General features: G+C 46.1%; 2 protein-coding genes across 7 annotated transcripts; one reads left to right on the forward strand and one right to left on the reverse strand.

The window, feature by feature from the left end:
* Window positions 1-13,557: 13,557 nt before the first annotated feature.
* Window positions 13,558-45,729, forward strand: TNIP2 (TNFAIP3 interacting protein 2). The gene is given in 7 exon segments (XM_060106879.1): window positions 13,558-13,717; window positions 13,720-14,129; window positions 37,599-37,883; window positions 39,809-39,898; window positions 40,714-40,980; window positions 41,086-41,205; window positions 42,505-45,729. Coding segments are annotated over 7 exon segments (1,596 nt in total). The 3' UTR covers window positions 42,769-45,729.
* Window positions 45,730-52,822: 7,093 nt separating this feature from the next.
* On the reverse strand, window positions 52,823-229,397 carry FAM193A (family with sequence similarity 193 member A). Of its 6 annotated transcripts, none has more exons than XM_060106859.1 (21): window positions 229,324-229,397; window positions 156,148-156,393; window positions 130,775-130,917; window positions 130,270-130,437; window positions 126,980-127,214; window positions 120,734-120,858; window positions 115,848-115,995; window positions 105,055-105,132; window positions 103,343-103,455; window positions 102,966-103,208; window positions 100,462-100,615; window positions 100,167-100,346; window positions 93,907-94,158; window positions 83,179-83,377; window positions 81,940-82,212; window positions 80,126-80,399; window positions 79,355-79,538; window positions 78,083-78,313; window positions 74,505-75,357; window positions 63,870-63,951; window positions 52,823-53,571 (listed from the first exon to the last, which is right to left on the reverse strand). In XM_060106859.1, the coding sequence occupies exons 2-21, from the start codon at window positions 156,373-156,375 to the stop codon at window positions 53,478-53,480; spliced, it is 4,257 nt and encodes a 1,418-aa protein (XP_059962842.1). In that variant the 5' UTR covers window positions 156,376-156,393; window positions 229,324-229,397; the 3' UTR covers window positions 52,823-53,477. The 6 variants fall into 6 exon arrangements, with proteins under 6 accessions (XP_059962842.1, XP_059962830.1, XP_059962824.1 ...); XM_060106847.1 differs by having other exon boundaries at window positions 130,775-130,920; XM_060106841.1 differs by having other exon boundaries at window positions 130,775-130,920; window positions 156,115-156,393.
* Between the last annotated feature and the right edge of the window lie 541 nt (window positions 229,398-229,938).

Raw genomic sequence — 229,938 nt, forward strand, 5'->3', positions numbered from 1 at the left:
ACTTGCGGGAGGGCCCCTTTCCGCCCCTGGGGCTGAGGGTGCCGCCCCAGGCATCCTGGGGCCCGGAGCGTGGTCTCAGGAAGGAGGTGGCCCAGAGGAGCATGGCCCCGGGTCTCCTCCGCTGCACCTGGCCCCTTCCTTGGTGTCAGATGCCCCTGAGCTCTACCCAGGAGCCGGGCTGTCCTGAGGCACCTGTGCCCACAGGAACCGAATAGGAATCCCTCAGAATTTGCATTCTTTTTTTTTTTTTTTTTTTTTTTTGCTGTATGCGGGCCTCTCACTGCTGTGGCCTCTCCCGTTGCGGAGCACAGGCTCCGGACACACAGGCTCCGCGGCCATGGCTCGCGGGCCCAGCCGCTCCGCGGTATGTGGGATCTTCCGGGATCGGGGCACGAACCCGTGTCCCCTGCATCGGCAGGCGGACTCTCAACCACTGCGCCACCAGGGAAGCCCCAGAATTTGCATTCTGATCACTCAGTCAAGAAACGACTGTGGGCACCTGGTCAGGGGTTGTTCCTCCAGGTGGGCCCCTGGGCAGTGTGGCCAGAGGTCAGGTGGCCAGAGGGCCCTCCCAGGGCCTGTATCCACCCTGAGGGTCCTGTGCTCTCAGGGCTCCGGCTCTCCCTGCTGACTCTCCACTGCCCACTGCCCATACCCACTGACGGGGAGAGGGGGTGAGGTCAGAGAGGTCACGTGCACAGAGGGGCCAAGGGGACAGAAGCAAGAGGCCGCCTCGGGCTCAGCGATGGTGCTTCACCCGGCTCAGCTTCAGGGGCCTAGACTCTTAAGCAACTGGCATTTCCTCTCTCTTGCCGGCCTCTCAGGGGCAAATGAGACGGTCACTGCAAGCTGCTCAGACACAGCACTGGGGCGACCTCCGTGTCCTTCCCCTGCTGTCCTGGTTCCATCGGCAGGACAAGGAGAAGAAGCTTCCCTCTGGAGCCGGGGGCGGGAGAGTGGGAGTGAGACGACAGACCCTTGTGTGCACACGGCTTGCGGAGGGCTTTGGGGAAGACCCAGGCCCAGAGCCTAATGCCCACCCTGTCTGGTCCCTCCCATGCCCCTCCCGCTTGCTCCCCGCCAGCCAGCCCTTGATCAGGCCCAGGACTGGCCGCTGAGGCCTTGCCCTGGCCATCCCCTTGCCTAGAAGTTTCCTTCCCCAGATCCTGCACGGCTCCCTCCTCCCTTTTTGTGTCCAGTGACAGGTCACCTGCCTGTCCTGACCTCTCTGGACAAAAGCCAGGAATAGTGGTTGGGGTAGAGTTGGGAGTCCTGGCGGGGGTCAGAGAAGGAGTGGGGAGGGACATGAAAGGGTGGGTGCGGTGGGGACCCCGTCTGCCCCTAGTGCAGTCTCCCTGCTGAGCGGGACCTGGGGAGCCCTGGGGTGCTGTGGGGATGGTGAGCAGGTGGACGGGGGCGGGGACGCTGGGCCTGGGAGGGCCTCTCTTCTGGGAGCTGACCCAGCACGGTCAGTTCTGTGAGGCCCACCCCCTGGGCGCACCACCCCCCCTTCTGCGCCCCCAATCCCAGCATGACGCACGTGCCCACACCATGGTCTGCTGCCACTTTCCGATGCGCGAAGGTCCCACGCATCAGAGTCAAACAATACAAAACGATAAACAAAGCCAGTAGCGCTGAGGCCGAGGCCACTCCCTCTTTCAGGGTCACACCCTGTGACGTGGGCACAGGGCACCTGGGATCCAGGGGCGCGTGGGGAGCTGTGGGCGGAGGAAGGATGGCCTCCTCTGGGACGCTGGGTGACGGGGGGGCTCTTGAGCTGTCATCCTCAGCAGGGGTCTTGACAGAGTGGGGAGGGGTGCCACGCCCAGGTGGTGGGGCTCACGAGTGGGCCCGAGGCAGGCAGAGTAGACCGTGCCGGTTGGGCTTCTGGTGTCTGCCCGCTTCCGTGGTTTGTGGCCGCATCACTCCATGACTCTGTCTTCTCATGGCCTTCTCCTCTGTGTGTCTGGGCTTCTCCTCTCCATTCCCTTATAAGGACACATGTCATTGGATTTGGGGCCCATCCAGATAATCCAGGATGGTCTCATTTTGGGATCCTCAAATTAAATCCCATCTGCAAGACTCTTTCCACATAAGGTCCCATTCACAGATTCTGGGGGTTAGGACGTGGACATGCCTTTTGGGAGGGCCACTCCCACCCATTGCAGAGAGGATCCACGTTGCTGCTCAGAGGATGCATCGTGTCATAGAATGCCTGCTGCTGGCTGGGAAATCTGGACGAAGGGGGATCCACGACCTCATGGGAGAAACATTTCAAGCTGCAAGAGGGCAGGGGGACAAGGGCAGAGGTGGCAAGAAACATACTCGGTCACCAACCAAACACAGAGGGCCCAGGCCAGCCTGGCGTAGGCTGGGTGCAGCTGCCTGGCTCACCCCTAGGTTTTCAGCCATATCACCCAGCTGCCAACCCGGGGAGCTCACCCGGCCTTGATACCGGTGGGGAGCGCTGGTGTTACTGGCCCTGGCTACTCAACCTCCAGCCCCTCCAGAGGTCAAGATGATACATCATGGCCCACAGCCCCTGCCATAGATCACACTGCTAGCACAGACTATCTGATGTGACCCAAGGCCTCCAGGTGAGCAAAGATACGCTTACCAGGCAGGATATTCCCGGGGCTTAGGGGCTGTCTCCCAGGAGCTGGTCCAGGGCCAGTCCTGAGAGGACTTGCCCCACAGATGGTTCTGCTCGGTGGATAGGGTGTCTTGATGGGAACCCTGTTTCCTGCTCCCCACTAGGCTCTGGTACCCCAGAAGCTGGAAGGCGGTGTTACACACTAAGAAGTCCTTCTATAAAATTACATCCGGGGGCTTCCCTGGTGGTCCAGAGGTTAAGAATCTGCCTTCCAATGCAGGGGACTCGGGTTCAATCCCTGGTGGGGGAACTAAGCCCGTGCACTGCAACTACTGAGACTGCGCCCTCTGGAGCCCACGTGCCACAGCTAGAGAGAAGCCCGGGCACCGCAACTAAGAACCAATGCAGCCAAAAGTTTAAAAAAAAAAAAAAAAAAAAAAATTACATCAAAATCACCCAGTCTTTGTGTGGATTTTGAACTTGCTAAAAACAAGTGGACTTCACCTATTTGTGATTTGGGCTAATGGAAATCATTTAACAGTCTGCTAAATATAATGAATATGGGGAAGCTGATGGTGAAAGTCTTTTTTTTAATCTTGTAAGGCTGTCAAAGAGGGAACCCAAGAAGAAAATGCAGCAAAGAAGAGAGATTAATTGGATTTCTTTTTATTTGATTTATTGTTTTTATTATTATTTAAGTATGGCTGATTTACATAGCCACTGTTTTATTTATTTATTTTTTTGGCTGCATCATGCAGCATGCGGGATCCTAGTTCCCCAACCAGGGATCAACCCCATGCCCCTGAATTACGAGCACGGAGTCTCAACCACTGGACCACCAAGGAAGTCCCCGAGATGAATTGCATTTCTAAGGAGGTAGTGTGAAAATTAATAAAGAGAAACCTCACTAAACTGGAGTCAGAAGGCCAGAAGGGGGAGCTCTCAAATGCAAACCACTGGACATACATACAGATGGCAAGGGAAGAGACGAATCCTGAGTCTCCTGCATGAAGGGACACTACTTTATCACCAGCAGGAGGAAGAAAGATTTTCTCCTCGCCCTGCAACACAGCCAGGGAGAGGCTATCACATCCCAGCCAATGAAAAGCAACTATGCTTTGATCTCCCAGTTTCCTCCAATGGACTCTTTGTTTAGAACAGCCCCTCCCAGCTTCCCCTTTTCCTCTATAAAAGAGTTTCCTCGGGGCGTCCCTGGTGGCGCAGTGGTTGAGAGTCCACCTGCTGATGCAGGGGACACGGGTTCGTGCCCCGGTCCGGGAATATCCCACATGCCACGGAGCGGCTGGGCCCGTGAGCCATGGCCACTGAGCCTGTGCGTCCAGAGCCTGTGCTCCCCAACTGGAGAGGCCACAACAGCGAGAGGCCCGCGTACCACAAAAAAAAAAAAAAAAAAAAAAGTTTCCTCTTCTTTGCTTTATTGCACCTGCACGTAGTTTGCCAGGTTGCATGTCCTGAGTTGCAATTCTTTGTTGCTCCCAAATAAACTGGTTTTGCTGGAAAAATAACTGGCGGTTTCATGTTTTGGGTTAACATTACATGGAGGTCCCAGGGCAACTCAGAGGCTGATGAGCAAACAGGTGCGGTACCCACAGAGCCCAAGGAGCTCACTGCTTTCTCGCCGACCCCGGAGTTGGAGGGTAAGTTTCTCTTTTGGATTTGAGTCCGTTCTTTCTGTGTTTTGAAGCTCTCCAGGTCTTGTTCGGGATCTGTTTAAAGGCTTTGTCCTTTCTGTTAAGGCTTTGCTTTGTCCATAACTACTCGTTTGGCACTTCGGCCTGACTTTTTTTTTTTAATAAATGTATGTATTATGTATGTATGTATGTATGTATGTATTTTTAGCTGCATTGGGTCTTCGTTGCTGCGCGTGGGCTTTCTCTAGTTGCGGTGAGAGGGGGCTACTCTTCGTTGTGGTGCACGGGCTTCTCATTGTGGTGGCTTCTCTTGTTGCGGAGCACGGGCTCTAGGTATGCGGTGTTCAGTAGTTATGGCACTTAGGCTCAGTAGTTGTGGTGCACGGGCTTAGTTGTTCCTTGGCATGTGGGATCTTCCTGGACCAGGGATGAACCTGTGTCCCCTGCATTGGCAGGCAGATTCTTAAACACTGTACCACCAGGGAAGTCCCTGGCCTGACTCTTGAAATCAGGCTGTTTCTACTGGAACTGTGATGGCCTTCAATCGACTCCTTTTGGAACTGGGTGGTTCCTATTGGAACTGTGCTGGTATTCGGCCTGCAGGCTAAGAACTATTATTATTATTTTATGCTCTAGAGAAAAACCTCTGAAAAATGGGATTCCAGTTATCTAAATGTTTTGAGAGCACCCCCCATTCAGGGACCCCAGCCAATTTTGGGTTTTTTTGGCTGCACTGCACAGCTTGTGGGATCTTAGTTCCCTGACCAGGGTCAAACCCATGCCCCGTGCAGTGGAAGTGTGGAATCCTAACCACTGGACTGCCAATTCCCCCAGCCAATTTTATCTTCAGAAAATACGGTCCCTCTTATGTGCATTTCTAACTAAATTGACTGATTTAACCAAAAGTAATTTAAAATACCTGTGACCGAACCAAACTTGGGTTCACTTGCCCACGCAGTAAAGCCAATCTACTCACACCGGGTCATGGTGAAGGAAACTGCAGCGTTTATTGCAGGGCCAAGCAAGGAGACTAGGGCAACTGGCGCTTAAAAAGACCCGAACTCCCCAAAAGTTTTCAGGGAAAGGTTTTTGAAGACAGAGTGAGGGAGGCAGGTTGGAGGAGTTTGCGATCAGCTGGTGGACGTTCTTCTGATTGGTTGGCGGTGAGGTAACTAGGAGTCAACATCGTCAACTTTCCTGTTTCAACTGCTCTGGGGTCTACGTGATTATGAGAAACATACAGTTAACTTCTTCCACCTGGTGGGGGGTTCTGTATCTGCAAAACAGCTCAAAGGACATGGCTCAGAATATTATCTATAGCCCTTGAGGAGGGACTAAATGTCCTGGACTTTGTTGAATGGCTAAACTATTATTATTTTGTCTTGCTTGACTGTTTTGCTTTCTCTACATTTTCTCACTTCTGTGATTAAATGTATTCTTTGGAATGGGGGGAAGGCCTACGAGGCTAAAGTTTTTCTACAAACAAGAGGCAGGTGGGGCTTCCCTGGTGGCGCAGTGGTTGAGAGTCCGCCTGCCGATGCAGGGGACACGGGTTCGTGCCCCTATCCCGGAAGATCCCACATGCCGCGGAGCGGCTGGGCCCGCGAGCCATGGCCGCGGAGCCTGTGTGTCCGGAGCCTGTGCTCCGCAACGGGAGAGGCCACAGCAGTGAGAGGCCCGCGTACAGCAAAAAAAAAAAAAAAAAAAAAAAAAAAAAGAGGCAGGTGGAGGACATGGTGGCGGGGTGTGTCCCAGGAAGGCCCCACAGGATCCTACTCGGTTACACATCAACGGCTGTTATGAGGAACTTTTGAACTCCCCAAACTTAACTTTCTTAAAACTGTGTTAGGGGCTTCCCTGGTGGCGCAGTGGTTGAGAGTCCGCCTGCCGATGCAGGGGACGCGGGTTCGTGTCCCGGTCCAGGAGGATCCCACATGCTGCGGAGCGGCTGGGCCTGTGAGCCATGGCTGCTGAGCCTGTGTGTCCGGAGCCTGTGCTCCACAACGGGAGAGGCCACAACAGTGAGAGGCCCGCGTATCGCAAAAAAACCCAAAAAACTGTGTTAGATAGCCATGGCTCGGAAAGAGTCAAAACTGAATTGGATGCCTATTTTGATTGGTATTTTGCCAAAACTTTTGTCTTTAAAGGGACATAAAGTCTCCAAAAAGAATTGTAGTTTGCTCAAACTCAGCATATTTAGGGCACTTGATCTTGGAACAAGGATGACATTTGGATCTGGACAGGCCTCATGGCATCCTGAACTTCCCCAAACCTAAAACTAAGTGCCGATTACAAGGTTTTCTCGGGCTAGCTGGTTACTACTGAAATTGGATTCAAAGTTTCTCTCTGATGGCTTTGCCCCTGTATGCCTTATTAAAACCCAGCAAACCTGACCCTAATTAAGGGATCAAGATGACACAGCTTTTGAAGCCTTAAAGAAAAGCTTAATGAGACCACCTGCCCTTGGGCATCCTAATTACCAGCTTTGCTTTTTCCTTTTTGCATGTGAGAGGGAAGGCAATGCCCGTGGAATATTCACCCCAAAACATGGGGAAGGTCACCCACCCGTCGGGTATTACAGCTGGACCCTGTGGTGCAGGGATACCCCTTTGCCTCAGAGCCATTCCTGCCACTGCCTTTCTGATTAAGGCAGAAAGACAGTGACAGGAATTAAGGAATTAAGGCCTTAATCAGAAAGGCCACCGAATAGTTAATCATGGGATCCCCTTTAGCCATCTTCACACCCCATGCAGTAGAAACCCTCGTGAATTCTCATCACATTTAACACTTTCCGGTCAGTTGCCCCACCTCCTATGAAATCCTGCTGCTAACACCTCCTCACATGACTCTTTCACATTGTAACAACCTCAACGCTGCTATTCTTTTCCCCTCCTTCTCCGATAAAACACCTCAGGACTCTCTAACACTGACAGGTCACCTTCTGACTCCCCGTAGTAATTTATAGGGGACTCCTCTAACCAGTGCGGATTCTTCATGATTTACTGATGGCTCCTATTGAAGATGACAATGGTAAACACCAAGCTGGGTGTGCTGTTACACCTCCCCTTGAAATTGTCAAGCCAGCACTTTTTTTTTTTTTTTTTTTTTTTTTTTTTTTTTTTTTGCGGTACGCGGGCCTCTCACTGTTGTGGCCTCTCCCGTTGCGGAGCACAGGCTCCGGACGCGCAGGCTCAGCGGCCATGGCTCACGGGCCCAGCTGCTCCGCGGCATGTGGGATCTTCCCGGACCGGGGCACGAACCCGCGTCCCCTGCATCGGCAGGCAGACCCCCAACCACTGCGCCACCAGGGAAACCCCAAGGCCAGCACTTTTACCTTTGGCTACTTCAACCCAACAGGCTGAAATATGTGCTCTCATTTGGGCTTGTACTTTAGCCAAGGGCAAAACCGCCAACATTTATACCATTAGTCAGTATGCCTTTGGGGTAGACCATGAGCTTGGGATGCTATCGAAACAATGAGGTTTCCTTACCTCTAATGGGGAAAAGATTAAAAATGGCTCTTATATCCAAAATCTATTAGATGCCATACTCTTGCCAGCAACCTTGGCTGTTATTAAGATCCCTGGCATATAAGCTTGACATAGAGGATAAAAACCTACGTCACTGATAATCCTACCAAAATACTACTCTCAGAGCCCAGGCTCAGTAGTTGTGGTGCACAGGCTTAGTTACTCTGCGACATGTGGGATCTTCCTGAACCAGGGCTTGAACTTCTGTCTCCTGGATTGGCAGGCTGATTCTTAACCACTGTACCACCAGGGAAGTCCAAAACCCTGATTCTTGATCAGCCATACTTTCAGAGAAAGATCTTGATCAAAGGGGGGAAGTGGTGAAAATTAATAAAATGAAACTTACTAAAATGGAGTCAGGAAGACAGAAGGGGAAGCTCTCACACACGTAACACTTAACGTCAATACACCCAGACCTAGGAGATATTGTGGGTTTGGTTCCAGACCACTACAATAAAGCATATAGAACAATAAAGTGAGTAACATGAATTTTTTGGTTTCCCAGTGCATATAAAATTCTGTTTACACTAATTATAGTCTATTAAGTGTGCAATAGCATTCTATCTAAAAAAATAATGTTGGAAAAGTGGTGCTGATAGACTTGTTCAATACAGGGTTGCCACAAACCTTCAATTTGTAAAAAATGCAACATTTGCAAAGTGAAGTAAAGCAAAGCATAACAAAACAGGCTATGAATGTACAGAACCCAACAGAAAGAGGCTTAGCTTGTGTCTCTGGCAGGAAGTGACATTGTTTTTCTACTGCAGGCAGGAGGAAGAAAGATTTTCTCCTCACCTGGCAACACCTCAGCTACTGAGACGCTGTCACAATTCAGCCAATGAAAAGTCACTTTACTTTGAACTCCCAGTTTACTCCAATGGACTGCTTGTTTAGAACAGCCCCTCCCAACTTCCCCTTCTCCTCTATAAAAGAGTGTCCTTTCCTTTGTTTTACTAGACATGCATGTGGTTTGCCATAGTTGCATATCCTGAATTGCAATTCTTTGCTGCTCATGAGTAAACCCATTTTACTGATACAAATAACTGACTTTTATTGTTTTAGGTTAACAGTAATTAATCCATTACTTCTGATGTACAAAAGAAAGTTTATTTGTGGGTAATTTTTAAGTAAAATATATTTTGTTGTTTAAAAATAGGGAGGGCCAGTTTTTTCTTTGGAGTGAACAGGGTTTGAACACAACAAACCTGCAGAGTTGACGCTTTATTGCACAAATCCAAATACTGCAGAGTTGTAGGATGTGGAAATCCAATGTTCCCTGTATCAGCTCCCACCCAGCTTCACTCTGGGTCCCTTTGTGGAGCAGGCTTCTCATATCTTTGTCTCAGGTTATCTGAGTAAAACAGTGGATTTGGTTCTGGACGTAGGAGAATCTGGGTAGCAGGTGAGGAGTGGGAGAAGGTCAGAGAAAGTGGCTGGACTGGGGGGCCAACTCACAGAGAGGGTAAGAATGGTGGGCAGTGGCCAAGCTGCCCCTAGAACTGAGGACTCTTTCCTCAACCTGGTGCTCTTTCTAATGCTCCAGTGCACCAGAAGCAAGGACATCACACACAAAAAACAAATGGTAAAAAAAGTACCCAGTGGAACAGCTCATCATTTGTGCCGTATTGGCTGGGAAGGCGTGGAGACACTTGGGAGACTGAGGTTTGCTTGTTATTTCATTTGCCATGGCAGGTATGTCAGTTCCATACAGCAGCTGGAATGGGCTCCGCCCAGGCTCTCCAGGACCACCCTCTGTCCCCTAGTCCTTCTCTGTGTTCCACCTCTTCCAAGGGCAGAGGGGACATACCTTCATATGTCAGATACCTTACTAAAAAATTCTTTGTGCTACTCAGCAGCATCCTCTCTGTTAGGGACTGAATTGTGTCCCCCACCCCCGCCCCAAATTCATATGTTGAAGCCCTAACCCCCACTGTGACTGTATTTGGATATATGGCCTTTACAGAGGTAATTAAGGTTAAATGAGGTCATAAGGGTGGGTCCTAATCCCATAGGACTGGTGTCCTTGTAAGAAGAGAGACACTGGGGATGTGCACAGAGAAGAGGCCATGTGAGGACACAGCAAGAAGGCAGCTGTCTGCAAGCCAAGGAGAGAGGCCTCAGGAGAGACCAAACCTGCTGGCACCTTGAACTTCCAACTTCCAGACTGTGAGAAAATGAATGCCTGTTGTTTAAGTCTCCTTGTCTGTGGCATGTTGTTATGGCAGCCTGAATTGACTAATCCATTCACTTTCCTACAACTGGGAACTTTGCATTGTGAATACCTTGGGATCCATAGAAGGGAAGAGCTGGGTAGGGGAACATGACAGCAGGTACATGCATGTGTGAGGGTGGTTGCTGGCATAGGTGTGCCAGGGGTCAACCTCACTGGCTACTATTCAGTGGATGGGCTTGGCTCCTGGGGAGGCCCCTGGCCCCTCCACCGCCTGCTTCTTGGCACAGCTGCTTCCAGAGGCTGATCACAACAAGGGCTGAAGTCCCAATGTCCAGACAAAGGGGAGAAGGAGGCCAGGAAAAGGCCGCAGGCCCCGATAGGACCCCAAGTAAGATGCCAGGGGAGGGAGACCTTTGGACGAATTTAGATTTAGTAGTTTTCCATCAGGGGAGGAACCAGAGTTGAAGAAGCAACCCATCCCCTGTCTCTTCCTGTACTTTTCACCCCTCTCCCTCCTTCCTGGTCACCTCTGCAGGAAACCCTGTGGTTCTCACTGTTCTTAGAATAAGACCCAACCTCTATGTAGGGCCTGACCCCTCCAAATCTGGCCCCTACACCCTCCCTGCCCACCCTAGGCCGCAGTCTAGGGCGTCGGCCCCGGCACTCCCCGCCAGGCCGACTCACGTGTCCTCCCTCTGCTCAGGACCCACTGACTCAATTCTGTGCGGGCTCCTTCTCATCCTCCTTGTTGCAGCTGAGAGTCCCCTCCTCTCTGTTTCTGTCCCATCCTCCTGTTTCTCTTCCTAAGCCTCTTATTTGCTTACTTTAAAAAATTTATTTATTTATTTATTTTTGGCTGCATTGGGTCTTTGTAGCTGTGCATAGGCTTTCTCTAGTTGCGGCGAGCGGGGGCTCCTCTTCGTTGCGGTGCGCAGCCTTCTCATTGCGGTGGCTTCTCTTGTTGCGGAGCACGAGATCTAGGCGCACGGGCTTCAGTAGTTGTGGCACTCAGGCTCAGTAGTTGTGGTGCACGGGCTTAGTTGCTCCGCGGCATGTGGGATCTTCCCGGGCCAGGGCTCGAGCCTGTGTCCCCTACATTGGCAGGCGGATTCTTTTTTGTTTTTTGTTTTTTTTTGCGGTACGCGGGCCTCTCACTGCTGTGGCCTCTCCCGTTGCGGAGCACAGGCTCCAGACACGCAGGCTCAGCGGCCATGGCTCACGGGCCCAGCCGCTCCGCGACATGCAGGATCCTCCCAGACCGGGGCATGAACCCGTGTCCCCTGCATCGGCAGGCGGACCCTCAACCACTGCACCACCAGGGAAGCCCGACAGGCGGATTCTTAACCACTGAGCCACCAGGGAAGTCCCTTTGCTTACTTAAAAAAATATTGATTGATTGATTTGGCTGCATTGGGTCTTAGTTGCGGCATGTGGGATCTTCGTTGTGGCATGTGGGCTCTTTGTTGCGGAGTGCAGACTTCTCTCTAGTTGTGGTGCACAGGCTCCAGAGCACGGGGGCTCAGTAGCTGCAGCACGCAGGCTTAGTTGCCCCGAGGCATGTGGGATCTTAGTTCCCTGACCAGGGATTGAACCTGCGTCCCCTGCATTAGAAGGCGGATTCTTAACTACTGGACCACCAGGGAAGTCCCTTTTATTTGTTTTCTTAAAGAATTTTTACCCCCTTTCTTTCCTATACAGAGTTTCCTTATCTTGTAATTTTTTTGTTTTTTGAAGGGAGGTCTGTCTCTGCCACTAGAATGTTTGCCCATGAATCCCGTGCTTGATTCAGTCCCTGGATATTAGTTGAAGGCACAAGCATGTTGGGTACTTCCTACCTTAACTTATTGAATCCTCACAATGCCCTATAAGGCAGATGTTGCTTGAATTCTGCCATCCCTCATCCATAATTCTGAAATCCAAAAAGCTCAGAAACCCAAAATGTTTTTCTTAAACTGGGTGCGACATCTGACTTGAACAGCTGTAAGGCTTTTCATGGTCTTTATCTCACTTGGTTTGAATGGTCATCCTGTCTTTGCAACAATGTTAATGTATCTGGTTTTGGGGGGCTGTCCAATGCCCCAGTGGGAGCACTGAGCAATACACTATTTGCTGGTTGTCTACTGCTGTGTAAAAAACGACTCCAAATGTTAGCAGCTTAAAACAATAAACATTTATTATGTCAGACAGCTTCTGTGGGCCAGGAATGTGGAAGTAGCTTAGCTGGGTGCTTCTGGCCCAGGGTTTCCCATGAGGTCGCGGTTAAGATGTGTGCTGGGGGTGGAGGATGTGGTCCCAAGGTAGCTCAATTACTATGGCAGGGAAGTTGATGCTGGCTACCGGCATGAAGTCTCATGTCCTCATCACATGGACCTCTTCACAGGGCTACTTGAGTGTCTTCATGATACGATGGGTGGCTTCCCCCCAGAGGGAATGATCTAAGAGAGGGTGAGGCAATGTCTTTTGTGACCCAGCTGCAGAAATCACTCCATCATTTCTGCAATATCCTCTTGCTTACACAGGTCAGCCCTATTCAGTGTGTCAGAAGGTGAAATCACAAGAGCATGAACCCCAGGAGTGGGATCCTTTCTGGATGTTGGCTACCCACCCCAATTATATGTACCTATCTCAAATCCAAAGATTCTGAATTTTGAAGTACATGTGATCCCCAGAATGTTAGATGAGAGACTGGGATGCCCATTTTACAGGTGAGAACCAGGTTTAAGGGCAGTTGAATGACATGTGGGAGGTTACACTTACATCAATAGCAATGATGACTCACCTATCTCTAACAGCTCTGGGGCCAGTGCTACTTGGTTTTCTCCATCACTGCTCCAGCCAACAAGAGTGTGTCATTCCTAACCTTAGTCACGTGGACTGTGGGCTCGCAGGGGCAGGCACTCTGCACTCCATCCTCTAATCCCCACAGCACACCTATGGGGTAAGCAGGGCAACTGCCTTTGACCTTCCCTCTGCAGCGGAGGAAGTGTGAGCTGTCTTCGCTTATACTTGTCTGATTCTACCAGCCTGCGGGTGTCTCCCCGGGCTCAGCCCAAGCTTGGTATGGGTTACAAAAAGGGGAAAAAACGCCATGCTGCTCTCAGGGGATCTGGCGAGGAGGGCAGCTCTGGGCAGGGGCCGGCAGAGGAGTCTGTGGGAGGGAACCTTTGAAAGATCACAGGTGTGCTTGGGCATCATTGCCGAGGACACTCAGACTTTGAAAAAGAAAATAGCCGTGGAGCCACGGAAAACCCCTCGGAGTTGGTCTGGGGAGCTAGGGGGAAGGAAAGGGATGGAGTAAAAAGGACGGGAAAGGGCCAGCTCCCTCCTGCCTTCTGCCCTAAGAATAGTTCTTGCGACCTTAGAGAGGGGATGCGGGGGTCTGAGCATGCTCAGCACCTCGCTGGGCTCAGCTCGTGGAAGGTCGCCGTTTTCCTGGTGCTCGGTGTGGCCAGCCGGCCTGCAGCCCGGGGATTCGGACCCACGCTCGGGGCTAACACTTGGGGTCATCTTTGGCCCCTTCTTTCCCTTCCATCAGTAACTACATCGCAGGCCGTTTGACCCCTCTCCTCGCCCGGGCCCGAGTCTCCGAAAGCTCCCCGACTCGAGGCGATGGGGCGGGTGGGACATGCCAGTCACCCGCGGGCTGAGAGGCCGCAGGCCCCGGGCGGGATAGGACTGGGGCGGGGCCACGTGCCCGGCGGCCGGCAGGGCCTGGCTTCTCGGCGGGGGGCGGGACCAAGCTCTCCGGGGGGGCGGGGCCTGGCCTTCCGGCGGGGGGGCGGACCCGGGATCTCCGCGGGGGGCGGGGCGCGCCGGGAAAAGTTCCGGGAAGGTGGGCCTCCCGCCCAGGCACGGCGCGGAAGTTGCCGGTGGCCTGTGCCCTGCTGGCCAGGCCCGCAGCCATGTCGTCTGGGAACGCGGGGTCCGGCGGGCGGGAGGGCGCCCCGCGCGCTGCTGCTGCGCTCTGCGGCCTGTACCACGAGGCGGGGCAGCGGCTGAGGCGCCTGCAGGACCAGCTGGCCGCCCGGGACGTCCTCATAGCGCGCCTCCGCGCCCGTCTGGCCGCGCTCGAGGGGGACACAGCGCCGTCGCTCGTGGACGCGCTGCTGGAGCAGGTGGCGCGCTTCCGGGAGCAGCTGCGGCAGCGGGACGGCGGCGCCGCGGAGGCCGCGCTGCGCCAGGTGCGGGGCGTAAAGGGCACAGGCGGCGGAGGGGCCGCAAGGGGGCCGCGTGAGCCACGCTTCCTCGGCGTGCGGGGCCGCGTGCCCGCCGTGTCCCCGGAGTGTGTGCGCCCGTCGGGCGTGAGGGCTGTGTGGTCCGGTTGGGTCTGAGCGGTTTGTGTCTGGGGGGTTCTGGGCGGGTGCGCGCCGCGTTAGGCGTAAGGGCTGTGTGTCGTGTCGGGTCTGAGGGTGTGTGTCTGGGTTGTGTTCCGAGGGGTCTGCCCCCGCGTTGGGTCTGAGGGCTGTGTCTGCCTGTTTGAATTCTGAGGGGGTTGTGCGCTTGTGTTGGGTCTGACGAGTGTGTGCCTGTTGGGTTCTGAGGGGTCTGGCCCTTGTTGCGTTTGAAGGGTGTGCATTGCTGGCTCGGGTTCGCAGAGGTGTGTGTGCCAGTGCTCAGTCTGAAGGTTGTGTGTGGGCCTGTTGGTTCTGAGGGGTGTTTGTCCTTTCCGCTTATAAGGGAGGGGTGTCGAGTTGAATCTGAGGGGTGTGTGCGCGTGTTCGTGTGTGTGCGGTGTTACCATGTTGGGGCTGAGGGGTGTGCGTCCATATTGGTTATGAAGGGTGTGTTTGCTCCAACGCTGGGTCTGAGGGGTGGGTGCGGCCACGTTGGGTTCTTAGTTTTGCATGTGTCTGTGTTATTTCCGAGGTGTGTATTTGTGTGTTGGCTTCTGAGGGGCATGTGTGCCTGTGTAGGATCTGCTGGTTGTGTGTCCATGAAGGTTCAAGGAGCGTGTGTGCCCGTGTTGGGTTCTAGGGTATGCTTGCACCTATCTTGGGTTCTAAGGGGTCTGTACACTTGTGTTAGTTAAGGGTTGTGTGTCATGTTGGTTCTGAGGGGTGTGTGTTTGGGTTATGTAGAGGGGTCTGCTCCCTTGTTGGCTTCTGAGGGTTGTGTCTGTCCGTGTTGGTTCTGAGGGGCATGTGTTTGTGTTGGTTCTGAAGGATGTGTGTTTGTGTTGAGTTCTGAGTGTTGTGTGGGCTCACGTTGGGTTCTGAGGGATGGGTGTGCCTGTGTGGGTGTGAGGCTTGTTTTGTCGTTGTTGGTTCTCAGGGGTATACCTGTCTGTTTTGGTTCTGAAGGCTGTGTATTTCTGTGTTGGTTCTGAGGAGTGTGTGTTTCTGAGTTGGGTTCTGGAAGGTGTGTCCGCCCTTTTCTGTTCTAGGGGGCTGTGCACCTAGATCTAAGGGTGGTCGTGCCCGCGTTGGTTCTGGGCTGTGTGTCATATCGGTTTCTGAGCGATCTGCTCCCATGTTAGGTCTGAGAGCTGTGTCTTCCCGTGTTCAGTTTTGAGAGGTGTTTGTGCTTGTATGGATTCTAAAGGGTGTGGGTCTGTATTGGGTCTGAGTGGTGTGTGTCTGGGTTGATTCCGGATATGTTTATCCCTATTGGGTCTGAGTTGTGTGTGTGCCCCTGTGTAGAGTCTGGGGCTGTGTCTGCTCCCATGGTGGGTTCTGAAGGGTGTGTTTCCCCAGTTGTGTTGAGGGGTGTGTGTATGTTTTGATTCTGAGGGTTATGTGCTCATTTTGGTTCTGAGGGCTGTGTGCCTGTGTTGTGTTTGAGGGTTATGTGTGTCCATGTTAACTCTAAGGGGTATGTGTTTGTGTTGGTTCTGAGGCATGTTTGTGTGTGTTGGAGTCTGAGGGGTGTGTGTGTTTGACTAGGGTCTGTGGGTTGTGTGTCTGTGTTGGTTCTGATGGGTGTATGTTCATGGTGGGTCTGAGGGATATGTGTGCTTGTTGGCATTGAGGATTGTGTTTCCTAGTTGGGTTCTGAGTAGTGTGTGTCCACTTTTGGTATAAAGGGTATTTATTTGTTCGTATTGGTTCTGAGGCGTGTGTGCGCCTGTGTTGGATCTGAGGGGTGTGTGTCTCTGTTGGGTTGATGAGTGTGTGCCTATGTCGTGTCTGAGTGTGTGTTGCACATATTGGATCTCAAGTTTTTGCATCCGTGTTCGGTTGAGGAAAGTGTGCCATGTTGGTTCTGAGGAGTGGAGTCCTTGTTGGTTCTCAGTGGTGTGTCTGTGTTGGGTGTTGAGGGGTGTGTGTCTGTGTTCGTTCTGAAGGGCGTCTGCATGTGTTGGGTTCTGAGCAGTGTGTTCCTGTATGAGTCTGAGGGGTGTGTGACCCGCTGGTTTCTGAAGGGTGTATGCCTCCATGTTGGGTTCTGAGTGGTGTGTGTGTGTGTGTGTGTGCATGCCTGTTTTGAGTTCTGAGGGTATGTATGCCTGTTTGGACTCTGAGAGGTGTGTATGTGTGTTGGGTTCTGAAGGTTGTCTGTCTCTGATAGTTTTGAGGGTTGTGTGTGTGCTGGTGTTAAAACTGATGGTTGTGTACCAGGTGAGTTCAGAGGGGTCTGCTCCCATGTTGGGTAGGAGGGGAATGTGTGCCTGTCTTGGGTCTGAGGGTTGTGTGTCTGTGTTGGGTTGTGGCGTGTGTACCTGTGTGGTATATGAGGTGTGTGAGCACTTGAATTGGGTTCTGAAGGGTGTGTTCACCTGTGTTGGGTCTTCAGTTTGTGCCCATTTTGGGTTCTGAAGAATGTGTGTGCATGATCAGTTCTGAGGGGTCTGTTGCTGTGCTGGGTTTTGAAGAGTGTGAGTGCCTACATTGGGCTCTCAGGGGTGTGTGTGTGTCCATGCTGGGTCTGAAAGGTGTGTGTACCTTTCTGAGGGGTGTGCGCCTGTGTTGGGTCTTAGGGATGAGTGTGTATGTTATTTGTATTTGGAGCGTGTGTGCACCTGGAAGGTTCTGTGTATGTGTGTGTTCATGTTGAGTTCTGCATTGTGTGCGCAGACGTTGGGCCTGGGTGTGTGTGTAGGACATGCGTATAGGCTCCTGGTGTGTGTGTCTGAGTTGGGTTCTTGGGTGTGTTTGTGTTGTGTTGGGTTCAGGGCCACATGAGCCATAGTTATGTTCTGGATCTCTTTTAACCCCAGCTGTGAATGTGTCTTTCAGTAGTAACACTCCTGCTCTGCTGGGAGTGATGACAGAGTGGGAGCCTGCCAGAGTGTCTGATAATAGACTTAAATCCTTACTTTTTTTTTTTTTTTTTTTTTTTTTTTTTTTTTTTACCAAGCCCTACAGGTGGCAGCCTCAGCAGGTCTGCCCGCCCACCCGCTAGCTCTCGGAGCTCCCTCCCCAGATCCAGAAGGAACCCCAGGGGTGCGGGCGTCCCAGCTGGAGCAAAGAGCCACGTGGCAGGGTCAGGGGAACCGCAGAGGGGCTCTGGCCTGGGCTGAGACCTGTGACTCCCCGCTCCACAGGACCCCAAAGGCCGCAGGGAGGGCCCGAACCAGAGCCCCGGACACCCGTCCCCATCCCTCGCTTGCCTGGCGGGAGCCCTGGTACTCCCAGCTTCCCAGGTCGCCTGGCTTCTCCTGCATCCTGGGCGCGACCCCCAGCCCCTGCGCTGCCCTGATACCCGCAGCTGCCCCTACGCGGTGCCCAGTACCTCCAGCCCCTCCAACTGTCCCACCCCCCGATCCCCAGTTCCCGCCTTCCCTGTCCCGGGCTGCTGCCTGTTGTCCCGGTAACCCCCGCCAACCCCATTAACCTCGGAACCCCCAGCCCCCGGCCCCGCCTCCTTCCGTCTCTGGCACCGGCCCTGCCCTCCCCCCCGCGCCCCACCCCGATACCAATGGCCTCCTAGGAACCCCCGTCTCCCCGGACGCCTTTGGCTCCTCTCACAGCCCCCGGTGTCCTCGGCCCCAAGATCCCCGCAGACCTCGGGCCCTGCTACCTCGTCACCCCAGGTCCCCCACCCCGGCTCCTCACAGACCTCGGCCCTCGATTCCCCGACTCCAGGTCCCCAGGCCTACAACCCCAGGCCGCCCGCAGACTCCCAACCTCTGGGTCCCCCACCTCTGGGTCCCCGTTCCCGAGAGCCCCGCAGACCCCGGCCCTCTGATACCACGGCCACAGGGTCCCCGCCCCCAGACCCCCGCCCGGCTCGCGGGCGGAGGCGGCTGCGGACGGCGCTCACCGGCGCGGGGTTCCGCCTGCGTCCCAGGCCGCCGCCGCCCTGGCCCCAGCTCTCCGCGGGCCCCCGACGACCCTGGCAGGCGCGGCCTCCCCGCCCGGCGTCGCCTAAATCCTTACTTTTTGACCTTCATATCCTTGTCAGCGATATTATGTCTATCTGTGTGAAATATTAAACACCCAGCTCAGGAGCGAGAGTAACAGTATTTTTCTACAACAGTTTGGAAGTGCCCCAAACATTTTGGTGAACTCTGGTCTATTATCCCATTCGGTGCATAGCTATTATCTGGGTTTTCCCAGGAAAGAAATTAGGCCTGCAAAAGACAATTTTCACTTCCAGGCTTGACCCTGCAGCCGGATTTTAGAGTGAAAAAGAGACACGCCTTTTTTTCTTTTAATAAAAGTAATTTTGAATATCGGAAAAATATCTGAAAAAAATTCAAATAAAAGTAATTTTGAATATCTGAAAAATAGAGGAAAGAATAAAGAATAGAATAACCACCACAATCCCACCACAGAGAGATGACTACATGGCATAATCTCTTGGCATGCCTCTTCCCTGTCTTTCCTTTAACCATAGGGTATGTATATACTTGGCGTGTTTGAGTTCAAGCTGTCTATACAGTTTTACTTAATATCATGTCAATATTTTCTTATCTGCATCATTTTAAATGCCTTTAGAAGCCAGATGTCTTCCTCGCTCCAGCTCTCTCCCTTTTCCTGGGCAAGGTGGATTATTACTCATCAGGGCAGAAGGAAGTCACCTGGTCTGCACCACTGATCTTAGTGTCATGGACACCAGGAGCCATAGATGAGTGTAGATTGGGGTCCAGAGCACATGCTACCCAGAACGGGACTCTGCTTGCAGTCTGGTGGCCATTGGTGCTCAGTTGACATGTGTCCCCAGCATCCTGTGGCCCCAGAGCCTCTAACCAAAACCCAGGCAGAGTCAGGTCTGTAATCCTAGTACTACTGGTCCTTTCAGTGTAGGTTTTTTTTGGTCTGCGTTGGGTTTTCGTTGCTGCGCGCGGGCTTTTTCTGGTTGTGGCGAGCGGGGGCTACTCTTCGTTGCGGTGCGCGGGCTTCTCATTGCAGTGGCCTCTCTTGTTGCGGAGCATGGGGTCTAGGAGTGTGGGCCTCAGTAGTTGCAGCGTGCAGGTTTAGTAGTTGCGGCATGCGGGCCGTAGAGCGTGCAGGCTTCAGTAGTTGTAGCTCATGGGCTCCAGAGTGCTGGCTCAGTAGTTGTGGCGCACGGGCTTAGTTGCTCCACGGCATTTGGGATCTTCCCGGTCTAGGGCTTGAACCAGTGTCCCCTGCATTGGCAGGCAGATTCCTAACCACTGCACCACCAGGGAAGTCCCTCAATGTAAGTTTTGTTTTAGGATTTTAAATTATTTCAGGAGCAATTTAATGATCTGATATCTTATGCAATTAAATATTTGTTGCTTACCCCTACATCTTTCTGGGGTTGGTCAGAGAACCTGGGGAAGAATGGAGAGGTTTATCACCTCCCAGAGGCCCTGGATTCACTGAAGTAGCTGTGCAGAGTGAAAACAATGAGAGGAATTGGTCAACAGGTTGGTCTCATCAGTGGCCATGTCAGCCAGCTGGTTAGGAGCAGGGACCCTGGATTGGTGAGGACTGAGGGCTCCCAAAGAGGATGCTGAGGCTCACAGGTGTGGATGGACTGCCAGGTGACCAGTGCATCTGTGGCCAAGGTGTAGCCAGTGTGTGATGGGACCAGATCAGTCTTGAGAATTCTGGTCTTTTTTGCCACCACAGTGGGACTCAAGACCTTGCCTTATTTGTAACATGAGACTCTGCAAAGCTCTTCCAGTTAAGATTTTCTGGAATAATAGCACTGATTCGTTGTACAGGCTGTAACTGCTCAACCCCATCTCATCACTGCCTTGGGGACTAGCCTCATGGACCCTGCTTGGTCCTGATATAGCAACTTGTGGCTTTTCTTTCCCTATTCTGCCATGCTCTCTGTAAGTGGAACAGCATACACTCTTTACAGTAGGTTATATTAGGTTTTGTGTGTGTGTGTGTGTGTGTGTATTGTGTGTTTATTGTGTGTTTGTTTTTACCATCTATCGTCATACCTCTTTTGATCTTGTGCAACTGAAACTCTATATCATTAAACATAATTCCCCACCTCCCTACTTTGTCCCCTACCGACCCCTCCCCCCCCACTGGCAAGCACCATTTTACTTTCTGTCTCTATGATTTTGACTACTGTAGATACCTCCTATAAGTAGAATAATGAAGTATTTGTCTTTTTGTGACTGGTTTATTTCACTTAGCATGATATCCTCAGGGTTCATCCATATTGTAACATATGTCAGCATTTCCTTCCGTTTTGAGGCTGAAGAATACTCCATTATAGGTATATACCACATTATAGGTATATTATGTCCATTATAGGTATATACCACATTTTGCTTATCTACTCATCTGTTGATGGACATTTGGGTTGCTTCCATGTTTTAGCTCTTATGAATATCACTGCTGCTATGAACATAGGTGTGCAAATATCTCTTCGAGATCCTGCTTTCAACTCTTTTGGGTATATACCCAGAAGTGGAATTGCTGGATTATATAATAATTCTATTTTTAATTTTTTGAGGGGCTTCCATTCTGTTTTTCCACAATGGCTGCACCACTTTACATTCCCACCGACAGTGCACAAGGGTTCAAATTTCTCCACATCCTCACCAATATTGTTATTTTCTGTGTTTTTGATAGTAGGCATCCTAATAGGTGCGTGCTAATTTAGTACAAAATGATTGTAGTTTTGATTTGCAATTCCCTATAATGATTAGTGATGTTGAGCATCAATTCATGTGCTTACTGGCCATTTGTATATCTTCTTTGAAGAAATGTCAAGTCCTTTGTCCATTTTTGAATTGGGTTATTTTGTTGTTGAATTTTATGAGTACTCTACATTCTGGATACTAATTCTTTTTTTTTTTTTTTTTTTGCTGTACACGGGCCTCTAGCTGTTGTGGCCTCTCCCGTTGCGGAGCACAGGCTCTGGACGTGCAGGCTCAGCGGGCCCAGCCGCTCCGTGGCATGTGGGATATTCCCGGACTGGGGCACGAACCTGTGTCCCCTGCATCGGCAGGCGGACTCTCAACCACTGCGCCACCAGGGAAGCCCGGGATACTAATTCTTATCAGATATATGATTTGTAAATATTTTATCTCATTCTGTAGGTTGCCTTTTTACTTTTACTTGTCTTTTGATGTGCAAAATTTTCATTTTTATTTTCATTAAAAAAATTCCAATTTGTCTACTTTTTCTTTTGTTACCTGTGCCTTGGGTGCCATATCCAAGAAATCACTGCCAAATCCTGTGTTATGAAGCTTTTGCCCTATGTTTCTTCTAGAAGTTTTATAGTTTTAGGTCTTATGTTTAAGTCTTGGATTCATTTTGAGGTAATTTTCATGTATGGTTTAGATAAGGGTCCAACTTCATTCTTTTGCATGTAGATATCCAGTTTTCCCAGCACCGTTTTTTAAAAAGACTGTCCTTTCCTCACTGAATCATCTTAGTACCCTTGTCAAAACCATTTGACTATCTATGCAAGGGTTTATTTCTGGGCTCTCTATTCTGTCTCTTTGGTCTGTATGTTTGTCTTTATGTCAGTGCCACAGTGTTTTGATTATTGTGGCTTTGTAGAAGTTTTGAAATTAGGAAATGTGAGTCCTTCAGCTTTGTTCTTTTTTTTTGTTTTTTTTTTCTTCTAAGATTGTTTTGGCTATTTGGGGTCCCTTGAGATTCCATATGAATTTTAGGATGGGTTCTTCTATTTCTGCAAAAAAAAAAATTGAGCTTTTGTTTTGTTTTTGTTTTTTGGGGCTTTTTTTTGGCTGCACTGCACAGCCTGTGGGATCTTAGTTCCCCAACCGGGGATTGAACCTGGGCCACGGCAGTGAAAACACCAAGTCCTAACCACTGGACCACCAGAGAATTCCCTGGGATTTTGATAGGGATTGCATTGACTTTGTAGGTCACTTTGAATAATATTGACATCCTAACAATATTAAGTTTTCCAATTGTGAACATGGGATATGTTTCTATTTATTTATGTTTTCTTTAATTTCTTTTAGTAGTATTTCATAGTTTTCATTGTATGAGTCTTTCACCTCCTTGATTAAATTTATTCTTTTTGATGCTATTGTAAGTAGAATTGTTTTTATAATTTCTTTTGCAGATTCTTCATTGTTAGTGTATAGAAATACAGCTGTTTTTCATGTGTTGATTTGTATTCTGCTCAATTGCAGAATTCATTTATTCTCTCCAACAGGTTTGTGTGTGTGTGTGTGTGTGTGTGTGTAATCTTAAGAGTTTTCTACATGTAAGAGCATATCATCTGAAAACAGATACCATTTTACTTCCTTTCTTATTTGGATGTGTTTTATTTCTTTTTCTTGCCTAATTGCTCTGGCTAGAACTTCCAGGGCTATGTTGAATAGAAGTGATGAAAGCCAATATCCTTTTCTTGTTCTTTTTTTTTTCCCAGCCGCGCCATGCAGGGTCTTAGTTCCCTGACCAGGGATTGAACCCATGCCCCCTCCAGTGGAAGTCCTCCTTGTCTTGTTCTTGATCTTAGAGGAAAAGCTTTCAGTCTTTTACCACAGGGTATGATATTTGCTATGGGTTTTTCATATGGCTTTTGTTATGTGGAGGTAGTTTACTTCTGTTCCTAGTTTGTTGTGTGTTTTTATTATGAAAAAGTGTTGAATTTTGTCAAATGCCTTTCTGCATCAATTGATATGATCATGTGTTTTTCCCCCTTCATTCTATTAATGTAGTGTATTACACTGAACAGTCCCTCCCTTCCTTTTTTTTTTTTTTTTTTTGATGAAATATGTTTGTGAACTTAACCACAGCAGAGTAGTATATTACCTAAATCTATGTGGAACAAATCTGGTGAAAATTTTTCTGATTAGAAAAGTTTAATAATATCATTTTCATTTCATTCCAAGGGATTGATGCTGAGTCATAGAAAACAAACATCAAACACATAATTGTGCTTCATGTCCCTCAAAAGGCCTCATTCTCATATCATTATTGTTTACTAGATATTTATCAACAATTTTCTAATTGTCTTCAGATATTAGAAGTGAGACTTAATGATAAAGTTAGGAATGTTAAGAACATGATCAATTCAAGGCCTATCATACATAATGAAACTGATGCTCAAGAACTGCCTAGTCACCTTGCTAAAGTTGGTCTCTGAACCTTCTACACGGCTGCCCAGAAGATAAATATGCTGCACCTCTTATTCTTTTAAAAAGCCAAGAATAACCTTAGTCATGTATTTAGTATTACCTTTTCACTATCTGTAAGAAGAAACCATGATGAAGCTTGCTAAAATTTTCTTGTGAGTAGTTCACAGGGATTTGTAGAACTACTTTGGGTAACAAAACTGGCTCTTTATTAGGCACCAATGAAAAGCAAATATTACATTGAATGTTGAAAAACTGTGCACTTAAATCTGGTTCTGCCACTTTCTTAGCTATTTTAATTTGGGCAAGTCATTTAGTATTCTAGTTTTGTCATCAGTAAAACTGAAGTAATAATACCTAGCTCATAGGGCTATTTATTCATTCATTCAGCCAATAGTTATTTGTTGAATGCCTATTGTATGCCAGATGTTTTGGTAGGCCCTGGAAATGCAGAAAGGATTGAGAAAGGCAGATTCCTATCTTTATGAAGCTTATATCTTAGTTGAGAAAATAGACATTGGAGAAATAATCAATTGCCTTTGTGGAAAATGCGACATAGAACAGATGTATGGGATATTGTGAGTTTTCTATTGTGAGGAACACATGATTTGACATGTATATATGTATATATATAATAATCTCATACACATAATTGGGACCCAGAAGATGCGAATGTCATCTACCATAGCCACTCAGGTGTTTATTTACTGAGCTTGCATTTATTGGGCGTGTTCTATATGTAAGGGGAATATGTATAAGCAGGCATCATGGGTTATATTTTTCCATTTCTCCCAATATGTATAGTACATTCATTTCACACTGATGTGTACATTATCAGAGATGCACCAATAGCAGTGTTAATCTATAGCAGTGTTAATTCAGTGTAATTAGAGTGAGGAGTGCGTAGAGAATAACACAGGAAGTGGCTATAAAATTAGATTGGGGGCAAATTTTGATGGCCTTTACTACCTTATAAAGTTGTTAATTGCACATTCTATTAACCACTAGGCTAGGGGAATGCAAAGATGATCAATATCCAATTCTTGCCCTCAAGTTGTGGAATCATACATGGACATACATGATCACTGCTTGAAGCAAGTTGTAAAAGTGATGGAGGGATGTGTAGTGGGGAAATACTGAACATAGTATAAGTATGGAACTAAGCCAACTTAAGTCTCCAAATCAGAACACTGGTATCATAGTGTCAACTGCTATTTTTTTTCCTTTAGATATAATTGACATATAACATTATATTAGTTTTAAGTGTACAGCACAATGATTCAATATTTGTATATATTGTGAAATGACTACCACAATAAGTCTAGTTAACATCCATTGATCATGTTTTGTATGTTTAACCACCCTTGCAGTCTGTGAAAAAAATCCCGCTTGTTCATGGTGTATAATCTTTTTAATATGCAGTTGAATTTGCCCGTTAGTATTTCATTGAGAATTTTTGCATCAACATTCATAAGGGATATTGGTCTGCAGTTTTGTTGTAGTGTCTTTGCACTTGATCTTAGCCAAAAGGCCGAGAAGCGATTGTTGTAGTGTCTTTGTCTGGCTTTGGTATCAGGGTAATGCTGGCCTCATAGAATGAGTTAGGAAGTGTTCCTTCCTCTTCAGTTTTGTTGGAACAGCTTAGGAAGAATTGGTATTAATTCTTCTTTAAATGTTTGATAGAATTCACCGGTGAAGCCATCAGTTCCAGGACTTGTTGTTGGGAGATTTTTAATTAGTGATTCAATTTCCTTACTAGTTAGAGGTCTTTTCAGTTTTTATATTTCCCTGTGATTTGGTCTTGGTAGGTGTTATGTTTCTATGAATTTGTTTCATCCAGGTTATCCAATTTGCTGGTGTACAGTTGTTCATAGGACTCATTTTATAAGCATTTTTATTTTTGTAGAATTGTCAGTAATGTCTCTACTTGCATTTCTTTTTCTTTTTCTTTTTTTTTTTGGCCATGCCACGTGGCTTGTGGGATCTTAGTTCCCTGACCAGGGATTGAACCTGGGCCCTGGGCAGTGAAAGCGTGGAGTTCTAACCTCTGGACTGCCAGGGAATTCCTTCTACTTGCATTTCTGATTTTAGTAATTTGAACTTTCTTTCTTTTCGTAGTCTGTCTAGCTAAAGGTTTATCCATTTTGCTGATCTTTTTGAAGAACCAACTTTTGGTTTCATCAATTTCTCTAATAGTTTTTCTGTTCTCTATTTCATTTGTCTCTGCTCAAATCTTTATTCTTCCTCCCTTTTGCTAGCTTTGAGTTTAGTTTTTTCTTCTTTTTCTAGTTTCTTAAGTTGTAAAGTTAGGTTGATGATTGGAGATTTTTCTTGTTTTTAAATGTAAGTTTTATATCGTTAGATTTCCCCCTTAACACTGCTTTCACTGGATCCTGCAAGTTTTGGTATGCTGTGTTTTCACTTTAAGTATTTGCCTTTAAATATTTTCTAATTTCCTTGTGATTTCTTCTTTGATCCATTGGTTTAAGAGTATGTTTTCTAATTTCTACAGTTTTGTGAATGTTCCTTTTACTTCTGTTGTTGATTTCTGACTTCATCCTGTTGTGGTTGGGGAGGAGATACTTTGTGTGATGTCAGTCTTTTAAAATCTGTTGAGACTTAATATGTAACCTAACACATGAGACCATGTCCTGGAAAATGTCCCATGTGCATTTGAGAAGAATGTGTATGTTGTTGGGTAGAGTGTTCTGTAGATGTCTGTTAGATCTAGTTGATTTATTGTGTTAAGTTCTCAATTTCCTTACGTATATTCTGTTTGGTTGTTCTATCATTGAGAGTAGGGTTTTGAGGTCTCCAGCTATTATTGTAGGATTGTCTATTTCTCCCTTCAGTTCTGTCAGTTTTTGCTTCATATATTTTGCCTGTCTGTTATTAGGTACATCAGTGTATATAATTGTTATATTTTCTTGCTGTATTAAAACTTTTATTAATGTATAACATCCTTTTTTGTCTCTTGTAGCCTTTTTTGAAAAAAAGCCTATTTTGTCTGATATTAGTATAGCTACTCCTGTTCGCTTTAGTTACTAATTGCATGGAATGTAAATATTTTTCCATCCTTCTACTTTCTTTTTTTTTTTTAATTTTTAAAATTTTATTTTTGGCTGCATTGGGTCTTCATTGCTGCACGTGGGCTTTTCTCTAGTTGTGGTGAGCAGGGGCTACTCTTCGTTGCAGTGTGTGGCCTTCTCATTGCGGTGGCTTCTCTTGTTGTGGAGCACGGGCTCTAGGTGCATGGGCTTCAGTAGTTGTAGCTTGCAGGCTTCAGAGCTCAGGCTCAGTAGTCGTGGTGCATGGGCTTAGTTGCTCCGCAGCATGTGGGATCTTCCTGGATCAGGGATCAAACCCACGTCCCCTGCATTGGCAGGAGGATTCTTGACCACTGCGCCACCAGGGAAGTCCCCATCCTTTTACTTTCAATCTATATATGTCTTTGGATCTAAAGTGAGTCTCTTGTATATAGCATGTAGTTGGATCATATGCTTATATCCATACTGCCAATCTCTTTTAATTGGAGATTTTAATCCATTTACATTTAAAGTAATTACTGATATGGATGAAATACTTGTTATTTAGCTATTTGTTTTCTGTATACCTTATAACTTTTTTTGTTTCTCATTTTCTGCATTACTATCTCTTATGTTTGATTTTTTAAAATTGTGAAATATTTAAATTCCTTTCTCATTTTTTTGTGGGTATATTCTGTAACTATTTTCTTTGTGTTTACCATGCGAATTACGTTTAACATCCGAAAGTTGTAACACTCTAATTTGAATTTATACCAGCTTAACTTCAATAACATACAAAACCCCTGCTCCCTTATAGCTAAACCCCACCCCTTTTGGTTGTTGATGTCACAGAATTAAATCATACATTGTGTGCCCTCAAACATAAATTAATCTTTTAAATGCCTTAGTCTCCTAAATTATGTAGGAAATAACGTGTGAAGTTACAAATCAAACTTACAGTAATACTAACTTGTAGACTAATAATTTAAAAAAATATATTTATATTAGCCTCTTAAATCATGTGGAAAACAAAAATAAAGAGTTATAAACTGTTGTTACAATAATACTAGCTTTTATAATTTCCCATGTCTTTACCTTTATTGACATTTTTATTTCTTCATATAGCTTTGAGTTAGTGTCATTTCATTTCACTCTACAGGACTCCCTTGAACATTTCTTGTAGGGCAGGTCTAGTGGTAACAAACTCCCTCAGCTTTGGTTTATGTGGGAATGTCTTAATTTCTCCCTTGTTTTTGAAAGACAGTTTTGCTGGATATAGGATTCTTTCTTTCTTTCTTTCTCTCTTTCTTTCTTTCTTTCCTTCCTTCCTTCCTTCCTTCCTTTCCTTTCTTTTCTTTCTTTCCTTATTTTTGGCTGTGTTGGGTCTTCGTTTCTGTGCGAGGGCTTTCTCTAGTTGTGGCAAGCAGGGGCCACTCTTAATCACGGTGCGCAGGCCTCTCACTGTTGCGGCCTCTCTTGTTGCGGAGCACAGGCTCCAGACGTGCAGGCTCAGTAGTTGTGGCTCACGGGCCCAGTTGCTCTGCGGCATGTGGGATCTTCCCAGACCAGGGCTCGAACCCGTATCCCCTGCATTGGCAGGCAGATTCTCAAGCACTGTGCCACCAGGGAAGCCCTTCCAATTCTTAACCACTGGACCACTAGGGAGGTCCCCAGCTGTTTTTTTTCTTTTAGCACTTGAATATATAGGCCCACTGCCTCTGGCTTCCAAAGTGTCTGATGAGAAATCTGCTAATAATCGTATTAAGGATCTCTTCTATGTGACATGTTGCTTCTCTCTTGCTTCTTTCAAGATTCCTCTTTTTATCTTTTGCTTTCTAAAGTTTGATTATAATGTGTCTTGGTCTTTTTGACTTCATCGTACTTGGAGTTTATTGAGCTTCTTGGATGTTTAGATTCATGTCTTTCATCACATTTGGGAAGTTTTCAACCATTATTTCTTACTTACTTACTTATTTATTTCTGTGTTGTGTCTTCATTGCAGTGCATGGGCTTCTCATTGCTGTGGCTTCTCTTGTTGTGGTGCACAGGCTCTAGGCACATGGACTCAGTAGTTGTGGCTCACAGGCTCTAGAGCGCAGGCTCAGTAGTTGTGGCGCATGGGCTTAGTTGCTCTGCGGCATGTGGGATCTTCCCGGACCAGGGCTCGAACCTGTGTCCCCTGCATTGGCAGACGGATTCTTAACCACTGCACCACCAGGGAAGCCCTAGCCATTATTTCTTCAAGTATTCTTTCTACCCCTTTCTCTCTCGCTTCTCCTTCTGGGACTTCCACAATACGTATGTTAGTCTGCTTAATGGTGTCCCACAGGACCCTTAGGCTCTGTTTACTTTCCTTGAATCTTGATAATTTTCATTGTCCTGTTTTCAAGTTTGCTGATTCTTCTCCTGATCAAATCTGCCTTTGAGTACCTCCAGTGAATTTTAAAATTTCAGTTAATGTACTTTTTAGCTCCACAATTTTTTTGGTTTCTTTTTAGGTTTTCTGTTTCTTTATTCGTATTTCCATTTTATTCCTACATTGCTTTCTTGACTTTCTCCATATCTTCTTTTAGTATATTGAGCATCTTTAACATGGTTGTTTTAGAGTCCTCGTCTAGAAGATCCACCATCAGGTTTTTTTCAGGGACAGCTTCTGTTGATTTATTTTTTCCTTTGAATGGGCCATATTTTCCTGTGTCTTTGAGTGCCTTTTTTGTTGTTGCTGTTTAAAACTGGACATTTGGGGGCTTACCTGGTGGTGCAGTGGTTGAGAATCTGCCTGCTAATGCAGGGGACATCGGTTCGAGCCCTGGTCTGGGAGGATCCCACATATCGTGGAGCAACTAGGCCCATGAGGCACAACTACTGAGCCTGCGCGTCTGGAGCCTGTGCTCTGCAACAAGAGAGGCCGCAATAGTGAGAGGCTGGCACACCGCGATGAAGAGTGGCCCCCGCTTGCCACAACTAGAGAAAGCCCTCGTACAGAAACGAAGACCCAACACAGCAAAAATAAATAAATAAATTAATAAACTCCTACCCCCAACATCTAAAATAAATAAATAAATAAAACTGGACGTTTGGATCTAATAATGTGGTATCTTGGAAATCAGATTACTCTCCTTGCCTAGGATTTGCTGTTTTTGTTTTTCTTTGGTTGTTGTATATTGTCTCTGTACCAAGGATCAGCCTGAGGCATAAATTAAGGTTTTCTCAGCCTGTAACTGGGAATGTGTGGTCACTTTCAAGTTTTCCCCTTTTATGTAGTTGCTTTTGAATATCATAATCTTTAACGTGTGGCTCCCTAAAGCAGAAAAAGAAAAATTAAAAGGGGAAGGAAAGGGCACTGGCCCTTTAAATCCCGTAGCACTTTAGCTGGAGGGGGAGGGTCCTGTAGCAATGGGGGAGGTGCAACAATGGCCGCCTGCCTGTTTGGCTGCATCTCTGTGATCAGAAGCAGGACACAGTGGTCAGAGCACAGATACCCAGTATTTGGAGGACAGGGTCTTTTTTGCCCACCTTGGCTCCTGCAAGCTGTGTGCAGGCTGTTCCAGAACAGGTGTATGGCCTCCAGTGGCATGGCTAGGGGTGGGATGGGTAGCTACTATTGTAGGAAGAGCTGAAATTGAATGAAATTAACCTCAATTTACTGTCCAAGTGCTTATATGGAAGTTGCAAGTCTTTAGGACCTGTGATCCAAAATAGTCACACTAGACAGATTTCTGCCATTGCACTGTTTTTTAGGTGAGGAGAAGATTCCCGGTGCTCCCTCCTCTGCCATATTCCCAGAACCTTCCAGGCTGTGCTCATTTTTGTCCGTACCTGTTTGCCTGCTCCCCCCTGCACTCTTCCAGTGGGAAGGAGGTGTGCTGCGTCCTCATCAGTGCCTCCCCTGGTACATCTTCAGTGCATGGCACTTGTGGTGAAGGCCCAGTGAACTGACTTTTCTTAAATTCCCTGCTTGCTCCTGTTATCTCACTCCCCCTTCAGCTGCTGGTTTCAAGGTAACCATGGGCTGGGCTGCATTCTGCACATGGCCAGCCACTGAGGGCTGCCCAGGAAGGAGAGAGAAGAGGACTGTGCTGGGCTGGATAGTGTCTCCCCCAAATTCCTTTCCACCTGGAACCTGTGATTATGAGCTTATTTGGAAGTAGGGCCTTTGCAGGGGTGATAAATTGAAGTGAAGCCATATTGGCCTGGGTGGACCCTAATCCAGTGACTGGTGTCCGTATAAGACAGCCATATGAAGATGGGGGCAGAGACTGGAGTGAGGCATCTACAAGCCGAGGGTTACCAGCAACCCGCAGAAGCTGGAAGAGATGAGGAAGCATTCTTCCCTAGAGTCCCGGAAGGCACGTGGCCTGCTGACACCTGGATTTTGGACCTCTAGCCTGTGAGAGGATACATTTCTGTTGTTTTAAGTTACCTAGTTTGTGGACTTTGTTATGGCAGCCCGAGCAGACTAATAAAGGGATGAAGTCCAAGAGGCTATGCCTCCTTTTTTTTTTTTTTTTTTTTTTTTTTTCAGTACGCGGGCCTCTCTCTGCTGTGGCCTCTCCCGTTGCGGAGCACAGGCTCCGGACGTGTGGGCTCAGCGGCCATGGCTCACGGGCCCAGCCACTCCACGGCATGTGGGATCTTCCCGGACCGGGGCACGAACCCATGTCCGCTCCATTGGCAGGCGGACTCTCAACCACTGCACCACCAGGGAAGCCCTACGCCTCTTATTTTTAAGGTTGATCCACAAGACTGTTAATAGAATTCCTCACACTTTTGTATCCTGAGAATGAAGCCATGGGAGTTTAGGTCCCAGTGACAGGGTCTCCGAGGGGTCATTGGCCATTTGCTGACTTCTGTGCATCACGTCTGTGTGTGTAATGCCGGGATTCTAGGACAGGCCTTGCTTTTTTTTTTTTTTTTTTTCCGGTATGCGGGCCTCTCACTGTTGTGGCCTCTCCCGTTGCAGAGCACAGGCTCCGGACGCGCAGGCTCAGCGGCCATGGCTCACGGGCCCACTCCGCGGCATGTGGGATCCTCCCAGACCGGGGCATGAACCCGTATCCCCTGCATCGGCAGGCGGACTCTCAACCACTGCGCCACCAGGGAAGCCCAGGCCTTGCTTTTTGACAACAGTGGTCTATGTTCTGTATCCTAAGAACTGTTACTGATTGGACAAGGGCACTTAGCCAGATGAGCCATTACGTGTCTCTCCAACTTCAGAGCAAGCAACGAGTGCCCAAAACTGGGGGCTCCAGGGGTCCTGGGGCCTCTTACACTGCGGTGGGGAGGGCAGGTCAGGCAGCCCTTTTCGAGGGTGGGTTGCCCTACAGTGCAGTGCACCGCCTCCCTGTAGTCTTACCTTTGTTTCTCTACCTCTGGCAGCTTCCCAGCGGTGAGGGAAAAAGCCAGCCCCAAGTATGGTATATGTTGTCACCCAGCAAGTCTCCACGAGAGCCAGATCATTTCTAAAGTAGTGTTTGAAAGGAGGTTTTTAAGACAGACAATAAGGGCCTGTGAGTCCTTCCGATTCAACTAATCTCACCACCAGAGTCAGCTGCGTGTTTGTGGTTTTCAGTCTCTGTGTTGTAAACAGGTTGAGAACAGGGCCCAGGTCCTGGCCATTGTACCCTCCAGTCTTCTTCTCAGACATTTACTGGGGATCCTCATGGGGCTGGGCTGGACCCAGGGCTGGGGTGTGGCGACGAGAGAGTGTGTCCTTGGGAAGCTCCAATGAGCCCCCGAAGCCCGGGGACCTTCTGCCCCATTGTTTCTCTTCCTGTGTCCGTTTGACCAGCAAGGAAAGATGCTCGGAAATCAGGTGTTGTTTGAAGTCCCCCAGCCTCAGAGGGTGCGCGGGAGCTGTGGTAGGTGGAGGTGTCGAGGCTGGGGTGCCACTGCCTCCTTACCTGGGCACTCCAGCAGCCACCTGGATCCCGTGAGCCTCAGTTTGCCCATCTGTGGGATGGGAGACATGATAGCAGCTGTCTCGTAGGATGTATGGAGACTGCATGGTTGGTGCATTTGCTGCTGCTGCTGTCAGTGCAGTTATCTTAGGGACTTAGAAGTCTGTGAAATGTATGATTCCATGGGAGACCAGCCTTCACTGGTATTACAGACTTTCTATCTGTGTTTGTATTGGACGTATTTGTATATATATTGATACCTCTTCTGTATGCATAACATGTATTTACTCTGAATACACTTCAGTATCAGATAAAGACAAGGATAGAGACGTTTCTCTGTTGCGCTGTTGAAATCACAGCTTTTTTTTTTTTTGTGGTACACGGCCTTCTCACTGTTGTGGCCTCTCCCGTTGCGGAGCACAGGCTCCGGACGCGCAGGATCAGCGGCCATGGCTCACGGGCCCAGCCGCTCTGCGGCATGTGCGATCTTCCCAGACCGGGGCTCGAACCCGTGTGCCCTGCATCAGCAGGCAGACTCCCAACCAGTGCGCCACCAGGGAAGCCCTGAAATCACAGCTTTTGATTTGAATAGCTCTAAAATGTAATGAAAGTCCACTCTCAGGGCAGGTCTCTCTTTACCATCCGTGTCTGCTCCAGGTACACTTCTGAGCCACTGTGGAGGGTGACTAGGCCCAGCTCGGGGGAGTGTGGCAGGTCTGTCCCACCAGTAGTGACAAGGCCACCCCAGAGCTGTGATGCAGGCAGGGGAAGACGAGTCCAGGCGATGGGTGGGCCGTGGCGGGCCTGGCATCTGTGACACTGTGGAGGGAGGTAAGGACGTGGGACAGGGGCCTTGACCAGCTGGCACTGCCTTCAAAAGCGGCCAGTTTTTAAAGAGAACAAATAAATCCAAGGCCAGGAAACAATCAGCAGGGAGAGCCTGAGCTTTCGTTGGGGTTTGGCGTTCTTTTTCCTGTTTATAGTATTTTATGCTAAAAAGGCTATAGTTGGTTCTCAGCTGTGTAAATGCCCCATCGCACTGTCTGGACGTGGCTTCACCCAGACCAAGTGACTTGGCACCAGCTGGCAGCCCCAGCTATGTGGACAGGCTCAGAAGGCCATGCGTGGTGGCCCCCAGCACCCCCTTCCCAGTCCTGCGGGTGCAGCCTGGTGCTGAAGGGCCGTCTGCTGGGAGGAGGTATGGATGCCGACCGGCCAGCTTGCAGAGAGAGGCCTCTTCTCCTCCTTTGGTTCAGGGGTGAGGTCGTCGGGGCCAAAAGGTGGAAAAATGAAAGTAATGACCTTCCAAGAGTGGATCTCCCCTGGCTTGACTGGCACCCCTGAGCCTGTGACATCTGTGAGTCGAGGGCAGGGAGGTGTGATGCGTGATGCCAACGCCACACGCCTTGGGGCGGAAGTCCCAGTTGACGGGCTCATTCCCAGTGATGTGTCACACCCGTCGTCACCAGTCCTGCTACTTCTTCCGCACTTGGTGGTGGACGTTTCCCACTTGCCGGGGCCTGACCTCCTCATCTCCCCCGCCGCCCTCACGGTCTGCCTCGCCATCTGCCAGGCCTCTGCTCTTTCCTGTTTTGAGTCCCTGTTGTGAAGTGCAGCCTCTTCCTCTAGGCCTTTGCTAAGAGAGCCGAACCGGTCATTCTAACTGCAGTTTTTCTTCTTTCCTCTCTTTCTGTTCATTTCTAGAGCGAAGTCCAAGGAAAATGGGAAGGAGAGGACTCTTAAACATTCCCTGAGGGAATTCCCTGGGGGGTGTCCAGTGGTTAGGACCCGGCGCTTTCACTGCCAAGGGCCTGGGTTCGATCCCTGGTCGGGGAACTAAGATCCTGCAAGCCACGCAGTGTGGCCAAAAAAAAATTTTTTTTTCCTGAGAGAGGGCGAGGTTTCCAGAATGTTTTCTGGGTCACCTGGTTGGAGTGATTCGGTCACATGCTGGGCTTATCCATGGATTGGTTATCACAGCTTGCACGGGGTGTCTGGGTGCAGGAGCGCGGGGAGCAGCCCTTGCCTCGTGGATATGCGCGGGCCCAGGGAGCCAGGCTGGGACCCGGAGACTGGCTGTGTTCCTGAGGTCCACCACTTATTGTTTTATTAATTTATTTTGTTGAGGTATAGTTGATTTACAGTGTTGCATTAATTTCTACTATACAGCAAAGTGATTCAGTGACACACACACACACGTACATACATACATTCTTTTTTGTATTCTCTTTCATTACGGTTTGTCACAGGATATTGAATATAGTTCCCTGTGCTATCCAGTAGGACCTGGTCGTTTACCCATTCTCTATATAATAATGTGCACCTGCTAACCCCAAACTCCCAATCCATCCCTCCGCCTTGGCCACCACAAGTCTGCTCTCTATGTCTGTGGGTCTGTTTCTGTTTCGTAGGTAAGTTCATTTGTGCCACATTTTAGATTCCACATATAAAGTGATACGATATGGTATTTGTCTTTCTCTTTCTGACTTTATTTACTATGATAATCGCTAGGTCCATCCCACCAATTACTTCTTAACCCCAGTATTAAACACAATCCCAGCCATGTGACTTCTGGGCATTTATCCCGTGGCTGTATTTGCATAAGGGCACAAGGAAGCAGCCACATGTCTCCCAGCTGGAGGTGTGTGTTCAGTAAATCTGGAATCTGTCGTGAAGCTCCAGGCTGTGGCTGAAAAGAACAAGGCAGGTTCTGTGCTGCTGTGGAATAAGGTATATTGTGCTAAGGAGGAAAAAAGCAAGGTGTCGGACAGTGTTGTAGCATCTGTTTGTATAAAAATACATGTGTTACAGATGCTTATAAACACTCTGGAAAGGTCCGTGCCCAAATAGTGAGTGGTTGCCTCTAGAGAGTGAAGCTGGGGGCAGAGGGGCTGTGGGAGAAAGGAATTTAAGTTTTCATTTGATTTCCTTCTGTATGTTTGAAGTTTTTATAACCACGCACATGTTTTTGTTTTAAAGCAGTTAAGAGAGTAGTAATTCAGGGTTCCGTTAGTAATATTGGCCCTGTATTCCATTCCACTGTGGTAAGAAGGTTCTCGGTTCTTGGTGTCCATCCCTCCTCGTGAGCACGCAGGAGGTGAGCTTGAGCACTTCCCCGAGTGGAGCCCAGATCCTTCTCCTGCCACTTCCTCACGTGGAGCTCAGGCTCAACCCTGGCTTCAGAAGCTGTTTTTTCATTTGTAGGATGGACTGGTTCATCCTGCTTTACCTCCCTTATGTACTGTTTATGCTGGTGATTACTTTGAAAATGGGAAAGCACAAAACTAAGGTTGGGTTTAAAGTAAATTGTAATTTTAAGGACTTTTTAAAAAAATTAATTGGGGTTGGGTATATTAGTTTCGTAGAACTGCTGTAACAAAGTACCATAAACTGGGTGGTTTACAACAACAGATGCTTCATCTTTCGGTGTTCTAGAGGCCAGAAGCCCAAAATCAGGGTGTCGTTGGCAGAGATGTGCTCCCTCCGAGGCTCTGGGGGAGGGCCCTTCTTTTTCTCTTTAAGCTTCCAGTGGCTGTCGGCATCCCTGGTGTTCTTTGGCTTGCGGACACATCACTCTAGTCTCTGCCTCTGTCGACATGTGTGGCCTTCTTCTGTATCTGTGTCCATGTTACCTTCTTCTTATGAGGACGCTAGTCATTGGATTAGGGTCCATTCTAATCCAGTATGACTTCATCTTAGCTCAGTGCATCTTCACAGACCCTATTTCTAAGTAAAGTCACATTCCCAAGTATCGGGGGTTAGGGCGTGGGCATATCTTTTGGGGGGCTACCCACTGCAGTGGAGTTTCTACCCTTCCCATCAAGAAGTATTTGGAATTGCCGCACTTAGTAATTTGATGATGTAAAATCTAACATCATGAATTTGCTCGATGTCGGAGACCGTCCTGGATCTGCAGGCAAGGCCTAGCACAGCTAGGCCTCCCAGCACAGCTGGTGGAAAATGCAGTATGAGAAAGCAAAGCTTCTCACACCAAGGACCTGGGAAAATAATGCAGTTAAAGTTAATTGGAATTGTTTGTATGATGTTCATGTCTAAAGTTCTGGGGGCTTCCCCAAAACAAGGTAATAGATGCTTTTCCCAAGGGAAAAAGATAGATGTGTCACATTTACCAATATTGGCCTGAATGGAGGGCAGGAGCATATAAAGCAGAGAGTACCTATAATAGCATGGACATAGGAATAAATGTAGGGCAAGCCATATTTTGTAAATACTTTCTTAACCATCCAGACATGCCCCCTATTACAGTTAAGTGCCCACCAATTCATCAGAGAAAATTAAAGACCTTTAGGAATGAGGAAGAAATAGCAAAATGGAAAAAGAAGTTAGGAGATAATTACTATGTTAAGACAGGTTAAATATCTAACCAATGTCTAGACTGTGGTGACCATTAATATGACATTAGAATGTTAAGACCTGTGTAATCTTTATATACGCTAATAAAAGAACCGAACATCTTGGACCCTGAACTTTATAATAATGAAAAGGACATGATGTTAACATCTTGAAACGGAAACCAAAAGACCATATTCAATAGAACTGGACGTAACAGCTGTGAGTAAAACGTGCCAATACCAGAAACTGAGAAACCAAGAAAAGTTCAAAGGACTCATATTCATATAACCACAAACAAGAGAGTTTTGCGACATGTAATGACCTAATGTTACCCCTATTATGCCTAAGGTAAAATGAAAGTGTATAAAAGAACCCTGTGCCATATAATAAATTGGCAGAATCTGCATGCACCTAGGAGTGTCGTGTACTCTGTCCGCGCCGACTCCGTCTTCCCCTCAGGCAACGCCTGTCCCGCTGGAGCAGGACTCCGGCAGCTCATGAAAATAGAATTTTAGATGAAGTTTCAGATAGAACTTTATTGGCTGAAAACTCCAAAGTTAATTATTCGTTCAGAAGCCAACCTCCAAATGAGCGCGTTTATTACCTAGTGATAGGTGTCTGTGCCGGACTTTCTTCTGCTCTATGAATGTTTGTTCTTTTTTTTTTTTTTTCCTTTTTGCGTTATGTGGGCCTCTCACTGTTGTGGCCTCTCCCGCTGCGGAGCACAGGCTCCGGATGCGCAGGCCCAGCGGCCATGGCTCACGGGCCCAGCCGCTCCGTGGCATATGGGATCCTCCCAGACCGGGGCACGAACCCGTATCCCCTGCATCGGCAGGCGGACTCTCAACCACTGCGCCACCAGGGAGGCCCTGAATGTTTGTTCTTGATATTGCTTCTTTTAGTCAAATCAACTGTGCTTTTAAATCTTCCCCTTAGGAAATCGAGAGACTTTCTGAGCAACTAGAAGAAAAAGAGAGGGAGACGCAGCAGCTGTTGAGCCAGCCGGAGCGGGAGCAGAAGGAAGTGGCCCTGCTGAGGAGAAGCGCGGCCCAGAAGGGGCGGGCCCCGGCCGCCAGCGACATTCTGTGCCGCTCCTTGGCCGACGAGACCCATCAGCTGCGGAGGACTCTGGCCGCCACCGCCCACATGTGCCAGCATCTGGTCAAGTGTCTGGATGAATGCCAGTGCGCACAGGGGGACGCGGGGGAGAGGAGCCCTGAGGTAGGCCGTGGTGTCAGCACGCCAGGATACAGACCAAGGTGCAGCAGGAGGTCTCCTCTCGCGCCTCAGGATCCCTCAGCCATCACGGAGGTCGGGGCACCCAGGGCGCCCCCTGCTCTCCACAGTGAGGGTTGCAGCAAAGCCCGTCCATCCGGGGATTTCTTCTAGCATGGTGGAAGGTGCAGAATGTGACAGGGAAGCAGGTGGCCTGCATCACCAGCTGCCACCCCCAGACCTGCAGCTGACCCTGGTCCCCGTGGGGAGATGGCACTGTGGTCTCATCAGTCTTCGCTGAGGACGAAGCAGGCAGAGCAGGGGCGGGAGGGGTGTCCTGAGCAGGTGCTGGCACACGTGCAGGCGGGCGAGGGGCAGCGCCTCCAAAGGCCGCCCAGGGCCAGGCCCCAAACACAGTGAGGAATCGGGCCGGGCGGGCCGGGGCTGGGGAGGGCTCCACGTGTCTGAGCAGGGCTGGCCTCACAGGGGCCCTCCTGCAGGGCGGGTACCCACGTCAGGGACACGGAGCCCTTCTGTGTACCTGGTGCTGTGACCCCTGGCCAGGCCCTAGGTAGGGTGGGGCCAGCAGGGAGGGAGCCGGGCAGGGGACAGGGGGCAGGGGCAGGGGCAGGGGGCAGGGGCCGGGGCGGGGGTCCTACAGGACTGAGTGGAGCTGGGCTGTGGCTGTGTGTGCGGTCTGGTCGGGGAGGGGACAGCGTGGGTTTCAGCGTCAGAATTCCCTACCTGGGAGATCAGGGGGCTCCTGGCTGGGGGTGTTGGGAGCACGGGGCAAGGCTGCCTTCCCTGCCTGTCTGATTCCACCCCCTCCCGGCATGCAGTGCACACGCTGCCCCACCCAGCCCAGGTTACTCTCGTGGGGTCTTTTCCAGGCAGTTCTCTGATCCTCTGAGGCTGCAACCAGGCTGACTCAGAAATGCGGGGGAGGCGGGGACAGGCCCTCCAGCCCCTTAGCAGCAGCTCCACTGGGAAGCCCGCTGGGGAGAACCTCGGTCTGAGAACCGGTCTGAGAACTGTCCGTCTCCACGGGTGGATTCCACGAAAAGGGAACCTCAGAAAGCACACAGGCATATTTCAGATACCACAGTGCTCTCTGGGGGCAGGCTGTGTTCTCGTCTGAGTTTGAGTCACTGTGTCATTTCCCTCTGGGGATTTGAACACAGCTGCCTGGGCAGGGGTGGGGCTGGGGCTCTTAACAGGCTCTACATCGGCGTCACTTCTCAGCCCTGGACTTGGGTGAGTCACCGGGGTTTCCCGGTGCCCGCTGGGTTAGGACATGTAGTTCCTTTGTCATTCGAGGGGAATTCTCAAAAATAAGGGCACCAGCATACAGCCCACTGTACTGTTAAATGCACTGAATTTCTAGGATTCAGATGGACTTTTCAGCTAGTTCTGCCCACCGCTGTTAGGGCTGGTTTGGCAGGTGGGTTTCCAGGCATGACTCCCGAGACCCCGAGTGAGGCACAGGTGGACTGCCGTGTACAGAATCACTGAGGTTAACCCTGCTTGCGTGACGTGACGTGACAGTGTGGTGGGCTCAGAGGGAGGGAGCCGGGTCCCTGGCCGGGCCTGCTTGTGGTGTCCCTTTGGCCCTGGGCTGGAAGGTTCTCTGATGGATGGTGAGATTAAGCTTCCTGCCCTCCCGACTCCCGTGATGATGGAAAGTCTCAGGCATGAGAAGATTGTGCGAGGCTTGGCCCCAGCGTGCGGTGGGCTTGGGCGGGGTGAGGACCACCCCTCCCCCACCCTTGGGAAGGGGCACGTCCTTTCCTGTCTCCGTCCCACCTGCCACAGTGCGGGCTGCAGTGACCATCTGCAACCTCAGTCTCCAGGTGTGGCTTCCTCCCCTCTTGCTGCACACGGCAGTCACGTTCGGTGACACGGTGTCTGCTGTCCGTCCCTTTCTTACGCAGCCAGCGTGTGCAGATGGGGACGGCTCTGTCCACGCGGTTGTTGAGAAGTTACGGGAGGAGAATCGACTGCTGAAGCAGAAGGTGACTCACGTGAGTGTCTGTTAGATGTCACTCGGGAAGAACTTTCCCCTCATGGCCCGCAGATGAGGGTCCTCTCCTCGGCTGTGCCCAGGGGTTGCCCCTGCCCTCAGGCCACTTCGGCTGATACACGCAGTCCCTATAGGCCCGACATATTTGCCTAAAAGGACGTGTAGAAGACGCTTGTCATTCTCCGGCCCCCAAGTTAACTCACATGTGGATAAATGAGGTACAAGAATTACTATCAAGTACAGCTTTTACGGTGGGAAATTGTAGCAAGTCTGCTGCTGTCTCCGGCAGTTGTTTGTGGCCATCGTTGCCATGTCCTAGTGTCCCCTCTGCACAGAGCAAACTGAGACTTTTTTTTTTGGCCTTCATTCCTTTTATTTATTTATTTTTTAAAAATTAATTAATTAATGTATTTATTTTTGGCTGGGTTGGGTCTTCATTGCAGTGCGCGGGCTTCTCATTGCTGTGGCTTCTCTTGTTGCGGAGCACGGGCTCTAGCCGCGCGGGCTTCAGTAGTTGTGGCTCACAGGCTCAGTAGTTGTGGCTCATGGTCTAGAGCGCAGGCTCAGTAGTTGTGGCGCACGGGCTTAATTGCTCCGTGGCATGTGGGATCTTCCCGGACCAGTGCTTGAACCCATGTCCCCTGCGTTGGCAGGCGGATCCTTAACCACTGTGCCACCAGGGAGGTCCCCTGAGGCAACTTTCATTTAAGGGGAAACTCACTCTGCTCCTTGTTGCTAGTGAATAGCTTCACAGTTCAGGTTGGCTTGAGAGCAGCTTCTCAGCCGCCGCCACCGTGAGCGTTCCGGCCTCCTCAGGTGGAAGACCTCAATGCCAAGTGGCAGCGCTACGACGCCAGCAGGGACGAGTATGTGAGGGGGCTCCACGCACAGCTGAGGGGGCTGCAGGCCCCCCTCGAGCCTGAGAGGCCCTCCCCGCCCGAGCTGATGAGGAAGGAGATCTCCCGGCTCAACACACAGTTGGAGGAGAAAATCAACGACTGTGCAGAAGCGAGGCGGGAGCTGGCGGCCGTGAGGAGGGCCCGGGACGCCGCGCTGGAGCGGGTGCAGATGCTGGAGCAGCAGGTGCCCCCCGCCCCGGGGCCGGGTGCTGGGGGGCGCTGGGGGGCTTTCTCCGTCTGAGCAGAAGTGGCGCTGCCGTCTGACGGCTGAGTGTCTGTCTCCTCACAGATCCTCGCGTACAAGGACGACTTCACGTCGGAGAGGGTCGACCGGGAGCGGGCTCAGAGTCGGATCCAGGAGTTGGAGGAACGGGTGGCCTTGCTGCAGCGCCAGGTACCCTGCAAACAGGTAGAATGGAGGCCCATCTCCTCCGGTCCAGGCTGGGCGTTTTCTTCATGTTTCTTTCATCGGTTTCAAGCCCTTCTGCGTCTGCCGAGACCCTGATTCTGTGCTCCGGGCAGAGCCACCGTGCCCGGTGCCTGGGGCCCGGTGGCAGAAAACCTCCCTGTCGTACCGTGTCTGTAGGGGACGTTGGCGTGGTGGCGTGTGACTTCAGGGGTGGCTCTCGGGCCTGTCCTGCACCCAGAGGGCACGTCCTGGGCCTTAGGCTCCCTACTGGGAGCTTCGCACACACGTGTCCCCTCGTCGCTGTGCAGCAGGGACCCTGGTTGCCCTGTCACACACACTCAGCCGCTGAGGCTCCAGGCGTCTGCTGGCGCCCCCCAGCTCACAGCCCCCGTGCACGGAGATGGGCCGTGCAGGCGGGCAGGCCCCACAGCTCACTCTGGGCTCCGTGTTGCCTCGCCACAGGGGCTGCTTCTTGGGAGGCCGGGCCTGGGTGGGAACTGACGGTTTCTCACTGCAGGACCCGGGGCGCCCACACGCCTCTTCCCTGCTCCTTCATGGGTCTGCCCAGAGTACCCGATACACATCCTCCTGGGGGGCTAGCGCCCTGGTGGGGCGGGGATGCCAAGCTGACCCTGGAACTGCCCTTCGTGGTTGGCCTCAGGGCGGCGGGAGCCACCCTTAGTGCCCCGTCCTGCGTGGCTGTGGGCCCCACTGGTTGACAGAAGGGTGGCCCGGCCTGCCGAGGCTCGGGGCCTGTGCACTGAGTGGCCTCTGAGCCCCTTTCAGCTGCAGCCTGTGGCCGCTGAGCTTTGGGAGCACTTGCTCCTGCTCGGCCCCTGGGCGATACCCCGGGGCGGGTGGTGGTGAAGCTGTGGGCCAGGAGCCAGGGTCCCGCCGCCTGGGCTGAGGCTCCCACATGAGGTGTGATGAGCACTGGGGGTCACGGCGCTTCGGGGCTGACGTCGGGGGTGAGCGTGTCGGCCGTGCCACAGGCACCCCTGCTGCCTCCAGAGACCCCCAGCCCCCCCAGGAGGGATGCAGTCTGCACGGCGGCGTGTGGGAGGAGTCTGCTGGGACCGCGGTGGGGGTCGGGGGAGGGGAGCGCCCCCCCTGCCCCCACCCCCAGCTCGGGCCTGTTCCTCTGTGAACACAGGCAGGAGGTTGCTCACGGAGCACGTCCTCATTTGGGCCCCAGCACCAGGCAGAGTGAAGGTGCAAGTCCCACTGCGCAACAGGTGTATGTCTAGTTGCTGGAGCCTGAGGCCAGCCTCATAAGCTGACCCTTTGCCTTTTTTCCAGGATCCTCGAGAGCCAGGCTCTTGCCGGATTCACACTGGGGGCAAAACTCCCGGGTACTTAGAGACTGACACTTCGGAGCTTGTGGCACCCGGTGGCTGGAGGCCTGGGACGGGATCCCAGCGGCCAGAACTCCCCGCAGAGGGCGGGAGCCCCGGAGCAGCCCAGAGAGGCCAGGGGGACCTTCAGTGTCCTCACTGCCTGCAGTGCTTCGGCGACGAGCAGGGGGAGGAGCTCTTGCGGCATGTGGCTGAGTGCTGTCAGTGAGCCCTGCTGGGCCGCCGGCCCGGGGCGCGGGTGGGGGCTCCCAGCACGCAGCATCGAGATGCGGGGCCCCCAGAACAGGCTGGGGGTGCTTCTGAGCCTTCCCCTTGGTCCCGCTTGGGTCAGGGGCACTTCCAGTAGGGCTGGAGGGAGAGGTGGGGTTGGGAGCATTCGTGCCCAGGAGGGCTCAGCCTCGCCTCTGGTGTGGAGTCTGATGTCCGAAGCTGTCAGGCCGAGGCCGTGCGAGATATGGTGTGGGGTTCTCCCGGACCCGCAGGACAGCCCTGCCCCAGCCGCACCTGGGGACGCTGCAGCTCACTGGGACGAGGTGGCTGCCCATGGGAAGTGTGCCCACGCCCACCAGGAGGCGTGCACAGCTGAGCACTGTGCCTGTGCTGAAATAAGGCTGCACTGCAAGAGTGGTTGCTGCATATCCGGAACTTAAACGTGTTTATGTCACATTACTTATTTTTGTAATAAATGCACTTGCTACAGCGACTCCTGAGAGTGTGCGCTGGGGGCTGGGGTGCAGGGACCCGGCAGCATTTCCATCTGGGCCCGAGTTACACCAGCCGGGGAGGAGAAACACACTTTCTTACTGTTTGTTTGTTTGTTAGGGCATCCCGAGGGGGGGTCAGCGGGAGTCCAGCCTGCCCAGCACTCTGCCATCGGCCTGTTTCAGCTCCAGCCAGGATGTGAAGGGCTGGGGGTGAGGTGGGAGGAACCAGGCGCCTGGTGAAGGCAAGTGAGAGGCTTGCAGGGCAAGGACTGCGTGCATAGTCCTGGCGGGGTCAGGGCTGTGTGACTCAAGTTAACCCTCAGAACAGTCGCAGGAGGTAAGTACTTCTATTAGTCACCCTCAACACAGGTGTGGAAGACGAGGCACAGAGGGGTAAGGTCACTTGCCCAAGGTCACAGTAGCAGGGGACAAAGCTAGGATGTAAACCCAGGCCATCTGGCTCCTGAGCCCACATTCTACTTCCCAACACGTGGAGGAGCTGCCGGCATGGTGAAGGGCCAGCATTGGGCACATGTGCTGTCCTTCCTGCCTGGAACACTCGTTCACCCTCTCCACTGGCTAAGTCAGTCCTCCTCCAGTTGTAGTTCAGGCATCAACTCCTCTGTAGGATCCCGCACCCCACTTTACAGGGGCCTGACTGGAAGGGATCAGTCTGTGCGGCGTGGGTGCTAGAACGTCACAGGAAGCCTCCGTCTCACTGTCCTGAGGAGTTGGAGGAGTTTGGAAATAGATGGGGACCTCCCGGAGAGAAGGGAGCTGCAGAAGGGGGAGCCCTCAAATCCTTGGCTGACCCCTGAACTGTGCGAGCTTAGCGTTAAGACCCCAAGAATCCTGGGGCAGGAACAGCGGCTGGAAGGCAGGATGTGCTGAGCAGAGCTCCCAGTGGCTGTCCACCGTAGGGTGGCAGTTCCGAAATTGAGTCCCTTGGGGTTAGAGGGGCTGGAAAACCTTGGTTTTTCCTTTGAAACCCTCGAAGGGCCACATTTTAGGAGTAAAGTTGACATCTTGGGGCCAAAACAAAACAGCGCTGCTCTTCCAGGCAGCCAACCAGTAATTCACTGGCCTGTTGGAACAAAATCCGGCTTTTCTTCAGAGCCAGGACCTTGTACTATATTAACTACAGTCCAATATACAGTAAAAAATCCTAGACATATGGAAAAGCATAATGAAGATATATTCACACAAATACGAGCTAACAAAAATTTATATCCAGCAGATTGTATGACAAGAAAAAAGTATACTATGGAAATTACTCAGGCTAGAGGGAAATGATTCTGGATAAAAACAAGCATAGAAAGGAATGAAGAGTATGGGAATGGGGACTTCCCTTTTGGCATAGTGGTTAAGACTCCGTGCTTCCAATGTAGGGGGCCCGGGTTTGATCCCTGGTCAGGGAACTAGATCCCACATGCATGCTGAAACTAAGAGTTCGCATGCCACAACTAAGGAGCCCACGTGCCACAACTAAGGAGCTGGCAAGCTGCAACTAAGGAGCCCGCAACTAAGACCTGGCGCAACCAAAAAAAAAAGCGTGGGAATGGGTAGATATGAACGAATATTGACTGTTTAAAACAATAATGTCGGGAATTCCCTGGTGGCGCAGTGGTTAAGAATCCTGCCAATGCAGGGGACATGGGTTCAAGCCCTGGTCCAGGAAGATCCCACATGCTGCGGAACAACTAAGCCCGTGCACCACAACTACTGAGCCTGCACTCTAGAGCCCGTGAGCCACAATTACTGAGCCTGCATCCCACAACTACTGAAGCCCACGCGCCTAGAGCCCATGCTCCACAACGAGAGAAGACACTGCAATGAGAAGCCTGTGCACCGCAACCAAGAGTGGCCCCCGCTCGCCTCAACTAGAGAAAGCCCGCGCCCATCAACAAAGACCTAACACAGCAAAACAAAAAACAAAAAAACCCAATAATGTCTTGAGGGTTTTAAAACATGCAAACGTGACCACAAGAACTTTCTAGGTGAGGGACGGGAGTGTTTAATGAACTTATATAAGTGTAGGGTTTTTGCGTTGACTTGTGGTGGACTAATGAACCAAGGAAACATAATCTCTAGGGTAACCACTAAAGTAGTAATGAAAATATCTAATTAGAAAGTTAGGGCTTCCCTGGTGGCACAGTGGTTGAGAGTCCGCCTGCCAATGCAGGGGACACGGGTTCGTGCCCCGGTCCGGGAAGATCCCACATGCCGCGGAGCGGCTGGGCCCGTGAGCCATGGCCTCTGAGCCTGCGTGTCCGGAGCCTGTGCAGTGAGAGGCCCGCGTACTGCAAAAAAAAAAAAAAAAAAGTTAATAGAACAGAAAAATAATGTTTTTATTAATCCAAAGCAAGACAAGTTAGGAGAACCAAAGGGATAAAGGAGAGATGAGACAAAGAAAGCAGCTGGAAGATGGTAGACTTAACCAACTGTATCAGTAATTACATTAAAAATAAATGGATGGTGGGATAGGGAGGGTGGGAGATGCAAGAGGGAAGAGATATGGGAACATATGTATATGTATAACTGATTCACTTTGTTATAAAGCAGAAACTAACACCATTGTAGAACAATTATACTCCAATAAAGATGTTAATAAAAATAAAAATAAACGGACCAAACACTCTGATTGAAAGACAGTGATTGTCATACTGGATGAAAATGAAAGTCTCACCTGTGTGCTCATTAGAAAAGATACACTTATGCCAACATTAACCAAGAAAATGAGAGTGATTATCAGACACAGTGGACTTTTAAGACAAAAAATATTACCAGAAATATAGAGCAACAGTGCATAATGATAAAAGGGTGAATTTATCAGGAATATACAATATACCTAAATTTGTGTAGAGCTAATAATATAAAGCAAAAGAACTAGACAAATGCATAATCACTGTTGGAGATTTGGGCATACCTTTCTCAGTAACTGATAGAAGCAGGGAAAAAAGTAAGGATACAGAAGATTTAACCTATCTACTTGGCCTAATTTCATATGTAGAACCTAAATTACACTGAACAAAAGTTAACTATAATTCTTTTCAGGTGTACATGGAATGCTTCCCAAAGAGACAAATCTGTGGACCATAAATCAAGTCACAACATATTCCAAAAAACCTAATCATTGAATTCATGATCACTGACCATAGTGAAATTAAACCACAACTCAATAACAGAAAGATAACTACTAAATTCCCAACACAGTTCTAAATGATCCATGGGAAAAATAAACACAATGAAGATTAGAAAGTATTTTGAACTGAGTTGAAAATGAAAATACAACTTGCTAAAAATTATGGAATGCAGCTAAAGCAGTGATCAGGGGGAATGTATTAGCTCCAAAGGCATATATTAGAAATGAAGAGAGGTTAAACTTCAGTGATCCAAGTGCTCATCACAAGAAGCTAGGAAAAGAACCACAAATTAGGGACTTCCTTGGTGGTCCAATGGTTAAGAATTCACCTTCTAATGCAGGGGATGCAGGTTCGATCCCTGGTCAGGGAGCTAAGATGCCAGCCACATGCTGTGGGGCAACTAAGCCCCTGTGCCACAACTACTGAGCCCACATGCTCTGGAGCCTGCGTGCCACAACAAAGACCCGACGTAGCCAAATAATAAAATTTAAAAAATAAAAACTGCAAATTAAACCCAAAGAACATGGAAGGAAATAATAAAAGCAGAATCAATGAAATGGAAAGCAGACAAAAATAAACATTGCCAAGAGTTAATTCTTTTAAGTAGTGATAAAACTGATAAACCCACAGCATGACTGACAAAGAATAGAAGAGAAAACAAATTGCTAATTATCAGGAATGAAAGGTGGGCATCACTGTAGATCTCTAAGATATTGAAAAGAGTATATACTATGAACAATTTATAAAGCGGATAAATTTGACAACTTAGATGAAATGGATAAAATCCTTGAAACACACCACTTACTAAAATTGACATAATAGAAAACCCAAATAGCTCTATGTCCATTAAATTGAATCTGTAATTAAAAATCTTTTCACAAAGAAAATTACAGTCTCAGATGACTTCACTGGTGAATTCTTCCAAACATCTAAGAAAGATATACCAATCTTACACTCAGGAAACAGAAAGTGGGAATGTCTCCCCATCTCATTTTATGACACCAAAACCCGAGAAGGACAAGGCAAGAAAGAAAATGACAGACCACTCTCTCTCATGAACATAGAGGCAAAAATCCTAAACAAAATAGTAACAAATTGAATCCAGCAATATAAAATGGATAATACATTATAACCAAGTGGAATTTTTATTACAGGAATACAGGATTGGTTGACATAAAACAAAAACAAACAAAACCCACAAAACTAATTCACCAGAGGAGAAACCATAGGATCATCTCAACAGAAGGAGAAAAAGCATGTGACACGATTTAATCCTCACTCATGATAACACTGAGCAAACCAGGAATAGAAGGGATTTCCTCAGTCTGATCAAGGTGTGTGTCCAAAAGACCTACGGCCAACTTTCTACTGATGATAAAATATTGAGTGCTGCCCTGCTGAATCCCATCAGGGCAAGGTGTTCACTTTCTTAAATTTTTATTTATTTACTTTTTGGCTGCGTCGAGTCTTTGTTGCTGCATGCGGGCTTTGTCCAGTTGCGGCGAGCGGGGGCTACTCTTCGCTGCGGAGCTCAGGCTCTAGGCGTGTGGGCTTCAGTAGTTGTGGCTCGCGGGCTCTAGAGCGCAGGCTCGGTAGCTGTGGCGCACGGGCTTAGTTGCTCCGTGGCATGTGGGGTCTTCCTGGACCAGGGCTCGACCCTGTGTTCCCTGCATTGGCAGGCGGATTCTTAACCACTGTGCTGCCAGGGACGCCCCAAGGTGTTCACTCCTTTTGCTGCAATTACACATTGTACCGGAGATACCCAGTGCAATCAGGCAATAAAAGGGAAAAAAGGACAGAAAAACTGGAAGAGAAAAAAATCAAACTATCGCTATTCACAGATGACAGACTGTGGATATAGAAAATCCCTAGGGGATGTTAAGAAAAAAGTTTAGAATTAGTAAGTGGAAGTTGACCATCTCAAGATACAAAGACTGTATGAAACACCTACTGTATTCCTGTATATCTGCAACAATTGGAAAAGCAAATTTATAAACCTGTTGTGGGTTGAACTGTGTCTCCCCCAAAAGATATGTTTACCAAAAAGATGTTGAAGTCCTAATCCCTAGAATGTGTGAATGTGACCTCATCTGGAAATAGGGTTTTTGCAGGTATAATCTCAGGTGATGTCCTGCTGGATTAGAGTGGGCCCCAAATCCAATGACTGGTGTTCTTATAAGAAAAGGACAAGAGACAGACAGACACAGGTGAGAATATACCGTATGAAGAAAGAGGCAGAGATTGCAGTGATGCATGTATAAACCAAGGACTGCCAGTGACCACCAGAAGCCAGGAGTGAGGCACGGAAGAAATTTTTCCTCACAACGTCTAGAAGGAACCAATTCTGCTGGCACCTGGATCTTGGATTTATAGCCTCCAGAACTGAGAGAATAAATTCCTAAGCCACCTAGTTTGTGGCACTTTTTTATGGGAGCCCCAGGAAACTAATGCATAACTCTACTTAGGTAATGTCAAAAACATAAAATGCTTAGAAAAAAATTATCAGAAGTGTGCAAAACCTTTACAATAAAAGCTGCAAAATATTACTGAGAGAAATTCAAGAGCACACAAATAAATGAAAAGATACCATGTTCATAGACTGGGAACTCAGTAGTCTTTAAGATGTCAGTTCTTCCCAAGTTTATCTATAGACTCAGTACAATCTCAGTCACAATCCCAGTAGGCCTCTATGACAAACTGATTTTAAAATGAGTACGCCCCCGCCCCCCATTTCTTGGACTCCAGTTACATGTGTGTTAGAATGCCTGATATGGTCCCACAGGTTTTTTATTTTTGGGCTGCGCCGCACAGCATGCGAGATGTTAGTTCCCCGACCAGGGATCGAACCCATGCCCGTGCAGTGGAAACTTGAGTCCTAACCACTGGACTGCCAGGGAATTCCCTCCCACAGGTCATTTTTTTTTCCCAGTCTCTTTTCTCTCAGTACTTCATTTCTGGTAGTTTCTATTTATATGCCTTCAAGGCCACAGGTATTTTCTTCCAGAGTTTCTAATCTGCTGTTGTAGCATTTTTCATTTTAGATATTGTATCTTTTGTCCTTTGGATTTGGATCTTTTTTACATCTTCCAGTTCTCCATCTTGTTCATGTTTTCCTTTATATCCTTCAGCATTGTCATAAGATTTGTAATGGTCATTTTAAAGTCCTTGCCTGCAAATTCACCGTCTTTGGTTCTGTTTCTATTGCTTGTTTGATATTTCTTCCGATTTATGGTTTATATTTTCCTTCTTCTTGGGATGGCCTGCTAATTTTTTGCCTGGATTCCAACATTCTGAATTTTACTTTGTTTAGTGTGGGATGGTTTTGTATTTCTTTTAAAAGAATGTTGGACTTTGTTCTAGCAGGCAGTTACTTAGGATCAGTTTGATTCTTCTAAGACTTGCATTTAGCTTTAGATTCCATACTAGGGTAACAGAAGCCCACTGCCGAGCTGAGACCCTTCTGAGGGCTCCACGCCAATACCCGTGTATCACCAGGTCTCTCCAGCCTGGTTGGTGGAAACTTTCCCCCTGGATTTATGGAACTTTATGCCACACGTGCACAGATGAGTAGATTTGAGGGGATTCTCTGCAGACCCATGGAGTGCTCTAAGTGCAGCCACCCCCATGCTGGTCTCTGCTCCCTCTGCTCAGAAACCCTGCTGGGCTCCTCCCCGTGCTGGGGCCTGCAGGCTGCCTCCAGGCCGGAAGCTGGGGCCCTCGGAGGCTCACCTTGTTCCCTGCTCTTCACTCAGGAAACGCTGCCACGTGCCGCCTCTGTTCCAACATCCAAGAACACCGTTAAAAAAACTTCCTTGGTTTCACAATTGTTAACAGCAGGAGGACAGTTTCTGTAGCCACTCTTCCTCCACAGATGCTGCTGCTGAGTTTAATAGTCCAGGCACATGGTTCTCACTCTCCAGATGACACCGCATTCTCCACCAAAGACAAGCCGGGGCTCCCAGGACCCAGCTGGCTCCACACACTCAGCTTCGTGACTTGTCTTGACAGTTAAGTTCTTCACAGTCCAGAGCTGTCTGAAATCTCCTTCCGTGCTTCGTGTCTCCCACCCCTCAGTGCTGTTTACTCTTAACATTTAGTAGTGGATCCAAAACGGACAGTGATCGCCTGTGATTGTCAAGATGAAGCAGCAGAAAGTCACTTCCATTCTGTCATTCTCTGTGATGATTTGGAGGTTTTATTTGTGTTTAAAACAGTAAAACAGTATGAACTGTGGGTTAAGTTTTTCTTCTTTTAAAAAAATATAGTAATGAAATTGAGAAGTATCCTTTCTGGTACCATAACATTTTGATTTTTTAATGGCACGAGTATGTAGGCAAACTTCAATAAAAGAACATTTTGCTGTTTTTTTAGCTATTGTTATTTCATCGTAAGATTACTTGTCAACGTGATCTGAAGAGGCTTCCCCAGAGGCTGACCCCAGGTCGGGGAGTGACCTCATCGGGAATCTGAGGGACTCGCCTGGGGCTTTGGTGTCCCCATCTGTCAATGTACGGACTGGGGTGAGGACCTGGCTCACACCTAGACCACAGTAACAAGTCACCAGAACCCTTGACCAGGGCCTGAGCATCCCGGGGCCTGAATCCATCCTCTTTTGTGTTCCTGAGATGCCCCCTTGAGGAGTGATCCAAAGGAACATTAGGGTTGGGTCTTGCGGGTTGGGTGCCATTTCCAGGGAACTCGGGAAGCGCGTTCCCGGCAAGGAGAGAGGCCGGGAGATCTGAGGGGCCAAGCGTGCAGACTCGGAACCAGGTGTAGACGGCAGGCCCACGTGCTGGGCGGAGCCGGGTGTGGAGGCAGCAGGGGCCCCTCAGGAGCCGCGTGTGGTGGTGTGTGTGGTGCTCAGTGCTGGGGCACACAGGGCTCCCCTCACCACGGCTCACCTCACAGCGGGGAACCTGTAGCTCTCAACAGCCAACGTGGCCCACAGGGCAGACGAGGAAGCGGAGGCCTACAGGTGGCTCGGCCCCTGGACGGCCTCAGGACTGTTCCCCGGGAGAACAGGGATGGGCACAGGTGGGTCTCAGGGCCCGAGCAGGCAGCTCCCCCTAGGGGGTCCAGCCTGGACTCGTCCCAGGGTTTGCTCCCTGGCCCTGCCTGTGCTCTCACCAAGTGCCCGGCCTCAGCCAGGGGGGGATGAGCCCAGCCCTGGGCTTGGGGTCCCGGGGGGAACGGGGGGGGGTCTCTGCCCCTCCCGAGGACACCCTCTGGCGCGGTCACGGCCCGGCCTCAGTTTCTTCCTTTGCTGGATCACCCCATCACCCAGAAAAACGAGCCGGCCTCTTGACCCCAAAGCCCCTCTGCCTTGCTGCCCCTCCCCTGCTCTCCTGTAAACTAGCTTCCACTGGGCGCCGGCCAAGGTCACCTCAGCATCAGAGCCACGTGGCCAGTCTCTCCCTGCCCTACGGCCTCCAGGCTGCCCTCATCCCCACCTACTCTTGATGCCTGGTTCCGGGGCTCGAACCCTGGTCCCGTCTACACAGGTTCATGAACACTTCACCGGGTGCCTGATGGGCACTGCAGACGGGACCCCTCCAGGGACCGCAGCCCATCCTTCCCAGAGCTCAGACCACAGCCTTGGGGTCCTCCTTGTCCCCTCTCATCCTCCTACCTGCATCCCGTCCGGAAGCCCTGTGGGTCCAACCGTCAGAATAATTCCACAGGCCAGTCCCACTCACCCTCTCTCAGGCTAAGAGCCAGGCCGGGCACGGTCTCCACACAGAAGTGGGGCCCTCGCCGTGCCCCCTTCACTCTGGGACCAGCCATATCCTTATATGTGCACAGAAGCAGCTTCACCAAGAGGCCGGGAGCAGCAGGAGCTATGGAGTGTTCTAGGGGGTGAGTGGAAGCTAGGCTGCAACCAGGCGGCAGCTCCACGCCAGCTTTCTGCACGCTGATGACAGAGCTCAGAAGAAAGGGACCACGCTGGGATTCCTTTTGTTCACTCTAAATACTATTAGCACATTGTTGCCAGCTTATACCCAATTAAATATTTGTAGTTCTTCACTGCTGTATTAGAGATCACCCTCCCCACCCCGAGACTGGGTGGGGGCACCTGCCTACAAGGCCATATGGAAGCCCAGCCCACTCCCCACTTCCCCCTGCTGGGCCCCCCAGCCCCTTCTCCACACCCCTGCTGTCCTCTTGGCACTTACCACTGTGGCCCACCGACAGCGCTGAGTCCCTGGCTGGGCTCTGTCCTGGGCACGCGAAGGCCCGGGTGACCTGCTGGATGGAGGATGGTGAGGGCACCAGGAATCGAGAGCTGCCGCTGCCGGCGACCCTAGAGGTGCTCCAGGGCCAGGGCCCGGGGTCCCCTCGGGGGCATAGCCATCAGCTTGCCCGCCCCCTCCCCGCCGCAGCCCATCACAAAGCAACCAGACGAGGCCTCCTGCTGTACTAATGTATTCCATCTTTCAAAAAGAAAGACATGATTTTAATATTACTTAACAATATGTTAAAAAAGTAGCCAGGCAGGCCTCCGTGTTAATACAGCCGAACACTCTAACAGACTTGATGGTGTGAGTACTGGGTGGGTGTTTTGTTTTTGAACTTTCTCATTCTGCAAGGGATCTTACACAAGCTGGCTACAAGTCAGGGGGATCAGACACGGACAGCGCGACGTGTACACTCTTAAACAGTAGATTGTGGAGGAGAACGGAGAGCCCTGCCCTGCCCGGCCACCTCGGGTGGGACGCAGGGCACAGAGAGCTGAGCGCAGCGACACCCCGGCAGGACAGGTGGCGGGACAGGGCGAGACACAGAGGCAACGGGCCACGTGGGGATGCGAACCCATCCGGCCGCGGCCCAGGCCTCCGAGGCCGCGGCGGTGGAGAAGGTGGCAGAGCTACTGTTCCGATCCGACGGCAGAGCTACGGTCAAGGCGGCTCACTCACAGACTACACGCACACGAGCTAACAATGCGGGTCGAGCAGCAAGTTCTCGGTCGGGAGGGGGCTCGGGTGCGGCGGCCCACCCGCACAGCCCGGGGCAGGCATGGCAGCTCCGGGCCCGGCCCACCGCCCGCGCATCCCTCTCCAGGCGGTCCTCGTTCAGTGGGCAGCAAAGGTGGCTTTTTTCAAGCTGAAATTGGACCAGTTGATGGACAGTCTCTGTCGGGTCTGCCTAGCGGAATCCAAACAGAACCTGCGAAGAAAAGAAGCCCAGCGGTCACGGGAGGAAGAGGCCCACACCCGGGATGCAGCCGGCGAAGCCCAGCACCCAACAGGGCTCAGTGTGCGGGACACCGCTGGCGTCCACCATCTCCCACGCCTTGGTGCAGGAGGAACAGGGTCCCACCTTCAGGACACTGGCCAGCACCCTGGACATCTCTGGGGCTTTGTGTGCTTTTCTCTCGTTCTTCAGGAAGCTGCCCGTCCCAGCCAAGCTCTGCCCACGGCCACCAGCCTGCCCTCATTTATCCACGAGGTCACAGTGAGTGTGATGTGAAACAAGAACTTGTATGAGACACAGTTACAACACTGCCCGCACCCCCCTCGCCCCCGCCCCCGCCCTCGGGCAGGTCGAGCGCACAGGAATGCCCACAGGCCTCCGAGGCCAGTGCAGCCTCACCGTCTGGCTCTGGAGCACCCTGCGTGCTGCCCCCTGCTTCCCAGGCAATGATGGCCGAGTTCCATACTAAATGAAGCAAAGAACATTTTCTTTCAAAAGCCCTTACTTTTGCCTAATTTCTGAAATTCTCACCCTTCCAGCACTAACATGGGTAGCAGGAATTTGGATTAAACTAGAAAATGGTATTGTTGTCACTCGTCCAGCAGGTGAAATGAAGTGTTTTTGCTTCAGCTGTGGTTAAATCGCTGAACCAGTCGTTGGTGCTGTGTACCTGGAGGACTGTGTCCAGGTAGATGAAGCCCCCGGCCACCCCGCCCCTCGGCGAAGGGCTGCACCGTCTCCCAGGATCCAAACTCTCTTTCCCTGGACACAGCTGGTCAAACCCAAGTCCTAGTGGTGTTACCTTTTAAACCTTCTGGAAGCTTCCACCTCCTCCTCCACTATCTCTGCATCAGCACGTGTGTGTCCCCACCCTTCATGCTGCAGCCAGAACGCTCGGAAGCACCAACCACGTCCCTGCTCTAAGCCGCTCAGAGAAGAGCTGCAGCCCGAACCAAAGCAAGGTCTCCACGGGGCCCAGGCGACCTGGTCTGCGTCCTCCCCACACCCTGGCTCCACTCTAGACACCACCTCCCATCAGGCCTCCGTACTGCCAACTGTGGACTGGGTCACGCATACTTACATACACGTGTACAGAACACGCGAGTACAGGTAACTATAAGGCAAAAGCCTGGGTACCCACCCCCCCAGGTCAAGAAACCCAACACTGCCAACCCTGGGGTGCCATGCTGTGCCCTCCCAAGCAGGGAGCCACCATCCCAGCCTTTGCAACCAGCAATCCTCATGGTTCTTTGTAGTTTCACGACTCGATGGTGGCTCGTGTTGATTTCTTTCTTTCTTTTTTTAACATTTAATTAATTAATCAATTAATTAAGGCTGTGTCAGGTCTTCGTTGCGGCACGCAGGATCTTCGTTGAGGCACGCGGGATCTTTTGTTGTGGCGCACGGGTTCCAGGGCACGTGGGTTCTGTAGCTGCACCACACAGGTTCTCTAGTTGAGGCGTGCGAGCTCAGTAGTTGTGGCACGTAGGCTTAGCTGCCCCGTGGCATGTGGGATCTCAGTTCCCCGACCAGGGATTGAACCCGCGTCCCCTGCGTTGGAAGGCAGATTCTTTACCACTGGACCACAGGGAAGTCCCTCATGTTGATTTCTAAACACACAGGAACAGAACTGTGCTGTATGCTTTCATGTTGCTCCTTTCATTCAACAGTACGTTCATGCGATTCCTCCGCAAGGCCACAGGTGCGTGGGACTGTTTGCTGGAGTATGTGGGACGCACAACTTGGCCATTGCAACTTTACAAGAGCCGCCAAGCTCTTCTCCAAGGTGGTCTGACCTGACCTGCTGCTCCTCGCCCGTGGAGGGGGTCGGGCCCAGCTGCTCCCCAGTGCCAGTCGGGCTGAGGCCCCCCACAGTTAACTGGTCACAGGTTTTCTGTGACATCGACTGTTTCATTTGCCCGCTTGTCAACAGGTCTGTCTTTCCTTAATGGTCTGTAACGTTTACACATCTTGATACTAATCCTTTGTGATGCACTGCAAATATTGTTTTCTCACTTTCTTTAAAGCAAATTGTTGATTCTAATGTAGCTTAATTTATCCATCTTTTATTTTATGGTTGGCATTTCTGAGAAATCTTTCCCTATGCTCGAAATTTAAAAGGTTTGCATATGACACTTAAAATCTTAACCCATCTGAAGTTGACTTTGAGTGTGGTGTGATGCAGGGGTAACACACTTGCACAGCTCCATTTACGAACACGCCTTCATTCCCACAGTGATCAGCCAACCCATCTTTTGTCATACACCAAAGCTCAGTGTTCGTACAGGCCTGTTTCTGGGCACCAATGTCACCATATTTTAATAACCAAGACTTTCCAAGTCTTTACAATGGGTAGGAAAAGGAGCCTTCCTTATTATTCCTATTCTTCTAGGAGGATATTAGCAATCCTTTACAATTTTTTTCTTTTTTGCGTCAATGTAACACATATATAGCAGGGTGAATAAAACAAATGTCTAACATAAAGAATCATTATAAAGCAAATACCGTGGATCACCAGAGTCAAGCTGGGGGACCCCCCTGCCTGGTGCTTCCTCTCCTCAGAAGTAATCACCATTCTGGCTTTTTACGTTGCTCACTTCCGTGTCTTTCTTTAAAGTCTTAACGCCTCCGTACGCATCCCTGAACAACATACTTCACTTCTAAGAACATACTTTATTTAGGTGTCATTTATGTACAGCAAATTGCAGTTAGTGTAGAGCCCACAGTGCTGACAAACTTACACGTATGGGAAACCATAACCTCAACCAGGACACAGAACATTCCCACAAAACCCCAAGTCTCCTTTCTGCTCTGGCCCCAGGCAAACAGCGACCTCTTGATCTGTGACCACAGATGAACCTGTGTATTCTGGGATTTCGTGTCAGTGGAACCTCCGCACGCATTCTGTGTCCGGCTTCTTGCACTAAGCACGCCACCTCTGAGGACTGTCCGATGTGCTGCAGCAGCAGCTTTTTACTGCTGAGTAGCATCCACTGGATGGACAGAGCGTCGTTTTGTTTATCTGCTCATCTGTGTGGACCTCTGGGTTGATCCCAGTTTGGGGCTGCAAATAAGACTTCTAGGGACATTCAGGAACAAGTCGTTGTGCAGGCATCCACTCTGCTTTCTCTTGGGCTTTTGGGCAGTCCCCAGCAGTACAGCTGCCGGACTGAACAGTAGGCATATCAAACAATGTACTTTAGTTTTGCCTAATTTTTAGTTTATATAAATTGGATATCACGTATATTCTTGAGCATTCTGTCTCTTGTTTAACATTCAGTTTGTAAGATGCATCTGTGTTGCGGATTGCTCTGGTTTGTTCCTTTTTGTTGCTATAACACTTCTCCTTTGACTGTATCACAATGTGTCCATCCCAACAAGTTTTAGAAACACTGTGTTAAGTTCCACAAAACCCTTCTTGGGTTTTAAATCCACAGATAAACTTGCAGAAGCTGGAGAGCTTGAACGTACTAAATTTTTTTTTTCTTTTTGCTGTGTAGTTCCATTTATATGCAGTTCAAAAATATGCAAAACTAATGTATGGTGAAAGATCATCTTTACTTTGGGGGTGCTGGTAATGACTGGGGACATATGAAGCAGGCTTCTGGGTGCTGATAATGCACACCTTGGCCGGGTGGTGGTTACCTGGATGTGCTCACGTTGTTAAAATTCACTGAGCTCAAAGGCACTAATTCTTCTACGAATGAACACGAAGAACCTGTGTGACCCGGGTCCTTCAATGCTCTTCTGTGAAGTCTCATCGCCTTCTGTGCACGAGTCTTGTGCAACTCCTACTAGATTTATTCATGGATACTGCACAGATCTTGCTGCTGTGATAAACGCTGTCTTCACCTAAACTACATTTTTGAATTACTGATGGTGTAGAGAAAAATAACTTCTGTAAACTTATCCTACAGCCAGGCTCTTGCTAAACTGTCCTATGTTTTCTTCCGTAATTTCCTACATAGACAATTAGATCATCTGTAAAATGAAATTTTACTTCCTCCTTTCCATGCCTTATGCCTTTAATTTCTTGTCTGTCTTACAGTGCTCGCCAGGAACCACGGCTTAGGGTTGACCAGAAGAGGAAACAAGAGGGCGGCAGGGCAGCTCTGTTTTGAACGTGCTTCATCTTTCCCATTTTGGAAAATGTTTCATGCAGCTTTCTTTTCTCTTCTTTCTCTTCCTCTTTTGGTAAATTCCTTTTCTAAGGTTAAAGATATTTTCTTCTATTGCTTACTATTAAAAAAAATTAGTTATAAATGGGTGCTAAGATTTTAGCAAAGGTTTTTTCCTGAACTCACTGAAATGATCACATGGCTCTTCTTTACTATGTTAATGTGCCAGATAACATTGCGGATTTCCTAACATCAGAAACTCCTTGCATTCAATCCTGGGGTAAGCTGGTTTGGTAACATGCTGCTCTTTGAAAATACTGTACACTGTTGGATTTAGCATGTGAATATTTTCGTGATTATTTTTGCAACTAATATTCATGAGAGAAACAAATGTGTAATGTCCCATTTTTTTCTGGTATTGTTTTTGGCAGATTTTGGTATCAACATTTTACTTCTCTCATAAAACAAAGTGGGGCGCACGCTCCTGTGCTGTCTCATTTCAATTCTCTGGTAGAATCTACAAGACCGAATAATCTTTCTTTGAAAGTCCTGGACAATTCTCTGTGAAACTGTCAGAATATAGTTTTCTTACTGGGAAGACTTAGAACTGCTGCTTTAATCTAATTGTTACTGGACCATTCATGCTATTTTTCTATTGGCTTAATTTTGTGTCTTATTTAAGTTTTAAAGTTAATCGTTGTAAAGTTGCTCCCAGTGTCTGGAGTTATGTCCTCCTTTTCACTTACGTACTCACAAAATCAAAGAAACCCTTTATATTACAGAGAATTTCAAACACACCCAAAAGCAGAGAGTGGTAAAATGAACAGAGCCACCATCCAACTTTGATAATTATCAACATTCTGTTTCTTCTTCCATCTAACTGTGGTATTTTGGGTGTCTTTTTTCTACTTTTCTTGACTAGTCTCTCAAAGGTTTATTTATTTAATGTTTTCAAAGAATCAAATTTTGGCTTTGATGATCTTATCTTTGTTTCCTATTTCATTATTGCTCTTATGTATTATCTCCTTTGTTTCACTTTGAGTTTATTCTATTGCTGTTTTCCTAATTTCTCAAATTAAATCCTAAACTCATTCATTTTCAGGGTTTTTTTTTTTTTTTTTTTTTTTTTTTGCGGTACGCGGGCCTCTCCCGTTGTGGAGCACAGGCTCTGAACGCGCAGACTCAGCAGCCATGGCTCACGGGCCCAGCCACTCCGCGGCATGTGGGATCTTCCCAGACCGGGGCATGAACCCGTGTCCCCTGCATCGGCAGGCGGACTCTCAACCACTGCACCACCAGGGAAGCCTTAATTTTCAGGTTTTTAATACTTAACTCCATCATTTAAGGCTTCAGTGGAAGTGCTCCCAAGGGTAAACCTTTTCTTTTTTTAAAAAATTTTCTTGAAGTATAGTTGATTTATAATGTGGTGTTAATTTCTGCTGTACAGCAAAGTGACTCAGTTTTATATACATATGTATATGTGTGTGTGTGTGTATATATATATATATATATATATGTATGTATATATACTCTTTTCCATTGTGGTTTATCATAGGGTATTGAATATAGTTCCCTGTGCTCTACAGTAGGACCTCAGTTGTTTATCCATTCTCTATATAATAGCTTACATCTGCTAACCCCAAACTCCCACTCCCCCCTCCCCCAACCCCCTCCCCCTTGGCAACTACAAGACTGTTCTCTATGTCTGTGAGTCTGTTTCTGTTTCGTAGATAAGTTCATTTGTGTCATATTTTAGATTCCATATATAAGTGATATCACATGGTATTTGTCTTTCTCTGTCTGACTTACTTGACTTAGTATGATAATCTCCAGTTGCATCCATGTTGCTGCAAATGGCATTATTTCGTTCTGTTTTATGTCTGAGTAATATTCCATCGTGTATATGTACCACATCTTCTTTATCCATTCATCTGTCGATGGACATTTAGCTTGTTTCCATGTCTTGGCTATTGTAAACAGTGCCATTACGAACATAAGGGTGCATGTATCTTTTTGAATTATAGTTTTTTCTGGATATATGCCCAGCAGTGGGATTGCTGGGTCATATGGTAGCTCTATTTTTAGTTTTTTGAGGAACCTCCATACTGCTCTCCATATTGCTGTACCAATTTACATTCCTACCAACAGTGTAGGAGGGTTCCCTTTTCTTCACACCCATGAGCAAAACCTTTTCTGCATTCCACAGGTTTTCACGTGCAATATTTTCCTTATCTTTTAGTTCTATATATTTTTAAATGTCCACTGTGGTTCCTTACTTGACCCATGAGCTATTTACACTTACATAATTCCAGATTTCCAAATATTTAGGGACTTAAAATGTACCTATTGTAAATATGCAACTTCAACATGTTGTGGTCAGAGAACACAAATTATACATCCTTCTTTGACATGTTTGAGCCTTGCTTTCTGTGGCCCAGCACATATCCCGTTTCTGTGGATGGCCCTGTGTGTGTAAGAACTCAGCTCTCTGTTTCTTGGATGCAGGGTTTCACCTACATCCGTTAGACTAAGCTTGCCAGTCAAGCTGTGTTGATCTTCCACATCTTCACAGTGGGGCTTGGGCTGCTCAAGCCAATCAGGACGCAGAGAAATGGTCTGAGATTTCCCACCAGGATGGTGGATTTGTTTGATTCTCTGTGAAGCCCAAATTGCTTTTTGTATCTTGAGGCTATTTCATTAAGTACTTGTGTTTAAAATTCCTACTTCTTCCTGACAAATTGAACATTTTATCATTATGTAGCAAACTTCATCTATCCCTTGTGTTAAAATATACTTCGTCTGAGAATAACAACTGTAACAGTTTCCTTCTTCCTTTCTCTTTATTTCCACCTTTCTTTTCATTATAGTTTAGGTATTTTCTTATAAACAGTATATATACATGTGTGTGTGTGTGTGTGTGTGTGTGTGTGTGTGTGTGTGTGTGTATATATATAAAATTTAACACAACCTGACAAACTACTTTTTTTTTTTTTTTTTTTTGCTGTACGCGGGCCTCTCACTGTTGTGGCCTCTCCCGTTGCAGAGCACAGGCTCCGGACGCGCAGGCTCAGCGGCCATGGCTCACGGGCCCAGCCGCTCCGTGGCATGTGGGATCTTCCCGGACCGGGGCACGAACCCATGTCCCCTGCATCGGCAGGCAGACTCTCAACCACTGCGCCAACAGGGAAGCCCTGACAAACTACTTTTAATTTTGTCTGCTTACTGCCTATCATGGTTACTGACACAACTGGACTTGTGTCTATCATCTTTTTAAAATTTGTTTATTGTACTTTCTCTACATTTATTTATTTTTCTTTTTGTTTTGATTTTTTTCCTTCTACTGATTAGCAATTTATACACCCTATTTCTATTCTTTTAATGCTTGCTCTTGAAATTGTGTCCTGCCCATTTAGCTTAAAGTCTGAATGTTAACTACCTGAACAACAGAAGGACTTCAGGATATTCAGCTCTGATTATTTCACACTTAACTGACATACTACTGCTGTTCAGTACTGGGGTTCTTTCAAACATAATGTCAGTTAGACATTTACCTAGACTTATCAGGCTGTTTTTCATTCCTTCCTGTGTATGTTACAGTGATCTTCTGAGATCACTTTCCTTTTTCTTCTCTTTCTTTTTTTTTGGTGGGGGGCCACGCTGTGCAGCTTGCAAGATCTTAATCCCCTGACCAGGGATTGAACCCATGTCTCCTCCAGTGGAAGCATGGAATCCTAACCACTGGACCACCAGGGAATTCCCGATTTCCTTTTTCTTAAAGTATAATTTTAGATGTTTCCTTTTAAAACAGGTCTCTTTGTAGCAAGCTCCTACAGTTTTTCTTTATTATGGGAAAGAATAGTTTTGTGGGATACATAATTATAGACTGACAAATCTTCTTTCAACACTGTAAATATCACTCCATGGTCTCTGGTTTCATATGCTATGTCTAGATATGGATTTTTGTTTGTTTATCCTACTGGTATATGTTGTGCTTTTGAATTTGTAGATTCAAATTTCCCATTAGTTCTGCAAAATCCTCAGGCATCTTATCTCTTTAAATCCTGTTTTTCTGTGGTCTCCATTCTCTCTCAGAGGGGCTTCCGTTAGGTGTATGTCAGACTTAGCCACTCCTCCGTGTCTCTTAAGCCCTCTTTCACATTTTCTATTTTCCTTATATCTTGGTGCATTCTGGGTACATTTTCCAGATATATCTTCCAGTTCATTAATTCCCTCTTCAGCAGTGTCTCATCTGTTTATCAGGTATCTATCTACTGACGTCTTGACTTTAATAATTCTATTTTTCATTTCTGGATTTTTATTGTTGTTCCTAGGTCTTGGGTGTTTGATAATCTTTGTTTATAAGGTCATGCATGATTTTAAGGTGTGTGAATCCTGCAGGTCTACCTTGGGAAAATATTCCTCCAAAGCTTTGCCTACATCCAAGAAATGCCCCTATTCTATCCCCTGCTCCCCAGAATCCAGCTTCAGGGCAAACTGTGTTAATAATTCAAGTAATTTAGGGACCTCCCTGGTGGTCCAGGGGTTAAGAATCCTCCTTCTAATGCAGGGGATGCGGGTTTGATCCCTGGCTGGGGAGCTAGATCCCACATGCCGCGGGGCAACTAAGCCCACGCGCTCTAGAGCCTATGCACCACAACTAGAGAGACCACGTGCGACAACTACTGAGACTGTGCGCCAAAACTAGAGAGCCTGCGCACTGCAACGATAGATCCTGCATGCCACAACAAAGATCCTGCGTGCCGCAACTAAGACCCGACACGGCCAAATAAATAAATAAATAAGTCAATAAGTAAATAAATAAATATTTTTAAAAAAATTAGGGACTTCCTTGGCGGTCCAGTGGTTAAGAATCCACTTTCCAATGCAGGAGACGCGGGTTCAATCCCTGGCTGGGGAACTAAGATCCTACATGCCGCAGGGCAACTAAGCCCACATGCCACAACTACTGAGCCCGCACATACCACAACTGGAGAGAAGCCTGCGCTCCACAATGAAGAGCCCACTCACCACAACAAAGATCCCGCAGGCCGCAACTAAGACCCAATGCAGCCAAATCAATCAATCAATCAATTTAAAAAAATAATTCAAGTAATTTAGCTACAGATTCTTTTGGACTTTGTACAAACACATTCATATAATCTGAGAATGACAATTCCACTTCTTCATTCGAATCCTTATCCCTTTGTTTCTTTTTATTTCTTTAAAAATAGAAGTTGTGATAAGGGGCATCATTGTTATTATTTTTTTAATCTCAAGGAATGGCTTGTAATGTTTCACCATGATGTATATAACATTTACTGATTTTATGGATGCCCTTCACCATGTTTAGGAGAGGCCCTTCTCATCCTAGTTAAGGGTTTCTACTACAAATGCTTAACTTTAGCAAATGCTGTACCATCTGCTAAGATTTAAAAATACACACACACATTATAAATATATATAATTTTAAGAAACATTTAGAATTTTACAATACTTCATTTATGAATTTATGACTTTTTGTACTGCAAACTGCTTTTGTGAGCGTGTATGTACATGTGTGCGTGCTTTCTGAAACAAAGAGATTAAAGTACTTTCCAAGAGAGAACAAGGCACTTTAAAGAAAAATTTTCTTGCCATGACTCACATTGTAGATATTATTGAACATATTATGACAAATATTATTAAACATGTACTAATAAAGTCTGCATATCAGGAAACCTGAGTAAATTATCCAAAATGTTACTTTTCTCCTTAAAAGCATGCCATATCACTGTGTTCCAATGCCAGCACATATAAAGATCAGCTGGGAGGCTTGTGAGAACACGGATGTGGGGTCCCAAGTTCCTAGGTGATGTGATGCTGCTGGTCCAGGACCACTCTGAGATACGCTGCCATAAACCAGTCTTTACACACATGGGGAGGGAGAAGTGAATGAAGTGTGAGAGTGTGGGCGAGAAGGCTAGTGCGTGTATGCTCGGGGTGTGGGTGGGATGTGCACGGCCGGCCTTCACGTGCTAGAATGTTACAAAGGAGCCGGGCTGCTTGGCTAGCTGACACAACTTCTGTCCAAGACAAGCGGCCGTGCTATGTGGGAGGGTCATGCATGGTAACCACGAAACCATCCTTTTTTCGGACCACACTCCTAACAATTACCTTTTGAAATATTCCACTTCCCTCTCTGTCTCGTCCATGTCCACACTGTCTAGGTCGATATCTTTAGGCAGAAAGACATCATCTGTAAGATGAAAGAAAAGAGGCAAGTCAGCTAAACAGCAGGCCATCTTAGCGGGACAGAGCAAAGCATTTGGTTTTACTTAATTTCAACAAGTTCACAAACTAAAAATCCCTTCTAAAATGAAATCTTGCATGGGACTTCCCAGGCGGTCCAGTGGTTAAGACTCTGTGCTTCCAATGTAGGGGACATAGGTTCCATCCCTGCTTGGGGAACTAAGATCCCACATGCCGTGGGGTGCGGCCAAAAAAAAAAGAAAAAAAGAAAAAAAGAAAGTGAGGCGCTTCCCTGGTGGCGCAGTGGTTGAGAGTCCGCCTGCAGATGCGGGGGACACGGGTTCGTGCCCCGGTCTGGGAGGATCCCACATGCCGCGGAGCGGCTGGGCCCGTGAGCCATGGCTGCTGAGCTTGCGCATCCGGAGCCTGTGCTCCGCAGCAGGAGCGACCACAGCAGTGAGAGGCCCGCCTACCGCAAAAAAAAAAAAAGAAAGTGAGAACTTGTCTAATAAAACTTTTTAAAAAATTAAAAAACAAAAATGAGATTTTGCAAATGGCCACAGGTGGGCAGACCTCTCTCATGCACTTGGGAACATCCAGGTCACCTGGAATTAGTGAACTCCTGTGCTGAGTGAAGGAACCACTGCTTCAGGCCCGGCAGAAGAGACATACCTGCTGCAGCCACCGGGAGAGCCCTTGAGAAGACAGAAGCTGTCTGCCCCAAGGCCCTGCTGGAGGGAGGGCGGGGGGGGTGGGGGTAGCAGGGGCACGGCTGCCAACAGACGCCGTGGACGTGTCTGTACCCAGGACCCAGATGTCAGCCTCTGGAGGAAGACGGCTCTTCTAGGCATTCAGTTTATCCAAGCAACATCCAGAGACTTCATCAAAAAGCTTTTCCGGTTGTCCCTACCAAACGCAAGGCTATATTTCATCTTGCAGTTGAGCAACCCTCTTTGAAAATAGGCTACAGCAGGGAGACGACTGATGAGGGAGCCTTGGCACCTCTGAGGGTTTTAATTCCCTCTTCTGCTCTGCCCACCCTGTTTGGTACCTGCCAGGTGCTCAGAGGCTCCATCCGTGCACACCTGGGTGCTGGGGGGCACTGGCGGTGTACGCACAGCACCCGGCTCCACCCACGGACGAGTGCAGACCACCGACAGTGCTCTGTTAAAGCCAGTCTCCATTCTCTGTCCCCACCTTAGCATGGGACAATATTTCAGGATCTTCAGTAAAGGACCCCCTTTCCTCCCATCACTGGGCATTTGCACAGCAGCGTAATGAAGGCGTGGTTTACCTGCACACCAGCAGCTAACACTGCTGAAGACTCCCAGCGCCACGCGGAGTGCCTTCACATCCGCCAGCTCACGGCAACGCCGTGGCCACCGAGGAGCCCCCGCACGCCCCCTGCACGACCACGGCCCCTCCCGCACAGACAGCTCGCGGCCTGGGTCTTCCTCAACTCCGCCCCCTGCCGCTGTATCCCTGTGGTTTCAGCCACACCTGGGTACCAACACCACCAAACCAACCCCGCCCCAGACCTCCTTCATGAGCGGCTCGTCCATAAAGCCACCTCCTCTGTACATCCACCCTTCAGGCAGCTGACCCCCAACGCGGGCAAAGCTGTTGCGATCTGCTGCGGCCGCTCCCTTTCCGACAGTGATCTAGAAATGATCCTCCCCCCACCCCCTTCCTCACAGTCATGTCCCACCTGTCGCCCCCGTCACCATGTTGGGCACGTTCCTCATCAACAGTTGCAGACGCCTGTCTCCATCCCACTGCTGCTGCTTCTGGGGTACCCCCCCAGCCCCCGCCCAGGCTCCCTAGTCCAGGCTGCCAGCATGCATGAGTCACCCTCACAACACGCTCCTTTCCAGCCACTGAGACCGTTCGTCAGGCCTCCGCTGCACACCTACCACAGGCATCTCCTGGAGGCCCACTGGCTGACACTGGTCAAGGAAACAGTGATGCACGAGGAAAGGTGAGGTGGGCCAGGAGTGTTTACAGAGGTAAAGAAGGTAAAGTCTTAGAAAGGTCGAACTCAAGTTATTCCATAAAAAAGTTCTAGAAGAGGAGTTGGTTCAACCACAGAAGCAAACACAGAGCAGACACGTCTGCTGGGAGTGCTCTCATTATAAAGTGATTTCTAATACTCTTCTAATTAGAACTGATAACCAGTATTAAAAATCTTGGCACAAGAAAAAAAATAGGATGGAACTATAACCAGATTCAGTATCAGACAGACATTTTTCACAACAAAATGTTATTAACCTGTTATTAACCAGGGTGGAAAGAAAGAGCGACCTAAAGAATTTCATACCCGCCAGGCTGTCCGTTCACTGTTCAGACCACAGGAAACAGTTTGCTTCGCCAGAGCTTGGAGGACTCTGTGCCCCTGACCCCTACTTGAGGACATGTGTCTGGGAACACTGCTACACGAGGACCAACACGGGCACCTAATGTATTCACGTGCAAACCTACAAATACTGTGCACTCTGACAAAGCAGAAACAAATGCAGCTGAAAAATGGGAAGAGAAAGGACAGCAAAAGAGGGCAGAGTAGAGAAAACAGGGTCAGCGCACGGCTGTCCCCCAGGCAGTAAGTGGTGCCACAGGCCCCCATTTGGAGCAGGGATGGGGCACTAGACGTATAAGTGCAGGGGCAGCACCAGTACAAAGTCATAAACATTCCTAAACACCAAGGATATATAGAAAAAAAGGCAAACACCTTACACAGAGAGAGAATCAGTGAATATAAAATATAAAATAGAAGACTTCCCTGGTGGCACAGTGGCTAAGATTCCACGCTCCCAATGCAGGGGGCCCGGGTTTGATCCCTGGTCGGGGAACTAGATCCTGCATACATGCCGCAACTAAGAGTGCTCATACCACAACTAAGGAGCCCACAGGCCACAACTAAGACCCAGCATGGCCAAAACACACACACACACACACACACACACACACACACACACACACACAATAATTGATCTAATAATTACAAAATAATGCCAGGGCTGTCCTATCAATACATGGAAACAGGCTCACCTCACCTGTAGATAAGACTGTCAATGTGGCTCACACAGCAGGACGGAGGCATCTCGGCTGTATGCAAGGAAATGACCTAAAACCAAGTGGCTCAGATAGGCCAGAAATGAAGGGATGAGGACAAAGGTGCCCTACCAGGCAAACAGAAACAGAGAGAAGGGGTAGCAATCACCATCTTAGACAAAGGAGAATTCGAGCCCAAAGTGTGAAACACAACAAAAAGGACATTTTTAAACAATAAAAACCACAATTCAATATAAGAAATTAGTTAGGAATATGTACCAAGTGACAAAGAAACCACCTTTATAAAGCAAAACTACAGGAAATGCAAGAAAACACAGAAACTCAATAATAAATAACAGAATATATGTCAAGAGGACAAAAAACAAGTAAGGATACAGAAGACCTAAACCTAAGCCTAACTCAAAGATATATCATGGATATAAATATATATTTAGTTTAATACCATGATAACAAAGAAAATATACTTGTATCTCAAGTGAACACAGAGCAGTCACAAAAACTAGTCACAAAGAAAATACCAGTAAGTTTCATGAAGCAGAAATATTACAAACAACACTCTCGGATCACAGTGTACAAAACCTAGAAATTATTAACATAAACAAGGCTCTCCCACCTGGAAACCTAAAAGCCACTTATTAAACTATTGGGTGAAAGGGGAAAAGAAAACCACATGGAAATTACTGAATTTCTAAAAAAGAAACCAAACGGAAACATTATCATACACTGTGGGATATACTTAAAGAAATGATCAGAGAAAATTCAAGGTGCTAAATACTTTGATCAGTAAAAATGAAGGAATGAAAAGAAATGAACTCAATTCCCAAATCAAAAAGTTAGAAAGAACAATGAAGTAAAACAAAAGGAAGCACAGGAAAAAAAGATAAAAGTAGAAATTAATGAGGCAGAGAAAAAAACAACTGTGTATACCTAACTGATAAATCAAGAGCCTGGCTTTTGAAAATATTATATAGATAAACTATTAACTTTAACTGAGTCAAATATAATAGGGAGAAAGCACAAACATACAAAATAAGAAATGACAAGAGGAAAATAACCACTGAAAGAAATCTTTTTTTTTTTTTTTTTTTTTTTTTTTCTGTACGCGGGCCTCTCACTGCTGTGGCCTCTCCCGTTGCGGAGCACAGGCTCCGGACACACAGGCTCCGCGGCCATGGCTCACGGGTCCAGCCGCTCCGCGGCACGTGGGATCCTCCGGGATCGGGGCACGAACCCGTGTCCCCTGCATCGGCAGGCGGACTCTCAACCACTGCGCCACCAGGGAAGCCCCAAGAAATCTTTAAAAAAGTATGTACTCGGGCTTCCCTGGTGGTGCAGTGGTTAAGAACCTGCCTGCCAATGCAGGGGACACGGGTTTGAGCCCTGGTCTGGGAAGATCCCACATGCCATGGAGCAACTAAGCCCGTGAGCCACAACTACTGAGCCTGCGCGTCTGGAGCCTGGGCTCTGCAACGCGAGAGGCCGCGACAGTGAGAGGCCCGCACACCGCGATGAAGAGTGGCCCCCGCTCACTGCAAGTGGAGAAAGCCTTCGCACGTAAACGAAGACCCCAAAACAGCCCAAAATAAATAAATTTTTAAAAAAAGTCTGTACTTTGCAGTCATCTATGTAAGTAAGCAGAAAACTGGCTGAAAAGAGAATTTTCTACGGAAATACAGTTTAGCAAATTAACCTCAGTGAAGAAAGAAATACTTAAATAGACCAATTACCATAGAGGACAGAGAGAATACTATCAGGAAACTACCCCACAAAAAAGCACCGGGCCCGGGGCCTGTACAGGAGATTCCTATCAAATCATTAAAGCCTAAGTAGTCCCAATGGAAGGTGAATTGCTCTAGAATACTGAAAATGAAAAACAAACAAAAAAAGCTTCCTAATTCTTTATGAAGTATAACAGGTCTAAGAAGAAAAATTATGTTTAATCTCCGTAGATACTAGAAAACCTCTGACAAAATTCAACACTCATTCCTGATAAAATACTCAAGAAAAATAGGAATCGTTGGATATTTTCTTAACATGATAAAATATATAAACCTTACCCTAAAGCCAGAATCTTAATGTAGAAACACCAGACGTTTCCATTAAGTTCAAGAATGATGCAATTAAACAAGAGGAAACAAGAAGCATAAGAATTGGAAAAGGAGAAGTAAAGCTTTCTCTATTTGCAAATAGATGACAGAGTACCTGGAAAACCCCAGAGAATCAACAATAAGACTCAAACAATGAAATAATCTGCTAAGGTAGGAGATATAAAGTTAACATACAGAAAGCAATAGCTGTCATATACACAAATGACCAGTTAGAGGAGCACTATCCAATAGAAATACAACATGAGCCACATACATAATTTAAGGTTTTGTAGTAGCCACATTGAAAAAATTAAAAAGAAACAAGTGAAATTAACTTTAGTAATATATACTTTATTTAATTAAATATGTCCAAAAGATTATCATTTCAATATGTAATCAATGTAAAAAATTATACTGGGACTTCCCTGGTGGTGCAATGGTTAAGAATCCACCTGCCACGGAAGACCTAAACAGACATTTCTCCAAAGGAGACATACAGATTGCCAACAAACACATGAAGAGATGGTCAATGTCACTAATCATTAGAGAAATGCAAATCAAAACCACAATGAGGTACCACCTCACACCGGTCAGAATGGCCATCATCAAAAAATCTACAAACAGTAAACGCTGGAGAGGGTGTGGAGAAAAGGGAACCCTCCCACACTGTTGGTGGGAATGTAAACTGATACAGCCACTACAGAGAACAGTATGGAGGTTCCTTAAAAAAACTAAAAACAGAACTACCATACAACCCAGCAGCCCAGTCCCACTACTGGGCATATACCCTGAGAAAACCATAATTCAAAAAGAGTCATGTACCACAATGTTCATTGCAGCACTATTTACAATAACCAGGACATGGAAGCAAACTAAATGCCCATCGACAGACGAATGGATAAAGAAGATGTGGCACATATATACAATGGAATATTAGCCATAAAAAGGAACGAAACTGAACTATTTGTAATGAGGTGGATGGACCTAGAGTCTGTCATACAGAGTGAAGTAAGTCAGAAAGAGAAAAACAAATACCGTATGCTAACGCACATATATGGAATCTAAAAAAAATGGTACTGATGAACCTAGCGGGCAGGGCAACAATAAAGACGCAGACGTAGAGAACAGACTTGAGGACACGGTGGGGGCGGGGGGAAAGCTGGGATGAAGTGAGAGAGTAGCACTGACATATATAAACTACCAAATGTAAAACAGATAGCTAGTGGGAAGCTGCTGCATAGCACAGGGAGATCAGCTTGATGCTTGGTGACGACCTAGAAGGGTGGGATAGGGAGGGTGGCTCAAGAGGGAGGGGATATATGGATACGTATAGCTGATTCACTTTGTTGTACAGCAGAAACTAACACAGCATTGCAAAGCAATTATACTCCAATAAATATATTTAAAAAAAAAAAGGAATCCAATGCAGGGGACACGGGTTCGATCCCTGGTCCAAGAAGATCCCACATGCTGCGGAGCAGCTAAGCCTGTGTGTCCCAACTACTGAGCCTGTGCGCTGTAACTATTGAAGCCCGCACGCCTAGAGCCCGTGCTCCGCAACAAGAGAAGCCATCGCAATGAGAAGCCCGCGCACTGCAATGAAGAGTAGCCCCCGCTCGCCTGAACTAGAGAAAGCCCGCGCAGCAACGAAGACCCAGTGCAGCCAACCACCCCGCCCCAAAAAAAATATATATATATACTGAGTTATTTTAAATTCTTTTTCTTCATACTAGGTTTTCAAAATCTGGTTATGTTTTTACACTCACCCCCTCAATTTGGACCTTCCACACTTCGGTGCTCAGGGGTGACATGTGACTGGCTACTGCACCGGACGGACAGAGTTAGAAGGTATGATTGTAGAAAACACCCCGTTAAAATTAAAAGCAAGGAAGATTAAATACTTAGGAATAAGCTCAAAAAGAAATGTGAAAAATCTATAAGAGAAAATTTAAAACATTCCTAAAAGACATAAAGTAGACTTGAACAAATGGAAAAACTCCCCTTGCTCTTGGGAAGGACGAACAACATCACAGACACCAATTCTCCCTAAATTATCTTATAAATTTAATGTAATACCAATAAAGATATCAACAAGGTTGTTTTTTTCTTTTTTTTTTTTAAGGGAGCTAGGCACACTGATATCAAAGTTCTTATGGGAATACAAACATGAAAGAATAGCCAGGAAAACACTGAAAAAGGCTATGAGGAGGGAAGAGCCCTGTAAGTCATTAAAATGTACAGAACTTCTAAAGTGGCTAACTCAATGCAATAATGGCGTGTGAATGAACACAGAGGAAAAGAAGAGAAATTCCAGAACAGACCTGAGGACACACAGTGTAGCACACGGTGGCATCCTGAGTCACTGGGGCAAGATGAGCTTTTTAATAACTGGTGTTGGGACAACTGGTTAACTATTTGTAAAAGATAAAGCTGGATTCATGCATCATACGATACAAAAGAATAAACTCCAAATAAATGTATCAGGGAGCTAAGTGAAAAAAGTGAAACCACGCTAATACTAGAAAAAAACTTGGGCACATTCCTCCTTAACCTTCGTGTTAGTATAAACAATTCTGACAATTATTTAAAATCCAGAGGCAATACAAAATCAGTGAACTGACTATGTAAAGTAAAAAAGAAAACTTGTGCATGGCTAAAAAGCATTGTAAACATAGTCAAAGACAACTTAACGACCTCAGGGAATATCTGTAGCATGTAATGCAGTTAAAAGGCTAATATCCCCAATTCATAAAGAACTCTTAAAAAATGGAAGGAAAAGACCAAAAACCCAATTAAAAAATGAGAAAAAGATATGAATAGAAAATTCACAAAAGAGATATAGAAACAGCCCTTAAAAATATGACCTCACTGTAATTAGAGAAAAATGCATATGAAAACTACAGGAATAAGTGTGCCTAACAGATGGGTTCAAGTTACAAAGCCTGACAACACACTCTCTTGGTGAGGCTGTGGCCAAACAGGGGCTCCACAGGGTGGGAGTGCAATGCAGAGTTCAGAGGACCAGGCCACATCAACAAGCCCTGTCTGCACTGACCTCTGACCCAGCACTCCCACAGAAACACCCACACAGAGCACCTGCAGTCCGCCCCGCTGTGTGTCATTACAAACCCCGAGAGCGGGGCAGTGTCCAGCGGAGCCCACTCAGCACCTGAAACCACAAGGAAGGGCTGCAGAGGGCCTTCGGAATACAGGATGTGGGGAAAAAGCCACGGGGAAAGGCATCTCTAATATGTCAACCTTTTGTGTAAAAAACATAAAAGCAAGTAAGAAACTAAGTAGGAATGGAATAGGGAAAAAGAAATCAGGATTAAGGACGGGAAACAAAACAAAATAGATACAATCAGAAACAAAGGAAGCCGGCTGCACTTCCTAGGAGTCCCCGTGGCTGTACTAAATGTGCCGCACTAGGTCCTCTGCGGGGAAGAGACCTACCAACCCTCAGGCTAGAGAAGGAACCCTGAACAGACACCGAGGGCAGGTGCGCCGGCTGGTCTCCCACCGCGGTGGGAGCAGGCAATTCTGAAGCCACCCATGTGTCCCCCCAGGACCGCAAGGAAGGAGACACGCTGTGGACCGCAGGAAGGGGGCTGCAGGGAACGCAGTGGCACCGGAGCCGGACTGCAGCTGTCAGGGTGAACGGGTGGTTTTTACTGCAGAGATTAGATACCGAAAGACACAGATGTGGTGCTGGTGGGGGGGCACGAGTGCACATGTGCCCGCGTACACACACTCACTCCCCCTCCTAGGCCCTGCCAACCACACACCAGCAGCACCCAGGTCTGGGTCTCAGAGCCAGGACATCTAACTGTGCATAGAAGGGCTCAAAGCACAACGGGGTGCAGGGGCCACGCAGAGGGGGCTCCCACCGACTGAATCTGGGGGCATCGAAATAAACAGTGTTAGTAAAGGACTATAACCTATAGCATAAAGAAAGAATCCACTAACCCGCCCTTATATAAGTAATGAAGTAAATGAAAAAAATACATGGGGAAGGAGAGCTCTTCCTATAGAACGCTGAGTAAGAAATGGAGAAGGAATAACATCAGAAAAGTCACCATCATGTAGGCAAACAGCACAGTAATAATCCCCCTGGGCAATAACTGTCGTCGACGGATGCTAAAAGTAGTGGATGAATGTCCGATATGGCATAAGGGACTTGTCTCCCCATGAGACACTCCGGGTTAGCACAGGTCAGGTGTCAGCCTGGCAGAGGAGAGACGGGCCAACCGCACGCACCACGGCCCAGGAGGAGAGTTACCGCCACCGGGCAGTGTGCCTCCTGACTGCAGGGCACCCACCAACACAGACCTGTCACCCCCAAGGCGCTGCCGCCAAAGCTGCGTAATCTGAACCTGGCTGTGAAGGAATGGCACCAAATTGAAATTACTCTAGATAGTCGTTTACTCTAAAAAATGGATGGGTCACACTCTCTAGAGATGTCAGGTTGTGAGAAAGTGAGGAACTGACCCATTAAAGGAAATTAAAGAGATATGATGCGTGACCCTGGGTTGGATCCTGTGTCAGGAGAAAACAACTTTGTTTCCTAGGACATTAAAGGGATGAACAGAAGAAACATGAATAAGCCTACAGCTAGATAAGAGTCTTGTGTCAGTGTTAATTTCTTGATTTTAACAACTACACTGCGTTCCCTGCAGCCCCCTCCCCACGGTCCACAGTGTGTCTCCTTCCTTGCGGTCCTGGGGGGACACACGGGTGGCTTCAGAATTGCCTGCTGCCACCGCGGTGGGAGACCAGCCGGCGCACCTGCCCTCGGTGTCTGTTCAGGGTTCCTTCTCTAGCCTGAGGGTTGGTAGGTCTCTTCCCCCACAGAGGACCTAGTGCAGCACATTTAGTACAGCCGCTGCGACTCCTGGGAAATGCAGCCGGCTTCCTTTGTTTCCGATTGTACCCATTTTGTTTTGCTTAGTTGTTAAAATCAACAACTATATCGTGCCCCCCCATCTGTATCTTGCTGTATCTAATCTCTTGTTTTGAGGAAATACACACAGCAGTATTTCAGGGTAAAAGGACACCATGTCTGAAAGCACTCTCATTTGGTTCAGAAAAGTAACCAAGAGGGAGAGACAGGACAAAGCAAGTGTGGTGACATGCTGAGCTGGACGGGAGTATGTGGGAATCCTTCGTACTCTTTCCTGCAGTTTGGGGGAAGTCTAAAATTATTTCAAGGTAACCAAATATAACAACAATTCCTACGTGTCCCTCATGGCTGGTGAAGAGGCCACACAAAGCACGAAGCCACGACACAGATGGCAGCATCCACCTCCAGGAGGGATGGACCCTGAGAGGCACCCGACCCCGCGCCCTCCTCGTCCCAAGATGCCCCAGCTAGACACACGCCCCTTCCTGCTCTGTATTTATTTACCGATTGAACTGCTGCCTCTGTCTCCCTTCTTCTTCTTGCTTTTCTTGCTCTTGCCCTTGGGCTGCGGAGAGTCTGCTGGCACCGGCTTGCCGCTCTGCGGGTGCTCGCTGGGCGCGGCGGGCTCTGCGGGGCCCGGGCTGGGCTTCTCCTCCCGGACGTGGTTCAGCTGCTTTCTGTTGTTGTTGTTGCTGTTGACTTTCCTCTCCTCCCTTCTGTGCTCCGCCAGGGGCGTGAGGTCAAGCGCTCTGGCCTTTGCCTCAGCCTGGGGCCGGGACCGGGGCTGGGCCTCGGAGGCTCTGGGGGGCTCCAAGAGCTTCCTCGCCGGCTCGCTGCCCGCATTACTGGTGTGCTTCAGCTTCTGTCTGCTGCTTCCCTCCTTGTGCTGATGCATCATGTCCAGGAGGAAGGACAGCGGCTGCTGCTGCTTCCCGTTGACCCTCTTGGGCAGAAGGAGCTTGGAGTCTCTGGCGGCCACGGGGTCGGGGGTGTCCGCGTCGGCCCCCGGCCCCGGCCCCGGCCCCGTCTCTCTGTGGTCCGTGTATCTGCAGGGGGAGCGAGAGGAGGTTTCTGGGTCTTCGGTCGGCTCCAGCGAGCCGTTGTGGACGCGGTCAGAGCCGGGCGCAGATTCTGTGGTCGCCTGCAGACTCCTGGCAAGCATGTCCAACTTGGGACAGGCCCTCCCTGGCCTCTCCTTCTTCTTCTTTTTCGCGGCTCGCAGTGTCTGGAGGCCCTGGAGCCGCCGAAGCTCCTCCTGAAGCCGTTCCTCCTCCGCCTCCCGCCGCCGCTCCTCCTCTCGGAGGTGCAGGTGCTCCCGGGCCCGGGCCTCCGCTTCAAGGCGTGCCTTCTCCTCCAGCTGCCGACGTGAAAGGAAAAGGCAACTTAGGACAACAGTAAGTGCTCTAAAAAGTGAGACACGCACACAAAAGTGAGATAAAAACTGAATCGTGCGATAAGAATAGAAACCCTGAAAGGGGCTGTGATAGGTCAAAAGCTTAAAACACACCTCCATCAGAGCAGGGGGCGGTAGTCAACAAAACATCCCTTATAGCCTCTGACGCAGCCCCGAGCACAGAGGACAAGGTCAGAGAAGCTGCCGTGCTCCTGCCCTGCGTGGGCTCTCCCGTCTGTGCGTGGCAGGCGGGGGATAAACTGGACAATAACAAGACTGATCGCAAGGCAGCAGTTACACAGCCACAGAGGTGCCACCAGAACCTATCCAGGTGGGGAATGCTGCTGATGCGTTCATATGGGTCAAAGCAACATTCAAGAAAATGTGTACTGAAAAGCTCGAAATTTCTTTTCCCCACCCTAGCAGGTAAAATTCCCAATATATTTTCACTAGTGTGATAGAGCAAATGACTTCCTAAAATATTCAACATGATGTGGCAAACAGACAATGGTTATTTCTGCTGTCCAACTGGCAGGAAATTAATTTTCAACTCAAGCGAAGATTGTATTTTTTTAGTGACGCACATTCCAGGAGCATAAATGGAAAAGATTCCTTCCGATTAGAAAACAAACTAGGGACTTCCCTGGTGGTCCAGTGGTTTAGACTCCGCGCTCCCAATGCAGGGGGCCGGAGTTGGATCCCTGGTCAGGGAACTAGATCCTGCGTGCCGCAACTAAGACCCAGGGCAGCTAGCTAGCTAGCTAAATACATACATACATACATACATACATAAATTAATAAATAAATAAATAAAAATAAATAAATAAATAAAGAAAAGAAAAGAAAACAAACAAAAACCCAGAAAACAAACAAAAACCCAGTAAGAGTAAGAACAGCTCCTCCATCACTGGGCTCCAGTAAGGCTTATGCTCGTAAGAATCTTTGAAAAAAACATTTTGCATGGGAAAATGTAAAGGTCCTTCCGAATTTAAATATTTTTCATGATGTTTCAGAAGGCAATATTTTTAAGAGACAACTTGCTTGTTTTTCTAAATAACTTAAACATAAAATTAGGTTAAAAATTCAATGACAGGTTTCAAAAAAATGTAACTTGACAATTCAAGTAAAGATTATTTAAAATTCTTGCTCCATCTGTTAAAGGAAAGCTTTGCTGGAGGCAGCACCTGACAGACAAACTCCCGCAGTGTCTCCCGCAGTGGCCCCTGCAGGCACTCCAGGTCCTCCAGTCTGCAGGCCTGACCTGCCACAGGACAGAATCTACAGTGAATCCAACCCCGGTGTGTGCTGCCTTCATTTCAACAACCGGCCGGCCAACAAGAGACAAGGCAGCTTTGTGGGTCCCTCTGCAAACAAGGTGCTCGGCAGAGAGCACGAAGGGTGTGAGCGGGTGCCGAGGACGACCTGGGATACACCTGCAGCATGGTCTGGATCCAGGCCGCCTGCAAGGACAGAGGATAGGAGTCCAGGTGGGGGCAGCCCTGAAAGCACCTGAACCAGTCCAGAGGCTTCCAATGCAGCCCAGTGGCGAGTCCCCAGGGCCTCGGACCACCTGGGACCCCGGGCGCTGAAACACCCCTGTGTGGAGGACACACCTTCTCCCCACACCAGGTCTGGAGCAGAGGCAGGCCGCTCCCTCCAAGCCCCCTAATTAGACCTGTGGCCAATCCAGACCTATCTCGGGACTGGGGGTGGATACAACAGCGGCAGTGAATCCACTCAGTTCAATCACAGCTACCTTAAGAGTCACGGCAACTAAGTTGGAAGCAACACCACACAAGTGGCCCGACCCTGGGTCCACCGCGGGCACGTCTCCTCCTTCACAGGGGCCTCACGCCCTTCCAAAGCAACCCATCCTACGGTCAGAACCCTGTGGCTCTGACGAGTCCCCTCTGGGCACAGCCCACACCTGCCTGCTGAGGCAGGCTCGTGGAGCCTGACACCTTTAGGGGGCTGAAACCGGGAAGAACCTCCAAAAGAACTGGCGGGGGCGGGGAGGAAACCCTAGAGGAGATGCTGTTCCCATCACTTTCAACATCGCAGGAAGTAACGGATACAATTTCTCGCCTAGCGGCACAGTCTGCGCATCACACTCACGCATTGAGACCGCGCTCAGGTCCGGCTGCAGCTCACCACTGGGCCAGCCTCGCCAGTCTCGGCAGCTACTTGCTTTTATGGCAGCCCCCGCCCTAATGGTGAGGTGGCCGCCTTACTCTCGACCTCACTGCCATGTGCAGGCCCTCCTTGGAGTGGTACCGCCTGATCTTCCTCTGCCAGTGGGGCCGCTCGGGGCCCTGTACCAGCCTCGGGTCAAAGGCGCTTCTTCAGCCCTAGTCTCCGGAAGCCCACAGCGCCCTGCCCTCGACAGCCAGGGCTGCTTCCTCTGCTTTCCTGGGAAAGAAGTTCCTTTGACAGACAAGAGGCGGAGGGGCTGCTGCCGCCCTGACGCTGGCCAGCACAAAAACCGGAGGCCTGTTTTAGAGCCATTAACAAACCCCTGGCACAGGAGGGGGCTCCATGGCCTGAAAATACAACATGGGTCTTGAAGCAGCGTCCAGTTCAGGCTGGCAGGGGCGGTCAGGGGCTCTTGAAGCAACACTAGGAGCCTGTTGCCCAGCCCCAACCTCAGAGGCCCCCCTGGGAGGCCGCCTGGTGCAGACCTTCTGTTTACCTTTCTCTGCTTATGCCGTGCACGCTTGGCGGCCCGGGTGCTGCTCACTGGCTTGGTCTCCGAGCTGTTTATAAACTGGAGCAAGTCTTCCACCCTTCGATGGTCAACCACACTCTCCCTTTCTGAGAGCTGATCCGTTTTCTTAGGTTGCTCTTCTTTCCTCTTGGTCAGCCGTAAACGAAGCTTTTCCCTCATTTCTGCATAATTTCTACTTGTTGGCGCAGCGGGAGGCTAAGACAAACGAAAACATGACGAAATGCAAGTTTTAATGATTTTGAATATACCAAATTTCAGACCATAGCATTAAAAGTGAAATTTTTATTGCTCAAGTAACACATGTTCATCAGGAAAAGTAACTAAATAAAAGAAACAAATGGCGAGAAAAAGAAAAACCTTTCATCACCGATTACCCGAAGGTAGTATTTTGGCACTGACCTGTCAAGCTTTACATAGTCACAAAAAAATCTGGCAGAGGATGTACAACTATGTACACAAATGGTTATTTTTAAACTAAAAAAGAAACTATTATACATGCTGTAATTGATCTACTTTTTATGTAATATGGTGTGATTATCTTCTCACGTCAATAGATGTGTCTATAGTATTTTTCCATCCCCTCCCAGGTTTCCTTTTCAGAGCCGAAAAGACTTCTCACTGACTACTGAAAACACCTGCGTGAGTTGAGGAAATGCGGAGAGACTAAAGCAGAAAAAGAACAGCTCCCGGCCCCTGCTCTTCCCACCACCCACCCCAGACACCATGGCTGACACCTGCTTGTACGGATGAAATGACTGTCCTGGGACACCACACAGTATGGATGTGTCTCAATGGACTGTGCAGTCGAGCAAGAGGAATCTGCCTGTACAGGCTGTCCATTGTGTGGACTCAACAATTCCCACGCCTGGGTAGTCAGTAGGTCCTATCTAATCAGACGCAAAAATGCAGAGATGAAATACTCAAAACTAACTTTGGGCAAATACGTGTTATTATTTCTTTACGACAACTACAACCTAGAAGTGGAACCACCGTTTTAGACCGTATCTTGATTTTAATTATGCTCGCAAATGCTTTACACACAGTGTAACCATACCCTGAATTCAACCAGGTACATTATTCTTGCAAAGGAGTTTGCACATTTTACAATTCTAATTTAAACACGCAATTTACAAACATCCATGGCGAAACACTAATTTTACGCACTTAAGTGCGCTCTCCGGCACCTGCCCCTCCCCTGAGGAGGCCCTCCAGCAGAGGAGAGGCCCAGGCACTTACCCCGCCGTGCCCGAAGAACTCACAGTAGCAGCAGTCACAGTACTTGCCCTCCTTCTGGTTGGTGGAGGTGGAGGTGCTGGAGCTGTGCTCGGAGCAGCTGTCCTCGTCCGCAGTCTCGTCCCCGTCGTCCTGCTGCGGGTCATAGACGCCGTTCTCGCAGCGATGCCCTTCACAGTCGGGGTCGCTGCAAAACCGCGCAGGGCCCGTCAGCAAGCAGCCTGCCCCTCAAGGGGTGTGAGCATGGCAGGCGGTGGCCAAGGCGGTTCTTTCCTACCAGGCTGCCCTTGCCAACGAGGCGCGGGGCCTGCACGACCCAGGGGCTGAGCAGGCAGGACAGACGCAGGCCGGAGGGCACACCCAGAGGGGCTTCTCAGGTGCACACACACAGCCTCTCCACTGTCCCTCCCACCACCATTTCATCCTGGGGGATGTCAGGGCGGGGGAGTGGCGGCAAGTTCAAAGGTAACAAACACTGACTTTTTAAAGAAAGCTGTTGAGCGTCCACTGCATTGTTCTTTGCTCAGTGTGTAACAAACGCGACTTCAAAACACCCACGGGCCCCCTGCCGCTGCCGGCAGCCTGTGCACAGACCCACAGTGGCCCTGTGCTCTGCGGAACTGGCCGAGACTGGAGCCCGCCCCTCCCCACTGCCATCCTGGCTGGTGAGCTGCGAGGCCCCAGGCGCCGGAGTGTCTCGGGCGGTCCTGCAGGGTTAGGTCGCACGGCACCCATGCTGAAGCGCGCCGGCCTCCCCCGCCGGCCCGGGCTCACCTGCAGACACTGGGAGGCGCGCTGACGGAGCCGTCTGTGGTGGGGGCCACGGGAGCAGGACAGAAGCTCTTGCGTGAATCCGCAAACCCGGGAGAGGTGGCGGCCGTTTTGGGGAAGGACGGGGCTGCCAGACTCGCAAGGTGAGGCGCAGAGGCTGGAGAGAGGGCGGCGGGAGGGAGGGCGGGAAGCGGCACCAGACCTGTGGGGCTGTTTCTCGGGGCCGCCGGCACCCCATGCCTGTGATCCTCCTTGTTGATGCCGTGAAAGACGTCACCTGCGTTCAGAGATGCCAGAGTCACTGCCGCTGGCCAAGGTCAGGCAGACGTTCAGCCTTCTCTAGGTTAAACTTTTTTTTTTTAAACCAACTTTTGGTCTGAAAATGTTCAAATCTATAGAAAACTTGAAGGAACAGTACAAAGAATACCCATACACCCTTCACCTAGATTCAAGACTATTTACTATTTTGTTATATTTACTTCCTGTCTCTCTCTCTCTCTCTCTCTCTCTCTCACACACACACACACACACACACACACACACTTTACTGGTGGCTTAACATGTGGAAGCAAGCTGCACTCACTCCTAAACATTCCAGCCTGGACTCCTGAGAACATGCACGCTTTGCCGTAAACCTCGACACCAGCGCCAACTACAGACAATTAACCTCAAGGTGACATTCTCATCTCATGTACAACCCCATCCAGACTTATGGCCTCTCCCACAGTCCTTTGCAGGTTTTCCCACAACCCAGCATCTTTTAAACTTTCTTTCTTTCCTTCCACAATAGTGACATTTTTTGAGTTGAGGCCAGCTGTCCACAATTCTGGATTTACAGTCTCACGTCCGATTTAGCTGAAAATATTCTACGCACGAATCCTGCAAAAGTTATGCTGGATCTTCCCATCTGATTGCACAGGAAGCACCTAACGTGTTTGCTCCTGTCGGTGAGGCTACATCTGATCAGGTGTGCAGGGGGGCAGTCGGCACCTTATCTTCCCTTTGCAACCTGCCAGTCACCTGTGGGTGCTGCTCCCAGACACCGGAAATACTGCATTCCCCAAACTGAGATCCAACGTCCTGACGCCCATGAGGACGCTTACCCGGGCCCCTGTCACCGGCTGGCTGCAGAGCGGCCTTCTATCTGTACCGGTCTTGCATACGTAGTCGGCAGAAAGCTTCCACCCAGACAGCTTCCCACCTGACTCCCTCTTTTGAGCGTCCCGAAGGATTCTCGACTTTAGCTGCATGCTACAATCCGTTTCCTTATTCTTTCCGATGCTCAAACAGTCCTAACTTTGGCTAGTGAGGCCTCTCTGATCCGGCTCCCGTGTCTCTTTGACATTTGCCACTGGTCTCTGACTGCCCCCTTGCTTTCAAGCCCCCTCTTCGCTGTGCTCAGGTCAGACTGTGACAGCAACACCACCTCCACACCAGGGATCTGCACGGCAGCAGGGGATGCATCTCGGGCTGGTCAGCAGCCCCATCAGCTGACTCTCCATGAGGCTTCTACTTTCAGATGCCTAAAAATTCCTCCACGTGTTCAGGAAGCAACGACCTCTTCCTACCACAGAACAAGAAGCACAGAGAGGAAAGGCAGGACACAGTGTGGCAAAGCCCTAGAGAGTGTCAGTGTGACAGTAAAATTCTCATCAGAGTCCTAGAGGACATGCTCTTCATGCATGAGCATTCTTAGGTGTTAATTACACTGACATCTCTGGCCAGGCCGAGTGAAAGGGAATTACCGAGATGCTGAGGAAGAAGGAGCGAATACGCAGTGCCAACCCTGAGGGTCCCTGCGAGCTGGTGGGCCTTACCGAGGGAGGGCGGTCTCTTGGACGACACTCTGAATTGGCTGTTGCTTGACTGCACCGTGGTGGCCGTGCAGGACACGGAGGAAGTGGCTGACGACGTGGCCATCACAACTTTGTTTGCTTCCATAAAAGCATCTTGGAAATTGTACAAACATTTCTTTTTTGCAGCGTTTTTTTTCTCTTTACTATCAGGAACTGCAGGCGTTTCATTGCTAGATGGAGGTGGAAGAGCTTCAGGTCTTGTTTCTGAGAGTGTTGGCCCTAATATGTCATTCCCTTCAGAGAAGAATGGGAAAATTAAGGCTTCTAAAAGAAAGAGCATTTAGCTAAAACCTAAAGGACACCTGCTGACTAAACTGTTAACACTGGGGCTGCTACTAAGTTAGGATTCCAATGGGATGACACTAGTCAACTAGTTTTCATCTCAGAAGAAAAATTTATTGAGCACCTACTATGTGCCAATTCCTGTGCTAGGTGCTTTCCAAAAGTTATTTAATGTCTTAAAACTACTTTCTGAGCTTAGTACTATCATTCCTATCCTGAAGATGAAGAAACTGAGGCTCAGAGAGGCTAAGCAACTTGCCCAAGGTCACACAGTTAGAAACCCTTTCTACACACAGACCAGATGTCAAGTCTAGCTTGCTGTTCTGAGCACATGCAGGGGTGGGGGTGTGGGACCACCAGGGGCTCTGACCACGTGAAGACAGAGATGAGGTAGAGGTACCAACCCCTCTTAAGGCATGCCCTGCCCTGCCACTGAAGAAACAGCTGCACCTCAGCAGTTGAGGCCGCAAGGAGGAAGGTGCTTGTTAGAGGGGACAGGTCCCATATAGGGTCAGTGCAGAAAGAGAGAAAAGGAACGTAAGTCATAGCATTCAAGCCACACCACCCTGCTGCACTGGGTCGAGGTCTGCTGGTAACCAATGCTCGAGAACCAAAGGCCCAACACTGCACCCTGGAGCCAAGACGCTCAGCAGCCCCGGGGCGGGAAAGACCCAGTGTCCGAGGCCCGTCTGGCTCCTGTGCCGGCAACGGGCCACCAAGCCCAGAGCCTTGCTCTGCTCCTGGCGGCAGGCATGGGTGGCTGGAGCAGCCTGAAGGGGCCAAGGGGCCTCCTGCCAGAGGTGGAGGTGAGGGGAAGCAGCAGCCCGGGCCCCTACTGGGGAACTGCAGCAACAGAGAGGGCAATCCACTCAGCACAGATCATTTTAAACTTTAAGAAAGTTTTAATGAGTTCCTTACCAGAAATTGTATCTGGCAAGAAAGTGCCAGGATTCCAGTTCTTATCATTCATCACTTCTGATCCCCAAAGACTTATAAATTTAGAACTATTCCACTCTGGAGTATTCCCAAAACAGCTCGGATAAATATGGTCTTGAAGAGATGCATTGAATACCTGATGTTTATTTGTGTGATTCTGAACAGGTGCTGGCGGTAAAGCCTACAAAAAAAAATGTTCTAATCATATATCAAAATTAATATTCTATTTACCTAAGTAGTTAAACTACAAACAGACAAGTCATTACTGAAACCTTGTGGGATACGCCTGCCGTGAACAGGTGTCCTGGGGAGCACATCTCGCGGAGGCTTACTTATTTATGAGGCTGTACGTGACGGGGCAAATTTGAACCAGATGTAGATTTTAAAAGCAACTGATGCTCAAGGAATGTATCAGACAAACTTTAGACAACTCAGTGACTTCTAACATTCCTCCCTAGTCACATATTTTATTTTTTTAAATAAATTTATTTATTTATTTGTTTTTATTTTTGGCTGTCTTGGGTCTTCCTTGCTGCGTGCGGGCTTTCTCTAGTTGCGGCAAGCAGGGGCTACTCTTCGTTGCGGTGCGCGGGCTTCTCATTGCGGCGGCTTCTCTTGTTGTGGAGCACGGGCTCTAGGCGCGCAGGCTTCAGTAGTTGTGGCTCGCGGGCTCTAGAGCGGGCTCAGTAGTTGTGGCGCATGGGCTTAGTTGCTCCACAGCATGTGGGATCTTCCCAGGCCAGGAATGGAACCCGTGTCCCCTGCATTGGCAGGCAGATTCTTAACCACTGTGCCACCAGGGAAGCCCCCAGTCTCATTTTAAACGAGGTCCATTTGCATGAGACCTGTTCCTGTGGCTTATTCTCATCTGACATTTTAAAAATCACCGCACACCGCAAGGAAGAGTAGCCCCTGCTCGCTGCAAAGTCAACTTTGGAATCACTCATAAAAATGGTCAGCTCTTACACTGTTCCCTCACACTTGGACAAAGTGCAGTGTAAGTGTGAAGAAAAGATGGATTCTACATTGAGCTCTAAACCCACCCTCCCCGGGGCGGGGAGGGGAAGACCCTTGTCTTAAGGTGCCAAGGGAGGGCGCTGGGTCCACACATTTATGGGGTGACTGGCCGTCAGCTGCTCCCTGCACACGTCCTGGGCCCTCCCTCCCCTTGGCCCCCGTCTCACAGCCCCCTGCCCCCGCCCCCCATACCCCCAACAGTCTTCCCCACCGCAGACAGAGTGGGCTCATGGAATGCGAGTAGGAGGGCGTCACTCCCACACTTCGGCTGTGCCACTGGTCTCCCACTGCTCTGACGTAAAACCCAAAGTCCTGAACGTGGCCGGCCTCCCCCGTCCTTCCTGCTCACAAAGCCCCTGGACACACGGGTCTTTCCTTGGTCCTCAAACTCCAAGCTACTTCTTGACCCACAACTTGGCTCACACTGTGTCCACTTTCTAGGAGGTCCTAATCTCAGCTCAGACCTTGCTAACTTACATTTATCCTACTGGCCAGAGCCTAGATGTCACGTCCTCGGAGAAGCCAGCACTGCCTTTGCTCTCACCACCCAGCACCCAGACCACAGTGGGCCTTCCCATCAAACACACTAAAGTCCATTAATTTTCCCTCTCAGCACTTACCACAGTCATAATTCAAGACTTATCTTTAACCTATTGGTTTAATGTCTGCCTTGCCTCAAATTACATAAGCTGCAAGGGGACGGGGCCGCCTGGATCCTGGCCCAGCATCTCACGGATGCAGCACACGGCCTTCCCTCTGCAGGTGTGTGCCCAGGCCCACCCAGAGGAGCTACAGGTCTGCGCTGGGAACGTCCCTGAGGACACAGGAATGAGCAGTGAGTGCTGTGAGCTCACGTGGGAGGGTTTGGGGATGATTCCCAGAGGTGGTGATGGTCTGGCAGAACCCTGAGGGCCTGGCTGGGCAGAGGGTCGAAGGGAAGGGTCAGAGCACGGGGATGGCCAATGTCCAGGGACAAGTCTGCCACAATCTGACGGGCTGCAGGGGCCACAGCAGAGACAACTCCGTGTGACTTCCGTCCTGAAGGGGCTGGGGAGCCACAGAGGTTTCTACGCAGCAGGGTGAGACGGTCTGGTCAGCTGATTAGAAACATGGATCTGTGGCAACCTGGTGAAGGAGCCAGAGGGGCAAGGATGATGCGGAGAGCAGTTAGTAAGGGGCCGGGGAGGGCTGGAGCGCTGGCGGGGCAGGTGGGGAGGGTTCGACAGCTCTAGGCCGGCAACGTCTGAGCTGAGACTGAGCTCAGGTCAGAGCTGCTGTCTCTGGCCCCACCCCTGGGAGGCGTGGCCAATGACGGAGCTGGACGTTCCGGGCTGCCCAGTCTGAGGGGTTCAGGGCCAGCTCGCCCTTTACTAGCTGTGTGACCTCAGGCAAATTACTCAATCTTTTTGTGCTTTAGTTTTCTCATCTGTAATTTGGAAATACCTACCTCCAGGGGACGCGGTAAGAATTAAACCAGACAGTGCATGTCAAGGGTTTAGCGTATGGCCGGGCCCAAAGGAGGCATTTCCCGAGTGCTAAGGTGGGTCTCCCTAGACATGAGCCAGCCCCCAACCCCACCCCCGCCCCCGCTTCCCTCCCTCATCTTGGGCCGCTGAGCAGCTTAGCGCACCCGCTGACCCTGAACGGGTTCAGAGAGACGAAGGTGGAGGGTGAGGCTGGAGCGGATTCAGGATTTGAAAGTGGGAAGAAACAGGGCTAGACTGGACGCCCAGGACCAAAGCAGAAGCCTGGACCAGCTGTTCTGGTGGAGTAGCCCCAGGGGCAAGGGCAAGGACAAGAAACCTGTATTTCAGCAGATGTCAGTTTCCACAAAGAAGTGACAAACTAAGAGCTGCTTTGCTGAGAAGGGACGGATGAAAACTAACGATCAAATGGAAGAAGGTTTCTTAGTCTTGAAGACCTTCTGCTAAGGGCAGACATACCTGACAGGTGGGAAGCAGCTGCTTGCTCACCACGTCAGCTCTGAGAAGCAGCTCGGAACAGCAGAAGCACGTTGAGGGCTCGGAAGCTACTCAAGAACTTCGGAGACCCTCTGGGCACGGCCAAGCATTGCTGGCTCCTTCCTCCTGGAGAAAGCCTGGCTGACCGCCGGTAGCCACCGCCTGCGTCTTTCCAGAGAGCTTTTGCTCACCCTTCAGGACTCTTGATACCTGAGCATCACCTCTCTGCAAACCCACCCCACAGGCTCAGGGAGTTCTCCTTCTTCAGTGTTACTTTCCTACTCCGCATCTACGATTCCCATTAAGGTACGTCATAGTATTTTGAGTTTTCAAATTTGACTATGTTTTTGTCTTCTCTTTAGACTGCGAGGTCTCTGAAAACAAGGACTGGAACTAACCGGTTTTTATCTTTCTAGCATGTAGCACAGGGCCTGGCACATACTGGATGTTCAATAAATGTTGGGCAGAATTTAACTTGGCAGAATAAGGGGATGTAGCCATGGAACTGTTATGTTGGAGACATAAGTTAGCGATTCTATACATCTGATTCACATACTTCTTCAGAAGCCCATCTACTCAAATCAGGAGGCCCAGCCAAAGAGAACAAAGGGAGCAGGGGTCCGTAACAAGCAAGCTGTATTTGTACAAATGCTTCTGCACAAGACGCCTACTAACTTCCATAGCTATGCGTTTCCTTCAGGGAAAAAATAGGCACCTGTCACCCAGACCATTCTGGGGCCACGCCTCCATAAAAACACTGATGATTTAAGCACAAAATAAGCCTCTCAACATGTGGATAACGCTATTAAATTGGAACGCTGCTTTCAATCTTTATACAAATCCACATGGCTTCAATTAACAGAAGCTCTCAATTGTTCTCCTCTTTGAGACAAAACTGACTCACGGGAAAGCAAAATTTTGCTTTCAGTGGAAGCTCCGACACACACACTAACTGATGCCCTCACCACGCACGCCTCTGCGTTTATGTAGGAACCTAAGACCCAGCCCGTCTCACACCCAGATGTCATCCCAGATGCCATGAGCACGGAGCCGAGAGAGCACAAGGCTGAGCCACTGAGCACGGGTGGGAGAGGCCGCTGACGCCCAGCATGAAAACAAAAGGGTCCACTAATATCCCGGCGAACAAAAGAGTGACGACCCCTCTACTCTGCACTTCTTCTCAGAGGCTCTTCAATACTCCTGCCAGAGGAGAAGAGGCAAGAGCCCCACCTCTGTTTCGCTGTTTCTTAGGCTCAGAAGAACTGAACTCTGCCTCTGAAATAAAACGCAGATCACAGGTCACAACATGACCCCCAGATGGCAATCTATTTATGTCCCTATTTTCCACACAGCATTTTTCTCCCTCGAATTCCAACTGAACTTACACTTGTACCACGTTTAACTTTATGAGACACTTCTCCAGTGGTTGTACACAAGTAACCCGGCGAGGGGGTGACAGGTTCACAGGCCCACAGCCCCGTGGGAGTCACGCCACCAGGCTCCGCTCAATGCACTGAACTCACTGACCGTTTCCAAATAACCCTTATGCTCCCGTGGAGACTTCAAGACATGTGTCCACCTTCAGCTCCAGGCCCTCCCTAATGGGGCAATTGCTTCAAAACACATTCTCCAGATGGAGAAGACATAGGACTTAAAGCTGGAAGCCTCGAGCACTGCTCCCGGCCCACGCGCAGCAGGGGAGCCTGCTCTGTTGGGGAGCAAGAGGTGTGGCCCATGCACTCGTCTCCAAGGCCGCAAGTTCTCCCTCCCCGGGCGGGCGTGTTCCAGTGAGGGGGGCCACTTCACTCGACGTCTCAGATAAAGGGCACCCGGGCCTGGTCCAGTGAGGGGGGCCACTTCACTCGACGTCCCAGATAAACGGCACCAAACACTTTTGTAACAAAGGGCTGAGCTATGGAGAAAGCAAGGGAAATGGTCCACAAAGAACCAACAAGAACATGGCAAGAAAAACAGGACCCAGTGGAGGTGCGGGAAGGGATGGCTGCCCTGGGGACATGTGCGACATCGTCACCATGAGGAGGGGATGGGTCTGTGGTCCCACGGGAGGAAGGAGAGCTGGAGACAAGGGGAGCTGGAGGGTCCCAGGGGGTCAGCTCCCTGCTGGCACATTTGCACCAGCAAATGTGAACCCTCTTGAGGAAGCATCCCCCATTCAGCACCTGCTGAACAAAACATGATCTCATGATAAAAACAGATTTAGATCCTCAAGGTTTCATTCAAACACAGAATAACTATGTGTAAAATGCTTAAAGAGAGGAAAGATGAAAGAAAAAGTGATCAAGGAACAAGAGAATATAAAAAGTTTCTAACATATTTGAAAAATAAATAAATTAAAGCTTAGAAATAAGAAGTACAGGTGGGATTAAAAACTCAAACTTAAGAGGTAGGTTAGACCCGATTATAGAGAACCACTTAACTGGAAGACTGATCCAAGAAAAGTTCTCAGAACAGACCAAGAGACAAGGAGACGCATTTCAGGTATGGAGAGACCATCAGGTATGACGTGCAGGATGAGAAGGTCTAACCAGAGGTCCAGGGAGAGACAGCAGAGCAGTTAAGAGGGAATACAAACAAGATAAAATGGCTGAGAAGCATCAGACAGGGAATTTAAAATTACTCATACGCTGAGGGCTCTGATGGGAAAGGTATACAACATGCATGAACAAATGGGTACTATGGGCAGAGAGATTCTAAGAAAGAATCAAAAAGAAATGCTAGAAATAAAAAACACTGTAAGAGAAACTAAGAATCGGTAGACTGGACACAGCCAAGAAAAGAATCAATGAGCTTCAAGATAGGTCAGGAGAAACTTTTCAAACTGAAATGCAAAGAGAAACAAGAATTTAAACAAACAAACAAAACCCCCCAAAAACCACCACCAACAATGACCAAAAAAATAGAACAAAATGTCCAAGAGCTGTGCAATTTCAGAAGACATTTCAATATGGTGCCTGGAGTCTGGAAGGAGAGGTGGAACAGGCAGGAGGGACATCTGAGGGAGTAACAGCCAAGAACATCCCACACTCACAACAGACACCAAACCACAGACCCAGGAAGCGCGGAGGACACCAAACAGAATAGATACCTGCAAAATCCACACCCGGGCATATCATATTCAAACTGCAGAAAACCAAAGACAACGAGAAAATCTTGAAAGCGGCCTAAGGGGGTGGGGTTGGGCAGGGGGAGAAACCCCTGCACATACAGAATGAGGAACGCAATCACAGAGGACATCTCATTTAAAACCATGCAAGCAAGAAGAGTGGAGTTAACTGTGTTTTAAGTGTTCAAGGGAAAAAAAACCCCACCAACCTAAAATTCTGTATCCAGAGAAATTATCCTTCAAAACTGAAGGAGAGGGCTTCCCTGGTGGCACAGTGGTTGAAAGTCCACCTGCCGATGCAGGGGACATGGGTTTGTGCCCCGGTCCGGGAAGATCCCACATGCCGCGGAGCGGCTGGGTCCGTGACCCATGGCTGCTGAGCCTGCGTGCCCGGAGCCTGTGCTCCTCAATGGGAGAGGCTGCAGTGGTGAGAGGCCCGCGTACCGCAAAAAAAAAAAAGAAAAAAAAAGTGAAGGAGAAATAATGACTTCCTCAGACAAACAAAAACTGAGGGAACTCATCTCCAGCAGACCTGCCCTGCGAGAAATGTTAAAAGATTCTCTTCAGGCAGAAGGAAAATAATATAGGTCAGAAATTTGGATCTACATAAAGAAAGGGAGAGCAATGGAGAAGGAATAAATTCAAGTAAAATAAAATGTCTTATTTTTCTTATTATTAATTGATCTAAGAAATAACTTTGCTTGAAGTAATAATAACAGTGTACTAGGTGATTAATATATGGATAAATGAAAATAATGACAGCAATGTCACAAGGGATGGGAGGGAGGAATTGGGAATAATCTGTTAAAAAGTACCTATGTTACATATAAAGCACAATAGTGGTATCTGAACAGGGACTTAGATTAGTTAAAATATATGTTCTAATACAACTGTTAAAATTGAAAAAAAGGCATAATTAATATACTAAGAGAAGACATAAAATGGAATCAGAAAATGCTCAATTAAAAGTGGAGAAGGCAGGGCTTCCCTGGTGGTGCAGTGGTTGAGAGTCCGCCTGCTAATGCAGGGGACGTGGGTTCGTGCCCCGGTCCAGGAAGATGCCACATGCCGCGGAGCGGCTGGGCCCGTGAGCCATGGCCGCTGAATCTGTGCATCTGGAGCCTGTGTTCTGCAATGGGAGAGGCCACAACAGTGAGAGGCCCACATACCACAAAAAGAAAAAAAAAAAAAAAAAAAAAGTGGAGAAGGCAGAAAAAGAAGCCTCTGATAACAAACAGAAAACAGTTACAAACATGGTTGTTATTAATCCAAACACATAAAAGAATCACTTCAAAAGTGAACGGTCTAAATACACCAATGAAAATACAGAGATTATCAGAGTATATTAAACAACAAGAACCTTCCCTCCTCCCAAAAAACCCAAGATCCAAGGATACCTGTCTACAAGAAACCTACTGTAAGTGGTGGGTGGGGAGAGATACACCATGGAACACTAATCGAAAGCTGGTGGAGCTATACTAACTGCAGACGGAGCTGACTGCAGAGCAAGGAAAGTTATCAGGGATACAGAGGGCCATTACTTAATAATAAAGGGTCAACTCTCCAAGAACATATAACAATCCTAAACATGTAAGCACTTAACAAAAGAGCATCAAACTACATGAGGCAAAGCCTGACAGAGCTGCCAGGAGAAACAGGTGGATCCACTATTATAGCTGCAGACCTCAACCTTCCCCCATCAGAAACGGGGAGATCCATCAGGGAGGGATCAGTAAGGACACCCCTGAACTCAACAGCACCATCAATCAACTGCTACTTCATCCAAAAACAGCAGATTACGCATTCCTCTGAAGGAACATGGAGCATTCACCAAAAGAGACCACATTCTGGGCCACAAAGCACACTTTAACAAATTCGGAAGAACAGAAATACAGTGTATGCTCTCAGACCAGAATGTAATTAAAGTAGAAATCAGTAACAGAAAGATAGCTAGAGAATTCCCAAATATTTGGAAATTAAATCCCCTATCACTTACAGTTTTAATTTTTTCTCTAGTATTTCATCACTATATTTACCTCCTGCAACTACTTTTAACTTTCAAATAACACATCTGAACACACAAATGAAATGTATCATTGGTATGAAGACATCTGAAAACAGAAATAGTCTTCAAGTTTTTCTAATTTCAAGAAAATAAAATTTTAACAGCACTCATTCCAAGCATTTTAGGTCCTAAATATATCTGCCCCTGATGGCAAAAGTATGAATTAAAAGAATTACAACTACAGTGACATAAAGTCTTCAAGGCGACAGCTGTCATTTAACCAGAGCAGAAATTTCTAAAGGCCCTGACAACACAGAAACACCAGCAGGTCAGAAGAGCCTCAATGGGGATGGCTGCCCGCCACACTCAGCACCACCTCCCTCCTCCCAGCTGTGCGTGGACCATCACGCTGAACGGTGCTGGCCTCTCTGAGAAACCTGCTCTGACGGAGCTGAGGATGAGTCTGTGTCCTTCTAATACAGCGCATTTCTTCTCTACCGTCTCCTACGGGGCTGGGAACAAACGATGTATTTAGGTACAGACGCAGCCACAGTACTCAAGTAAGTCAAACTAACTCCAATAACACAAACCAACTTTGCAAAACCTGGTTAAGTGACAACGTAAGATTGCTTAGAAAAGCAAACATTTTTATACCAGGTACAAATGAAGTTTTCTGTCAAATGCATCTCATTTTTCCAAATAAAAATGGCATCCAACTAGTGTATTTTAAATGTATTTGAATAATCTTGACCTTAATACTAAAGTGGCTAAAATACAGCTTAACAGCTTGTCCTCCATATTTGCCTTTCCAGCCACGAATCTTTCACATCTATCTACTGGATTACAGTTTAATGGGTATCAAATAAATAGATTTCAATACAGATGATGCTCCCCCCGAAATGTTCTCCTTCCCCTTTACCCTTCTATAGACTACTTATAACGTCCTGAGAAAAGGCCAAAATTCAGGGGGAAAAAATCAGTTTTAACTAGAGGTCCCAATAGCCTTTGGGAATAATCAATTTCACTACTTTACTTGAAGATTTTTAGGAACTAATTCTTGAACAGCTTCCACCAGCAAGAAAGTATGAGAGACCATTCTATACTCTTTTCTCTGGGTAGTTCCCTAGGGACTAGAAACTGGAGCTCTATGCAGGCAAGAACAGGGGGCCAACAGCTTCCCGAACTCATACGTTCACCCAGAGGGCAAGGGCTGTGGATCAGGGAGACCATGAGAATAGCCTGGCCTTGAATACATACATAGCTGAATAATGCTACTTAAAATCACCCGATTAACAAAGCTATCATTAAGTGTTCAAACTGAGCAATTCAATCTAATAAAATTTAAGCATAAATGTGAGTGGTCACCAAGCACTTATCATAAGAGAACATGACAAGCTGATTACACTCTGTTATAAAACAGTGCTTATGGGCTTCCCTGGTGGCGCAGTGGTTGAGAGTCCGTCTGCTGATGCAGGGGACATGGGTTCGTGCCCCGGTCCGGGAAGATCCCACATGCCGCGGAGCGGCTGGGCCCGTGAGCCATGGCCGCTGAGCCTGCGCGTCCGGAGCCTGTGCTCCGCAGCGGGAGAGGCCACAGCAGTGAGAGGCCCCCGTACGGCAAAAAAAAAAAAAAAAAAAAAAAAACAGTGCTTATAATCTCTCGCCTGTGCCCCTCCCCAGCTATGGCGACGTGTGGCCTTCCTGAGAAAGCCCCTTGCAGGCCACGTCCTCCCTTTCTCTCCCAGTGGAGAATCACTGCTTTAAGTAACGTTATCAGTAGAGTTTGGGGAAAATTCTACTTTTGACTGACTAGAACCAATAACACGAGGCAGAATAAGTGACCAAAAAATAAAAATTCATGATAAGAGTCAATAAAGGTAAGTTCAAAATAGCTAGAGAGGCACAAAGAACAAAACTAACCTGAAAATCTCACTGCAAAGTCTAAGGTACTAAACCAACCTGAGGTTCTCGGAGAAGAAATGCACGCAAAACACACTTTCCCAGCCCCTCACTACTCTCCTGGCCAGGCCTCCCGGTCTGCCCCCAGCCCCTCCCACTCACCTGCCGGCACGGGCTTGCACTGCATGGCACCCAGGGTCCCTCCTTCAAGCTTGTTCCTTTCTACATAAAAGTCCTCGGTCTCATGCTTAGAGGACAGTCATTTTAGACCCTGTAGAGCCCAGCCAGCGTTAGAGGACTCATGTCACATTCGAATTATTTTACCCACCACACTGAGAAAAAGAGTCAGGCCTCGAAAAGCTGCGGGTAGAGAACTGACCTGCTCTCTGAGTGGGGAGAAGCCCCGTGTGGAAGGTCCCTGAGCACAACCCGTCACTCCGGCACCATCTGAAAAAACTCTTCACGTACTAGTTAATTCTGGAGGAATAAACCATGACTTTCATGATTGTTTTTACAAGTGTAAAGGTTCAAAATTCTAAGAGTTTAAGGTATTACGGTAAAAGGAAACATTTACAGACCCTCCAATCAAGCGTGGATGCTGTCCTACACAAGCTGCCAATTTCTGGATTTCCGTTTGTTTCAACATGTACCCCTCAAGGTCTGAGTGACGGGTGAGCTTTCCAGCCCTTTCTGCCCTGACTTACCTTACTGTGTGTGAAGGGGGGCGCTGTGTACAAGGTGGGGTGGATGAGAGGGCGAGGCAGGTGTGGGACGGCGTGCAAGGGCACATGTCCATGGATGTGGGGGTAAAGATGCAGAGCGGGGTGTGTGGGCTTCTCGGGGCTCAGGAACTGGTGGCCGGGAGGAAGGGCTCCAGCGGTCACTGCCGACGGTGTCAATCCAGACGCCTCTTGTTTACAGACATGACATTCACAAGTGTTTGGGGCTTGCTCTGCCTAAAGGGAAAGAAAAAAGAAGTATTTAGTAAATGAGTATTTAGTATTTAGGGAAACAAAGAATTGTACGGACTGAATTAGAGTCAGTCACACAGCAGATACAAAGGCAGCAGGGCCCGTCCTGACACCCCAGGTTGACGGGTCCCTCCTTGTGAGGTAAATGAGGGCCCCCAGGACTGGGACTGAAGAGACCTGAAAAGAGAAGGGGGTGCGCACCTCACCCCAGCTGGGTGTCTGCTGAGGCAGCAGCCACACCCACCTGCATTCCGTGCCTGTCTGAGCAGGGGCAAGGGGACTGGCACGATGGCAGAGTGGAGAGAGGGAGCTGGGACCAAGGACAACAAGGCCACCAGTGCCAGGCTCCGCCGGGCTCACACTGCTTAACGGATGGTTACACAGAGATTCTTCAAAATGCACCAGAGATGGGACTTTGGCTAAGTTGGAATGAAGCAGTCGGTGACTCTGCTCCCTCAAAACAAGTGTAAAACTGAACATAATTGTCAAAGGCAATCGTTCTGAGGCTCTGGAAATCAACCAAAGGAAAAAAACAAATGGAGAAGCGTTTATTCATGCAAATCTGCTAGAACTTTTAGGTAAGAGCAGAAGGAGTCTAGCCTTCTCGCCCAGGGCTCTTCCTATTCCCAACTCCCCACACTCCTTAAAAAACTAAACTTTAAAACAAACAAACAAACAAAAAAATGTAACTCAAGAATCAATAGCAGAATTAAAATGGTACACTAAAATTTTCTTTGATATGAAAATGGTACACTAAAATTTTCTCTGATATGAAAAAAGGAAGTAAAGGAGGGACAGAGGTACAAAAAACATGAGACATATAGAAAGAAGCAGCAAAATGGTAAATGTAAATATTATCAATAATTACATTAAATGTAAATGACTCATTTCAAACAAACGGCAAGGACTGATAGACAGGATAAAAATATGAGACCAAACTAAAAGACTGGAAGGCAAATTTTAGACTCAAAGACACAAAGAAGCTGAAATTAAGAGCTGAAAAAATATATAACATAACAATACTCTGAAGACAGGTGGAGTATTAATATTAGACAAAATAGTCTAAGATAAGAAGTATTAGCAGGGAAACCGTTCATAATGACAAAAGGGCCAATATATTAGGGAGATAGAACAATAATTACATGGATACACATTCAACAACACTGCCCCAAAATGCATGAATCAAAAACTGGCAGATTTGAAAAAGGAACAGACAACCCAAAAGGTATACTTGAAGACTTCAATATGTCTCTCTCAAAAATTTTCAGAACTAGATAGAAAATCAGTAAGGATATAGAAGACTTGACTAACGCTATCAATCAACTTGACCCAACTTTCATTTACAGGCAGCTCCACCTAACAGGGGCAGAATACAAATTATTTTCAAGTGCACCTCTAGCACAGACCACATGTTAGGCCATAAAACAAGTCTCAATAAATTTGGAAGCTCTAAAATCAGTTATCTAAGCTTTAGATTCAACAAGCTAGAAACAGAACAAATCAAACCCAAAGAATATAGAAAGAAATAATGGAGATCAGAACAGAAATCAATGAAAGAGAAAAGAGACAAACAGAGAAAAGTAACAAACCCCAAAATTGGTTATTTACAAAAATGGACAAACCTATAGCCAGACTGACTGAGGGGGTTAAAAAGGAGTAAACAAAATTACCCAAATCAGGAATTAACATCACTACAGACTCTACAGAATTAAAAGAGAGTATAATAAACAACCATATGATATCAAATTAGACAACTTAGGGCCTCCCTGGTGGCGCAAGTGGTTGGGAGTCCGCCTGCCGATGCAGGGGATACGGGTTCGTGCCCCGGTCTGGGAGGATCCCATATGCCGCGGAGCGGCTGGGCCCGTGAGCCATGGCCGCTGAGCCTGCGCGTCCGGAGCCTGTGCGTCCGGAGCCTGTGCTCCGCAACAGGGGAGGCCACAACAGTGGGAGGCCCGCATACCGCAAAAAAAAAAAAAAAAAAAAAAAAATTAGACAACTTAGATGAAATGGATAAATTCCTAAAAAGACACAAGTTATTAAACTCAACCCAAGAAGAAACAGAAAATCTGAATAGACCTGTAGAAAGTAAACAAAATTTGAATTAGTAATTACAAAATTTTCCACAAAAAGAGACCAGGCTCATGGGATTTCACTTGTGAATTCTATCAAATATTTAAGAAATCTCAATCTTAGACAAATTCCTTCAGAAAACATAGGCAGAACAAACAATTCCCAACTCATTCTATGAGGGAGGTATCACCCTGATACCAAAGCCAGACAAGACATCATAAGGATGGACAACTATAGACCAGTATCTTTTATTAGCACAGATGCAAAAACCCTAACAACATAACCAATCAAGCAACATATGAAAAAGGGACTCTATGCCATGAGCAAGTGGAATTTATCCCAGGAACTCAAGGTTGGTTTGATATATGAAAATCCCTTGATGAGATACACCACGGTAACAGAATAAAGGATGAAAACCACACGGACATCTCAACAGATGCAGAGAAGGCATCTGAAAAACCCAAAGCATGTTCATGATAAAACTCCCAAGAAACTAGGAGTAGAACAGAATTTCCTCAACTTGACAAAGGACATCTATGAAAAACCTACAGCTAGCATCATACTTTACTGGTCAAAGACTGAATGCTTTACCCCTAAGACTCGAATAAGCAAAGACATCTGCTTGCACCACTTCTATTCAACACTGTACTGGAGGTTCTAGCTAGCTCAATAAGGCAAGAGTAGGGAATTAAATGAATCCAGATTGGAAAGGAAGAAGTAAAACTGTTTATTCACAGACAACATGATCTTGCATGTATAAAGTCCAAAGTAATCTACCAAAAAAAAAAAAAAAAACCCAAAAACAAACCCACAAAACTTCAACCCTTCTAAAACAAGTTTATTAGCAAAGCTGCAGAATTCAAGATCAGTATATAAGAATCTATTGTATTTCTATATATTACCAACAATCAACTGAAAATCAAAATTAGAAAACACTTTTACTATAGAATCAAAAGACATCTAATACTTAAGAATAAATTTAAGAAACATGTTCGAGAACCACAGACTAGAAATTTTTAAAAACTGCTGAGAGAAATTAAAGATGACCTAAATAAATGGAAACAGCATGGTCACTGACTGACAGATTCAATTTTGTTAAGACTGTATTTTCCCAAAATTGATCCTTATCATCCCACAAATAAAAGATTAGGCCCAGAGAATTTTGCTGATGAATTCTATCAAATATTCAAGAATTCAATGCAACCTCTATCAAAATCCAAGCAGGACTTTTTGTAGAAGGTAACAAATTGTTCCTAAAATGTATACGGGGAATTCCCTGGTGGTTCAGTGATTAGGACTCGGTGCTTTCACTGTGGTGGCCCAGGTTCAATTCCTGGTTGAGGAACTAAGATACCACAAGCCATGCAGTATGGCAAAAAAAAAAAATAATAATAATAATAATAATAATAATAAATAAAATAAAAAATAAAATGTATACGGAAATGCAAAGGACTTTGAAAAGCCTAAACAATTTTGAAAAAGGCCCGCCAAGCTGCAGGGCAGATCCTACCCAATTTCCAAACTTACAATAAAGCAATAGTCAAGTAGAGTATGGGTTTAAGGACGCAGAGATCAAATGAACAGGATACTGAGTACAGACATTAACCCATACATTTATAGTCAATTGATTGCGACAAATAGCCAATGCAATTCAACAGGGGAAAGGATGGCCCTTTCAACAAATGGTACTGGGACAACTGGATACCCAAATATGCAAAAACATGAATTTGGACCCTAACCTCAGACCATAAGCAAAACTGAGTCAAATGGACCACAGACCTAAGTAAGAGCTAAAATTATAAATATTATAGAGGAAAAGAGAGTTTTGTATTAGGTAAAATTTTCTTGGGTATGACTTCAAAAGCATGATTCATAAAAGAAAAAATTTATAAACTGGAATGCATCAAAATTAATAACTTTTGTTTTTCAAAAACACCATAAAAAACTAAGACATACCACAGACCAAAAGAAAATATTTGTAGATCACATACTTGATAAATGACCTGTACCAATATATAAAGAACTTTTTTTTTTTTAATATTTATTTATTTGGAGGTGCTGGGTCTTAGTTGTGGCATGCAGGATCTTCGTTTTGGTATGCGGGATCTTTAGTTGTAGCATGTGGACACTTAGTTGAGGCATGCAGGATCTAGATCCCCAACCAGGGATCGAACCCGGGCCCCCTGCATTGGGAGTGTGGAGTCTTAGCCAATGGACCACCAGGGAAGTCCCCACAAAGAATTATTAAACTCAAAAACAAGACAGAGGGGCTTCCCTGGTGGCACAGTGGTTGGGGGTCCGCCTGCCGATGCAGGGGACACGGGTTCGTGCCCCGGTCCGGGAAGATCCCACATGCCGTGGAGCAGCTGGGCCCGTGAGCCATGGCCGCTGAGCCTGCACATCCAGAGCCTGTGCTCCGCAACGGGAGAGGCCACAACAGTGAGAGGCCCGCGTACCACACACACACACACAAAAACAAGACAGAGAAGGAAATGCAACCCAAACGGCCCTTAAATATATGACAGAATGCTCAACTTTGCCCATAAAAAATGGAATGAAAGCTGAAACCTCACGGGGTTACCACTTCTCATCTATCAGACTGGCAAGAGTTCAAAACTCTTCCAAGGGTAGGGGAGGGCATCACGCTCTGACCCGGTAAAGCCACTCCTGGTTACCGCTCCTAGGGACAGAACTGCCTACGTATAAAATGTCAGATATGTAAGGTTACTCACTGAATAGTTTATGATGGGAAAACAAACGGAAGCAAACACAAGTGTCCATCAGCAGGGACTAAAGAGAAAAATAAAACAAAACTATGACACGTCCACACGATGGAATACAAAGAGACCAGCAGCGGAGCAAGAGGAAGTGTGCTCTGTACAGGTGAAGCCTGTCAGGACACACTGCTAGGCAGGGAAGAGAACAGAGTGTGCATTAGTATAAGCCTTTTTCATGAAAAGGCGAAGAATATTTGTATTTGCATAAATAAACACTGGAAGGACCTAGTTTTTTTTTTTTTTTTTTTCTTTTTGCGGTATGCGGGCCTCTCACTGTTGTGGCCTCTCCCGTTGCGGAGCACAGGCTCCGGATGCGCAGGCCCAGCGGCCATGGCTCACGGGCCCAGCCGCTCCGCGGCATATGGGATCCTCCCAGACCGGGGCACGAACCCGTATCCCCTGCATCGGCAGGCGGACTCTTAACCACTGCGCCACCAGGGAGGCCCAGGACCTAGTTTTAAATAGGTAAAACTGGTTACGTATTGGGACTAGGGGCTGGGGGTGAGCAGGCGCTGCAGCCGGTAGATGAGGAAGGAGGTGGGAGCGAGACTTCTCAGGGTAATAATACCTTCTAGTGTCCTTTCCTGCAGATTTACACCACCTATTAAAATGGTTTTAATCAGCCTGGACCTTCATTTGTTCTTCCTTTTATTTAAAAACTGCTTGAGCATCTATTATAAAACTCTAAGTCTCTAAGAAAAAATAATAGTCTGGTAAGGTACCCGCACCTTTGGTTAACAGAAAAACAGATACCTATCAGGAAAGAAAAGCTTCCTTACAAAACCAACCTTTTCTGAAATTTTAACATTCCACTCTTTCATTTTATTAAAAAAAAAAAAAAAAGCCCTTCCCTTGCTTCCCAGACAAAAAACCTCCACAACACTTAAATATCTGGAGCTACTCTGCGGTGCCACACAAAAAAAATAACGTTGATTACAGATTCAGGAAAGAGGAACAAGATTAAAGTGAGGGTACGAGTCACATTTGCTTATTTTGCAAGTATGCCTCGACTCTCTCCAGGTCTAATCTTCAGAAGTTTTTCGAAATAAAATAATTCTGTATTCAATAACGCTCATGTTTAGAGAAACTAGAGGCAGAAAAGAGACCTCTGGCAAAACAAAGTTCGAAAAAATAAAATCATACCTGCTGAGTTGAGTAAGACGGGGGTGGACTGTCCACTTTACTTTCCTCCTTCCCAGGGCTCCCGTTTCCTAGAGCTGTGTCTTCCTTTGGGGCTCCCGGGGGCTCCCCACTACTTTCGCCATCTGCCTCCTCGTCATCAGCCTCTGAAGAACTACTGCTGGTACTGCTTACCTGAGGGGACTTTAAAAACAACCCTTTGTAATTTACACTTTTTGAAACAGAAGAATGGAGGAAACTGACACACCAGACACCGTCTGATGTCACTTACTGTCACTATGAAGACGCATGCCCATACCTCATCCTTCAGGGCCATGTTTTCCCCGCCGCCGTTCAGTTCACTGTGGATTCCATTCATGCTGGCCACCACCTCGGCATCATCATAGTTACTCAGTGGATAAATATCAGCAAATTTAGCTGACAATGGTGCAACATCTTCATCATCACTACAACTGAGAAAGCAGAGACGTCAGCACGAGGCCGCTCACGGCGAGCACAGCGAGTGCACCACCCGCCAAGCAGACGCTGCTCTCGCTCACAGGAGTGTTACACTGAGTGCCACGCGTGCTCCTCAGCATCTCCTAGTAACCTGAACGCAAGAGGAAATGCCTGGAAGATTATCATTTGTGCTATTTGGAAGAACGGAAAACAAGACTCCAGAAGGAGAAACATTAAGGAAACCACAAAATTTCATCAGATTAATTGATGTTACAAATCTATTCAAGTTGAAGTGCCCTGGTGTACAACTGTTCTCTCTGCCATTTCCAAGCAGACACAATTTTTGATTCTAATTAAAGGGGTATGGAGAACAACCGTAGATCTTTACCATTTGTTTTTATAACTGCCAATATTTCAGACACAGCCAGCTGAACAAAACTTAAAGGCACTTATGCGACAAAATGCTACAAGATTTTTCACTACAAGGCCAGCTGTGGCCAAGTCCAGTCATAATCTTAATCATCAGCTTTTAGCAAGACATCCAAGCGATGGGCAAATGGAATATCTACCAAAAAAAAGTAAGAAGACTTCAAGGCTAGAGCCTATGAAGACCACTTAAAATGTATGACTTTCTGGTACGTGAAAAGAGCTGGCGCAGAGTTCCTGGCTCAGCGTGCATGGTTCAAGGCATGACTGTAAGTGGACACCCCACGGGTCCACGTAAACATGCCACCACGTCCGCCTTGAGCCTCAACACTCAATGGCCTCCAGAAGGCACAATCCTAAGAACTGGAGACCTTTTGGCTTTAGGGAAGAGTGTCCAGAATTGCCAAACTCAGGTTCTTTTCCACTTTTAGGAAAACAAGAGTCAAAGGACTACAACGTGCTATCATCCGGAGCTCATCACAGCAAGCACGGACGGTGCCCAGCAGGCCTCCTGGGGGCCCACTGCACCTGAGCTAACAGCAGGCTTTGCCCTGGGCTGCACCCACATCCGCTCCTGAGGTGTTAGCATCACCACGACCCAGAGGAGGAAGCCAAGGCGCAGAGATGAAGGAACTAAACCACGTGCTCCATGCGATGGAGGTGACCCCAGAACCCGTGAAGTCCAGACAGCACTGCAGCCCAGCAACTAAACTGCCACGCTTCCATTTCACCAACTTAGAAGCGGCACCACGAAAGACAACACGAACCAGCGGCCACATGGAGGTCCTCGGATCACAGAGTGTCTACCGGGAAGACACGGATCACAAGGTGCTGGCGGCCAGACGCCCAGAGCATCCGCGTGTGGCCCCGGCTCCGCCACTCAACAGAGTGTGGGAGGCCATGGCTGGCGCCAGCCGCCACAACACAGGAGTGGGGCGAGCTCTTCCAACGTAAGTTCTTATTCGACCACACAAGCTGAGCTGCGGGACACGCCTGTGACGAGCTAGCCAGCTGCTAGCCGGGAAGCCCCCAACACTGCGCCGGCTCCGAGAGCACAGGGCTTCTACGGTTACGAAGCACCTTGAATTCAGTGAAAGGAGTCACGGCGTTCAGGCCAATCAATCCCTTTACAGTAATTTTGTGTTTGAGACCAAATCCATATTGAGAATTGAAAGACTCCGAAGGAAAGCCTCAGAGTCACCGTGCGAAATCCAGACGGGGGAAGTGAGAAGTCTGAGAAATGCGGGGCCCCATCCCTCCACTGGGAGCCGTGGCGGGGGGGCCGGTCACCTCCACAGGGCTCCTGGCACCCATACACACTGTGACATGCAGAAGGCATGTTTTATTTCTTAAATAAAAGCATATACCCGCGTGCAGCCTGTCCAGAAGCTAGAGCAGGTAGCCTCAACACAAGACATGGCCACAAGTCCGAAGAAACACGGGCCCACTCCCCTCCCTGTGAACTGGCGACAGCTGCACAGCCACCTCGCTTGTACAAAACATCCTTCTAGGTCACGTGGGAACACGGAGAACAGAACCCTTCAATCACTTGCTAAAGCGATCATCTGAGTTCTCAGCAAGACATGGAACAATCATGGATGCTGGGCTGACGATGAGGCGGAATGAGCAGCGGGCTGGCCACCCACGATCCAGTGAGTGCGGGCCAGGCCGGCGCTGGGAAACACTTCCCTGCAGACCAGCATGTGTTTGTTTGCCTTACTGCATTTATTCATTCACCTTCTTTTAGGCAGGTCATGAAACAGTGTCAAAGTCTGGGCTTACTGATTCCATGTTTTAAAAGCTGTTTAAAAAAATGAAGGGTCCTTTTTCTTGAAAAGCACTATAATGCTATCCATCCTTCTGCAGACATTACTGTCTCTACTTCTCATCACTGGATTAGTTAAATTTCTGAAACCTTACGACAAAGTCACGACTTACAAAGTTGGTGCAGAGCCATTGTCTGTGAGGATGAGTCTGGGATGTTGCTGAACTGTAATGGGAGAGCTGGAACCTGACCCTGAGCTTGCTGATGACACGCTAGGTGGGCGCATCTCAGAGAGATAGTCGGGAGCAGAGTCCACCTGGAGTGGTAGCTGGTGAATGTGGATGTCGCCAGTGACGGGGGGGTCCATGATACCACAAGTGAGGATGTGTGAGAGGCTGCAGTCATCGCAAGCACATCTGATTGGGAATTAAGGACAGTTACCGAGACAGCCAACAGAGAAGGTCAGACCGTGCTCTTTAGAGGTCGGTGCTGGCCCTCTGTGGGGTCAGCGAGGGTCCCGCAGGCCCGCGGCGCGCACACGCAGGCTCACCTCCTCCTGTAGTTGCAGTTGGGGCAGTCGGGCATGCTCAGTCGCGACGACAGCACGTGCCTCATGGTGTCCGTGAAGCTGTTCTCGCCAGTGATGGCCTTCTTGTTCGTCAACTGGAGGAAACCACGAGACAACAGGTTAGTTTTGCAAGACGCGCTGCCCCATGACACAGCTTATATCTTCCAGTAATTATGGTAGTGTGTGTCACCCTCAGAACCAATGACCACAGCTTCCTAAGGTGGGGCAGGGCCAGGAAAAGGGGCTGCAGATGTGTGATGCACACAGCCGTGGGGCTGGGAGAGGCCCTGACACAGGCCAGGGACCAGTAACCCCTAACAGCCTTCCTCACCAGCAAACATGCTGCAGCGCCCCTCACAGCAGACACCCAGCCTTTACCCTGAATCTGCCATGGGCTTGGTACTTGCTAGGTACCAGGAACGTAGAGATAATCACTGCCCTCAGAATCACTGCCCTTAAGATTCTGGAAGAGGGGACAGGCAAGAAACCAAATTTGAAAAACGTGATGTAGAAGGTGCCCCGGGAGATCTGCTCAGCATGCTGGAGAGGTGGGGAAGCTGCCCGGCAGGTGCCAAGACTCAGCAAGGCCCAGGTGCAGTGCTGGTAATCCCATCAGAGGCAAGGAGGGCGTCCGGGCGAGCAAAGAGCACTGAGCTGGGCATCCCCTCACAAGACTCTCGACGGCTGCTGAGCCTGGGCTGAGCAGGAGTGAGTCTCGGGGAACAGCCTCACCGCCATCAGGCCTGTGCACACAGAGCCGTGGCACCCAGCGCCCATGAGTTAAACAGACGTTTATGAGGCAAGATGGAAGCTGGACAGTCAGCACCAAGATAGCAGTGGGTGGGTGGGAAGGAGCGCAGCAGGGAGGAAGGCCAGCTGGAGAGGACGCCAGTGGAGCACGGAGAAGGGGTGGACCCGGGAACCGCCTGGGAAGCAGCACCTAAACTTCCACTGGAGCGGGCGAGCCTCTGGATTTTAGAGAAGGAGCCTGTGGACCGACTTGGGCAATGGGATGGGTGGTGGCCAGAAGAGCCATGGGACAGGACAGAAGCCACACAGGTAAGCGAGTGGAGCACGGGTGCCCTCTGTCTACCTGTGGCGCCCAGAGGAGACCACGGGTGCGGGCGAGGCTGGGGCCACCGACACCTAGGGAAGGCCAAGGGAGCACACCCGGCAAGGGAGACTAAATGGGAGAGAAGCCGGCACATGCATGGGAAGCAAGTTTCCCAATGAAGTCCAAGGCCCTGAGACCACCACACTGCAGCCCCCGGGAGTCCTGCCAAAGCGGCAGGCAGAGGGGTGGGGGGAAGAGCCGCTGGAGGAAGGGGTGCGCCGGGGCGGCCAGCAGCCACGACAAAGGCACGGCCCCTGGCACATGTGGAGCGCATCAAGTCCCAGCCCTGCGACTTCACTGTATGCACCCTGGCGAGTAAACCGGGGACACGCCACCCACCTAGGAGGAGTCCGTGGGGACTCAGGGGTGGCTGTGGCCCGAGCGGGTGGCTCTGTAAATGTGGATGTCCCCTGAGGGATGCAGGAGAGAAGGAAGTCGGAAGGAAAACCAGTTTACACCACTGCCACAAACAGTGAGCAGAACATGCAGTGTGGTGTTGAAGCGCTGGTCTTTTGGAGCCGTCCACCCGCAGGGAGCAATTCCCATTCCTGTGAACCGCCCCTCGGGCCCACAGCCTCACCTGCTCTTCCATGAACCGCCTTTGTTTAAAGAGCTCCCAGTCTTCTGTTAGCATGCGCTGTTTGGTTTTCATTGTCATCTAATTCATGGGGGATGTAAAAAACAAAAAGTCTTAGTACCAGCAAGAGCTACCCCGGACATTTTCAAGGGGAGACTTTTAAAATGATACATACGAGAGACCGCGTCTACAGACAGAAGCTGCAGCACTACAGAAACGCTACCTGACACTCGATCTCAGCGCCTCACATGACTCGCTCAAAATCATCGCAAATACTTTTCTTGCATGAAAAACACAGCGAGGAATTCAGATTTTAAAGAGAAATTAACATATCAGAGGTGGATCTGTCAATACTGTGAGTGGACAGTCATGGTTCACTGAACAACCACGAGGGGCCCTGCACGTGAAGTGTGAGCCCTGGGGACGTCACCCTGAGTGCCACAGCAGGCACCAGGGGCTGCGGAGGGAGGGGGCAGGGGCTGCTGTTTAAGCACGAGCTTCAGCTTGTGAAGATGAGAGAGTTCTGGAGGTGAACAGTGGTGACGGTCACAGCAATGTGAGCGCACTCAGTATGAATGAACTGTAGACTTAGAAATGGTTAGGGTAGTAAATTTTGAGTAATGTAGATTTTACCACAACTAAAAAGAAATTGAGGGGAATAGGGAGTTAAGAATGGGCTCAAGGCACTGCCTTATTTGAAGGAGGAGGCTATGAAATGATTAAATCTTGGTGTTTATATAAATGTATTCTTGTAAATTAATCACTGAAAGGATATGGGATACATATCTTCAAAATTATTAGAAGAAAAAAAAACGGAAGAGGGCATATATTCAGTCCTACAGGGAAGAAAACACTACCAACCAGGAGCATGCTCCCAGCTGCTGGACGGGATGCTGCTCGATTTACGAAACACCTAATAAATAGCCTATTAGATCTTCAAATTAAAACAAACAAACAAACAAAAAACTGCCCGTAAACCCTCCATAATAAAACAAGAGGAACTCAATAAAATCAAATTCATGCACTTAAAATTTTTTAATAGTTTAAAAGTATTAGAGAAGAAACCGAAGTTGAAATTACAGTCTGTTTAGAAATAATTGACAAGGAAAGTCCCACAAATCAAATTTCATAAGATGAGCCCAAGATATAGAAGAAAATGTATAGTTTGGTGGCATTTATGAGAGAATAGAACAAAAAAAAAAAGCCTGAAAAGTATGCGTTCAATGTAAGAAGCCCAAACAAAATGAAACAAGGAATCAACTAATAAGGAATTAAACGTAAAAGCTGAAATTTGGAAAACCAAGAAGTAAATGTGATCAATAAACCCAAAAGTTGGTTCTCTGAACTTCCTCCCAGGCCGAACAAGGGAAGAAAAGGAACAACAAAAACAGCGGGAGTGAGAAAGGACACGGACACATACAAAGATTTTCTAAAACCACAAGAGAAAACATCTGTACAATTTATGCCTTTCATATCTAAAGAATAGCTGCAAACAGGTGGCTCACGGCTATCTTGTTGGCCCTGCACAATGTGTTTTACAAGCTGAGTCAACATGAAAAAGCTTTTGAGATTTCACCTAACAATCTAGACCTCTGGCCTCTCTCGACAGCTGGACAGTTCAGAGGGCAGGCTGTGGGCACAGCTGGGACGCCAGGAGCACTGGCCAGCCTCCTTTTAGGGGAGCAAGTGCTCTCCCATTACAGTGTGAAGTTAGAGGCAGGGGAATTCTCCTGTAGCCATCATGCACCCATTTTCATCAGCTGCCCTGTAAGCACAAGCTTAAGCCCACCCCTTTATATGAATGATGTGGATAATTTCCCAGGCAAATATCAATTTGTAAAACTCACTTAAGAAGTAGAAAACCCCAAGTAGGTTCATGAACACAATGTTTACTGAAAAGGCAGTAAAAGATACTGAGTCCTTGTTCCTTCCCCTGCAAAAATGAACCAGGCCCCAAAGTTTCATGGTGGGGTCTATGCAAACACTTTGTAGATTAGGAAAGTTGAACTATTCCTAAATACTGGAAAAACATGGAAAGTTCTCAATTCATTCTGTGAGATTAGCATAATTATCCTTTATACAAAACAAACAAGACCTCAAAGATGAAAACTCAGCAATACCTCAGAATACAGATATAAAAATCCTAAATAAGATACCTAATAATGGATTAAAGAATAATATATTATAATCTAGTAGGGTTTAATTCCAGGAATGCAAGGATGTCTCAAAATTAGAAAGCCTAATCTATTTCATACAGAAACACATAAAAACAGAAAAAAAAAACAAATTTAATGTCTATCCCTACTTTAAAAAATTTTTTTGAATTAATTAATTAGTTTATTTTTAGCTGTGTTGGGTCTTCATTGCTGCACACAGGCTGTCCTAGTTACAGCGAGCCGGGGCTACTCTTCATTGCGGTGCGCAGACTTCTCACTGTGGCGGCTTCTCTTGTTGCACAGCACAGGCTCTAGGCGTACGGGCTTCAGTAGTTGTGGCGCGTGGGCTCTAGAGCGCAGGCTCAGTAGTTGTGGCGCATTGGCTTAGTTCTCCGCAGCATGTGGGATCTTCCCAGACCAGGGCTCGAACCTGTGTCCCCTGCATTGGCAGGCAGATACTTAACCACTGCGCCACCAGGGAAGGGCTCTTTAATTTGCTAAAAAGTATCAAAAATTTGTATGGCAAGCATCAGACTTAATGTGAAACCTCCAAAGATTTCCACAAAAGCCAGGAACTGAACAAGGATGCTACTGCTAGTAACACTTTTACTCATGACGCTGTGAAGATTCTAGCTGAAGTGAAAAAACAAAACACAAAGTTCAAATGCTAATAAAGAGGATAAGACAAAACTATTATTATTTGTAAACGATATCATGGTCTCCTAGAAAACTCAAAGCAATCAATTCCAGAACTATTTGAGAGATGATAACATGGTGAGATGACTGGACACAAAGCAGAACTCAGCTTTCCTATAAGGACCAGCAATAACTCCTTAGAAAATTTATTCCACCATTTAAGATGCTACTAATGATAGTCCCTAAAAACTGTAAAACACCTACGTATAAATTCAGTAAGAAATGTACAAACTATAAAACCATAATATAGGCTATAAAAGACAACCTAAAAAAAGAGATACATGCCATAGTTTTGGATGGGAAGATTCAATATTGGTGCTAATTCTTCCTTTATGTAACATGGGTCTTCAGTTTTCAGGAGAAACATTTTTCTTTCATGAGTAATTATTACTGTTGCAAATTTTAAAAATGATTTAAAATGAGCTAAACATTAGAAAAAGTAATCATTTCTTTATCTTATTACAGAGCTCAGTACAGAGTTGTTTGATAAATATAATCAATAGAAACCTCCTCTTTGACCTTCTCTTTGCAGCCTCTGGGATTAATTGTGTGGAACATTTGGGTACCTGTAGGCTTATATATGCGTCACACAACAAATAAAGGATAAATCTTTACAAGCAAACAAGAACAACGGATTTCAAAGCTGTCAACTGTCTCCCCATGGCCATACTTATTTGTGAATACTAATTATTTTACAAATGTGCAACATTTTGCAATCTTGAATTACTATGTAGTTTCTAAAATGCTACTTGATCAGAAGAGACTGATATCCATTCCAAGGATTCTAGAATGACTGGTACCCTCTGGATGCAACTAAAATTGCTCGATTTCCCTAATTGGTATTAATGGCATTGTAGTTCCTTGACAGGTGAATGAAAGTAAGAATGCACCTTTGGGTTGCTTTAGTGAAAGAGGATGGTTTTCCACTGTGAAAAGACAGAGAATGCTTTTTTTTTTCCCCTTGTAAAATACGTGTAACATAAAATAAACCATCTGAACCATTTCAGTGGTATCCCCATCTCTCTTCATCTTGCAAAAGTGAAACGCAGCCCCCATTAAACAATAACCGCCCACCTCCCCTGGCCCCCGGCACCCACCCTTCTACTCTCTGTCTCTATGGATTTGCCTACTCTAGGGACCTCAGGTGAGTGGGATCAGACAGGATGTCTTTTTGTGTGTCTGGCTTATTTCACTTAGAGTAATATGTTCAAGGTTCTTCCACGTTTTTAGGTCTTCCACATAGGTCCTTGATTCACTTTGAGTTACCTTTTCCATATGGTATTAGATAAGGGTACAACTTCATTCTTTTGCAGGTGGATACCCAATTTTCCCAGCACCATTTGTTGAAAAGACTGTCTTTTCCCCATCGAAGGGTCTTGGCACCCTTGTCAAAAATCACCTGACCATATACGGAAGGGTTTGTTTCTGGGCTTTCTACTGTATCCACTGGTCTGTATGTCTGTCTTTATGCCAATACCACACCACTTTGATCACTGTGGCTTCGTAGTAAGTTTTCAAATCAAAAGTGTGAGCCCTCCAGTTTTGTTCTTTTTTTCCCCAAGGTTGTTCTGGCTATTCTGAGTTCCTTGAGATCCCATATGAATTTTAGGATGGGTTTTTCTATTCTTCAAAAAACATCATTGGGATTTTGATAGAGATTGCACTGAATGTGTAGACCACTTTGGGTACTACTGACATTTCAACAATATTAAGTTGTCCAATCCAGGAACACAGGAATGTGTTTCCATTTATTTATGCCCTCTTTATTTTCTTTCAGCAATGTTTTGTAGTTCTTATTGTACAAGTCTTCCACACCTTCTTGAGTAAGTTAATTCCTAAGTATTTTACACTTTTTCAGTGCCACTGTAAATAAAACTGTTTTCATAATTTCCTTTTCAGATTGTTCACTGTTTGTATGTACAAATGCAACTAATTCGTGTGTGTGCACTCTGTATCCTGCTACTTTGCTGAATTCACTTACAGTTTTTAAATTCTAAGTTTTTTTTTACAGAGTCGTTAGGATTTTCTACATATAAGATCACATCATTTGCAGAGATCGTTTTACTCTTCCTTTCAGATTTAAATGCCTTTTATATCTTTTTCTTGCCTAACTGCTGTGGCTATATTTTCTAGTACTATGTTGAATAGAAGTGAAAGCAAGCATCCTTGCCTTGTTCCTGATCTCAGAGGATTAAAGGCTTTCTTTTAATCTTTCATTTCTTTTAAAATTAATTTTTTTGGAGTATGGTCACTTTACAATGCTGTGTTAGCCTCCACTGCACAACAAAATGAATCAGCCACACACATACAGATATCCCCTCCCTTTTGGACTTTAATCTTCCATTACTGAGGATGATGTTTGCTATAGGTTTTTTATATTTGTGGCTTTTATTATATGGAGGTAGTTTCCTTCTATTCCCATTTTGTTGAGTGTTTTTAATCATGAACGATGATGAATTTTGTCAAATGCTTTTGCTGCATCAACTGAGATGATCATGTGGTTTTTCCTTACTGATGTGGTACGTTATATTAATCAATTTTCATACCTTGAAACATCTTCGCATTCCAGGAATAAATCCTACTTGATCATGGTGTAGAATCCTTTAAATATGCTGAGTTCTGTTTGCTAGTATTTTGTTAAGGATTTCTGCATCAATATTCATAAAGGACACTGGTCCGTAGTTTTCTTTTCTTGTAGTGTCTTTGTCTGGCTTTGGTATCAGACTTATGCTGGCCTCACAGAATGAGTTAGGAAGTGTTCCCTCCCCTTCAGTCTTCTGGAAAAGTCTGAGAAGGATGGGTATTAATTCTTCTTTAAATGTTTGCTAGAATTCACCTTTGAAGCCACTGGGTCCTGAACTTTTCTTTGTTGGGAGATTTTTGATTACTGATTCAATCTCCTTACTAGTTATAAGTCTATTCAGATTCTCTATTTCTTCATGATTTAGTCTTTTTTAAAAAAAAATTTTTTTTATTTATTTATTTTTGGCTGTGTTGGGTCCTCATTTCTGTGCGTGGGCTTTCTCTAGCTGCGGCGAGCGGGGGCCACTCCTCATCGCGGTGCGCGGGCCTCTCACTGCCGCGGCCTCCCTTGTTGTGGCAGCACAAGCTCCAGACGCGCAGGCTCAGTAGTTGTGGCTCACAGGCCCAGTCGCTCCGCGGCATGTGGGATCCTCCCAGACCAGGGCTCGAACCCGCGCCCCCTGCACCGGCAGGCGGATTCACAGCCACCGCACCACCAGGGAAGCCCTTCATGATTTAGTCTTAGTTGGTTCTTTGTTTCTAGGAATTTGTCCATTTCATCTAGGTTATCCAATTTGTTGGTGTACAACGGTTCACAGTACTCTCTGGTAATTCTTTTCATTTCTGTAGGACTGGTAGTAATGTCCCTACTTCACTTCCGATTTTAGTAATTTCAGTCTTTTTTCTTTTTCTCTTAGTCCATAAGCTGAAGGTCTGTCAATTTTGCTGTTCTTCTTGAAGAACCAACTTCTGGTTTCACTGATTCTCTCTACTGTTTTTCTATTTTCTGTCTTTGTTTACCTCTGCTCTAATCTTTATTATTTCCTTCCTTCTGCTAGCTTTGGATTTAGTTTATCTTTTTTTTTCTTTCTACAAGTTGCAAAGTTAGGTTGTTGATTCGAGATCTTTCTTTTTTAATGTAAACATTTATAGCTATAAGAACAAGTTTTTTTTTTTTTTTTTTTTTGCAGTAGGCAGGCCTCTCACTGTTGCGGCCTCTCCTGTTGCGGAGCACAGGCTCCGGATGCGCAGGCTCAGCGGCCATGGCTCACGGGCCCAGCCACTCCGTGGCATGTGGGATCCTCCCGGACTGGGGCATGAACCTGTGTCCCCTGCATCGGCAGGCGGACTCTCAACCATTGTGCCACCAGGGAAGCCCAAGAACAAGTATTTTTAAAGAAATAAATTCACTTTCAGTTTTACTTTTTAAGATCGTATTTTCCTTTTAGAAAACATGTATATTGTTATTTTTACACGCACTCCATTTTTATCAGAATAGCAGCGATAATACTGTGTATTGGGGCTTCCCTGGTGGCGCAGTGGTTGAGAGTCTGCCTGCCAATGAAGGGGACGCAGGTTCGTGCCCCGGTCTGGGAAGATCCCACATGCCGCGGAGCGGCTGGGCCCGTGAGCCATGGCCGCTGGGCCTGCGTGTCCGGAGCCTGTGCTTTACAACGGGAGAGGCCACAACAGTGAGAGGCCCGCATGCCGCAAAAAAATAAATAAATAAATAAATAAATAAATAAATAAATACTGTGTATTATATTCCTATTATATTCCTAGCAGCAAGGAGATTATTGCTTAGCACAGCGCTTAGCATACTGCACAGTAAGTCACCATTTATCTTCTTTCTCTTCACCTGAATTATCATTTTAGTTACACTGTTTTCCTGAAATCATCTAAATAAGATCACAAGTTATTGATATCATCAGAAGCTTATACTGACAAAACATGATGGAAAAGTCAGGGATAAATCAGACCCCCCACTCTAGTGGATGGCACCAATCTCTGCAGAAGGAACCACCAGCTGCAGTGGAAGCCCCTTCAGATAAACTCCAGACTGAAGGCTCCTCTGCGACAGACAGCGAGCCCCCTGCTCGACACGAGGACTAGCACTGCTTACAGGCCCTCAGGCCTTCGTTTGCACTTGTACTCACGAATGAGCGGCTCCCCACTGCCACTATGGAACTCTGCAAACTCCCCGAGTAGCGTTCAGCATCAAACACGAAGTTCAACAAGCCCCACTGTCAGGGCCAGAGATGCAGGGGACCTCATAGGTCACCTAGTCCAGCCACATCTAAGATTCCGATGTCAGGACTCCCCTGGTGGTGCAGTGGTTAAGACTCCACGCTCCCAATGCAAGGGGCCCGGGTTCGACCCCTGGTCAGGGAACTAGATGATCCCACGTGCATGCCACAACTAAGAGTTCGCATGCTACAACTAAGGAGCCCACATACCACAACTAAGGAGCCGGAGAGCTGCAACTAAGGAGCCCGCCTGCTGCAACTAAGACTCAGTGCAGCCAAATAAATAAATATTAAAATAAATAATAATTTAAAAAAAGACTGCTGTCAATTCACTTCTGCATGTCTCCTCTAACAGGGAGGGGGCAGCTCTGTCTTCCTGTGCTTCTCCCTGGGGTCAGACTTCAGTCGCTGGGCTGGAGGTCTCTCTCTCCATACCTCCTCACAGCACTGAGGACAGGGGCTGCCCCAAGTTCCTGAGGCTGCACTGCCATTTCCTGTTGGGGGTCTGGCCTGTTCAGAGATGCCTTGAGGACAGACAGTGCAGCCCTCCCATCTGGACTCCAGAACTCTGTCTAGGACTCTCCCCAGAACAGGCTTCCAAGTGACAGTCTGTTTGCTGCTGCCCATCAATCCTTCAGCATCTGATCCGCCCTCCAGTTGATTTGCCAGGACCCAGCTTCTCTCTACACATCTGTTACTACTGTAGATACTAACGGGGTGGCAGAGGGGCCCAAGGCAGAGCTGCCAGTGTCGCTGTCCAGGCCCACAGCAAACACTGCTGGGGGCGCCGTCTGGACGGACTGTCTGTTGTTTTCCTTGCAGCAGTTTATTGCCCACATGGACCCAGAAGGTTCTCAGGGGATGCGGCACATGGCTTGTGAGGTTCTAGGGTGTCCATACAAATGGTGCCTCCCTCCTCTCCTAGTCCAGGGACCCTGAAGACAAACTGAGGGCAGTGTAAGCAGCAACCCTTGGTGAGGACAGACTCATCCTCAGTCTGCTGGACGGGGGCTATTTTCTTCAGCCTAATGTTGGGGACAGGGGTTCCGTGACCTGATGCAATCCACCCTTCCTGTAAGCTGAGCCGGCAGGACAGAGACTTAGCAGGTGGCGTAACCTCGTGGGTTCCCACAAAGCAGCCCAGACCAGCTCCTGTTTCTCACACGTCTCTCTCCCTGAGAAGCCTTCGCACATCACTCGTTCTTTTAAAGCAAGAATGCCTCATCAAATTTCTTCCATCATCAGCTTGGGCCCCGACGACAAGAGTTTAGCCAGGGAGAGGCTGGCATCTAGTCTTTGGTCTTTTTCTGAAGGTCCCTCCTTCAGAGAACTGATGCCTCAACGTCCCGGCAAACCACGGCTCCCAATTCTCCCCCCTCCTCTGTACTCTGGATAAACCACTGCACTTAACTGACGTGGGGTTCCCTCTAAGGGTAACCCAGTAACCGGCTCGATGCAGCTCAATTCAGAACACAAGGGACTGTTTACTGAAGTCCTGCTTTTTAGTAACCACACACACACACAAAACTGATTCAGAATTATATAATACAAAGGCTCAAACAAAACCAAAATGTCATCTAATCCGATTCTGTCATTTCACAAGTGCGAGACTAAGGCCCAGGGAGGGGAAAGGCTTGAATGAAGCTCACCAATCTGGGGCAGGGCCTGGCACCAAGTGCCCTTCAGGGTCCTCCTCAGGACCTGAGTCCAGAACACCCCGAGGAACAGGCAACAGCCCCTGTCCCCACGCACCAGTCTCCCCTCCGGGCTCCTGTGCCCTCTACTACCTGGACAGCAAACTCCTGCAAACGGGCTGGTGCACGTGCAGGCAGCAGAGGGGAGGGAGCTGTCTGCTCCTCTGCCTCTGAGTGACTCAGCTGCCGGCTGCCTGGCTGCACAAGGCCTCAGGGGACGAGCTGGTTGCAGGTCCAGGTGGAGGATGCACAGGGATGGCAGCTGGAAGGCAGCCGGGGTCACGGCTACCTGACCCTGCGCCAACATTTGCAACCTGGGGCCAGCCCTGCCCCCACAGCGGCCGAAGCTGAGGCGTCAGTGGTCAGCGATGAGCCACAGCTGGAGAATACGAGTGCCCCAGGGGCCCCAGGACAGCGGGGAGCATGTGCCAGGTACAGGGTGGCTCCCGAGGCCACGTGCTACACACGCAGCAACTGTGGAAGAGGCCAAGCGCATGGCACCGGCGGAGCCACCTGCCCAAGACAAGCTCGGCTCCACAGCGCTGAGTCCTGTCACGTTACCAAGGCACACCTGACAGAGGGGAAAGTCAGTATCACGTGGGAGAATGTAGTCAGAACCGTTCTCCTAGGTTCTGAATGAGAGACTACTTATAGTAACGGTCCCTGAGGCTGCAGAGGGAGAACTGCCACACAAAACACGGAGCGAGGCTGGCATGAACAGTGACATGGGCACACGCCAGCCCCTTCCTTCTTCCTAATCCCTCACCACGCTCAGGTGGCAACGCCGAGACGAAGCGTCACAGCCAGCGGCCAGGCGGCACCCAGGATCCCAGGCAGACACTGCACCAGCACCCGCCCTATGCCAGAACCAAGGTTCTGTTTTCCTACAGCCTCACAAGTACAACACAGAGCTCCGTCACTGTTTCCTTATTACTCCTCACACCCTGCATTACCCTGGAAAACATCCACACTGAACGCCTCCCCTGCCCAACCCTCCTGGGGGTTTTAGAAAGGCGGGCTGGCTGGCCGGGACGCCGGCTGGAAGCCCTGCCCGCAGGCCCCATCCCCACAGCAGCGCCTGCCTTCCACCCTCCTCCACCCCTGCAGACCACCTGCCCAGCACAGCCGTGTGTGTTCGTGTCTGCGCTCCCACTCGACATGCTTAGGGACGGGGGGAGAATGGGCTCTGAAGCTCACGTGTGGCCAGTGTTCAGTAAACGGGTCCTGACATGACCAGGCTCAGCCGTTTCCAAAGGCCTCAGAGGCCCCCGCCGGCAGCACCGAGGCTGGGCAGCAGCCTGTGCCCGTGACCGTGGCTGTACCCAGGCCAGCAGGGACCTGACCGGCAGCTGACCCTGCGGGCATGGCTGGGCGTCCCCTCCGGAGCAGCAGCAGCTGGGAGCCCCCGTTCGCACCCCTCCCCTGGGCACACGGCCCCTCGCGGTGGGCTCCTTGCGGCCGCCCCGGCGGTGCGCACCCACCTGCTCGTCCACATAGGCGTCGATCCTCTTCTGGCACTCCAGCCACTCCTCGGCCACCCCGCGCAGCTCCTCCTCGGAGCGCTGGTACCGCTGCAGCAGGGTGCTGTACGTGTCCTCGTTGCAGGTGTCGTGCGTCGTGGTCCCCAGCCTGGGGAGAGAGGCCTTTCAGCACTCTGGCCATCATCTCCCCTCCCGAGGTGGCAAGCGGGGCACCACCACACACCCCACGAGGCTGCTGTGCAGGATGAGTTAAGCACACAGCCCAGGCACCCACGACAGTCTGGCCTAGAGAAGAAGCTCCAGGAAGCAACAGCTCCTAAGAAAAAAATGGGTGGTGAGTAACGCTGTTCTACAAAGACTAAGGCCCAGAGATTCAGTTCACTAGATGTGGGGTCGTAAACTATTTTTCCCTACTGAGATTCACTGACCCAGAGAGAACAAAACATTTAATGAGAAATACAAAATTTGGACCTGGTTTTCAAATCAAGTAAAACAGGAAATTCAGTTCAATAAAAAATATAATTATAGTTTCATTGACTCTGTGTATCTTGTTAAGAAAGATGGTAAGATGGCAGATGAGAAAATAAACAGAAAACAAAAGACACAAATAGAGGTAAACAGCTGAGCTTCTCAAGAGGAGGGTGGCATGGAAGAGGAGAAGCAGGAGAGTGGGGGAGGGGTGCAGGCTCACAGGCAGGTTCTCTTCAGACACCGTTCCTTTTCCTAATACCTAAACATGTCAACATCTGAACCAAAGCAATGGTGATAAAGACCTCATAACAAAGCATTTCAAAATCAAAGGCAACACTTATAATCGCTCAGGAGCACAAAGATGATGTGCAGGCTTAATAACCACTGCTGTTTACACGGAAGAACTGAAGTTACCCACTGGGATCAGTGATGCCACACCAGACAAGGCTTCTAATTACAGGCTAAGTTACACCTACTTGTTCACACTCAGACTCAGACACACATGCACTTACAGACATATGTTTTGAAATGGAAATGCTCCCATGTTAAGTGAGGAAAGGACTATGTCACCATGTGTAAAGATGCACATGTGTGGGAGGCGTGGACACTGGAAAAAATCTGGAAGCAGCACCCAGTTGTTTATGGTACCTACCTCTCTTCAGGGTTTCCTTTGCTTTCAGAACTGTATTGCAGTGACAATCTAATAATTTTATAATGAAAATAAACAATAGCGATTTAAAAACAAGAACTTTTCCACGGGTGCAGACACCTCCCTTTCCACCCTGGTGACCACTGCATAAAGACGCACGTCGTGCGAATGGACTCATTCTTGCCGAAGCCGTCTACACCGGCTCCATCACTTCAAGGAGGGAGCATGTGGAAAACAGGGTCACTGAAAAGCTGCACGGGAAAGCCCAGAGCCAGGAAAGGGCACGACGCAACCCACGTGGTGATGGGGCTGGCTCAAACACCAAGGCTGTCCCCAGGAAACAAAAGTCCTCAAGACCCAGAATCCAGGGCCTCTCGAGGCCCCCCTGGCTCCGCCCAGCATGTGGGCGACCCCAGGCCTGAGAGCACGACAGCCCACGAGGCAGTGATCTTCTCCTCAAGCCCTGCCTCTGCAGCCCTGCTCATCACAAGCTGATTTCCACTCTTCGTGCAAACCCCACCTTCCCCATTAGGCCACCCAGAAGACTGGGGTGGAGGTGGAGGGGACTCGTGCCCTCCCCCGGCTCCTGCCCGAGGTGAGAACCGCTCCCCTCCTGTCCTAAGCGCAGACTCTACTTAGAGCCGGTGGAGGGCAAAGCAGCCGGGGGTCCTAGGACTTCTGTGGTGGGGCACTCAGAGCACAAGCTGTAGGCACGGGGCTGGAGTCCAGAGAGGAAACGGGGAGCTGCTAGACTGCAGAAAGTGTCCTCAGGGTCAACAGCATCAATGGGTCAGCAGACAGGTTACTACCTAAATATTCACTCTGCAAACACATGACAGTTAACAGCTGGTAATATCTACTATGAATATTGTCTATGTGAAACAGTAAGTGATAAGGAAAATGAGATAAAATCAGTTCAGGTACGTTTACTGACAAGCCTAATTAAACATTCCCCTAACAATGAATATATCAGTATACTTAAAATAAAGACCACATTGGGCAATAGCTACTAAAACCACCACAACAAATAAGGAGACACAATGGGGCTCCTGGTCTTGCCAGAGGGATGGAAGCAGAGTCTGACAGGGCTTCTGGTTTCACACGAACTCTCAGGCAGCACAGACAGTGGCCTGCTGGAGGACCCAGACCCTGGCATCGCTACACGACAAACGGAGCTGGTTCCTTAATGGGTAAGTTGTAAGGGAAAGTGGACAGGGGTGGGGGCCTGCATGTTAAAGAATCTCAAAAGGCACAGAGAAAAAGGGGCCAGGAGTGGAGGTCAGTGTTTAACGGTGACAGAGTCTCTATCTGGGGTGACATCCAAGTTTTGGAAATAGTGGTGACAGTTGCCCAACGTTATAAATGTAATTAATGCTATCGAATTGTACACTTTAAACTAGTGAACTATATCGTGTGTGAATTCTATCTCAATAAAGCTGTTAAAAAACAGAGAAACATAACTTTCCTAAATTAAGTCAGTTCCTTTAATGAAGTCAACCTTTGGGTAGATCATTTGTATTTAAAAAAAGAAAAAAAAACTACAGCAAATAAAAAAGCAGGCAAGACTATGGAAATGCACATGAGTAATAAGAGAATAAAGAAAGGGGGACTTCCCTGGCGGTCCAGTGGTTAAGACTCCACGCTTCCACTGCAGGGAGCACACGTTTGATCCCTGGTCGGGAAGCTAAGATCCCGCATGCCGGACAGCGCGGCCAAAAAAAAAAAAAGGAGAGAGAATAAAGAAAGGGAATCACGGGATCGCTGTGCAAGCCAACTGAGTGACAGCTCTGGGCGAGGCTCCTGTGCCCGGTGGGGCATGCAGATGGACTTGCTTCTAGGTGAGCACGCTGGGGTGGGGCTAAGGGATGTTCACCTGCTATCAATCCATTCAGTTTACATTTATTTTGTGTAGTTTTCTGTATCTGTATTTTACTTTAAAATAAAGTTAAACAAAATGCAGGCCCAGAGACAAAGTGTCAGTGTTAAAATACTCACAACTATGGATTTTGTGTGCCACAGACATAGTTATTACTTTAGGGGGTAGTGCTTGTATATAAGTTGTCACAAAATTTTTAGGAGTTGTTAAATAGGTATCTGTAAACTAGAAGCTCAAATCTGAACTGTTCTTGGGTCCAACAAAGGTGTCTCCTGGGGAACTCGAAGGAATGGCTCCTTCTGGTGCCCCAGAATCCTGGGGAACGCCCTGCTTGCCTTCTCCCCAGCTTCCATCCCCATCTCTATGCACCCTGTTCCTCACCCGCTCCTGGGAGCAGCTCTGCAGCTTGACCCCAGGATTAACACTTTAGACTCTAAAACACTGCTGATCTTTGGAGACACCACCATTCGCAATGAGCAAGATGAGAAATCCAGAGCCAGGGCACAGGAAAAAGTGGAGTTCTATAACACATTTCAGGCTTCTGCCACCCACCCACGGTTTGATGAGAGGCCCATCAAACTCCCTGGCTCACCATAAAAAGAAAAAACAAGGCTAAATACCCTGGAATGCTACTATAAGGACCCCCCCACCCCCCCATGCACACACAAGATGCGTGTCTTTTTATAAAAAGTACTCTTGCTGGATTTGAGCATTGTAACTGGGCACAATCTCCATGAGGGTCGCGGTTAGGACACTCATGTCTCTGTGCAGCCACCATGGAAAGTAACGGCGCTGTCAGAGTGGGCGGGAAGCAGGCGGTGGTGCGGGAGATGCTGGAAGCAGGGTGCGGGCCACACCAGTAACTCTTTGTCCTGACCACCTTAGCCCCAGTCCTCCTTCCCTAGCTGCTTTTAAGGTTATTCTTGCTCCGGAGGTAAGGGTGAGAAGTGGGAATAGCTAGGACCCCTCAAATAGGAGTTAGGAATACAGGAAACAAAGACTGGATTGAAACATGGATTTCAAGAGAAAAAAAAAAAAGGTGACTACTGTGTAAGTTAACTTCAACAATAATATACTGACGTAAAAATAATTCCCCTTCTTTGCGAATCTGGCCCAACCATATTTTGGTGTGGACCTTTAAACCAAGATGACTACAGTCTGTGCTGTTCTATGATGCATCTACAGCCTGGCAATCTGTTCACAGGTGGTAAGCAGATGAGGAACAAAATCACCCGCTGCTGGGCTGAGGTAGCTCACACCTGGCTCTCTAGCACAGGGACAGCAGATCCAAGGAGGGGCCCAACTTGTCAAACCACCTCAGAGCAAACACCCTGGCTGCACTTTCCCCTTCCCCCTCACCAGGGCAAGCGACCCAAGGCTATACTTGGGACTCCGGGCTTGGCACACCTGGTGAAGCCCCACGGAAGCTCTAGAGCAGAAAGAAGAACCAAAGCCACGAGCCGCGATGTGGAGCGAACGCTTGAGAGACCTGACAGCGTGTCTAACACCTCCCCTAGCGCCCCGGAGCCCTTAGCACCACCAGCCCTCCCCTGGCCCCCCAAGTGCCCCAGCACAGACCACACCACAGCCACCTGGCAAAGCCTGGGACCTGTCAAGTGAACTGCTATGTTTACCGCAGCTTTTCCTTATTCAGGAGAAATCTGTGATGCTAAACCTTAGTAGCAATGATACTGGGTTTATTATTTTACAGTTCAATCGTATTACTCTTTGGGTTTTGAGCTTTCTAGCCAAACTGTATTTTCCCCTAAGCCCGGTAATTTTCTGGCAAGAACTGCCCCTGCAGTGGCATTCAGGTGCACACCTGCTGCACCCCAGGGACAGGAGCAAGCCATCACGCCAGCAGGACACATGCAGGTGGAGACCAAGTACCTGATCTGTGACACTAGTGCCGGCAGGCTGCTCTGGAGAAGCGGCTCCGAAAAGACCAGATCTTCAAAGAGGTGCTTATTGTGCAGCTCCCACGTAACCTGGAACTTTTTCAAGTGTTCATTTTCCTAGTTAGATAGATACATAGAAGATACACCCAATCAAAGACTGAAAAATTCCCATAAGGGTTTCTCCACCCACCCCCCCCCGCCAAACCCACATCCCTCTGTCCAGGCCCAGAACATTCTGCTCATGAGGGGTTGCTACTCCCTGTGCATCCAGCCTCCCTTCCAAATGACTCAACACAAAACAAAGGGGTGGCAAGATGCACACAGATGAGGGGACAGAAAAAAGAGAAACCAGCGTACACGCCCGGCAGCCATTTCTCATAACCATGCCTCCCAAATGTATCGCAAGCCCTACCTCTCAAACAACTTAAATAAATGCACACAAATCCTCTGATGCCAAAGGACAATCGTCTCTGAACCTGTCTTGAGAAGTCTCCCGTTCTGACAGACACAGTAACTTCCCTGCTAGTGACACTGTGTGGAAGGTCAGCTCTTTCTTTCCCTGGTAAACATGGGCGACCTCATCAGTTGCTTTCTTTCTTTCTTTCTTTCTTTTTTTTTTTGCTGTACGCCGGCCTCCCACTGCTGTGGCCTCTCCCGTTGCGCAGAGCCCAGGCTCCAAACGTGCAGGCTCAGCGGCCATGGTGCACGGGCCCAGCTGCTCCGCGGCATGTGGGATCTTCCCGGATCGGGGCACGAACCCGCGTCCCCTGCATCGGCAGGCGGACTCTCAACCACTGCGCCACCAGGCAAGCCCTCACCAGTTACTTTCGACCACAACTTTTGAACATTTGAAAGCATCCTGGCCATCACAACGAGTGACCTCCAGAGAAAACAGGGTGACCGGGGCAGACAGCGCCACGACCTCCCCACGTGCAGCGTTCACATTCAACAGCTTCTGGCCGCAACCACGCGTGTGTGAACCCACACGTCCGTCTGTCAGTCACACGTACACTACTCATGGTGCATCACCTCGCACCTGGGGAAACAGTCCTCACCTGAGTGACCGACAGTCTGGAGAGGCTTCACTGGGCATCACACTCCAGTCCCCTCTGAACAGGTGACTCATGCCACCCCCATGTACTGGTCTGTTCCTATTTACTGTGTAGCCCAACTGAGCTGAAATTATGACACCTGGAGACGTCAGGACATGATCTACACGTGGAGATCCCATTGCTCTGTGCCCTGATCACCGGTGGACGGAAGGGCTGAGAGAGCAACTTAGGGTGAGCAGCTCCTGTTCCTGAGCACACACCTGAAGGACGCTGCTGAGCACGTGTGCTCCTGCCCTACCATGCATGCACACCTGCTCTCGAGTCGCACGCAGCCCTCTGCTTGTACTCGAGATCCACACAGAGACTTGGCAGGGTATCTATGACATCTGCAGGGAAACTCAAACCCTCAACTCTGTCAACGTTTCCAGTGCCTGTCCTCACTGTACGTTTTACCAAAACACCAGTGCCTCCCAGGTCTAAATTTTATCATTCTTGTTTCACACGCAGCATCTCTTGGAGCAATTACGATACAGGAAAGCTGGGTGGGGCAGGAGACCAGCGTCTGGGAACCGAAAAACTAGGCCCAAGGCCTGGAATAAGGCCTGATTACAAGCACATATGAAGAACGTGCTTGTAATAATGACATAGCCACCGAGGCAGTGAGGAAAGGACATGTGTCACACACTTCAGCAGAGACCACTCTGCACAGGCGCTGTGCCAGCATGAGGACACAGAGACTAGCGCAGCAGGTCCCTGACTGCTGGGAGTCCCCAGGGGACAGAGGATTGGCGACGGTCTGATTTATGATTTGTCTCCATGACAAAGGAGCTAAGGCAGCAGCCAGACTAGGCCCTCAGCCAGATGAGAGAGGGTCCAGGGAAGGCGTCCAGGAGAGCCGAGGTCCTGCCTGGTCCCCCCTGTCAACCTCTGGGACAGAGTCAACAGTCCCTGCCCGCCAGCCTGTGAGCAGCCCTGGGCACTGAGCTACAGTACTTGCAGGGGTGGGACCACAGCTCTGGATCTGGGCTCACATTAACTAAAGGTAATAAAGGTCAAGATCGATTCACGAGGAAGATGTTTGGCATTGTTTATGAAATCTGAAATTATACTTCCAGGTGAGTCACGCAAGAGAAACACCTGATCCCAAACTCGTTTCACAACCTCAGATCAACTTGGGACAACAACACGTGCTAGTTGTACGAGTACTTCCCGTGGGCCAGGCCTGGATCCTAGTGCTTCCCACGTGCGAACTCATCAGCGCCCACAGGAACCCTGAACTTGGTGCTGCCGTGCCCCATTCACAGGCCAGAAACAGTGTACAGAGGCTGAGCAACATGCCCTGGGCCTGGGGGGACGGGGTCTGTGGGGGTTGTGCTGTCACAGCTGCTACAAAAGACGAGACCCGGGGGTCAGCAAAGACTTGGTGCTGCCCCAGCCGGAGGCCAAAGAAAAAGCTCCCGGATGACCTGAGCCTAGGCACTTCCACCCAAACCACTCGCACTTCTCACTTCACCTGCAGGGAGGTGTTTGGGGGTTGGAAGAAGAAAGAGGAAGTGTGTACACTCAAGTCCTATAGCAGAGCTTGAGAAACAGCTGGATATTCAAGATTCTTCTGGCCTTGTAAATGGAAATTCAGATTTCACAATTCTTACAGCCTGGGAAGGCATTTCCTAGGTGAATGGAGGCCTAACTTTGGTCCCAGTTTTATTTCAGTGTGTACAATCATTAGAAAACCTGTGGCCGGTTTGATGCCTGGGGGCACGAGCACATTTCCCAGGAAAGGCATGTGTTTGAAGACGCCTCTCTACGCCCTGACATGGTCCGTGGTCCTGCAGCGGCAGGAGGGCAGGAGGGGCTGTCTCCAGGGAGGCTAAGGGAGTGAGCACAGCATGAGCTGGCAAGGTGTGCACGGCGAGTGAGCTTACTGCTTCAAGGACAACTGACCCCACTTGTGGCCAATCCCAAAATCTGAGCTCTCAAGCAAAAATCAGAACTTTGGAAAACTTACACCTGCCACTGTGGCCTTGAAGCTTCTCCACATTTAAAGATCTTTCTGATGAGGGTGACAGGGATGGTGACAAAGGCCATTTTTTATATTGAATATCGTGTTGCCTAACATGACACTGAATATCTTCAGCAAGATCTGTGTAGCTCACTCAGTGAACCAGTGTTTTCCAAACGACCGACGTCTGATGCTAGAAAATGACTTGAAGTGTGAGCTTCACCAGTGAACTGTGACGGAACAGAGCCGGCTCAGCTCAGTGACATGGTTTCAGGTTCTACACTGCAGCTAACTATTAAGAAGCACTGGGACTCCGGTGTATTCTCTCAAAGAAGAATATCCACAACAAACTGAAAAGTCTATTAGACTATTCTTCCAAATACATATCTGTGGGAGGCCCAATTTTCTTCAAAAACTTCAACCCAAACAACCTATGAAGACAGATGGAGCACAGAAGCAGATGTAAGAACCCACATGTCCTCCATTAAGCCAGACACTAAAGAGATGTGCAAACATGTAAATGGTGCCCCTCTTCTTACTAAGCGTTTTGTTTTGGAAAAGTTTTTTTATTTAGAGATATGCTGTTTATGTTATGCAATGAGCTGTTATTTTAAAAGTGATTTAATGAATTATCTTTAAATTTCTCCGTTTTAATTTCACCACAGTAAATACTGATAGATAAAATCTGCACAAACAAAAGCTATTTGGGGCTCTCAGTTTTGTTTTTTTTGTTTTTTTTTGCGGTACGTGGGCCTCTCACTGTTGTGGCCTCTCCCGTTGCAGAGCACAGGCTCCGGACGCGCAGGCTCAGCGGCCATGGCTCACGGCCCCAGCTGCTCCGCGGCATGTGGGATCCTCCCAGACCGGGGCACGAACCCGCGTCCCCTGCATCGGCAGGTGGACTCTCAACCACTGCGCCACCAGGGAAGCCCCGGGGCTCTCAGTTTTTGTTTTTGTTTTTTTTTTTTTCGGTACACGGGTCTCTCACTGTTGTGGCCTCTCCCGTTACGGAGCACAGGCTCCGGACGCGCAGGCTCAGTGGCCATGGCTCACGGGCCCAGCCGCTCTGCGGCATGTGGGATCCTCCCGGACCGGGGCACGAACCCGTGTCCCCTGCATCGGCAGGTGGACTCTCAACCACTGCGCCACCAGGGAAGCCCTAGGGCTCTCAGTTTTTAAACTGAAAGGAGTCCAAGTCCAAAGATGCTGAGACTCTGAGACACGGACTTGGAAGTTAATCTCACCTCGGCTCTGTCAACTCTTACCCTCCTCAGATCATGGGGTAGACTTGGAAAGACGCTGTTATAAATCTGTGAACTGTTCTCAATCCGGTTTGAACACCCCAAACACAAAAAGAGATTTTTGAGGTAACTGGGACATTTTTCTGAGTGCACAGAAATCACCATCAGTTTTCTCAGGTGTGACAACGGTACAGTGGTTACATGGGATGAAGTGAGCTCGCAGAGGGGATCTGTGTGTTGCCCAACTCACTGACTTCTAGGCTTGGGGGTTTTCACATCACATGAACAGCCCCCCACCCCTGCCAAGGTCACCCTAGGCACAGGCCCTTGCTGTCCCTCCGGTGGGCAGGGTCTCTCCTGCCCCCTCAGACGCTGTGATCATCTGTGGTCCCAGCGTTATGTGCTGGACCTAGGCTGTACCTCCTATCTCCCAGGACGAGAAGAAATCTTTGGAGGGAATGCTGGCTTCTGAGCACATGACTTTCTCAGGATTCCACCAGCTTTTGATTTGTTTTTCCCTCCAAGGATTCTTGCCTTTCATGTCAACTCAGCAATGCGTTTTAAAAGATGCTACCTTGTTTTAGCCTGTGTTATCCAGAGTTCAGCTGTCCCCCTTGGAGGAAGGAAGAGTCCAGGTTACTGGTGTGGTGTCTCACTGGAAACCAAAGTGAGTATCTCCATGTGCAAAGAAAGTGAAATAGATCACTGACCAAATAGCTGTATTCTAAGCTTAGAGCTTATGCTCAATAAACACGGTTCAAATTATTTTCTGGTAGCTGAGTAAGATGGCGTGCACTCTAACCGGCCGAGGAGGGTGAGGCTGAGCTGGCCCTGGCTGGCTGGGGGGCGGCAGCAGTTCTCCGCACCGCTCTGGGCACCAGGCTCAGGCCAGTGTTGGCACAGGGGAAGCAGCAGGGGAGCTGGACTTCTGGAGGACAGGGAGACACTCAGTGAGCCGGGGGCGGGTGCTGCTTGGGACGCCCGGGGGTCAGCCCCTCAGGCTCGGGGCTGAACAGGGTAACCGCCTGCCCATGCATTCACCCGCTCCTTTTCTCACAGTGGGAGCTTCCCTCGAGGTTTTCGGGACTCACTTGCAGGAACGGCAATGCTCTACTGAAGTGATGCTTCTTGAGGAGCTCCGTGAACCCCCCGAAACTACCTGCAAAATTGGTTAATTTTTCTAACGAGGTCTATCAACTTTAGAGTCACATAAAGACCTTACGCTTAAAACCTTCGGAACCACTGGTTACTGCATTTGTTTCAAAATGCAGTTTTACCACTAAGAAAGCACCCAAAACCAGCCCAATGAAGTCTCACTTAATAATAAAATTTGAGTGATGATGAGAAGCTCCACAGACTATTAGTAAGTCGAGAAAGCAAAGACGGCTCGTCCCTCCTTCCAGCCGGCAGGTGCGCTTGAGGCTGTCGAGGACCAGGCCCAGGAACTGAGTTTCTACCAGAGGCCTCCTTCCACCCCGTTGTGGTCACTTCCCTTCTGAGGCGGTCAGAGACCGCCCGCAGGGGGTCGGCGACTTATGTGGTTCTATGACCCTATCCTCAGTGCAGCGCTGGGCTGGCGAGTATATCAGTGATGGCGAGCCGGGGGGCTGGACACAGGTGCCCTGCCGTCCCCATGCTCTGCACTCCACCTGAGAACACAGCCCCATCTGCAGAATTCACAGCACAGCCACTCCTCTGTCTCCTTCCTACTGTCACCCGCTCTGGCCCTCACCTCACACGGTCCCCATACCGTGCCCCCAGGACCCAAGGTCCCCGAGCAGTATTTCCGCTTTCACCCAGCAGCCAAGTCCAAAGGGGAGAGAAAGAGGAGAGGAATCAGGCCCCCAGCCCCGCCTGCACATCTCGGAGGAGGGGAGGGGCGTGACGGGCCTCCAGACCCCCCCACCGCCCCCCGCCCCGGGCAGGGGACGCAGCCAACTCACCAGCGTGCCGAGGAAGGTGCTGATGGTGCGCGCCGCCTGGCACAGGGCACCGTACTCCTCGAGGAGCAGGGAGATGAACTGGTGAGCTTGTGGGGGGCCCTGCAGGGCGGACGGCGCCTTCACCCTGGATGCCGCCGACAGCTGCCGCAGGAGCCGGACCTTCATCTCTAGCACGTACTCTCTGGCCTGCTGCTCCAGCCGCTGGTACAGCTGGTAGGGGTCCCGCTCGCAGAGCCTGCACAGGAGAGAGAGTCACCACTCGCCCGGAAGGGGGACCCTGGGACCCCGAAGGGTGCCCACCTAACGACAACCGCCGTCTTCTCATAGTCAGCCCGCTCGACACAGGGGGAGCCCCCAGAGTCACTGGCCAATCGGCAGTGACTGGCATCCAGTGAGAGCTCGCTGTCAACCCCCGTGGCGACGCCGGGTCAGACGCGAAGCCAGGTGGCTGGGCAAGTCCCCGGACTCAGGCAGCCAGCAGGTGGCAGAGCAGGCACAGAGGAGCCGCGCAGGGGCCACAGAACTGCCGAGCCCGGGAGACCCCAGCACTCATCTCTGACCGCTTATATGAGGACAGGTGAAAAGCCACGGCCCCCAGAGGTGACACCTGGGCTGCAGCACGGGAGCGGGCTGCTCTTTCTTCTTCCTAGGAATTCAGTATCTGATCCAAATGGGCCTCTTCTACTATTTTCATAATCAGAAGAAACTTTACAGACAGTATATCTCCTTTTAAATCATCCCACCAAAAAAAAAAAAAAAAAAAGCGGTAAGATAAAATGTGTAAGCTGAAGATCAGAGACAACAAATCGATACATGCCCCAATCAGGCCACACAGCAATGATCATTTTCATGAATTTCTTCCCTAACTTGGAGATCATCAACTTTCACAAACTTGTTCTATAGTAACTGGCATGACTATGTCTAAAGTGACCACTCGCTTCAGTTGTGCACTTCTGAGGAGCCTCCAGATGGAAACCTACAACCGCTGAAGCGACAACTACAATACCCGTCTAGAGCCCGTCACCAGGAGGAACCACCGTGACTTCAGCACACAGGCTGTAAAATACATTAAGCTGTAGTTCCTGGATTTGGATAATGAATCCTTTCACCTCTGGGCACCACGCTGGGTCAAAAGAGAAGACGGTAAGTTGTCACCTATTCCACTTTTAAGTCACCACACTACCTAGGTTGTAAAAGACAAGAGCCGAGTGACAATGGAACTTGTGTAGCCTTACAAAAAAACGTGGCCAGAGAAACAGTAAGAACTGATGGGACTCCCACTGTGTATTAATTTTTTAGCTTAGCATGACAATCATAATTTTAATTACTAGTACAGCAACTGTTCTCTGAAACAGAATGTATTTCATCTCTTAAAGGAAAGTCACAGAAGACTCAAAATGACACAGGGACAATCGAACTTACAAGGAGACTGGATGCCTCCTTCTTGGTTCTCTTCGCCTGCTGGAATTAGATATGTGTTGCATTTTATTTCTTTGTCCATTTCTGTATCTTATACATTTAATGACCTGACCACATGGTACTTTTGCAAGTAGACTTTTAAAAAGTGCTATGGCCAAGGGGCAGGAAGATGAAGACGCTGTGGAAGCTCACCGAGCCGTGCGTTCAGCAAGCACTGGCCCAGGTGGCTGTGTCAAACCCACAGCAGGAAGACGCCAGGAAAACAAACTCTCAGGCCGCTGGATGCTCAGAGCACATGCACATACAGAGTGTAATTCCAGGTAGTGGCAGTAACACGATAAAAAAGAAGGGAAGAGTTGATAAAGAATGATGGGGGAGGCCCCTTGGAGTTTAGGTCAGGTGGTCTCTTTGAGATGGTGACTCTGAAGTCTAAAGTGAAGGATGGAAGGGAGGAAAAAAAACCCTGAGCAAGGAAGAACATTCCAGACCGAGCAAAGAGCAGAAACCAGCAGGTGTGTGGAGGACGGCACGAGGGCCAGTGTGGCTGAACGCAGTGATGAGGTGCGAAAATGGGGGGCGGGGGGGGAGGGAGGCAGAGCAGCAGGATGCCGAGGGCCACGGAAAGGGGCAAAGGAGAGTCGCCGCCAGCTGTACAGGTCCTAGACACAGGCTTTACAGACAGCCCTTCCTGGTGTGTACTGGCATTTAGACAACAAGAGAAGGGTCCTTAGACATGGAGACTAGGAAAAACGTAGTACATGTAAAACATGTGAAAAACACACGACATATATATACCCAGACCTCAAATGGGGACGTGGAATTTTTCCATTCTTAATGGTATGTTTCATTACTAGAATACTGCTGTTTCCCAAACCTCTCTGCCATAACATCCCATCTGAACAATTATTTACTGAGCATTGCCTTTCAATTGTCTCTTATTTTATTTTGGTCTCTTCCTAAGCATTCACAAGCTGTGAAGCTGCAAGTGTGACATGCAAGTAATATATACTTTCCTAATATTCACTAGGAAACCTAACTTCTAAAAAAGGCACACACCACCTAGAGACATTTCATGTAGTCAAACCCTAGACATACCGGTCGAATCACTAACTAGTTAATACAGCCCATAGCCAGTCACCACACCCATCTCCAGGATGAACTCTACAGTACAGCGAACAAGAGGTTACAGAACCCCAAAGGCGCTGCATTCAAAACATGAAAAAAGGACCAAAATGAGAATCAGTTCATGGAATGCCTCGCTCAAATTTACTGCTTTTACTTGGAACATCTCTAAAAAGAGGAAAAAAATGGTACAAACTCTAAGGAAGAATAAAAATTACACCCACTTCAAACTCTGTGCTGTCACTGAGCACAAGGTCCCCGCTTGCGCAAGCGCGCCCTGCCGTGAGCCCCGCCCAGTGAGAAGCACCTGTGTGAACAGGCCTGTGACAAATGGCTCTCCGTCCGCCACCGGACCTCACGGGGCCTTGGTTTTCTCATCTCTGAAGTGGCATAACTGCCCCTCCTCCGTGGGGCGATAAAGCAGGAGAGCCTGAGAAAGTGCTCAGCATCATCCCGGCACAGCAAGTGCCCAGAAGGAGTCTTACTGTCAGCCTCAACACTAAGGAAGGGGAGAAGTACGTCCATGTGCTTTCATTACCAAGGTAATAAGCCTTCCATCAGAATGAGAATCTGAGAGTTCACCCAGCCTGTCTGCTGCAAGCCTGCCACATGCCCGGGGCTGAGCTCGCAGGACAAGCTCTCCCAACCCCGAGAGGGGAGTCCCCCTGAGCAGAGGGGAGTCCCCCTGAGCAGAGGGGAGGCCCGGGTGGGCGGCTGGTGGGGGAGGGCCGCGCCTGGGCAACACGCACCTGTCCACGAGCTCCTTCACCCCCTCCTTGTCGGGCACCAGAGACTGGTCCTGGTCGTCCGCCAGCGGGGTGCCCGCCTGCCGGTAGATGCAGCGGACCGTGTAGCGCACTTCCGACCAGTAGTTCTGCAGCTGCTGAGGTTCCCGCTCCGCCTCTGCCGAAATCTCCCTGGGGACAAACGCCCATAGGACCGGCGCCATCAGCCCCGGCACAGCCCCCAGGGCCCTTGGCCGTCAAGGCTCCCATGTGCCCTGGTCCGCCTCGGTCGAGCCGGGCCCAGAGGCCAATCAGGACCTGCGCGTCTGGCTCCTCTTCCCAGTCCTCTGGCAGCGGCAGTGACGGCCTCCCCAGCCTCCAAGTCGGAGGCATCCATCGACCCGAGATCCTAACTATTTCGGGGAGGCTCCCGCCCTTTGTGAGGACGCGCCTCCTCCCACCAGTCGTCAAGGGCAGCAATGAAGGAGGACCCCACCCCCCACAGGCGGAGGGTCCCCCATATCCGTACCTGCGCTCGCTGCAGGCCTCGCAGGCGCACGCGGTGTCCGAGGGGGCGGCCGTGGGCAACGGCTGAGCGCCCAGGGTGAGTCTCCCGCCACCGGCCTCGGGCTGCGAGCCGCCGAGCGGGGAGTGAAGGAGGAAGTCTTGACCCTGCTTTAGAGAAAAGAGAACAGACTCATTATGAGTAATGCTCACGGCCCAAATTCGTTACTAACTATTCAGGACAATGCCTTTCAGAAAAAATGTAAAACCTACACATCAGAAAGAAAATATTTCCACCGACACTACATAGGAAACTTTCTCTCTGACACCCAAGAATTTTGTCTGGAACCGATTATTTTTCTACCTTCTGATAGTCACATCATAACCACATGAGGACGGTCCATGAATCTCCTTCATACATTAAAAAAGAGCAAGTCTACTCCCAGTGCCCTAACTGGTACCTGCAACCACCATCCCGGGGGACACCGCTCAGCAGAAACCTGAGCCTCTGCCCCACAACATCCAGGAGGAGGGGGGCTCAGACCCTGCCACCCAGCGGCCGCCATGGAGATCACGACCCCTCACCTCCCCCTGCCTAAGGACACGGTCCCACAACCCGCACAGCCACCACCTGGTCCCTCGGGGATGCGGGCTCCAGGTTTAGGGCAGAGGACCCCCACACAGTGCAGGAAGGTGCTTGCACGTCCCCCAGGGCTCGTGAGCAGGGCAGCCAGCTCCAGCCAGCACCCCAGTGGCCTGAAGAGAAGGGCCGAGTCACGGGAGAGGCTCCTGAAGGGAGGACAGCATCGTTCCTCCTCCCGTCACCGTCAGGTCAAGTGTAAAGGCCCTGAGACAAGCCCGGCTCAGCCCTCAGCCGGGTGCCAACTCCCCCACCTGCGGCCCCACCCCATCCACTGCTGGATGAAGCGCAAGAAAATCCTCCAGTGGAGGAGCCGGGAGCAGGGGAGCCACTCCCAAGCCGAGGGCAGGGCTTGCGCCATCATCAAAGAACACCCCCCAGTCCCAAAACGTTCCTGCTGGGTGAGCAGACCCCGGAGTTACGGGGGCAGAGGCAGAGTGGGGAGGGGGGTGTCACACAGTCCCTAGCAGTCAGTCCAGTGCAAGGTCTCGACTGAGGCCTAGGAAAACCTCAACAGGGCCTCCTATGGGCAAGAGCCACCTGCCAAGGACCACGTGTGAGGACTGCAGGGCCTGGGCACCAGAGGGGACCACAGGGAGACCAGCAAAGAACGGAAGAGTGGGGGGCGGGGGTGGCAAGGGGAAGGCCGCAGGACAGGCACCGCTGCCCTCCAGCCCCGCAACATGCCCTTGGGTGACGCCGACGTCACTCATGGAAGCTTGGGAGAAGCTCTGAACCGGATGAGACACTTGCGTTTTCTGCAGATGGAACATGCATTCCTGAAAATGAGACAATGCTGATTCTAACTGGGACTGGAGAGGCCACGGGTCTGACGGAAAGTCAGCGAGGGGCAGGAACGGGCGGTCAGACGAGACAGGTCTGAGGCAGTGGTGGAGGAAGCAGCTACTCCCCGAGAGCAGCGAGGCTGCCCGCCCTACCTCCACCCACCACGCACCCACACTCCACCCATGTGTCCAGCCCAGCCGAGGCCACTGTCACCCACCCCAGGCCTGGATACCCCGGTGCTACAGCCACCTTGCATACCAAGGGTCCGGTCTCCAAGCAGCAGCCAGAGTGGTGTTTAATGTACCAATGAGACCATACAGATCCCTGCAAAGACCCTCCCACACCATTTGAATAGACCCTCAATGTCTTCCCGCTGTCTTCAAGGTTGGCCAGGACCAATGTCTGCTTTTATTTCACTGCACTTGCTCCCTTCACCCAGAGTGCTAATCTACTAAGCCTTTGAATGGCTTCCGACAAAAGAAGAATTCTCTCCATCAATCACGCCTCAGCAAAAAGATACCTACTCAGGGGGGCTGGTTGAACCAGTTCTCAATTCTTGCGTCTCAGCTCCAAACTCACCACTTTCTGCCCTGCAAACACTGCTCCTCTGCTGTGGTCGGCATCTGGCCTCTTCGGCAGAGGCCTTCCTCCGGGTCCCCGGCTGCACTGGCCCACTCCTACCGCTCGGAGGCCGAGGGACCGGGCGCAGCCCCTGCTCCGGCGAGCCCGCCAGCCGCTGCTTCAGCCTCCCAGCAGCCCCTCTGCTCCAAGTGTGTCCTCGAGCCCTCCCCTGACCCAGAGTGGCTGCTCCCTGGATGCACCACGGCTGTCTCCTTAGAGCTCCCTTCTCGGGTCTGGGCACGGGTCTCCTGTCACTGGCTCATCACTCTCCACATTCAAGTGACCCTGTTCACATCAGTGGTGCACTGCTGCCTCCTGACCTTGGTCACCCTGGCTAATCTCTGACATCACAAACTGCTATCTGAATTCCTGGGGTTTTCCTGTTTTAGACCTGTCTTCACCACAACAAGATCAGTTCCGTGAGAGCAGGACCCGTTCTGACCCGCCTGCCACTGCACACGAGCACCAACGATGCTGCCTGGTACCCTGGGCAGACTCAGAGCAGCGGCCAAGAACCTGAAAAAGTAACCTTTCCTACTGACACGGGAGGAAGCTTTAGACCTTTCAAAACAGGGCGCGTGGCGACCATACGGTAAATCCTTAAACGTGTCACCTTACGGTGCGCGTCTTAGACAGATTTAACTTCAGTTACTATGTTCTGCCCAAGTCCAACACAGTTTAAAAGAATACAACAAAATCCAACACTTCAACAATGTGAAATGTACAATGTCCAGCATCCAATAACAAAGCCAAGAGGCAGGAAAATACAACACATAACCAGGAGGGAAACCAATCAATAGAAACAGACCCCCAAATAACAGAGACGATGCAACCAACAGACAAGAATCTGGAACTAGAGACTATGAATAAACTCCATAGGTTCATGAAAGTAGAGGAAAACAAATATGATGAGGTGAGAGGCCAAAGATGTAAAAATAAGCAAATGGAACTTCTGGAGATGAAAAATAAAAAATATCTTGAAAGAAAAAAAATACATGAGATAGACTTAAGAGCAGATTAGACCCAGCGGAATATCAATAAACCTGAAGACAAGTAATAAAAACAAATATCCAAAATGAAGCACAGCGAAAAACAGGATTGAGAAAAACAAAGCATTGGTAAGACAAAATCAAGATGTCTAACACACAGGTAATTGTGTCCCAGGAAAAAAGGGGCTAAATGATTGAAGATTTCCCAAATTTGATGAAACTGTGAACTGACCTATCTTAAAAGCTCCTGCAATCCCAAGCACAATAAACCAAAGCTAACAACCAAGGCACACAGAGCAAAACTGCTAAACACCAGTGAGAAGTACACAGCTGAGAAGCAGACAGAGGAAATCACCTTCCGTCTACAGGAGCAAAGAGAAGAACAACAACGCCACTTCGCATCAGAAACGGGTTGGGCAGCAAAGACCTGACCTACAGCCTAGAATTCTGAACCAAAGTAACAGTTAAAAATGAGGGCAAAATAAAAGCTCTCAGTCAGACAAACAGAAGCTTCCCTGCACGACAAGAAATGTTAAAGGCAGTTCCAGTTAAATGGCCCCAAGTGGAGATGTTGGGCTACACAAAGGAACGAAGAGGACCACACATGATAAAGATGTGGGCCAAAGACCTCTCTCATTTGTAAACTCTTTTAAAAAGATAACTAACCTGGGAGGGGCGGGGGTGGGGTGGGGAGAGGGATAAATTAGGAGTTTGGGATTAGTGGATACAAACTACTATATATAAAATAGATAAAAAACAAGGTCCTACTGCACAGCACAGGGAACTATATGCATAGCACAGGGAACTATATTCAATGTCCTGTAATAAACCATAATGGAAAAGAATATGAAAAAAGAATATGTATGTATAACTGACTCACCTTGGCTGTACACCAGAAACTAACACAACACTGTAAATCAACTCTACTTCAAAAATAAGAGAGAGACTAAGCAAACTATGATATCAGAATGATGGAATACTCTGCAGCCATTAAGATATGTATAGAATCTATACAGAGATATGAAAAAAGAAAGTTAACTATTTAAAGCAAAAATAATAAAATCTATGGTAAAGTTTACAAGAGATATGCAAAAAATATATGACTACACTAGCACAAAAAATGGTGGTGCTCTGAGTACAATATTGAAAGGTTCTTACACTACATATTAAGTACATAACATTCTTTGAAAGTAGAGGCTGAAAAGTTGAAGATATATACTGTAAACTCTAGAGCCATTAAAAATTATGAAACAAGGTGATACAGGTAATAAGCCAAGAGGAGGTAAAACAGGGTCATAAAAATATTCAGGGACTTTCCTGGTGGTCCAGTGGTAAAGAACGCACCTTATAATGCAGGGGACGCGGGTTCGATCCCTGGTCAGGGAATTAAGATCTCACATGTCACGGGGCAACTAAGCCCACGTGCCATAACTACTGAGCCCACGCGCCTCCACTAGAGAACCCATGTGCCGCAACTACAGAGCCCACGCGCCCTACAGCCTGCACGCCACAACTAGAGAAGAGAAAACCTACACACCACAACTAGAGAGAAGCCCATGTGCCTCGACGAGGATCCTGCATGCTGCAACTAAGACCCGATGCAGCTAAAAATAAAAAAATAATAATAAATAAATAAATAAATAATCTTTTAAAAAAGAAAGAAAGAAAGAAAGAAAGAAAGAAAGAAAAATATTCAATTAATCCAAAAGAAAAGAAGGAAAAGAACAGCAAACAACAGATGGGAAAAATAGGGGGGGAAAAAAAAAGCAAGATCGTGTATTTAAATCCAAACTATCAATAATTACATTAAATGGAAATAAATATTCCAATTGTTAGCAGAGATGGTCAGATTGGATTAAAAAGCAAGAGCCACTATGTTTTCTACAGGAGATTACAAAGACACAAATAGGTTGAAAATAAATGTTAGGAGACAAATTCCATGCAAACACTAACCAAAAAAAGCTGGGTGGCTGTATTAGTATCAGCAAAAGTTGGCTTCAGAAGAAGGAATACTGGCACCAGTGAAGGAGACGATGAATATGATGATGATAAAATAATGACAACGAGACTGATTCAACAAGAAGCAATAACAATGCTAAATGGGTAAGCACTCTAATAACAGAGCTCAAAATACATGAGGCAGGAATTAAAAGGATAAATGTAAAAGTCCACAATTACATCTAGAAATGTCAACACTCCTTTCAATAACTGGACTAGATGGAAACATCAGAAAGGGTGTCAACGTGACCACCACCGTCAACCAATCTGATCTCACTAACACTCACAGTACACTCTTCCCAACAACAGCAGAACACAAATTCTTTCAAGTGCACACGGAACATTAACCAAGACTGAACACAAAACAAATGTCAACACGTTAAAAAAAATTCAATCATATGAAGTACGTTCTCTGATTACAGTGATAATAGTAATAAAAAGAAGGTCAAAAGGTACAAACTTCCATTTATAAAATAAATTAAGTCAAGAGGATCTAATGTACAGCATGGTGACTGTTAATAATGCTCTACTGCATACTTGAAAGGTGCTAAGAGAGTATATCTTAAAAGTCCTCGTCACACACACAAAAAACTGTTTTTGTAACTATGTATGATGATGGACATTAACTAGACTTACTGCAGTGATCATTTTGCAATATATACAAATACTGAATCATTATGTTGTACACCTGAAGCTAACAGAATGTTGTATGTCAATTATACCTTAAATCTGGAAACTCCCTGGTGATCCAGTGGTTAGGATTCAGCGCTTTCACTGCCAGGGCCCAGGTTTGATCCCTGGTCGGGGAACTGAGATCCTGCAAGCTGCGTGGCACAGCCAAATTAAAAAATACATATATATATATGCATATACCTCAATTAAAAAAAAGATATCTAGAAAACACACCAAATTATAAGGAAGTTTAAAAACACACTTCTAAATAACCCATGGGTCAAAGGATAAATCATGCTAAGAGTAAGTATAAAATATTTTGAACAGAATGAAAAACACAACATATCGAAATTTGTGGGATGCAGCTAAAGGAATGCTTAGATAGAATTTTAGGGAATAAAACACATATCAGAAAAGAAGAAAGGTCTCAAATCAATGATGTAAACTTCTACCTTAAGAAACCAAAAGAATAACAAATTAAGTATAAAGTAGAAAGAAAGAATAAAACTAAGAGCAGAAATTAATAAAATAGAAAATGGAAAATCAATTAAACCAAAATGTGGTTCTTTTCCCTTTTATTGAAAAGATCAATAAAAATGATAAACCTCTAGCCAGGCTATCAGGGAGAAAAAGAGACAAAAACAAAACCCAAACAACAGGTATCAGGAATGAAAGGGAGGGCCCACCATCACTACAGATCCTGTGAAAAATTAAAAAATAACAAGGGAATATTCTGAACAACTTCATACCAATATATTTGACATAAAAAGGGCGAATTTCTTTTTTCCCCAGTTTTACTGAGATACAATTGACATATGTCACTGTATATGTTTAAAATGTATAGCAAAACGACTTGACTTGCATATACTGTGAAATGATTATGCAAATTTCTTTAAAGACAAAAATTAACAAAGCTCACTCATGAAGAAAGACTATCTTTACTAACTAAATTGGACTCACAGTTCAAAACCTTCCCAATAATGCCAATTCTAGGTCAAGATAACTTCACTGATGAATTCTACCAAACATTTAAGGCAGAAATAATACCAATTCTACGCAAACTTTTCCAGAAAATTAAAGAAGAGAGAACACTTCCCAGCTCATTCTAAAAGGCAAATATTACCCTGACACCAAAACCACATAAAGATATTGTCAGACAAGAAACTTAGAGACTAATATCCTTCATGAACACAGATGCAATAATCTTTAGAAAAACATTAGCAAATCCAATACAGCAATCTATAAAAAAGATAATACACCATAACCAAGTGTGGATTATCCCAGGAATGCAAGGTTCATTCAACATTTCAAAAATCACCATAATTAATTTTGTTAACAAACTAAAAAACAAAAGCTCTATGATCACCTTAATAGATGTAGGAAGAGAATTTGTCAAAATTAAATATCCATTCATGATAACTCTCAGCAAACTAAAAACAGAAGTAAACTTCTTCAACCTGATCTACAAGATTCTACTCCTATACTTAATGGTGAAAAACTAAATGCTTTCCCCTTAACACTGAGAACAGGGAAGGATGTCTGCTCACACCGCTTCTATTCAACATCATACTGATGGCTCCAGCCAACAGAATAAAGAAGAAGAAAAAAGACATACAGATTGGAAATGAAAAAACACATTATTTTTAGATGATGTGATCAACTATGTAGAAAATCCTACAGAGTCTACCAAAAGACCACTAGAATTAATAAATGAATATTGGGACTTCCCTGGTAGTCCAGTGGTTAAGAATCCACCTTCCAATGCAGGGGACACAAGTTCAATCCCTGGTTGGAGAACTAAGATCCCAGCCGCGGGGCAACTAAGCCCAGGTGCCACCAACTACTGAGCCCACGCAACACAACTAGACAGCCCACGTGCCACAAACTACAACTCTGCAACTAAGCCCGTGCGCCATGACTACAGAGCCCACGCGCTCTGGAGCCCGTGTGCCACAACTAGAGAGAAGCCCACGTGCCGCAACAAAAGATCTCGTGTGCCGCAACTAAGACCCAATGCAGTCAAAAAATAAATAAATAATTTTAAAAATAAATGAATCCTCACAGGATATAAGGTCAATATACAAAAAACAGTTACACTTCTATAGACTAGCAATAAATGATTGGACACTGAAATTTTTTAGAAGTACCATTTAAAATAGCAAGAAAAAGATGAAATGCTTTGGAAATGTTTCAATATACTGTGTGTAAAGCCTACATATTGAAGACTACAAAACTACTCTAAGAATAAACTTAAAAACTAAATAAATGAAAAGTCATATCATGTTCATGGACTGGGAGACTCAATATTACTTTGATGTCATTTCTCCCCCAATTGGTCTACAGACTCAACACAGTGCCAGTTAAAATCTCAGTGGGTTTTTCTATAGAAACTGGCAAGATGATTCTAAACTTTATATGGGAATGCAAAGGACCTAGAACAGCCAAACACTTTTTAAGAAGAACAAAGTTTGAGGATCTTTACTACTTAATTTCATAACTTACTATAAAAAGCTTCAGGAATCAGGACAGTATGGTACTGGCAAAAGCATGGGTATATATGTAGAGTGGAAGTCCAGAAGTAGACCCACACATACAGCATCAACTGATTTTTGACAAAGATGCCAAGGTATTTCAATGAGGAAAAATAGCATTTTCAACAATAGTTCTTGAACAACTGGATGTCCATATACAAGGATGAACCTTAACCCTTACTTCACAAAAGATACAAAACTTCACTCAAAATGGATCAAGAATCAAATGTAGAAGCTCAAACTATAAGACATCTAGAAAAAAACACAGGGCAAAAAAATCTTTATTAACTTTGGGTAGCAAAGATTTCTTATACAGAACACAAAAAGCTCAAATCATTTAAAAAATGATGAACTGGACTTGACCAAAATTAAAATTTTTTGATGTTCAAAAAACAGTGTTATTGGGACTTCCCTGGTGGTCCAGTGGGTAAGACTCCGCGTTCCCAATGCAGGGGGTCTGGGTTCGATCCCTGGTCAGGGAACGAGATCCTGCATGCATGCAGCAACTAAGAAGCCCGCATGCCGCAACTGAAGGATCCCGCATGCCACAACAAAGATTCCGCGTGCCACAACTAAGACCCAGTGCAGCTAAAATAAATGAATAAATAAATATTAAAAACAACAACAGGGTTTCCCTGGTGGCGCAGTGGTTGAGAGTCCGCCTGCCGATGTAGGGGACACAGGTTCGTGCCCCGGTCCGGGAAGATCCCACATGCCGCGGAGCGGCTGGGCCCGTGAGCCATGGCGGCTGAGCCTGCGCGTCCGGAGCCTGTGCTCCGCAACGGGAGGGGCCACAACAGTGAGAGGCCCGCGTACCGCAAAACAACAACAACAACAACAACAGTGTTATGTAATGAAAAGGCAAACCACACTGGGAGAAAATATCTGAGAAATATACCTGATAAAAGGCTTGTATTCAGAATATATAAAGATCTCTGGCAACTCAATAGTAAGATAAACCACCCAATTAAAAATATGCAAAAGGGGCTTCCCTGGTGGCGCAGTGGTTGAGAGTCCGCCTGCTGATGCAGGGGACGCGGGTTCATGCCCTGGTCCGGGAAGATCCCACATGCCGCGGAGCGGCTGGGCCCGTGAGCCATGGCCGCTGAGCCTGTGCTCCGCAACGGGAGGGGCCACAACAGTGAGAGGCCCGCGTACCGCAAAAAAATAAATAAATAAAATAAAATATGCAAAAGGTTTGAACAGTCACTTCACCAAAGAGACAGAAAATAAGCACATGAAAAGATGCTCAACAAGTCATTAAGAAAATGCAATTTAAAACCATAATGAGATAACACTAGAAGCCATTATTAGACTGGCCATAATTAAAGACTATCAATATCCAACCTTGGTGAGGATGGAGATAGAAAGGAGAACTCTCATACACGGCTGGGAAACAGTATAAGCATTTTGGAAAATAGCATGAGAGGTCCTTGTAATGTTAGTCATACACTTACCCACAACCTAGCAATTCCACCCCTAGGTATTTATCAAAGAGAAATGAACTCTGTCCAAACAAAGACTTGTACTCACATGTTACCAGCAGCTTTATTCATGATAGCCCAAACGAGGAAACACCACTGTATGGTTCATCCACACAGCAGAATACTACTCAGAAATAATTAACTACTGATACATGCAAGAACATGGATAAGACTTAAAAGCATTATACTAAGCTAAAAAAGCCAAAGACTACCATTCAGATTATCTTTCTGTGAGGCTGACTCAAGTTCTGCCCTCTCGATCTGACAATCATGGTAGCAGTGACACATTTTATTAGCACAACCACTTCCATGAGGTTCATTACAAAGGAATTTTATATGTTTGCATTATGAACCAAGACTCAACAGAGCAAACATTCGAGATAAGGACGACTGTTAGCAAACTCTTAAATGGTTGGTTTAAATTGGAACTATATGCCTTTGATTAGAACTGTGGTCATGGTAACTATTAAGAGAACCTGGCTCCTTAGTGTAAAATGCAAGACTCACATTTTAACAATATATATGTGAACACAGACACAAATGCTAACGTCCACAACCAAAACAGAGCCTTTATACATCAGTCAACCTTGAAAACAGAAAAGGAGAATATTAATTTGCTAAGTAGTCATCCTTGTGGCAGGATGCCTGAGGGCTACACAGGCCCCTTTCAAGAAAAAATAGGGACTTCCCTGGTGAAACAGTGGTTAATAATCCACCTCCCAATGCAGGGGACAGGAGTTCGATCCCTGGTCCGAGAATATCCCACATGCCATAGAGCAACTAAGCCCGTGTGCCACAACTACTGAGCCTGCACTCTAGAGTCCACGAGCCACAACTACTGAGCCCGCGTGCCTAGAGCCCGTGCTCCGCAACAAGGGAAGCCACCCCAATGGGAAACCCACACACCGCAATGAAGAGTAGCCCCCGCTCGCTGCAACTAGAGAAAGCCCGCGCACAGCAACGAAGACCCAACGCAGCCATAAATAAATAAACAAACAAACAAATAAATAAATAAAAGAAAAAATAGTTCTCCAGAGTACCATCTCCCACTCCCCCACACCAGACTTAAAACTGTTTTTGTTACTTAAACAAACACAAATGTAAAATGCAACATAATTTATGTTTTTAAGGCCTTTTTACAACTATAAAAAACCAAGCTGGTCTACAACTTAAATACAAAAACCCCTGAAAATCATTCAAATTCAAATTAACATTATTTTAAAGACACAGAGGGGGGAATTCCCTGGCGGTGGTCCACTGGTTAGGACTCGGCACTCTCACTGCTGAGAGCTGGTTCAATCCCTGGTCGTGGAAATTAAGATCCCACCCACAAGCCTCAGAGCAGGGCCAAAAAAGAAAAAAAAAAAAAAAAAAAAAAAAAAAAAAGGATGACTAGTTGAAACCAAGTTGCTAAATTCAACACAGCCTGGTTCTGACAACAAGTGCAGGCAGGCTCTCCTGAGTCAGGCCTGCACCCCGGGGGTCTCTGCACCACGTCTCAACCATCCCACCTCTGCCTGTCTGAATTTCTCCTGCACAGAGCAGGTCACACCTTTGATGGGTCTCTGCTTGGCTTCAGCATAGAATGTGCACATCAAGACAACTTCTGCTGCTGCCTCAGTAACCCTGAAAAGCAGTGCACCCAGGCCCACAGAAGTCAGGGGCAAAGCCCTCCACGTGATCTGAGCGGGCCTTCCCCCGTTATCAGAATACAAACCGTCAGAGAATTCACAGATCAGGAACACACGTCCACAGCCCCAACAAGGTGTGAACTCTACTGTACAGGATGTATACTGTAAACATTCTTAAATCCTGAAACATTATCTGTGGATACAAATCAAAGGCAGGCTCGGTCCTTCAGTCAAAAATCATTCCCAGGGCTTCCCTGGTGGCTGGTTGAGAGTCCGCCTGCCGATGCAGGGGACACGGGTTCATGCCCCGGTCCGGGAAGATCCCGCATGCCGCGGAGCGGCTGGGCCCGTGAGCCATGGCCGCTGAGCCTGCGCGTCCGGAGCCTGTGCTCTGCAACGGGAGAGGCCACAACAGTGAGAGGCCCACGTACCGCGAAAAAAAAAAAAGAAAAAAAAAATCATTCCCAGGTACCTGCTCTGTGCCAGGCCTGTGTAGACACCCTGAGATGGGTGAGACAGGAACCAGGGCAAAGGAGTTGCAGTAGAAATTCGGGGTGGGGTTAGGGGGTGCCGGCAGGTCCGAAGGGCTGAGGTGCATGCCGGCGGTAAAGGGTAAGCGACTCTGCTCTCAGTTACCCTGGGGCCAGGCCTCTGCTGGGCCTGTTCAGCCAAGCTGTCCTGCCTGGCTCTCTCTCTCCAACACCGGATGCTGCTGAGGGGGAAGGTTCTTGCCGATGGGCAGGTCGGGGCCACTGCTCAGTGATGTCTCCACCTTCAACAAGCACCTCAGGCTGTCCAGCAACCCGGATGCCCTGCCAGCTTACTGTTCTCGCTGAAACCTTACCCACTCCCTTGCTCCTTCCCAGTCCCCTCAATCCACTCTCACTCTCAAAAACAAGTTTATAAAAAAATTCTGGCAGCAATTTTCTCAACTTCTACACTCCTCACCCGATCTTACTTGCATCCTCTACAGGCTTGCCTGCAAATCTGTCTCTTCTAGAAACAGATACTGGCTCTCCTGTCTTAGTGGGACCTCATGAGGGCCACCATCTATCTACCTTACTGCTCCCTCACTCCAGCCTCAAGCTCTGCCTCCCTGATGCCAAGCCTAGGTGAGAACACAGGCGACCGGGGCTCAAGTGCTGTTGGCGCTCCCTCCAGAAGCTGGGACTGCCTTACGAATGTCTGAATTACCTGCAACCCAGCAACTCTACTCCACAGATAAACACTCTGTGATGACTGATTTTGTGTGTCAACTTGACTGGGCTCAGGGATGCCCGGAGAGCTGGTAAAACATCATTTCTGGGAGTGTTTGTGAGGTGTCTCCGAAGAGATCAGCACTGGAATGGGCAGACTGAATACAGAAGACGGCCCTCCCCAGTGAAGATGGATATCGTCCATTCCTCCGAGGGTCTGAACGGAATAAAAAGGCAGAGAGATGTCCATCTTCTGCCCTCGGACACCAGCACTTCCGGTTCTCTGGTTTGCAGAATGTGCATAGTGAGACTTCTGGCCTCCATAACCACTTGAGCCAGTCCCTATAATAAACCTCCTCTTCTTTTCTTTTCCCTATCTATCTATCCATCTATCCATCCATCCATCCATCCATCCATCCATCCATCTCCTGTTGGTTCTGTTTCTCTGGAGAATCCCAACTGAAACACACCCTAACAAAACTCTTACAAACGAGTACCAAGAGATGGATATATAGATGCCCAACAGCATTTTTTTAAAATAACTGCAAAAACCAGAAAACAATTCTGTATCTTCCAACAAAATTTGTTTAAGTAGTATTTTTTAATGGGCATTTTGTTTTCGATACTGGGCTTTAATTTTTCCCCCAGATTTATGGAAAAATAATTGATGCACATCACTGTAAAGTTTAAGGCACATAGCATGATGGTTTGATTTACCTATATTGTGAAATGATTACCACAATGGGTTCAGCTAACACCCATCTTCTCATACAGATACAGGACAACCTTCTTCCTTGTGATGAGAGCTGTTAGCATTCACTCTCTCAGCAACCTTCCTATGAATCATACAGCACCGTCGGCTACAGTCACCATGTTGTACATCACATCCTGGGGACATGCTTATCTTGAAACTGGAAGTTTGCACCTGTTGACCACCTTCTTCAATTCCCCATTCTGTCACCCTCTGCCTTTGGTAACCACAAGTCCGATTTCTTTTTCTCCAAGTCTGGCTTTGGGTTTGTTTTTTTTGTTTTTAGATTTCACATATACGTGAGATCATACAGTATCTGTCTTTCTCTGTCTGACTTACTTTACTAAGCATAATGCCTTCAAAGTCCATGTCTATCCATATTGTCCTAATGGGAAGGCTTCCTCATTTTTTATGGCCAAATAACATTCCATTGTTTTTATATGTGTGTGTGTATACAAACACACACACACACACACACACACACATCTTCTTTATCCATTCATCCAACAATGAATACTTAGATTGTTTCCATGTCTTGGCTATTGTACATAATGCTGTTAGGAACATGGTGTTGCAGGTACCTTTTCTAGTTAGTATTTCATTTCCTTTGTATATATTCCCAGAAGTGGAACTGCTGATGCATATGATAATTCTATTTTTAACTTTTTGAGGATCCTCCATACTGTTCTCCACCATGGCTCCACCATTTTACAATCCCACCAACAGTGCACAAGGGTTGCTTTTCTCCACATTCACGCCAGCATTTGTCATCTCCTGTCTTGCTGATGATACGGCCTTTCTAATAGGCCTGAGATGATATTGCACTGTGGTTCTGATTTGCATTTTCCTAACGACAAGTGATGTTGAGCATCTTTTCATGTACCTGTTGGCCTTTCATATATATTATTTAGAGAAATGTCTATGGGTCCTTTGCCCATTTTTCACCTGGCTTATTTGGTTTTTTGCTGCTGAGTTGAATACAGCTCTTGAAATATTTTGGATATTATCCCCTTAACAGATATATATATGGTTTGCAAACATTTTTTCCCATTCTGCAGATCTTCCTTTTCACTTTGTTGATGGTTTCTTTTGCTGTCAGAAGCTTTTTAATTTGTTGCTTGTGCTTTAGGTGTCAAATCCAAAAGGTCACTACTAAGACCCATGTCAAGGAGCTTTAGTCCTAGGAGTTTCATGGTTTCAGGTCTTACATATAAGTGTGTAATCCATTTTGAGTTAATGTTTTTGAGTGGTCTAAGATATGGGTCAAGTTTCATTCTTTCACATGCGAATATCCAATTATCTCAGAACAATTTATTGAAAAGACTGTCTTTTCTCCACTATTCAACAAAATTATTGATGAATAAATTACAGTATAGCAACATATTGGATTATATGTGAATTGTATTGTGTGAAAAATGAATGAATTATATTAGGGAAAATGAACAAACTGCAGCTACCCAGACAGCATGAGGAATCTTATAAACAGAGAAGACAGCATAAGCACACACCACTTTCATAAAGGTCAAAAACAAACAAAAATAAATAATTTATTATTTAGAGATACACATATAGGCAGTGTAACTTTTTTAAAGGGTTTAAGAAAGTAAGGGAATGATCAATACAAAACGAAAGTGTTTACCTTGGAAGGGGAGGAACAAAGATGGAGAAGGGAAGAGCACACAGGCACACAGGTGTTAGGGATGGCCTGATTTTTAATGTTGACTGGTGTTCACTTTATCATCCCTCATAACATGTATACTGTAGACATAATTCATATATATATCAAATATCACATAGTAAAAAAATAAAATTTAAATGGGAGGAAAAACCTCTCCCCACTACCAGTTCTTTTCTTCATTATTTCAACATTTCCAAGTCCCTCCTCCAGCTGGGTCTGTCCTCTCCTCCCCTCACAGTCAAGCATCTGAAAGATCAGCCCCTTAACTGGACTTTCTCAGCTTCCTCTCCACTGAGTTGTTCTTCACACAGTTCAGCCGGGCTTGTGCTCCAACTGAACACAGGCCTATCAAAGGTCATATACCACTTCTCTGCTGCCACACCAACACTCTGTGTCTTCTCTCAGCTAACTTTTCTCAGTGTCTGTCAGGCCTGCTGGCAGAGTGTCCTCCAGGGGCATCCCAGGCTCTCCTTGTCCTGCTGAGGTACCAAAGCTACAAGGCTCTGTCTCCCCTGCTCACTCCCCACAGGCCACTTCTCAGGGCTGTTTATGCAGCTGAGGACCTTGAGACAAAGGGCAGGCTTGCTTACTGCTTACAATAAAAGGGCCAGATCCCTGCCCACACTCCACCCTCCCCAGCAAGTGCTCCTGAGCTGTGACACAAACCCACTGTACCCCCTGCACTGATGCGGGCCTTGGGGAGGGGAGAGGGTGAGGAGAACCCAAATGTTCGTGTGCATTCGGGATGTTTCTGCTGTGCTGAGTAACAAAGTCCTTTGTCTCTGACTCAGGATTCTCGAGTCTTCTGCCAGCACCCATGAAACAGGAACAAGCCAGCTTATTACCTTCAGGTAGGGTAAAAAAAAACTAACTCCAGACCCAACGACGATAACCTTCTGCTTGTCACACTCTCTTGCTTTTCGTTCTACTTCTCCACCGTCTGCTGCTCAGTCATCTCCACCTCCACTGTCAGGTGTTCTCTAGAACTCCTCCTCAGGATCCCACCCCTCCCTCAACCCACTGACTTGGGTATCGTACCAGGGACCAATGTTGAGAAGAGGAGTAAAAGCCATCTGTTTGTTTTTTAAATTGAAGTATATAGTTGATTTACGATGTTATGTTAGTTTCAGGTGTACAGCAAAGTGATTCACTTACACACACACACACACACACACACACACATTCCTTTTCAGATTCTTTTCCATTATAGGTTATTACAAGATATTGAATGTAGTTCCCTGTGCTATACAGTAGTACCCAAAAGTCGCCTGTTTTAATGACTGTTGCATGAATGACCAGCAAAGGACATCTGAGACAAACAGCCTGTAACCTAAAATTGCAGATCTTGAAAAAAATTTGGGATTCCACTTGACAGAAGTAAAGTCAAAAGACCTGTTTAACGTATATTCAGATGGGGGGTGTCTAGCAATGTCCCATTAACAACTTAAAAAGAGAAGTCAATTACATCTACACCAATAAAGTTAGAGGAAGAAAAATTAAAAGATATCATTTAAATAGTATAAATAAGGGACTTCCCTGGTGGCACAGTGGTTAAGAATCCGCCTGCTAATGCAGGAGACATGGGTTCGAGCCCTGGTCCGGGAAGATCCCACATGCCGCGGAGCAACTAAGCCCGTACGCCACAACTATTGAGCCTGCGCTCTAGAGCCCATGAGCCACAACTACTGAGCCCACGTGTCACAACTACTGAAGACTGCCTAGAGCTTGTGCTCTGCAACAAGAGAAGCCACTACAATGAGAAGCCCGCGCACCACAATGAAGAGTTGCCCCCGCTCACCGCAGCTAGAGAAAGCCTGCACACAGCAATGAAGACCCAACGCAACCAAAAATAAATATAAGATAATAAATAAATTTAAAATAAGTAAATAAATAGTATAAATAAAAGTATCTATGGGTAAATGCTTTTTTTAAAAAGGTGCAATGGGGACCTCCCTGGTGGTCCAGTAGCTAGGACTCCACGCTCCCAATGCAGGGGGCCTGGGTTTGATCCCTGGTTGGGGAACTAGATCCCACATGCCGCAAAGAAGATCCTGCAGGTGGCAACCAAGACCTGGTGTAGCCAAATAAACAAATAAATAAAAGGTGCAATGGCATAATACAGAAAAATATGAAACACTTATAAATGCAGAAAGACCCCATTCTTAGGGGATTAGAAAACTCAATATTCAAAAGAAGTTAATTCTTCTCCTGCTGACTTACAGTCAGTGCAATCCTGGTCAAATCTCAACAGGGTTGTTGTTGTTCTTTTTTGGGGGGGGGAATTGATAATTATCATTTATACAGAAATGTAAGGAACCAAGAATAACCAAGACATTTTTGATGAGTACAAGGTAAGAGGGCTTTCTCTCTGAATACATTTGTTACAGAGCTACAGTAATTATGACAATATACGCAGCAAAGTAGACTTAGTAGCCACTGTGTTCTTCACCACCACGTGCTTAGTTAAAAAAAGGCCAGTGCCACTTAAGAGTGTCCTAGATGCTGCAAAATCATTAATTGTATTAAATCTCAACCTTTAAGCACATGGCTTTTGAATATTCAATGTGATGAAATGGGAAGTCTGCATAAAGCATTTTTGCAATGTTCCAGAGAAAAGCACTGTGCACTGTGAGCTGAATGAGCCACTTTGTCCATGAAACATCAATTTTACTTGAAAAAATGCCTGACAGACCAATCTATGCTTATTCAGACTTGGATACTGTCAGACATCTTCTCAAAAATGAATGAAATAAGCCTGTCCCTTCAAGGAAAACAGCTGATACTACTTATGGCCAATCATAAAATCTGAGCTTTCAAGCAAAAATTGGAAGTTTCGAAAACTTGTATCCATCACTGTGGACTTGAACGCTTATCCACATTTAGAGACCTTTCTGATGAGATCTGTGGTGATAGTGACAAACGTGACTTGAAAAAAAAAAACAACCTGAATAATGAAAGGTGTCACTATCTCAAAGACCTCCCTTACTCAGTAAACTGCTATTTTACAAATGACCAACGCGTGGTGTTGCAAAAACATGTGTGGGTAAGAGGTTCATTGAGAGTGCAAGATAGACAATGGATTTCAATTTAACAGTGTAGGAAAAATTCTTTGATATCATTTCAGATTGTACATTACAGCTAACCATTAGGAAACTATTACCTGTCATGGTTTGGTGTGGTATCAAAGAATATCCACAGTTACCTGAAAAAGCCATTAAAATATTTTCTTCATATAACTTCAATCAAAACAACCTATCACAAAGAATGAACACAGGTGAGAATTCAGCTGTCTTCTATTATCCAAACATTAAGAAGATTTGCAAAACAGTGCTATTCTACTTACTATTTTTGTTTTGGAAAATAGTTTTCATTTTTCATGAAACTGAATAGTTTTCAGTTTCCATGACTCCGCAATTTCTTTCCAACATGTATACACAACAGCATGTGTGAACGCGTGCTCTGAGAGCACCATTCGTAAGAGCAAAATTTGGAAAACAACCAAAATGTAGTACAAGTTCACAGAGGTGAACAGTATACAGTAACGAAAATGAAAAACTACAGCATTTATGAATCTCAAACATAATGTGGAACAAAATAAATCAGACACAAAATAACGCATACTGCATGGTACGTGTATAAAGTTCAGACACCAGAAGAACAGGACAACACTGTTTAGGGATGGAGGTGCGGGTGCTGTAACTAAGGAAGAGGAGCTGGAAAGGCTGCAAACTCTGTGGAGAGGTGCGGGGGGGGCAGACACGGAGGGGATCTAGGTGAAGGGCAGTGTTTGACTTGTGACCTGCACTGTAGCAGAAATAAACCCAAACAGATCAGCAATCACAGGAAGTGACAAGTATTAATTTCACCATTAAGAAGTAGCTTCTCACGTGCCACAACTAAAGATACCACACATGGCAACGAAGATTCAGCACAGCCAAATAAATAAATAAATAATGTAAATTAAAAAAAAAAAGAATCAGAAGAAGTAGCTTCTCAAATGCAAATCGAAACAATGAGATATCACGTCACACCTGTCAGAATGGCTATTCTCAAAAAGGCCACAAATAACAACCACTGGTGAGGATGTGGAGAAAAGGGAATCCTTGTGAACTGTTGGTGGGAATGCAAACTGGTGCAGTCGCTGTGGGAAACAATGTGCAGGTTCCTCAAAAAACAAAAAACAGAACTACCATACAATCCAGCAATTCCACTCCTGGGTAGATAGCTGAAGAAAATGAAAACACTAATTTGAAAAGACACATGCACCCCAATGTTTATAGCAGCACTATTTACAATAGCCAGGACAAGGAAGCAACTGAAGTGTCTATCAACAGATACTGGATAAAGAGCATGCAGTACATAGATACACATGTATATGATGGAATACTACTCAGCCATAAAAAAGAAATTTTGCATTTGCAACAACATGGATGGACTTGAAGGGCATTATGCTGAGGGAAATAAGTCAGAGAATGACAAATACTGCATGCTATCACTTACACGTGGAACTGAAAAATAAAACTACTGAATATAACAAAACAGAGAAAGACTCACATATAGAGAACAAACTAGTAGTCAGTGAGGCGAGGGAGGGGGAGGGGCAAGGTAGGGGAAGGGATTTAAAAGATACAAACTACTATGTATAAAATAGATAAGCAACAAGGATATAAGGATATATTGTATAGCACAGGGAATATAGCCAATATTTTATACTAACTATAAATGGAGTATAAACTTTAGGAATTGTGAGTCACTGTGTTGTACACCTAAAACTTACTGTGTATAAACTTTACCTCAATAAAAAAATAAATAAGTGGCTTCTCAAAGGAGACCAAATTGAGTATACTTCTATGCTGACTGCACAAGGCCACTTACAAGATGCAACACAGAGCAAATGAGAACAAGAGGCTACGAAAAGGAGAGGAAGGAAGGGAGGGAGAGAGCTCGTGGACCTGCACAAACAGTAAACAAAAAGCCCTGAGGAGGGGCCACCACAACCAAAGGAACAATGTACTGAGATTTAATCATTCAACCTGTACTCATCCAGCACAGCCTTAAAACCTAGAGAGCAAAAATGGAAACATTTACAAGAAAAAAGGACAAATACACACGCACAGTGGGAGGTGTTAACTGACCTTACTCAGAAATCAACAGATTAAGCACAACAAAATTAGTTAAGAACACAAAAGGATCTAAGAACACAATTAACAAGGGGTTGATCTAATGGGAGTACACAGAGTCCTCTATCTAAACACTGAGAAAACATTTTCAAGCACACATGGAACTTTTATAAGAACCTAACCACATATCAGTGTAACTGACTGATAAGGAGTCATTGTAATACATGCCATGATCTCCAACTGTAACAGCATTAAATTAAAAGTCACTATGATTAAAGGTGATCTGAGAGATAATATGTTTGGATATTTACAGATACTTCAAAACAATTTATGGTTAAAAACAGAAATAATCAAAATTGGATAACAATTAAAATTGAGCCAATACAACCAGCAATTCAAAATCTAGAGCAGTAATTAGAGGTTTCCAGCACACATCAGGGCAGAGTAAGAAAAACTGATGAGAAGAACTGCATGTAGAGAGACAGAAGAGTGGCCGCAGAGGAAGAAGAAGAAAGGAGACTTGTGGTGGCCTCAGCAGGGTGCGTGGTGAGGGTGGCCTGGCCATCAGAGAGCGGCGCTGGGCTGTCTCCCACCCTCCTCCCAGTAGGCGGGCTGAGCAAGGCCAGGTTCCCGCTAGGTCTCTGGGGTGAGACAAGCACAGGAATGCAGCTCCCAAAGCAGCTGGCACCAAGCTCAGGCTCCCCAGACACTTGTCAGCAGCCCTGAGAAGAGGCCTAGAAAATGGAGAGCCCCCCACACTGACATGCACCCCACCTTGTCACGGCATCTGTACCCCGCTCCCAAGAACAAGAAACTGGGAGAACCACATGTCTCAACTTACTGATAGCGTCTGTCTGTAATTTGGGACCCTGTGGTGCTTTTGCCACCACTACCTTTCAGCACACTGAACAGAACAGAACGTCTGTGGAGGGATAAACAAGAATCTGCCCACAAGCGAGCCTCTGGGAAGACAGAGGATGGTGAGGAGACAAGGTAGAGGGATGGACTCGGCACCACTCTCTCTGTGCCCCGGAACTTCTATCAGAGGTACCACAGCGTTAACCAATCAAATACTGCCGTGTGCACACACGCACACACACACACACACACACACAAACAGCAGTAATTAATGAAACAGACAAAGTGAAAGAGAGATTTTAAAAATTAAAAAAAAAAGTTCTTTGAAAAGACGAAATCAATACACTTATAGAAAGACTGGTTAAAAAAAGAGAAAGAAAAAGCACAAATATGAGGAATAAAAAGAGCTGTATCTACAGGTATGGTAGGAATTAAAAACAGACCACCCACACACAACTTCATACCCAAAACTGACAATTTCTAAGAATATAATTTACCACGACTAACTCGAATAGAAATGGAAAACCTCTTATCACTTAAAGAAACTGAACGAAAAGTTTAAAAGTTACCCAGAGACATGCCTGTCTGTGAAGGGAACAGGAGGAGGCTGACAGCAGGAGGGGCATGGCCACAGGCAGACGACACTAGAGCATCTGCACTCTGCTGGGCGTGAGCCGGACAGGAGCAAAGAGAGGGAAAGAACAGCAAAAGCAACAGAACCCTGCAGAGGATGGAGAGGGGTGGGCACTTGGGAGGCGACTTCCCTCGGCCACAGGGGTGGGAGACCAGCCAAGCAGGGCCAAGTGGGTGGGGGGTGTTTGGGAAGAGAGGAGAAGGAAGGGTGTGCTCCATCTCTGCATCTGGGGGCGCAGTGACAAAGCCAGGGCGACACGCTGGACGCCCTTCCACGACCTGGCACATCGCAGGCGGGAAGCAGTACCCCAGTGGTGCTTTTCTCCAGTCATGTTCTGCCAGACAGGGGCAGCACTGAACCAGGCCCCAGGCAGATAAGTTAGGCGGCTTTCCAAGAGAAAAATGACAGTGAGCTCAGAGGGATCTGACGGTGGGAAAGGGACCGAGGAGGTCCAAGAACTATGGCAACGGAGGACACTCAGGCAAGTGACCTAGAAAGACAGGATCCAGTCGGATGTGTGAACCGAAGTCCTCTTAGGTGTATGGGAAGGACAAGGTCTAGGCACAGAAGAGGAGGTCTCTGGAGAAATGGACAACGTGGAGCTGGCAGGCACAGAGTAGGGAGAAACGTCAGTGCCCCACCACAACTTCCGGTAACAGAATGCGTATCTGCAAGGGAGTGATTCAGAACCAGGTCCACTGTCCATGCTCAGAGCCCTTACCCTGATGACCTGAGAGAGCAGGACAACACAGAAACTCATAACTCTGGGCCCACCAGAGAGCACAAAGGACCAGCTGAACTGGACAAGTGTGACAGGCCATCTGGGGACAAGGCGAGGAAGGCAGGCAGCCATGAGTGGGTCGGAGGACACAGCTCAGCGTGTGACAAGTTCTTAAAGGCTGGGTGTGGCTGGTGGGACTTGCCGGGCCAGGCCCTTCTCTGGGAGCAAGCAGAAGCCTTCACTGCTGGGGTGGTGGGTGGTCTCCACCCGAGGCCCAGGCTGATCCACCGAGAATAGGGGACCGAGCCCTCCATGAGACAGGCCCAGGACTCACACGGACACAAGCACAGGCCACACCCCGAGGCCCCTACAGATGCAGGCAGAGTCTGGCTGCCACGCGGCAGGGGCAGGATCACGAGGAAAGCTGCACCCCGAAGTCCGGGCACAGGACTGCCCAAGGTTCAGGCCGGACAGGGGAACCAAGGAGACACGAGGCAGGAGGCTCTCGCCGCTGGCACACAGCGCGGGCAGAGTATGGAGAGAGACCCTCCGCCGGAGCCCCACCCCCCCCGGCCCGCACAAGCAGAGGGAGCAGCAGCCGCCAGGGGGATGAGTCTGTGGGGCCACAAGTGCAGAGCCACAGCAGCCCCAGGGCCCGTCAGACTGGCCGACCAGGCCCCCTGCCTCTGCACGCGCTGCCTGGCACTGCCCCCAGCAAGAGCAAGGAGCAACAACACTGAAGGAAGAAGCAACACCAACACTACACAAACTCTTCCAGAAAAGAGGAGGAGCAGGAACACATCTCAACTCACTTTACGAGGCCCTGAAAGACATAAAAGACAAGAAGACTTTAATGAGCCTCCATAAGCAGACCCTCTTCACAAGCACAGACGCAAAGTTCTCAACCAAACGTGAGCAAATCACTCCAGTGACATGTAAAAAGCATGTCCACGGAAAGACATGTACAAGAATGTTCACAACAGCTTGACGTAAAAAACACTCCAAATCTGGAAACAACAGAAACATCCATCAACGGTGAACAGGTAAACAAACTGTGGTATATCTCTACAATTTATTCAGCAATAAAAAGGAACAAACTACTGATGCACAACTCTCAAAGCACGACACCAAGTTAAAGAAGTCTATGGGACACTCCAGAAAAAGCAAATCCATGGGGACAAAAATCACGTCCGTGGTTATTACGAGGGGTTGGGAGGAGGGCAAGGGCTGCCTACCAAGGTGAACAAGGGAACACTTAGGGGTTCTGTATCTTAGCCATGGTAGTGGTGTTTACACAACCGTATAAATCTGTCAAAACTCAGTGAACTATATACACTTTAAAATGAGTGAATTTTACTAGATGTAAATTACATCTCATTAGTTTAAAAAGTTCAGCAATTTTAACCAGCTTGAGCAAAGAGGCCAACTGTACAAAAGCAACAGAAGGTTTACATCTACAAATATAGGTCAACATTATACCTCTGTGGTCCCTGGGGTCACTTTGATGAGGAGAGAAAGCCTCGTGTGTCGATTCATTATCCAGGACAAACTGGGAGTCAGGAAATGAGACTCCCCTCGTGGCAAGACTAGTTATGGGAAATGACAGGCATTTTCACTTGCCTCCAAAACCAGGATGAGCAACAGCAACCCTTCTCCCAAAGGCACAGTCAGGCCAAAACACAAGAGCAGGACTGGAAACAGGAAGAAAAGACAGCAAAATTTAGGAAGCAAAGAAAATGCGTTAGCCAGGGGGAAGACAAGAATGCTGAGTGGAAGTGAACAGGGAACAAATGAATATCAGTAAGCTAAACAGCCTTCCATTAAAAAATGGAGAAAAGACTAAATACTTTAAGTGGACACAGAAAGAAAACAAAAGTAAAATAAAATGATAAAAGCACAAAGATCTGAGGGTGAAAAAACTTAAGATCGACTATGCCATCTTTTTAATCCCTAATTCCAGATTTATCCATTGCTTTGTTCATTCGTTTATTTATTCATCAATTCAAATATTTTGGGTACCTAAAATATGCCAGGCTAGCACCTTTCTTGGTAAGAAAATACACAAAAAGACCTGCCCTCTTGGAGTGTATAATCCAATGAAGGAAAAAGACAAACAAAATGAATAAGTAAAATGCACAGTATATTAGAAAGAAGTGCTAAGGAGGAGAACAGAGCAGGAGGAGTGGTGTGTGGGAAGAGGCTGAGTGAGAAGTAAATTTCTATTTTGATAAACAACAGATTTTGAGTTTTAGCTACTAAAGCACTACTATAGAAACTGGCACATGAACTGGGGTGCTGCCTTCAAGGAAACCCTAAAACAGAAGTCACTGGCTCAGTGGCGGGCAGCAAGGAGGCTCAGGCGAAGAGGCAGCAAACTGTTGGCAACCAATGTGGAAAGCAGTCCCAGGTCAGGAAACAGAATGTGGGGCTGGGTGCTGCTGTCATCGGCCACGTGCAGAGCGGCATTAGCAGAAAGACAACAGCTCAAAAAACAATCATCAAGCAGAAATCAAAGGAACAGAAGAGCCCTAGAATGTGGGGCCTCAAATGGCTGCAAAAGCCAACTCCTTCCAGAACCCAAAGAGCAGGTTTGAAAGCCCTTTCGGAACCAGGGCCCATGAAGACACCGTCTGGGATAAAGATCCTGATGTTCTCAAGAAGGCCTCATTTAGCTGAGGCAGGAAATCAAGGGAAAAAGAGGGGGGCAGGGTGGGGGTGGGGAGTCCGACTTGAGAATTGCATCTTGGAAAAAATTTCAGGCGAGATACCAGCGCATGGAATTGTCTAGCACTAACAAGCACACGAACGCCTCTAGCTTTTCACCAAACTACACTGCCAAAGACAACCTGAGACCAGACTTAAAAAGCCAAAACCCACCCTTCGGGCCCCCCAAGCTTGCTGACAGAGCTGTCTGACCAAGGAGGGCAGGGCCCTTCCTACTGACTACAGGTGTCATCAGGAAGGGTGGCGGGGACCCCAGCCACTGGAGCCAGGGACGAGGAGATGGCGCGGGAGGGAGTTCCTCCAGAAAGCAGAGCCAAATGAGCCATCTCACCGGCCGGTCCGCTCCTCTGGGCCGGGCACTCACCGCCGGCGGGTCGAGGCTGCCGCGCCGCTCCTCCTTCTCCACGGTGCGCCGGCAGTCCGGGCACACCCACAGAGGCAGGTGCAGCACGCTGTTGCCCTTGGGCGCCATGGACAGGGCCAGCTTGCTTGCAGTCTTTACTCCACTCTCTAAGAACGAAGAGTCTTTCCGCTCGCTTCTGCACAGAAGACAGTAATCCCCAGCGGGGTAGGGTGGTGTTCTATGATTCATGCCAAAATTAAAAGGAGTCTGGAACAGAAAAAAAATTTGTATTTTCAAAACATGAGCCCAAGAAGGGTCATCTGCACCGTAGAGAAATCATCCTGAAAATCCTGAAGACAGGTTCGAGAGAGGGACACCTGGGCAACAGGTGAGCAGGGAAGCCAGAGTACACATGGGATGGAGCTGTCAGGACCCCCAGGTCTCTCTCCCATCTGGAGTGCCCCTACCGTGAACCCATCAGACGGGAAGGTGCACCAGGACCCATGCCAAGCCTATTCTGGCTGGAACGTTGCCCAGATGCCCCCCCCAGCCCTGCCCAGCCAGCAGCCCAGCTCTTCCCTCAGCCCATGGCGCTCTCCCTGTCTTCTTGTACTCAGGCTCGCACAGGCCATTGGCTGTGCTTGTTACCTGGAATACGTATAAGCATGTACACGACTGGTGCCACAGCTGACAGAGTGCTCTTAAATGGGCCCCAGGCTCCATTATCAAAGCCTGGAATGACCAGGTATCAGGTGCTTAAACAAGGGGGCTGAATGGATAAATGAACAAATGAGTGATTAAAAGAATGAATAAAGGGACTTCCCTGGTGGCGCAGTGCTTAGGAATCCGCCTGCCAATGCAGGGGACACAGGTTCAATCCCTGGTCCAGGAAGATCCCACATGCCACAGAGCAACTGAGCCCGCGCGTGCCACAACTACTGAGCCTGAGCTCTACAGCCCACAAGCCACAACTACTGAAGCCTGCATGCCCTAGAGCCCACGTGCCGCAACTACTGAACCCGTGTGCTGCAACTACTGAGGCCTGTGCGCCTGGAGCCCACGCTCCGCAACAAGAGAAGCCACTGCAATGAGAAGCCTGCGCACTGCAATGAGGAGTGGCCCCCGCTCGCCGCAACTAGAGAGAGCCCGCGCATAGCAACGAAGACCCAACACAGCCAAAAATAAATAAAATTTTTTAAAAAAAGAATGAGTGACGGCACCACTAAGACGCCAAAGACTTGCACGTATATTCTTACCTGCTTTCATAAACCAGTGATCAAAACTGCTTACACCTGTCACATCCACAGGGTTCCCCGGATTTAACCAAACCCAGCTCAGCAGCCATCTGAATGTCTGGGGTGCAAGGGGAGAGAACTGAGTACTATCTCCCATGGAAGTAGCTGTCTTTCTCTGTCCCAACAAATCCAAGAAGCCTGTCACCAACAGAACAGCTACAGCCTTCAAACCTCTCTAGGCCGCCTTGCTTACCCAGAGCAGGAGATGATGGGCCCCAAGGTTAGAAAGGTCCCCGAACAGAAATCATAATGCTAAGAGCCAGAACTGTCTTGCGAGCACCCAGTTCATTATCCATTCATCTGTCTGTCTGTCCATCCGTCCATCCATCTAGTGTTTACCAGAAGCCCACCGTGTGCCAAGGCACTGGCCCAGGCACTGAAGACACAGTGGTAAATAAAACAAAAATCCTGCCGTTAGGGAGGTAATTCTTGTCAAACACAAGGAGAAAGTAAAAAATACAGAACATTAGACAGTGGTAACTGAGAAGGAGAGAAAGAGCAAGAAAAAGTGTCTGGGGCCGGGGACGATACCCTTCATTCACTGTGGCCATCAAGGGCCTCCTTGAGGAGACCTCTGAAGTGCGGGGCTGGTGGAAGCCATACAGACACCTGAAAGCAAGCGCAGAGGCCCCGGGGCAGAGATGGAGGGGAAAGGGAGCAGGGAGCCAGGCATGGCCTGGCCTCACTCGTGTCCTAACGGGGAGACAGGACGTGTGTGGAGAAGAGATGCGATGGCGGAAAGGAAGGGGCCCAGGAGACCGGGGTGAAGCCGCTGTGAAGGCAGAGCCCACAGGACGGCTGTGGAGCCCGACGTCAGGGGAGAGGAGAGAGGCCAGATAGCCCCACAGACTGTGGACTGCGCGTGTGGAACAGCTCCGAGGTGAGGAGGACTCGGCCGTAGGTATCTGAAACAGACTGCATGCCAGGCATCCTTACAGGTCAGATGACTGGGTCCTGCTGGTCCCAGAGGGACACCAGACAAGCACAGACAGAACCAGCTGACGTCCCATGGCAGGATGAAGGCCGGAGGCTGAAGCTCGGGCCCTGTGAGGGGCTGAAGATTGCTCAGAAGGGGATGGCGTGACCCAATTTTCATCTTACAGGGAAAACCTGTTGTGGACTCTGAGGAGGTGACCACACGTGAGGCAGTTCCAGGTGCAGGCGGCCCTGGAGGAGCAGAGCGGTCAGACTCGGGGGCTCACCCTCCCGGGCAGTGGACCCACCAGCAACAGGGGACAGGCTGCAGCGGTGGAAGGAGCAAGGGTTGGCTTTGGCCACTGTGCGGTCAAAGTGTGCATCAGCCACCCGGACAACATGGAGCACGACACCCGCTGGAGTAGCCACCGGAGGGGTGCAGCTGGATATGCAATTTGGGGTCTGTAAAGCCAGAGCCAGACGGGATGATCCACGGAGGGCGTGCAGCCAGTGTCCTGAACGGAGGTCAAACTTCTCGATTCTCGACCACTATGCTCAAGAAGGAAGCGAGTCCTCTCAGGGAGGTGAAGCTCTACTCTGCGAACCTCTTTCAGACAAAGCAAGTGACACGCTCACACAACAGCAAAGCCTGACTAAACCTCAAGCTAACCACATACTAGTGCTTGCCACATGGTCACTCTCCCGTGATTAAACGTGAGGGACAAGTCTGTCATACAGAGTGAAGTAAGTCAGAAAGAGAAAGACAAATACCGTATGCTAACACATATATATGGAATTTAAGAAAAAAAATGTCATGAAGAACCTAGGGGTAAAACAGGAATAAAGACACAGACCTACTTGAGAATGGACTTGAGGATATGGGGAGGGGGAAGGGTAAACTGCGACAAAGCGAAAGAGAGGCATAGACATATATACACTACCAAACGTAAGGTAGATAGCTAGTGGGAAGCAGCCGCATAGCACAGGGAGATCAGCTCGGTGCTCTGTGACCGCCTGGAGGGGTGGGATAGGGAGGGTGGGAGGGAGGAAGACGCAAGAGGGAAGGGATGTGGGAACAGATGTATATGTATGACTGATTCACTTTGTTATAAAGCAGAAACTAATAAAATAAATAAATAAATAAATAAATAATAAAAGCAGCAAAAATATCAAACACACACACACACACAAAAAAAAAACGTGAGGGACAAATATAAGTCCCACTGGTTCTCGTAAAAACATTTTACAGCTGCACTGAAGTATAACTGAGGAACAATAAGCTGAAAAGATCTAAAGTGTGGGACGTGAATAGTTAGGACACGTGAACACACGCATGAAACCATGCGACAACCAAGATAACAGACATCATCCTAACCCCCAAGGTTCCAGGAGGCCCTCTGCTCTCTCTTTCTCCCCGCTGCCTCTTCCCTCCACCCTTCAGAGGCCACCACTGGACTGAGTTCTGTCTCTGCAGATTACTGGGCAACTTCTAGAATTGTTTATAAATGATGTCACACAACATATTCTCTTCTGTCTGGCTTCTTTCACTGAGTATCATTACCTGGTAGTCCATTGTGTGGGTGAGCCACAGCTTGCTCATCCATTCTTTTTTTCCCCCCTTAATTTTTATTTATTTATTTATTTTGCTTACCCATTCTACTGTTTGGAAGCATTCAGGTTATTTCCAGTTTTCAGCTATTACAAATAATAGTGGCTATGAACATTCATGTATAAATCTTGCTGTGAACACATGTTTTTGTTTCTCTTGCATAAATACCAAGGAATAGAATGACTGGGTTGTCTAACTTTTAAGAAAATGCCAGGACTTCCCTGGCGGTTCAGTGGTTAGGACTCCATGCTTTCACTGTCAAGGGCCTGGGTTCAATCCCTGGTCGGGGAACTGAGATCCCACATGCCACGTGGTGCAGCCAAAAAAAAAAAAATAAGTAGAAGAAATTGCCAAACTTCTCCCAAAGAGCAGTGTTAAAGAGTTCCGGTTAACCTATATCCTCATCAATAAGTTTTTAAATTGTAGCCACTGTAATGAGTGTATAGTATTGTCTCAATGTGGTTTCCCTAATAACACGTTAAATATCTTTTCACAGGCTTATGCAGTATCTATTCAAACTTTTGGCCTGGCTCAAGGTTTATCAATTTTATTATTCTTAAAATAATCAGCTTTTGGTTTCATGGATTTTTCCATATTAAAAATTTTTCTTTCACTGACTTTTGCTTTTATGTTATTATTTCATTTCTTTGAGTTACTTTGGGTATAAGTGGCTCCTTCATCTTCTATTTTCTTAAGGTGGAAGCATAGGTCATCAAGCCCTTTCTCTTGCATAAAAAGGTGGTTAATGCTGTAAACTTCCCTAGTAAGCACTGCTTTGGCAGCATTTTACAAGTTCTGATGTGTTCTCATTCTCATTCAGTTCAAAATACTTTCTAATTTCCCTCTTGATTTCTTCTTTGACTCATGGGTTGTTTAAAGTGTGGTTTAGTTTCCAAATATTCGTAGTTTTCTAAATATCTTTCTGTTACTGATTTTTTTGTGTGTGTGTGTGGTACGCAGGCCTCTCACTGTTGTGGCCTCTCCCGTTGTGGAGCACAGGCTCCGGACGCGCAGGCTCAGCGGCCATGGCTCACGGGCCCAGCCGCTCCGCAGCATGTGGGATCTTCCCGGACCGGGGCACGAACCCGTGTCCCCTGCTTCGGCAGGCGGACTGTCAACCACTGCGCCACCAGGGAAGCCCCTATTACTGATTTTTTAAAATATAATTCCACTGCAGTCAGAGAGGATATTCTGTACTATTTTAATTATATCAAATTTATCAATACTTTTTTATGGCCCAGAATATGGTCTATTTTAGTAAATGTTCAATGTTTATGTAAAAGAATGTGTATGTATGCTGCTGTTGTTGGGTAGAGTGTACTATAAATGTCTGTTTGGTCATGTTGGCCAATGGTGTCATTCAAGTCTTCTATAACTTCACTGATTTTCTATTTACCTTTTCTATCAGTTATTGAGAGGGATATTAAAATCTCCAAACACAACTGTGATTTGTCTATTTTTCCTTGAAGTTCTATCAATTTTTCCTCCATATATTGTGAAGCTTCGTTATTAGGTTCAAAAATGTTCAGGACTATTATGTCCTCTTGACGAACTGACCCCTGTATCAGTATGACGTGAATGTTTTTACCACGGTAACATTCTTTATCCTTTGCTCCTGTATTGATTTGTCTGACACTAGTACAGCCACCCCAGCTTTCTTTTCACATAAGCAATGCATATCTTTCTTTATAACCTTTTTTTTTGGCTGCACCACAGGGTATGTGGGATCTTAGTTCCCCGACAAGGGATCAAACCTGTGCCCCCTGCAATGGAAGCTCGGAGTCTTAACCACTGGACCGCCAGGGAAGTCTATCTATGACTTAACTTTTAGCTTACCTGAGTCTTTATATTTAAAGCAAGTTACCTGCAGAAAGCATACAGTTTCTTGTTTTTGTTCCAATCTCACAATCTTTTAAAACTGGGATATTTAGACCATTTACATTGAATACAATTACTGATATGATTGGGTTTTTTTAATCTACCATCTTATTCTTTATTTTCCTATTGATTCATTTTTTTGTTTCCTTTTTCTTCTTTTTTAGCCTTAAAAATTTGAATTTTTTGTGATCCTATTTTATCTCTTTTGTTGGCTTGTGAGCTATATACCTCTTTTCTTTTTGAATTGGCTGCTTTAGTGTGTACAGTATACATTTTACCTTGTCACAATCAGCGATCAAATAAAACTTTATCACAAAACATATAACCACCTTACGTTTCCCATCTCCTGGTCTTCTTTATGCTATTGCTGTCATACCTTTTACCTCTACCTAAAAGCCCCATTAACTCATTGTTATTTTTGCTCCAGACAAAAAATTATATTTTAAAGTAATTAAAAAAAATTTACCCATATATTTACAATTTCCGGTGCTCTTCATTTGCTTGTAAAGATTCAGATTTCCATCTGGTGTCATTTTTCTTCTGCCTGAGGACTTCCTTTAACATTTCCTGTGATGAAGATCCCCTGGTCATGAATTCTTTCAGCTATTTATGTATGAAAAATCTTGATCTCATTTTCTTTTTTTTTTCATTTTCATTTTTGAAACATTTTTGCTGGTTTAGAATTCTAGGTTATGTTCTTCTTCCTTTTACTATGTTAAAGCTGTCCTCCTTCTATCCTCTGGCTTGTACTATTTCCCATGAGAAGTCTGCTATTAGTCTTATCGCTGAAGTTTTCTTTTAATCACTATTTTCAGCATTATAAAATTATGATGTGACTGGGTGCAGTTTTCTTCATGTTTCTTGTGCTTGAGGCTTTTTGAACTTCTTGGATTTGTGGCTTAGATTTTTCATCAAACTTGAACATTTTTCAGCCATTATTCCTTTAAATATATAAAATTTTATTCCTCATCCCCACTCTTTCTTTCTTTCTTTCAACATACATATAGTGTGCTGTCTGAAGTTGTTTCACAACTCACTGATGCTCTGTTCTTTATAATTTTTTTTTTTTTTTTTGTGGTACGCAGGCCTCGCACTGTTGTGGCCTCTCCCGTTGCGGAGCACAGGCTCCGGACGCGCAGGCTCAGTGGCCATGGATCACAGGGCCAGCTGCTCTGCGGCATGTGGGATCTTCCTGGACCGGGGCATGAACCCGTGTCCCCTGCATCGGTAGGTGGACTCTCAATCACTGTGCCACCAGGGAAGCCCTGTTCTTTTTAATTTTTAAAAAATTTCAATCTTCACCTCCCTCATGGTTCTTTTTGGGTAGTTTCTATTGTTAGCTCTTCAAATTCACTAATCTTTTCTTCTACAGTGTCTAATCTGTTGCTAATCTTCACATAATGTATTTTTTATCACAGACTGCAGTTTGCAACTCAAGATGTTCATCTGGGTTTTCTTTTATTCTATGTTTCTTCTTAACACATTCATGCTTTCCTCTATCTTCTTGAATGTGGAGGACATTCAGTAGCAATATAGCAATAACAACTGTCGTTATCTAGTAATTCTATTGTATGTGTCATTTCTGAGTCTGTTTCTATTAATTGATTTTGCTCCTCATTGTGGACTGTATTTGCTTGCTTCTTTATTTGCCTGGTAAGTTTTGACTAGTTAGGTGCTAGGTATTATTTTATTCCTTCAAATATTTCTGAGCTTTGTTGTGGGCCATGGTTAGGTTATTTGGGAAGAGTCTGGTTCTTTGAAGGCTCACTTGTAAGCTTTGGGAGGCAGGATCAGAGCACCTTTAATCTTCCCCACTACTGAGGCAATACCATTGGGAGCACACACTGACTGCTGGGAACACTAACTACTTGGGGCCCTATATGAGCTCCAAGGATTGTTCTACTACTCACTTCCAGGGTTCTTTTCCTGTGCTCAGAGTTTCCACATATGCATGTGCTTATCAGTACCCACGTGAAGATTGGAGGGGAACCCCATGTGTCTCCAGAGCTCTACTGTTCTCTTTGCAGCTCTCTCTCTTCTCTGGTATTCTGCCCTGCAGATTCACTCTGGCCTCCCCAAATTCTCCACTCGGTCTCCTCGACTCTGTTTGGGCTACTCCTCCTTCCTCCTCGAACCATGGCCTGCAAACTCTTTCCAGGTAGTAAGTTTGGCCAATCCTAGGGCTCACCTAGCTTATCTTCTTCACTCAGGGATCACGGTCCTGCACTGTCTATTGTCCAATGTTGGAAAACTGGGATGTTTATGTCCTTCATTTAGTTAAGGTAGGAGGATAAATCCAATGCAATTACACTGATCAAAATATCAATTTAAAAAAATGTACCAGAATGAACATAACCAAACAAGCGCTTTCCCCCAAATCCTACACACACAGAGAAAATATATTTACACAAATATATAAAATATATATATATTAAAGTAAGGGACTAAGGTAACCAAGAAATTTTTCCCTAAGAGCATGTAAATATTCCTAAAATGGTCACACTGCTGAAAAAACTTGAAAATGCACTACTACTGAGTCCCTACACCTATGATGTAAAATATTTTACCCTTTCTGAGTAAACTGATTTTCTACTCTCAGGTAAAAGCTACCATTTGTGGCCAGCATTTGTGTGTACCAAATCACAAGTATTCACTTTCTTACTAAGCTTATACTCTAGCTCTGAAAGTAATTTCCAAAAGAAATTCCAAATTCAACATGAAAAACTCAGACTTACTTTTTAAAGACCTTACAGGTAAACTTCTTATAGACAAAAAGAAAACATGGCATTTTAGGGCATTAAAGACACTAAAAAGCCACAGCTTCGCAGGTGATAATGGCACATCTCAGATCACACAGCCAGTGAGGGCTAAAGCCAGGACTCGCCTGTACACAACACACAAATGTGTCTGTTTTCATTGCATTATCATCTCCTGCCTAGAACATGACACGATTATCTCCTCCTGACTGATCCCCAGCATCCAGGTCTGTCTGCCTTCCACACATCCTTTGCCCCTTGCAGAGCGACCTTACACACTGCACATGTGACCAGAACATTCCTCTGCTTTGAACCCTCCAGCAGCTCCTACCACCGAAAAGGATCAAGGATGATCACTGAGTTTCTGCCTCATTACCCAGATGAAATTCCTTCCAATTCTACTGGGTGGGCCAAAAGGTTCCTTCAGTTTTTTCCATAAGATGGCTCTAGTAGCACTTAGTTGTCTTTAACTTCATTCAAAACGTTGTTAGACTATGTGACAGCTGTCATATCAGCATGCATTTAAAAAAAAAGACTTATCAAAACTGGTGAATTTTTGTGTAGCTATTTTAATACTGAAGATGAAAGACAAAAGCAACATTTTTGGCATATTATGCTTTATTATTTCAAGAAAGGTAAAAATGCCAACTGAAACGCAAAGAAAGATTTGTGCGGTGTATGGAGAAGGTGCTGTGACTGATCAAATGTGTCAAAAGTGGTCTGTGAAGTTTCATGCTGGAGATTTCTTGCTGGACGATGCTCCACAGTCAGGTAAACCAGTTGAAGTTGATAGCGATCAAATCGAAACATTAATTGAGAACAACCAACATTATACCATGTGGGTGATAGCCAACATACTCAAAATATCCAAATCAAGCACTGAAAATCATCTGCACCAGCTTGGTTATGTTCATCACTTTGATGTTTGGGTTCCACATAAGTTAAGCAAAAAAACCCTTCTTGACAGTACTTCCACATGCAATTCTCTACCTAAACATAATGAAAATGTTCCATTTTTAAAACAAATTGTGACAGGTGATGAAAAGTGGATACTGTACAACAATGTGGAATGGAAGAGATTGTGGGGCAGGCGAAATGAATCACCACCAACCACACCAAAGGCCGGTCTTCATCCAAAGACGGTGATGTTGTGTATATGGTGGGATTGCAAGGGAGTCCTTTATTATGAGCTCCTTCCGGAAAACCAATGATTAATTCCAAGGAGTACTACTCCCACTTAGACCAACTGAAAACAGCACTCGATGAAAAGGATACAGAATTAGTCAACAGAAAATGCATAATCTTTCATCAGGGTAATGCAAGACCACATGTTCCTTTGATGACCAGGCAAAAACTGTTACAGCTTGGCTGGGAAGTTCTGATTCATCCGCCTTATTCACCAGACATTGCACCTTCAGATTTCCATTTATTTTGGTCTCTACAAAATTCTCTTAATGGAAAAAATTTCAATTCCCTGGAAGACTGTAAAAGGTACCTGGAACAGTTCTTTGCTCAAAATGATAAAAAGTTTTGGGAAGATGCAATTATGAAGTTGCCTGAAAAATGGCAGAAGGTAGTGGAACAAAAGGGTGAATACGTTGTTCAATAAAGTTCTTGGTGAAAATGAAAAGTGTGTCTCCTGTTTTTACTTAAAATCCAAAGGCACTTTTTGGCCAACCCAATACATCCCTGCCCCATTCAACTATGGGGCTTTAGTACATGCCATTTCCCACCCCAAAACACCAATCCCCCCTCCTTTAACCAGGCAACTGTTAGGCATCCTTTCGAACCCCACTGTGGTATCCTTCTTTTTCTGTGAATCCCAGTCTCCTCCAACATGCTCCCTCCTCAGCCAATACAAGCCACCACATAGCTAATCACTCCAACTCCTGTAAACCTTTATACTTACACAGGTTTTCTTATACTTTCACATGTCCATCTTCTCATTAGACATTAAGTCCCATAAAGCACCCAGAATACAGAAGGCATCTAATAAATACTCACTGAAGGAACTGAAACTACTCCAAATCAGTAATTCACATTTTGTCTTCCCTATTTCAACTACAATTTACTACTCCAAATCAGTAATTCACATTTTGTCTTCCCTATTTCAACTACAATTTTCTTTCCTTATTTCACACACAATCTTTTATTAGCTGCCTGTGCTGAAGTCCAGGGATGACTCCATGTGTGGTCAATCCTTTCTGCTGCTTTCCTGAATTCAGCTTTCCCGAAGCACATGCAAATGCCTTGAGCAAGTGGCACTGCTTGGGAAATAATTACTAACATTAATACTTAAGTTCCCTTCTAACTGGTTACAAAAAAACTGTTAACAGAACCATACCATGAGTTAGGTGCAAAATTACCTTAAGTATTTAATGCTTTGTAATTTATAATTTATGCAATCTTACAGAGTAAATATTTAGCAATTTATAGATTTCAAAGTTGTTCCCTTTAAATTCAATAAAATTCAATAAACATTAATTATTGATTCCATATTATTACATTATTATAGCATCCTTCTTATAGTTAATGTGAAAATGAGTTTTCTTTAGGATTTTTCATTTCAGTTTTTATGTTAAAAAAAAATACAGAAAGCCTAGAGAAAACTGCAACCATTTTTTCTTACTGCTGCAAGTTAACTTCCTGAATTGGCCCAGCTATTAACCACCAGTGGGTCTACAGAAGTAAATAGGGTGGTTCTGTGAACTAATGAGGCAAAGTGGTATTTGCTATCTGCCAAAACCATGGTTATAGAAAATGATTTTATGCACGTAACTGTTATTAACATGGCTTTCCTTTACAAATGTAGTTATGTTTAAGTCTAGTAAACAATGTAATTACTGTTATGTTTTTCTTTTTTTTTTTAAGAATGGATCATTTTTATTTTATATTTTTTGGCTGCGGGGCATGTGGGATCTTAGTTCCCTGATCTGCATCCCCTGCATTGGAAGCATGGAATTTTAACCACTGGACCACCAGGGAAGTCCCTACTGTATGTTTTGATGCTACTTATCTGGAAGAAAATAAATGTCTAAGTAAGCCTCAGGACAGCAGGACAAGTTTAGTATCACTCACTGCTCCTTCATCTGATGGCTCAGCAATTCACCCATTCAAATATTTACAAAATACTTCAGGTCTCTGCATTCAAGTTCCACATGGCAAAAGAGAAACATAACTTGAATTTATTAATAGCAGCAAATCAGACAGTTAAAAGACTTACAGCTCTGGAAATATGTATTTCTTACATTTCTCTTCACCAGTCTTTAAAATACAACTAATCTACTACAGTCAAATGAAAAATTGATTATCAGAGTACTACTAACTTCTCAGACTGCAGTCTGCATCCCCTTATAAATCTGAAGGTACCTGAAAATCACAGCAGCCAGTCATTTTGTATAGGGTGTTAACAGTCTTTACAACAATACATCAGAAGGGAGGGGAAAAAAAACACATAAATAGAACAGAGACTGGGGAAGGCTTTTGGTCAGTTCCTAAATGGGTCAGCCACATTTGAAAACTGAGTGACCTGGAGTAATTCCAAAGGTAGCCACTCACATGTTGGTGAACTCCAAGTCATCAACATGGCCCCGCTGACATGAGCAGAGAGGCCAGGGCCGGTCCCCTTCATCCACCCCTCCCCACCACCATCACCACCACTCACTTGGCCACAGGGAGGCAGTTGGCTCAAGGACAACCAAACCAGAGGCTGGCCAGGGACCTTAAGTACTGATGCCCACAGATGGTGCCTGCTTTTTGCAGGACCCTCTACTGCCGTAATACAGAATTGATAATGCTGAGTCAGCCTCCAGGGTTGTTACTAAAATTGTTATGGTCCAGGGACTTCCCTGGTGGCACAGTGGTTAAGACTCTGCACTCCCAATGCAGGGGGCCCAGGTTCAATCCCTAGTCAGGGTACTAGATCCCACATGCCGCAACTAAAGATCCCGCATGCTACAACGAAGATCCCGAGTGCCACAACTAAGACCCAGAGCAGCCAAATAAATAAATAAATTCAAAAAACTGTTATGGTCCAAAAAATTCACAAGGCTGGGAGATGAGTTAGGGCGAGGGGCACAGGAACGGCCACCAGAGGGTTAAGAGTGTTAAGGGAACAGGGCGGGGTGCCTTTGGGCAGGAGCTCGAGAGAATGGGGAGCAAAGATGCAGACACCCAGCTCAGGGAAGGTGGAGCAGAGACTTACACATGAACCACGGGCAGGGCGCACACGTGGGCAGCAAGAGTAGGCGGGCTGGGCTCTGGGTCCCCATACAGACTGGGTGTGTCTGCTTCAACAGGGGATCCTGGCCAGGTGAGTAGGCGCCTGCCAAAACATTTGGTCTCCTTCAGTTTTGGAACAAGGGGAAACTCTGAAAACATTTATTGAAGATTACAAGGACTCTTGGTGCTAGAGAGAGTGAAGGAAGATGGGTATACTCCACACAGCTGACGGTGGCATGAAGGTGCAACAACCTTTCTGGAAAAACCACTTGGCAGTACGTTTCCACAGGCTCCCAGCCGTCTACCTGCACCTGTGCCCTCAGGCATGCCTACGCTACACGCGCCTCCTCACCTAGGTGAAGCCTTCTGCGCAGGCACCAGACCCTGCCAGCTGCCTGAGGACTCTGTTCCACTAATCGTCCCCTCTCTTCTTTAAATCAACGATTTTTCCTTCTTTCCTGCATTGTTTCCATTAGGATAAACAAAACACCCTCCTCTTAACCTCACTTCCACCTCCTGCTACTAACTGCCTATCTTTTCCTTCGTTTTCAGGAAAACTCCTTCAGAGCTCTCCACCCCAGCTCTGTCTAAGAGAAATATAATGCAAGTCACAAACGTGAGCCATGTAATAAGTTAAAAACAACAACACAGGTAAAAACAACAAGATGATAACACTCCACACTGGTCAGTATGGCCAAAATCCAGGACACTGACAACACCAAATGCTGGCTGGCGAGGGTGTGGAGCAGCAGGGACCCTCATCACTGCCGGTGGGAACACAGAATGGTGCAGCCACGTTAGAGGACAGTTTGGTGGTTTCTTACAAAATTGAACATACTCTCACCATACAACCCTGCAACTGTGCTCCTCAGAATTTACCCAAATGAAATGAAAACTCGCATCCACACAAAAACCTACACACAGATGTTTATAACAGTTTTACTCATAGTTGCCAGAACTTGGAAGCAACCAAGGTGTCCTTCAGAAGGTGAATGGATACATAAACTGTGGTACCTCCAGATAACGGAATAGTATTCAGTGCTAAAGAGAAATGAGCTATCAAGCCATGAAAAGACATGGAGGAACCTTCCATGCATATCACGAAGTGAAAAGGCTACAGACTGCATGTTTCCAACTATATGACATTCTGGAAAAGTCAAAACTATGGAGACTGTGAAAAGATAAGTGATCGGCAGGGATTGCGGGGGACAGAGGGTGCACAGGCAGAACACAGAGGATTTTTAGGGCAGTGAAACAACTCTTTGTGACACTGTAAAGATGGACACATGGAAAATCCGGACTTTGGGTGATGATGATGTGCCGGTGTAGGTTCACTGACTGTGACAAACCATGGTGGGGACACTGACACTGAGAGGCTGTGCATATGTGAGGATATATGGGAACTTTCTGTACTTCCTGCTCAATTTTTCTGTGAACCTGAAACTGCTCTAAAAAAAAAAAAGTCTATTAAACACCCCCCCCAAAAAACACAGGTGAATTCTAGTCAGATTTTATTTAACTCAATATATGCGCAACATTATCACATCGAAGGTAACCAACATAAAGTGAGATATTTTATATTCTTTCTTCATGCTAGGTCTTCAGTACGTGGGGGTATATTCGCACTTAAAGCACATGTCAAGTGCTCGATGGCCCCACGCGGCCAGGTGCACCTGTGCTGAAAGGTGTGGTCCACGCTCACCCTCCAACCGTCTCCTTCCGGGAGGGCTCTTGCTACCCACCAATCTTCCAGCATCACATTGGACTCCATCGACATAAGACACATGAGCTCACCTCCTCCTATCTGATATTCTTTCTTCGACTGGCCTCCCAGCTGTCACACCCTCTTGGTTTTTCTGAGAACCCACTCCAAGCCCAGAGGCTGTGCCCCTAAGCAGAGATGGCAGATGCGCTTCTCCGGACGGGATTCCTAACTGCAGGGTCAGTCCCAGCCCACCTCCTCGCTCTCTCTTCAGAGTTTGCGCCTCGTTTCCCTTCCCTCCCTGGTAACTTTCAAGGGAGAATAGAGAAGAGAAGCCTTTTCCTCAAGTCCTCAGGGGTCTACAAATGGTGCCGTGGATCGGGAGGTGCAGGAGGGGGGCCCACAGAATGCCCGCTTCAAGTCCCAGCTACATCTCAATGAGTGTCAGACAAAAAGCAAACTTTCCTCAAAAGGGGAGTTCTAGAAGCTGAAAGGGCTAGCCCGCTGGTGACATAACGAGTCCTCGAGCTCAACGCCCTCCTGCCAGGAGGCGGCCACCTCCCCTGTTCAGTCAGGATCAAGACACCACCTCCTGTGAGGAGCGGCACTGCGGCACCGGAGGGGACAGTGGACAGGGGCCAGGGGCAGGTCTCCAGAGGACAGCATCGCGCGGACAGCATTGCACCTGCACCCGGTAGGCCTGACCTCAGCCCGCGAGTCCCCCCGCGTGGACCCCAAGCCCACAGAGAACGACGTCTCCCACTGCCGACAGGGCACACAGGCCACCTGCACCTGTGGCTCCCAGGCTCAGGGAACAAACTCCACGGATTGACAAGCAGTGACAACCGGTAAGGGCCATCAGGTGAGGAATGGGAAACCAACCTTCCCACAGGCAAGAAGGGTCACCACATCCTTACCTGAGGCCTGAGGCACAGACATTTTTGCATATAGAGTGAAAAGCTAGTATATCAGAATTTCTAGAAATGTACTGTATTTCATTTTCAGTATTTTCCTAACTATAATCTCATATTTTGATTGAAAAACACAGACTGTATTTCCTTTAACTATATGCTTAAGCATTTTTTCTGGCATTAAGTATGAGATACACGAGGTTATACATAAAATTGTACCTAAGACATACAATGCTCACTATTATACAAAACAATAAAAAGTTTAATAAAAATCTACTCCAAAGAACTTTTGAAATCTGTTTTTAACCCTAACGATCTCATCTCAGTTACTAGTAATAGCTTATTTCGAAAAGAGCAGTTATCATCTCACACCTGTTAGAATGGTCATCAACAAAAGACAAGAAATAGCCAGTGCTGGCGAGGCTGTGGAGAAAGGGGAGCCCTCCTGCACCGTTGGTGGGAATGTAAACTGGTGCCGCCACTACAGAAAACAGTATGGAAGGTCCTCAAAAAACTAAAAATAGAGCTACCATATGATCCAGCAATCCCATTTCTGGGTATTCATCTGAAGAAAACGAAAACGCTAACTCAAAAAGATATACGCATCCCCATGTTCACTGCGTTATTATTTACAATAGCCAAGAAAGTTATGGAACAACCTAAGTGTCCACCAATAGATGAATAAAAAAGATGTGTATATACATATATATCTGTATCCACACAAACAATGAAATATTACTCAGACATAAAAAAGAATGAAACCTTGCCATTACAGACAACATGGATGGACCCTGAAGGCATTATGCTAAATGAAGATTACATCAGAGAAGGACCAATAGTGTATGATCTCATTCATATGTGGGATCTAAAACAAACAAACAAAATCAAGCTCATTCATACAGAGAACATATTGGTGGCTGCCAGAGGTGGGGGGGTTAGAGGATGGACAAAATGAGTGAAGGGAGTACAAACTTCCAGTTGTAAAATAAGCAAGTCATGGGGATGTAACGTACAGCACAGCAACTAGTTAATAATACTTGCATATTCAAAAGTTACTACAGTACATATGAAAAGTGCTCATCACAGGAAAAAAGTTCTGTAACTGTGTGTGGTGACGGATGTTAACCAGACTTATTGTGGTGATCACTTTACAACATACACAAATATCCAGTCATTATGCTGTACACAGGAAACTAACATAATGTTGTCATTATACCTGAAAAAAAATTTTAAGAGCAAAATCAAAAGAAATATTAGATAGCTTTAAGATAATCGCCAAACTAACACAACACTAGAGGTGCACATCCAACTTAGTAGCCACCAGCCACAGCTGGCTACAGAGCACTTGAAATGTGACAAGTTCAAACTGAGATGTGCCAAAGTATAAAATGCATGCCAGATTTCACAGACTTAGCATGAAGAAAGGAAGTAAATTCTTTAGTAATCATTTTTATACTGATTCTATGTTGAAATAATCTTGTGGCTACTTGGGCCACAAGTAATAGATACTAATAAAATTGATTATACCCGTTTCTTTTTACTTTTATAATATGGTTACTGAAAAATTTCCAATTACGTATGTGGCTTACATTCCATTTCTATCAGGCAGTACTGGGTTGGAGTGTCACTACTCCTCTCTTTTCCCATCTTCTATGAGTGCTAATAAAGAATAAAATATCCAACACTGGGTACAGAAGGAAAGGAAGCCACAGGAATAATTAATTTACAAACAGGAAGAAGAACAGCTAGAAAATCAGAAGTTGACTACAGCCGACAATAACTCTATATACCATGTTTGTTTTAAACCCCAAAGTCTTTTAACACAGAACCGTAAAACTTCTGTAAAACATAAGGTTTTTTCATAAATACCAAACTTAGACAAAATGTCTGCAACACAGAGGCAACGGGCCAATGTCCTAAATATGTGCAGCAGCTTCCAATCACCCCAATAGCCCTATACTACTGCTAGTGTAATTATCATCCCCATTTCACTGAGAAGGAAACTAAGGCATGGAGTTTATGAGACTTGCTCAAGCTATTAAGTATCAGAGCAAGGATTCAAAACCAGGCAAACTGGCTCCAGACCACTGGAGGGTGTGCTGGGGTCACTTCCTGGGCGAGGCAGCTTATTGGATGAAGGTCACCTTCCCAGAGAGAATGCAGCTGTGAACCCTAAGGCTCACCTTAGCTGGGACACGGACACCCCAACCAGGTAAAGGAGGCTGAGCCTAAGCGGGCACCAAAGTCAAACACACATACATTAGAGAAGATCAACAAAGCCAAAAGCTGTTTCTTTGAAAAGACCAACAAAATGGACAAATACTGGTAAGAATCATTAAGGGAAAAGTACAAAACACCGAAGTCGAAAATGAAAAAGACATCATTACAGACCAAACGATCACTTAAAATAATAATAAGGATATTACCAGCATCTTTAGGTGAAACTTTAGGTGAGAGTTTGATGAAGTGCTCGAAGAATTCCTAGAAAATATAACTTTCCAAAATAGATAAATAGAAACTAGAGCGATACTATAATTATTAAATAAACTCAAACATATGTAACTACAAGCCTAGATGGCTTACACCAAAAATTGAGAAAGAAAGAAATCTAATTTTAGACAAACTATTGCAGATGATAGAAAAGAGTACACACTAAAAATTAACTATAATCTGTATACCAGAATCTGACAAAGAGAAAGGAAAATCCTAGCTTACTCTCACTCATGAAAATAGATGAAAAATTCTAAAGGAATTTATGAGCAAACCAAATCTAGTAATATGCAGAAAAGGATATTACTATTACCAAATGGGTTTACCCAAGAATGCAAAGTTAGTTTAATACTAAGCTGATTTTCTAATTACTCTGTCATATTACAGAATAAAAGACAAGTAACATGTAATTAAAACAGATGCAAAAAAGGCTTTTGATAGTATCAAACATCCGTTCATTAGTAAAAAGCATTCGTAGGAAATCAGGAATATAAGGTAACTTTCTTAAACTGATAAAGGCTGTCTTAAAAAAAAAAACCCTATTAACACTAAACACAGTTAAAGATGAAACAATGAAAGTATTCCTCTTGAGATCAGGAATGAGATGACGGTACCTACGATTGTCATTTCTATTCAGCATTATAACAGAGATCCCAGCCGGTATAGTAAGGTAAGAAAAAAAATAAAAGGACTAATGATTAGAAAGGGGGAAAAGAAGTGCCATTATTTGTAGATGATATTATTGTACACACAGAAAATCTATAAGGATGTAAAGATAAAAAAGGAGAATTAATTGTTTTCAAAGGTTGACTTTTTAAAAATTTCAGATACCACTTAATTATAACATCCAAAAGAGAAAACTCAAGCACTGCCCTCGCCCCCTTGGAAGCTTTGGCCATCATAGCTGGTGTGAATGAGTGGTGCTGAGGGGGAAGGACAGTCCTGGGTAGGATGCACCTGTCTGAGGTGCGCCAGGGCTGGGAATGTGGCTGGCAGTTGGAGACTGGTACACACAACAGGATTGAGTAAATAAGTAAACATGCTGAAGACAATGTAGCCAGGTTTTCCCTGTAGGAGAAGAGAGGTACAAATACAGAAAGGAGGAAGGTTAATAATAAACTCCAAGTGTTGGACTGGAATTGAAAAGATTCAGTGTGAACTCCTGGTTTCAATAGATTAAAAAACCTGCTGAGGGGGCTTCCCTGGTGGAGCAGTGGTTGAGAGTCCGCCTGCCGATGCAGGGGACACGGGTTCGTGCCCCGGTCCGGGAAGATCCCACATGCCGTGGAGTGGCTGGGCCTGTGAGCCATGGCCGCTGAGCCTGCGCGTCCGGAGCCTGTGCTCCACAATGGGAGAGGCCACAACAGTGAGAGGCCCGCGTACCACCAAAAAAAAACCTGATGAGGAGTGTGGGTGTACACACACACATACACATACATACACACACACCTACTTCCTAGCTCTTATACCTGTGAGAACATTTAGCACCCAAATTTTTACTTGTAAATACTACTGTCCATTAAAAGGAACCGGGGCTCCTTGATTGAATGGCTGATTTTAGGACTGTGGAAGAGAAAACTCAAGATGAGAATGGAACATCTGGTACAATAAAGTAAGGAAATATTCAAAGAACGATAAAGACATGTCAAAAGGATTCGGCAGCCAGCGTGAAGGGGCTCCCACTGACTAAATCTGATATATACTGAATAAAACAGGAAACCACACCAAAAAAAAAAAAACAAAAAACAAAAAACAAAAAAACAGGAAGCCATAAGTCCATACTTATACAGGGGATATACAAATAACAAGGAAGAAAGGAAAGTTCTAGCTCACTACAGAATGTCAATAAACGTAGAAGGAATAATGGAATTAGAAGATCACCATTTGGCTACCACTGAACTAATGGATTCAGCCAAGAATTATCAATGGATGATGCTAAATTAGAGGGAAAAAGTCTGATGAGAAACAGGATATTTATGGTAAAGTATTTCTCTACAAAGACATATTAATTACTTATTATTAGTAAGTACAAAATATTACTAATTAACTTTTACAATGAAAAAGCTAGTCAGACACCACCTTAACCACGTGATAAGAGTTACCACCACCTGTAACAGAACAAATCAATGTCACAAACTCCTAAGATGATGTGCTGCAAAGAATACAGCATGACTTGCGTGGAATTCCCATCAAAATGCAAAATTTCAGTCCAATCATGAGGAAACATCAAATATACCCAAATTGAGGGTCATTTACAAAGTGTGTGGCCTGTTCTCATAAAAAATGTCAAGGTCATAAAGGACAAGAAAAGACGGAAAAACTCTTCCAGATTCAAAGGAGACTAAAAAATATGGCAACTAAATGCAATGAGTGATCTTGGAACTTATTCTGGACTACAAAGGAAAGGAGAGAAGCAAAGGTCTTTTGTTTGTTTTTGCTTTTAAGAACATATTTTGGACAAATGGCAAAATCTTAATAGAGGGCTTCCCTGGTGGCGCAGTGGTTGAGAGTCCGCCTGCCGATGCAGGGGACACGGGTTCGTGCCCCGGTCCGGGAAGATCCCACATGCCGCGGAGCGGCTGGGCCCGTGAGCCATGGTCGCTGAGCCTGCACGTCCGGAGCCTGTGCTCCGCAACGGGAGAGGCCACAGCAGTGAGAAGCCCGCGTACCGCAAAAATAAATAAATAAACTTCAAAAAAAAAAAAAATCTTAATAGAAACTTTGGGTGAGATGCTAATACTGTAATAAAGCTAATTTTCTGATTTTGATAGGTATACAATATATGCGGAAAAGAGTGTCTTTGTTTTTAGGAAATACATACTGAGGAGTAATAGGCATTATGGTTGCCATTTTTCTTCAAGTAGTTCAGAAAAAAATTAAAAGATATATGTGGGGGAGGAAGGAGAGAAAGAAAAGAAGGGGGAGAGAGGAGAGAAAGAAACAGAGACAGAATAATAAAGCAAATGTGATAAAATGTCAAAAAACTAGGGAACTGGGGTCAAGGGTATATAAAAGTTTTGTACTATTTTTGTACTTTTCTATAAATTTGAAATTATTTCTAAGTTAAATCATTTAAAAAGTTATCAAGCACCAAAGGATAAATCTAAAGCAAGAGAGAAACCATACATACAGAGAAGATTATAAACCTTTATTGAGAAAAGATGTCCCAAATAAATGGAGAAAAATACACAGATTAAAAAAACTCAAGGTGACAACGTCAACATTCCTCAGAATGATCTATATATGCAATGCAATCTGAATCAAAATCCAAACAAATTTTCATGTGGTAATTGAGAAAGAGTCTAAAATTTATATGGAAATACAAAGGGCCAAGAGTAAGCCAGCACTCTAGAAGTGTAAGGAGGACTACTGAGACTTACCAAGAAGCTGTAGTAACTGAGAGTGTGGTGCTGGCCCAAGGACAGACAGAGGAAGGAACAATACAAAACCAAGGTACATATGGACTCTAAAACTATAACAGAGATTGCATTCCACAGCACTGGAAACAGTCTTTTTAAATCATGATGCTGGGACAACTAGATATCTAAATGGGGGAAAAAATTAAATTGAACCCCTATCTCACACCATACACAAAACTCAATTTCAGAATTATAGATCTGAATGTGAAAAATACTGGTATCCTCATGATCTCAGGTGAAGAAAAACATTTTAAAGCAAGATATCAAAAGCACTAAAACATAAAGGAAAAGATCAACAGATTCAACTCCTTAAAATTAAAACTTCTATTCAAAAGACAACAGTAAGAAAGTGAAGGACTTCCCTGGTGGCGCAGCGGTTAAGAATCCGCTTGCCAAAACAGGGGACACAGGTTCGATCCCTGGTCCAGGAAGATCCCACATGCCACAGAGCAACTAAGCCCGTGTGTCACAACTACTGAGCCTGCACTCTAGAGCCCATGAGACACAACTACTGAAGCCTGCGCACCTAGAGCCCGTGCTCCACAACAAGAGAAGCCACCACAATGAGAAGCCCGCACACCGCAACAAAGAGTAGCCCCCGCTCGCCACCACTATAGAAAGCCTGTGTGCAGCAACGAAACCCAACACAGCCAAAAATAAATAAATTTTTTTAAAAAGTGAAAAAGCAAGAAAAATATATACAACCCAATAGAAAAAAATAGGCAAAAGACCCAAACATCACAAAAAAGGAAACCCACATAGTCAATTAACATATAAAAAGGTAGGGCTTCCCTGGTGGCACAGTGGTTAAGAATCCGCCTACCAATGCAGGGGACATGGGTTCAAGCCCCGGTCTGGGAAGATCCCACATGCCATGGAGCAACTAAGCCCGTGCGCCACAACTACTGAGCCTGCGCTCTAGAGCCCACGAGCCACAACTACTGAGCCTGAGAGCCACAACTACTGAAGGCTGCGCACCTAGAGACTGTGCTCCACAACAAGAGAAGCCATCAAGATGAGAAGCCCGCACACCACAGCAAAGGGTAGCCCCCACTCGCCGCAACTAGAGAAAGCCCGCACTCAACAACAAAGATCCAACGCAGCCAAAAATAAATACATAAATTTATTTAAAAAACCAAAAACCTTGTTTAAACATATGGAAAGGTAAAATTTACAGTGAAACACCATCATAAACCAAGCAGAGTGGCTAAAATGAGAAACTGTGACAAAACCATATTTAGTCAAAAATATGAAACAATGGGAACTTACACACTGCTGGTGGAGTGGAAACATGTATAACCATGCTAGGAAATAAGCATTATATTAAGACTCTGAAAACACACATACACTATGACCCAGTAATTTCTCTTCTAAATATATATCCTTCCTGATATGAAGTCTTATATGAGCCAAAATACATGTACACGATTATTCATATGAGCTCCAAACTGGAAATAACCCAGATAAATTGTGGTCTGTTCATACAGTGAAACACTATTCAGCAATTAAAATGGACAAACTGTAGATCTGTTCAAAACAAAGATCTGTTCAAAACAAATCTTAAAAATATTGAGTAAAAGGAGCTATACACCAAAGACTACATGTAGTAAGCTTCCATTTATATAAAGTTCAAAAACAAAGACAAAAAATTCCTATAGTGCTTAGGAATGTATGTTTAGCGGCTACCCGTGAAAGGAAAGAAAGGGAACTGTAATCAGGATGTAGCCTTCGTGGGCTTTTGGAGTCCCCAAAATGTTCTATTTCTTTATCTGAATGGTGCTTATACCAGGGATCAAACTAAAATGATCTGCAGAGCTGTAAATTTTTGTATGCACTTTTATGATATTTAACGATAAAAAAGTTTTGAAAAAAGAGAAATAAATATTTGACAAAGGAACAAGGTAATCCCATGGGGAAAGGAGAGGCTTCCCAATAACTGATACACAACTGGATATCCATCTGAGGGGGACACCTCCAACCTTACCGCACACACCATACATAACAACTAACTTGAAATGAATAATAGACTTACACATGAAAGCTAAAATTATAAAACTTCAATAAGAAAACAAAGAATAAAATCTTCCTAATCTCAGAGTAGACAAAAATTTTTTCTACTTAAATTAGACAAGATTTCAACCTTGGGGTAAAGAAATTTGGGGGGACCCCTAAAGCACTAACCATACTTGATAAACTAGACTTCATCAAACTTAAAGACATCTGTTTCTCAAGACATGGTTCCTTCTGGCTTCAGCGCCAGGATGGAGACGGCCGGGAGGAACACTGCTCCCACCTGTACAATAAAAACCAACCAGCCTAACTTCAAATCCATGACTTTTTTTGGAACGTATCAGGAAACTAATGTCACAGAGCAAACTGCCCAAAACCTAAGTGCCTGCAAGAAAAGAGAACACACACTCACCCGAGGTAGATGCAACCACACACTGGTAAGAAGAGTTCATTGAGAACAGATGACATATTGGTGAAGGCTGAGTGCAGGCTGGCAGGACTATGTCTGAGGTCACAGAAGTTGGGGGAGTCTGTACCCTTCTGCAACCTCCCTGTGAAACCCACCGGACGGTAGCTGGAAAGATCTGCAAGAGCCCTAAGAAGCATCGAGCGTGGTGTACAACTGGGGAGGGGAGCAGCAGCCATGTGTGAAGGGCAAGAAATTCCACCCCGATCCTTCTCCATATCCACTAAACCCACAAAGGTAAAAGCCCTTCCCTGTACAGATCATACAGGGAAAGGCGTTGGTGAACACTCACTGCAAGCTGGGAAAGGAAAAAGGGGACTGGGGGAACTACTCCTGGAGAATGGGCCAGATTACACAGTGAGCCCACAACTACGGCCAAGGAAGGGCAGGAGAGCTGAGAGGGCTGTACCCCAAGACTCAGGGTCCCCATACACACCTAAGACTCAGCCTTACTCCAAATAAGGAGCCAGCACCACACCACTACCACACACGTCCAAGTCAAAAGCTTGAAGTAGGGAGTTCCCTGGTGGTCCAATGGTTAGGACTCCGTGCTCCCACTGCCAAGGGCACGGGTTCAATCCCTGGTCGGGGAACTAAGATCCCACAAGCCACAAGGCATGGCCAAAAATAACAAAAAAACAAAACTTACAAAAAGCTTCAAGTGGGACTTCCCTGGTGATGCAGTGGTTAAGAATCCGCCTGCCAATGCAAGGGATACAGGTTTGAGCCCTGGTCCAGGAAGATCCCACATGCCGCGGAGCAACTAAGCCCGTGCGCCTCAACTACTGAGCCTGTGCTCTAGAGCCTGTGAGCCAAAACTACTGAGCCCATGCACCTAGAGCCCGTGCTCTGCAACAAGAAAAGCCACTGCAGTGAGAAGTCTGCGCACCACAACGAAGAGTAGCCCCCGCTATCTGCAACTAGAGAAAGCCTGCGCACAGCAACGAAGGCCCAACGCAGCCAAAAATAAAAATAAATAAAATAAATAAATTTATTTTTAAAAAAAAGAATGCCCGCTCTAAGGCCAGACTGCCCAGTTTCACTTATTAGCATGTCAACATGGGTGTTACTTAACCTTTTGTCTCAGCTTCCTCATCTTCAAATACCTGCCTCACAGGCCTGCCATGAGGAGTGAGTGAGTGAATACAGGTAAGGTGCTCAGAGCCCCTACCTAGCACATAGTGAAGGAACACCACACGTTAGCTAGCGTCACACAGGAGCACAGAGGTCTGATCCTCGAGGGGGAGGTCACTGTCATCTGACCAAAGACTGTCAGACTGAATTTTGAAATATCACTGTGAACCAGGGAACTCCCTGTCACTTCAGCTCCAGGATGGAGACGGCTGTCACTGCTGAGGGCCTGGGTTCAAAACCTGGTCAGGGAACTGAGATGCCACAAGCCGCACAGTGTGGCCAATTAAAAAAAAAAAATCATTGTGAACCAGAGAGCTCAAAAACATTCCACCTAGGCACTGTATTCATATTCTCTCAAGATACATATATTTTTAATTACTCTGTTTTGGGAGTTAAGATACAATTAACTTTTTAAAATATTCACTGCGTTTACGTTTCTCTAAGTGAAAAGAAACTAGATGATCATGAGTTGAGAGCCCTGGAAGCACCCCCTCAGAAAGGCTGGCTCTTCTGGAAGCACGTGGTAAGGGCCTGGGGCCCTAGGACTGAGCACTACCCACTCAAACCCGTGCCTGAAAGGTCTGGGCCACGTTCCGTTGAAGAGCAATCATAATGGTGCAAAACGGGCTGCCAAGCAATCACCCAGTGTCTGTTCTCACCTGATGGTCTATGGTGAATGCAAGGAAAGGTAAATGCAAACAAAGTACATCACCAGAAATATACTGACAGAAATAAACCTCATGGTTAGAAAATAATCCCTTTTTCCTACACTCCTACTTCTTCTGTGCAGTACAGGCAGTATTTACTGAAGACGTACAAGGTGCTGGAGATGGCTCCAAAGACCATTCTATCCCCTAGCCCTTGGGAAAATGGCATGGGAATGAACTGTTCCAGGAAAATGAAAGCCAGGAGAAGAGGAGATGACTCATCAGGCCACACAGCTAAGTGCCGGGCACTGTGCTAAACGCACTCAGCTGCTTCCTCCCCTAACTGGTACAAGGACTCCAAAGGTAGGCACTATTACCTCACTCTGAAGTCCTTAAAGCTTAGGAACAGGACCATTAAGTAACCACACCTAACATCACAGAGCTAGGATTCAAATCCAGGCAGTCCAGGGGCTTCCCTGGTGGCGCAGTGGTTGAGAATCTGCCTGCCAATGCAGGGGACACGGGTTCGGGCCCTGGTCTGGGAGGATCCCACATGCCGTGGAGCAACTAGGCCCGTGAGCCACAACTGCTGAGCCTGCGCATCTGGAGCCTGTGCTCCGCAACGGGAGAGGCCGCAATAGTGAGAGGCTCGCTTACCGCGATGAAGAGTGGCCTCCGCTAGCCGCAATTGGAGAAAGCCCTTGCACAGAAACGAAGACCCAACACAGCCAAAATAAATAAATAAAAATTAAAAATGAATATCTGCGGGCTTCCCTGGTGGCGCAGTGGTTGAGAGTCCGCCTGCCGATGCAGGGGACACGGGTTTGTTCTCCGGTCTGGGAAAATCCCACATGCCGCGGAGCGGCTGGGTCCGTGCGCCATGGCCGCTGAGCCTGTGCATCCGGAGCCTGTGCTCCACAACGGGAGAGGCCACAGCAGTGAGAAACCCGCGTACCGCAAAAAAAAAAGAATATCTGCTTTAAAAAAAAAAATCCAGGCAGTCTGAATCCAGGACCTGAATTCACAACACTGTGATTAACTGCCTCTGCTGGTCTACTTCCTGGGAGGGTCAGGGAGGGCTTCCTCCTCTCATGACCCACCTGGAAAATGGCTCTTATCTTTCAATATAATTCATGCATCATCTTCTCTTTAAAACCTGACTCATTTGACTCCCATTCTCTCCCGGTCTTAGCAATTAGTAATATCCTCTTTCTGCTCACACAACTTTCTCACTAGGTGTGCCTGTCTCTCTCTCCCCCAGTGAATTGACGGCACACTCCTTGAGACCAGAGACTTTGTCCCAATCACATTCCTCCTACTAACACCTTCCATAATATCGCTCATAGGGCAGGCAATGTCCACCGAATGAACAAGCAGAAGAAGACCCTTCAGTCTTCTTAGGCTTATCATCCATCACACCCAATGGTTTTCAAAGTGATGGCAGCAGTTAGGAAAAGGCTGACTGCCTGACATGAGAGGTACCTGAACTTCCCATCAGGATAACTTATGCAAGAAGATCCTGAAATCACATGTATATTGCACAATCAAGTTGCTACACTGCCACTTCTTTAAAAACTACACCTAGGGCTTCCCTGGTGGCGCAGTGGTTAAGAATCCGCCTGCCAGTGCAGGAGACATGGGCTCGAGCCCTGGTCCAGGAAGATCCCACGTGCCGCGGAGCAACTAAGCCCGTGCGCCGCAACTACTGAGCCGGCGCTCTAGAGGCCGCAAGCCACAACTACTGAGCCTGCGTGCCACAACTACTGAAGCCCATGTGCCTAGAGCCCAAGCTCTGCAACAAGAGAAGCCACCACAATGAGAAGCCCGCGCACCGCAACGAAGAGTAGCCCCCGCCTGCCGCAACTATAGAAAAGCCTGTGCGCAGCAATAAAGACCCAATGCAGCCAAAAATAAATAAATAAACCAATTAAAACAAACAAACTACACCTATGGCCTCTTGGTGAGTTCCTTATTACCGGTAACGAAGGAAGAAAAATTTAAGTCCGTGTACAGATAGTGGTAAATGATATCCTGGCACTAGTCAGCAGTGGATAGCTGCAGCAAGATACTGCACTCAGAGATGGTCCTGAAGGCTCCGATGAGGAAGTGAAATCCAGCCAGTGAGCAGACATTCAATTAGTATGCATGGTTGTACCCCTGGTCAGGAAGGAGAAATGGCCAGAGAGGCAAATCCACACCGACTCACTGACAGTAGTTAATGTTTGGCTGGAGGGTCAGGAATCTGGAAAGAACAAGGAGGGATAATCAGTGACAAAGAGATCTAGAGAAGGGTGTGAGAACGGGCACGGAGTGCAAGGACGGCTGTGTCCTACGCGAGTGCCCACAATGACAGCCACTGCAGAAGCAGGTGGACAAGATGACCTGCCCTGTGTGTCTCTCTCAGCCTCTTTCACCAACTCTCAGTGAGCTCACGAACAAAGAGACATGGCAGCAGGGACTGGAGTGATGAATCTGCTCAATGACATGAACTTCCACCAAGGATGATCCAGATTTTCCAATGTCAGGTATCTATCTGCAGGGTATAGCTTCTCGGGTATTTGGCATTGTGTGCTTCCTCCAGCTCTGGACTTGGGAAGCAGCAACGTAGCTGGGAGCCCCAGAGAGCTAGACCTGTGCCCCAGCCCCAGTTACTGCTTTCTGCACCCTCTCCTCGGTGCCATACCTCCACACACCAGGGGTCCTTCAGGGCTGGCTGTCCAGTGAGCCTGCTACCCAACCTTTGTCCCACACAATGCCCTGGAGCTGCCCTGGCCCAGGCGATATACAGAAGTGTAGGAGTTCCTATAGAAGGGGGCTACTGCGCCAGCAAGCAGCTCCAGCAGTGGTGCACTGACTCTTTCCGTGCACCTGTCCACCAACCTTGGCTCAAGTGAGCCCTAGAGGTGCATTTCCTGTGGCCCATCCAACACAGAAAACACACACCCCAGGACTCACTAAAAGGGTACCCTAGCTGCCTCTGTAGGCCCACCGACCAGTCTCAGATCCCCTGAGCCCCAGACTGCTTCTGTGTGCCCAGTAACTGCGAACTAGCCCTGGCCCAGGCCATCCAGATGCAATCATACCTGCTCCAACAAGGTATGAACTCCAACCCTGGGAAGCAGTCCCCTTCCAAATGTGTCCTTCTTTAGGTACTATCCCTAAGCCCTAGAGTATAGAGTTCTCTTTCCAGTTTACAGTTATTCTGGGCATTCCCTGGTGGTGCAGTGGTTAAGAATATGCCTGCTAATGCAGGGGACATGGGTTCAGGCCCTGGTCTGGGAGGATCCCACATGCCATGGAGCAGCTGGGCCCGTGCGCCACAACTCCTGAGCCTGCGCTCTAGAGCCTGCAAGCCACAACTACTGAGCCCATGTGCCACAACTACTGAAGCCCGTGCGCCTAGAGCCTGTGCTCCTCAACAAGAGAAGCCCGTGCACCGCAACAAAGAGTAGCCCCCACTCACTGCAACTAGAGAAAGCCTGTGTGCAGCAATGAAGACCCAACGCAGCCGTAAGTTAATAAATTTACAGTTATTCTCCTATCACAGCTTAGTAATTCCTTAATATATTAAATTTGCCTTGTTTAAATGACTAGTATATGGTTTTGTCTCCTCGTTGGACCCAGACTGACACACTGTGTCTGCTCCCCAACGTCACCATCTATGGAGTCACTGCATGCCTTATTCACTGTTATGACACCACAATGACCAAGGAGTTTGTTTCAGGGTAAAAGTGAGGTGACGAGCCCACGATCACTGGATTCACTCATCTATCACATACCTCATCATTCAGAAGCAACTGGCTTTAGAGTATGGGGGAATGGCCTACTGGGAACTCACTGCACCAAATAGGGGACCTTGGGGTTAAAGAGCTGCCCCACAAGCTGCAGCTGTATACACTCTGCACAGATGGCCAACAGACACTGCTACATCTCCTACTGTCCAGAAAAGAGGGGTCCTAATGAGAGTAGCATCTCACTGACACCTAATGACCAAACCAGGAAGTTTTCCTTCCAGCCCACTCAACTCTGGTTCTGACAGGTTAGAAGTCTTAGTACCCAGAAGTTGAAAGTTGCCCAGGGTGACACACTTTCAGGATAGCAGAAGCCTGCCTGACCAGCTGGACTCCTAATGCCTTTGAACCAACAGACTAAAAAAAAAAGGAAACAAAAAACAGTGACTAAATACAGTGATGGTCAAGGATAAAGAGAACATGAAACAGGCAGTGAATCCCAAAAAGTATGTCTTTAAAAAATATATGTATTTCTAAACTAAGCTTCCTTCCAAAATGTTAACATGTCTCCCAAGAATAGTAACATTAATGCTGATAAATTTTTTCCAACCCTCTGAATTCATGTCATGAAACAGAATGAAGAAAAATTAATAAAACATCACCCCAGAACCATATTCCCTCCCCTGAAAAAAATCAGTCAGCTATGGTTTTGTTTTTCTACATACACATGCTTCTAAATAAAATATATCTAAAAGCCTATGAAGAACGTAATGGAATAAGTCAATGGGGGCAGGCTAACAGAATGCCTTCAATGTCTCCTCAGCACCTCTCACTGCCAAGGGCCGACCAGCACAAACAGATGGAGCATCGGTGGCGACTGAAGAAGAAAAGGCAGGAAGACAGTGTTTTGTATGAAGAGCCTGGGCCTCTGGAGTCAGAATGCCTGGACTTGAATCCCAACTCCATCTCCTATCAAGCTACATAACTTTGAGAAGTCACTCAACCTTTGTAGAACTCATTTTTTTTTCTTCTGAGAAACTGACACCCCATAGGTGTTAAAAAATATTAAGTTTATTTTTTAAAACAACACTGAACCCTAAAGCTGCTTAGAAAATATACATGCAAAATAAAATATAGTACAACAGTGGTTGAAGGTTACTCACTGTTTACCCTTAAGCAAGTCATTAAGGCCTCCAAGCCTCAGTCTCCTTATCTATAACTGGAGGATTTTAAAAAAACCCACTCAGAGGGTTGCCATGGAATCAAATGAGATATTACAAGTAAAGTACTTAATAGAGAATCTAGCACATAGTAATCATTAAGTCAAATAACAGCTATGTGTTATCATAAAATGACAAAAATTTTAAATGGGCAAAATAAAGCAGGTAACTGCAAATAAAATAAATGCATGGGTAGCAATATTAAAATCAGAAAAAATATAAGTAACAAAGATTACTCTGTTAATAGGAGGTAAAGTTTTAATGAAGACATGTTTATTTTCTGTATGAAAATAAACATGTTGAAATACATAATGCAAAAACCATTAAAGTCTCCAGATAAAAATTAACAGAATTTACCAATGGTCATACAGGGTACCTATCAATCTGTAACAAACCAAGTAAACAAAAACATAAATGACAAATTTAAACAAGGCTTAACTGTTGGATTTATGTCAAGATTTAAACTCCACTAAATACTTCTTTTGTTAAGCTCCAAAAATACAAACCAATCAAACAATATTCTACCAAAAAAATTAACACACAAAAACCTACATCTCAAAAGGCACAAGTTGTAGAGGCCATATTCACTTAAAAACAAAAAAACCGATGAAATATAAAATTCATAAAAGTTGAAACCATATACTTCAAAATCCAATTCACTTCAATATTCAAAGCTCTCTCAGATAAATACTATAACAAAGAAGTAATAAAATCTGTAATTACAGTCCCACCAATAATTAATACTAGAGGACAGAGATCATCATTGAGTTCTCAGTAACAACTGTAGTAACTAGCAAATAGTATGTACTAAATGAACATTTGCTGAGTAAACAGATTTAGAGTAACAACAAAACTGAGAACAGTGTATCTCAAAACTTTAGGTGTCAGGCCAAAGCTGTACTTAAAATTAAGTTCACGGCTTTAACCACCAGTATTATTTTGAAGGAAGGGAAAGAAAAAAAAAAACTTTGGCTAAAGATTAGAACCAATTCAGAAAGACCCAAAAGAAAACAAGGACAATTTACTTTAAAATATTAAAAAGTTAATGACATATAAAAGAGAACTGTTAAACAGTAGTTAAAACTTGGCAGTTCTCACTGAATTCTATGCTTAAAAATGGTTAAAAAGGCAAATTTTATGTTACATATATATTTTACCACAATTAAAAAAATAATTTTTATACCTTAAACTAACACAACATTGTAAATCAACTGTATTTCAATAAAATTTAAATATAAGGACTTCCTTGGTGGGCCAGTGGTTAGGACTCCACGCTTCCAATGTAAGGGGTATGGGTTCAATCCTTGGTTGGGGAGCTAAGATCCCACATGCTGTGCAGCACAGCCAAAAAAAAAAATATATATATATATATTTTTTGCGGTACGCGGGCCTCTCACTGTTGTGGCCTCTCCCATTGCGGAGCACAGGCTCAGCGGCTGTGGCTCACGGGCCTAGCCGCTCCGCGGCATGTGGGATCCTCCCGGACCGGGGCACGAACCCGTGTCCCCTGCATTGGCAGGCGGACTCTCAACCACTGCACCACCAGGGAAGCCCAAAGTATATTTTTTTAACTAAAAAAAGTTTTTTTAATTAAAGAAGAAGGAATTCCCTTGTTGGCCAGTGGTTAGGGCTCTGTGCTCTCACTCCCGAGGACATGGGTTCAATCCCTGGTCAGGGAACCAAGATCCTGCAAGTGCGGTGCGGCCAAAAAATAAAAATCTCATGATAAAATGAAAAAAATATAAATAAAATAAAAACAATATTTTTTTAAAAGGGCAAGTCTAAAGGGGGGAGGTTATTGAAAATAAAATAATATTAAAAAACAAAGAGTACAAACATTAACTAAGCACCAAGTCCAGAAATAAGTCCCAGTATATCAAGTCAATTTAAAAGAAAAATGAAAGGAATAAAGATTTTTAAATTTTAATTAAACAAAGGATCAAAATTGACTCAGCCAGAAACATTAAACCTAGACCAATGACCATGAAGAAACTGAAAAATTTGCAGAGAATCACCTCCTTTAAAAGTTCCAGACCTGGAAAGTTTAACAAGTGATTATCCTTTAAGAAACAGAATACTCCTGGGGACTTTCCTGGTGTCCAGTGGTTAAGAATCTGCCTTCCAATGCAGGGGACGCAGGCTCAATCCCAGGTTGGGGAACTAAGATCCCACATGCCGCAGAGCAACTAAGCCAGTGTGCCACAACTACTGAGCCCGCACGCTCTAGACTCTGTGTGCCACAACTAGAGAGAAGCCTGCACGCCCAACGAAAGATCCTGCGTGCCGCAACTAAGACCCAACGCAGCCAAATAAATAAATAAATGAAACAGAACATTCCTGAGCACAAACAACATGCTTACTTAATGGAGTTAAAGATTAAATACTCTTAAAAACATCTTCAAGTTATGAATGGCACATGATAATTAACATTTACTGAGTCCTTCTAAGATTATCACTCTCTCATCTACCTCAAACTACCAAAGTCATGGTTTTAAATAAATTTCTACCGCTGTTCCACTATTTATGGATGTTCTGAAGTCAGTTTATCTTGTACAACAGACTCCTGACATTCTCAATGGACACATCAGGACCTTCAAGAACACATAATATGACAAATAACTAAAACATTTAAATGACCTCATCAGACCTTTAAGAAATATGTAAGATTACACCACGCACTGCTTTTTTTTTTTTTTTTTTTTTTTTTTTTTTTTGCGGTACGCGGGCCTCTCACTGCTGTGGCCTCGACCGTTGCGAAGCACAGGCTCCGGACACGCGGGCTCAGTGGCCATGGCTCACGGGCCCCGCCGCTCCGCGGCATGTGGGATCTTCCCGGACCCGGGCACGAACCCGTGTCCCCTTCCTCGGCAGGCGGACTCTCAACCACTGCGCCACCAGGGAAGCCCTGCACTGCTCTTTTTGACTTTACTTTATTAATCTCATAAGATGGTCACTGTTCACAGGGCGGAAAAATCACAAAAAAGCTTAAATGAAATAGGTGTGCGGGGGATGAGCAGTCCCCAGATAAGTGACTTCCAGGAAAACCTAGGAACTTCAAGGTCTTCTCCATTCAAATTCCTGCCTTTGTAAAATTAAGAACAGAATGGTACCAATTAGTTACACCCAAAATAATGAACATCTCTAAGAAATATTACATGGACTCCTTATATCCTCAATATTTTGAGGTATTTTAGTCTTCACATTAACTAAAAACCTTAGGTAATGTAACAGTGAGATCAATCCCTATACAAAGAAGTCTAATAAAACTCAAGTGACCACATCAAGGAAGCTGTGTGTATATGTACAGAAATTACCCTCCAAAGTACGAAGACTGGTCAGAGAACAGCGCATCTCCATCCTAGGTTGCCCACACCTGTTACAGTACCTCCCCCAGGTACTGTACAGGTACAGGTACAGAGTCAGCTCCCAAAGCTCAGGTACTGCCTGGCTCTGGCCCCTCACTCGTAGCTGTGCAGCTGGCCTTGAACAAACCCGTAGGCTTTCCATGCCTGCTTCGTCAACATAAAATGGGGATAACAGCATCTCCACTTCAGATTACTGAGGGCAAAAAAACATACAACCTAAATGGTTAGCACTTTGCCTGACACAGAGTAGGTGCTATATAAATGCCAGCTAATGTTTTTGTTGTTGTTGTTTTGTTTTCGGCTGCACCACACAGCATGTGGGACCTTAACTACTTGACCAGGTATCAAACCCGTGCCCCGTGCAGTGGAAGCTCAGAGTCTTAACCACTGGACTGCCAGGGGAGTTCCTAAATGCCAGCTAATGTTAATATATACTAATAATTGGGTTTGTGGCAGAGCTACTCAGCGATTACTAGATACACTGTAAATTAATGCCAACAGACCATATAAACTAATTTCTGATCTGTCTTCCATTATAATCCTGGACAGCTGCTAGTTCTCTCTCTCACTGCTGTCCCAACTCACCTAAAACATAAGCCTCCTGGGAGTTCCCTGCCGGTCCAGTGGTTAGGACTCAGCATTTCACTACGGAGGGCCCGGGTTCAATCCCTGGTCGGGAACTAAAATCCCACAAGCCACACGGCACAGCCCCCACCCCCCCAAAAAAAAAGCGTCCTGAGAGAAGCCGCTGCACGTGACACCTGCTTGCAACCTCGCCATGCCCAGCAGCACCCAAGATTTACATGTGTTCCTCCAATGTTACAATCCCAGTATCTAGCATGTACCCAACACATCAAAAAGCCTCAGCAAATGTCTGCTCAGTGAGTAAATTTGCATTCTTTAAACTACGCCAACTTGCAATCCAAGCTCCTGACTTGGCGAGTCTGGCCCTTGTTGCCACTGACCAGATTCTACTCATTTGTGGGGCATCAACCCTGACTTTGCTCACTTGGTACACTCACTCCAAAGCTGGCTCCCAGATGGCTGCTGTGGTTCTCTGCCCCCACAATGATGCACTGTCCTTGCTCCCTCCCCTCCCCTGAGAGGTCAGCCATCTCTAACCCAGGGCCCGTGCAAGAGGCAATGCAAGTGTTTGGGGGTGGGGCTAGAGGAGCATGAACCAGCAGACGGAGGGGGTGGGTCATGAGGCCTTCTTTCCCACAGGTGGGTCATGAACCCAAAAGGCTAGAATTTATTCCCCATATTTTTTAAGAAGTTTAGTTCAGCTTCTCAATGCTTCTAATAGGGCAAAAGGCCTACTTCCTACCCAAATAACTAACTGTTCAGTAGCCAGACTTAAATGATAAGTTAATGTTGCTACTGATTTTAATGTTTGTTTCTAAATTAGTGCAAAATAATTCATATAATAAAAGATGTCGTACAAGTAGTATTTTTTTAATGTAAATTTTATTTATTTATTTATTTTTGGCTCCGTTGGGTCTTCGTTGCTGTGCACGGGCTTTCTCTAGTTGCTGCGAGCGGGGGCTACTCTTCTTTGTGGTGCGCAGGCTTCTCACTGCAGTGGCTTCTCTTGTTGCGGAGCACGGGCTCTAGGCACACGGGCTTCAGTAGTTGTGGCGCGTGGGCTCAGTAGTTGTGGCTCTTGGGCTCTAGAGTACAGGCTCGGTAGTTGTGGTGCACGGGCTTAGTTGCTCCGCAGCATGTGGGGTCTTCCCGGACCAGGGCTTGAACCCGTGTCCCCTGCATTGGCAGGCGGAGTCTTAACCACTGCGCCACCAGGGAAGTCCCTGTGCATGTAATATTGAAAACTCCTGTGTTCAAATTTATTATGGCAGTTTAGATGTAAGCAGTAATACTAGGAAAGAGGTCGCAGCTTCTGAACGTTAGAGAACCCTGAGGCCCTGGTCTTGGCCTCTGCTCACTCTATGCTGTCCCTCCGCCAGCCACATCCACTACCATCAGTACACACACAATTCTCAAAAGTTGGTTTTGGGGGCACTTCCCTGGTGGTCCACTGTTTAAGAATCCAGCTTAAACGCAGGGGATGCCAGTTCAATCCCTGGTCAAGGAACTAAAATCCACATGCCGCAGGGCAACTAAGCCCATGCACTACAACTACCGAGCCCGCGCACCACAACTAGAGAGCCCACGTAACACAACTACAGAGCCCACACGCTCTAGAGCCTGTGTGCCACAACTAGAGAGAAGCCCACGCACCACAATGAAGAGCCCACATGCTGCAACGAAAGATCCCGCGTGCCACAACTAAGACCTGATGCAGCCAAAAACTAAATTAATTAATTTATGAAAAAAGAAAAAGAAGTTGGTTTGGGGGCTCCAATGTCTATGGTACAACTGTCTAATCTGCACCGCCCCCCCTTGGATGTCTCAAGGCACTCTGAGCTCAACATGTCCAAACCCAAATTTACATGCCTCGGCCTCTGTGGCAATGGTGAGCCAGAGCCCCTGGCAGCGTCCACTGCAAAGAAAACGGCAAGAGAGCAAAGGGACAGTCCCGCCCAATGCAAGGAAGACCTGTGCCCTGATGAGACACCCACAGCCCATTCTCCACATCCATCCCCCCATTTTCCACATCCCATAAGCAAAATTCAAGTAGGCACACCACATGCCCTGTCAAATGCCCACCCATGCCTGACACCAGGCCACTAACTAGTCTTCCTGCTTCAGCCTCTGCCCTTACATCCATGATGCATCTGCAACCACTCTTTTAGAACCTAAGTCACAGCACTTCATTCTTCTGCTCAAAACCCTCCCATGCTCCCATCTTAACAAGATAAAAACCAATGTTGTCAGAGGGACAGACAACACCCTCTGTCCAGAACAGAGCCCAACAAGCAGGCACTCAGCAGACACTGGTGGGACGGAGGGACAAGCGTGATGTACACATGGCAACATCGGATCCCCAAAACGAAGCTGCGGGCCAAAGTAAGAGTAGGACCCGCGTCCCACACCATTCGGTAATAAACACACAAATACATACAAGAAAATGAGGGGCCTCCCTGGTGGCGCAAGTGGTTGAGAGTCCGCCTGCCGATGCAGGGGACACGGGTTCGTGCCCCGGTCCGGGAAGACCCCGCATGCCGCGGAGCGGCTGGGCCCGTGAGCCATGGTTGCTGAGCCTGCGCGTCCGGAGCCTGTGCTCCGCGACGGGAGAGGCCACAACAGTGAGAGGCCCGTGTACCGCAGAAAAAAAAAAAAAAAGAGAGAGATTTACAGAGATGCTTCTTCAGCTAAGAATGACCCTCTCAACTTAATAAAATGCTTTAAGAAATCCAGATGACCAAATCCACGATGGCTCCCAGAATGTACTACCTTCTTACAAATGGAAGATCTGAACACACTGAATCCAACCCTGCAGGCAGAAATAAGGCTAAGGTGATTTATCCAAGGGAGCACAGACCCAGACTGGTCCCAGGCTGAGCAGATGGCAACCAGAGACTCCGAACACTCAGTGCTGCCTAAACGCCCAGAACTAATTCTGAAGAACTCCTGGGCTATTTCATTGAAGAGGGTCACAAATACAGAAGATATTCCAAAGTGAACATTAGAAGTCATACTTTAAGTTTCTGTTGCTTAAATATTAGTTGTGAAAACCTCCAGATGTATGTGAATTATCCAGCCTCTGACTCTTAAGAGTATGGCTCCACTTTCAAGGGCATCTGAATGAGATTAAATCAAGTTATGACAATACACCAGTCCTAAAATTTCAAGGATGAACATATGAATCCCAAGACCATCCAGAAATTTCTGTCATCTTTAACTTCTTTTATCAGTGTCTTATCGTTTTTGGAGTACAGATATTTTGCCTCCTTAGGTAGGTTTATTCCTAGGTATTTTAGGATCCCTTTTTGATGTGATGATAAAAGTGATTGTTTCCTTAATTTCTCTTTCTGATCTTTTGTTATTAGTGTATAGAAATGCAAGAGATTTCTGTGTATTCACTTTTTTTATTTTATTTTATTTATTTATTTATTTTTTTTGCGGTATGTGGGCCTCTCACTGTTGTGGCCTCTCCCATTGCGGAGCACAGGCTCCGCACGTGCAGGCTCAACGGCCATGGCTCACAGGCCCGGCCGCTCCACGGCACGTGGGATCTTCCCGGACCGGGGCATGAACCTGTGTCCCCTGCGTTGGCAGGCAGACTCTCAACCACTGCGCCACCAGGGAAGCCCAACTTTTTTATTTTAATAGGAACTTTTTTTTTTTTTTTTGGCTACATTGGGTCTTCATTGCTGGGCAACAGCTTTCTCTCATTGAGGTGAGCAGGGGCTACTCTTCGTTGTGGTGCATGGGCTTCTCACTGCGGTGGCCTCTCTTGTTGTGGAGCATGGGCTCTAGGTGCACGGGCTTCAGTAGTTGCGGCACATGGGCCCTAGAGCACATGAGCTTCAGCAGTTGCAGTGTGTGGGCTCAGTAGTTGTGGCTCACGAGCTCTAGAGTACAGGCTCAGCAACTGTGGCGCACGGGCTTAGTTGCTCTGCAACATGTGGGATCTTCCCAGACCAGGGATCACGCCCATGTCCCCTGCACTGGCAGGCGAATTCTTAACTACTGCGCCACCAGGGAAGTCCCTGTGTATAAACTTTGTATCCTGCCACTTTATCAAATTCATTAATGAACTCTAGTAGTTTTCTGGTAGTGTCTTTAGGATTTTCTATGTATAGCATCATGTCATCTGCAAACAGTGACAGTTTTACTTCTTTTCCAATTTGGATTCCTTTAATTTCTTTTTCTTCTCTGATTGCCATGGCCAGGATTTCCAAAGCTACATTGAATAAAAGTGACAAGAGTGGACATCCTTGTCATGTTCCTGATCTTAGAGGAAATGCTTTCAGCTTTTCACCCTTGAGTATGATGTTAGCTATGGGTTTGTCATATGTGGCCTTTATTATCTTGAGGTAGATTCCCTCTATGCCCACTTTCTGTAGAGGTTTTTTTTTATCATAAATGGATAAAATACCTAGAAATAAATCTACCTAAGGATGCAAGAGACCTGTACTCCGAAAACTATAAGATGCTGATGAAAGAAAATGAAGATGACACAAACAGATGGAAAGATATAACATGTTCTTGGATTGCAAAAATCATTATTGTCAATACTGACCCAAGGCAGTCTACAGATTCAATGTGATCCCTATCTACTTACCAATGGCATTTTTCACAGAACTAGAACAAAAAATTTTTAAACTTGTATTTTTATGGAAACACAAAAGACACTGATAGCCAAAGCAATCTTGAGAAAGAAAAATGGAGCTGAAGGAATCAGGCTCCCTGACTTCAAACTATACTACAAAGTTATAGTAATCAAAACAGTATGCTACTGGCACAAGAACAGAAATATAGATCAATAGAATAGGTTAGAAAATCCAGAAATAAACCCACACACCTAAGGTCACCTAATCTATGACAAAGGAGACAAGAATGTACAAAGGAGAAAAGACAGTCTCTTCAATAAGTGGTGCTGTGAACACTGGGCACCTACAGGTGAAAAAATGGAATTAGAACATTCTCTAACACCACACATAAAACATAAAAATAAATTCAAAATGGATTAAAGACCTAAACGTAAGATACTACAAAACTCCTGGAGGAAAACACAGGCAGAACACTCTTTGACATAAATCACAGCAATATATTTTTGGATCTGTCTCCTACAGTAATAGGAAAAAAACAAAAATAAACAAATGGGACTTAATTATACTTAAAAGCTTTTGCACAGCAAAAGAAACCATAAACAAAATGAAAACGCAACCTACAGAATGGGAGAAAATATTTCCAAATGATGTGACTGACAAGGGACTGATCTACAAAATATACAAACAGCTCTTACAGCTCAATATCAAAAAAGCAAACAACCCAATTAAAAAATGGGCAGAAGATCTAAATAGACATTTCTCCAAAGAAGACATACAGATGGCCAACAGGCACATGAAAAGATGCTCAACATCGCTAATTAATAGAGAAATGCAAATCAAAACTACAATGAGGTATCACCTCACACCAGTCACAATAGCCATCATCAAAAAGTCTACAAGGGGCCTCCCTGGTGGCGCAAGTGGTTGAGAGTCCGCCTGCCGATGCAGGGGATACGGGTTCGTGCCCTGGTCTGGGAGGATCCCATATGCCGCGGAGCGGCTGGGCCCGTGAGCCATGGCCGCTGGGCCTGCGCGTCCGGAGCCTGCGCGTCCGGAGCCTGTGCTCCGCAACGGGGGAGGCCACAACAGTGAGAGGCCCGCATACCGCAAAAAAAAAAAAAAAAAAAAAAAAAGTCTACAAGGACTTCCCTGGTAGCACAGTGGTTAAGAATCCGCCTGCCAATGCAGGGGATGCGGGTTTGAGCCCTGGTCCGGGAAGATCCCACATGCCGTGGAGCAACTAAGCCCATGCACCACTACTACTGAGCCTGCACTCTAGAGCCCATGAGCCACAACTACTGAGGCTGCGCGCCGCAACTACTGAAGCCCACATGCCTAGAGCCCATACCCCACAATGAGAAGCCACTGCAATGAGAAGCCCGTTCACCACAACGAAGAGTAACCCCGCTTGCCGCAACTAGAGAAAGCTCGTGCACAGCAACGAAGACCCAACACAGCCAAAAATAAATAAATACATTTATAAAAACCAAAAATCTATAAATAATAAATGCTGGAGAGGGTTTGGAGAAAACGGAAACACTGTTGGTGGGACTATGAATTAGTACAGCCACTATGGAGAGCAGTAGGGGGATTCCTTAAAAAACTAAAACAGAGCTATTATATGATCCTACAATCTCACTCCTGGGCATCTATCCAGAGAAAACCATAATTTGAAAAAATACATGCACCTCTATGTTCACTGCAGCACTATTTACAATAGCCAAGATATGGAAGCAACCTAAATGCCCATCGGCAGATGAATGGATGAAGAAGATATGGTATCTTCATGCAATGGAATATTACTCAGCCATAAAAAAGAATGAAATAATGCCATTTGCAGCAACATGAGTGGACCTAGAGATTATCATACTAAATGAAGTAAGTCAGACATAGAAAGACACAAATATCACAAAATATTGCTTATATATAGAATCTAAAAAAAAAGGATACAAATGAATTTATACACAAAACAGACCCACAGACATAGAAAACAAACTTATGGTTATCAAAGGGGAAGGGGAGAGATACATTAGAAGTTTGGGATTAACATATATACACTATTAATATAAAACAGATAACCAACAAGGACCTACTGTTTAGCACAGGGGACAATACTCAATATTTGGTAATAACCTATAAGGCAAAAGCCTCGGAAAAAAAATAGATATATATGTACGTATAACTGAATCACTTTGCTGTACATCTGAAACTAACACAACATTCTAAATTAACTACACTTCAATTAAAAAAAGAATTCGTGGGACTTCCCTGGTGGTCCAGTAGTTAAGACTCTGCACTTCCACTGCAGTGGGCTTGGGTTTGATCCTTGGTTGGGGAACTAAGATCCCACATGCCACATGGTGCAGCCAAAAGAAAAAAAAAAAATTTTTGATTTTGTGAGCAGATAATATTTGAGTCTAACTGATTATGAAAGCATATTCATTTTAATTTTAATGGAATTAGCTAAAATAAAAACTGGGAGTCACAGGGCCTTGACTGACACTTGCTGTTCCCTCGGCCTACAATACTCTTACCCAGATGTCTGCACAGCTTTGCTCTCTCACTGTCTTTGGGTCTCTGCTCATTGTTACCTTCTCAGGGGGGCCTTCACTGACCCCGCCCCCCATCACTTAACACTGCAGGCATTATGCGCACATGCCCCACCCCATCACTCACCACCCCACACCACCCTACCTAATTTACTGTCTCTTCCCACGCAAGGGGGCGGGGGGATCTTCAACTGCTTCATCCACTAATGTATTCTCAGTGTGAAGAACAATTCCCGACACATAATAGATGCTATAAATATATGATGAATGAACCAGTGATTCAATGACGCTAGATCTCAGGTGTGCTTCTCAAGCTCCCAAGAGTATTTCAGGATGGTAAACACCAGAATTTGCACTATTAACACTGACAAAGAGCACTAACCTCACACCTGCACAGTTATGTTTAAATATGATGGAATAAACTACCTCTGGACTGCTTTTGTTTTACTGTTAAATAAAACCTAGTTTTTAGAAAGTTATGTTCCACCACTCTTAGCAACAGAATTTCCATTACAATTTCTCAAGCCCACACATGGATTTCTAATCAACCTGGCTCTTTACAAGAGTCTGGATGAGTAAGCCCATGAGTGTTTCAGTAAATAACTAGGATGATATTGAAACAAACTGTGTTTAACTTCCTGAACAAGCTAAAGACTTAATCCTACCCAATCATGAGTTTCCATGCAACAGGAAAGGGAAGAAAACGATCTTAAGATTCTCCTATGTTCCAGAATCAGAATTAACTAAATCTGGAATCAACTTTGCACACAAGGAAACATATTCAGGCATTATCTCCTAAGACCTAAGTTCTAATTCTCCAAATAACCAACCCCCCCCTTTTAATTCCCCCCTCCTGTTTTGCCCCTTACCGTGTAGTCGATATACCTGGTAGTAACACACACTCCTTACTGCAGGAAACGCTGGCCTAGAATGCTTTCCTGTATCTTTCCGTTTAGCACTTTTGAACGTCTGGACTAAATTGGCTATACTGTCTAAACTCACATCATGGAAAATTTCTGCACTTCAAATGTGATACTGAAATTTTCAGGTATCTTTCTAAAAATTCCTAATTCTACATTTCATTTGATCCGTTCAACAAACACTTACTGGGGGGGCGGAGTCAAGATGGTGTACTAGGAGGATGCGTAATTCGCATCTCCTCACAACTAGGGCATCTACCAGGCACTGGTGGGGGACCACAGACACTTAAGGGGCCAGGAGGAACCCCCAGTGACAGGCTTGCGGGATCATGGTTCCCAGGCCGGAGGTCAAGCCCAAGCTCTGAGTGGGAGCTCCAAGTACAAACTGCTGTACTAAAAGAGAACCTCAGACCCCAGGGAATATCAATCGGAGTGAGGCCTCCCAGAGGTCCTCATCTCAGCGCCAAGACCCAGCTCTATCCAACTGCCTGCAAACACCAGTGCTGGACGTCTCAGGACAAACAACCAGTAAGACAAGAATACAGGACCACCCATCAAAAAAAAAAAAAAAAAAAGAAATGACAAAAAAAAATGTTACAGATGAAGGAGCAAGGTAAAAACCTACAAGACCAAATAAATGAAGACGAAATGGGCAACCTAACTGAAAAAGAATTCAGAGTAATGATAAGAAAGATGATCCAAAATCTCAGAAACAGAATGGAGAAAATACAAGAAACACTTAACAAGGACCTAGAAGAACTAAAGAGCAAACAAACAGTGATGAACAACACAATAACTGAAGTTAAAAATACTCCAGAAGGAATCAATAACAGAATAACTGAGGCAGAAAAACAGATAAGTGAGCTGGAAGATAAAATGGTGGAAATAACTGCCAAGGAACAGAATAAAGAAAAAAGAATGAAAAGAACTGAGGACAGGGCTTCCCTGGTGGCACAGTGGTTGAGAGTCCGCCTGCCGATGCAGGGGACACGGGTTCATGCCCTGGTCCAGGAAGATCCCACATGCCATAGAGTGGCTGGGTCCATGAGCCATGGCCGCTGAGCCTGCGCTCCACAATGGGAGAGGCCACAGCAGTGAGAGGCCCATGTACCACAAAAAAAAAAAAAAAAAGAATTGAGGACAGACTCAGAGACCTCTGGGACAACACTGAACGCACCAATATTCAAATCCTAGGGGTCCTGAAAGAAGAAGAGAAAAAGAAAGGGTCTGAGAAAATATCTGAAGAGATTATAGTCGAAACTTTCCTAACATGGGAAAGGAAATAGTCAATCAAGTCCAGGAAGCACAGAGAGTACCATACAGCATAAACCCAAAGAGAAACACGCCAAGACACATATTAATCCAACTATCAAAAATTAAATACAAAGAGTGATTATTAACATTTATTCAAAAAATACACACTTCCTGAGGTTGCCTGAAGATGGCAGAGTAGAAGGACGTGCTCTCACTCCCTCTCGCGACAGCACCAGAATCACAACTCACTGCTGAACAATCATCAACAGGAAGATGCTGGAACTCACCAAAAGAGATACCCCACATCCAAAGACAAAGGAGAAGCCACAATGAGACGGTAGGAGTAGCGCGATCACAATAAAATCAAATCCCAGAACTACTAGGTGGGCGACTCACAAACTGGAGAACACTTATAACACAGAAGTCCACACACTGGAGTGAAGGTTCTGAGCCCCACGTCACGTTTCAGTCTCCGGCAACAGCAGGAGGAATTCCTAGAGAATCAGACTTTGAAGGCTAGCGGGATTTGATTGCAGGACTTTGACAGGACTGGGGGAAACAGAGACTCCACTCTTGGAGGGCACACACAAAGTAGTATGCGCATCGGGACCCAAGGGAAGAAGCAGTGACCCCATAGGAGACTGAACCAGACCTACCTGCTACTGTTGGAAAGTTTCCTGCAGAGGCGGGGGATGGCTGTGTCTCACCATGAGGACAAGGACACTAGCAGCAAAGTTCTGGGAAGTACTCCTTGACGTGAGCCTTCCCAAAGTCTGCCAAAAGCCCCACCAAACAGCCCGGATAGGCCCCAGTGTTGGGTCACAACAGGCCAAACAACCAACAGGGAGGGAACCCAGCCCCACCAGATCAGGAGACAAGTGGATTAAAGTTTTACAGAACTCTGCCCACCAGAGGAACAGCCAGCTCTACCCAGTACCAGTCCCTCCCATCAGGAAGCTTGCTCAAGTCTCTTAGATAACCTCACCCACCAGAGGGCAGACAGAAGGTTCAAGAAGAACTACAATCCTGCAGCCTGTGGAACAAAACCCACATTCACAGAAAGACAGGCCAGATGAAAAGGCAGAGGGCTATGTACCAGATGAAGAAACAAGATAAAACCCGAGGAAAACAACTAAATGAAGTGGATATAGACAACCTTCCAGAAAAACAATTCAGAATAATGATAGTGAAGATGATCCCGAACCTCAGAAAAAGAATGAGGCAAATATCGAGAAGATGCAAGAAATGTTTAACAAAGACGTAGAAGACTTAAAAAACAAACAAACAGAGATGAACAATACAATAACTGAAATGAAAAATACACTAGAAGGAATCAAAAGCAGAATAAATGATGCAGGAAAATGGGTAAGTGACCTGGAAGACAGAATGTGGTGAAATTCACTGCCGCAGAACAGAATAAGGAAAAAAGAATGAAAAGAAATGAAGACAGCCTAAGAGACCTCTGGGACAACATTAAACACAACAACATTCACATTATAGGGGTTCCAGAAGGAGAAGAGAGAGAGAAAGGACTCGAGAAAATACTTCAAGAGATTATAGTTGCAAACTTCCCTAACATGGGAAAGGAAGTAGCCACCCAAATCCAAGAAGCACAGAGAGTCCCATACAGGATAAAGCCAAGGAGAAACATGCCAAGACACACAGTAATCAAATTGGCAAAAATTAAAGACAAAGAAAAATTATTGAAAGCAGCAAGGAAAAAATGACAAATAACATACAAGAGAACTCCCATAAGGTTAACAGCCGATTTCTCAGCAGAAACTCTACAAGCCAGAAGGGAGGCTTGTATTTAAAGTGATGAAAGGGAAGAACCTACAACCAAGATTACTCTACCTGGCAAGGATCTCATTCAGATTCAATGGAGAAACCAAAAGCTTTACAGACAAGCAAAAGCTAAGAGAATTCAGCACCACCAAACCAGCTCTACAACAAATGCTAAAGGAACTTCTCTAACTGGGAAACACAAAAGAAGGAAAGGACCTACAAAAAGAAATGCAAAACAATTAAGAAAATGGTAATAGGAACATACATATCAATAATTACCTTAAACGTGAATGGATTAAATGCTCCAACCAAAAGACACAGGCTCACTGAAAGGATACAAAAACAAGACCCATATATATGCTGTCTACAAGAGACCCACTTCAGACCTAGGGACACATACAGACTGAAAGTGAGGGAATGGAAAAAGATATTCCATGCAAATGGAAATCAAAACGAAGCTGGAGTAACAAAACTCGTATCAGATAAAACAGACTTTAAAGAATATTACAGGAAACAAGACAGGACACTACATAATGATCACGGGGTCAATCCAAGAAGAAGATATAACAATTATAAATATATATACACCCAACACAGGAGCACCTCAATACATAAGGCAACTGCTAACAACTATAAAAGAGGAAATCGACAGCAACACAAAAATACTGGGGGACTTTAACACCTCACACCAATGGACGGATCATCCAAACAGAAAATTAATAAGGAAACACAAGCTTTAAATGACACAATAGACCAGACAGATTTAATTGATATTTATCAGACGTTCCATCCCCATACAGCAGATAACACTTTCTTCTCAAGTGCGCAGGGAACATTCTCCAGGATACATCACATCTTGGGTCACAGATCAAGCCTCAGTAAATTTAAGAAAATTTAAATCATACCAAGCATCTTTTCTGACCCCAATGTTATGAGATTAGAAATCAATTACAGGGAAAAAAACATTAAAAACACACATACATGGAAGCTAAACAATATGTTACTAAATAACCAAAAGATCACTGAAGAAATCAAAGGGGAAATCAAAAAATACCTAGAGACAAATGACAATGAAAACATGATGATCCAAAACCTATAGGATGCAGGAAAAGCAATTCTAAGAGGGAAGTTTATAGCAATACAAGCTTACCTCAAGAAACAAGCAAGATCTCAAATAAACAATCTAACCTTACACCTAAAGGAACCAGAGAAAGAAGAACAAACAAAACCCAAAGTTAGCAGAAGGAAAGAAATCATAAGGATCAGAGCAGAAATAAATGAAATTGAAACAAAGAAAACAATAGCAATGATCAACAAAACTAAAAGCTGGTTCTTTGAGAAGATAAAACAAAACTGATAAACCATTAGCCAGACTCATCAGCAAAAAGAGGAAGAGGACTCAAATCAATAAAATTAGCAATGAAAAACAGGAAGTTACAACACACACTGCAAAAATACAAAGCATCCTAAGAGACTCCTACAAACAACTCTATGCCAATAAAATGGACAACCTGGAAGAAATGGACAAATTCTTAGAAAGGTATAACCTTCCAAGACTGAACCAGGAAGAAACAGAAAATATGAACAGACCAATCACAAGTAATAAAATTGAAACTGTGATTAAAAATCTTCCAACAAAGAAAAGCCCAGGACCAGATGGCTTCACAGCTGAATTCTATCAAACATTTAGAGAAGAGCTAACACCCATCCTTCTCAAACTATTCCAAAAAATTGCAGAGGAAGGAACACTCCCAAACTCATTCTATGAGGCCACGATCACCCTGATACCAAAACCAGACAAAGATACTAGAAAAAAAGAAAATTATAGACCAACATCACTGATGAATATAGATGCAAAAACCCTCAACAAAATACTAGCAAACAGAATCCAACAAAACATTAAAAGGATCATACACCATGATCAAGCGGGATTTATTCCAGGGATGAGAGGATTCTTCAATATACACAAATCAATGTGAAACAACATACTAACAAACTGAAGAATAAAAACCATATGATCATCTCAATAGATGCAGGAAAAGCTTCTGACAAATTTCAACACTCATTTATGATAAAAACTCTCCAGAAAGTGGGCATAGAGGGAACCTACCTCAACATAATAAAGACCAGCGTACTACAAACCCACAGCTAACATCATTCTCAATGGTGAAAAACTGAAAGCATTTCCTCTAAGATCAGGAACAAGACAAGGATGTCCACTCTCACCACTATTATTCAACATAGTTTAGGAAGTCCTAGTCATGGCAATCAGAGGAGAAAAAGAAATGAAAGGAATACAAATGGGAAAAGAAGTAAATCTGTCACTGTTTGCAGATGACATGATACTATATACATAGAGAATCCTGAAGTTGCCACCAGAAAACTACTAGAATTAATCAATGAATTTGGTAAAGTTGCAGGATACAAAATGAATGCAGAGAAACATCTTGCATTCCTAAACACTAATGATGAAAAATCTGAAAGAGAAATTAAGGAAACACTCCCATTTACCACTGCAACAAAAAGAAAAAAATACCTAGGAATAAACCTACCTAGTGAGACAAAAGACCTGTATGCAAAAAACTATAAGACACTGATGAGAGAAATTAAAGATCATACAAAGAGAAATACACCACGTTCTTGGATTGGAAAAAATCAATATTGTGAAAATGACTATACTACCCAAAGCAATCTACAGATTCAGTGCAATCCCTATCAAATTACCAATGGCATTTTTCACAAAACTAGAACAAAAAATCTTAAAATTCATATGGAGACACAAAAGACCCCAAATAGCCAAAGCAGTCTTGAGGGAAAAAAAACGGAGCTGGAGGACTCAGACTCCCTGACTTCAGACTATACTACAAAGCCACAGTAATCAAGACAATATGGTAATGGCACAAAAACAGAAATACAGATCAATGGAACAGGAGAGAAAGCCCAGAGATAAAACCACGCACCTATGGTCAACTAATCTATGACAAAGGTGGCAAGGATATACAATGGAGAAAAGACAGTCTCTTCAATAAGTGGTGCTGGGCAAACTGGACAGCTACATGTAGAAGAATGAAATTAGAATACTCCCTAACACTATCCACAAAAATAAACTCAAAATGGATTAGAGACCTAAATGTAAGGCCAGACACTATAAAACTCTTAGAGGAAAACATAGGAAGAACACTCTTTGACATAAATCAGGGCAAGATCTTTTTTGATCCACCTCCTAGAGTAATGGAAATAAAAACAAAATAAAACAAATCAGACCTATGAAACTTAAAAGCTTGTGCAAAGCAAAGGAAACTACAAACAAGATGAAAAGACAGCCCTCAGAATGAGAGAAAATATTTGCAAATGAATCAACTAAGGATTAATCTCCAAAATATATAAATAGCTCATGCAGTTCAATACTGAAAACACAAACAACCCAATACAAAAATGTGCAGAAGACCTAAATAGCCATTTCTCTAAAGAAGACACACAGATGGCCAACAAGCACATGAAAAGCTGCTCAAAATCACTAATTATTACAGAAACGCAAATCAAAACTACAATGAGGTATCACCTCACACCAGTTAGAATGGGTATCATCAGAAAATCACAAACAACAAATGCTGGAGAGGGTGTGGAGAAAAGGGAACTCTCTTGCACTGTTGGTGGGAATGTAAATTGATACAGCCACTATGGACAACAGTATGGAGGTTCCTTAAAAAACTAAAAATAGAATTACTGTATGACCCAGCAATCCCACTACTGGGCATATAACCAGAGAAAACCATAATTCAAAAAGACACATGCACCCCAATGTTCACTGCAGCACTATTTACAATAGCCAGGTCATGGAAGCAACCTAGATGCCCATCGACAGACGAATGAATAAAGAAGATGTGGTATATATATATACAATAGAATATTAGTCAACCGTAAATAGGAATGAAATTGGGTCATTTGTAGAGAAGTGAATGAATCCAGAGACTGTCATACAAAGTGAACTAAGTCAAAAAGAGAAAAACAGGGCTTCCCTGGTGGTGCAGTGGTTGAGAGTCTGCCTGCCGATGCAGGGGACGCGGGTTCGTGCGCTGGTCTGGGAAGATCCCACATGCCGCGGAGTGGCTGGGCCCATGAGCCAAGGCCACTGACCCTTGCATCCGGAGCCTGTGCTCCACAACGGGAGAAGCCACAACAGTGAGAGGCCATGTGCCGCAAAAAAAAAAAAAAAAAAAAAGGAGAGAGAAAAACAAATATCGTATGTTATCACATATATGTGGAACCTAGAAAAATGGTGCAGATGAACCGGTTTGCAGGGCAGAAATTGAGACACAGATGTAGAGAACAAACATATGGACACCAAGGGGGGAAAGCGGTGGAAGGGTGGGGTGGGGTGGGGTCATGAATTGGGAGATTGGGATTGACATATATACAATATGTATAAAATGGATAACTATATAAGAATCTGCTGTATAAAAATAAAATAAAATAAAATTCAAAAATTCAAAAAAAAATTAAATACAAAGAGAAAATATTAAAAGCAGCAAAGGAAAAGCAACAAATAACATACAAAGGAATTGCCATAACGTTAACAGCTTATTTTTCAGCAGGAACTGCAAGCCAGAAGGCACTGGCAGGACATGTTTAAAGTGATGAAAGGGAAAAACCTACAACCAAGATTACTCTACCCAGCAAGGATCTCATTCAGATTCGATGGAGAAACCAAAACCTTTACAGATAAGCAAAAATTAAAAGAATTCAGCACCACCAAACCAGCTTTAGAGCAAATGCTAAAGGAACTTCTCTAGGCAAGAAATACGACAGAATGAAAGGACCTACAAAAAGAAATGCAAAACAATTAAGAAAATGGTAATAGGAACATACATATCAATAATTACCTTAAACGTGAATGGATTAAATGCTCCAACCAAAAGACACAGGCTGGCTGAATGGATACAAAAAGAAGATCCATATATATGCTGTCTATAAGAGACCCGCTTCAGACCTAGAGACACATACAGACTGCAAGTGAGAGGATGGAAAAAGATATTCCATGCAAATGGAAATCAAAACAAAGCTGGCGTAGCATTTCTCATATAAGACAAAACAGACTTTAAAGACTATTACAAGAAAGAAAGAAGGACAGTATAAAATGATCCAAGAAGATGTAACAATTGTAAAAATTTATGCACCCAACATAGGAGCATCTCAATACATAAGGCAAATGCTAACAGCCATTAAAGGTGAAATCAACAGTAACACAGTAATAGTAGGGAACTTTAACACCCCACTTTCACCTATGACAGATCATCCAAAATGAAAATAAATGAGGAAACACAAGCTTTAAATGACACCGTAAACAAGATGGACTTAATTGATATTCATAGGACATTCCATCCAAAAACAACAGAATACACTTCCTTCTCAAGTGCTCATGGAACATTCTCCAGCACAGACTGTATCTTGGGTCACAAATCAAGCCTTGGTAAATTTAAGAAAACTGAAATCGTATCAAGTATCTTTTCCGACCACAATGCTATGAGACTAGACATCAATTACAGAAAAAAAAATGTATAAATACAAACACATGGAGACTAAACAATACGCCACTAAATAACCAAGAGATCCCTGAAGAAATCAAAGAGAAAATCAAAAAATACCTAGAAACAAATGACAATGAAAACACGACGACCCAAAACCTATGGGATGCAGCAAAAGCCATTCTAAGAAGAAACTTTATAGCAATACAATCCTACCTTAAGAAACAAGAAAAATCTCAAACAACCTATCCTTTCACCTAAAGCAATTAGATAAAAGAAGAACAAAAAGACCCCAAAGTTAGCAAAAGGAAAGAAATGAAGATAAGATCAGAAATAAATGAAAAAGAAATTTATGAAACAAGAACAAAGATCAATAAAACTAAAAGCTGGTTCTTTCAGATCATAAACAAAATTGGTAAACCATTAGCCAGACTCATCAAGAAAAAAAGGGAGAAGACTCAAATCAACAGAATTAGAAATAAAAAGAAGGAGGAACAACTGACACTGCAGAAATACACAGGATCATGAGAGATTACCATATGCAACTATATGCTGATAAAATGGACAACCTGGAAGAAATGGACAAATTCTTACAAAAGCACAACCTTGCAAGACTGAACCAGGAAGAAACAGAAAATATAAACAGACCAAACACAAACACTGAAATTGAAACTGAATAAAAATCTTCCAACAAAGAAAAGCCCAGGACCAGATGGATTCACAGGTGAATTCTATCAAACATTTAGAGAAGAGCTAATAACACCTACCCTTCTCAAACTCTTCCAAAAAATAGCATAGGGAGGAACACTCTCAAACTCGTTCAACAAGGCCACCATCACCCCAGTACCAAAACCAGACAAAGAGGTCACACATACACGCAAAACCACAGGCCAATATCTCTGATGAACATAGATGCAAAAATCCTCAACAGAATACTAGCAAACAGAATCCAACAGCACACTAAAAGTATCATACACCATGATCAAGTGGGGTTCATCCAAGGAATGCAAGGATTCTTCAATATACACAAAACAATCAATGTAATACAACACATTAACATATTGAAGGACAAAAACCATATGATTATCTCAATAGATGCAGAAAAAGGTTTTGACAAAATTCAACACCCATTTATGATAAAAACTCTCCAGAACGTAGGCATAGAGGGAACCTACCTCAACATAACAAAGGCCACATATGACAAACCCACAGCCAACATCATTCTCAATGGTGAAAAACTGAAAACATTTCTTCTAAGATCAGAACAAGACAAGGATGCACACTCTCACCACTATTATTCAACAGTTTTGGAAGTTTTAGCCACAGCAATCAGAGAAGAAAAAGAAAAGGAATCCCAATCAGAAAAGGAAAAGTAAAACTGTCACTGTTTGCAGATGACATGATACTATACATAGAGAATCCTAAAGATGCTACCAGAAAACTACTAGAGCTAATCAATGAATTTGGTAAAGTAGCAGGATACAAAATTAATGCACAGAAATATCTTGCATTCCTGTACACTAATGATGAAAAATCTGAACGAGAAATTAAGGAAACATTCCCACTGACCACTGTAACAAAAAGAATAAAATACCTAAGAATAAACCTACCTAAGGAAACAAAAGACCTGTATGCAGAAAACTATAACACACTGATGAAAGAAATTAAAGATGATGCAAACAGATAGAAAGATACACTATGTTCTTGGCTTGCAAGAATCAACACTGTGAAAATGACTATACTAACCAAAGCAATCTACAGATTCAGTGCAATCCCCATCGAACTACCAATGGCATTTTTCACAGAACTAGAACAAAAAAATTGCACAATTTGTATGGAAACACAAAAGACCCTGAATAGCCAAAGCAATCCTGAGAAAGAGAAAAGGAGCTGGAGGAATCAGGCTCCTGGACTTCAGACTATACCACAAAGCCACAGTAATCAAGACAGTATGGTACTGGCACAAAAAGAGAAATATAGATTAATGGTACAGGATAGAAAGCCCAGAGATAAACCCATGCACATACAGTCACCTTAACTTTGATAAAGAAGGCAAGGAAATACAATGGAGAAGAGACAGTCTCTTCAGTAAATGGTGCTGGGAAAACTGGACAGCTACATGTAAAAGAATGAAATTAGAGGGACTTCCCTGGTGGTCCAGTGGTTAAGAGTCTACCTTCCAATGCAGGGGACGTGGGTTCGATCCCTGGTCGGGGAAGTAAGATCCCACATGCTGCGGGGCAACTGAGCCCCTGCGCCACAACTAAGACCCAACGCAGCCAAATAATAAAATTAAAAAAAAAAATTAAAAAAAAAAAAAAGAATGAAATTAGAACAGTTCCTAACAGCATACACAAAAATAAACTCAAAATGGATTAAAGACCTAAATGTAAAGCCAGACACTACAAAACTCTTAGAGGAAAACATAGGCAGAACACTCTATGACATAAATCACAGCAAGATCCTTTTTGACCCATCTCCTAGTGTAATGGAAATAAAAACAAAAATAAACAAATGAGATCTAATGAAACTTAAAAGCTTTTTCACAGCAAAGGAAACCATAAAAAACACAAAAAGACAACCCTCAGAATGGGAGAAAATATTTGCAAACGAAGCAACTGACAAAGGATTATTCTCCAAAATATACAAGCAGCTCATGCAGCTCAATATCAAAAAAACAAACAACCCAATCCAAAAATGGGCAGAAGACCTAAACAGACATTTCTCCAAAGAAGATATACATATTGCCAACAAACACATAAAGAATGCTCAACATCACTAATCATTAGAGAAATGCAAATCAAAACTACAATGAGCTATCACCTCACATCAGTCAGAATGGCCATCATCAAAAAATCTACGAACAATAAATGCTGGAGAGGGTGTGGAAAAAAGGGAACCCTCTTGCACTGTTGGTGGGAATGTAAATTGACACAGCCACTATGGAGAACAGTATGGAGGTTCCTTAAAAAACTAGTATGGGGCTTCCCTGGTGGCGCAGTGGTTGGGAGTCCGCCTGCCGATGCAGGGGACACGGGTTCATGCCCCGGTCTGGGAAGATCCCACATGCCGCGGAGCGGCTGGGCCCGTAAGCCATGGCCGCTGGGCCTGCGCGTCCGGAGCCTGTGCTCCGCAAGGGGAGAGACCACAGCAGTGAGAGGCCCGCGTACTGCAAAAAAAAAAAAAAACTAGTATGACCCAGCAATCCCACTACTGGGCATATACCCTGAGAAAGCAATACTTCAGAATATATATGCTCTAGGTAATCCCACTACTGGGCATATACCCTGAGAAAGCGATACTTCAAAGAGTCCATGTACCACAGTGTTCACTGCAGCACTATTTACAATAGCCAGGACATGGAAGCAACCTAAGTGTCCATCAACAGATGACTGGATAAAGAAGATGTGACACATACATATAATGGAATATCAATCCGCCATAAAAAGAAACGAAATTGAGTTATTTGTAGTGAGGTGGATGGACCTAGAGTCTGTCATACAGAGTGAGATAAGTCAGAAAGCAAAAAACAAACACCGTATGCTAACACATACATATGTAATTAAAAAAAAAAAGTTCTGAAGAACCTAGGGGCAGGACAGGAATACAGACACAGACGTAGAGAAGGGACTTGAGGACACGGGGAGGGGGAAGGGTAAGCTAGGATGAAGTGAGAGTGGCATGGACGTATACACACTACCAAATGTAAAATAGATAGCTAGTGGGAAGCAGCCACTTAGCACAGGGAAATCAGCTCGGTGCTCTGCGACCACCTAGAGGGGTGGGATAGGGAGGGTGAGAGGGAGACGCAAGAGGGAGGGGATATGGGGATACACGTATGCATAAAGCTGATTTACTCTGTTATACAGCAGAAACTAACCATCACTGTAAAGCAATTATACTCCAATAAAGATGTTAAAAAAAAAAAACACTTATTGGGCTACGAACAAGGCTACAATACCCTTAAAACTTTTCTGCATTTAATAAACTTCCAATCTAGAAAAAGACAATAAATGTGCAGGTACATACAAACATGTTACGTGTCATAGAGCTAACGGCTGTAGCTGAGAAAGGATCAGGGTACGCACAATGGAGAAGGAAGCATCAGGTTTGCCCTGAAGGACCGTAGGAGTCTTTGGAGGCAGAACTGGAAGGAAGGGTGAGGGTGGGAGAAGAGAGGAAGTGAAAGAAAAGCTTTCCGGGAGAGCAAAAGTGGGGAGCCAAGATCCAAATGAGGTGTGAGAAAGCACAGGATGACGGGAGAAAGGAAGAAGTGCCCCAGCTGGCCAAAGGTCCTGGCTGGTCACCAGCACATGGCACTCCTGTGGAAGGAGTCCAGTCAGGAAGACTTGAGCAGCCACATAACAGACTGTTATGTCCAGGGAGGGCACAGGGTATGGCTTTGAGGTCATCCTGCATCTATTACCAGAAACAAAGAAGGCACTCAGACTCAGTTGATGAATGTAATTTACATGCAATAAAAAATACACTCAAAACATACAAACATTGGGGGCTTTCCTGGTGGTGCAGTCGTTGAGAGTCCGCCTGCCGATGCAGGGGACACGGGTTCGTGCCCCGGTCCGGGAAGATTCCACATGCCGCGGAGCGGCTGGGCCCGTGAGCCATGGCCGCTGAGCCTGCGCGTCCGGAGCCTGTGCTCCACAATGGGAGAGGCCACAGCAGTGAGAGGCCCGCGTACGGCAAAAAACAAAAAACAAACAAAAAAAAAACCCAAACATACAGTAACATAAAAACAAAATTGTATTTTTGCAAACTTTTCTTTCTTATTAATACTGAAAACATTTTATATCACAAAAACTCATGAGAAAAAATTTTAAGAAAGCCAGAGTGACTGAATGTACTTTATTATTTTTTAAAATCTTGGTATGTTTGTGTTAAAACCAGATTTCTGGAGCACTATAAATTCAATTATTTAGAAAGCTAGCTTTATTGCCAGTCTTCACTGAAAATGGTGCTTCTCCTTTATAGACACACAGATCTAAATGGAAGAAATACACTGCTGGCTATATTTACTAAATCATGTTAGTCAATTTTCAATCCTATCAATCAACTGCACAAGGATTTTTGTTGAAATTCAGCTAGTCAATTTCCATCTTATCATCGGAGTTCTTTGTTCTTACACAGAATCAGGAAGCATAACATTCTTGTATTTTTAAAAAATAAGGTTATGGGCCACCCTGGTGGCGCAAGTGGTTGAGAGTCCGCCTGCCGATGCAGGGGATACGGGTTCGTGCCCCGGTCTGGGAGGATCCCATATGCCGCGGAGCGGCTGGGCCCGTGAGCCATGGCCGCTGAGCCTGCGCGTCCGGAGCCTGTGCTCCGCAACGGGGGAGGCCACAACAGTGAGAGGCCCGCATACCGAAGGAAAAAAAAAAAAAAAAAAAAGGTTAAAATTAAGTGTTAACAGGAAATTTTAAAATAGGCTAAAAGTTAATTTCCAAGTTTAAGGGTACAGTAAAATGACTATTTACATTATTCGTAGCAAAACAAAAACAAAACAAATAACGAAGACAACTCTATACATCCATTTTCAAAATGCTCTCTAAAGCAAGAGTTTCTTTCAAAAAGCAATTTTCTACTCATTGTTAAAGTCACCTTTACTTCGAGAAAGCAGATTAAGTATTTATTTTCTCAAAAATACTAAACTTGCTAGGTAGCTTTCTACTGACAGCCGCTCATTACAGAAAAGGTCCACAAATTTAGACCACTTGTCCTTAAGTAAAAGAAAAACACTCAGTTCACCTCAGAATAGGCAATGCTTTCAATTTTGTCACAAGATAACCAGCAGAGCTCTGTGTCTTGCCAAGTATTTTCATAGTTACTCCCCATCTCATCATAAACATTGTAAAGATTTACTACTTTGTAAAGGTCTCAGGCTGATCCCTTCTGTGCTTCTGGCTTCAATTCGTTGCTTTAAGAACTTCTCTATGCATCATGCGGTGAATAACTTTCACATGTGCTGTTCTTGCTGCAGTCCTACCCTATCCAATAATTTTTTTTAAATTACAGTGGCTGCTCCATCACTGGTTAGAGCTAGTTTTCCCACAAAACCCTGTTTATTAAAGAAGTCGTTTCAGAATATATATGCTCTAGGCTATTCAGCAGCTCACACACAAAAAAAGTACTCAATCTGAATCTACCAAAAAGCATAAGCTGAAAACTGTTAAGAAACAACGGTGTTTGCATCATCCCAGGGCAAACCCTCCACACATCATTTATTCTAATAATTTACTTCTTGCAAATCTTCTGCAATATCTTCTGTGAATACCCCAAAAGTATTTGCTATCAAAGGAATGTGTTTATTTTGTTGCCATTTTGCTTCCCAGGAATTATTCAGCACTTCTGCCTACTCCCTCACTCCCAGCTGGAAGAGCTGGATTTCCCAGTGCGTGCGTGTGGCCCTTTCGTCTGTTAGTATTAGACAAGTACAGAAGATGCTGTGGATTAGCTTGACCAGCTCCATGGCTGAGTAAGGTACTTTTGCTCTGCAAATCATTCTCAGCAGCGCAGCCTAGAGACCCTGTTCCACCAGCCCTTTTCCAAAATGTTGTATGTTCCTGATTCTCCGTATTAAATGCCTGTCTGTGCAAAACTGGCTGCAGTTGCTCCTGCAACTGAACCTTATAGAAATGTAAGTTGCCTCAGAAGGAGTTTATCCTTAAGCTTAATGAAATTTTATAAAGTACCAGATGGAACATTATATGACTTTAAACACTGCTGCAAAATGCATAGGTGCTGTTTCTCTTCCGGATGCTTAGTTTGTAAATATTCTGCTGACTGTGAAGGCTATATACTTTCCTTCTCTAAATCTCAAGACAACATAACCACTTTGGGGCTTCCCTGGTGGTGCAGTGGTTAAGAATCCACCTGCCAATGCAGGGGACACGGGTTCAAGCCCTGGTCCGGGAAGATCCCACATGCCGCAGAGCAACTAAGCCCGTGCGCCACAACCACTGAGCCTGCGCTCTAGAGCCCGCGAGCCACAACTACTGAAGCCCGCGCGCCTAAAGCCCATGCTCCACAACAAGAGAAGCCACCACAATGAGAAGCCCGTGCACCACGACAAAGAGTAGCCCCCGCTCACTGCAACTAGAGAAAGCCAGTGTGCAGCAGCAATGAAGACCCAACGCAGCCAAAAATAAAATAAATGAAATAAATAAAAATTTTAAAAGATAACCACTTTGGACATGATTAGTCATTAATAAAAGTGGATATAGGGCTTCCCTGGTGGCGCAGTGGTTGAGAGTCCACCTGCCGAAGCAGGGGACACGGGTTCGTGCCCCGGTCTGGGAAGATCCCACATGCCGCGGAGCGGCTGGGCCCGTGAGCCATGGCTGCTGAGCCTGCGCGTCCGGAGCCTGTGCTCCGCAACGGGAGAGGCCACAGCAGTGAGAGGTCCACGTACCGCAAAAAAAAAAAAAAGTGGATATAACTCCACACTTCAAATAATCTTTGGGAGTCAATTATTAGTTCTGCTGAGATCATTTTCTCAACCTCATTACGTAATTAATAGTTTGTGCAGGAAGTAGTAGCGGTGGCTCTGCCATCAATTTTCTTGTTGTTTCATATGCTTTCATTATGGGCAGTATCTCCAATCCAGGGTTTCTTTTAAGACTGCCTGTTTTGCGAGGGCCTGTTTAATTAAAGTTAGACAGCAGAAGTCATGAACGTACTTAATGAACACTCATTAACTGCCATAGGCGTCAACACTCTGTTAAGTGAACAAACATCCTCTATTGACTCAAGATACCTCAGAAATCACGCAAGACTCATGATTCTGAAATACAGATCAAGTGAGGGTGTCAGTCTCGATCCACATACTAAATATCTGTAAAGTGTAATGTCTTACTTGAAAACATAAGGACTAATATGCTCTTCCTGCAGCACCAAGGAGCATCTTACCTACTCCGCATGGGCCTCTGACATATACCACATGTTAGAGACCCCTGCAGTGGGCAATGCGTGGTCTCTCAAAGTGTGTGACCAAAGGAGTGACAACCAGAGAATCATAAAGTTGTAAAGAACGTCAAGATTATCTAGCACAATCTTCTTACCTGAGAGGTGTGTCCAATGTACAATCATATACAACTGGCCTGAGATCCTTAGAAAAAAGCTTCTCTTGATAAATTTTCTAGCAAACAAACCAGTACTACCTAACCACTACTTTGTAATATGGAAAGAAGAATTTAGTCTAAACATGGACAAGCTGAGTTCACTTGGCACAAATGAGGGGAACACAGGCCTCCGCCATCATTCTAGTGAGCACAACGATAATGGTAGACTTAATCAACCATGTGAGTTTCTAACTATGATCAGAAATCTCTACCAACACATGGTAAAAATATCAAGTTTAAGTCTGAACTTGAGAGGAAGAGCTGGACATAGACTCACCTGCAACAAGGTGAGCGCTGTTAAGTGTGGGGGGAGAAGAACCAGGACACGGCCATACAAAGAAAGGCAAAAGAGAGTTCTAGAAAGGCATGTATGATCAAGGTCAGATGCAACAAGCTCAAAGGATATCAGAATTTAAAAACAACTACAGGATTTTTTAAGTATGATAATTTAATGACCTCTGGGAAGGCTGACTAAAGTGGTAGATGAAAGAGCTAGATCAGGGAGGAAAACAGGAGTTGAGGGTGAAGGAAGTAGAAGCAGTATTAACCAGTATCATTAACCAGTATTATTATCCATTATTTCAAGTGATTTGGCAGCAATGGGTAGGACAACGTCAGATATAAATGTGCCTAAAATGGTTAAGCAAGGTCAAGAGACAGACTGAGGGGAAAGGGAAAATGGTAAACTCAAAATCTGAATGGAAAACAACCCAATAGAGGAGGAAAGATTCAAGACCCAGGAGAGAAAGGACAGAGAGCTTTGGAAAAGACCCTGAGGTAACATATTCACACACAAATTTTGCCCTGAGTTCCCATGGGTTAACAGACTCACTCAAATCTATCAGTTAAGAACCTCTGGAGTATAGGATTAACTTTGAAAAAAAGGACAAATGCTTTCTTCCAAATTAGAAGACAAGGACAACACATTTCAGAAAAAAGGGAAAGAGGGAGAAATTGCAGGAGCTCACATCAGCTGGCCTGGATCCCAGAGCAGCGTTTTCTGAGTATGTACTATATACCGAGTAAGCCACAGAGCACGGTTTACAGAAAACATTCCAATAACCCAGGGAGTGCAATCCAGCCTAACCCAGGGCTGTGGCCAAGCTAAGGACAGGTATCAAGGGAACCCAGAGGGAGGCAACAGCCTGGCCTAGGGTGCTGAAGGCAACACTTCCCACATGGACAGACGGCACAGGACCTCCTCCTGGAGAGACAGCAGTTAACTGGGCAATGAAGGGAGAGAAACACTGCGCAGAAGCAGCACCAGCAAAGGCAGAGAGGACACGGCCCGTTCACGCTATGCAGGCCACACCGTACAGGCAGAGCAACATGGCTACTATGGTGCCAGACAAAGGTGGTGGCAGCAGCGGAACAACAAGGCAGAAGGAAGCTAGCTAAGAGCAAGAAGGATGAGAACCTGTCCGTCAGCCAGAGTCTGGCAGACAAGGCGCGGTAGGAAGAACAAGTGAAGGTGTCATCAAAGAAAAGTGAGAGCTTCCAGCTACTCAGGCCGGCGGCAGGTTTATGTGTAGAAAAGGTGAAGAAAGTAGTAGCAAAGCCTGACTTAGAGACAGACAAGATGTACAGACTGGGATGAGAATAAGCAAGACTAGAATAACAGGAGGATTTTATATCTTGGGTGACTACTGATAAGTAATAAATGCCACCAGGAGCTGAAAGGTGCAAGAGAGGACCCCCGCTAGGACAATTAAAAGAATTTTTCAAAGTCAACTCTTTGGGCCTCACTTTCCTCAGCTAGCAAATACTGTCTCAGCAATAAATGTGTGTTCTGCTGTTGTCCCGTCCAGTTCTAAAGTTCTATGAGTCTGATTTGTCAATTCCAGCATTCCAACTGGAACACTGGTATGGGCATCAGTAAATGTGCAAACACATAAAGGAGTATCAAATCATGGTTTGTAGAGAGGCATGTAATTGGAATAACTGGTTGACAGATCCAACCTTCCTATTTTTCTTTTTAAAAGTGAGATACAGGGCTTCCCTGGTGGCGCAGTGGTTGAGAATCTGCCTGCCAATGCAGGGGACACGGGTTCGAGCCCTGGTCTGGGAGGATCCCACGTGCCGCGGAGCGACTGGGCCCGTGAGCCACAACTACTGAGCCTGCGCGTCTGGAGCCTGTGCTCCGCAACAGGAGAGGCTGCGACAGTGAGAGGCCCGCGCAGCGCGATGAAGAGTGGCCCCCGCTCGCCGCAACTAGAAAGCCCTCGCACAGAAACGAAGACCCAACGCAGCCAAATAAATAAATAAAATAAATTTTTAAAAAAAGGTGAGATACAATTGTTCTTTTAAAGGAAAAGAGTATATTGGGGAGTTCTCTGGTGGTCTAGCAGAGGATTCGGCGCTTTCCCTGCTGTGGCCTGGGTTCATTCCCTGGTCGGGGAACTGAGATCCTGCAAGCCACCTGGCGCAACCAAACGAAAAAAAAAAAAAAACAGAGAATATTGATAGTAACTACAATTTAAGCCACTTAATGAGTAATGCTGCTTTTTATGTTTTTAAAAACAGAAACCAACAACAGTATTACAAGGGAAGTCAAGAATTCACTTATGGAATTTCTTTATCCAAGGCAACCAAACAGCTTTGGCAAAGGTCTGGTAACTCCCTTCTCTAAGCTGTCCTGAGCATCGACTAGAGATGTACCTGCACTGACAGGTCACCCCCTTCAGTAATCTCTAAAGAGGGGGCTAAGCTCTCAGCAGGAATTTGTAGAGAGTGTTTCCCTTGCTGGGCTACTTTCACCACAGTGGAATAACAGCCAAGCACTTCTAGAGAAAAAAATTAGCTTGTAGCAAACTATTAAATAGTTAACTGAATTTTAAAATAAATATAGGGACTTATAAAATAAATATATAAAATTTATAAAATAAATATATAGCCCTGGTCTGGGAAGATCCCACATGCGTGGAGCAACTAAGCCCGTGCACCACAACCACTGAGCCTGCATTCTAGAGCCCGCAAACCACAACTACTGAGCCCATGCACCTAGAGCCTGTGCTCCACAACAAAAAGAAGCCACCGCAATGAGAAGTCCATGCACCGCAACGAGGAGTAGCCCCCGCTCACCACAACTAGAGAAAGCCCGTGCGCAGCAACGAAGACCCAATGGAGCCAAAAATAAATACAATTTAAAAATAAATAAATAAAATTAATATAATATTACTACTATATTTTAAACATAAGTACTAATCAGCTTTTGTAGAACATTCTTGAGGAAAATAAAAATCAATATTCCCATTTCATAGATGAGGCAGCTAAAAATAATCAAAATTCTAGATCACTAAATGCAATGTGGTGTCCTGAATTCAATCCAGGAACAGAAATAGATTATTTGTGGAAAAATCAGTGAAAGCCAAATAAAGCCTGTAGTTAACAATATTGTACCAATTTTAATTTCTTAGTTTTGACAAATATACAAAGGTTAAGGGAGACGTCAACATTAGGGAAAGCTGATTGAAGGGGCTATAAGAACTCTCTATACTAACTTGGAAACTTTTCTGTAAGTCTAAAATTACTCCAAAATAAAAAGGTTGTTAAAAAAAAATCCTGGGTCATTTGAAGTTAAATTCCTTAACTTCTCATTCAGTTTCAAGATGTAACTAATAATGTACTCAAATCAAGAGAAAAATGTTCTTCTGTTCTATGAATGAGAAAAAGTTAATTTCCATAGGAGGTGTGATAATTCAATGCCACAAATATTACAGGAATTACTCTAAGATAACCTAGAAACTAACATTGATTTGAACTGTAAAAAAAAAAAAAAAAGTCTTGTAGGCTCATGAAATACAAATTATTCAATTTCAGCTCATTCTAGTTATATGGTCTCTAAAATAAAGTCACCTGTGTCTCCATCTGTATTCAGAAAGCCTATAGGGTCAAAAATAGTCCAACAGAGAGAGTCATACAATGCAGAGAAGCACCCCACACTAGCACCAAATAGATATTCAATTAGTAATCAAGCCAGGAAAAAAGGCCTCAAGTTATTAAACATATATCCAAGTAAAAGAAATACAAGTAAAGGTGAAAATATGAATATGAATGATTAATGAAAATCAAGCAGCTGTCTATAAGAAACCCACTTCAAATAAAAGTATATAGGTAGGTAAAAAGGAAAAGAAGAACATATACCATGCAAATACCAATTAAAAGAAAGCTGGAATGGCTATGCTAGTATCAGATAAAGCAGTCTTCAGAGCCAAGAAAACTACCAGGGATAAGAGGAACATAAATGAAAAATAGGGTCAAGTCACCAAGAAGACATAACAAACATAAATGTATACGCACCAAACATCAGATCTTCAAAGTACATGAAGCAAAAACTAAACAAAGTGTAAGGAGAAATGAAGAAATCCACAATTTTAGCCAGACTTCAACACTCCTCTCTCAGCAACTGACAGAACTAGTAAACAAAAAATCATCAGGAATATAGAATTAATGTATAACTGATTCACTTTGCTGTACACCTGAAACTAACACAACATTGTAAATCAACTATACACCAATACAAATTTTTAAAAGGAAGGAATATAGCATTAAACAAAAAAATCTAGCTGACATATGAGAGATCACTCCACTCAATAATAGCAGAATAGGGACTTCCCTGATGGCACAGTGGTTAAGAATCCGCCTTCCAATTCAGGGTACACAGGTTTGAGCCCTGGTCCGGGAAGATCCCACATGCCATGGAGAAACTAAGCCCATGTGCCACAACTACTAAGCCTGCAAGCTGCAACTACTGAGCCCGCGTGTCACAACTACTGAAGCCCGTGCTCCACAACAAGAGAAGCCACCACAATGAGACATCTGCGCACCACAATGAAGAGTAGCCCCCACACACCGCAACCACGAAAAGCCCACGTGCGGCAATGAAGACCCAATGTAGCCATAAATAAATAATAAATATTTTAAAATATTAATAGCAGAATATACATGCTTTAAGTGCATAATTAATACTCACCAAGATATACCATAAAACCTTAAAATTCTCCAAATAATTAAAATCATAAAAGCATGTTCTCTGACCCTACTGGAATTAGACTAGAAAACAGTAACATGATAACACAAAATTCAAGAACATACTTTTAAATAACCTGTGAAACAGAAAGATTCAAGGGAAATTAGAAAATGTTTTAAACTGAATGAAAATCAAAGTACAACATACCAAAATTTATGTGATGAAGCTAAATTACAGCTAAGAGGGAAGTTTATAGCATGTGTATATATACATATATATATATATATAAATATGTATATTGAGAACATGCATATTAGGAAAGAAAAATAGTCTCAAATCAATAATCTAAGCTTCTACTTTAAGGAATTAGAAAAGAAAAATCAAAATAAACCCAAAGAAAGAAATAAGGCAAAGAATAAAAAATAAAATAAAAATAAAAATAAATTTTTTTAAATAATGAAATCAAAAAAGAAAAATAATAGACATTTTTTTTCTTAAATTCCATATATATGTGTTAGAAGCAGCCACATAGCACAGGGAGATCAGCTCGGTGCTTTGTGACCGCCTGGAGGGGTGGGAGGGAGACGCAAAAGGGAGGGGATATGGAAACATATGTATATGTATAACTGATTAAATTTGTTATAAAGCAAAAAAAAAAGAAAAAAAAGAAAAAAAGAAAAATAATAGAAAAAAAATCAACAAAACTAAAAGCTGGTTCTTTAAAAAGATTAAAAACTTGAGGAACTCCTACAAGACTAGCAGAAAAGAGAGAAGACAAATTGCCAATATCAGGAATCAAAGAGAGGACAGACCTCCATAGACATTAAAAGGATAAAAGGAACACTACCGACAATTCTGCACACATAAACTCAGCAACTAAGTTGAAATGGACCAATTCTTTGAAAAGCACAAACTACTAAAATAGAAGGGAACGATTCTTAATTTGCTTTATGAGGCCAGCATTATACTAACACCAAAGCCAGGAAAGGACAATATAAGGAAACTACTTACGTATATCTTATAAAAAATAGATACAACAAAGCACAACAAAATATTAGTAAAGTGAATCCAGCAATTAATTTAAAACGAGTAATATACTACGATCAAGCAGGGTTTATTCCAGGAATGCAAAGCTGGCTCAATATCCAATAATCAAAAATGTGATCTACCACATTAACAGACTAAAGAAGAAAAAACACACGGTTATATCAATAGATTCAAAAACCGCTTGGCAAATTTTAACACCTATTGAGAAAATTCTCAGCAAACTAGAAATAGAAATTTCCTCAACATAATAATGGGCATCTACAAAAAAATCTACAATAAACATCACACTTTATTGTGAAAGACTGAATGCCTTCCCCCTAAAGTCAGAAACAAGGAAATTGTACTAAAAGCCCTATCCAGTGAAATAAAGAAAGAAAAAGAAATAAAAGGCATACAGAATAGGAAACAAAAAAATTCACTATTCACAGACACAATTACCTACACAGAAAACCTAAACAAATCCACAAAACAACTCTCAGAATACATGATTTTAGCAAGATCAACAGATAGAAGATGAACACAAAAATTAATCACATCTTTACATACCAGCAATGAATAAAAAGAAACTGAAATTCTTAAAAACAGCATTTACAAAAGTTGGGAAAAAAATGAAATAATTTATGAATCTAAAAAACATGTACAGGATATGTATGCTGAAAACTACGAAACACTGATGAAAGAAATCAAAGATGTGCCATACGTAAATTCTACCTCAACTTTTAAAAAAAGCAAAGATAATCAAATAAATAGAAACACACACCATGTTCACAGACTAGAAGATTCAACACAGTTAACATGTCAATTCTCCATCAAATTGATCTACAGATTTAAGGCTACTCCTATCAAAGCCCAGCAGAATTATTTGTAGACCCAGACAAGCTGATTCTAAAATGCATGGAAAAGCAAAATGACTAAATAGCAAAAACAATTTTTTTTAAGTTGGAGGAATCACCTTGTTAATATTTTAAGACTCATAGTAATTAAGACAATGTGGCATAGGCAATGGGATAAACCCATAGATCAATGGAACAGAATACAGTCCAGAAATAACCCACACAAACAAGGTTAATTGATTTCTAACACAAGTGAAAAGCCAATTCTATGGACAAAGGGTATCCTTTCAACAAATGGGTTTGGAACAAACCTGACAACTATATGGGGGGAGAAAAAAAAAAGAACCCCTACCCAAATCTGATACCTTATACAAAATTAACTCAAAATAAATCACAGACCTAAATGTACAACTATGGCATTTTTAGAATAAAGGAAAAAAATCTTTATGAGGTTTTATAAAAGAAAGAGTTCTTAGACGTGATACCAAAAGTATGACCCAAAAAAGAAGTAACTAGGAAGCCGAACTTCATCAAAATTTAATTTTTTTTCTTTGCAAAAAAAACAACAACCCAAAAAACAGTTAATAAAGTATAAAAACTAGGTACAGGGACTTCCCTAGGGGCCCAGTGGTTGGGACTCTGTGCTCCCAATGCAGGGGGCCTGGATTCTATCCCCGGTCGGGGAACTAGATCCCACGTGCATGCTGCAACTAAGACCTGGTGCAGCCAAATAAATAAATAAATATACATTAAAAAAAAAAAAAAGACTAGCTACAGACTGAAAGGAAATGTTTGCAAATCACAAATCTGACATAGGACTCATAACCAGAATTATAAGGAACTCTCAAAACTAAGAAAATAAAACAACTCAATTAAAAATAAGCAAAGTCCTGAAATAAATAAATAAATAAAAATAAGCAAAGTCTTAAACACTTCACCCAAGAGTATACAAGAATGGCAAATAAACAAATGAAAAGTGTTCAATAACAGTAGTCACTAGGGAGGGACTTCCCTGGTGGTACAGTGATTAAGAATCCACCTGCCAATGCAGGGGACATGGTTCGATCCCTGGTCCAGGAAAATCCCACATGCTGCAGAGCAACTAAGCCCATGCGTCACAACTACTGAGCCCGCCCTCTATAGAGCACGAGAGCCACAACTACTGAGCCTGCGCACCTAGAGCCTGTGCTCCACAACGAGAAGCCACCGCAATGAGAAGCTCGCTCACCACAACAAAGAGCAGCCCCCGCTCACCGCAACTAGAGAAAGCCCGCGCAAAGCAACAAAGACCCAACGCAGCCAAAAATTAATTAAAAAAAAAAAAAACTGGCACTAGGGAAATGTAAATTAAAAGCATAACACCACTACACACCTATTTATTAATGGTTAAAATAAGATCTACTGACAGTAACAAGTGCTAGCATGGATGCAGAGCAACTGAACTCTCATCATTGCTGGTGGGAAGTCGAAATGGTGCAGCCACTCTGGAAAATAGTCTGGCAGTTTCTTATAATGTTACCACATGACCCTGCTCCCACTCCTTGGTATCTACCCTAGAGAAATGAAAATTTACTTTCACACAAAAACATGTACACATATGTTTTATAGCAGCTCTATTTATTATCATCAAAAACTAACAGAACCCCAATGTCCACCAATGGGAGAATGGATAACTGTGGTACATCCATACAACAGAATACTACTTGGCAGTAAAAAGGAACAAACTACTCATACCTGCAACAACCTGGATGAATCTCAAAGTGACTAAGCTTAGTGAAAGGAACCAGTCTCAGGAAGTTACATACTAGGGACTTCCCTGGTGGTCCAGTGGTTAAGACTTCGGGTGGGTGTTGATCCCTGGTTGGGGAGCTAAGATCCCACATGACTTGCAGCCAAAAAACCAAAACATAAAACAGAAGCAATACTGTAACAAATTCAATAAAGACTTTAAAAACGGTTCACAGGCTTCCCTGGTGGCGCAGTGGTTGAGAGTCCGCCTGCCAATGCAGGGGACACGGGTTCGTGCCCCAGTTCGGGAAGATCCCACATGCCGCAGAGCAGCTGGGCCCGTGAGCCATGGCCACTGAGCCTGGGCGTCCGGAGCCTGTGCTCCGCAACGGGAGAGGCCACAACAGTGAGAGGCCCGCATACCGCAAAAACAAACAAACAAACAAACAAACAAACAACGGTCCACATCAAAAAAAAAAAAAAACTTTAAAAAAAGTTACATACTGTATGATTCCATTTATATGACTTCCCCAGAAGACAAAAGCACAGTAAGTGGCTGTCCAGAGTTTAGGGGTGGGGGAAGAGTGTGGCTGCACAGGAACAGCAGGAGGGAGCCTTTCTGGGTAATGAAATTGCTCTGTATCCTGACAGTGGTACATGAATCCACGTGTGTTAAAGTCCAAACAACTGTAAATCAAAAAATATAAATTCGGGAGAGTTCCCTGGTGGCCTAGTGGTTAGGATTCCGGGCTTTCACTACTGTGGCCTAGGTTCAATCCCTGGTCAGGGAACTGAGATCCCGCATGCCACAAGCCCAATATATGTACATACAAAATATATTTTACTACACATTAATTTTTTTGATTAGCATACAGTAAAACCCCTTAGAAAACCTCTCTGGCAGTATCTATTAGAGTCAAACCACATGTATACCTAGCAAATCCACTTAGGGTATATGCTCAACAAAAAGGAACACTCTTATCCACCAAAAACATGTACAGGAATGTGCATATCAGCTTGATTCATATCAGCCATAAAATAAAATAAGCCAAATGTCCATCAACATTAGAATGGATAAATTGCGGAATATTCACGCAATGGAAAACTGCATGCCATGGAAAAGAATGATGACTTGCTACATCAACAACACGGATGAATCTCAAATATAATGTTGAGCCAAACAGCACCAGCACAGAGTACTTTTAAGTGAAATTCAAAAACAGGCAAAACACACAAGAACAGTGGTAGGGATGACGAGGAAGGGAACAAGGGCACATTCTAGGGTACTGGGAATATTCTTTATCTATATTCTGTATGTTGAAATATTGGTCCCATGGGTATACACATACACAGAATACTGCATCACAGAGATGCTCTCTGCAGCTTTACCCACTGTCAAACTTAGCTAAATCACATAAGGTTCTAGATCTTTACTTCCTCAGGTCACTAAGGTAAGTGTGCACTAGACAGAGTAATGACTAAACCTCATTTCATCACGGCAGCTATTTCTACAACACAGGGAAGGCCTCTAAGTGCACCCCAGTATATACCCCAAGATACATAATCACACCATCTGACCACAGGATACGCTGTATGGTGGCCTTTAAACAATAACATTATCTCCTTCTTGCCACCTTTTCAGCAATGAAAGAGGATTTACGTTATTACAAATGCTCCCTACACTACATGTTTCTCTGACTTTAAAACTGTAATATCACTGTTTGAAAAGTACTTTGATCCCTACCCCAAACAGCTTCCTTTTATAAACCTCTAACAGCATTACAAAAATAGCCCTAAATTCCCATTTGAGCTCTCCAAAAGTGTAAATTTTATGTAATTTGATATCCCAACAGCTAATAACACGGATCAACTTCCACAATACAAAAATTTTGGTAAATAATATGTGTATGACTTAATTTTGCACACCGATTCAACTACAGAATTCTGATGGTATAAATATTTTTATTTTGTGTAAATACCTAAATGTTTAACTGTTAAAGAGTGGGAAAAGCCAAAATCAGTTTTATTTGAAAAAAAAAATTGTTGGTAATATCAGGTTGTAAAAGTATCATGCACCATTTTGTCCGTAAGCAATGTTCATTGTAGAAAAGTCTTAAAGCTTGAGGCATGTGTCAAAAGGAAAAAAGAAAGCCATCAGAACTTCCACCACAAAATATTTTGATGTGTATACCCTATCAGACTTTCCTATGCAAATATATATACACACAGACACTTTACAAAAACGGCCATGCCATGCCGCCTGCAGGATTTAGTTTTCTTTTTTTTTTTTTGGCCATGCCATGCGGCTTGCAGGATTTAGTTCCCGGACCAGAGATTGAACCTGGGCCCTCAGCAGTGAAAGCGTGGATTCCTAACCACTGGACTGCCAGGAAATTCCCACAAACACTGTTTTCTATTTTGTAAGCTTTTCTCTTTCTTAATACATCATGAACACTATGAAAATTACATTTTAAAATAGAAATGCAAAAAAGTAAAATATTTTCATGATATCCTTCACCTACCAAGTTTTTACTCAGGGCTAACCCTTTATTGTCACATTAGAGCAGACCAGCACACTAGGCTGTTAGAGCGGGACTTGTCCAAGACGCATGTCATCATTTTTACATCATCATTTCACAAGTGTGAAAGCTTCATCAATAACATCCTGCAGCAGAGCCCTATAAAGCAAGCCAGGCCAGCCTCCTGAAAACGACCATCAAGCACATGCACAGCACTGTGTGCCACTAGGTACTGTGTAAGCACCTTCCAGCCTCCACGTGTTTAATTCTTCCAAAAACCCTAGGAGCCGGAAGCCATACCACCTAGAAAACCAGGGCGTGTGAGGCTGTGCCTGAGGGCACAGAACCTATCCGGTTTGTGTCCCCTGACCTTTGTACACCAGAGTTTTGTTGTGGGCCAAAGACTCTATAAGCTAAGTTATGTTTTCCTACTTATCCTACAGCCCTCATTTCTTTGTAGAGGCCACCTACATGCAAAAATGCCCTCTTTGCCTCAGAAGCCGCCTCTGATGAAGGTGGTCCTGGGTCTAATGCTCAGTGCTGTGCCCAGCACACTGGGCAGTGGGCCTAAGACCCCTCCTGAGAATCAAGACAGTCCTTCCACTCTTACTTCTCTTAGACACCTTCTGCCCCGGTGACCCAATATGAAATGGAAATATGCACCCCAAGAATCATAAGCCTCTCTGGGAAATGCAGGGCCAGTACCCATTCACCATTACTTGTTGACAAACTCCGTCTTGGGTGCCTATTCTGCCCTAGATAAGGTGTCTCAAAAAGCTCACCATCTGTAGGGAGACAATTCAGAGGTTTCAGAATTACATGAAGGATTTTTGTGATTGGCATCACCCTGTTACCATAAAGAGTACCTTTGATGCACTATTATTAAAACACTTGTGAAGAAATTTTAAAACTAAAGACATAGCTTTAAAACTTTAAAATATAGTAAAAGAGAATGTTTTTAAAGGTTCAGGTCACAACTCAACAGTACATAAGTAAAATAATATTAATAATTCATTAATAAAATACAGCATTTTATTAATGAAATTGAACAAAATAGAAAAGATCAAAAAGTATCAGAGTATTGTTTTGTAAAACATGCTGTGTGAGTGTGTGTGTGGTATATTTTATTGCTGATAGTGGGTCATGGTCAAAACTCTGGATTCATAAGTTTAACAGAAAACAGTCCTGTCAAACAAAAATAATACTAGGCGTATGGTTATGTGAGTTCAAAAGTGTGATTAGAATAATAACTGAGGGCTTCCCTGGTGGCGCAGTGGCTGAGAATCTGCCTGCCAATGCAGGGGTCACGGGTTTGAGCCCTGGTCCGGGAAGATCTCACATGCCGCGGAGCAACTCAGCCCGTGCACCACAACTACTGAGCCTGTGCTCTGGAGCCCGCGAGCCACAACTACTGAGCCTGTGCTCTACAGCCCATGAGCCACAACTACTGAGCCCGTGTGCCGCAACTACTGAAGCCCGCGCACCTAGAGCCCGTGCTCCACAACGAGAGAAGCCACCGCAGTGAGAAGCACGCGCACTGCAACGAAGAGTAGCTCCCGCTCTCAGCAACTAGAGGAAGCCCGCACACAGCAACGAAGACCCAACACAGCCAAAAATAAATAAATAAAAGGAATTATGAAAAAAAAAAAAAACAGAAAAAAGAATAACTGAACGGTTATTTTAGCCAAATATTGCAAAGTAACGGAGAATTATTAAACCTGAAATTATGGTATGAAAGGCTAGTTAAAAATTTTTATTAAATCAATAAAAATGGGTGTATTTTACACCCAACTACAGCCAATATTATAAACGCTTTTGTAAAGCATTTGTTTAGGCAGACCTCCCAGCCTCCCCTCCCCAGCAGCAACAAACACTGCCCTTAATTTACACTCCGTCGATGCAAACGCATAAGCCTCACCCTGGATCCCAAGAACTACACCTGTTTCGCTCTCCAGTGTACTGGAAAATGGCAACCTCCAGGGCTACAACCCAGCACCCAAAACAAATCTGACAACATAATCTAAAGGAAGCTCCAACTGCAGAAAACACTGTGTATTCGTATAATAGTATAAGCATCAGAGAGCCATGCCATATGCAATGATTTCTTATCTGCTCTCACTACATATCGTTTCCAACACATTCAGAATCCCGCATAAAACAATTTGTCTCGGACTTTGGCACACAAATAAATACTCCTGATGAGGCTTTTGTTGTTACCGTTGCAAATGTCTTTAAAACAACTTAATTTAATAGTCCTAATAACATAACTTTTGAAAAAACCCATTATCTTTCAGGAGACAACTAAATGAGTGGAAATGACTGCCAACTGCATACCCACGTACCAGTACTGTGTCTTGTAAAGTGTTGTGACCAAGAGCGGAATAAAAGTGGCAGCAATCCACAACTGGCAGAGGCAGTGTGTGCTAGCTGCCTTCAAAAGCAAAACAGAAAAAATTACTACTCAAATTCCTTAAGTTCAAACCCTAAATATATACCTGAGTAACCAACCAATTACCTCTAAAAACTTTTTAAAAGCAGGGGTAAAGAGCCAGGGCCGCCACCTCCGAAGACTGTCAGATATCTTTCAAATGACCGTTTTGGAGAAGAACAAGAAAACTTCTAGGAGGCACTTCCCGGTGATCATTCGCCAGGCGTGGAGGAGGTGGGCACCGCGAGGGAAGCCCCGCTCGTCACCTGACTCACAATTATTCTGGAATTGCACCCGAGTAACCTCAAGGACGACCTCGGCGCGGGGCGACACGGCACCAGCCCGGATCCGTGACAGCGCCGTGCAGGTGGGCAGGCGGCGCCGCGCTCCCGGGAGATGCGGCACCTGGCGCGCTGCAGCCCGGCCCGAGGCTCGGGGCGCGTGTCGGCGGCGCCTCCCACCCCGGCCCGCGGTCCCCGCCGGCCCCGCAGGAGGCTGTCAGGGCGCCACCCGCCCGTGGCCCCCGCCCCGCGCCCGCCCCCGCCCCACCGCCGCTTACCTCGAAGTAGCCTCCGGGGGCGGCGCCGCCCGCGCCCGCGCCGAGGGGCCCGTTGGCTGCCGCCGCGCCGCCCGGGGCTGCCAGGCCCGTGGCCTGTGAGCCGCGCAGCGCCGCCGCCGGGCCGGCCTTGCCGCCGCCCGCGCCGCCGTTGCCACCGCCCGAGCCGCCGCCGCCGCCCCGCTTGTTCTTCCGGCGCTTGGCCCCGCGCTTGGCGTCGGCCGGGCTCATGGCGGGCGGGCGGGCGGGGAGGGCGCGGAGCGGGCGCGGGGCCGCGGGCGGCGGCGGAGGGCGGGGAAGGCGGGGAGGCTGAGGCAGCGGCGGGACGCTCCGGCCGGCCGCGGGCGGGGGGCGCTGCGCGGGGTCGCCTCCGGGCGGGGAGGGCCGGGCGGGCGGGAATTGCGGGGCGGCCGTTGGGCGGGAGCAACGGCGAGTCCACCGGGCCCGGCGCCGCCGCTGACCAGAGTTAGAGTCCAATATGGCGGACACAAGGGGAAAGGGATCCCAGTTTACGTCGGGGGAGGGGGAAGGAGCGGCGGGGAGGGGGAGGGGTGTGGGCGCCCTCCCCCCCCGCCTTACTCCGCCCTCCCGAGCGCCTCTCCCCCTCTGCCGCGCCCT

This window comes from Mesoplodon densirostris, chromosome 1, assembly GCF_025265405.1.
Source record: "Mesoplodon densirostris isolate mMesDen1 chromosome 1, mMesDen1 primary haplotype, whole genome shotgun sequence".
Classification (NCBI taxonomy): Eukaryota; Metazoa; Chordata; class Mammalia; order Artiodactyla; family Ziphiidae; genus Mesoplodon; species Mesoplodon densirostris.

What these genes read in the sequence shown, in the direction of transcription:
- FAM193A (XM_060106841.1), bottom strand. Translation starts at nt 156,375, where the DNA reads ATGAATCATAGAACACCACCCTACCCCGCTGGGGATTACTGTCTTCTG. An exon ending in ACATGGCCCTGAAGGATGAG is followed by an intron (nt 100,347 to 100,461) that starts GTATGGGCATGC and finishes TTGTTTTTAAAG; the next exon opens with TCCCCTCAGGTAAGCAGTAC. An exon ending in AGTTCTTCGGGCACGGCGGG is followed by an intron (nt 78,314 to 79,354) that starts GTAAGTGCCTGG and finishes CGTTTGTCTTAG; the next exon opens with CCTCCCGCTGCGCCAACAAG.